The 288,358-nt window shown below is 36.5% G+C and overlaps 2 protein-coding genes and 1 long non-coding RNA gene across 3 annotated transcripts; all 3 read right to left on the reverse strand.

The window, feature by feature from the left end:
- Window positions 1-13,372: 13,372 nt before the first annotated feature.
- Window positions 13,373-22,301, reverse strand: MINAR2 (membrane integral NOTCH2 associated receptor 2). Its single transcript, XM_032205328.1, has 3 exons — window positions 22,137-22,301; window positions 14,455-14,700; window positions 13,373-13,552 (listed from the first exon to the last, which is right to left on the reverse strand). The coding sequence occupies exons 1-3, from the start codon at window positions 22,299-22,301 to the stop codon at window positions 13,373-13,375; spliced, it is 591 nt and encodes a 196-aa protein (XP_032061219.1).
- A 5,806-nt stretch (window positions 22,302-28,107) lies between these two features.
- Window positions 28,108-187,205, reverse strand: ADAMTS19 (ADAM metallopeptidase with thrombospondin type 1 motif 19). The gene is made up of 23 exons (XM_032205788.1): window positions 186,717-187,205; window positions 155,641-155,806; window positions 148,481-148,653; window positions 146,774-146,839; window positions 145,599-145,756; window positions 132,646-132,689; window positions 109,731-109,836; window positions 90,945-91,085; window positions 89,627-89,777; window positions 83,114-83,185; window positions 81,796-81,897; window positions 79,374-79,504; window positions 77,617-77,786; window positions 72,159-72,286; window positions 70,141-70,261; window positions 68,070-68,150; window positions 60,252-60,409; window positions 59,215-59,368; window positions 56,163-56,298; window positions 53,596-53,800; window positions 51,506-51,658; window positions 32,087-32,264; window positions 28,108-28,527 (listed from the first exon to the last, which is right to left on the reverse strand). Exons 1-23 carry the CDS (start codon window positions 187,155-187,157, stop codon window positions 28,376-28,378), a joined length of 3,387 nt encoding a protein of 1,128 aa, XP_032061679.1. The 5' UTR covers window positions 187,158-187,205; the 3' UTR covers window positions 28,108-28,375.
- A 53,065-nt stretch (window positions 187,206-240,270) lies between these two features.
- Window positions 240,271-248,910, reverse strand: LOC116501116. Its single transcript, XR_004254369.1, has 3 exons — window positions 248,813-248,910; window positions 248,614-248,710; window positions 240,271-240,882 (listed from the first exon to the last, which is right to left on the reverse strand). It is a non-coding gene; the product is annotated as an uncharacterized LOC116501116 (long non-coding RNA).
- Between the last annotated feature and the right edge of the window lie 39,448 nt (window positions 248,911-288,358).

Genomic DNA, 288,358 nt, shown 5'->3' on the forward strand with positions numbered 1-288,358 from the left:
GGGACTGGGGCGGCTTCAGGAACTGGGACTGGAGCGGCTGCAGGAGCTGGGACTGGAGCGGCTGCAGGAGCTGGGACTGGAGTGGCTGCAGGAGCTGGGACTGGAGCATCTGCAGAAGCTGGGACTGGAGCATCTGCAGAAGCTGGGACTGGAGCGGCTGCAGAGTCCACCGTAGGGGTCACAGTGGCCGTTGGATCTGTCACGGGACTTGGAGTGGCCGCAGGGTCTGTCACTAAGTTGATAGCAGTATCCATGGCAGCTCGATAGGCGTAAGCCAGGCCCCAGCATGTTACAATGATTTGTGTTACTTTGGAACTTCCCGAATCGCGACACCTTTTATTCAAGCATTCTGCCAGTTTTTGAGGATTTTGCACTTGTTCAGGGGTGAATTTCCAAAACACTGGGGGTGCCAACTGGTCTAGATGCCTGCCCATATCCTCCCATACTCCCTGCCACCCACAACTATACTGCCTCCGGGCAGATCTCCGGATGAGCTTCCTAAGTAGTTGTTTAACTTTAAGCAGAACCTGAAGTGCATTCAGGAGGCAGAACAACAGGACTATGCTGGTCTGAGTATCCCAAGGATATTCAATATCTTGGAGAGCTATTGTAATAAACTCGGAGGATAAGAGGGTGGTGAAGGAGGAAGGGAGAGTGATCAAGGAGGGTACAGGGGTGGTGAAGGAGAAAGGGAGAGTGATCAAGTAAGAAAAATTATCTTCCCCTTTCCCCTCCACAGATTGACTCCCTAATGGAAAAAGGCAACAGATACAATTGCTAATAGTTTCCAAAATACAGTTTCCAAAGTATAGAATCGAAGATGTTACTGAGTACAAATACCAGGTTAGAGTCATGGCCAGATATTTCATCATCTCATAAGCCACTGATACAACACACAGTACCATAATGGTCTGAAACCAGGGCCCGGAGAGGATAAACAACATGACAGAGAGCACATACGGAAAATAACGTGCTATAATACTCAATTTGGAAAACAGGCGCAGCACAGTTGAGATTAAAGCAATCAGCATTATGACAAGTGACTATTAAGCAGGTCTAATACTTATACCAATTTTAGTTTAACACACTCTGGTCAGATCTGCCGTTATCTCAACCTTTCGTGCCCCACGTTGGGCGCCAAAAAGACTGTCGTGGTTTAACCCGGCTGGCAGCTAAACACCACGCAGCCGTTTGCTCACCCTCCCCCCTCCCTCTCTGGGACGGGGGAGAGAAATGGAAAGTGAAGCCCGTGAGTTGAGATAAAGACAGTTTAATAAGACAGGAAAATAATAATAATAATAATAATAATGATGATACAATGGTGATAATACGAAAGTAATAATAGTATGTACAAACAAGTGATGCACAATGCAATTGCTCACCACCCGCTGACCGATGCCCAGCCTAACCCCGAGCAGTCCGGCCCCCTCCCCCCGGCTAGCCACCCCTATATATTGTTTAGCATGACGTCAGATGGTATGGAATACCCCTTTGGCTAGTTTGGGTCACCTGTCCTGGGTCTGTCCCCTCCCAGCTCTTACTGCACCCCCCAGCCTGCCCGTTGGCAGGACAGAGCAAAGGCTGAGATGTCCTTGGCTTAGTATAAGCACTGCTCTGCAACAATTAAAGCATCGGGGTGTTATCAGCACTCTTCTCATTCTAAGCCAAAACACAGCATTCCACCAGCTACTAGGAAGAAAATTAATTCTGTGCTAACTGAAACCAGGACACCTATCATTTTACATGCAGCATTTAGCTTATTTACAACATTTAGCTTATTTTCTACTGCTTCCCAGTCATGTGAATTATCAAGGGCCTATTCTCATGGGAAGACAAGTATAAAATTAATATTATACTTTTGTAAGTAGTAAGTAACACTTCTTGCCATCCTGTAGATGACACCAATTTGGTGCAAATAGATTTTTACACACTTTGATTTAGCAGCAATTTAAGATTTATTAACGCTTTCATGGCAAATCAAAAGATCAGACTGTATGATTCTTAACAGCACTTAATCATCAGCCAGTTTATCACAATGATTCAACAGAATTTGCTATGAGAGAAACAGGGACTTAGCTAAAGATAGGAGAATGACAAGCTTCTCACAAGTACACTTACTGCATTGTATTTGGGAGTTAGTTTTAAATTCAGTCACACTCTTACTATATTTTTCCTCTTTTGGTGAATTTTACTCACCTTCTCTCTCATTGGTGTTTGTCTGCAGCAGAGCTTTGATACTTGAGGTGTCAGCTGTATGAGGCACCCGAGCTCAGGGGAAGATCAAGGGTCACAGCTCTCTGTGATTCCCTGGAGAGCTCAAATAGGCTTTTTCCAGCCTCTGTATTTATAACATATAGTGATTGGCTTGTAGTCAAACTCGTGTTGTTTCTGACCTCCAGCATGATCTGTCATTTCCCTATGAGGGATTTCAATAGGTACCTGCTTTAGGGCTGTACCATGTTTTGTTCATGGTCATGGCTGTGAGCATCCACCTGGCACTCTATTACTGATGAGCTGTCCAGTTCAAGGACAGGTCACATCAAGGACAATGGTGGTTCATAACCCTAAGAAAGACTTATGTCAAGTGCAAGAATGGAACATACCTGTGACAGGGAGGCATAGATCACATATCAGACTCCTGCAATGTTAGACAGGAGATTATATATTACAGTGAAGGTTTAAGATTTGCCATTCTCCCTATATAGCTTCACTCTTAATCCTGTGACAGGGGCAAGAGTAATATCACCACCTTTAATACACTCAGTGATTCATATTTTCTGTTTTCCAAGTTATACTTGAAAGATTCTTCAAGCATAAGAGTGTTAAGGATGCTGCTTTGTACATAAGCAGTAAATGACAAGTCCCATGAAAGCAAAACAACTTTCTCCCTGATGAGGCTGCATTTAGCATGGGGGTATTCTCCTTCTGCATAAGGAGACCCACCCTTGATACCTGTTTTGACATGAGTACTACATTGCAGAATTGGTGGGCTTGAGCAAGTTTGGAGTAGTGACAGGTAAAAATCCCATGAGAGGTGAAAGAAGCCTGGGGGAAATTTAATGGGGTTCATTGTGCAAATCCTACTATCACATGTGCCTATTTCTCTTTGTCAATAAAATCCTGAAGAATCTGTTTTCTCATTCTAAGGTTGGATGTGTTTTTAGATTCATGGCAAATTCTTCTCTCCTTCAGTAGTTTGTTATATATTGTAACTTTCATTTCCACACAAAAATCACTCCTATAAACCCTAGGTTTTACTTATTTGTTTTCTACAGCCTGGGAATTTGACAACTTGCCAGTTTAATGCATTGGCATCCAGGCTGCAGTAAGTATCTTTACTTCATTTGCTAAGACAGCCCATTGTTCTCTGGTTCTGAGCTTTGTACAATCTTATATTTCAAACCTAGTTACATCTGGTATTTTATATTTTTACCCATATGCACAAAGTCAGAGCTACTGTTGTATGATCTCTCTTAATTCTGTATGCCTTGTTCAGGATTTATTTTTGCTTTGATTTAGATATCTTCTGTGTCACATTTCAACCAAGGACAAAGTCTAATTTAATGTCATGGCTGTCTCTTTATCCTCAGCTTAATCTTAACAAACTTGCAGGTTTTGCTTTTCTTCCTCCTCTCCCCCCCCCCCCCCTTTTTTTTTAAACAAACAAACAACAACAAAAAAAAAACACCAAACCACCACTTACCTGATTAAAACACTCTCTCACCAATCATTGAGAACTGTGCTATATGATAACTTAATATCGTAGGCATTCCAGAAGATTTTATGGTATGTAAAGAAGATAAAATCATTTGTAAGACCTTTACAGCAATGTAGACCATTTCAGAGCAAAAGAACTTTACAATTCTTGATGATCATTTGTCTTCACATATCTAACAGGAAAAGTTCTAAAAATGAGTAGAGTTTCTTAAGAAACAGGAAGAGTAAGAAGGAGAAGGAAAAAGAGAAGAAGAAGGCACTATCAGGACAAGAGGGAATGCCCTCAACTTGCAGCAGGAGAGGTTCAGGTTGGAAATTAGGAGAAATTTCTTCTCAGTGTGGTGGTTTTACTGTGCTGGGCAGCTAAACCCCACAACCGCTCTCTCACTCCCCCTCCGTTAGATAAGGAGGGGGAGAAGTAAAGCAAAGAACAACTCACGGGTTGAGATAAGGATAATTTAATTAAAGGGAAATAATTATAATAATTAAATAAAGACTACCATGAACTAAACAATTTAACTAAGGGGAAATAAAAGGGAAAGGGGAAAAAGGGAGGAAAACAAACAAACAAAATAAATGAAAGCTATATGGAAGTGCAGAGGAAAGAAATTACTCTCTACTTCCCACAAATGAGCGATGATTGACCACGTCCTTGAAGCAAGGCCTCAACGCACGCAGCCGGTGTTCGAGAGGAGGACCGACGTCTTCTCAACGAGAGCCCACCCCTCCCCTCTTCTTCCTGTTTCCACCTTTTATTGCTGAGTGTGACACCACATGGTATGGAATATCCCTTTGATTGGCTCGCTGCGCCATCCTGTGTAGGCCTCGTGGGATTCTGGAGAATGCATGTGCCAGGCTATAGTCAGCTTGTGAGTCCTCTATATCGAGTGACTCGAAAGAGAAACTATTTTGAGTGGGGCCCTGAGCAACAACAGGCATTTGAACAAATCAAACAAGAAATAGCTCGTGCAGTAGTCCTTGGGCCTGTCCGTACTGGACCAGCTGTGCAAAATATACTGTACACTGCAGCTGGGGAGCATGGGCTCACCTGGAGCCTTTGGCAGAAAACCCCAGAAGAAACTCGAGGTCGACCTCTGGGCTTCTGGAGTCGGGGCTATCGAGGATCAGAAGCCAATTACACCCCAACTGAAAAGGAAATACTCACAGCATATGAGGGTGTTCGAGCTGCTTCAGAAGTTGTGGGTACAGAGGCACAGCTCCTCTTGGCACCGCGGCTACCTGTGTTACATTGGATGTTCAAAGAGAAAATTCCCACTACACACCATGCAACTGATGCTACATGGAGTAAGTGGATAGTGTTAATTACACAGCGGGCTCGAATGGGAAAACCCAATCGCCCAGGAATCCTGGAAGAGATTATGGACTGGCCGGAAGGCAGAGATTTCGGAGTGCCAACAGAAGAGGTAACCCGTGCTGAAGAGGCACCACCATACAATGAGTTGCCAGAAGACAGAAAGCAGTATGCGTTGTTTACTGACGGATCCTGCCGTGTGATAGGGAGCCATCGGAAATGGAAAGCTGCTGTGTGGAATCCCATACGACGAGTTGTGGAAGCCATGGAAGGGGAAGGTGAATCGAGTCAGTATGCAGAAGTAAAAGCCATACAACTAGCCCTAGATATCGCCGAAAGAGAAAATTGGCCAGTATTGTATCTTTATACTGACTCATGGATGGTGGCAAATGCTCTGTGGGGGTGGCTGCAGCAATGGAAAGAGAGCAACTGGCAGCGCAGAGGTAAGCCTATCTGGGCTGCTACCCTGTGGCAAGATATTGCTGCCCGGGTAGAAAACCTGGATGTTAAAGTACGTCATGTAGATGCCCACATGCCCAAGAGTCGCACTACTGAAGAACATCAGAACAACAAAGAAGTGGATCGAGCTTCGAAAATTGAAGTGGCTCAGGTGGACCTAGACTGGGAACGTAAGGGTGAGCTGTTTGTAGCTCGATGGGCCCATGAAACATCAGGACATCTGGGGAGAGATGCCACTTACAGATGGGCTCGTGATCGAGGGGTGGACTTGACCATTGAGGCCATCACACAGGTTACCCATGAGTGTGAGACCTGTGCTGCAATCAAGAAAGCCATGAAGGTAAAGCCTCCCTGGAACAGGGGGAGATGGTTAGGGTTTCAATATGGTGAGGCCTGGCAAATTGACTATATCGGACCACTCCCAAAAACTCGCCAAGGCAAACAGTACATACTCACCATGGTAGAGGCAACTACTGGGTGGCTGGAAACATACCCTGTAAACCATGCCACAGCCCGAAACACTATCTTGGGCCTGGAAAGACAAGTATTGTGGCGTCATGGTACACCAGAGAGAATTGAGTCTGACAATGGGAGTCATTTCCGAAACAATCTTGTTACCTCCTGGGCAAAGAGGCATGGTATTGAGTGGGTGTACCACATCCCTTACCACCCACAAGCCTCTGGGAAGGTTGAGAGGTACAATGGACTGTTAAAGACTATGTTACGAGCATTAGGTGCTGGGACGTGGAAACAATGGGACACAAATCTACCAGAAGCCACTTGGCTAGTTAACAATAGGGGGTCTGACAGCCGTGCTGGTCCTGCCGAAACAAAACCCCTACACTCAGAAAGAGGCAGACCAAGGCGTTGGAACAGGTTGCACAGGGAGGTGGGGGAGTCACTGTCCCTGAGGGTGTTTAAGGAAACAGACTAGGTACTTAGGGACATAGTTTAGTGGATGATATTGGTGGTAGGCTGACAGTTGAAACAAATCATCTTGGAGGTCTTTTCCAACTTTAATGATCCCATGAACAGCTCCTCACTGAGAGACAATTTACTAATACTTGGTTCAGCTCACTTCTCACTGAGCTGAGATAGCATGCATGACAATGCTTGTTAAAAAGAAAATGAAGTAATGCAACTTTAAAGATCAAAGGCTCTTTGCTTATTTACATTATCTGCTCTAAAAGGCCTGCAATCTTCCTTTTAACAATTTAATGCTAATTCTTTTATCAATTTAATGCTAATTTAGTGCTAGCCATACACCAAGCATTATTCACCTACAGTTCCTATATCCAGAACTTTAGACAGTCTTATTCTATAAGTGCTTTCAAAAAGTTGCTGTGCTTGGAATTCAAAAAAAGAATAGTAGATGTGGGTGGAAAAAAAATGGAAATCAGGCAAGAAATAAAAGCAAACATCTTCCACAATAAAACCATCCTTTGTCATTATCACTATGGATCTTCATTACCACTTCCTTTTCTGAGGAAATGCTGTTACTTAAAGGCATTAAAACGGACAGCTGGAGACAAATGTCCAAGGCTGGACATTTACGTCTCACACCCGCAGACATTAAAATACAGAAATCCACCAAATTTGAAGTGAATAAGCATGCTACTCAACAGATAAATGCTATGTGGTACAACAGCTGCATAGCTCTTCCTTACACCTGACCTCCACACCGTTTCCTCCAACAAGGCTAATCTTATAGCAAGTATCACGAATCTTCCCAGATTAGCATACGTAGAGCAACAAGAGTTTCAATTTAATGCAGCAGCTGCAGCAAATTGGTTTCAAGCTGGAAGTGGCCTTTTGGAATACATCCAAGAAGAGCACAATCTGCACAAAGGAAATCCCAGAGGAAAACAAGCCCTCTTTGGGAAGAACAGTTCTTATGCTGGATTGTTTGGAGCTGCTTATGAAGCTAAATATGTGGGTGGGAACAAGAATGAACATCAGCTCAGGATTTACGTGCTCTCCTGAAAGTACCATATGTCATACTATTAACTATCCATTCCCTTCTCTTGTAACACAAAAACTGTCAGCCAGCTTGTTTCAGTAATGCATTGAAAATAGTTCTGTGTGCAAGAATTTTGTTGCTGGGTTGCCTTACTTAACATCATATATCACAGGAAAGAGTGCTCAATGTTTATTTTTCTCAACCAGATGAGTTACCTCAGGTCTGGGGATGGAGAAAAAAAAAAGTTAATGTTATGTAATTCATAACTGGATTTTCTGACTGTGGGACTCAATATGTCCAGATAAGCATTAGAGGAGTATCAAGACCAGTCTGAAGTGTGCCCCACTGCAGAAACTCATGCAGTCAGCCCCTGTGACCAGGATGCAGTCACCATCCCATCCTGACAAGTCCTTCTGTCAGAAAGAATACTGGCTCTGGGGATGGAGGCAGTGTCACTGGCCAGACCGGCTGCTTCTGGATGAAGTCTGCAGAAAAGCAGCTGCAAAAGGGAGGAACCAGTGTCATACCTTCTCAGGGATCTGGGCAAAAGCTCTTTATCCTAAACCATATGTATGCTTAGATTCCACATCAGTTCAAACTTGAGGCATATCTGTACCACAGCAGAAATTTGCCTCCTGCATTTTGTTGGGTTTTGAGAAATGTATATCCAGGGGCAGCTCTGTGATATTTGCAGTTGGGCAGCTGCAAGCTTCACCCATAGCTGTTTGCAGTTGGACAAGTCTGGAGAAGCTGAGCACCTGAAAATTGGCTGATCATTTTCAAGGCATAGCTTAGATTATTATTTGAACTGAGCTCAACTGATAGGTCACATACTTGTCTGGAGCACCAGGGGTGAGAGGTAGGGGCACTAGAAATTAAAATACTCCCCAAACCATGAAATTTGCAATTTAAATCTTTTGCAACTTTAGATTTATAGACCACTATTTCATGAGTAGATTTCTTTTTCTCTAAGCCATTGTTCTGTTCTTTATCCAGCCAATGGACTTGAAATGGTCACAGGCCTGTCAAACTTGACTTACGATTCTAGGCTTGCAGTGCTGCCAGGCAGCTGAGAAATGAGCTGTACACTGAGTTTGCATCTACCAGTCACTGGTTCAGTGTCATGAAAGAGAGTAAGCACTGGGAAAACTTCTCAAAATCTACTATGAACAGTAGCTCACTGTTACAAGAGTCTCTCCTGTACTTATCAGTGCATTCCCATACAATGCAAATAATCAGCTTATGGCTGTGCTGGCAAGGTCATAGCAGATGCCTGAGTCAATAGAGATGATTTGGATTTGTCTTTTTGTCCACAAGGTAAAGCTTTCCAGAAGATCACACACACACCGAGCAAAAAGCAACTGTTTTTATAACGGAAACAATATAAGTGGAAATTTTTGTTGTTAAGCCAAAAAGCATAATCTACCTAAAATACTGTGCTTTAAATGTTTAAAGTTTACATTGAATGACAAAGAGATATTACACCTGATCTTGCACCCATTGCTGTTACAGAAGGTAACACTATGGAGACAATTAGCTGCCACTTCAGGCCTTTTAAGTACAGAAAGATTTTCTAAACAGAAAAATCACATAAGAAAATAGTTGGTGGAAACCTCATACTTGCTGTGCTGGAAGGATATTTTGTTCTTATTAGTTAAACTAAGTTTGAATTTTAGTGAATTAATCCCTTTACAAGAGCATAACCAAGTAGAGCCAGGTTCTTAGGAGCAGATTCTGGAGTCTGGCCCTCTTCGAAACATATCTGAACTGATCAGAGGGAAACTTTCGTTGGTTGGGGGAATTTGTGGAGACCATCCCAATCTTTCAGGGATAGTGAGTGTAATATTTAACATCTACACATGTCCTGCCGTTATGATTCTTATTGTTTAAATACATGTAAATTCAGCATTATGACACCATATGACACCAATTCAGCATAATCACACCAGTACATCATAACTGAAGGAGTAACTTCTGCCCTGCCCAGATGAAATTATAATACATGACATCTCACGTTGCATTTTGCTTTTTCAAATCCTAGCATGACCAACTTTATCCATTGCAAGCAAAGTGTCTCTTTACCTCTCCTTTTTCTCTTTTAGAACGTGTTTTGTCTTATGAGTGCATGGAGAGAAGGAAAAATATAAGATAGGAAGTGTGAAAATATATAGCCTACTGAAGGAACAAGCCATACAAAATCCTTTTTATGAGTCATCTCTAGGCTTTACTGAAATAACCACAGCTATCCAAACAGCACCTGTTGGAGCTCCACAGCCAGGCATGAGCCCCTGTTCTACAACTTCACTGGATAAAAACAAATGAAATGAGAACTCAGATGCACATTTATTGACTATTTTAAGGAAGGAAGAATGTAGCAGAGGAAGAGGAAAGCTATGAATTTCCTTATAATTTTCCAAGATGTAGTAGAGACTAGAGAGCAGTTGAAAAAAATAAAAATAATAATAAAAAAAACCTTAGGTAGTTTTGAAAGTTAATCCTTATTTGCTGGAGAGAAGGAAGTAAGTTTTTCTAAAGTCACTTGTGAAATACAGTAACTGCCTATGCAATTATATGTTGGCAGAGCCTGCGTGAACTAGTGCTGCTATTTAGTTCCAGACTGCAGCTGCACATTTTATAAGAACTAATTCCTCCTACATCTCACTGCAAACACCAGTTTTCCCAGTCGAAGGTAGTATTCTGCAGCAGTTACACCCTTGTTCTAGATATTATGAATAGGTACTGGTATGATATCAATGTATCAACCTGGTGCTGCATGTTAGAGTTTTTACTGGCTATTAAGTAGGAGACTTTGCTGGCAGTTGAGCTGATTACTGTTGGAATAAAAAGTTTAAACACTTGCCAACATTTGTTCCTGTTCTGATCCAAATTTGACTTCTTTACTTTAAGCACCTGCTTAAATCCCATTGAAGTCAAGCAGAGTGTATGCGTAAGCGTTCTCTCAGGCCAGGAACAGAACGATGAATTTAGATCTCAGAGATTACTTACTATGGAAAAAATGCTGTATGTCCCATTTGAATGTCATTACCTAGTAGAGTTGTTTTATTCATCCAGTTTTAAAAGCACTTTTGGAATACACTAAACATTCTGTTTTCCAAACACCAATCCTAATCCTACTTTATAAATGTTAGACGAAGACTTTTCTGCTTCAGCCCTCATTTCTAAGGAATTAAAAATTAAACTCACACAGTAAAAGAGGCAACACAAAGCCATTTTACCAACCCACAAATAAAATAATTCCTGTACAACACATGTAACATAACATTGCATCAAATGGTTAAAGAAGGGGGTGTCTCCTTAATTGATCCTGGACAAATTAATTGTAGGGAGAATTCCCCCCCACTTGAAAAAGATGTCTTTGTCTTTCAATTTTTTCCCCTCCAAAGCATTCAATTCTTGTTTATTTTCTCAAACGCTAGAATACAGCTCACATTTAAGCAGACAATGATGGGCTGTCCCCCCTGCGAATGCCCTTTCAAGTGTGCAGCAGCAGGCCTCTTCCATAAAGGCAGCGCAGACGCTCCCGCAGAGATGAGCGGGCTTTCTTCTGTCTCCCACTTTTTAACAGCTCTGCACATCCATAATTGAGAAAACGTGTGAGTGTCGGGGCGGAGGGGCTACGTGGGGACCCGGCTATCTGCCACCAGGTGGCAGCAAAGGAACCCGCACAGGGCGGTCGCAGGCGGGAAAGTAAAACACACACAAACGCGCACACAAAATTGGAGGGAAAAAAAAAAAAAAAAAAAAGGCACATTTCTCCAGAGCAGCGAAACCTCGCCTGGAGGCCTTTTTTCTCTTTTCTGACTCTCCACTAGATGACAGCAGCGAAACCAGGCTGAAACAGCCGGTAATGGACTAGCAGAGAAAACGATTTTATCCCTACTGCTAAGCCCTCAGAGAGCAATGCAGTTAAGAAACTCTCATTATTGGCTGTTTTCCTGGAAATTACAGAGCCTTTTGCTTTTAGGCTTCCCGCCTACAGGCCTCAATAATTTAGAAAAAGACATTTCTACATTGTATGCAATGCACTTAAAGCATATGTACTTGGGCTGGAAAAAACAGTTAAGTATTTATATATTAAGTATATATTAAGTATTTATATATTAAGTATTAATATAAAACATTAAGCTTTAATGTGAATAATTACTTCATAATGTCAGCCATTAGTCTTGTAAAATGCTCCTTAGTTTTTACTTGCATAAGCTAAGGGGCTCTCTTCGTTCAGACAACAATACCCATCAGCACTAAAACTGAAGCAAGACAGGAGGTTGAGCTTCCCAATATATTTACAACAATGTTCAGTTTTATAACGCAGGTACTAATTTTATACCAATGCATTAAAATGCTGCTACATTTTTGCTGTTGGCTGGTCACCAGATTAAATTGCTTTTAAAAAAAAGCACTTTCAGCTAAACAGGTCACTTCGACCCAGTTATGGCACAAGCTAGTCTAGGGTCCGAGTATTTATGGCACAAACTAGGTTCATACTTGGACCAGGTGAGGAAGGAAGGAATTAAGCACACTTATTTTACTGTCTCACTGTGCTTGAAAATGAATCCATCCTGACCTAAGTTAAGCACTGTAAAGCTGCTGCAAGTAGGACACGTTCTGGAGCTCACAGGGGGCAATATACACCCTTCAAACTTAGTTGTATTCCTGAAGTATTTCAGAGCATTTCTTGTGTGGAGAGGTAGATCTGGTATAAAGCCAGCTTTCTAGCCTTCAGGCATCTGTGAGATTCTCTTGTGTGAGTGAGGGAGATCTCCAGCTCAACAATATTTACAGCCCTTTGCCCTGGTGTATGAGTATAAAGGTTTGCAGCACACAGCATGCTTTTTAGAGAGAAAATAAATAATTTATGTGCTTCTCTCTTTGTTCACTTGCTTTTTATTTCATCAGTTTATCTTGTATTTTCATCCTCTTGGATTATTTTGAGGTGTATGAACCTAGTTGTCTTTTCTTTTCTTTTCTTTTCTTTTCTTTTCTTTTCTTTTCTTTTCTTTTCTTTTCTTTTCTTTTCTTTTCTTTTCTTTTCTTTTCTTTTCTTTTCTTTTCTTTTCTTTTCTTTTCTTTTCTTTTCTTTTCTTTTCTTTTCTTTTCTTTTCTTTTCAAGACCTTGTTTAACAGTATGGCTTTATACCTTCAATCTTTTTAATGTGTATTCTGATTCATTTATATTTTAGCACTCCAGTGACTTAACTCCAGTTTTCTGTTGTGGCAGCTGTTAAAGAAATATTGTCTCTCTATCTTTTGGGGTGACAGAGATGATACATGATCAAAGATCAGAATGCAAAAGTAAAGAAACGCTGTCACAGATCCCAGAAAATTATTTCAATAGTAATTCAAAGATTTCAAGGTCTTTTTTTTTGTTTGTTTTTCTTCTCTGAAAAAGTGCAAGGAAATATTTATGCATTCAGGCTAACATTTTAGTAAGAGCAGCGTCATTGCAACAATTCAGTCAGTCAGTAAGTAATGCATAAATTTTTCATTTATATTTCTTTACGATACTTTGAATGCCACTCTGTCATCCTTTGCTCCAATAATAGCTATCATAAAAAGGGTAGGTATTTATTACAATAAATAATCAACTGGTTGACTTTGCATGCCATATGGATCATACTACATACATCAAACCAAATCACTAGTCAAAAGAATAAGGCATTATAAGAAGTAGCATGTTTATAATTTTATTTTTTTAATTATACCCATAAGGAGACATTCTGCTATGCTCAGGGTATTTGTATCTTTTCAGGATCAATTCCTTATGTGGTACAGGAACATTGTAAAATAGTGATGTCAAACAAATTGTATTTGTGACAAAAATTGGAATTCAAATAAAACAAGGGAGGGGAATAGCTTAATAAAAATATTTATTGAAAAACTCCCATCAACAATATTTGGCTGTACTAAGTAAGTAAAACGCTGAGCGTGACTATGGTAATCAGGATGCAAACAGCTAGAATCACGAGCAGGATGATTCGGCAACATTTGGAATGCTTTTTTTCTCTCTCTTTCTTTTTTAACAGGGTATCGTACCCAGGAGTATATATATCCCCCATCCAGAACTGTAGATCATTAGGATTTTCCTAAAAGAAAAATCAGAAAATGAACTCAGTTCCTCTGTCTTGCACATAAAGTCATTAGAACATAGCTAGAAGTATTTTGGCTATCATCAGATAATGATTAATGAATTTAAAGCATCACAACACAAATGCAAGAGACTTTCACTTGAACATAGGTTACACTACTTGCCAGATGCTGCAAAAGTTCCTCTGGGGAAAATTAAAACCACGCTTTTCAGCCAGGAACCAAATGTAGGACACCAGCCATTGAGATTTAATAATAATAATAATAATAATAATAATAATAATAATAATAATAATAATAATAATAATAATAATAATGGAAGAAGAAGAAGAAATCATGTTGCCCTTCTCAAGAAGAGATGATGATTTACAAATGCAGATCTGAGTCCCTTTCCAAAACCAGGGGATAGCAAAAACAAACAAATGAACAAACAAAGGAAAAAAAAAAAAAAAAAAGTAACTCTAAAATTGATTTGTGTCAACTCACATATGGGCAGGATTCTGCCTGGTGTGAATAAGGGTGAGAAAATATGTTATCTGATAACAGAATGATGTTATAAACAGCCATATGAAAAGTTATGAAATTGGCTATTTATTGTTTAAGTACCTGATTTACAGATTTGCCCTATATAGATGGAGAAACTCAGTAGCAGGGTGTTGTGGTTCAAGACCTTCTGTAGCTTAGAAGTCATGATCTGCTGAACCAAAATTTCTGACATCTAACCAGGTATGTAGACTTTTTTTTTGATCACACTCAGGCTAGTGTCATGTCTGTACAGGAAAGCTTGTCCATACTTACTACTGGAATCCTACCAAAAGAACCAAACACACTGCATGGTGGTTTGTGTCCACACACAGCTCATAGCAATCCACGTGACTAATGCAGTGCAGCAGTGCATTACCTTTATGTGGCTGGCCAAGTTAGAATGCAGTGAATGTCTGTCATAGTCCTGCACAGTCCAGGAAGGTATCCTTTTCTTCTCCTCCCAGTCGTCATCCACCTGGATATCGCTATACAGGGGATTGCTCTTGATTGTGGATTTCAGGGTGATGGGTGTAATGTGTTTCCCAAGGGCTTTGTCTATCATTTCTTGGCTGATGCCATTCGGTTCCAAGCCAGGCAGCTCAGTGATGTTTTTCTTTTCTCTCTGCAAAGCACAAGTTAGAGCAGAAGTTGACCTTCTTCTTCATTTACCTATGACACAGGTCCCCTCCCAGAGTTCTTTGTAATATAATAGAGTCATTCTTAAAATTACATGTGCAACAATTTCTCTTCTTCTGGCAAAAATCTACAGTGCATTAAGGGAGCCTTACTGTTCACTCTGTGTAGATTTCTTCCTTCTGTGGAAAACATGTGGGTACAATGTGGACATTAAACTTTTCTGCAAATAGAAACTGGCATTATTATACATGCTGAAAGAAAGCCTGTATTTTAGCAAAATGGTGCCATGGTGTACAGTGGCAGAGCTCATAGTTCTGACAGATGCCAAATGAGTAAGATGCAGAAGCAGAGATGTAACGACAAAACAGATTGACACACACAGTGATGGCATGTAACTGACTGTCTTTACTGGAGCTGCACATCTAACAGTGGGTGCAAGTTGCAGCTCTTTTCACATTATTGCATGTTAGACCCATGTCAGGATGTCAGAGAGGCGTGACATGTAACTGAGGTAAAGTCCCAAGTCAGGCACTGTCAAAATTCAAAGGTAATTGAATACCTAAACAGTTTCCCTGCACATTATTAATTAAATCAGAAGTTTTAGGACAGGGGGTAGTAAAGCAACAACCCTGGTGGGATCTGCTTTTTGAAGAACTCAAAAGGTGCTCCTTAAAACCTTGCTAAGTGTCTATCTGGGAGCTGGTAAGACTGCAGATGCCTTCTTTTTTGATCTCTAGTTGCATGCAGTAAGGCTGTCCAATTCTACAGTTCAAGCTGTTCAACGTTGTCTTTCACCACAACCTTGTCGCCGAGACTTGGAACTAACCTGCAGCTGATGGGTGGTTCCAGCTGCACCTCAGCTTCCTAAGAGAGCTGTTTCTGACAGCCCAGCTCTCACACCAGTATCTGTCCTGTGCTTAAGGACTGCCCATACAGTACCATCCCACAGCATACAAAGCTCTCCTTGTTAGCAGATGATGCTTCCCCACCAGCACCTCTGTCCTGTCTTGAGACAAGGGTGGTCATGGTCTGGCTTGGTGCCCAGGCAGGCCTGCCAGCAGGAGCACGGGGCTGCTGCCTTCTCCTCACACTGCCTCTGGAGCTGCTTGGCTCCCCTATCAGACAACACTGGTTTTGAAACTGACAGCAAACTACTTGCTTCCTCTGCTTGAGCAACAGCCTGCCACTTCAGTGAGCTGGTGTATCCACTTTTAGTGGAAGCCAGCTGCTAAAGATCATCACGAGCTCTGTAACTTGGGTCTGTGCAGACACAATGGGATGTGTGGGGTAGGAAGGTGTAGAAGGAAGTGGGGGAGCTGCTTTCCTTTAGGAAGGAAAGGAGAAGATAAAGAAACAGGCTTTGTCTAAGAAACCCTAGTAGAAAGCATCATACTGGCACTCTTATCACTAAATCATCACAAATGACTAAGAATATTTCCCATCAATAATTATCATTAGTAGGTGGGTGGATCCTCAGTGTCCTCCCAGTTCCTCCATTAGTTCATAATTTCCATATGTCATTCCTTAGCCTTGACATGTCCCCTGACAGTATTACTCTTTGCATTGCAGTTACAGCTGGCACTGAAACCCTCTGGATTGTACTGGCCAGATTTCAGCTGAGCTGGTGTTTTTAACTGTCATTTCTTTCTGACTGCATGTTATTTTATTTTGTTATATTTATTTCTTATTTAAAATTTGTCAATGACCTTAATGATGCCTCCCTCAGGCCTGCTAGATAGCTGAACTTGAAGAATATTTTGCTGAGGAAGGCAAGCTCTCTCTCCAGGGGATGTTTGGACTCCCTAGGCTAAAATGTTGTGAAAATAATGCAACTTGACAGCAATTTGTAAAGCTGTTTTAAATAACAAACTCCAAAGCTTGCAAAAGATGGCATGATGCAGAATTGTTCATAAAGAGAGTTCTTTTTGACAAAACTTTAAGTCCCTTCCCTCCAGACTAGTTTGCTTTTCATGGGCAGCAATGCATGAGAACAGGAGAATGTGCTATCCTGGAGTAATGCTAGGGAGGAATATGAGGGAGGAGCAACAGAGTTTTACTGTGAGAACTGGACTGGGATTTGTGGTACAAGATATTTTGCAGGAGGTCTGGAGAACAAACACTGAAGTGCAACGTTAATCAGAGTACCCCTGAATGCGGCCAAAGGCTTGGTTGTGAAACTTCTGCAGTAGATATGAGCTAGAGACTACTTAGGGAAACAGAAGTAGAAAAACCTAAGGCACAGACAAAAGAAAATATAGGTCAAATAAATAGTATAGATAAGCATGAAACAGGTTGCAAGAAACATATGCATTTATAGAAACAGAGAAAATAAGGTTAGAAAATAAAAATATGGATCCAAGTATTAATTCAAGCAAAAAAAATATACATTTCTTTTAAGACTCAAACCATCAGCAGTTTTTATAGACTTCTATGTTTTGATTCTTACTCACAAAAACAATATTCAAAGAAAGATAAAAGTATTGTAAACTTCAGTACTGAAGTGTGTTAAAGAATTAATATTGTATGCACTGTGCCTGAGGAGCCAGCATGAATGAGGGTGGAAGAGATCTAAATCAGAACTGTTAAGAGGAAATTTATATTAGAGTTCACTGAAATGAAGAAGACAACAGCAAATGCTCAAAGAAGCAGTAGTTATAAAAAGCTCCATGAAATTATAGTTGAAATATATTGAATAAATACTTATTTAACAAGATGAGAAATACTCATATTTGCATACACATAACTACATCTGATGTACATATAACTCATTAAGAAAGTTCTTGCTGTTTATAACTCATTTCTCACCACAAGCAGTTTGTCCCTCTTTGTCAGATCCAGAGAGCTGACATGCATAAAAAGAAGATGCTCTGAAAAGCCTGAGGATCTATAGAGAGTTGAAGCTAGTTCCAACCCTGGATCAAAATGTGCTTTCTCAGTAGGCTTTTCTTGCTGATTATTTTATAACGCAAATTATACGTATCAGTACTTGACAATATGCATAACTGTAAATTACACAGTAACCTATGTTTTTAGGGAGTATTTTAATCTCATATTTATCTTGACTTTACCCTTCTGTTGCCACTATTGTTGTAGTTGTTACCACTGAAACAGAAAGTCAAACATTTCTGTCCTCTGTCTTTGATATGGGATATCAAGTACCAAGGTAATGACCCACTAAAACCAAGATATCAATAACTAACGCTAGGCCTTGGTCCAAAGCCAATCCACCTGCAAGAGGAGATCAAAGAGACATCAAAAACAAACAACAACAACAACAAAAGATTAAAGAATGTTATGTCGTGCAAGTCAAACTTTCCTTTACTCCCGCACAATGAGAGCTCTGTGTCCCTTGGCAAGCTGTTGTTACTGGCTGCAGATGGGCTGATACTTAATGAAAGCAACAAATGCTGTCTGTGGGCAGCTGTGCCTAACAGCTTTACCAAAGCAGTCTTTCAGAAATCTAGGGCTACCACGAACTGCAGGAGTTGTTTTGTAACAACATCCTCAATCCCCATGAAAGTGCGTAGCAGGGCAATTATTATATTTGTAAGTGATTTGTTTAAAATTGTAACTCTCTGTTTTGCAGAAGCCACACAGCACACCCTGGGGAGCTCTCCCAGCAACAGGAAGGGCACTTTTCTGATGTAGGGACAAAAGGTTTGGTAGACAGAAAGCTGATAGGTAGTAACCCAAGGATTCCTGTGATAAGGCATTTGATCAATTAAAAAAAGGGGTATGATCTTATGGGGGGATCTTATGTGGGATGCTGTGGAAAAATAACCAGGAAAGCAATCAGTAACCATGGCTATGTGAGTACATACAAAAAGCAAAACATCAGACTGCAGACATTAAAGGTTCCCAAGAATACATGTTTTCTTTTCAACAGACCTGAAGGGTCACAGACATGCTTGTCAGGGACATGAAACAGTAATGGGTACTGCAGAGCAAGCTGGGGACCCACCTGACATGGATAGGAGATCAGTAGGTGGGTGTTTTAGGGGTGTTTTAGGTTGGATATTAGGAAGAACTTCTTTACTGAGAGGGTTGTTAGGCATTGGAATGGGCTGCCCAGGGAAGTGATAGAGTCACCATCCTTGAGAGTCTTTAAAAGACATTTAGAATGTTGAACTTAGCGATATGGTTTAGTGGAGGACTTGTTAGTGTTAGGTCAGAGGTTGGACTCGATGATCTCGAGGTCTTTTCCAACCTAGACAATTCTGTGATTCCGTAATTCTGTAAAAACTTAAGCTGACATGAAAGGACACAGGACAATTTAGAGAAAAATAGGCATTCATACTGATGCTTTTCACAGTGTAGCAAGAGTACTTCTACCCCAGTAATTAATTGTTTACTTAAAGGAAGCTGTTTTGTCTGTCGCTGTTAATGGAGGTCTGCAGGGCTGTGAGTACAACATATAAAAACTGCTGCATGGTGTCAGACCAACGCTCCTGCCAGCCTTGCAGCTGGTCTCTGATTGCAGCCAGTTGTAGATATCTAGGGAAGAATAGGAGAGAGTATGTAATGCAGGTCTGAGCTGAGGGACAGGTTAGTGACTAGCCCAGCACCTAGCTAAGAGGTAATCTCCTCTCCAAGTGCCTTGAGAAGTGTACAAATGCAACACACAGGCATTACTCTCAGATGAGAGACCAGGAAGGGTTAGGAGTGCAATTAGCATGGTAACTGTAATACTTGCAGGCCAAAAGTTATTCAGAGTTGTGCAATCCTGAGCAACAGCAGCAATGAAAAGTGACACAGTATTCAAAGACAAAATGCTCTTCCAGAAACAGGGAAAAGGGGAAAGCTCAAGCAGGAAAGGGAAGTCTGAGAAAGGCAGAAAACAAGGGGACAGGCCTTGAGGAGGAGAGTGATGAGCTTTGCTCCCGGGAGCAGATGCAGGCAATCAGTCACCCCCTGTACTATGAGCACCTCGAGGTGTGGGCAGAGCATCCTGCAGGGCTGGGAGTTCTCAGGGCAATCAGAAAGCAGTCAGCAGCTAGCCATTTGTGGAAGAAACAGTCTGTGCTTTTTATGCTGCTTTTCACAAGGAAGGGCCAAGATTCCTGAACCGCTTTATGGTCTGTTTTATTTGAAGTAGATGATGAAAATATACACTGAGAAGGGAAGCTGTTCAGTTTGCCTGACACAGAAGAGGAAAGTAAGGGGAAGAAGTGGCAACTTTTTGGTCAGAAATATGAGTTGTTTGTTATAAACAGTCTGCTTTTTAAAATGGAAATATATTTTAAAACATAGGTGGGGAAAACACATAAGCACTTAAGTGCACTTGAATTTGAATGATCTCGTGCCAAAGGTCTGGAAGAGGCCACAGATACACCACCAAGCAGTCACTGCATGCAAGGAGTCCTGAGCAGCAACAGTTTCTTAAAGAAAATGAATTTCTGTAAGGAATTTCGTCTACTCTCAGGGTTTAATAATTCTGGGAGCCTGTAGGTCATGCACATATGTTCTGAAATGAATTCCCCTCCCTCACTCTTCACCCCCTATCCCCCCATTTCCGTTTCTGAATTAACTAACCCTTAACCCCATTAGCTCTCTCATCTTAAAGCAAAACATGTTATTCCTGTGCCATTAGTTCTCTGCTGTGCCATCGTGTTTATTCTGACGTCTGGAACTCATCAGTTCCTTTCCCTTTATTTGATTGTCAGCAAAAGGGAAAAAGAAGAGGCGAGTTCATAAGGGAGAGAGAATAAGGCACAATGAATTTTATCTGGACAGTTTGCATTCAATAATGATTGCACTTTAAAAACATAGGTTGTGCCCTAGGTTCAACATTTATAAATGTACTGTATTACAGACTGTGTTTCTGAGACACGTGGCAAGCACAGGAATTTCCCTTGAAATGCCCTCCCTCTGTATTTCCTCATCCCCTCACTAAGATCCCCCTTGCTTGTGGTAAAGGGCGGAGTATGAGCAGAAGGCACACAGCTCCCCGCATGGTCCAGTCCTCCCACAGTGCTGCAGCCCTGGCCCAGCCTCAGTGCCTCCTGTTCAGCAACAATAGGGAGAAGCATCCCCACTGTGGAGGCAGCTCTGTGTGTGGCTGCCTCTGTCCTGCACAAAAGAGGGGCCGCGGCGGGGTGGGGAGCAAGGCCAGCATTGCTCCACAATCCCATTGTTTAGGATCCTGCAGGCTCCTTCCCTTGGCGAAGGCTTCATGCATGGGAGACGGCAGCAACCGTGAGACCCCCCTGCCTGCCCCCTTCTTCCTCCCAGCTTCCCCCTGGGGGGGTGAGCCAGCAAGGAGCATACAATAGGAGCAGTCTCTGGGAGGGAGGGAGGAAGGGAAGGGGTCTGGGTAGCTGATGGGGAGAAGAGGCCAAGAAGGAAGAAGCTGAACTGGAAGTTGCTGTGGGAGACCTCAAGGCTCTTCCTCTTCCCCTTCCACACCCATTGGCTTTTGGCTCCTGTTCCTCATTGCCCTGGGAATCTTGACTGCCACCCTGAGGATGCTCAGGATGCAGACCCTTCTGCAGGCCCCCCAGCCACCTTCATGCGTCTCTATCCCTTGACAAGAACCAGACCTTGGAGCTTTTGCTCAGGCTAGGGGTGGGGAAAGGCGAGGGGCTCCCTGGGCAGCAGGAAAAGAGTGTTGTGGTGTGTGTAGCAAGTGGGGCCCAGAGGGGTGTGAGCTGATGCAGCTGTACGGCTGCTGATCCAGATATGAACGTCTACTCTGCAGGCTCCAGGGCCTCTGCTAGGCAGTGTGCATTTGCATTTTTACTATGAAACTGCTGCTACCTCCACATAATAATAACCTGCATTAACACAGTCATTGTTTTTCATACTTTCCACAGACATCTGTCAGGGTGACAGGAAGGTCAAAGAGTTAAAACAAGGCAAAGGAAAGAAGCTGCAGTGAACTGTGTAGACATATACAAGCTAGCAAGACAATAGCATGAATTTCTATTGCTCCCTCTAATGTGCCTTTTCACTGAGTGATGTGGCCTGGATTTCAGACTTAAGTCCCTTGTTGTTTGGTTGTTTTTGTTTTTGTTTGTTTGTTTGTTTTTTTTTATCTCCTTTGATATTCTTTTCCCTTCTTTCTCATACTTCTAATTTCTTCAGAGAGGGTGTCCCATTAGCCCCCTAATACAATTAATCTCTATTTGACTGCAGTAGGCTTTCTGGCAAATGCTAGGAAAATGCTACCACAAGCAGCATAAAGCCTAATGTACTGAAGTAAATTAGGTGGACTGCCTTACTGCTGAAGAGAGCAACTGTCTTTCTGGAGCCTGATCCTCACTGAAGTCAATAGGAAAACTTCCAGGGATATTAGTAGCTCAGATTCAGAGATGTGGGAAGCTGAATCCACAGCTGAAATGCCAAGCTCACATCATTTGCCTCCAGTTCCCCCAAAACAGCATAGAAAAATTAAGACAAAAATCTGCCTCTGTTAGACCTTACCTGCAAATAAATCCTGTTGTGCCACTGCTGCACTCCAGGTAAAGCTGCTTCTGGGAATTTTGCCAGGCTGGCTTGCAGAAAGGCAGAGTTTTTCACTAAAGACTTCACCTCCAATTGTAGAAATTTATCAGGATGGTTGTTGTTTGGCAAAACAGAGAGGTCCATGTTTCTGTCCTGTAGAGTAATAATGAAAGCAGCCCAAGCTTCTGCTTCCTGGCTGTGCATGCTCCTTCTATTATTAATGATGTGAAGAAGGATACGACAGTCTACTGAAACTGTATCTGACCCCTGTTTGGTGTCAGGCTAACTTATATCATCTACCATTGATAAAAGGTTGTTTAGAAGTGGCAGAGCAGACAGGACATGTTTCTTTAAGTGCCTAGCTTAAGTTTTCAAGTTCAAGGTCTATTTTGATAGATACATATGTGCTCATTAAAGCTAACCGAGTACCAGTGCGTAGATGCATGAGACACTTAAATGCATACCAGCACTTCCTCAAGTGACCTGCAAAAAATGTCAAGCTTACAGCACTTCAAAGCAAACTCTTTTTCATAAAATTAGAAGCAGTTCCCAGTGCAAAGCTAGTCTTCCTCCTCTTCTGTGGCAGCACTAACAGGCTTCACTGTGCTGTGTGGGTTGGTGCCATTCACCACGGCAGCTATGATATGCACTTCTTCATATGCAGGGATTTCTTTGACAGCAAATTCTTCCTGACTCTGGGAAATGCCAGTTTGTTTCAAGTAATTGATAACAGAAGTTTTCAAGGAATTGACTCTGCTTCTGTTCAAACGAATGGAAAAACTCTTACTGACTTGAATGGTGCAGAATCAGTCCCTTAACTTTCACTATTTTATTTTGAGATTTGGTACTTTCATCAGCATTTTAGAAGTATGAAGCTCTTTTGATTTTCATGTAGTGAAATTCCTCATCATGGACATTACTTAATATAAGCATTTATTGTTACTTTTTTTTTCTTTTTTTCTTTTTCTTTTTTTCCCAGACTTTTTAATTTTTGTAAGACATGCTTATTTTTTTTTATGACAGAGCCACATAGGATAGTTTTTTTGAAAGCATATTATTTGAAATCCAGGAAAGCCTATTTTGGATCAAATTTAGTGCTGGGAATTAGGGGACCATGAAAATTTTAGCTTTGTATTTAAACCATAGAATCAATCCACTTTGATTCTATGCATTTGTATTTCTAGCATTTTAAAAGAAATTTTAAAAAGTAGATTTTTTTTTTGTTACTTATGTGAGGCCCTAATGCAATAAATGACTAATTTGGTATACATATGAATTAAAACCTTCTTATCCATATAGAAAGTTCATGATTTTTCCTTGCATGCATGTATTAGCAATTATTTGGCAGCACATTCATTAAAAAGTATTAATCCATTGCCTTTCCAGTAGAAACTCCAATTACAGTATTTTCCAACAGCCACAAAAAAGGCAGTAATGACCGTCCTTTTAGGTAGATGCCCCTGGGGAAGCATGCCACTGGGGAATGTGCTGTTTAATTTAGACCTTTTTTCCCTTCATGTAATGAAACCCTGGAACACTGTATCACACCTATACAGCATACAGTGACTACCATGAATTTATGTTTTAGATTTAACATGACATGTAGTCCCCTCTTTCCCTGTGGACACCTAGGACAGCAATAGCTAGTGTTCTACAATACCTAATATGTATAACCATGCCTTCTTTTATGAATATATATACCTTTCCAGCTTCTTGCTGAAGACAGGATTTTTCTGTGTTACTGTAGCATACAAGATAGTGAGCATCTGTTTGAATTTACTTGCTTCATTCAAGTAAATTCATGAATTCAAATGATTCATGAATCATTTACTTCATGATTCTACTTAATTTCATTAGATGTGATGTGAGAACATAACAAAAGCATGACTGGGCTAGGGGGGTCCCAGCTCAGCATCACTGTATTTTTAAATGGCAAGAAGAGATGCTACTTGGGTATAGTGTGTATACCTGTCAACTTTCTGCATTCCAGTCCCTTTTATTCTCCCAGAATCCACAGTATTTTATTTTATTTTATTTTATTTTATTTTATTTTATTTTATTTTATTTTATTTTATTTTATTTTATTTTATTTTATTTTATTTTATTTTATTTTATTTTATTTTATATTTTTGAATTTAATTATTGTATTGTATTGTATTGTACTAGAGTATCTTTTCATATGCATCTTTTTATGGACTTCTTGCCCATTAATTTGTCTAATTGCTTTCAAATCTTCTGAAAAGCAAGATTCAGAACCTCACAACCATCAGTGTGAAGTGATAACTTTTACGTGTTTTATGCTAATTTCCCTACCAGTTTTATCAAGGAAGTCATCTTTGTTGTACTGCAGGGTTTTGTGAACAAACACATGCAGAAAAAAAGCTCCACGTGAAGCATATCTGTCACCTTCAGGATTTTTTAAAACTTGATAATGCTCATCTCAACCTTTTTCTCTCCAATCTGAAGTATCAACTTTTTCCATCTCATAAGCCACCCGGTTCATCTCCTTGATTTATTTATTTATTGCCTTTTTCTGTGCATTACTGACTAATTCCACTACACTGTTACTGAGAAGCAGTGACTACAAATGAATGCAGGGTTTGAACTGTGGATATACCACAGTTCCAAAAATGGGAAAAATGATGCACTTTCTTCTGATGACATACAGTTCTTGGCTTTTTCTCCTGCTATAGATCAAAAAGCTTCAGACTACAATATCTGATGACACTATAATCTTTTTCCAGCTCTCTGACTGTCAGCTGCAAGTTCACTACCTTGTAGGCATAAATTAGTATGTTTTCCACAGCCGTACTACCTTGCATTTGCCCACACCAGGTTTATTGGCTAATATTTGCCTCCTCACTCATGTTTTTAGTGTTGTGCTAAGTTAACTAATACTTAGTTAACTAGAAGAGCATAACATCATATCCAGAGCTGGTGATCTCAGATTTTACTCTCTTCCTCATGTCATTGATGAAAGTGTTGAACAAAATTAAACCAGCGTCATTCCTTGGGGAACCATCCTGAAAGATGGCTATTAAATTCCACCTTTTGCTTCCAATTCTTTCACCATCTTTCATGGCATAGAGATTACTCCTGCAAGCCCTGTGTAGTTTCCTAAATGTCCTGTAATATGCATCATTGTCAGAAACTTCTTTGTCCAACAGATCTTCTTTGCTCAGGACACCACCGAAGCCACGCTGACTCTCCCATGCACTCAGGTATCTTTTTCTTTATTTTAAGCTGTTACTGCAAACAAGGGAAGGAACACAAGATTCCTTGGCTTGCAGTTCAAAGGGATCTCCCCTAGAGATCCCCTTTTTCATAGACAGGAATTACACTGCAATTTACCAGCCCATTGGCAGAGTGGCTGTTTGCAAGAATATCTTATACCCTGTGGCAAACAGTTTCATAACGTCACAATTAGGTTCTTCCAGGAATCTCAGTGATTGCCTCTGTTGCTCTCCTCGTGCAGGCAAGCAATCTGGTTTTAATATGCTTTTAGAACTTAAGAAAAGACTGCTTGTCATGAAGATACCAATGGAAACTAAATGAAAACAAAAACCCACAAACAAAACTAACCAAACAATAACACATCCTCCAGAATGAAACTACAAATACTCTCCAGAATAACTGGCCATTCGATTAGAATTCTGGTATTCTTTTTATTTAAGAAAGGTATATGGAGTGGTAGCTACTATACTACATTTAATGAGCATGTATCTGAGACAAAGTATCCCCACTGCACAGAAGCCTACCACAAGTACTGTGCACCACTTAAATCACACTTAATCCAACCAAATTGTGTGTAAGTGGGATTTTAGTACCAGAGGCCTACTCTAGCCCCTGTGAATCAAAGTGAGTTTCACTGCTACCTGCCAGCTGATCTTGACTGATTCGAGATTCATTAGTTGAAATTTTACATATTCATCAGGCCAGAAGGAAAACATCAATGCAGAAGGATTGTTGCTGAGGAAAAAAAAAAAAAGCAAGTAAGCTTGTCCTCTAGCATAGCAGGCTGCTGCTTCCCCGAACACTGTTGGAAAGTGCTGCATGCCATCACCAGGGCTGTGGCACAGCTCTGCAAGGCAGACAGGTGCACACACTGAGCCTTCTCCCTAAACAGACTTTTGATTTTATGATTCTTCTCTAAATAGTAATTGTGTATATCATAACAAAAGTAAAATTAAGTTGCTTTCAAATTCACAGAGAGTTGGAAGCAATAAGCATTTTTACCACGTAAACACAGAAATTCTTCAAAATGATTCACACGCATCTAATTAATGGTTTTGTATTACAGATGCTGAAGAAATCAGAGCTGGAGCCATCAGGATTATAACACACTGACTTCACTCATTATATTTCAAAAAACATCATTATGCTGTACAAATCACATCTATATAGTAGAATTTCTGAAGAGAATTAAAATGCACAATCACTTATCTAAAGATGCATTCCCTTTTTGCTTAGAGTGGAAACTGGAATCTGAATCTGCTACGTCTGCCTATCAACAAGCTTTTTAATATGATACACAATAGTTACCAAAGAGAGGTCTGTTACTTAGCAATACTCTAATTACTTTAGCAATTAGTAATCTAGTAATAACTCTAAATACTCTAATACTGTAGTCACTTCAGTGTGGGAGTAAAAATCTCCCCTTCCTGCAATCTTTAAGGGAGGCAAGTTCACATTAACTTATGATGATTGCCAACTACACCTTATGATGCCTTTCAGACTCATTTCCCCAGCTGTCTTGCCTTCAGGGTTTGCTCTCCTGTGTGTTCAGAACATGACTAATGGTCTGCATGGCAAAATAGAGGTAGAGGACATACCCCTATCCTACAGCTCCATTCAGTGGGTGCAGAACTCACCTGAGACAACTACTTTGTCCTCCACTCAATATTACTCTGTTATAACCAGCTTTTCATTTATCAAGGATCATGCAATGGAACGTATGTCTGAAGCTGCAGAAAAGTGCCTAAACCAATAGTGGGGAGGCATATGTTGTAGGGATTACTGAAGCCGTACATGCTGTTATGCAGGGCTGAGCAGATTCTGCTATGAGACATGGATGCCCCAAACCGCAAAAATGCAAATAACAAAAGAAGCATTACTTTTTATTGAAAACGTAAAAATCATGTGAATCATGTACAATATTTTCTCATAAGGAAAATTTTAGCTGTTTCATAACGTTTCACATAACTGTAAAACATTTTATTTTTATAAAGACTTTTTCATAAAACAAAGATAACACTAAAGTAGTATTACAAAGCTATTTTCTAAATCATTGACAAAGAACTGGAAGTGTTTAACAGATTAATTCATAAAAGTGGCAGGAGGAAGGACTCTTCCTTTTGTAAATCTGCAAGAGGACACACAAAGGTATAGAGGGGCATGGGTTTTTCTTTCAAAACGTTTAAAATCAAGTGACACATTAAACAGTACAGACGTGGATTCATAGGATGGTACAAATTCTAGGACTGCATTTCTCTACACTACCTCAAACAGTGCAACAGTGATTCAGTGTAAATCTCTACAGTGTTTCATTGATTCAATACTTGTGTTCAAGTATGTGTCCATGAGAATGATCAAAATCCCTACTTAGCTATTTTAATTTTCTTGTTTATAAAAGGTTATAAGTTACAGTAGATTATCCCCAACAGTATGTTTCTAAATCATATGAACTGATTTCACAATACATTCTGTAATAACCTGTTCAATAATGTTAGCTTACTCACCTCAACATCTGTTGCAAAATACACAAGATCATTCTGACTCTGAATGCCAAAAATATAATAAAATTAAAAAAGGCTTTATTTCCATATACAACAAAACTATTCAGCTAAATTAAAATAAATTCAAGATAACATGGTGTCTTTTTTTGGCAACAGAGAGATGATCCTACTGAAAATAAACATTTAAAATACTAGTTACTATTCTTTAAAAAAATCTAATAAATGTATCCAAAATTGTTCATATAAAAATTAATTATGCAAACCTCAGAGGATAAAACAAGTTGGCTGTCTAACCAAAACAATTAAGAACGTCTGGCAGGCAAAAATAAATTAATTTGATTAAATTATATGTAATCTGATAATATTTGGTCTGAAGAAGCGTGCATGTGTGTGTACGCGTATGTGCTTGTGTGTGTGTAAATCTGTGTGTGTTTATAAATAATAACATTGCAAAGAGCTGAGAGCCAGCCAGCCTGACAGAGGTCAACTCTTTTGTTGCATTTTTTGCGCATAGAAGTCCCTGCATGTCTCACAGCAACGCTGGTACCATCTCATGTCTTGACACAGGTTCTTTTCTCGTATCACCCTGCAGTACACAGGCCACTGGTCTCCCAGGCACTTGAACGTTAAAGCAGCTGTGAAAAAATAACAATGAAAATAAAAATTAAATACATGTAACTTTTACATTTATTAGGGAAGAATCAGGTAACAAAATGGACAATGATACCAGAAGTATATTCATGGTAGGGAAAGGAGGGTAGATTTACATTTTCAACAAAAACAGAAAGACCAAAAATCCTCTCGCTTTCAGTATTTTCAACCGTTGAATTTTTTAAGGCAAGCTTGATGTATCACTTACATTAAGTCACGCTGAAACTGATGCATGCATGTCATGCACCTACCTCCTCACAAGACAGTTAAGACCACATTTCTGCAGAGATGAACCCAGCTCTGCTGAAGATGGGTTCAAGGCCATGCAGGGGCTGCAGAGCGAAGCTACAAGCTGCAGTAGTTTCAGTTGAAGCTGAACTCAGATGGAAGTTGTAACTGGAAAAATTGGAAGCCTCAGCTTGAATAATACCAGAATGTGGTTATCAGGGAAATGTACAAGTGGAAAGGCTTCAATCCGTGGCAGTCAGGAAAATGCAGGGACATACTGGGTTTATATGGCAAGGGTTTGGTAGCAGGAGGCTGCAGGGGTGGCCTCTGTGAGCAGAGTTCCCATGGTAGATAAGGACCAGTTTTAGATGGGGACCTGCCGCTGGCCAGAGCCAACTCAGGGACTGACTCTGATAGGGCCTCTGGGAGAGATAATTTAAGAAAGAGGGGAAAAAATAAAAATGCTGCACAATCACAGCTGGGAGAGAGGAGCGAGAAGCAGCCCTGCAGCCCCCAGCTCAGTGCAACAGGAGGAGGGCAGGAGGGGCTGCAGGCACAGGGCAGCAGTTCCCCTGCGGGCTGTGCAGGGAGAGGCCCCTGGTGGAGCAGGCTGTCCCCCCTGCAGCCCATGGGTCCCACATGGAGCAGATCTCCACGCTGCAGCCCCCCCATGGGTGGAGGAGCCCCCAGCGGAGCAGGTGGATGTGGCCTGGAGGAGGCTGCGGCCCATGGAGAGCCCCCGCAGGAGCAAGCCCCGGGCTGGAGCTGCAGCCCGTGGAGAGGAGCCCACGCAGGAGCAGGGGGTCTGGGGGGAGCTGCTGCCCACCTGTGGGGGACCTGTGCTGGAGCAGTTTGCTCCTGGGGGATGGATGGATGGACCCCGTGGGACGGAGCCATGTGGGAGCAGTGCTTGGAGAGCTGCTGCCTGTGGGCAGCCCCCGCAGGATCAGTTTGGGAAAGAAAATCAGTTCAGTAACTGTGAAGGAGCAGTTGAGACAAAGCATCATGAACTGACCACAGCCCCCATTCCCTGTTCCTCTGTGCCATTTGGAGGAAGGAGTTAGAAGAAAGTGGATGGGGGGAAGGTGTTTTTATTTTGCTGTTAGTTCTCACTGCTCTAGCTTGTTAGTAATAGGTAATAAATTTCATTAATCTCCCTACACTGAGTCTGTTTTGCCTGTGACTAGAGTTGTTGAGTGATCTCCTTGTCCTTATCCCAACCCTTGAGCCATTTTCATCATTCCATTTGAGGAGGGGGAGTGAGAGAGCAGTTGTGGTGGAGCTCAGCAGCCCAGCAGAGTAAAACCACCACACAGGAATAAAGCATGGAGGCTGTTGCTGGTTTCCTAATTCAGCTTTTGTTCAGGAAATCAAGAATTTTTACTATGTTGTCAATGAATGGAGACTGAACAAAACTGCTTTCTGTCTGAATCTTTAAATACCAACTTCTTCATTAGAAGCCTTCTAAAATGATAAGAACATCATACAAGCCTGAAAAACCACTCTCTGGGTTATTCTGCTAGTGTTATAACTATACGGTTCTCTCTAGCAATCATAAACATTCATATGCAGAAGCCTAATTTTTGGTTGTACAAAATATGCATATTTTCATGTCTATTCTCATTTTTCTTTTGAAGCCATCTTTTACTTCATACACCTGTTTCACTTACCAAGGCCTCTTACACTGCTTACACTGCTTACACTTAGAACAATTTTGGATATTTGCACACTGAGTTATTCAAACTAGTGCATACATGCAATTAATATGGGAAAACAGGTAAATATAGGGCAGAAAAGACACACACCACCCAAAAATCATCAAAAACTTTGAACTGAAAGAAGTCAATCATTTTAATAGAAGCAAAATTGAAACTGAGAGCATATTTTAAAATGAATAGAGACAGATGATGAAATCCATATCACTTTCCACCAGAGCTAAATTCCAAACCCAGAGGTACATGATACAACATGATAGGAAAGGAACTGGAGGCCAAAATATTTAATATATGTAAGTGAAGCATAGTCTTATGAATTTTGAGATGTTAGTGTTTCCACTGGACTGGATTCTGACTACAGTAGCATGAGGTTGACCTGTGGATTACTAATAACTCATATAATCCGTTCTACAAGGACAACATAGCTCTTTGTTTTGTCTTCTTTTGTTTTGTGAATTTTACATTAAATCAGATTTTAACCAGTGTAAATATATTTTTTTTCTCTGTAAAACTTTGTGGTTCATTTTACTCTGTGACACAAAGCTTCTTATACCTCACCAGGTGGATAGTGCCAATTAATGCAAAGAAGCCTATTGCTCCTGTGAGATCAGTTGAACAAAGAAGGATAAAATATGAGGGGCAGCTTTACAACAGTGAAATAGTAGAGGAGAGCTCTGTAAGCAACATCTGTCATCTCATCCAGCAAAATGAAACAATGACCACTACACAGAAATGTTTGAGGGTTAACAACTTCAAAGAGAAATACCCTTTGCTGACTCAAAGGAAGGATTACACACAGCCTGAAACATTAGACTTGCAGGAGTAATCCATTTGACAGGAGGGTTTATCTTAACAAGGGCTATGAAAATCATCTGGAAAGGGTATAGTGTCCTATAGCAAGCCCTTCAACAGTGCCCTAGTCATGATCAGGAAGCATGTACATGTACATTTTACAGAGTTAATGGCAAGGTCATCATCAACACCCCAGCAGGAAATGACAGTTAACAGAATTAACAGTTCAGTAGGTATGCATTAAAAATAAATAAATAACTCTTAAGATCAATAGACACATAAGTTCTTCCAGGAACGGCAAATCTCTTCATGTTAGCAATTTTCTTTCATATATCCTAATGCATCAGGCTTAGATTATAGACATCTGAACCAATGACAAGTGGAAAGAAATATTTGTATTGAGAAACCAGCGCCTCTTTAATCTCAAAAATATCATAAGAACATAGTTCAAAGAGTTTTTAAGAGAAAATCTGAGATTTTTTTTACTTTAGAAGTACTTGACAAAATTGAGTGGATAAAGAAATAAATTCTTAGCTCTAATATAAACATATTTTCATCTAGAATGTTTTGTGCCCATAATATGCAGTCTCATAATATGGTCCTTCCTTGGCTAACAAAACTCTTTACCATCGTGAGGTACAGTCTCTCATGTACATGTTGGAAAACTGAGGCACAGAGAGAAGTCTCTGAATAGAATTTTTATCTCCCAGGTCCCAGCCATATGCTTTTAAGTTGGCATCATCATTGCTCTACAGAGAAAGAACTAAACAGAAATTTCAAATAAGAATATGTCATTTTGGCTGCTTACCTAACCTGGGTGATGTTATTGTGTTAACATTAATTTTCTCATTGCAGGGATGGAGATGACAAGGTCTGTAGGCTGCAGGCTTTTCGGAGGAAAAACATTCATTGCCATGCCTTCCTGTGATCTTGTGCATACACTGGATGACTCGGGACTGCATTCCTTTGCCACAGGTAACAGAGCACTGGAACACACAGAAGACAGACATTCACTGGAAAGGTATTTTTGCCTGCAAAACATGAGGTGAAATGCTAGTCCAGCTGAAGTCAATGGCTGTTACTTCAGTTATCAGCAATCTGAGATTTCTGCCTTCTATTCAGTAGCCTATATGAAAGTCAACTCCTATATGAAATAACAGACCAAAAGGAAATACCACTGAAGTAGTGTTTCCGTGTTTCCAGCACGCTGTGGCTGTCAAGGTCCACTTTGCAGAGCCAGTGATGAAACTGAAATGCAGCAACCTGGATGAAAGGAGCAAGGGCCATTCTCCTGTATTTGTCTTCTAATTTACTTTAATAATGGAAGTGAGAGTGATGGAACAAACAACAATGCTGATGCAGAGAAGCATTTTGAAATAATCCATTACTCCTGTCAGTGCAAACTGTCCTTTCCACTGAGAAGTTTAGAGTGTTTGCCTCCTCCTCCTGCCTTTGCTTTCGGTCTCCATGTTTTCATGTGTGTCCGACAAATAAAACCCATGCAATCCGTGACTGGCTGCTTGGTGTTCAATCAGCCTTCCCATCTTATTGCCACAAGGAATGAAGTGAGAAAACAGCTAAGTCATAATGTTCTACTTTTATCACAGTAACATAACAAATTAAAATGAAAACTTGGGCAATGTTTTACAAATGCATAAAAAACCTGTTCTGAGCAAATAAATTACACCTTTTCCCCTTCACTGACTTTTTATGCACAAAATTTAATGGGGCTTGAAATGACATATGTTCCATTGCTTTAATTAAAAATTCATTGAAAAGAAAATTATGTTGCAATTTGCTCTTATGTGCTAGTGGTTTTCACTCACACATCGACACATTTCATTCAGTTTTGGAGAAATTTACAATACAGAACATCTTCAAGTATTCATCAACCTCTTGCAATGAATGGCATAAGCACTAGCTGAAAATTTATACCACTACACCCACATAATCCTGATAACATTTTTTTTTTCTAAAAAAAAATCTCAATTTTGTAAATATTTACAAAACATTTCCTTGGGATGCTTCATGATACAGCAGGAAAAAATACTTAAATAAAGGACAAAGACAAGGAGAGGAACAGCAACCTATAACAACAAAGGTTTCCCAACCAGCCTCTCTCGAGATGGAGATGTAGACTTTATCAAGCCTTCAAAGAAAGAAAAAAATTTGAATGTAGGAAGCACTGAAGTGTTTTATACCCTTTCCTTTTGTCAGTTATGTGCTTTTGGGTGACATTTTAAGCACTGTTACTAGGAGAAGATTTACACATTCCAAATGGGAAACAAGGGGGCGCCAGGGGAGTTAGATTCATGTTTCATACCGAAAGAGGTACAAAAGACTAGGATACATATTTAAAGAGTGTTTTCAGAAAGGACTAATAACATCGAAAGCACATTTCAGCTTGTAGCCACATGAAATAGCATTCTGTAGATGCGGTAAGTTGACTTGATTTTGCTCCTCAGTGATGTACATCAGGAGTAGTTCCACTAAGTCAATAAAGTTTCTGTAATTATTTGCAAAGTTAATCAGATACAATCTGCACAGTTCAAGGCTTGCAAAGACATTCAGTTAGGAAAACACTATTATCTGTTCAATACAAACCATCACTTAGCAAATGAACCAATATGCCGATTACAGAACAAAATCCAGCTAGTACTGAAGTCTTCCACACGCAGAAGTCTCTCATCAACTTTGAATTTAGTATACTGGTTTTACACTGCATGAAAAGAAGACTCTTAATTCCTTTTCCTGAATTCTCTACCTTTTTCCAGTGCAGCTAAAAATACTGTGACTTCCTATAATGGCCAACATTATACACATGACAAACATGCATAATTACACATACAGATACCCCAAATTTAATTGTCAGCAGCAGCCAGAACACTGATTTTTTCATCTTGCCAAAATTCCATCCACTTCATGGATTCCTCTCTCCATTCTTCAGATAGGTAGCATGTGGGGAGGATGTAAATTTGTTTTTGTTCCTGGAAGATCAGGAATATGGTCAGAAATGCCTTAAAGATGTTATGTGATTGGTATATATTTCTCAAATTGCATTTCTTCCCAAAACATTCTGGTCACCCTGCCACAGATAGAGGCCAGGAATGAGGCCAGGAAGCTACCAAAGTGCATTATCTCCATAGAAGGACCTGTGAACGCACTGGCTGTCTCACAGCCTGCTTGTGTACAGACTTTCCAGATGAGGGGCAAGCTGGGAGATTTCCTTGTGGAGAGCACTCTGGCTGCAGCCACATCTTATTTATATCAAATGAGCACCAACCTGAAAGATTCTACTGATTGCAATGCATCTGAGACAATACTCAATGAGTAGACAGTTCTTTCTCAGGTAACCAATGTGTAAACCCTTAATATCTACACAGAACTTGGCAAGATTTTGGCATTAAAATCTTAATTGGCAAATTAACTTCCCTTTAATGACTGAGCTGCTGCTAACTTTCCTGGGATATTTCAAAGAGCTCTATGAAGCATTACACTGTGTTTTGTTGGTGGTGGTGGTGTTTGGTTGTTGTTGTTGTTGTTTTTAATCAAAAAAATGTATACAGCTTCCAAACAATTCATTTTGTGTTGCATGACCTACACGCTATCATCCATCATTTAGAGGAGGAAAACAATGCTGAACGATACTAAAATGATACGTTTCAGTTCATATGGGAAGTATGTGGCAAAGCAAGAAATAAGACATTTCCCTTCACCTTCCCTCCCCTTTTATCTACTTTTCACAGAAGTGTCTAACTTTGTATTTATTCATATTTTATAAAACTGAGAGCTTTTATTAAATTTTGAAAGATGTTCAGTGAGAACTGTGAAGAGAAAGGGCTGCAATCCAAAACATTCAAATTCAGTCCCATTAGTTTAGTCTACCCTGGTCACATATCAGAAGAAGCAGTGCTGTCTGACTTCAGAATTAACAGTTCTATTAATTGGAAGCCAGAAAAAAATGAGAAGAAAATCACTTTACCATAGCTATATTATCTCATGTTCAAAGTAATGTGAAATTTAATATCTAATAAAAACATTTACACATGGGACACATACAGAAAAAAAATAAATATTTCTAGTCATTTTAAAAGCAACTGGAAATAAAATGAAAAATTTCAGACATAACATCTTATTTGCATAAAAGTAGGGAAAACACACTTCAGGTATGGCATTTGCTAGTGACACACACGAACTGAGATTGCGTGTCTCCATGAAGTATCCTGACATGTAAATGAATTTGTACTACATACATACCAGCCAGCTGCTGGGATAACTGAGAGCAGCAAATGACTATTGGAGGATAAAAGGCATCCACAACATTTTTTCTTTATGGCTCTGAAAACGTATAGACTTGTTCCATCTTCTCCAGAATACACCTCAATTTCTGCAAACCAGCTAGATACAACACAGAGCAACAACTCTGATCCTCATTACAATACTCACTCTACTGCATGAACATCTTTACATCTAGCTCTGTACACTAATGCCTCTTAACTTTGCCTCACTTTTGGATTTTTCTCACTGAAAATGTTTGCCCAGAGTGAAATACTGTTCAGTGGATGTGCAGGTATCACATTTTAGGTAGCACTGCTAGTATGTAGTCAAAGCTACACAGCTTCTGTATACTTGTGCGGTTTCCAAGTTTAAAACTAACAAGATTTTCAATTTACAACCGTACTTTCACCTTCACATACTATGCTATGAATTTAATCATAAAGCAGTCCATCTGACAAAACTGAATATATTTTCCACAATTTTAAATATATATATATATATATATATATATATATATATATATATATATATATATATATATATAGTGTAAAGCTTATGTACATAAAATTTGCAGAAAATGGCCACTCCAAACAAATCCATAGCAACTTGCTACGGATCCAGGAGATCTTCGATTAGTTTCAACCCACAAGTTTTGTGACTAGGGAATGGAGAATGTTTTTCTAGAGCTCTTCTCCCCACATCTCCCAAATGTCACACTTGCACATGCTACACTTTATTTTTGCGGTGGTTAATTACAGTTTAATTTTCACTGTTCAGATGACCTACATTTTAAGGCCATGTAACTGATTAGCAAAATTCCCGTAGGACAACTGTGCTTGTAGGTTTAGACTAAATGTTCTAATACGCAGCCGGAGGTTTTTTATGTGGCTGTTAATCTGTGCATTTTGGACACATTCCTAAAGGTACTGTAAAACCATTCAAGCAGCAAGACATGTAAAATATTCCTGTTAAAGATTACAAGAAAATCCTGGATAAATATAGTTAACAGACTTTTATATTATTATTATTTTTTTCTCTCAAATAAAATCTACCCACCCTATTTGAATTTTGTCCTACTTTTGAACTTCTTTTAGACATAATTTCAAGGACAGAAATCTAGGCGTTAAATATAACAATCCTTACACTTGGCATGCACACCAGTTACCCAAGATTCCTTCCTTCTGTTCCCTGCCAAAGATATATATTCTGGAGAGAATACACATTCCCATGGCCAACAGCTGAAGAAGGTGCTGTAATGCCTTAGTTGCTTCCAGCTGGCCTTCAAACGAAGTAGGAATTCCTAAATTAAGGGAAAAATTGTCACTGGCAGACAGTAATGGTCAAATTGCATCCTTCTTCCAAGACAACAGGCAATCACTGCAGAGGTCGATAGGATCCACAATGAAAAACCCAGTCTGTGGCAATATTAACAGAATTGACTTGGACAATTTATTTTCAAGAATAAGTGGATTGTTCAATAAAAGGGTTTTACAAGTCTAAGTAGCATTAAAAATGGAGAGAGATGTGCTCATAAGGAAACTCAGTGATGAGTTCTACTGGAAATTATTAGCAGAGCATTCCTAATCATTTATGTATAGGTTCATCAGTTCCAGCATTCAAGCAGTTTCAACCTTTTCATAAAGTGAGTGTAAAACAAGGGTAGCAAGCAATCAGATATTAGCAACAGGACTAGTATTTGCTTTCATGTCTGCAATTTTTTTGTGTACCTTTTGTTTTTATAAAGTTCACTTTTGAAGGCAGGTAGTAGGTAAGGTAGTGCATTTGTTTTCAATAAATGGAGTTTAACAATATTCTTATTTTTAAAGGTTACTAGATACAGTAAGTTATCTGCAGTTTACTTAACCTTTTTTTTTTTTTTTTTAATAAGACCATTTGTGAATAGCACAACTAATAGGGACTAATAGATCCAAACATAAGATGAAGTCTGAGTTCTCCTATGCATCATTTCCAGGAAGGTCTTTATGCCTCTCTCATTTCTGACACACCCAACACCTCAGTATATGAACGCCAAATTTAAAATTCAGAACTTGTGCTAAGTTTAGCTGAAAAAAAACTGCTGTTGGTTTCTGCTAAGTTTAGCAAGCTTGAGCTGTCCTTACTTATTTTTCTTTTTCTTTTTTTTCTCTATTTTTCTTTTTCTTTCAAGTTCTTCTTTCTGGAGTGTCAATTAATACTATGTAAATGTCAACTCTTATGTAAAAGACATAAGAGTTGAAAGGAAGACAGACAGCTAAAGTCCACATTTGATAAGCTGGGCTACAGACAAGATTTATATGTAGGAAGTCCTCATCACTTGGTCTAAAGAACCCGGATCTTTCTTTTCTGTTTCTATTTTTTTAACCATTGTTAGCTTCCAATAGAAATCAATTATATTTTTTCATGGAAAATGAGAAACTGCCTTTGGTAACAAGACAAGAAACAACTAAAAGTTTACAAGTAAGATTTGATTGTGGAATACGACGAGGAATTTGGTTTAACATGAATATTAAGGAAACAACAAAAAAAAATTGTTTTTGCTATGACAGCATATGAAAATTTCTCCCTTGACAATGCTCTAGACTGGCATTAATCGTTTACTCTGAATCAATAGTAGGGTTTGTCAGGCTTCAGTCTTAGCAGGCTCACTGGACTCAAGTCGGAAATATCAAATTCTTTGTCCACAGGTGACACCTAGGTTCAGTTCCCCCATTTCTTTTTAGATGAACTAGTTAAACATGATCACTCACTTCATGACTGAATAAGCCTGAGCATCCCAATGAATCTAGTCTCTTTTGTTAGGACAGTTATACTTACTAGTTTGTTCAGGAAGCCTGCTGAGATTCTTCCTCAAGGTATGCAACATTGGGTTAATTCACAAAATCCTGTATGTAATAGGGAATTTAGACTAGATAATGTTAGGGTACAACAAATCCTGTGAGAAAGATGAAAACTACTGGAGGGACAAGAACCTCTTCACATTCAGGGGTGATAAATACCACAATGTACTTACTGGTTATGCAAGAAGACCCTTGGATTTGGAAGGGGAAATCCCTTGCAAGGCTAAAGAGTTATTAATGTAGCACATAAGATAGGTTTGGATCCCTTTGGAACTAAGAAAAGAGAAAAACTGATTTTTTTTTGTTGTTGTTGTTTGTTTTTTGTTTGTTTGTTTGATTTTTTCAGGTAAAGCTAGGCAGGTACATTTATCTTTAATCACAAATGTGATATACTGCTAAATCAACTGAAGACCTTTTTAATTTATAGATATATAGGTTAAACATAAAATTATTTACATGCTTCTGAGTGAAGCATTAGTCTATTTTTGCAGTTCTATAAATTTTATTTTATTTATCTTTCATGTTTTTTAAAAGCAATAAACATACAAAGATGAAACCAAATTGTATTGGGTGTATGTGGCAAGGGTTTGGTAGCAGCGGGGCTGCAGGGGTGGCCTCTGTGAGCAGAGCCTAGCAGCTGCCCCACGTCAGAGCAGAGCCTGCTGGCTCCAAAAGGGACCCACTGTTGGCCAGATCCACCAGCAATGCTGGGTGGGCCTTCTGGAGAGCAGATTGAAGGAAGGGGAAAAAAAAAAAAATAAAAATGCTGTGCAGCACAGCAGCAGAGAGGAATGAGAAAATGGGAGAGAACCATCCCTCTGCAGCCCGCCAGGTCAGTTCAGCAGGAGAGCAGGAGGTGCTCCACGCACAGAGCAGCAGTTTCCCTGCGCCCTGTGGAGAGGCCCCTGGTGCAGCAGGCCGTCCCTCTGCAGCCCGTGAGCACATGAGCAGATCTCCATGCTGCAGCCTTACCTTAACCCTTGAGCCCTTTTCATTATATTTTCTTCCCCTCTTCCATTGAGAAGGGGGATTCAGAGACCAGTGTGGTGCAGTTTAGTTGCCCATAAGGGTGAAACCACCACAAATGTTTAACTTCGTTTTTGATAAGATAGATCTGTGATATCTGTGATACTCTTACATGAGAGAAGTGAAAGCTAACCATATGAGAAGCATTTTTTAAGGATCTTTGCTCTTCTGTCAATGAAACAAGCAACTCCAGTGAACAGCACTTTTACAGAACTAGTAAATTGTTGTCAATACATTTCAAAGAATCACAGAATTGAAGGGGCCGGAAGGGACCTTGAAAGATCATTGGGTCCAACCCCCCTGCCAAAGCAGGTTCCTTAGAGCAGGCTACCCAGGTAGGTGTCCAGACAGGCCTTGAATATCTCCAGAGAAGGAGGCTCTACAACCTCCCTGGGCAGCCTGTTCCAGTGCTCCATCACCCTCACTGTGAAGAAATTCTTTTGCATGTTGGTGCGGAACTTCCTGTGCTCTATCTTGTGACCTTGTCCTGTCCCCGCAAGGAGTAATTGTCACAAGATATGGATATTTTAACAATTTACAGATATTTTAACAATTCTATAGGTACTGTATATTTGTCTGAGACTATATGTTATTTTTAAAGGATGTCAGAGAAGAAACTGGAAGAATACAGTTATCTGTATGAGCTGCGTGATAAAACTGGTTATACAGATGATTATACAAAACTGTTTAAGAGGACTCACCCTCTGTGCATTAGACTAAATTTTGTGTTGCCAACACCTGGTAAAAACTAATTTCTGTAGCATATTGTATATATTACTGCTATTAATGTGTAGTCGTAAATAAGACATTATTACATCTCAGACTTTCACGTTAGATATGGCAGTTTCATAGAAGAAAACCTTCCATTGATTTTAACTATTAAACAGCCAAACGAGAATACGACGATATGGAAGCAGTTAGGTTTGAAGATCTTGTAGTTATTTATTTTTTCTACAAAATTAATTGGACTATTATTAATTGGACAGGTTATTAAAAATCTGTCCAAAATAAATTCTTAAAAATCATTGAAATGTTAGCCTCTGAGTTTAAGGCTTTAAGTTTGATAATTTAATATATCATGAGGCTGTTCTGTAGAAAACCTTCCAGGGAAAATCAAAGCTCATCAGGACAAACCTTTAGTTAAAGGCATTTCATTAGCATTGCTAATGAAAAGACAATTGGAAGAAACCGTTAAAAACATAAATGCCATAGGAGAGGAACAAATCTTCATGAAACCCCTCTCTTTCAGAAATTTCTACTTTCATATATTTCAGAAATTAAAGAAACCTATGTGAAAAGCTGTTGTGTACCATATAAAATTAAGTATTTGACTCTGATTTTTTTTTCCAGTAGTAGAAGTAAAAATGAAAGAGCTCATCCCTAACAATGACTTTATTCCATTCAATTTACCAAATTTTAAGTCATGAAGATCTGAAGTAATATCAAGTTACTAAGTTAAATGGATGTGAATGATACTAAAAAAAAAAAAAAAAGAAAAAGAAAGAAAAGAAAAGAAAAAGCAAACAAACATCAGTTAATGAGGAAACTGAACTTTAAGAGTTTATTGTTTGTTTGTTTGTTTGTTTGACTGAAATACCATGATCTCACATATAGGCCATTAATTTTGAAAAAAAAAAAAAAATCCTTAAAAGAGTAACAAGGAAAATGAATTAGAAAATGACTAACAATTATCAACAAAATTTCTGCTGATTAATTTTATCTTTAAAATATGTAGACACAATAAATGCAAGAATATGGATCTCCAGAAAATTCTATATTAATAGGAAATTCATGAACTGAAAGGGTTTCATTATGTGTGATGATGTCACCCAAAGGCATGAATGTCCTGAGAGAACTACCAGAAGGCCAGGAAATAGACAATGTTAACCAGTCTGAGTTGCTGTGATCCTGTGATAAATTTACCAAAGAACAATCATTACTTTTGGGTGAACTCTGTTTTATGTCAACATTAGTGGAGTTATTTGTGGCAAGATTAGATGAAGGAACTCTGGAGATTAAACATAAATCTTTGAACAACAGCCTGAAACAGCACAGATAAGGCAGAAAAGTAAATCTTTCTTCCAGTAATTAAAAATCTATAATATTCCCTGCAATTCATTAAAACTGGTAAATGAATTTAATTTAAAACAGTAATTTCAAAATAATTTTCAAGATTGGTTATATAAATATATAAAAAATATATTAAAATGTAAAAATACTTTCAGGTAGTATTCAAAAAGAAATCTTTAGAAAACAGTAAAAAGCGAGAATCACATATATTAAGACAAAATACCAAACAAGAAACAACATTTTTGTGGCAAAAAGAGAACTTTTTAGAGGATCAATTTTGTCTCAAGAAAGTAGTATTCACCTGAAGTAGTATTATTTACATTAACTGTGTAAAAGATAGGATAAAAAATGCATGAAAGAAAAAAGTTTTCCAGCACATAGAAATCATCTAGATCCCACAAGAGCAAAAGGATTACATAAATTCTAACAGAACCCAAGTCAACAAGCTAAATGAACTACACATTGGCAGATGATACAGTCAGATGCTGAAGAAAACTTTTGGAAGGACAGAGAGATGATCTTAGCGATGGAGATACACCAGGCCTATTGGACTGTCTCAGCACTGGATTGAGTGACTGGATTTTCCTGTGCATGTTGACAGTTTTGGAATGATTTGTCAGCTATCAGAGAAAAGGATCTAGGCATCATCATGAACAGACTGATGAAATAATTTGCCCAATGCATATCACCAAGTAAAAACAAGAAACAGAAAACAGAGTTACGAACATGCAGCAAAAGTCTACACTGAAAAGATGAAATAAGTTTATGGTTCAAAATGTCAGGGAGCTGCTGTTCTCCAGATTTGGGACTAGCTGTGAAATGCCAGCTAAGCCGCAGTGTTTTCAGGTGTATACTGAGATAATACCTACTGTTTTACACTATAGCCTCAAGTATATCATCAGTCATTGTAGATTGGAGATTCTTACATGGAACATGGATTGTATGTATGCAACACTCATTTCAGTTTAAAGTCTAAGAAAATAAAAGAGAAGCTGGTGTTCTTGTTTTTCTTGTATCCCTCCCTGGCCCCCATGGGCCATGTTACTTCTCTGTTCTATTAGCTCCTTTCCTTATTATTTATTTGTGATGTTATCTGATGGTATTTTTTTGCACATAAATTCAGCATAGCTCCTTGGGAAACTGTGAAATTCTGATGGTCATTGTAGTCCCTATTTTACAGAATTTTGTTGAGAATAACCTTTTTTGACCAGGCATGACTGAGGGAGAATTAGTGTCAGCACAAGGACAGTGAAGGGATGCTTGCTGTTAACTCTTCATCATTCAGTAGAGATCTCTGTGATACACAGTTGGGCTGTGAAGCTCTGCACTGTAATAGTATAAGTAAGTGGAAAGTAAAGCTTTCACTGGTCAAGCACCATTTATCTCCCTGGTGAATTATGTGTTAGCCTTCCAGAAGCCTGCCTGTGCAAAGCTCTGAGGAGACCTTAACAAAAATTGGTTGTTATTTCTGGGAGACCACATGTTTAAGTCCTGAATATTGGACATTACTGCTGTTCAGTAATTCCTAAGTATGTTATTCTTTATTTAAATCGATGTTTATATGCATACATGTGCATATGTAAGTCCCTTGTAGCAGTAATGCATGGCCTGGCACTGCAAGGATCACAACCAGAAAGTTTGGGAATTGGTAGTTGGTCTGATCTAGTCTATACTAGAATGGCTTAGAAGACAGTAGGCAGTGGCAAAGGAGGTGGTGAAAAGCAGTGCTCTGTAATTTCTGCCTTTGTATATCTGCATGACACATCTCCCATCAGGTATACATGTAAATCTGTTTCCTTTGCCTGGGCTTCTTACCTTCAAGAGATCACAATGTCCAAATGTCAATAGGCAGCAATGGGAAAGCCTTAGAGTGTACCTGCTATCCTGTCTGTAGCGGAAACGCTTAACCATTACTCAGAGGCATCCTTCTTGTACTTTTAGCTCTAATAGTTATAGCTAAGTTTTTCTTTTTGTTTGTTTGTTTGTTTTTAAACAAGCTCCACACCGATTCCAATCTTATCCTTAACTTAATCTTATTCTTAACTTAATCTTATTCTTAACTTAAAAAAAAACCAACAAAGAAACAAAAAAAAAAAAACCAACAACCATCCAGTGGCAAAGATTAATGTTGCAATACAGATGCACATGTAGGATCTTTTTCTCTGTGAAGATTTTAAGTAAAGGACATGGTGTTTAACAATTCAATCAAACTTCCTTCCTCAATTCATACCTTTGTGTCACTCCGTACAATTTCAAGAAGCCTTTAAAGTACTTGGTCCAAAAAAATCTCTTTACCAGAGCTTACCCAATTGACAGTATCTTGTATGACTTGTCATGCAACGCAAACATTTCAGCTTAATTTGGGGGAGCTGAAGTAATTAATTTTTAATTTTAAAGAATGTTTGAAAAATATTCATATCATTCTAGGCATTCACATTTTTACCATATTGTGTGTAGGTAAAGAAGATTCCTAAAATATTAAAAATGTTGTTATAGATTAGTATTTTGGAAATCTGAAGTGTATCCAGTTTCTGGACTATAGATTACTGATTCTCTTCTCAGCATCATTGAAAAAAGCCATTAATGCTAACATGGAATAGCAGCCCTTTTCAGAATGCTAAACCCCCAAACCATCACTTTCCAGTGAGACTGTGGGAAGAATAATTTCCTCAAACACAGTCATTTGCCTGGTAAGAAAAGGATCAAATCACAAAAAATCAGTGGATACTCTGAATTTAGTACACCACTAAAATATGTATCACATCTATCATATTTGGCAATGCCAGACTCCCAAATCTAGTAATTCAATAAATAACTAGACAAGCTGTCAATACAGAAGGTAATTACAGAACATAAAAGGACAGTTAGTTGTCAACAATAGAAAATGGCAAAATAGAGATGTTCTATCTGTGTGCAGCATGGATATCTAGAGCTTATTCAACTTAAGATGAGTTGGACCACATAATATTGAACTGAATTTCTTAAAATTCATGCAAACTGACACAGAAATTTCAAGTTTTCAACTTCACTGGAAAAAAAAGTTTGCTTTCATTACACAGATACATCTTTTTCTCACCAATAAGCCTGAACCCAGTCAGTAATCATTCCTGTCAGATCTGAAGAGTGACAATTGGTAAGGCAAATGGCAGCCAAACTGCTTCACTTAAAGCAATGGTTTAGTCTTTAAGAACCACAGAGAATATGGCTGGAAGAACAGCCCAGAAAATTTGTAAAGCTGCCCAAAGGTTCAAAGTCCATTACTGCATACTAATACTAGTACTAACAATATTTATTTCTGAAATATTGATGGGTATAAATGGAAGAAAATGTTATTAATTTGTGAAGTTCTCAGTTACCTATTTTAGCAGGATTTTTACCACTTCTACTACCACAGAGTAAGAAATATCCAGATGTATTTCAGATTTCCTTTTCTTGTAGAATTTTCTACACCTCCTCTAACTGCTAATTTTTATGAAGCTATCCTACAAATCAACCTTTTCACTATTGATTTGTGTTTCTTACACATATTTCTGCATGCCTCCCCGAAAACCATTTAAAAATCAGCACAGTCCAAAGCAATTCAATTCCTGAACTCATCGGTGTTAATTTCTTCTGGAAGGTACAGATTTAACAGGCAACAACAATGGCAATGTAAGTGAACCTCTTCTTTCCTCATACAACTCTTTCACATGGCACCATGCAGCATGCTGCACATCATGCAATGAGACTGTGACTGCACAGACCCCTTGAGCGTGGGGCTGGATTTGCCTCTGCTAAATGTTGCCATCTGCCAAGCATCCTCTGCTAGCTATCAGTTTTTGTTTGTTTGGTTGGTTGTTTAGTTTGTTGTCGCTGTTGTTGTTTCTCATTTGTTCACCTTTGTTTTGCATTATACTGCCTCTTGTAGACCCTGAGAAGGTTGCTATGGGCACTCAATTTCTTGAAGGGCATGTTCAAAACAAATATATAAAGGCTGTACCTTCTACTTGAGAACATCCTACAACACAGAGTAGAAAAAAGGTTAGCTGAAATCAGGTGGAATTAAAATGCTTTTCATTTTTTTCTTTCTGATTATCTATTTGAATTCTCTGCCTACCAAGCCTCTTGTCAGACAGAATTGCAAGCACCCTTCAGCATGGGCTGTAAGCACAGTATGTATGCACAGTTTTATGCATGTTCAAAATGGGTAATGTCTACTTTTAAAATCCCTGAGTCTTGTCAGTGCTTTTACCTTTTATGAAGGGTGGTCTTGATTTGTTTTTCTAGAAACTGACATTATATTTATTCAAGGCAAAATAGTATGGTACACTGAACTGATCTATAAAAGAAAAAACTATCTATCTGAAAAAAAAAAATGTTAATATTACAGGATTGTTTGGAAATGAACAAAAACCTCCCCACTCTCATTTCATTATATTGGTATCTTCCATTTGATTTTCTCATACTTCTTTTCTGAAACAGGCATATCTCATTTGCTGGAATCTTACTGTATAATTAAGTCAATATAAACATTATCAACAAGATGACAATATTATTTTGACTTCAATTCAATTGACATCAAAGTCACATATTTCATTTGTCCATAGTCTTATTAATAGTGTCACATTTTGACTTCTGGCCAGCACTGCTCCACTCACAGAATTTAAAGAGCTAACAATCTTGGACTAGGATACAAAGAATAAAACTAAAGCTAATTACCTTGTCAGGAAAACTGCGGCATTAATAACATCCTAACTGTGAATTTTCAATTAAAGCAGACCAAATCATTTGAGATTATTTGCTATGGAAATTTAGTGGTTGTTTAAATGTTTAAAGTTTGAATACCCGATGTGGTTGAATAATTGGCAAAACTGAATTTGCTTTTTTCATTTTCCCCATTTTTATATGATTTTTGATCCAGACAAAAGAGTAGCAATCATCATCAGTGACAGCTGCTTTTTGTACCACTCAGCTGAGAGATCTCTCTGTGAACTGTTGGTTTCATTCTGTCTCTGTGCAACAGCTGGAGACTTTACTTCCTCCCCTCCTCTCTCCCTCCTCCCCTCCCCAACGTCTAGAGGGCACTGCGTGTACAATCTTAAAAAAAAAAATTGAAATAGGACATGAGTTCTGAGATTTCTTGGTATAAAAATGAAGCAGTTGCTTCAGATGTCCTTTAGACTCACACCAAAAAAAATTAAAATAAAATAAAATAAAATAAATCAACCTTTGATCCTCCATTTTCTCTTCTTCAGACTACAGAAAAAGCTTTCACTTCTTTACTGTGAGGGTGTCAGATCACTGAAACAGATTGCCCATAGAGGTTGTGGAGTCTTATTCTCTGGAGATAATCAAAACGTGCATGGATGCCAACCTGCACGACGTGCTCTAGGTGATCCTGCTCGGCAGGGGGATTTGGACTAGATGAGGTCCCTTCCAACCTTGGCCATTCTGCGATTGTGTGAAAACAAACTACATTCCAATCATTGGGATCATTATCACAGAAGCTGTATTTGTATCTTCTTCATAAACATATCCACATTTCTATTTAGGAACTCAGATGGTGCTTCCTTTTTAGCTGCTCCCGAGTGCATCTTTTCTCTCCAGCTTCCTTAGCCCAATCTTTTTGTAGAATTTGTAGTCTGTTACCTTATCTGGTCTCCTTTATGCTTACACTTTATACTTCACTTCTTACAAATGGCTGCTCCTAAAATCTATTCCCTTGCACATTGTTTTGATCCTATTGTCCCTTGCTGAATCCCTCCAAAAGTTTTGGGTATATCAAATAAAAGTTAAGCTTTTTATTATTGTTTTCAAAACCTACATTTCTCTCCACAGTATTTTCCCTCCCAAAATTCATCCTGCTTTTTATATATACTTCATTTATTCTATCAATGTTCTGAATTTTATAGATAATTGAAAAACAAGAACAAAACCAAAAAACCTTCCAATATATAAAGTATCCTAAACATGACCTTATGACCTTTGAGTATCCCATGCTGTTGTCATCTAAGTGTTCGTACTTGGAGAATTCGTTCTACAATGATGTGTTCTCTTGTAAGCCAACTAGATGTGTAAACATGCAGTGCATATGCATTTGATTTCACTTCTTCCCATGCTTACTTGTTTCTCCTTAGATGATGAATTCCCCTGAGGATGACCTAAAGCTTGTATAGCCTTGAAATTGGTGGTAAATGTGCAGCTTAGTAAAGAACACTGCTGCTGTTAAGAGTGAGCTACAACGTGCCCTTTTTGGGCCTGTATTAGATACGGTTATCTTTCCTCATCTGAAGGGAACATTTATGTTGTTCAGCATCAATTCCAAAGACACTGTTTACTGCGAAAATGTAATAGCTAATGTTTCTAGGTGGTGGATCCAGCAGCTCAGTTTGAGCCTTTATTCTTTACTTTCTCAACACACTCATGAGGGCAGGCACAGAGTCTAACTGAACAAACATATTTAGCATATGGAGCCACCTTGCTGACTTAAGAGCTATTGTGGAGTTCAATGCTCCATGCACTCCAGATTATACAGCATACTTTTAAATTAAGCAAAAATTTTAGAAAGATTGATGTATTTATTGACTTATTGGAGTCTGCCATTTTGGTCAAATATTCTTTGATCTTGGTATTGTTAAAATGTTAAGTAAAAGAATTATTTGATCTCTATGTGACTGTACCTCTAAAACAAATTAACTCCATTACAACACTACCATGATTATTAATAATGTTATCTTTTCAGTAACAGTTTAATTTAAGCTTCATTTAAAATTATGCCTTAAGAGTTCAAGGCAAGCGGCAAAGCCAATAAGGATCACATTAAGCCTCTTGTTTCAATGTGTGAGAAGCGTCATTTGGATTTTTCAAGCCAAGTCTTGGCATTAGCTTGGGGGAACTTGGCTCTGCTCAAAGAAACAGCCTTCTGTCAATGTCAAGAATGATCCTAAAGAGTAAAAACAGTGAACACAGAAGGCTGCACTGAACCTCTGAGTAGAAACAAACAGTGAGCAAAGATTAACATTTATCTGAGCTTTCCATTTGTTTCCCCCATTGCAGACATATTAATATGTATGCCATGACTTCATGTTGCTATGTACTCTAGTAATGGAACAGAATAGTAACAGGGAAAAAAAAGGAAATCCAAGTATATTTTAAATTGAACTCATGTCTCTGTAGAGAAATTAAAGCATCTCTTTTTTGGTATAAATCTTGGAAAATCTCAGCTGCATAAGTCACTCTCAGGCTGCATGTTTACTGTTCAAAAGTTTTTGTCAATTCTGTATGAAATATTTCCTCATCTTCTGATTCTGAAGTTTCAAGTACTATTTAGGTGACAGTGTTAGAGCCTTGACAGAAGTAGGAAAGAACATTTGAGATGTCAGCAAATTTTAAATAGGAAGAAATATGTTCTTGTACATTCATCTGTGACATGGATTTTTGTGAAAAGTGTTTTGTGAATTAGAGAATAAAGCCCTTCTTTTCTCCAGAGGGCACTGGGAACACAGCGTAACTGTCTGAGCATCCTCACATAGCCTCAGCAATGCTGATTTGAACGACTGCTTCAAGAAAGCAGATGGTCATTTCTCCACAGTCTACTCCCTGCTAGTGCTAGTGCTAAATGATGCAAGTTTTTACTGCAGTTTTGTGGTATGGAGATGCAAATACTAGACTTACTTCCAAACACATCCTCATGTAAAAGTAACCCTACTATTGGAGATTAATTCTGGCTGTTGCTTTAAAAATAAATGGCTATAACACCTTGTGTTTCTGAAGTAGCTAAGACAGGGGCGTTATCCTCTAGTTTCTATGAGGGTGTTCCAAAATAACAAATATTTTAAACTATCACTAGTATAAAAGCAAACAAACAAAGAAACACCCATAATTTGGCACTACCATTTAATCATCTATCCTTTAAATATGAAAAATAACTCATAAAGAAGACAAGAGAATGGAATAAACAGTAACGTGATAGTAACAATTTGTACCCCATAGTCATAAAATAAGAGCTCCCAAGCAGAATTCTATGAAACACTAGTTGCCCACAGAGTACTTGCAGCTAATTCTTGGAAGACTGGCTAGTCATACTCTGCTGGCTTTAGTCCTTGTTTCCAGCTGTTACATCACATGAAAGACAACTAAAAATATATTAAATACTTCTCCATACAAGCAAGTTAAACAGCTTCTGCAGTAATTTTTAATGCACTGAAAGTAGAAGAGGTGTGTGCAAAAGTTACAAATAGACGCAAAAAAAAAAAAAAAAGTTTAGAATCTCTCTGAACTGTGGTCTGTGATATAAAAAAAAAAAAAAAAAAAAAAAAAAAAAAAAAAACACTTGACTCTCAAGAGTCATTTTCAGCATTTCAGCATGTTTTGGATATTTTAAGCTGTATCACATGTTGAGGTAGGTTCCTAGTCCAAAACCACAGTTGATCACAGATCTATCCAATATTTTCTGATGCTTTTTGGCCTGTGCTTATGTATCTCATTGAAATCAAAGCCCTCATGCCATGGAAATGGCTTACTGACAGTTACATCAGGTGTTCAGAAAAAGACAGTAAGAGGTGCTTCCTAGATATTAAATGGTCTACGTGGAAATCGAATAGGCTGAAGGAGGGCCACAAAGATGATACGGGGCGTGGAGCATCTTCCCTATGAGGAAAGGCTGAGAGACCTGGGTCTGTTCAGTCTGGAGAAAAGAAGATTGAGGAGGGGATCTTATTAATGTTTATATATGTTTATAGATGTTTAAAAGTGTGGGAGATAGAGGGATTTGGCCAACTTCTTCTCAGTGGTTTGTGGGGACAGGACAAGGGGTAATGACCACAAAATGGAGCACAGGAAGTTCCACACCAACATGCGAAAGTACTTCTTCACGATGAGGGTGATGGAGACTGGAACATACTGCCCAGGGAGGTTGTGGAGTCTCTTTCTCTGGAGATATTCAAGGCTCATCTGGATGTCTACCTGAGCAGCCTGCTTTGGCAGGGGGGTTAGACCCAATGATCTTTCAAGGTCCCTTCCAACCCCTACAATTCTGTGGTTCTGTGAAGGTACATCCTTATGAGGCTGAAGAGTATAACTTATAAGAAACATGGAAGAGTAAGATGTGCAAATACAAATTAATGAAACCTGCAAACTATGAGTTTGAATGGACCTACAGTGGAGGATAAGAATTAGAATTTATTACAGTTGGGTAACATCTAAATGGCAAACACCCCTGTTTGGGAAAAAGGCATGGAGGGGTAGCGGGGGATGGGATGTCCAAAGCAAATTGCTCTAAACGTTTAGTAGTGGAAATTAAGTTATTTGGCCAGAAACATTTTGTTAAGCAACACTTGAAACAGATTCCAAATTATCATGGGAAATGCATGACAGAATTAGGACAGACAACAGCAACCTTTAGGTTCCTGCCAGCCTATAATGGAAATGGAAGTGGCGAATAAATACAATAGAGCATCTCACCAAAGCATGTACTACATACAGCCAATTGATAGCCTGTATGCTATAATCCAGACATATTCAGGAAGCTCTTGCTGTGAGCCAAACACAGTATACAGTGCACATGATACATTCTCTCAGTAAGATATCAAGCCAGAAGCAGACAAGAAAATATATTAAACTGAAAATAAAGAAAGATTACAGACATGATTACTGATGATTTGCTTAATCAATTGCTATCAATATTTTCAAACAGGTCTGAAAATGGAGTAATCCTGATAGGTATCTTTGAAACACAGATACCTGAATGCATCTCTTACTCTTTAATTCCATGATTTTTTTGCCTGCCTGCTAGAAACAGTAAATTTATATCACATTTGCATAATATAGAAGATGCACCTCAGGCTTTCTTCACATTCCTGATTTTTATTTATACTTTGGCCACAGTGTGACTTTATGTTTCGGTTGTTTTCTTTTTCGCAGTCTTATTGTTCCCTTAATTGGGAGAGTCCTACACATCTGATAGATACAATACTTACAGAGAATTCAGTTTGCAAAATCTATTATACTATGGGAAGCTAGTATTAAGGATGACTCACCTTAGACCAGTCTCCCATTCTCCAGATGTAGCATTTGGAATAGTCCTCACAGTCCTCTGCTTCTTTAGGTCTCGTGGACAGAACACATTTCTTGCGGGGATTTGTACACCTCACAGTCCGATGCCGTACTCCCTTACCACACTTTACAGAGCACTGTTGAAAAAAAGATGTTTTGCAGCTTTCTAAAAAAGGCATAGTTACCCCCTGTTACCTCCTTCTAACGCCCTCTGCCAAGATACCATATCTAATTCAGGACTTCAGTGATTTCCTGATTTCTAATCCTCGATTGCATAGATAGAAAGTTTGTTAAAAGCTAACACATGAACAAAAATTCCTCATCAGAATGATTATATTTGCATTTTCATCTGAAAATATATAATTTGATCAAAAATTATTTCCTTAAGGAAAAAAATAAGCCTTAAAAATTGTATTTGGATAAGAAAACATTTGAAAAGTTTTGATGAAACAAATGCAAAATGTTGCAGTAAAACTGTTATGCAATCATTGTTCAAAGAATTAAGGGAGATATAATGAAAGAGAATCTAAATAATGTTTGTGCGAACAAGACATGAAACAATTTCAAATAAATTTCACTAGTAGCTAACAGATTATTTTAAGAAGAAAAAAGTTAAAATGTAAAAGAAAATGCTGAAAATCTACACAAGAATCCAGACTGAATTCAAATTCTTTGCATATATAGCATGTGACAAGTCTTCAAGTTGCACAGAAGGTCTTAATCTATGTGTTTTTTTTCCCCACTATTCCTATTTACACTGCCAAAAATTATGCCATTTCCTTCTTAAAACATTATCACTGGTTTTGATCATCCCACTGCTTGCAGATCAAAATTATCCTTTGCCAAACTGATTATAACTGCAGGAAGCAGTAATGGCTAACTTCCAATATAACAGTGTTAGTAGGAATTGCCATGGGAAACACCTCACTCTTCAAAATATATTTATTAATTCCAGAAGAAATATACTTACTTATATGTCATATATATTTGTCATATAATAACCAACTAAAAAAAGTGGATTTCTTTCTCACACCTGGAAAGTGTGATAATGGAATAGAATAAATGGAAGTGTATACCATTCTTCCCACAACTAACTTTTGTGTTTTAAACCTCTGTACCAAACCAGAACTGTGGCTATTTGCTCCTCTTATCTCTATCTTAACATATTTCTTTTAACTCTTTGAAAACATTTCCTATGTCATAGCTCTTTCTCACTTGAGGATCAAGTGAGCACAGGAACCCGAACAATGCTCTGTACCCACATTCAGAAGCTGCTGTTTTGAGCCTGATGGCACTCATAGCACAGCTTGTAGTGTGGGAAGCACTTAGAATTGCTGTATTCTTCCAATGGAGGCAGAAGGTCTAAATAAATACTTTCAGCTTGTCCAGATGACAACAATAACAAATCCCCTCTTCCTCTGCAGTCAACTACTTTAAGAAGCTTTTTAGAAGAAAACCAAATGGACACACATATTAAAATATCTTAAGATAATAAAGCTTTTTGAATGGTAACTACATTCAACAGCAACGCTTCAGAATACAATGGATCCAAAATTGTGTTATTTACAGGTCCTATATTTACAGGTTCACTGTTTTTGCTGTTCTTAGGAAAAGAGGTAAGAAGAGAGAGGAATGGAAGGAAATGTCCTTTTTGCAAACAACTGCCTTCATAGCCTCTCTGCATTTCAACAGCAGCAACCTTCTTAATAACATCTCTTGGTACAACAGTACCTCACAGATGCTCACACTCTGAACCCAAGTTCTGGTAGCTGATAAGTGACTGCCTTAAATCCATTTGCCCCTAGTTACCTGCTACCAAGCTCAGGATGTACTTGATTATATGTGCTTGAAAAACGTCCAAATGAAACTGTTTCAGGACATTAACTAGGTAAAATGTAGTGGTTCTACATGGTTTGTTTTCCTAGTCCCTGATCCTTTTGCCGAGTCATTGCACGAGGAACCTGAAAATCATTAGGCTGAACTAAGCCGCTTGCCGGTGAAAAAAATCTCATTCTCAGAACACAGTAAGGCATAAATAATCATTGTGGATTATTTATACGAATAAATGCAGCACCTCAGACCAGACTCCTGCCTCCCACACAGTCATGCAGTCCTGGCCCTCACAGCGCTGTGCAGAAGCAGGCTTTGGCCCAAGGCAATCCCTCTCCCTTGCTCTGATCAGGGTCCCATTTCTTAGCTGCTGTGTGCAGGCTACTTGTCTGTTCTGGGTCCCTTTTCCACATGTCCTTGAACATGGAGTCCATTCAGTCATCATCCATCTACAAAGAAATACAGGCAATACAGTAAGGAGAAATCAGGAAGGAAGAAGTCCTATTAGGTCATCTGTTCTCTTGCTTAGCACTACTTGGTTACCCAAAACATACCTACAAATTTTCTCTTTCCTTTTAAGTTAACTGTCTGTAACTGTGTTAACAGACTGATTACTAATCTAGCATAATTTACATTTAAATAATATGTTAATCTTCATATAATTTAATTCCCAGCCCATTGTTTCTATGTTTTTAGAGTACTCACTTGTCATTATAATTCCAATTAGAAAAGTTCCATAATACAATCACACACATTTCAAATATGATGGATCAGACAGTATTTTTTTTTTAATTATTTTCTGTCTATCTATATGACTACCTATTTGTCAAATGCATATGCCCTTCAATTAAGGTCCCATAAGTTTCAATACAGAATCACTCCTGTGTGAAAAGCTGGTTGCTCTGGAAGAAGTACAGAAGCTCGGTTTTCTTCGTGTTCTTTAGGATCAGGCCTAACTCAGGTTACATAGTTTAAATTACAGCAACAGGGAAGGTTGATGCAGCTTGGCATAGCCTGCATACCTGGAAAGTAATCACTCTGGAATATAATTTTCCCCAAATGTTCTGTAGCTCCAGACTATGGCCACATGCCCTTAAAAATCAAAAAGTTCTGCCATTAATGCAGCACACAAGTATACCCCAGGAGACTAGATTTGCAAGGGAGTCTTCGGTAAACCAAAGTTCTACAAATCTGTTCCAACCATCTGTCAGACAATTATTGTAAGAAAACGAAACATTGAACTAAGTTTTTTTTTTTATTATTATTATTAGCAGTCCAGAGACTCAATTTACAAATCATAGCCTGTCAAGATAATGCAATAGACTTTAAGATATTTCTTCGATTGCCAGAAACAAACAAGTTATGCAACCATATGTCCTAGCTCAGTTTCTGTTGAAAGCTAACAATATTTGTTTTGTAAGAATCCTGAATACCATGGTAAAATCTGGATCATGATATCTTTCTACCTGTCTCAGCACAGCAATTAATAACACCTACAATTTTTCATTTAATAAGCTGGAAAAAGTACAGAATATTAAAAATACATATTTGACAATGCCTTAGAAAAAGATCAGACTATTTCATTTCTACCTATTCAGTATACAATGTTATTAATATAATAAAATATGAAATTGGTCAATTATGCATATAATCAAATATAAATCTGTCCACTGTGTAATGTCTGTGGAAATCCAAACATCAGTAGTTCAGTCTTGCTTAAAATGTGTAAGTTGCATTTCATCTATTTTAGTATTTCATCCTATCCAAAAAAGCTATGTCTGCTGGTTCATTTTGCATTACTTTCTTTAATAATATATGTACTATATTTACTTTGCATTGTCTTCAAAAATTCCACCTACCTCTCCTCCAGATGACTCATGTAGATCCATCTCAGTGCTTACCCCCAGAACTCTTAGCTGACTATCGCCAGCTGCTGTCCATACCTTGAAAGGTGGCAGACACCTTTCCCTACGTCCCAAGTCTGCACAGTAACTCGGGACTTCCTTAGTTGTGGTTCTTAGCTGCCATTACGAAAAAAAAAGATGGTAAACCCTGAAAACGGGCCATCTTACCATCCTGGCCAGCCACTGATAGGAACAAGCTGCCAGCTTGGCTGCAGGTATGCCAGACAGAGGGGTGGGAGGAGTACTCTACAGGGCATATGCTGCAGCTGCCTCACTTGGTGAAATTCAGAGAAAAACAACTCTTTCTGCTTCTTCCATCAGAGTCTAGTGTCTGCATATTGACAAGGGATTGAGGGCACTGGTAGTAGAAGAGTGAGGGGAAGGCCTTCTACACTTTGGGTTAAATCAGTGGAGATGAACAGATTAACAGATTGTTTATCTATTTATTTATTTATTTACTGCTTTGTGCACTCAGATATTTCTGAGTGCTTTTAAAGGAGTACAGCCCTGACTAAGCTACAACAACAAAATATAACAATACATCATTAATTATAACCATGTTATTAAATCCATTGTTATATAAACAGCAATTAAATTTCAATTCATAGTACACATCAGCCAGTGAGAACTCCTATCGAGGAAAGTAATGAGCTGCTTTATTGAATGAGAATTGATTTAGACATGTGCTTAAGGACTCTTTCATTAAAACTCAGGAGAAACAGCAGCCAATGTTTCAGTGTTCCGTATATTTCACACTATAACCTTTTCTTCTATGTATGTTCTATGTATTTTGTTCTATGTATTTACTGCACATTCAATGCCAGAGGCAGTCATTTCTCTTTGTAGCTCCTGAGATGTTTACTTCTAGTTATTTATGACAGTGTTAAGTTAACAAAATCAGTATTACCTGGTCTGGCATGGCTGTTCATTACACTTTCGGATCTGTGGTTCAGGTTTTGTTAAATATTTGCACTTCTTGTTGTCCACAAGACTGATATTCTTGTTCATAATCTTTGTACAAGAGACTGTTGTTTTTCGTTCACCTAGTAAAAAAAATAAAGCAGGTATGTGGAGAAACCAGGAATATGCAACTTTGTTAATAAAGGAAGGCCAGTGGTATCCTTATCAGATACAGTTATTTTATGGTCAGTTTGGAAAAAAGAAGTGTAAAACCTACATGTGTGTTAATCTGAAGTGAAAAACAAACGTAGCAGTGAGTCCAATGGAGATATTAAAGTTTGTAGGGAACAAGGTATTTTCTTTTTCCAGTATTTACACACCAGTGTCAACAGAGTTTTGCTGCTTTATTCCTGCAACAAGTCATAGGCCAAAGCCTTAGTCTTAACCGGCATTCTTGTTTCCTTCTCAACCACCAAGACCCTAGTGTTGAGAATGGCTTGCAGAAAAATTGCACAGTAAGGAGAAGATATGTTTTTCCATTAATATATAAGTTAAGGAAAGGAATAACAAGTCCTGCCCTCTGTATTGATTAGTAGTTTAGTAGTTCTGTCCAGTTTAGCAGTACACTGGCACATGTGGCCAGCTCTCAGCCAAAGAGATTCAGCTCATAAAGCCTTTGGTAAGGAGCCTGCACCATTCTCCAACTGCACCATTCTCAGTGGACTAAAGAAGCCATATAACTGATCTGATCTGTAGGGTAATCATTTAGGAAGCTGGGTACTGCCTGTGGAGTAATGCATGTTCTATTACACAAACTGTGCTTTGATGGATGGGTTGGGACCTTGTGTCTCTTGAAGCTGAACGGGTAAGAAATCAGAATTTAATGTAATACTTACAACAAGCAGTAGCTTGTAATCAGATGGGAGCATAATTTTTAGAAAACTAGCAAGCCTTGCATTAAAGATGTTAGTTAGTAGAAAATAACTTCATAACCATTTGTTCCTATAGTTATGTTACAACACCCTGTTTCTATCTGGAAGTTTACTTACAAACAGGGTGTGTGCAGGAGCAGGGCAGACATAAGAATTCAGTATTTGCTAGTGGTCAGAAATGTGTTTGTGGGTTGAGCAGTGAAGCTATAAATATTCATTATGTGTTTGACCACAACTGACATTTTACACAGCATTTGTGTACGTGAGAGCACATGTAACTAATATATCATGCACAGCATTTGAAATGTTTGACATTTTTTTCTGCATTTACATATACATCTCTGTATTCATATTCCCTCCCACACTAAGAAAGCTTCTCTGCAACACAGGAGGTTACAGACCGTTACATGTATAAACATGCACAAAGCCACATGGCTTCATGAATACTTCTCATCCTGACATACATTTTAAACATTTAATGAAAACTACTGATAATTGTTATATACTTTAATCAGATTTATCAAAATACTGGTGTTAAAATTTCAAGCACAAATATTTACACAGGGTACAATATGCATCATTTCAATTTCATTATTAGTTCTTATTAAACCAAAGAACTAAAAGAAGAATTAAAGTTGTTTTGCCTAAGGTATGAAAAATCTTTCACTTGTATTTCAGAATATTTGCAGTAAAAATACCTTTCATGGAACTTTGCATTAACTCAGCTATTTTAAACAATAACAAAACGTGATGGCCAGTTACAACAGAAAAAATATGATAAATAAACATTACAGTAAAACACTTCAATATTTATTTAAGCATTAATGTAGAAAAAAAATAAATCACTGACATACTGCACTTCAGGACTTTTCCAGATGATAGGTAACTTTAGAAATAACTGAGGCAATAATGAGAGATTGTGGTAGCATTCAAATTATTCTAAAAATATTTCAGGAAACTGTAAAAAGCATGAATATTCCAAGTGAGTATGAGTGCACTATGAAGAAACAGAGGATGATACTAGCACCACGTACAAAATGCCTTCAGGGAAGAAGCTTTCTTACCAAACCACAAAAGGCATGTTTATGGAAACTACAGTAATCTGTCGTGACACCAGGACTGTTCACAGAGTCAAAGTAGCTAGAACACAGTGTTCTTTGTGTTGCTGTTATGAGAAGGTAAAGCATTTCCAGGCTTTCTTATTTGAACTATAAGGTGCATTGCAATTTTCAGGACTGCTGATCACAGCAGCCATGATTATCAATGTTGTAAGCTGGAAAGACAGGTATCAATAATCAATCTAGTATTCACCATGTAAGCCCGACTAATTAATTTACAACATATAAACAGATTTCTATAGGTAGCATTCATAAAAACACTCTTACATGTTTCCCACTGTAATCACCTTTTCTAATAACCAGCTTCTAAATAGTTACCAATTTTAAAGGATTTTGTTACAGTAATATTGCTCATGTTCCAATATTTGTTTTCATATTTGCATTTTGTTCTTCCAAATTCACATTTTTTTATGGTTCATAAACATAAACATAGGAAAACTATTGCATCAGCATACTAATATCTGCTGTTGCAATATTTGTTCCATATGCTTCTGGATCTCAACTCATGTTACTAACGGTACATATTTGATCCGAGATTGGGGTTCAGCTTTTCTGTAGTTTGAAATGTCTTTTACAGATCGTTTTTCTTCAGTAGTTCCAAATACACAGTGGAATGCACATGAACTTTCTATTCTTGTTCTAGCTCTTGCACTTGTATTTCTTCTTGGAAACCGGGTCCCGAATTTACTTTTTTAATCAAGTTTTGGTTCCTTCACTAATATTTTCTTTCTACCAACTTTATTTAGTTTGAATCTTTACCTGGAGTTATCAGTATTCTTTTAATATAACCAGGAGGAACATGACAGAAATATGTCCACTGTTCTAAGGAATCATACAAGTTGCAATGAGGATATTACTAATAAATACATTGCAGTGATCATCAGTCTGAAATATTAATATATCATTTGTTTTAGTCATCATATATATACATGAATATATATATATATATATATACATTAAAAATATTGTAGATGCAGTGTGTGTGTGTGCTTTTTAAAAAAAAATTTACCTCCTCCACATACAGCATCACAGTCCTCCCAGCCAGAATGAGTCCACATGAAAAGAGGCTCTGGTACTTTAGAGCTTTGATTCTCAGGAGGAGGATCCAGTGGGATTGTGTACTCATAGTGTAGACCATAGTTCTGGTCATGGAATAGCAGCACCTGTAATTATAGAGAAGGAAAACCTTTCTATGTGCACAGGAGCTATTGAAGACAAACTTCGACTTGAGAAGAGATAATCTTGAAGAGCATGCCAGAATGACTTAATGCACTGTAGCCTTTAGACCCTTCTGATAGATTTTGTAGATGAAACTAATTAATAGAAGTATCCAACCCAAAACAATGGGGGAAAAAAAAGATTTTATTTAACATAACAGTCACAAAGTTCTCCATGTAAAATTGTAAAAAAAAAAATATATATACACCAGAAATCTGGGGAATGTTATATTACCTATCCTATGTTTCCAGTGCTCTTAAAAAGATATCTTTCCTAGACGAATCAAATTTCAAACTATTTTGGATATACAAGATGATTTCTTACACTTAAAGGATTTTGAATTGTGAAGTACTTCTTCATCATTTCTTCATTGTTCCTTTTGTTTTTGTCTCTTTGGCTATCAACTTTGCCTTCCCTACACTGAAATGTGTCAAAACTCTACTTCTCAATGGAGAATTTGGTGATTACAACCCTAAAATGGCAATGCTGTGCTGTAGCGTCAGCCAGTGTGCCAAGAGGATAGAAAACATCTGATCCTGATTTGAATTTCTCTGCTCAAGCTGCACATCAGCTTTGTATGAAATTTGTAGGAATTTTGAAGCCTTCCATTCTGCCTCAATAACATAAAGTTTATTATTGGATTTAAAAGAACTTTTTAGAACTGGGCTGACAGATCAGCAGGTACATCTCGCATAGATCCCATTATCCTCAGAAGCCTGGAAAAAATAGGTCCCACACTATAGGATAGGAATCAGGTGTAAAAAAAAAAAAAAAAAAAAAAAAAAAAAAAAAAAAAGGCGAAACAAAACAAAACCCACATTGTCATACCAGCAAATGTAAAGGTGATGTTGTGGGACCTTTGGCAGATATCTTCTCCCAGAGACCTCTTCGAACATAATGGACGGTGGTCCCAGCAATATTGAATGTTCCTGAATGCTCTATCTTCCAGTCACTATTAATTGACTGTTTACCAGCATCTCGAAGAGCTGCCAAAATACATGAAAAAAGGCCAATACAAAACAAAAAAAAGGCGTTGTCAGTAGTGATTCTGGCCTCCTTTTACTTCCTGTTTGGATAATTTAACAGGTAGGTGAAATCACATAACTCTGCAAAGATATTTATGGATGCTACTATACATGAACTTCAACTGGAACATGTTTCAGAAGCACTTTTTGGAAGATATCCTTGGCAAATCTGTGTGTGCTAAGCATAACTTGAAATTAAAACAGTGTTTTAATGCCTAGTGAGACTGACAGACTCCAGCACAATTCACTAAATTAATTTATGACAAAAGCTTTGTCTCTTTTCCTAGGTAGTCACTTCTATGACCCATACAAGACATGGGAAATGCAATTTTCACAAGACACTCTTCAAGATCTGTGGAATTATATTAAAACTTCAACAAATTCTGGTTCAGAATTCTTTGCCTCTAATTAGTATATCTACTTTTTTCTCCATCTCAAAATGTGACAATACTACTGTCATACTAACTTAAGCACTTATTTTATACAGATGTTCACCACCTAATTTAATGATTCTAACAAACAGAAAAAGCTTATTCTTTTTAGATGAATCATTGTCTTCTTGGCCTAATTAATATTCAAAAGCGTCATCAAGTCAAGAAAGATATTCAGACATTGAGAACAGACTGTTTTACAGTATTTTTCTATAGTACATTCTGAATAGACCCTTCTGTGAAGAATTTTTAATTTTATTTTATTTTATTTTATTTGTAATCAGGTCTGTAATAATCATATGAAGTAAAATATGCTTGAAGTCACCTTTTGGACAACAAGTTCTACACATTCCTCTTCATTGAAATTGCATGTTTGGCATCAGACTGTTTAAGAGAACTTCAACAGTTTAAGTCTTGTCCAAAATTTCTTATTTAATGTTGTAAGTTAATGTGAGTCATTCCTGTAATCATCCTCTCTCCTATTCATATTTATACTGTTATGTTTTGTTTCTATGGGAGACAATGGCAATAGGTCTATGGACTGGCAGCAATACAATTGCATAAGACACCACTGATGCGTACCACTACAGCACAGTGTAATAAATGTTAAGACTATAAACTCCATTAACACTGTAGAACAGTCTTGTGCTAAAAATAACCAGTAATTTTACAAGATTTAAAAATTGGTATTTTAGGTTTAAACATTCTATTATTAATGGTAATTAACTCCCATTTTGTTTTAAAACGTTATGGGTCAATCCTCTTCCCAGTGGAGAAACAAAACAAATGTACTTGAAAGTGCCAAGGTCCAGTCGGGTCATGCTGCTCACATGGAGCAACATCTTCTCCCTGGAGAGCAGTGGACCTTGCATTGTCTTCTCTGTCTTTAAAAGAAGCGTTACGTACCACAGCATACAGATGTGTGCAGGGGAGTGGAATCCCAGACCCAGACTCCCTACTCTGCTTAGTTTTTGATAAAAGAGGATTTTCTGTACAAAGTAATGCAATGCAGGAGGGAAATTCAGCACACTAGTGTATCTTATGGGCTATAAAACAAACAGAACAATAAATCTACAACCAAGATGAGCAAGCAAAAAAACTCTGATGAGGAAAACCTACCAAGAAAAGAGGCATTTGTATCAAAATAAGAGGGAAGTAGACAAGATTGAGCTGTGAATTTGGTCTTTTGTTCTGTGCAAAATTTAGTAATTCTCTCCAGGAGAGTACTAAAACAATGTCATTTTGGCCAAACCCCATTTTTCCAAGAAAAATAGAAAATATAAAAAAATATTTTAAATTAATTTCTAAATCAGAATACTTTCACTGATATCTTTTCTCAGGGAAGTCACTGTTTCACTCCTGTTAATGTTATCATGGGATCCCTTCAAATCATCTTAAGAATATTAATACTCAAGGTTTGAAAAACTTTTTCAAAATTTCAACTTGTCATCTCATGAAGGACAAAATTCCATCTTTATCTCATTAGAGAAAGATTCCATCTTTATCTTACGAAATTAGAGTTACATATGATTTAGCATTATGTCTTACTGTTTCTGTTTAAACTATTTAAATTACTTTACATTAAGGCATTTGTTTCTGACGTTACTGAATAAGGTACTTATAGATGTTGAAAGCAACTATGCTTTCAATTTGCAGTACCATACAGGACATATTATTGTTCAATAAATTATATATCTTTTTATGGGAATAAAATTGCCACTTTTTTCTATCAGGTCACATTTTAAGATTGATAATTGCTTAATTGCTTTCTGCTTTCTCCAAAGTAAATAAAGATGAGAATATTATCTTCTGCAGCAAACTTTCCATTAGTTGCTGCTGCTTCAGTCTTTTCCACATCACTGTTTTGATTTTAAGGAAACTAAAGAGAAGAGAAACAAAATAGAAATGCTATCAAGTGACTATGAAACAGAATGTCATATGTCAGCACAGGAATATCTTCTTTTTATTTTTCAAAATAAAAGTGTTAAGATACAATCCAGAAATTAAGCATTTATTTAAAAAACAATCAGGGCTATAAGTAAGGCACTGAACAGTTATTACTAATAAATCCAGGTTAGAGTGGAAGAATCTAATTCAGAAAAACACTCAGTTACAAATCTGATAGTTCTTGTTGAATTGTTCTGCATATACATCTATATTTTTGTTGTGTTGTATTTCTACTATTCACTTATAAGATTGTTATACATGATCCATATTTACTAACTGTGAAATGGTGTTTTGTTTGTTTGTTTGTTTCTGGAATAACAAATGTGATGTAAACATCTCTCTTGTATTCATGTGTGAATTTAACACCAATGATAAAACAGAAAAAGCTTACAGGTGCTATTGTTTTATAAGCAATAACCATCAATAAGCCACAGGTCTCCACAGGTCTACATATAGAAGCACTTGATAGCATTTCATCATCACATCAGCTAATTAACTCCAACTGTTCATTAGTATCCAGGAAATCCTTGTGTTAAGGTCATTACTGTTAAAATAACAAGAAGCTGAGAACAGGAAAAGCAACATGCATGTTTTGCTATGATAGGGCAGTGAACGCAATTCATTTTATTTTATTTTTTAAAAAAAGGACAAAAAAAAAGTTTGTATTTTCTCACAACTCTTGAAAATAGAAAGGAATAATCAATCTGACCTGCTTAAGTCTTGTGTTTTGTAGCAAACATTCCGTGCTAAACAGTAATAAAAGCACCAATTTACAAGTACCGCACCTAAAGGATTATGATATCTAATGAAAATTAAGGACTTTTAGGACAGTGCTTAAAGATAAGAGTTAGTCTATGCTTAAAATTAGTAAGTGATACTTTTATTTCCTGTGCTACAATGTTCACACATACAATGAACTTATTTCCAAAATTAGTTTTAACTTAGAAACTGATTCCTGTTTTATCTGCCTATTTTCTTAGTTACATGTTTTCATCATAGCCTTGCTGACCTATTTGCACTTCGTTTATCACTTTTATTTCACAGAAGTACAATACAAATTCTCATGATATTAGATACAATTGCACAGGAATATTTAATTAGGGTGTATTTATTGAATATGTTATTTCTGCTGCATAATTCTACATAGGCAAGTAATATCTTTTCTAGAATGAAGTCTGAGCTATATCAAAATGTGTACATGCAAAAATAAACTACTAGCATTTATATGTATAGCTAATTTATTTGCAAGTGCTGAGCAGGAAACTTAGAAAGCATGATTCCATGTTAGTACCAATCTTCACTCTCATTTTTGGTCAGACTTTAAGGTAATTCTTTTTGTGCTGCATAGCACTTTGAATTTCAGTTTTATTGACTGTGAAGGAAGAGCTGATTCATATCACTTTTCATTTTGTCTTCTGCATTGGCAATGTGAGACCTCTATAAAAATTTTAATCAGACTCAGGCACAAACTGAATAAAATAAGCATTTGTTTCTTAATTCTGGATGTTTTCTGAAATGGGTTGTTCAGCTGTTGGAAGTTGTATGGCTGCGTACACACCTAGAAAATGATGCTTATATGCCTAAATTCAAACTGACTTTTAATCTCCCACTACTTTTGTCAACAAGAAAAATAAGGAGTGGTAAGACTTTGTTAATGCAGTAACACAGAACAACAGTAACAAATGTGCACACTCTTATCTGGAAAATAATTTAAATTCATTTTCATGAGTTTCTTCTGCATAGTTTATATTGCTACAAACTACACTTTGCCAAAAGCTTTGCTGATAGCTTTCACGAATGTTATCTTATCACAAATGTTAAAGAATAGATATTTGTTTCATATTGATATAAAAAGGTTTTAAAATATTTTATTTACTAACCATTTTCTATGGCCTTGTATAGATGAAAGGAAAACACAGTGGACTCTGGTCTCTACTATATGATCAGGCCCTCAACTCGTTTCCAAGGTATTTTATGTGCATTGTCAGAAATGAGGAATTCAAAAATTTGTATTATTTGTCAGACCCCATCTGCTTTCTTGCATGCTTCTGCCTCTGCCACTCTTCCGCTGTCTCATACTTTCCCTCCCCCCACAAACATGGTACAACGTGCTTATTTCTTAACTAGGAAACATATTTGATAAAGGATATTTGACAAGAACTTGCATTCCTCTGAACTTGACACCTATACACCTATATACAGCTCACTGAATGATTAAGGTTGGAAGGGACCTTTAGAGGTCATCTCCTGCAACCCACATGCTCAAGTAAAGCCACTTAGAACTAATCCATTTCTGTATTTCATTTAGAAACAAATAATTTTTCTCATTTCGAATTAACACCAAGAATTTTCAGTTTTTAGATCACAAGTCTGTAACTAATCTTATTAATTCATTATAATACTGGACTTGACATCTTGACATGCCATTATACAAGTGTCACAAAAATAAGCATTCTAAACTCAAAGCCTGGTATATCTCTTAGGAAAAATACTTTGAACTTCGTTTCTGTATTCTACTTTAAGAACTGAAAAAAAAACAAAACAAAAACAAACAAACAAACAAACAAACAAAAAAACCACCTGCCAAATATAAAGGAAAATGTAGCAGCAGACAAGACCAAGATCTTAGACCACAGATCCTAATTCCAAAATGAGTATGGTTTAGGAAATATTCTTGAATCAGATAAACACTTGTTTTTCCTTCTTTACTATTACAAATAATTTCTATTCCTGAATACTCTACTGAGGAAAGAAGAATCACAATCTCGTATGTATTTCCTCATATGACTTAAGTAATAAGGCATACCTATTAATTTGGCTTTATTACAATAAAATATAACAACAACAACAACAACAACAACAACAATAATAATAATAATAATAATAAAAGAGTACGTAATTCTTTCAAAACTGTAAAGAAAACCTCACTGAAGGGGATCTGTGGGTCATCACTGCTTCTACCTCCCCAGAGGGGAGAAAAGAGGACAGACCTTGACAGAGTCATCAATTCAGTAAATGCAGTTGCAAGTTATATTTTATCCTTTCTTCTAGGATGCCAGAGCTCCTGCTACTGTGGTAAATGTTGATATACCTCAGATAAAGGTATCTGAGATGTTCAGAAAGAATTCCTCTGAAGATTTACTGCTATGGACTGTGGTTTTACTGGTCAGTTTAGCATCATCATGGAAGCTTCCAGATCACAGTGACACTGTTTTCTGATCACCTAGTAAATCCAGAGAACAGCATTTCACTTTGATTGTCTCTGTATTTGACCTGTGCTGTACAACAGGGATCAAATTTTCCAGCAGTTTAAATTAGCTTCTACTTTGTAAGCCACAGCTCTTTGTGTATGCTGGGCTGCCTTATGCTTATAGCTGTATCTTCAACTATAAAATTATTAATTATTTGAGCTATACTATTTGAGCTATACCATTCAAAAAAAAAAAAAAAAAAAGATCTTAAGAAAATTAGCCAAGCAGAAATACTGTTGGCCTATACTGACTTGTTTCAAGTTCAAAAACCCAGAGAGCAAAGTGCTATGCAATGTAAAATTAACATACAGAACCGTAACATAAAAACAAATCAGAAACATAGAATTTAATTTGCACTGTATTTCACACTTTTATTCAATTTTCTGAAAAATATTGTTTCTAAGGTGAAATGTTTATACCTTCTTCACTAAAATTGCAATGTTACTACTCCAAGTCAAAAGTGTTAACATTTAAATTGTTACTCCTATTCAATTTTTTCATGCTTTCAGAATAAATCTGCTGAAATTGAATAAAGTTTAATTTAAATACCTTTTGCTAATAAAAGTAAGAAAAAAGTGTGAAAACCTAGGTTTTAATCCAAAATAAGAGATCTTTTCCTGCTTCCACATAAAGCCTTAAAAAATCTCAATGAAATACTATCTGATAATGATTCAGACTGACATTAGCTACAATAAGAAAAGTTGAATTAAAGTGACAATCAATGAAAAGCTGATTGCTAATTAGCACCTTTCAAAAACAAGCAGTATATCTGATATGATTTCATAAAAAGAATTATAATTCTTTTTGCGTCCCCGTTATGGGAGGAAAGCTTGCTATTTATGAAAATGAATTAATTTCCTTAAATACAACTCCAGCTTTTATTTACTTTTACATTATTTAAAAAATAAAAACTAAGCAGTACTTCACTTGTCTGCATATGATAACACAGCCTATAATATAGGATGAAAAAAAGAAAACAACTTGGAAAACTAAGAAAATGAAACTTCTGTTATCTATTTGACACTCAGACCTCCATCTCAAGCTCCATTGGTGCACAATGAAACAATCCAGAACCCTAAATCTCCTGTGATATTTTAACAGGATAGGCACAGCCCTCATGACAAACCAACAGTCACACATTAATAATGTCAACTGTCATAACTAAGACTTGACATTTTTTATGTTCTCTTAGTTAAAGTACTGAGTAAAAAGTTCCTTAAAATGTAAATATTACTTATGAACAGAACTAAGAACAGGGGACAAATTGGGGAATTTTTCATTTCATTGTCCTATTTCTTGTATTAAGTTTCTCCCAATTTAAGCTACAAGCAGTTCACTAAATATTTATGGTATTTCACTTATACCACAACAACATTAACCATAACAACAATTACAAGTTATACTCTCCTAGGCAACAGCTCTACAACTCATTAAAAACAAAAACAAATTTTCAATGAAATGTAATTCCATAAAAAAAGTAAAAACTAAAAAAAAATAATAATTGTGATTACATTTGCCCATGAAAACATTTAGATGATTTGAAATTATCCAAATAAATATTTTTGTGCTTTCTTAGTTTAACTTTAGAGCTTTCATTTGACTTTATTGGTAATTTCCTGTGTATTGATTGGTCAGTGCATTTTTTTTTTTTTGGCTAAGCAGAAATTATTCCATGTTTCAGCATAAAACTTTTCCTTTCACTAGCTTCAATGTGAAGTGTTTTCATATGTGTTCTCGACATAAAGCATTGAAAATCCTGCAACGGGGAATTTTTCTGATATCTGAACTAATTCTTTGAATATTTCTGTAAATGAGAAGAGATGAAAGTTCAAACAAACAAAAAAAATGTGCAATAGCCAACTGTTATGTAATTTCTACAAAATTTCTTTAAAGGTTATTTTCAATGTTTTCTACACATATTTTTGTTTAATTACAGAAGCATGTTTAGCTAGCTCTCTTCAGTGTTGATCCAAACAGGACATGAACACTAACCTAAATAACTGTGAGCTGGTTTTTCTTCCACAACTTTGATTCTTCTTGCTCCTGCAGGTATCACCAAAGCTTCCACATAACCTAGGCATGAGACCATATGTACTATGTTAAACACAAAAGTATGGAAAAGGACATTTTGTATGTTTTTTTCTTTCTTGTTTATTTTCTGTTTTAAATGTAACAAATTATAATTTATAATGTCTTGAGAGTCTTTGAAAAATGTTGAAATTGTTAACAAAAATGAAACTGTATTATGTGTAATATATATATACTATGATGTAATATTAAGAGGATAGAAAAGTGAAACATAACCTGAATTAGTGACGCTGGAGCAGACTGGAGACGGGGCAGATAAAGCTGTCTCCAGCCAAGTAGAATAGTATCATTATCACTACCAGACCAGACAAATTCCAATTTCATTTAGCATGTAAGGACAAATGATATGGCACCAGAATGTAAACAGAATCCCACTGTTTGTTTTGGTAAATGTTTTGTATTCCAGGTTTCTTGCTAAAACATTCAACCCCTGTTATGAATGACTTTGGAGGTATATTTATTAGTTAGTTGTATTGCATTAAAATTGTTTCCTTACTGTGTGGGATTAAGACATGCTGTTGAGCCATTTTCTCTAAGTAAAAAGGGGTGAAAAGGCAATGCAGGTGGAAAACACTGTACAACAAAGAATGTTATAAATAAAATCACATTATAGATTATTTAAGTGAACTTCAAAAAGTAGATAGTAAAAAATATTTATCCTGTGTAGCTATGCAAAGTTTTATAAGCAAATACTGAGCACTTATAATAATTTTTCAACATTTTAGTCTTGAAACTTGAAAATTAGCTGCAAAACAGCATTATTTAATTTCCTTAAGAGCTAATAACTCTATGTATTGCTGATATTTCAGCTTCTTGAGAAGGAAAACAACACAGCTATGTTTAGATGGCAATACTATAATAATGTGGATTGACATAAAATCCTGAAAAATCTTTAGAAGTGTTTGGATATTTGCACTAGCTATAGAAGAGAGCTGACATATTGCCATTTATTAGCAGTCACCTTCTCCATAGTTTTTGATCTGTAGTCCTCAAGACTCAGCCATGGTTTGGGATCCCTGTTCTAAGGCCTGTTCTGGCCTTAAGACAAGGCCAGACATAACTATCTGATGATTATACATTTCTTATTTTATTTTTATTTTTTTAAGTATGCATTTAAGTAAATGCATTGAAGTCCTTGATTGTTCAAAGATATAGTCTGCTTCTAATTACAGTATTTTATGATGTGATTTACTTACTGACTTGAAATTCTGCACATTTTCTATACAAGAAACTGAAAGTGTAATGGCAAACAAATGCTGAAAACAGTTGGTAAATCACTGTTTGAAAGGGAAGACTTTTCTTTAAGAGAAGGCATAAATGGTGCACAGTGAACTCTATTTGGATTTCAATCCTCTGCTCTGCAAACACCACTGTGCAGTAGCTAGTCAATTCACCTCTTTCAAAGAACAGATCACAGGACTCTCTGAAAATCTAATATTCATTCTGCATCAGAAAATCTATTTACTTTTTAAAACATGTTGATACTAGCATAAAATAATGCAAAGGATATAAGACTTCACACATTTGATTTTATATTCTCCAACTGCTTGGTTTAATGACATTACTCTAGTTAACAGATCATAGTTAAGATCATTTATTTTGAAGAACATTAAATTATCTAAACAATGTAAGAATTTATTGTTTATTTACTTATAAGCACCAAGAAAAATTTGCAAATTTTTAGCAATCTTGTTTTCCTATGAAATAATGTGTTTAATTACATATAAATCATATAATTCAATAATTTTGTATAAAATTAAAACAATGTTATTTTGCAGCAATTTAATAATAATAATTTGCTTGTATCTTAAACATTGAACATATGATCAGGGTAGGATTAGTTTCAAAAATCTCCTTTGTAGGGTCTGAAATAGTGAGAAACTGCATCCGTTTGAAAAGCATACCCTAGTTTGTAATACTCACAGCAATCAAAGCAGTTAATGCTTTTCTGAGTCTACAAAGTAGATGAACTTACCAGCTCCTCTGGTGTGGTTAAAATCACCTTTAATAACTTTGCATGACTTTCCATTACCATTGCACACTCCACAATGATCTTCACGAGCCAGAGATCCTAATACACCATCACAGCCAAATTTCTAAGGGAGAAGAAAATAAAGCTATTGAGAGACAGGCCACATTTTTCATAAGGCTGCACTTATGAGTGGGCATCTTGTTCAAGATGACCTAATCATTGTGACCCAGCATTGATGTTAGGCTTTCTCAGATTGCTGCACTCTGTCTTCTTATATGGTTAGCCAACAATATTAGCTGCTTTCTAAGAGGAACACACATGTGCTCCCACCTCTCTCTGGCATTTCCTGGCACTGATGGATGGGCTACTGTGCAAAGCACTGAATAGGCTTTAGTGCCCAGTGATTGCAACTTGCGCAGCTTTTGATTCAAAATACAGCAGATTCTTTGCCACTCCCATAACGGTAAAGTGCCACCTAAGGAAAGATTTATACACAATTTATATGTGCTTTATGGAAAAGTATTTGGTTTGAAACAAATAGTGTTTACTCAAGCACTTTCACGTTACTATCTTAAATGTATTTCTATTGTTAAAAATCACTGCTAGCCTGACAATAGAAATAGAGTTAATTTCATGTATTGGCCTGATATTAAATAAAAACTTTTTAGAGATGAGAGAAGACATCACGAAGTAATCTCGTGCACTGATAAAACCAATAAAACTTAAACACATTTTCAACATAAATGGTGAAGGTAAAAGCTACGCTAAAAAGGAAATAAAGAATTCCCATAACAACAGAAACTGTAGTCTATTAAAGATCAGCTCATTTCCAAGCATATGAAGATTGTTACTTCTCTCTATGCATACAATTCTTATTAGTGATTCCACTTTAAAATAAAATACATAGAATTTAAAATATGTTTTAAGGCATAAGTGTTCAAAGACCTGTGTATCTAAAATGGTATATCTGCAAGATTTAAATATTTAACTCCACAGCTGTAGACCATAAGTCTCTCCTCATCTGTTTGAACAGACAAGTTAAATGTGAAAGATCTTATAAATTAAACATTTAAATTTCATTAATACTCTGCCTCTTCATATGCCAAGAAACCGGTTTATTAGTGTTATTATTATTATTATTTTTTGGCTTTATCAGCCAGACAGATGCAAAAAGTGGATAATAAAAGATATTTTTTTCAAGAAAAAAAAGGTGGGTTATACATCATCTTTGTGATTAAAACTCTAATTTTTATCTCATGAGCAAAAACTCCAGTTCAATGAAGTACTTAAGTGCATACGTGTTGCACGTGCTCAGTCACTCGAGACTTATTATACACATACATGCATTTGTATGCATATATAAATGCATGCATGCATCTACAAGTATTTAATTTACTTAAGTTATTACAGTATCTAGCAAAATCATTTCTGTGTTAAAGGTTTCTGCTTAATTCAAGGTGTGCAATGGTAAGCGGACCAAGGAAATAAACAGCTCTGTGGGATTTTCATATGAAAGAGTTTCCATGTGAGGCACTGTAAAAGAGACAAAAGAACTTCTATGAACCAAACGAATTCTCAGGACCATGAATAGCGGAAGCACCCTACTTTAGTTATCTGCAATTCAGTTTCTTTGGTTTATTTAGCTGTAAAATTTTGTACTGTTGACAGAACTAAGCACACATATCCACATGCCATAGCAAAATTTCCCAGCCTGTTGAAGGCTGCGACATCCTCATCTATCGAAGTTGTAATTAGTAACACTTATGCTCCAATCTGCTGCAGTTTCTTGTAATCAGCCATATCAGAGAGACACATTCCTGAAGCTAAAACTTCAGTTACTTCAGGTACTGTGTTGCAAGTGAAAAGAGTTTAAAATATTTTTGTATGGTACATAGAGAGACATTCAGTCTTGGTCATGAATATTGCAACATTCCATCAAAGAAATAGCACATATGCATAACAAATGTATGCACCTGCATCCATGTGCATATGTATCCAGTTTCTAAAGGAGTAACTCATACCTGGCATCTACCATCTGCACAGATATCTAACCCATGCTGGCCACAAGAAGTCCCATCCATCACCTTTTCTGTTAGAAGAATGGGCTGATCTTTTCCAGCCGGTGAACAGAATAAGGCACAGGGTTTTTCTGTAGTAGCAATTGATGGAAACAATAAATAAATAAAATAAATAAATGAGTTCACAAAAGGTCAGGTAACAAACAGAAAATTATTATCAACAGTATTTTAAAACTAACATATGCTTATCTTCACAGTATGGATCTAAGTTAGCATAAAAAGATATCTTAGATACAGTGAAAAAAACACAGCAGTTTTGATCCTTTTCTCATCTGTTTGAAGAACTCAAATTCTTTTTCCTGCTAGAACATACTTGTGCTATAAACTTGGCCTACATCGTACTCATGTCATGTTCATTGTTACAATTAAGAATATGCACATTACAGCTGTTGGAATATTTTGGTTGTAATCTATACTTTCATTCTACCATACTTCTGGCAGATCATAAATATTGGTTAAAAAAGAAACTTAACACTTTCCAGATTTTATAACTATGCAGGTCAAAGAGAAAAAAATTAAGTAACTGAAACACCCTGGGAAGAAAAATATACGGATTTACAAAATCCATATTAAAAAAAAAGGAAAAAAAAAAAAAAGACTAAATACTGAACACATTCTGTCCAACATCTTTACCAAGGTCAGGCAATTTTCTACTGCATTTCTACAGCATTCTGAAAACCATTTCTACAGCATTCTGCAAATCATTTCTCATTTTGAAAAGAATAAAAAAGTAATCATATCCTATGTATCCATGGGGTATCCTCACCCCATGTATCCTCAGGGTCATCATTTATAAATAATGAAGTTTGCTTCACCACTGCCAAAGTAATAACAAATAAAATAAAATAAAATAAAGTCTCCTGTCAGTGGTCAACCAAGTACAAAATTACATAACTTTTTTATATCTTTAATCACAAGTGTACTAACTCAGAACTTCTTCCCAAGCTTTTGCAGATTTTTGAAAGGATAATGTCAATCCTGAACTTGAAACTGATTTCACTTGGACACAACCTACATGACTCTGACTTCATGCTGACTTTTAGATTCCTGGAGTGCATTTTTATTAGTAAATTAAACAGTTCCAGGAAACATTCAAGGGCACTGGAACTCTACTGTCTATACAGTTAAACTGCAAAACACTCCATGGCACATTTTTCACCCGTGCCAACTAGCATTAGCTGGGTCTAGACTGGAAATCGCCACCTGCAAAGGACCATTTCCAAAAAGCTGTTTGGATGTCATCATCCTTTTCAGAGTGCCAAAGAACTGAGAAGTGTGGACACAGGCATTCTCTACCAGCTCACATCAGAGAGTGGTCTGGGCACATTTAATACACTAAAATCAACACAGCCTCTGAGTATCTCTGGGGGAAGGTACAAAAAGATCTGTGATCTCTGTTGCCAGCCTGTCAGACACAGCCATCTCCAGTTCAGAAGCATTAGCCTCAGCCTGAGTTTGTGCATGCTGCATTCCTGTTATACTGCTTAAAATGGAATTTGAATGTCACCTGGTAGCTTTAAGAACAGCACGTATAAGCATTTTTCAAAGGAACACCTTATCAAGATTTACAACCTAAAAATTTTGTAAGGACACTAAAATCAAAGAGACAAAAATTTGTAGAAATCACAGCAATATCAGTATCCTGGACTATGGCAGAGCAGACTTTGCTCTCTTCAGAGACCTGCTTGGTAGAGTACCATGGGACAAAGCCCTGGAGGGAAAAGTGAAAAGAAAACTGAGACAGATGGTTAATATCTAAGGATCACCTCCTCCAAGCTCAGGAGTGATGCATCCCAGCAAAGAAGAAGTCATGCAAAAACTCCAGGAAACCTGCATGGATGAGCAAAGAGCTCCTGGCCAAACAGAAAAAGGAGGCCTACAGAGGGTAGAAGCAGGGAGGGACATATAGCCTGGGAAGAATACAGAGAAATAGCCTGAATAGCAGGGATCAGGTTAGGGAAGCCAAAGCCCTGTTAGAATTAAATTTGGCCAGGGACATCATGGGCAACAAGAAAGTCTTCTATAGGTAGGTACATCAAAAACAAAAGACCAGGGAAAATCAGGTCTCTGTCTGGAAGGAAACAGGATATCTGGTTACTTGGGATATGAAGAAAGATGAAGTATTCAATGAATCTTTTGCCTCAGTCTTCACCAGAAAAAGCTCCAGCCACATAGCCCAGGCCCCAGAAGGCAAAGCCAGGGATTTGGAGAATGAAGAACCTCACACTACAGGAGAAGATCAGGTTCAAGACCAGCTAAAGAACTTCAAGGTGCACAAGTTCTGAAGGTGCCAATGAGACCTGATGAGACGCATCCAAGGGTCCTGAGGGAACTGGTGAATGAAGTTGCTAAGCCCATCACATCTGAGAAATTTTGGCAGTCCAGTGAAGTTCCGACTGACTGGAAGAGGCAGAATATAACCCCATTTTTAAAAAGGGACCTGGGGAACTACAGGCCAGTCCGTCTCACCTATGTACCTGACAAGATCATGGAGCAGATCCTCCTGGAAACTACACTAAGGCACATGAAAAATAGGGAGGTGATTGGTGACAGCCAGCATGGCTTCACTGAGGGCAGATTATGTCTGACAAATCTGGTGGCCACCTCCAATGGGGTTACAGCATTGGTGGATAGGGGAAGAGCAACTGATGTCATCTACCTGGACTTGTGCAAAGCATTTGACACTGTCCCCCATGATGTCCTTGTCTCTAACCTGGAGAGACATGGATTTGATGGATGGGCCACTCAGGGGGTAAGGAACTGACTGGATGGTCACACTTAAACAGTTGTGGTCAACAGCCCAATGTCTACGTGGAGACCTATGATGAGTGGCGTTCCTAAGCAGTCAGTATTAGGACCAGTGCTGTTTAACAACTTTGCTGGTAACATGGGCAGTGAGATCGAGAGCACCCTCAGTAATTTTGCTGACTACACCAAGCTTTGTAGTGCAGTTGACATGCTATAGGGAAGAGATACCATCCAGACTGACCTAGAGAGGCTTGAGAGGTGGGCCCATTTAAACCCCATGAAGTTCAGCAAGGCCATGTGCAAAGTCCTGCACCTTCGCTGGGGCAATCCTAAGCACAAATACAGACCGGGCAGAGAATGGATTGAGAGTGGCCCTGAGGAGGGCTGAGAAGCTAAACATGAGCTGTCAATGTGCACCTGCAGCCCAGAAAGCCACCCGTATCCTGGGCTGCTTCAAAAGAAGCATGGCCAGCAGGTTGAGGGAAATGATTCTCTTCCTCTACTCTGCTCTCGTGAGACCCCCCACAGAGTCTCTGCTCTGGGGCCACCAGAACAAGAAGGGCATGGACCTGTTGGTGCATGTCCAGAGGAGAGTCATGAGGACAATTAGAGCACTGAGGACAATTAGAGCATGAGGACAATTAGAGCACCTTCTCTTATGAAGACTGGCTGAGAGAGCTGGAGTTGTTCAGCCTGGAGAAGAGAAGGCTCCAGGGAGACTGTATAGTTGCCTTCCAGTAACTAAAGGGAGCCTACAAGAAAGCAGGAGAGTTACTCTGCCAGGGAGTGTAGTGATAGTAATGGTTTTATACTAAATGAAGGTAGATATAGAATAGTAATTAGGAAGAAACCCTCTACTCTGAGGGTGGTGAGACACTGGAACAGGTTGCCCATATAATTTGTGGATGCCCCATCCCTTGAAATGCTCAAGACCGGACTGGATGTGGCTTTAGGCAACCTAATCTAGTAGGAGGTGTGGCAGGGGGGTTTTAACTAGGTTATCTTTCAGGTTCTTTCCAACACAAAGCATTCTATGATTCTGTGACTCTCTCATGGCCTCGTTGAACTTCATGAGAGTTGCATGGGCCCACCTCTCAAGCCTGTCCATGTCCTGGCATTTCTTCCCTCTGGTATATCAGCTGTAGCACACAGATTGGTTTCATTGGCAAATGTGCTGAGGGTACACTTGATCTTACTGTCCATGTCACCAGCAAAGATGTTAAACAGTGACAGTCCCAATACTGAACCCTGAAGTCCAACACTCATCACTGATTTCCACTTGGAATTTGAGCTGTTGACTGCAACTCTTTAAATGCTGCCATCCTGCCATTTCCTTACTTGCCAAGTGGTCCATTCATCAAATACATGTCTCTCCAGGTTAGAGGCAAGGATATCAAGGGGGGCAGTGTCAAGTCCAGGTAGATGACATCAGTTGCTCTTCCCCTATCCACCAATGCTCTAACCCTGGTATAGAACACTATACCAGGCACAATTTGTTACACACAATCTGCCCTCAGTGAAGCCATGCTGGCTGTCACCAATCACCTCCCTATTTTTCATGTGCCTTAGTGTAGTTTCCAGGAGGATCTGCTCCATGATCTTGCCAGGAACAGAGGTGAGATGGACTGGCCTGCAGTTCTCCAGGCCTTCCTTTTTTCCCTTTTTAAAAATGGGGGTTATGTTCTGCCTCTTCCAGTCAGTGGGAAATTCACTGGACTGCCATAGCTTCTCAGATATGACCAGTACTGGCTCAGCAACTGCATATACCAGTTCCCTCAGGACCATCTCATCAATCAACAACACTAGATAACTTCAACATACTATAGGTGACCTTACTTAAACACAGCAACTACTTTGGATATGGTGTGCAATTAGGCTCCAGTAAATGTCAATAAGACAAAAAAGTATGAATTTGGGAGCAATGGGTTTCTGTAGCACTGGAATTCTTTCACTGGTCTCTAGTTTTGTGTTTCCTGGAGGACAGCTTAGGACTACATGGTTTCTAAGAACAAACTTAGATGAAACAACCATCCATAACCCTCAACAGGAAATAGAAGACTGTAAAGATTTTTCATCAGATGACTTAGTCATTTTAAGTCAGGCTGAAAACTCTTTATCCTTTAGGATATAAATCATGTGTTTCTTTACTAAAATGAAATTTAGTAAAACAAAGCCAAACTGGTTCACCAGATAAGTACCTATGGAGAGTTCCCCTTACTCTGAATATGAGATAACATACAAGCCTCATGAAAACTGACAAGTTTTCATTGTGTTTTCTTCAGAAGATTAGTACCAAAAGAAATCTTATTCTTTTTTTTTTAACTATATATACTAAAATAAGTTTGTGATCATATTTTTCAGGATTCAGCCAAATCTGTGATTTGTAATGTTTTCTGATAATTTATTTCAAGAGTAAAATATCACTGGCAATAAAGAACTGCTTAAAATATGGTAACACATACTTACAGTAATTCTGTGTCATTCCAGGAATTTCTTTATTACTAGTTCTTACAATTCTGCTAATGTCACAAAATAACCATTTTCCAACCTTAATTCTTTGTGTGTGTGTTATTGTTTGGTTATTTATTATTATTGTTGTTGTTGTTTATTAGATAAAATATATCATAACAAGTTGGGAATGGCCTACACTTACCATCATCGATCACAGCCTGCCACTGGTGCACGTGCTTCTGATATGAAGATCTGACACTGAAAGCCTGGCACTGCCAGTCTCTGAAGGCAGGCACACCAGCAGGACAAGAAGGATTTTCGCATATTTTATACTGCATCATGGGACCGTGACACTCTCCTTCAATGCCTAGACTACAAAAGACGGCATAAATATCATGCTTTATTGTTGGTAATGTTTTGTCAGACTTACAGTGTAACTTACTTAGGTCATACACAAATTCAATTTAAATGGCGGTATTTTGCTGCCATACAATATTAAGAAATCACTCAGAAAGAAATCAAAGTCACAGAAAAAAACATATTTGACTTCTGTTTGGACCTATTACATTACAGATAATGAGTATTATTAATATGAGTCAAGTTATGATAATAAATCATATCTTACACTTGACCCCAAAGAAGTACTAGGGTTAGTTGGTGTGTTCCATTAGCAGAACCTCAGCTGCAGTTTTGATACAGTTCAAATGATTTTTCTCTTGATGGACTGAGGTGCCAGTGAAAGCACATATCTGTATTACTTCAGATTTGCTACCTCTCTTTTTTTTTTTTTTTTTAATTTAATTGTTACAAAGCTCATATTCACTGTTACTTTCTGGTTGCACAAATTGTTCTTACAGGTGTTAATGAAAAAGGCAAAAGAATAGTGAATTCTGAAAACTGGACTAATTATTGGGAATCTTATGTAGAAAAATGTACTAAAGTGAAATTAAGATGTTACTGAATTCTACAAATAGATTTTAGACATGATTCTGAAAGTGGCATTTAGGTAGGAGGAAACACAGAATTTTGCTTATCGTAGGTTTCTGTTAAAATACTACTCTTTTGTACAGCCATTTACAAATTTTCCTCATGTTTCATTATGCAAACTTCTTGCTTTTAATTCATCATTTTTGTCATCTTCCCCTCCCCCCCAATCTACTATATTGTCTTTCATCCTTCATTTTCATTTTTGTACTCTATTTTTGTAAATCACCTATTCTGCTCTGCTCTACACTATTCTACTCTGCATTAATTACCTACTGTAGCCTGTACCCACTTCTCTGCCTATTTTTCCATTTTTTCTCATTGTGTAAGTGAACCACAGAAGAATGTGGTGCTCAGTAATAAAAGGAAAGCATATTTTATCTGGCTAATGAGATATAGTTATACACCATTCAAGTCAGTGGTAAAAATCTCTTTATCCCCAATGGAACAAGGTTTTCATTTTCAGAAGAAAAGAAGTTTCTATATCTTGTTTCTATAGATACTCTAGATATTAGATATTCTAACTGCCTGAAAAACTGGCAAAAAAAGATCTCTTTGTACAAGCTGCAATTCCCTGGATCTCCAAATGATACAGAAGACAATTTTCTCCACCACCAATAAACAAACAAATAAATAAATAAATAAAAAGTAAAAACAAGAATTATGTACTGACTCTGCAAGTCAAAAACTATGGATCTAATTTTTTGTTTCTTCTCCAGGTTAAGCTTAAAGTAAAAGTTGTGTTCTCCCATAACCTAAGATTTTGAGAAAACCAGAAAAATGGAAAAATAATGTTGCTATGCAATAAAAAAAAAAAAATGAATACTTATTCTCTTATGTCTTTTTGAGTATTCATAAAAAATTACTTGCTTGTGTCTAGAACAACTATATCTGAATGGGTTTCTCTAACATAAAGATTTAAATTCTGTTCAGAAATACAGATGAACAGCAATGGAAGCCTGAACTTATTTTTACCCAGGACATTTGCGCTGTCGACTGCTGATTCCAGTGTTGCAAGTACGGCTGCAAGTGCTCCACGTGCTCCACTCCCCCTCCATATGCTCCGTAAAAGAAGTCCGATTGATGCATTCTCCAGCCTTACACCACTAGATGAAAATTCAGCTCTTAGGTAAATAAATCATCACACATGTAAAAAATATAATATATATATATATATATGTACATATATAAAATTTTTTACACATATGTAAAAAAATATAATATATAGATATAGTACTATATATATATAGTACTATATAGTACTATATATATAGTATATATATAGTATATATAATATATATATGCACTATATATATATAGTATAATATATATATTATATAGTACTATATATAATGTATATTATAAATATACATGTATAATTATATAATTGTGTAAGTTGTGTAATAAAGTGGCATAGTAATTTATAAGTTGTAACTATACTATGAGAGAAAATGAGAGTTTATTCATAACTTGTGTTCAAAGACAGAGGAATTAAAGCCTCCATAAAGTAGTGCTGAAATTTAACTGAATTTCTGACATTTAAAGAACTTTAGAATATCACCTCAGTAATTGTATACGTATATATGATTTCCCAAGATAACAGCAATTTCTCACTCAAAAACTATCCAACTATTCAATGTTATGTTCTGTAGCCTATGTCCATATCATGTATAAATGCTCATATTTTTTAGAGATATTCCTTCAGATACAGTAGGCAAAATGGACTTTTCTTCAGTGATAGCATCCTCCTGATATAGGGTGTGAGGGGTGCTCACAAATTCTTGACTTACAAAATAACAGAGCTGGAATAAGCTTGAAACCAGACAAAGTAAATCACTTCTTAAGATCCTAAGAGTAAGAATACAAGACAAGAATACTCCATCTCCACAATCGAAGAAACTAAAACAAATGACTTCTGTAATCTGAAGCTCATCTTGGACAGATATCAAGTAAACAAGAAGAATCCCATCTAATCCTCTGAGATGTTTCAGTGATCTCTGCTTAATTTTCTACTGCTAGATATAAAAAGGTATCCCTGCAGCCTGGAACAGAACTCATCAATCCTAAATAGAATCAGTACTTTTTCTAACACTTATTAGTTATTTAATCCTTACAAGAGAATGGTGTTACCTTCCTCACAGACTTTCTAGGACTCATGTTACTACCATACCATAATGCTCTCATAATTATGACCATAAATTTTATGAATGTGTCCTGTGCAATTAGGTGCTATTATCACCTTTTGCAAGTGAATTAATAAGGTACAGACAATAACGTTCAAAATGCACGCTAATTTTAGGTGTCCAGTTTGAGATGGCAATGGTTTTACAATGGAAAATTTTGGGTTTTAATGAGTAACTTTCTTATTCCCTACCACAGGTACACTAGCATTAGCAAAAAGAACATAACCATAAACAAAAGGTATGTCTATGATTTTCAAAATGCTGACTCAAGACAAAATATCAGCTATATAAATTTACAAGAATCAAAAAATCAGAGCAAGTGTAACACTTTTAGAGATATGAAAATGAATAAAGCCTGTTTTTTCCTCCGTATGTAAAATGATACCACATGAAAATTTACCTTACTTGATTGATTTGTTCACTTTAGGGTGGGAGGGGGGGGATGATGACAGTCCTTGGTGAATATGACTAAAAGAGGAAATCACTCCTGTGGGAGACTGCTGTCAGCACAATATCATGAAAATCCCAAGATATATGCATACTCCTCCTCTGTTATCTATTTGAGTTTATTTATCTTCATTTACAGTTACATACACACATGATAGTGATTGTTCAAACATGAAAACTCTTGAATGACAACATTTAATTTAAGTCTGACTTCAGGTGATCATTTAATTTCTCTTTGATGTCTTACTTCTAATGACATTTATATGACACATAATGACTCTTTTAGATGTACTGACATTGTAAGAAAGTCTTTACAAAGCTTATCCTAAAAAGTTAAATTGCAAATCTGTATTGATTCCTTCTGTATTTCTACTAAATCTGAAATCTTTGCCAAGATCTTTATATCTCTGAAAGCTTATGTTTCTGTTTACAATAAGCAATGAAACAATGGCATTCCATTCATAAATAGAATATGAAAACAAAATAAGTTTGAAATAAAACAGTGTAAGGATTAAAACATCTGTGGCTTTGGCTTTTTTTAAACATATAAGTGCTTGTAGCGAAAAGTACTTTTTTGTACCATGTCTATACTTTCTAATATAGAACATATAGTTTTACTATGCATGTATAATTCCCATGATAATTGAGGTAAGCAGTAACTTTAAAAAAATGCAAAGATTTATCCTGCTTTTTCCTTAAATATCAGGTGTTCAGTATAATTTATATTGCTTTACCACTTCTGCAATTAAAAAAAAAAACAAAAATACCTTTCCAGTGTCACAGTCTGTTCCATCCATGGGTGGATCCAGTTTAGTTTTGCATTCCTTCTCACTTTCCACCTTACACCACAACCCAGTGCATATGACATGCTGAAAGCCAAATACACAGGTAAGTACATAATCTGTTTTACACAAAACTACTTTCTACACATAATCCAGTAATTTTAAATAAAGTTATCAATTTTATAGTACTGAAGTATGCTTAAAGGTAGGTTAAACATGAACAGAAATCAAAGCATGCAAATTCTGCTTTGACTTCTACTAATGAATGGCTAATGTAACAAGTCAAGCTAGAGTGTTGACAGATAGGGGGATGAATTCCTTAAGTCTAACCCTAGAGGTCATAGTCTTTGCATACTCCAGATCTGACAAAGCATATCGGAAAAATTCTACCCAGTGTTGTCAAGATGCCAATGTGCAGATGCACTCCACCAGGGACTGGAAGAGGTGTGATAGTGCCAAGTCTAAAAAGTGGCCTAAACAGAATCTAAAAGATTCTGTTTCTATTTGTTAGAACATGAGTCAGGAAACAGAGCAGTATGCCTGGATAAAAACGAGCTCCTTAGCACCATTTTAAAAACAGGTAAGTAAAAGGGATGTAATTCTTTATTAACAACATTTGGAGATTTCTGAGAACTATTTTTTAAAATAAGTTCACGTTTTCACGTATTTAGTGTTCATTCATTTTATCTTAAAGGGAGAAAACAGCACTGTCACAAGCATTAAGAGGCAAGGTTTTAAAATGAATTGATTTATAAATATAAGGTTTAATCAGTCTTTGTGCAGCTATATAGACCTATGATCTATATCATAGATCTATCATATAGACCTATGATCTATGATTGCAGGAATGTGTTTGTAAGAAACTTGGAGGTTTCTTTACGGTGTCCAAATCCCCCTTGTTCATACAACCACAGTGACTGCTGCTACCTTAGGCTCTTCCAATGATTCATAATTTTCATTACACTGGAAATATCTCAAAAGTAAATCAAGCCTGACATCCACAAAGAAGATACAAAGTAAGGTGACAAATCAGGCTGAAATATTTTTGTGGGGAAGGGGAAGGCAGATGAGAAGAATGCTAGTCAGTAGTTAATTTTAGAGGTGGAAAGAAAAGCTGCTTATTCTGTCAGTCTTGAGCATCACAAAAACATAGTTTTACCTTCTTCAAAAGCAAGCACAGCCTTGCAGTATATTGGCACATATTTCCCCAGGTTTCCTTGTCAATTTTCCCCACTTTCCTCTAAAAATCTCTCCTTCTCCCATGACTCTGTCATGACTTCTCTCTGTTTTGTTACACCCTTACCTGGAAACTGGGTGGACATGAAGAGAGGCCACTCGGGTATGGTTCAAGGCCTGAATGTACAGATTGATTTCCCTCTCAGATATGCATAGTAACCCCCAAAGAGGAGAAGAAAGGATCCAGCAGAGGTGGGAGGGAGTCGGGTCACAGGAAGCATAAAAGGTAAAGAACAGCAGATTTTTTTTTGAACCCTGGGCTGCCAGAAGACGTGCTTTATAAAAAGCTGAAATGATTTGTTACATTGGTAAACTTTCTAGGAGTCTCTGTTCATTTTACATTATGCATGAAAATTGTGTGACAAATCTTATGCTACCTTGAAAAAAGTCTTACTGCACAGGAAACATAATTCAATAAAAGATTGTGTCTGAACCAAGGAAACAGGACAGTTCTAGTGGGAGTCTTGTATGTAAAAATGTCTGTAACATCAGCTTTAAAAGTTTTTAGATTCCAGAGGGCTGAAGCACTGAACAGAAAAAGTCAGGATGGCAGCAGTCAGACTCACTCCTGATTCATTTTGTAACAGTTTCGTGCAGAAGCTGAACTGAGGAGAAAACAGATAGTCTATGCAAAACATAAAATATAACTACAGAACATCTACCCTGCACCTGGAAAAATTCTAAAAAAAAAATATTTTTCAAATATTAAACTGTAATTCTGCCCTTGTTCAGGGGAGAAAGAGCATTTGTTTCTAAAGTGGTTTTTAAACACGCTAAGATAAATCTGAGAAATAAAACCTAGCAATTGGATTTATGGGCCAGTTTCAGAAGATGGTACAGACTAGACAGTATCAGATGTTCAGGGATAACTGCTTCTACATCAAATGTGAACTGATTGACTACACTTTTGCCACAACTCAATCTCACTGAGACAAAGACATGCTAATTTAATTTTCCTAATTCAAAAATAAAATAATGTAAAATAAAATAAATCCTATTCCCATGTCTTCATTCATCAATGACTGATGACTACATCTGAAGAAAACTCATACAGGTTTTCAAAAAATAATGTTAAATTTTTCCTTTATGTTATCTATTAAAACATACTTCCGTATTTTTTTTTTTTAATCTTGTGCTAAACTCCTGCTGCAAATCCAGAAGAAATTCTTCTCCTCTTAAAATGTGAAGCCAGATTTACAAGGACTTGGGTGCCTAAGCACAGAGATGCACTTGAGCTTTGCAAAGTCAATCAAATCAAAATGCTTGACTTGCTAATGTGCTCTGTATACATCTGCATGTCTCTGCAAATACTTTTATACCACCTCTTTATGATCCATGAATCTAACTCCCCCAGCTAGAAATATCTCTGAGCTTTGAATGAACTGTACTCTAAAAACACTCTTCACTACTTTGTTAAATATGCATTCGATACTACTATAACATTTCACCCTAGACTTTGAGATTCCCCAAACCCAAGAAAATGGAGACATGGAATTATTAAAATTGGAGGATGACTCATATTTTCTTCTGGGCTTTCCATTTTAGTCAAATGCCAGATACACTCCTTAGTTACTCCTCTAATTGTGCTCCTGCTGCAGAAGCAAGAGATCTAAACATTACTGTTACCATTTAACTTTTGTCTCCTGTGGATTTCTACATGTAATTGGACAAAAACAATGATGCACACTTTAACATCTTCAGTAGAAATCTGCAGTGCTGCTGACTGGTAAACCAGTAGATGCCATTATCAATATTACAGTCACACCAACATCAAAGCACAAACTTCTAAATAAGAAATATTTACTCCTCTGGGAAAAAAAAATGTTTCATGCACTCAAAAACTGTATAGTTACATTCACAGAGGTTCATTAGGTATTTATCAGAAGCACAGTACAACAGGTATTACAATTATTTAGACTAACCAAGGCAAATGCAAGTTGTTGGAAGTGATAAAATTATACTGATGACATTAGACCATTAGCAATATGTAAAATACATCTGTGTATATATACCAGAAAACAAAATATCGCCAAGCACACATGAATTATTTTTTTTGTTTGTTTTCTGTAAGAATGAGTTAATGGTTAATCATGAGTTTCTAACAATAAAAACTAGTAAAGTATAACAAAAAAGTCACAATGTAAAACAACAATTTTTTTTCAGGGGCTCTTTAAATTGAAGGACTGAAGGAGATCTGTGTGCATGATAGAGATGCTTTTCCAATCATATAAGCGTCTGGAAAGAAGATCCAGTTGAAAGGAAGGACTGGAGACAAAATGAGCATTTCAGAACTGTATTTGTGCAAAGTCAAGATTGTTTAAAATGTGGTGTTGGATATGAGGATGGATATTTCACCAGGGCTATAATATTTCCATGACTTTCATTCTTTTCATTGTGATCTTTCCCTGAAATGCCTTAAAAATCACCATGAAATATAACCAGTCTCCTACTACTTTGCAAAGATCACAGCTGTGTTATAACAGGAATTGTTTTAGTGGAACTGACTAGATAGCATTCACATCCTGGACTTTAATCTTAAAAGCCAGCATTTAATAGTTCAACAATTATATTCAATTGTCAAGTTCTACAATCTCATTTAATCACCAAGAACTACTTCTGGGCCATGATCTCACTATCTGTTATGTGAAACAATGTTAGGGTCTAATTGATTCTTTTGTGAAACGTCATGGGCATAAAAGCAAACTTGGCTCCCTTACAAAATAAGCATGGTGACATGGTATAAATCTTGTACCCTGAGAACCACTCACACTTTTCTCAGGCTCTATAAATTTTGCTTAGGGTATGAAAAAGAAGTCTTTGAAATAAAGATGAAAAGAAAAAAAAAGTCTGGATACCATTCATAAAGGGGGGAAGCGGAGGGAGAGGGAATGGGGGGAGGGGGAAAAGAGGCTCACATAGGAAAAGAAAGGAGTAGGTCCTCAATGGTGCCTTCAGTCCTTTGCTTTAGCTATTATACCATAAAAAGGAATTCTTGATAGCAAGGGATAATCATTGTCATCTGCAGTGTTTCTTGGAGTTTGCTATGTAAGGTGATGGTAAATTACCTTGAAGTGCTGTTGTATAATAAAATTTACAGAAAATTATATCTCAGTGGAAATGCAACATTGATTGTACCAATGATATTTGTAGATTATTTAATAATTGTAAAGAAAAATATTTTCATCATTACTCAATTGTTTAAGTTGAATAGCTGTTACATACAAAATATACTCATTTAATGAGAAAGGCTACATGTAATCCAGTTATCAAACCATCTCACAGTCAGAAAAAATGTACGACTGATGAAGTTCATGATTTATCTTGTACACAGAAGTGCACAAACCCTTCAGCAAATAGAATATATACAAGAAAACTTGGGCGATAAACTACTGGATTTACTGAAGTTTAAATTAACTTTCAAGGAGTACATTTCTCTCGTTTCCTGGCTTCTGGACAACTGTAACCACAGTAAATTGCCAGTTACCAGCAGAGTAGAAGACAGTATGCAGTGATAAAAGCAAGTAGTTTGGACTCCATGAAAAATTCAGTGTTCTCCAATGCACAATGAAATAATTATTGCAACAAATTAATACTACTCCTACTAAGGAGTTTTAGATGTAACTTTTAGATGTAACTGGATGTGTTCAGATGTACTAATAAGGTTTTAGATGTAGAAGAGTCTCCTACATGTTGACTTTAATGGCAGTCAGAATAATCAGCACAGTCAACTTTGCATCACCTTTATAACATGTAAAATGTAATTATTAGGTAGGTTAAATACAACATATTTATTATTTCCATGTAACATACTTATGTTACAAAGGGAGATGATAAAAAATAGCTACTAACATCAATTTGCAGTTGGAAAGTAATGTCGGTGTTTCATAGTCAATTTATAGTCAATGGTTTACTATCCTTCCCATGGAGGATTCTGGGAAGTACATATAGCTTAGTCTAAGCACAATTTAAAAGGAAATTTTTATTTTTTTTTTTTTTTTTCTGTTCATATGCAGGGGAAACATGGAAGAGAAAGATGGCTTTGGCCTGTGTTCTGTCCATTGTTCTGATATCCCACTTCACCACAGAAATCTTATTTAATTGTACTAGGATACTGGTATGTAAATTTCCAAATAGAAGCACTAAATATAAGACTCACAGCAGGGAACAAAAGAAGGAGATTTGAACACAGTGCCCAACTTGCTATGCCTAGCTCCTTAAGTCTACAGCCTGAGGATCACATCTATATTCTTTTTTTTGTTGTTGTTGTTGTTGTTGAGGGGCAAGGAGAGAGTGTAAATTTTACTTTCAGAGGAAGATGCAGAGGAAAAACAGCAGGGTGGCTTTACAGAGATCAGCAGTAGACCTTTGTGTAAGGTCTATCCTGCCTTCTTCAGATTTTCTAAATTCTGCCCTTTTCTTCATTTTAATGTAATTTCTAATAGGCCCAAGTCCCTTGAACTTGCATTGCAGTCATATCGTAGTTTAGTATTTGCTTATACATGTATGATTTCCAGTTCAGTGCTATCAGTCTTGCAGAGGATTTTGGCAAAACTCCATGCCTGCTTCACAGAAATTGCTATGAAGTTCTCACTTTCTGTTTATGAAGCAACAGACCGAGTTTATGAAAAAGACTAAGAATTAACCTGCAGTTGGTCAGAAGAAAAGAACTGTTCAAAATACCTTTTGTATGGTATTGCAACATTATCATATTCTTTCTTCAAAGCAAGCCTACATATCTTTGGATTTAAGTTACAATAGTATATTAATACTAACACTTCATAGCAACTTTCCTAAATTAATGATTTTAATATTATCATTCAACAAGTTGAGAAAAAAAAATGGTAAGTGTATTAATTGTAATGTTAATTCTTACATACAAAACGCTATAAGAGGAAAAAAAAAAAGATAATGATTAGAAATGAGCAATTAGATACCAACTAGATACCCAGAGCTAAAGTACTCTCTGTGCAAACAATTGCAGCACTGCCACGGTAATATTCTAAATTTAACTTCCTAACAGTTCTAAAATAATAATGAAAAACCAAAGAAACCCTAGAGTCAGTATCCTGACAGAAGTATATTTACTGTATCTGCAAATGAAACGCATCAGGTATGGGACCAACACGGTACCTGGATTTACAGCCTGAATTAAAGCTAAACACAAGCTAAACACAAAGAAGCAAAGTGTCCAGAGCAATGAAAAGCATATAGAGGTATTATACAACAGCAAGTCTCCAGGTTTGAGTATCATTTAGTTTTGAAATTCAATTTTGAAATACTTTTACCTGCTAACGAGCATCTTAAAAAGAAATAGTGGATAAAATTTTCTTGTTCTGAATAGGGCTATGGAGAATGAGAAATTGAAATTGCATCTTTTATTTCAAAGTTTCAAAAAACAAGAAACAGATTGGAAGTTTCTTGAAACAAGAAAGTAACTAAGAACATTTATAGAATCATTTTATTGAGTTCTACTGCTCATCTCTCAGAGCAAAAATGTTTTCAATAAGATAGTAAAATAATAACCAGAAACTTAAAGCTCTTTTTTCTCAGCTACACCCTCTCAGCTTGTCATAGTCACACATGTATTGCAGTGTTTCCTTTGAGAAACTTGAGGATAAAGATCAGTCACACTGAAACTGGCTAAAGAAAGAGTACTACATCCAAGTTGAAAATATAAAGACTGAAGAACCAAAGGAGTAAGGGATTATACTTTTCATTTTAAATACCCCTGACCTTTCTAGACTCTCTGTCACTCTAACTCTGCTTAAATTTTACTTCACAGTTCCTCCTAGCCCTCATTGTGTCAGATCATATTCCACACTCCCTGTGGAGGAAATTCCATTTTCTGTCCCATCTTGTATTTGCTACCTTCTCAAGGGCATCCAACATGTCTAGTATCTGACCACTATATGTTAAAGATGGACAATTTTTCTGTGTTGAAATCATCTTTAAAATGCTTTTTCAATGAGATGTTACTAGTATTAGGCCATAAGATATTGTTAATCTGTCTTCTTGAGATTAATACATAGTGATGTTGTTTAATGCAATGGCATCTCAGCAAATTCACTTCATTACTGGAAATCCCATTGCACTGCACAGTTCTGTCTGGGCTCACAAGGGATAATGCTGGGGTCAGGGTATATTCAGTTGTACAGAGATCCCAGCGAACACCACTGTTCTCACTCTGAGCTAGCACAGGCACTGAAAGTTACTGAAGGTTAAACATGGAGGTTGAATACCCAAAGCATAATGAAACAGAAGCTACGTATGAAATCCAGTCCCACTGGAATATATCACAACTATTCCATTCACTGCAGTGAGGTGACTATAAGAACTTCTATTTCTAAAGCACAAGGAGCGTATCAGCAATATGGTATGACATGACTCAGCATATCTGGAGATCTAGAGCAAGCACTACATGATAAACAAATGAAAATGTTTACATTGACTTCAGAAAGCACAATGTAAAATTAGTTTTGAAGGTGCTATCTTTGCTTTCCCTCAAACACGTGCACAAAAATATCTTTCATGGAAAAACAAGTTGGCAGATGCGTTTTCTGAAGTATACACCCATACTTACCTGCATTTCTTGGCAAAAAGAAGCAGTTGGTCCAAAAAGAATCTGGCACTGTTCATCTGCAGTGTATGTCATTCCTGGGAGCTTGGAGGGAATAATCACAGAATTGAGGCTCTGAGGATTCGTCTGTAGCAGACAGTTACTGGCTTTTGACCTGGCAATATGCAGAGATTGATATGCTAAGCAATCAGTCCTAAAGAGTCCCAAAGAGTCTGACTGTCATGCTGACTTACATGTGCATTAAACATTAGAAGAATGTAGATTCAATATTTTTTATTTTATTCATCAGCATTAGGATGCCATTCAAAGAAATGACTCCATGCAAATTGAATTGATAGAAGTTAATGGTATGTTCTGATGTTGCACATTTGAAGAAGGATAATATAAATAATCAGCAGTACTACGAATTTCAGGAAAACCCTGGACAACATTTTATTGTCAATGTTACATAACTGATTATGGTTTGTATAAAGACTAGAACAACTATAATATATAAGTAGACTATTGCTAATGCCCTGACAGACATGTAGCTTGTTTTTCACACCCATATTAATTCAAAATTAATATTTTCAGATATTATCTACACACATTTAAAATACATATATTTCTGAGCTGGTAGCCAAAAATCTATCTTCTCTTGACAACATAAGGTTTGAAAATGCTTAAGCTTATTTAATGCACCACGTTATGAAGATTTTACTTCTGCCAAGATTCAGTATAAATGTGTCAGACTGCAAATCTAACTTCTATTAATAGAAGATCAGTATCATAAAACAGATTTGGGGACTGCTTTACTGTCGTAAGTAAATTCTCAACAAATATATTCATGAATTCAAGATCCTCTTTGGAGATAAAGCATGAAAAATAATGTTGTCATTTGGTTTCTAGGCATACTATTTCCTATCAGATATCTTATAGTAAATTAAAAGAATTAATGTATCATAACTAAACTGAATAGTTAAATATTGAATGGCACAGCATAGATCAAAGAATTCATATAATGTATAGAGACCATTCTCTGTCCAGCATTCTTCAATACACACTATATTAATATATTTTGAAATATAAACGTATTTAATATATAATTATATATATTAATACAATAAAATATAAAAGTATGAATAATTGGTGAAAAGAGCTAAATTTTAATTTGCAAAATAATATCTAGTTCATGATGAAAATTATTTTGGTGGGCTATATCAACAGGACTTCTGTTCCATCTCCCACAAAAGGGGTAAAAAGTATTGAAAACTTATTTCAGGATACTTACTGCAACTATTTGAAAAAGACACATAATAGTTATTTTTCTTGAATGATATACCTGAGAAATCTTTCCAGATCTTCCCTGCTGCACCGGGACCATGAAACATCACCAAGATTCTGTCCTTTAATCCACTCTCCAGACATGATATGAAGACCATCTGCACAGGATGGGTGGTCATTGTCGTGGTTTATTCCCATGCTGAATTTTCAAGTTATTAAAAGTAAAACAAAGCACAACAAAATAACAAGTTGCTTTCAAAATGTTTACAAGTTAAATTCTTGCAAGATGCTAAAATATCACAAGGCTTATGTATATCACACGTATGATTTTTTTTTCTCCATGATACCTTTCATAGAAGTACACATAACCATGTCTGAAGGACAAGACTACCATCCGAAAGGTAAAAGTGAAGCTTCACTCATTTGATGAGAAATACTAAATTCTAATCTGTAGCTGTTCATTGTGTACTTTGGACAACTTTTTGAATATTCAGAACTGCACAACTATTGCACAACTGGACTTTTCTTGCTAATGGGCAACAAAAGCATTGGAAACTTAGTTTTTAAGATTGGGGAATCGTTCTACATGTTGGCAATGATTCTGTCTTAATTCCACGTGGAAATGGTTGACTGAAATTTTATAGAACAGTAAAATGCATACTAGTTCATTTTATCACAACTAAAGAAAAATTACCTGATTGTGTTTATCCATGTCTACTGTTAGAAATAACATTGATGAAGCAATTTATGTTGTTATTCTATTCTATTCTATTCTATTCTATTCTATTCTATTCTATTCTATTCTATTCTATTCTATTCTATTCTGTTCTGTTCTGTTCTGTTCTGTTCTGTTCTGTTCTGTTCTAGACCCAGCATTCATATGCACCCGGGTAAGTTCTGATAGGGCACTGCAAGGGAATTAAAAATTCTAGTACAAATCTGCTTCACACTGCTGCTTTAACTAAAGTGAAGATTCAGTATCATCTTCACTGTTAACATATAAAAGAGGAAAAATATTTAATTGAAAAAAAAAAACAACTTTTTAAAGTGCTCAGAAGGAGCGAACTGCAAGCATGCTCCACTAGCATTAGGAGAAACAAATAAAATTCTCTCAGGTGTTTTTAAAAATAAGCATATGACTACTCTCCAGAACACTAAATTCAAAGTGGTGCTCAAATTTTGCATCCAATCTGCCCTGCAGAAAAGCAAAAACTTCTACTGAATAAAACTCTAAACCTTGTATTGATGAACTCAGTCAAGAACAGTCAGAAGGCTGCAAAGATGGAAGAATAGAAGTTTGCTATTTCTGTAAAAAAAATGGAGTGCTTTTTCGTATTTTATCACAATGTAGTGTCCAAAGGCCAAAAAAGTCCTGCCACCCATCACTGAACACACAAGCTGATTTTTTTCCTTCACTTTATACCCAAATCCAATAATGACTAGATCAACTTTTTACATTAAGCTTTGCAAGCTGTATAATATCGTGTTACCAACAAAATGAATTTAAATTCCTTGTAGGGGCTTTTTATGTCAAGACTTTTTATTTATTTATATTTTTTATCAGAGTACATGCTACAGTTTTTAGCACTGGAACACCTGCTCCTGCTTTAATGGGATAGTTTTCTGAGTTGCAAAGAGTGTAACCACAGTAAGCTAAACTCTTTAATCACAGTTTCTATTTGCCTAAATTTTCTGAAGGGACAAACATCTACATAAAAACATATTTATGTTTTCCATACGTTCTTCCTACACGTGACTATTTCTTTTTATACATAATGCCTTATATACCAAACTTGAGATGTCCATAACTACAGACTTCTTAGTCTAACAACAGTCCCTGGAAAAGTTACAGAGAAGATTGTGCTGGGTGCTACTGAGAGGCAGTGAAAGAACAAGATTTTAATAAGGCCTTTGATACAGTCTCTCACAGCATCCTTCTGGTCAAATTATCCAAATGTGAGATATAAAAGAACCTGCTATGCTGGGTGATGAACTGGCTGAATGGCAGCACTCAAAGAGCAGTAGTGAATGGGACTACATCTGGCTGGTGGCCAGTCACTAGCAGTATCTCCCAGGGCTCAATTCTAGAGCCTGGACTGTTCAACACTGTTATCAGAGATCTGGATGCAGGAGTTGAAGGCATCCCTAGCAAGTTTGCTGACAATACTGATGTGGCTCTCTGGAGGGACAAGAGGCTTGTGGAGAGATCTAGATAGATGGGAGCATTGGGCAAACATCAGCAGCATGGAGTTCCGCAAAGGTTCTGCCAGGTTCTGCACCTGGGGCAGTGTGAGTAATGCCAGACACAGACACAGGCACAGGCTGGAACAGGAGTGGCTGGAGGGAGAGCAGCTCAGCAGAAAGGGACCTGGCGGTGCTGTTGACAGCAGGCTCAGCATGAGCCAGCAGTGTGCCCTGCCAGCCAACCATTTGGCAGCAAACTGCATTTTGGGGTGCATTAACCACAGCATAGCCAGCCAGTCTGAAGGGATGATTCGATTGCTCTGTGTAGCATTGGTGCAGTTCTGGGCTCCACAATGTAGAAAGGATGTTGAGACACTTGAAAGGGGAGAGTAACAAAGCTGGCCAAAAGGCTGGAGGCAGGTCCTGTGAGGAGAGGCTGAGGACACTTGGGTTGTCCAGTTTGGAGAAGAGGAGGACAAGAGGCAACCTCATGGCTCAGCAACTCTCTGAGGAGGGGAAGGGCAGAGGGAGGTGCTGGCCTCTGCTCCCTGGGAACCCATGGCAGGACATGTGAGAACAGCTCTGCCACAGGAGGTTCCAACTGGACATTAGGGAAAACGTCATTTCTGTGAGGATAGTAAATCACAGGAACAGACTTTCCAGAGAAGGTGGAAGCTTTGGAAACTTATTAGGTGATTTATGCCTCATGTCAGTGTTCAAGAGGTACTGGGATAATTCACTTAATAATATACTTTAACTTTTGGTTAGCTGTGAAGTACTCAGGCATTGATTTTTTAGATCCCTTCTAGCTAACTATTCTGGTCTATTCTAGTCTAGTCTAGTCTAGTCTAGTTCTATGGTGACTTAGCTACTTCTCTGTGCAGCCTGTTCCAATACTTCACAACCTTTTCAATGAATAAATTTTTCCTAATGTGCAATTTAAACCTCCACTTGCACAACTTGAGGTCATTTCCCTTTGTCCTATCATTTGTTGCTTGGGAGAAGAGCCCAATCCCTGCCTCAACATAGCCTACTTTAAGGTAATTGTAAACAAAAATAAGTAACCTTAAGCCTCCTTTTCTCCAGGCTAAACAACCTCAGCTCCCTCAGCCGCTGCTCACAAAACTTATTCTCTAGACCCTTCACCAACTTCATTGCCCTTCTTTGGACAGTCTCCAGCACCCTAATGTTCTTCTTATAGTGTGGGGCTAAGAATATCCATGCTAACTAGAATATTCATAAGAACTATGAAAAAAACCAACATTTAGAAACTCTAACAACTCTTTGTTTTGCTCACTGCAGAAGAAATATATGTGGCTTACAGTTTTTTTATTTATATACTTTGCTATTTTGAAATAAGTCATTTATCAGTATCATGCACTGTGATTTACAGTAAATCACTGACAACATACAAGCTCTCAAAATGTTGTTGAAGTCATGAATCACAGAATGGATGGCTCCCATTCTTCAGTGTGGGAATTATCATATTTATATATTAATAGAAAAATAATAAAAAAAAATCTGGTAAAAATTATTTTTCATCCAGTCTGAAAAGCATTTCTTGGATTCAGACTTTATTAGACTGTAAAATCATTAAGAGAAATCCACACTGAACTGAATAAAGATCTTAATTGTTTCAAAAACAGTTACACCATCACCATTACATAAATGTACCAGTGCAATCCTATTTTATAAGCTACCATCACAGAATCATTCTGTACATTCTTTCAGTACAAGAGTTTTGGAGAAAAAAAAAAAAAAAAAAGTCTATTAATGTGAAACGTGGTAAAATCTTTCCAATTTATAGCAATCGTGTATACGTGTAACATAAACACTATTAAAAAAGCTAACTCCAATCCTCTTCCAATATTTTAGCTCCTATACTTGTAACGCTTCTATTTGACTTCAAATTTCACGTACACTCCAAAAATGTCTGCATGAATACATCATGCTCATTCATCAACACATTCCCATTTACAAATTAAACACACTTAGCAAAATATTCAGCATGTGGTGATAACCACTTGTTCAAAGCCTCTGTCCATCAGAGAACACTGACTTCAAAAGGGATGTATAGGTCATTATGTTAATATCAACTAATGAGATCACTAGAGAGTATGTAAGAAGTTTGCTAAAAGACCAACAGAACCTGCTCTGGAAAATCCTCAGAAATCAGTAATATGTACTGTTGATTTCCTCTACAGCATGGTAAGAACTGCATACTTTTATCTGACAATCAAGTACATGATTGTATAAAGGTAGATATGCAGTAGACTTGACTTCCTGTTTCACCATATCTGCATTTATTTATGCAAAAAACAAGCTGAACAGTCAGTGTCACTTTTCTATCCAGCAAGAAAATAACATATATGTATATGTTATATATATATATATATATATATATATATATATAAATAAGAAATGCATATATATACATTTCTTATTTAAAAATCAAGGATATACAAATATTTTAATGCTCACACTGATAATCATGGTATTTTCCTTAATGTACTGTCCATGTGAAAGAGAAAACAGCATCCTTTCACTAAAAGAAAGGCAACAGAGAAACTGCCTGTGTAAGGTGTTCTTCTGTCTTTTGCTACAGAATTTATTATGCTAGCATTGGGCATATTGCCCTCTCTGTGTATAAGCTCCTCTCTCCAACAGCTGTGATCATTCAACCTCATGCCAGAGTAAAGCAACAACATGTGTATGTGGGAGAAAGACAAGTGAGTTTATGGTAAGAAGATAACTTTATAAAATTCTGAAAAACTATAATTAACAAAGAAGTCAGTGCTGTACTTTGACAAGTATTACATCATATCTAGATAGAAACAAATCAATTTGTTTTAAGAACAGAAGCATTATTTTTACATTGATACATAAAAACATTCAGTCCATTCTGGATAGAAAATATATGCATATCACATAATATGAAAGCAGGAAGCATCTTATGGAAAGCATTCTCTAACTGCAATAACTTCAATATTAGCAATATTTGAACTCATGCTATGCAACAAGACTACAATTAAAAAACAAACAAACAAACAAACAAAAAGAAAAACAAAACAAAAAACAGTTTAAAAGTATTTTGACAAAGAGCAAAGAGCCTTGGCCAAATAAACTCCACTAACATTATATATGGTTGTCAAGTCAACTGAAAAAATATTTTTATCTCATAAAACCTCTCTTACTTGTTTAAAAAACATTGCCAGATTTCCCCTCCCCTCCCCTCCCCTCCCCTCCCCTCCCCTCCCCTCCCCTCCCCTCTCCTCTCCTCTCCTCTCCTCTCCTCTCCTCTCCTCTCCTCTCCTCTCCTCTCCTCTCCTCTCCTCTCCTCTCCTTTTTATTACTTTTGTGTGTGTGTGTGTGTGTGTTTGTAATACCATCCAAAAAGCTGGAACAATCTATGCTAAATTTTGAAGACGATCCCTGTTGATGTTTAATGTGCACCATGAGCAGTCCAAAGAAAAGACCTAATTTCTCTGTGCTTATAAGTCAGAATTAAAACACGGGCCACTGAAAGTACAAGACAAATGTTGGCTCTATTTTTCAGTGAAAATTTATTTTTTTTTACACTTCACTACCCCTGCAATGTGTACAACTGGATTCAAGATAGATAGACAACAGCATCTCTCTTACCATCAAGAAAAGTTTATATTCTTGCAGGCACAAAATGCATTCCAGTGTCAACCCACATACTGAAAAAGTACCAAGTACCACACTTCAATTTGATTTGATTATAGCTGAGAATTAAGAAATAAACGCTCTGTTATATCTCAAGAAATGGGCCTCATTCATTATTTGGTATTTAAAGTTAAATGAGGCTATTGCACACACCTTCTGGAAAGAATTAAGTCCGCATTATAAAGTGCTGTTTCATATTTCTTACTATAAGTCTCAAAAATTCTCCTACATGTGCTACACTCATGTCATCAAATTTGCTCTGCGAGCCCACACACTTCCAGATGAAAAGCTTTTACTTTTTTATTATTCATTATTTTATTTGTGCTTTATAAGTGGCAGATGATGACCTAGTTATCACCACCACATTCCACTTAAATACATGGTCATTCAGTTGAACAATAATGATGCTATTAAACTAGAAACAGGTAATGAAGGCACAAAGGCAAAATGGTATTAAATGGTATAATTTAGGAACAAATAGTTGGGAGAGTTCAGATAGCTGCAGAGAATTATTTTAGGTATATCTCTTAACAAAACTAAATTTAAAAGATGAATGAGAATAGTAGCTATTAGTAGAGAATAGCAGTTCAGAGTTTTATAGAGTCACTACCATAAAAAAGATTAGGGAATAGATAGATTAGAAAAAACACAAGACCCTAAAGGAAAATCCAGCTAACCAAGGAACCAGGGGTACCTTGCCAAATATTCAGTACAGTACGTAGATTCTCAAATCCTAAAAGGTAAGGTTCAGCCCAAGAGAAACAAGCAGCAGAGGGACAGTGAGGATAAACTGCAGATCTAGGATAATAGTATTAGTTTAAACCTATGGCAGAATCAAAAGTATTGAAAAAAAAAATAATTCCCTTTATGAAGGCAACAGTAAGATTCTGAATGCTATTGGTTTGTACCTCTGTTCTGTGGTGGAATCAGGGTGACAACTGACTTCTTTCCTAATTAATATTTTATAAATGTTATATATTTTTACAAATGGCTACATACAATTTTTAAATTCACTCAAGCAATTTTTCAAAAATATTTCTGCTGTAGAATTTTTTCCATTCTGGCAAATAAAGTATAGGCATATAATGGATTGTATCCTTCTGAAAATAGGAATAACTTTTAATTAAAAAGCATTACTAATTACAAAGTATTATTCTCTGTATTATTTCCACTGTTCTCTTTTTTTGTTGTTGTGTGCAGGATTATCTTAGAATGATAAAAACTTGTTTTTACTATGTCTAAAATTTGAAAACTACAAGGTTTAAAAACTTACATGACATTTACTAGTTCAATCATTACTTCTAACAATTTGTGTAAACTGAAATTTTGCGTATCACATTATCAAAGGGACACATTTTATAAAAGAAAATACTACCACTTAGGCTACCACAGACAGAGTATATGGAAGCTGCACTGCTTTGTTAGTACTTGTGTTGCACCTTTAAGATAAAAATCTGAAGTGTTATGACATTATTATCTTCATAGTGAAAATGATGTTGTAAAGACAGGTTTCTATAAGTTATTTTCTACATAGCTACGTTCTATAAAGTTATTTTAAACAATTAATGCAAAAAGTAGGTATTGCATGTTTGTTGTGTTGTGTTTTTTGTTTTTAATTCCATTTTATTTTTTTTTAAATTTCAGTTACTGAAAAATAATTCTTGGATTAATATTTTATAAGTGTTTTTAAGCATATGACTGTTTCACAGATCATTGCATAAACAGGATAAGACTCATGAATTATTGACACTGAGGTGAATTGAAAGGCCAGCTACAGAAAATCTAAGATGGTAAAAGGCAAAAGACAATTTATTTTGAAAAAAAAACAAACAAACTTTTCTTTAATGGAAGAATCTGAAGGAAGAGGAAATCTCAGTCCTCTTATTAACAATCTGATATTTAAAATAAAAAAATAAATAAAAAGGAAATATGTTTACCCAATGAATAGTTCTCTTGTCAATCATTGCTAGAACCTAAGACACCCATAACTTAGATTACATGTTCAGTCTTGAAACCATTGGGTAAAAAATACAACTTGTAGATTAATATACTTTTGTTAAGATATACTGCATGTTGGTTTCCACCTGAGTTTTCATCTTTTGCTGAACAGCTGCCTTCCTCTCTATCACTCTCTATCACATTTCTAGCATCAAGATTCAAGAAGCTGGATCTAGATACAGGATGGTGCCCTTCTCCTTTGGCTTAAGTATATAAATAATTTAAAGCTTTGATGTGACAGTTGTATTTAGCATACATACTAAAGATTTTTTAACAGAAAGCATTCAATACAAAAGAATTATTCACCTCTGGCAAATATGATACCCCTGCCACATCCTGCAATCTGCACTATTTCAAGATAAACAGTTATGTCTACGGTTTATGTCTTTAAGCCTATGCTAAGAAAAACATTGACATGTAACATGTCTTCAAGAAAATTTGTAATTAGAAAAAAAAAAAGAAAAACCATCCTTTGAGCTATTGTGTATTCAGTGAACAGATAAAAAGCTTCTTTATTAACAAAAACATTGACACTATTACAATACTCTGAACATTTTCACAGTTACTTTAAATGTATCAGAATATCAGTTCAAGTTATGCATTCTGTAGGCTGTTCAATGCCTAACAGTTCACTTTGGAAATGTAATTAAAAGGAAGGTTAACTACAAATCCACCTATGAATTCTATGGTCTGGCAGAAATGGAAGACTTGCTACCTTGCTAGAGAAAGACTTTACTAATCTTCTAAATTTCAAGTGTAAAATTATGCAAACTTACTAAAAATGCTGATGCAGTGCTACTTCACTGTCTCATTTCTTCACTGCTTCATTTCTTTCTGAGGTCTTTCTTTCTTCAGCTGTCTAGCTGGGCACAAAATAAGATCTTTCTTAAGCCTCCATCCTTAAAACTGGACTAAGCAAAACTTTTTTCTCTTTTCTTTCTTTTAAGGATTTTGAAAAAATATATGCATTTTTGAAGTAAGATTTAAGTGAAATTGCAGTGTGTAATAAGCTGCATCCTCTTCTGTCATCTCTATTTCTGTGTTGGAAGATGTCCAGACTATGAGGAAGTTTTGTATGCTATACCCATCTGCCCAGTAAGTTCATAGACTGATTTAAATAATGTCTGTGAATCACAGTTACTTACTTTAATGGTATAATTTTATATATACTTTTATACTTTTAAGATATGCAGAAAGATCAGAGGCTAACACTTTTTAAATAACTTACTGACTAAACAATGCAAACCGAATGTCAGAATACAAGGTGATCTCAACAATATTGTGATTGTTTTTGTGGGAAAACATTATTTTTTGCCATTGCTTTCTATTTACTATTATTGGAGAGTACCAGCCATCCTTCCCATGGGGATAAACGTAAAATACTTTGAACTTCACAAATATTAGTTAAAAAGGAGAAGTAAAAAAAAAAAGACTAAAGTCAGTGCACCGTGGAGATTTTATTGCCATACTTTCAAACAGTATGGATTCTCTTCTTAATATAATAGGAAAAAAGGACAGTCTTTGAGATGAAAATATGGGGTCATTCCCATAAAAACTGTGTGTGAAATAAAAAATATGTAATGCGGAAATGCAAAGAAAAAATTCTCTAACTTTCATTAAAAGAAAAAAAGAAAAGGAATAACCCCAAAGTGATAATGTGGACATTATCAAATAAAGGATTAGATAAATTATTAGCAAATAGATTACCTATCTTAACACACCAGTTCAATATACCCATGGTTAAATAACCTACATTTTGCAAACTTCCTTTATTTCAATATTTTATAAACAAATCAGAGGTGGCTAAATATATGATATGAAGTAGAACTATTCTTAGAAGATGTTAGCATTTAAAAGATAGGTATATTCTGAGATATTAATAGACTTCTGAAAAATTCATTCACTTAATGTGTAGAATGAAGCAATTTTCTCACATTTGCATGTTCCACTGCTAGGGTGTTCCATAATAGGACCCCAAATCTTAATTAGACTGTCTACTTCCTGCTACTATACAAATTGTACAAACAATAAGAAAAAACATCCAAAATTTTAAGATATTTGAATTTAAGCATATGTCCTTCTGCATAGAAATTACAAACAAACAAACAAACAAAAACAAAAATGCAATGGCCATAGTTTCATATAAATGACAGTGAAATAGGAACACATAAAATGGAAAAAATAAGTACACAAACTAACACTAAAGTGGTATTTTAAGGCAAAAATAGAGAAAAAAATGTTTATAGGAGCCAAGAAATTAAGTTCTCGGCCTCCTAGATAACAAATTCAGAAATCCTACTCAATTTTAACCTACTAATTAATATTAAGTAATTTACAATTCCCTGATAGCAAATGAATAAATAATTAAATGAAACATAAAAGCAGAGTATTAAAAGTTGTACTATTTCAGAAGAGAAGGTTTGGAGCTGGAAAAAAATTAAAAAAATAAAAAATAAAGTACTATTCAAACCATTAATAAAATAAAATATAGCCATATTGATCTCATTAGTTTCACAGTTTTACTTTCACTTGAATCAAAAGCATGAGTAAGGGATTGCAGTACAAACTTGCAAAATGCACTCCAGTAATGAAGGCAATTGCAAAGAAACTGCAATCGTACTAAAACAGTGTTGCAACTGAGAAACCTCAAAAGACTACAACCTATACCATAAACTGCATTACTTTCATTAGTTTTATTTCAAAAATATTCCTCAGTTTACCATATCTGCACTTATTTCTTCAGGGTTTTTATCTTCAGCAATTGCTTATGTCATCATTTCATACCGTGGTCCACTGTCCTCAGATCATATATTATTTCATTTATGAATCATTTATGATTCATTTCCTAATGAACTAAAACATGTTCTGAGCATTACTAGAAATAAACTCGACTGCCTTCTCTGAACACAAAAATAAATACAAAGACCACATAGGGAGTTTTTTCCTTCCTTTAAATAGCATTAAAATGTAACTTTTTTACTTTCTAATTCATTCCAAAAGATACTTATCCTATATTCTGGAATGTAAAAGAAATGTAAGTAAATAAGTACCCAAATAAGAATATTATCTGTTGCATATCTAAAAGAAAACTATTTCAAGTAAGAAGAAAAAGGTGCTATTGAAGATGGCAATTTCAAATCATGGATTGCTCCTTTAAATTCTGTTTTCAGCATGGAAAAGTGTATGTTGATAAGACAGATAACACAACTACAATCCTAATAATAATTTTGTTTAGAAAGATGAACACCAACTGCTCGGTATATATCAAGTAAAAACATAAAGTTTTAATTACCTAACATTCCTTGTCAGACTATCTAAAACTTGCTTGCACCTACTTTTTGTCTAGTGTGATAATAGAACAGCAAGAGTGTTCTTGTAACTAAGAGTTAGAAATAAAGTACTGAGTATCACTATTCTGCAGAAATAATATTTAATGATGACTATAAAGAGCATAACAGAGATTTTTGTTCAACAGTCAAAGAACCATCATAACCCTTTCAAGAACAAGGCACTATTCAAGACTTATTTTTTCATTTCTTTTGGAAAACTGAATTAGCGGTTTTTCCTAACAACTTTTAGTTTCTCTACTGCCCAGATAGGCTGCCATGATACCTCTGATTCCCTTTGAACTGCCTTATTCTGATGAAATAATGTCAACTTTAAAATAAAAGACAGGTATTTTAATAGTATATTTAGTATTTAGGATCAGGGAGACTTAATATAAGGAATATGTATGAAGTAAGACAAATTATTTTAGGGACTCTTCTGACAAAACAATCTCATTGACAGTTATAAATTAGCACTCTTACTTTAGTATACATACCAGAAAGTATTTTTCTCTGTGGAAAAAAAAAATAAATCAGAATCATTCAGTTGGAAGGGATCTACTTAAATCATTGAGTCCAAATGCCTGAACACTTCAGGGCTAAAAGTTAAAAAAAAATTATTAAGGGCATTATCCTAATGAACACCAGCAGGCAAGGGGCATCAACCACTTTTCCAGGAAGCCAGTTGCAGTGATTTACTATCCTCACAGAAACGACATTTTCCCTAATGTCCAGTTGGAACCTCCTGTGGCAGAGCTGTTCTCACATGTCCTGCCATGGGTTCCCAGGGAGCAGAGGCCAGCACCTCCCTCTGCCCTTCCCCTCCTCAGGGAGTTGCTGAGCCATGAGGTTGCCTCTTGTCCTCCTCTTCTCCAAACTGGACAACCCAAGTGTCCTCAGCCTCTCCTCACAGGACCTGCCTCCAGCCTTTTGGCCAGCTTTGTTACTCTCCCCTTTCAAGTGTCTCAACATCCTTTCTACATTGTGGAGCCCAGAACTGCACCAATGCTACACAGAGCAATCGAATCATCCCTTCAGACTGGCTGGCTATGCTGTGGTTAATGCACCCCAAAATGCAGTTTGCTGCCAAATGGTTGGCTGGCAGGGCACACTGCTGGCTCATGCTGAGCCTGCTGTCAACAGCACCGCCAGGTCCCTTTCTGCTGAGCTGCTCTCCCTCCAGCCACTCCTGTTCCAGCCTGTGCCTGTGTCTGTGTCTGGCATTACTCACACTGCCCCAGGTGCAGAACCTGGCAGAACCTTTGCGGAACTCCATGCTGCTGATGTTTGCCCAATGCTCCCATCTATCTAGATCCCTCCACAAGCCTCTTGTCCCTCCAGAGAGCCACATCAGTATTGTCAGCAAACTTGCTAGGGATGCCTTCAACTCCTGCATCCAGATCTCTGATAACAGTGTTGAACAGACCAGGCTCTAGAATTGAGCCCTGGGAGATACTGCTAGTGACTGGCCACCAGCCAGATGTAGTCCCATTCACTACTGCTCTTTGAGTGCTGCCATTCAGCCAGTTCATCACCCAGCATAGCAGGTTCTTTTATATCTCACATTTGGATAATTTGACCAGAAGGATGCTGTGAGAGACTGTATCAAAGACCTTACTAAAATCCAGAAAGATCGCATCCACAACCTTCCCATCATCCACCTAGTAGGTGACCTTATCATAGAAGGAGCTTGGATTACTAAAGTCAGACTTCAACTTGTTGAATCCATGTTGACTATGTCTTATAACAGCTTTATTCTTTCAATGCCTCTCAGTAACACCCAACACAATCCTCTCTGTAACTTTTTCAGGGCTTAAGGTTAGATTAACATGTCTGTAGTTTCCTGTGTCTTCTCTCATGCTCTTTTTGTATAATATTGGGCTAGCTTCCAGTCAGCAGATACTTCCCCTCACTACCACTACCTCTGGTAAATTGCTGAGAGGGGTCCAGCTAAAATATCCATGAATTCTCTCAGCATTCTGGGGTGAGTTTTAGTCCTTAAACCAAAAAGTTTTAACTATTTCATAATCACTGTGGCCATGACAGGTACTTGCTGTCAACTTTCCCACAAGACTAGACCTTCCTTGTTCTCAAACAACAGGTCTAGGACTTTCCTAGTTGTTTTTGTAAGTGCTTGTGACAGGAAATTATCTTCAACACACTTTAGGAATTTCTCAAACTTGCTTGTTGCAGCAATATGATATTCCCAGTTTATGCCTGGGAAATTGAAATATTTCAAAAAGATGAGGGCAATCAATGCCAAGACTTCCCTTTATTGCCTGCAGAATACTTCAACCATGCCATCATCCTCTGTGTGGTTGATAGGAGACATCATAGGTGTCTCCTATCACGGATGCTTTGCTATCCATCCCCTTAATGGGTAGAGACCCAGAGGCTCTCTACCATGTCATCCCTAATGGCAAGGAATGTACAACCTAATCTCTCCCTTACTTACAGCACAACACCTCTACCTCACCTGCCCTGCTTATCCATCCTGAACAGCCAATAATCCTCCATCCTAGAAATCCAGTCATGGGACTTGTCCCTCCCAGTCTCATTAATACGAATGATATCAGAGCTCTGGAAAGGGAACAAAGCTTCCAGTTTGTCCCATTTGTTCTTCATACTGCATGTGTTTGTATACAAGCATTTCAGCTATGCTCTTGATTTTGCAGAGCTTCCTGAAGTAGCATCAGTGTTCTCATTAGCCTTGTCACCCTCAGATCCCTTGGCTTAAACTCAGTGTTTGTGATGGTACACCACTCCCTGGTGATCCTAGTTTAAAACCCTCCCAGTCAGCCTCATCAGGTTACAGGCAAAGAAATATTTGTCTCATTGAGATGGACCCCGTCAGGCCCCAGAAGACCTTTCATCTCAAAGACGTTTTTATCGTTATAAAACCCAAAATTCTAGCAGAGGCACCACCAGTCTTGGAGCCAAGCATTGATCACCTGAGCTCATTTTTTTCTTTCTCTGTCTCTCCTCTTTACTGAGAGGATTGAGAAAAACGCTGTTTGTGCTTCTGAGTCCTTTAGTTATCTCCACAGGGCCCTGAAATCTCTTGTGATAGACCTTCCTGTGGCAAAATCATTGGTATCATCTTGAAAGGGGAGGAGAGGATAATAGTCTGAAGGCTGTGTTGTCCTTGAAAGCTCACTGGAAACATCCCTGATCCGAGCACCATGGAGGCAGCAAACTTTGCTGCGAAGAAGGTCTGGTCTGAAGATGGGATCCTCTGTGACCTTCAGGAGTGAAGACAGGTAATTTTCCTCCTAGTACCTGATATAGTGCTGTGTTTGGGGTTTAGGATGAATATACTATTGATAACACACCAATGTTTTAGTTGCTGCTGAGCACGGAGCCAAGGACTTTTCAGCTCCTCACACTGCCCTGCCAGCAAGGAGGCTGGGGGTGCACAAGAAGGTGGGAGGTAACACAGGCAGAACATAGCCCAGCTGGCCAAAGGGATGTCCCGTGCCATGCTGGTGTCATGCTCAGCAATAAAACTTGTGGGAGGTGTCTAGGAAGGGCTGCCATTACTCAGGGACTGGCCGGGCATTGGTCAGAGGGTGTTGATCAACTGTGTTGTTGTTGTTGTTTCCCTTTTTATTAAATTGTCCTTAACCCAACCCACAAGTTCTTGCACTTTTAGCTTCTTTAATTCTTCCCCCATCCCACCTGGGGGGTGTGAGCGAACAGCTGTGTAATGCTGAGCTGCCTGCCAGTTTAAACCACAACATCTATGCCTATCGTGAGTTAGTAGGAGCTATAAAGTCTTCTGTTTCGCTCTGTCCTGAAAAGAGAAAGGCACAGAGAAGGGTATGGCTTCTCTTATTATTCATAAGAAAGGCTGCTGTTCCTGACTAAGTACACACAGAGGTTTATTCTTCTATATTTTTCCAGAAGAATCTGCCAAACATTTTCCTGGAGATAAACTTGAAAAAAGTTGCTGGACTAAAAATTAGGAAATTTAAAAATTCTTAGTTTACCCCACAGACATGTATTTTGAAAAGAGCAAAACACTACCAATGTAGTGATGCCACTATCTCAGCAAACCTCTCTCTGTTTCTTTCTTAAAATAGAAAAGTCATTAGATTGTAAGTAGCAGGTGGACTGTATGCATATCGACCCAGGCACCAAGAAAGGCTTTACTCTTTCTTTCACAGCTAATCTGTACAGCACCTGAAGTTTCTCATTATATTTGTGATTAGATGATTTTCAAGGAGTTTGAAGGACTTCTATAAAACCTAATTTACTGCTTTAGCTTTCCATGTGCTAATCTTGTGCCTTGTTAAACACAAATTCAATTGTAAAATTCTACTTTGACCCTATAAATATCAAGATAGTACTTTTTTCAGTTACTTTAATGAGATTCCCTACTCCACATTAGTAACTTATACACTAAGATTGGTAGACAATGGTGACTTTAGAATTAGCTTTTATTATTCTTACTGATTTTGTCGAGTTCTGTTATTGCATTTGTTATTTGCAATCACAAAATAAAACAACAACCAAACAAACAAAAAAAACAAAAAAAAACACAGAGTACCTGATGCTCCATTAGCAATTAATAATTTCACTTTTAAAACTATTTTATTTTCCATTGGATTTCATATGATTGCTTAATACCATCACAAGAAAAATTTATGGTTTTTGCTCATGAGTCAACAAAATTCCACAGACTTCTTTTTTGGAACTACAAAATACCTGGTAGGATTGGTAGGATATCCAAAATGTTACAGACAACTACTTTTCTTATAAACAAAAAAAAAAAAAAAAAAAAAAAAGCTTACCAGCAAAAGAATGCTGATGTGTATAAAATTGATCCTAAGAAACTCCACCAGTACCTCTTTCAGCTACTTAGACCAACTTTTAAAGTCCACTTTAAACACACATTTAATGTTAGTCGATATATTTTGAGATACTGCTGTTTATATACACCTTTTATTTCTTCATACTTAAAAAGCAGTCATACTCCATAATGAATATATCTAAGTTATTTGATAACATAAATGCTAACATGTCTCTCTTTTCATAGTCTCCATGTGGAAGTATTTTATTCCAGTGTCGTTCATTTCATTTCTGTAATATGACTTCATTACATAATTACCGAATTGCTCATTAGATTTGTTGAAACACATAGACCTGATTATTCAAAACAAATCCACTAGTGTGTTACGACTTGTAATCTCTGATAACATAGACTGACTCCTAATAATTTGAGATGAAACTGAAAAGTAAATAGTTGACATTACTTCTTTATGTCATAAAAAGAGAATATGCTTTCAGACATACATGTCTAGAACAAAGCCACTTTATTATTGCTAAGTAAAGTTTAGTTTTCCAGTGTATTTCATACAGAATATTTATTTTCCAGTTCTTTATCAGAGGCAACTCTAGCTGCAGTTCAATAATTAATATGCCTGTTCATTTTCTAAGTATTCTTACCTCTTCTCTTGGAGCTCAGCTGGTGCTGATCATATACATACGCCAATTTATTTTTTTTTCTACAAATCAAATGTCTGCTTATATGTCTATTTTTCTAACAAAAGTTTCACAGAAGTATTAATCAATTCATTGAAAAGGGAGTTCATATATAAATGCGGACTAACAAAGCTGTAATCAGACTTACATTTTCATTAATCTTTTTGTTATGGACTTATTGGGAAAACTGAGAAAACCAAAACACAATGCCTAAATAGGTCAAAAAATGATAGGAAATCATACTACATACTTTCTCTCCCAGCTCCATAGAAATGCAATGACAAAAAATATTTCAAGCTAAGGACCAAATGCAATTAAATTCAGAGCGCACCTTGTGCAGCAGCCTTGGAAGAACTACTAGCACTGTTGACAAGTGTAACAGTGGGCCTCCATGTCTGCTTGATAGGTCTGACTTGTCTGCTGCAAGACAAATCTGTTTTATAAGACAGTATCCTGCATTCTCATATTTTCTACTGCAGAACAAACAAACCTCCCATAACTTCACAAAAGTGTTATACCTTCTTTCTGTTTTCCATATTTAGGATTTTTCACATCACCACTTCTCAAGAAGCATAAGGTGTTATGTTTTTTGTTGATAAGATACCTCTTTTTCCAAGTCCAGTAACTCCATTGCTAAACTTTTTTTTTTATCTAAAGGTATTTTTGTTGTGTGGGGCATAAAGCAGTACTTATTTTTCTCTAAATTATCTGGCATTATCATACCTGTCTTAAAAAAAATTCTAATTTACTCCATCAGTGAATTTATCTGCAGATCATATTCAGTCATTGTTTCTGTCCTCTTAGTTTACTGTCAAATGAACAAGTGTACAGGAAATGAGTCTTCCTCTACCCTTTCTTCTAATATTAGCAAACACTATAGTAAAAAAAAAGAAAGAGGTCAGCATGAAGCTACAAAGCACAAACAAATCTTTGTTTTGAAGTCTTTCCTTTATAATATCTATCACTCAGGCTGGCTTCTATGAAGCTGGAATTGTTTTCTGCAGTTATGAAAATCAAAAAAAAAAAAAAAAAAGGAAAAGTTTAATTTCATGCAACATGTAATAATCACATCACCCTTTTACTCCGAGTTATACAATCGCCTTGAATTTGCTTAGTTTCCATACAGTAGAAATTCTGAATAGAAAGGTCCGATTTCCAACTCTTTTGTAATCAGTTGTAATCAACTCTACCCAAGCTCAAGGAGCTTTCACCAACTTTAAACAAAATCAGTTTTAATTTGAAGATTTTGTCCTAAGGTGCCTGACCTCAACTTTCAGAGGGTCTGAGCTTTCAAAGCATTTAATAAATCATTCCTCTCCATTGTCCACTTGCAGCTTCACACAGAAGCTGCTTTTCTAAACATGTACACATGTACATACATACCTATATCAGACACTACAGGTAAAAATAACAGAGCTTTCTTTTTTTTAGGAAGAACTCTCATACTTATTTTTCTATATCAAGTACTTAAGCCAAGAATCAAATACCGCTTTCATTAACTAACTTGATTATGGCATAAGAATTTCTCAATTTATTTCAAAGCATTTTTCGCTTAAAGAGTAAACACACCCAATCAATTGTGTAAGGATAGTTATCTTCACTTTCTCTTTGTCATGCTTTTCTATTAAGGTGGCAGGGAGAGTATTAATATTACAACGACCAATGACCATTATATGCTTTAATGGGATCTATCCTGAGAATGCCAAATTCAATAAGGCCTCTTCCAACTCGTGATCTCATTAAAATGCTTGTTGGCAACAATATGCAGAGCTGGATCTGATACACAATACCACAGTCCCAAAAGAAAATAGAAAAAAAACATCTTGAGGCACCTGCTTTTCCTCTTGACTATGTCAGTCCTTCCAGCCAACTTCATTATTGTGAAGCTATAAGGTTCCTGTATTATTCAAAGCTGTAAACATTTTCTTAATTCACATATGTTTTCTTATTGAATTCTGAATTATGGATATTGATACATGACACTATTGTTATTATTAAAAAAAAAACAAAAAAAAACAAAAAAACATTATTTTCCAAAGTTTTCATCAAAATTAACAGCTTTCCCAATAGTGGGAAAAAAAATGAAGTACACAATCAATTTAAAAGTAAATCATACTGACACCACATGCAAAAAAAAAAAAAGGGTTTGTTGTCCATGTACTTACTTGTGACCCATCTCATGGGCAATGGTAAAAGCGAGATTCAGACCATTGTCCTCTGCAATAATACATTTTCGTTTTTCACTGCACATTCCACTCAGATAGGCTATACCTAGGAAACATAACCACCACATTCAATTATTTTTATTATTACTAAATGTACATACTGTAGCTTTACTGACCCCAAATAGGTCTGAAAACTTACAGTCATCAAAACAATCCAAATATATAAGCAGGTACCACACAAAAATTTATGTATTCATAAGTTACAACTAACTTTAGCACAAAAGAGGATAAAAAGTGTAAGAGAAATCACAAGCAATGGCAATATTAGATGAAAGTAATATTACCTAATTACACAGACTGCAATGTGCAGAAAATGTATTCTTTACAAGCATTACAGGTACCTTAATAAGATATGAGGGAGCACAAGTACAGGTAGTGGTACTGCTGTAAATGAAGATAGATGTGTACAATAATAAGAAACAAATACAAACTGGTATTTTCTGTGACAGACATACAATGAAAACATAGAGCACCACACCTAAATCATCACTGTTAAGTACTGATATCATTCAGTGTGTCCATTTAAAATTGTCCATTTAAAATTAAATAGAAGAATCAGAGCTAGTAAAATTCTTAGAAGGCTGCAGTTTGTTTATTGTAGAGCCTGTAATACCAATACTATCAAATACCTAGGTTTTCAAAAATTGGAAGCCTAAGAAGTAGGCTTCTGAGGTAATGCTGTATTTCAAATAAGAAAGGCCACAATTTTAAAAGCTTGAGCAATATGCTGCTTAACTTGGGTCATGGTCATTTTTTTTCAGGCCGTAAATACATCTAGTGGGGACACATTGTCGTCATTCATTGTTTGAAATTTCAGAGTAAGCAATCAAAACCCTGTTTCAAGTGTTTGGCCTATTTCCCAGGAACATCCTTTCAATGGAATGGTGCCCTATGGATTAACATGTTTGCTGGATGTTTGCGTATAAAGGTCAAGTTTGAAATGTTTGACAGAGTCTGAAATTTAGTCATAATTAGCATTCTAAGTTAACAAGATAAAAGTCATTCTTCTTGCAATCCAACTATTTGTCAGTCTGTAAACACAACCCCTCAACCACAATATGAAATTCAAGTAGTAACTCCAACACAAATCTGGCAGTGGTCTTCTCAGTAGAGCTAGTTTAAAGTTTTTGGACACAGGGCTCATGTGACAAAAAAATGTTGCTCAGGACTGAAAAAAAAAAAAAAAATTGATTTGAATGTAACAGAACATTTCAGCTTTTACTATTTCTTTCCAAAGAAAGGAGAAAAAGTGAAGTAGGCGACAAAAGAAACCTGGGCTGAAAAAAAAGGCAAAACATATTCAAAGCAAAAAAATAAAAAGTCCAATGACACCTCACTCTAAGTGTAGATATCATTTATATTATCTTTACTGAAAATAAGAGAAGTAAGAAATGCTCTGAATTGTAATATACTATTTTGAAGGTTATACTCCAGCAGCTGAGGCAAAAAGAAAAATCATTCCAAGACCTTTCTGTTCCTTGTAGTTCTACAATTATGTTCATTTTACTTCAAATTTTAAGTAGAGCTGATAACAATACAAGAAGTAGCATACAGCAGGGCTCTGACTCGAGACAACACAACGAACTTACAAAGTGCTAAAACAAAATAGAAAAATTACTCTCACCATAGAAAAACAAACAACAACAACAACAACAAAAAGGCAAAACAAAGCAAAACAAAAACAAAAACAGTGCTGCATTTCAGAGTACTACAATGCCTCCTGTTGAGAAATGCATTTATTTCTTAATGGCTATGTGGCTATGATAAAACTTATTTGCTGGAATGTATGGAAAGAAAATTCCCAAATCCCTCTCCTTCTGTTAATGTTGAATATCATCAATAATCAAAAACCATCTGATTCCGTCAAGTTTCTTACCGTGAAAAGAAACCCCCTAGCCTTCTTTTGACCTGTGAAGGGCCAGGGTCAAGTATACATGTATTATGAATATCTCTCCACACAACAACACAAGTATACTATGTTGCTATGTACTGCCCCAAAATCATAATCTATTCCCAAATAACTATGTACAGTGCAAACTTTATACCTATTTTGCAGAAGCAGCGCTACATTCCTGTAAGCATTTTCAACAATACTCAATATACATGACCAAAACTGTTTGGATACATGACAGTCTTTGAAGGGAATTCATTACGCTTGATCTTTTAAAGTGTAACATATGAAACAAAAGAGATATATTTCATTTAGATTAAGTTAGATTTTGGATTTTAGAAATGTTCAAAAATATCAAATGCAATGTACGTTTTATGACTTTGCCCTTATTAAGCAATATTGACTTTATGTGTGAAAGCCACATAAAACAGCAGCTACTGGATGCAAATCAGCCTGCTACTAGCTGTGAACTAGTTTCATGTCTTGTCCTTGGTTATTAATTTCATGTGCAGAGAAAAAGAAACTGACTTCAATAAGCAACTGCTCTTGCTTAGTTACGTCAGCTCTAGGTAAAAGATTGAAATTCTTCTTTAAATATATGTATGCTGACTGTAGTTTCACATGGCTTATTAACACAGCTGGAACTGCTCCAAGGTTAAATCCACCAGGAAAAAAAAAAAAAACAAAACAAAACAAAAAAACAAACAAACAAACAAAAAAAACAAAACCAAAACCAAAAACAAACAGAAAACAAAACAAAACAAAACAAAACAAAACAAAACAAAACAAAAAAAACTGCTCCTTTGTAATGATTAAGGTATCTGTAATGATTAAGGTATCTCCAATGAACTCCACAGGCTCAAACAGATTGAGACTAAAACATTCAGATCTAAAAAGTGCTGGCTAAAAAACAGTAACATAATCTCATTCATAATTTTAAGAAGGAACTTGTTATCTACCCATAAAAGAAAACTATGTTGTGAAATAAAAAAGTATTGCATGGATACACACTGCATACAAAGCATTTAAATTACATCACTGTAGGTAAGTATTTCTCACATTAATTCTGAAGAAAAGATACACAATATTTGTTAAGAAAACAAATCTTTACAGTCGTGCCCTAGAAGAACCATGTATATAATATATATTCTTATCAAACATGTAAATATCTAAATGAAATAGATATTTTCTTTTGCTTCAGAAAAATAGAACTTTTGCTGAAGCTGTAGCAGTGGTTTTTTTCTACTACCACTACTGCTTCCAGCGGAGATGATTTACAATTCATACTATGATATGGTACGATAGATTTCCCAGTTTCTTAATGAACATCCTCATCATTTCATCATAACTATTTATTCTTTCAAAGCACACACACCTTTACAACTTCTGTGTTGAAAAGCTGTGGTTCAGCTTGCAGAGGTGTTACATAAAACTCATTACCAACTAAAGTATCCAAACAAATTCATCAACTTCATATGCTCATTCACAGCTTGCTGTCCCATAACATAAATCCACTACCTATAACAGAAGGCCACAGGAATGAAAACAGCACAGTAAAAAAATATAATCACTTTAAAAAATATGCAGACATATAAAACATTGTTCTTTCTTACAGTGACCTCACAACATACAAACATGATTTGAGCATGTCCTAATTTGTAGCAAAACATTTTAAAAGGCTAGGGAATGGTTATTATTTTTCCCTTTATAGTAATTCAATTACATTACTATTATGAAAGTGTTACACAAATTCGTTACATAGCAATATATCAATATATATCTCAAATTTCAATTCTGAACTTTCTTGGTTTCACAATACATTCAAGCTTGGGTTGTCTTGACATTGACTATATGCTCCTTCTGAATCCCTTTCCTTATAACTGCTCTAAAATTTCACTAATTTTAGATGCTGTTAAAAGAGAAAGATACCCTTCCACATATCACCAGTTTACAGGTGATAACCTGTAAACATTCCTGTGCTATTTCACAGCTCTTCTGTTATGGGACCGGTAATCTTCTGGCCATTAGATTATTTTTTGTTTGTTTGTTTTGTTGTTTTTAGTTTACTTTAGTTTTTCCTCATATTTTAAGGCAATAATGAATAGTAAGAAATACAGAACAAAGCTCACGTAAAAAATCTTCTGACTTCAGGGAGAAGGACAGGGACTCACCCAGGTATCCCTTCTACTACTGATCAAGTTGAGAGTCTACCCAAATCTACAGTCTATATGAAATCAAAAATTCATAAAAAAACAAACTGAAACTCCTGAAAAGGAGTTTCAAAGCTGAAAAAAATGTAAAGAGCATATGTTTGTATAGCACTATATATATATTTATATATATATATATATTTATATATATATATATAGCACTATATATATATAATATATATATATATAATCATTTCAAATTTAAAGTATTTTATAATGAACGAGTATGACATATTCCTGGGAATTAGGGATAGTATGTTCTTTCTCATGTTGTCTACCCACTAGTCAAAATCATCCAATGTGACCAAGATGAAATCAGTAAAACAGAATAGATTCACACCATCTATTGCACTCCCTGTCATCTTGGAAAAATAATGAAGCACTCAATTACTATTGAATGCCTATTAGATATAATTTCAAGCACACAGAAATTGTTCATGAACTTCACAAATGATGGATCTGTTTTTATAAAATTAATGTACCTACAACTGATATTGTTTTGGCACATGCTATGAATATTTATATATGGAGTTAAAATATTTATATATGGAGTTTGTTCTAAAGTTTCTACACCAAGCTTTGGAAGCAGCAGTATAAAACACTGTTGGGATATACATAAGCAAGTACTGGACAGAAAACATGCAGAAAAAAAACTTACTCTTCTGAAAGTGCCATGCAGCAATACACTACAGATGGCATGACCTTAGAATTACTGATGATGTAAAAGTATAGTAAGCCACTAAAACAGAAACATAATTTCATGCCCTAATACATTTGGCTTTCGATTCAAACATGAACATTTCACATTTGAATTGGCAAATCAATTGATCTGTGAGCATAAATAACAGCACTTATCTGGACTTGATTACTTCTAACAAATGACTTTTTTTTTAGCAGTTCAGATGCTTAAGAAATGGAAGAAAAAAAAACCTTTTTATAGAACTGACACTTAGAAGTCTAATTAGCACAAGCTGCTCTGAACAGAGTTCCAGATACTGAGGATTTCCAGGAAAAAACAAAACAAAACAAAACAAAAAAACTCTTGTCACTCATCAGTGAATCAGCAGCGAATCAGGAAGCAATCAAATCAACGCACTTGAACACTTAACAAACAAGAATTTCAAGTGCAAACAGAAAACACTAGAAATGTATTTTTTTCTCTTTACAGCAAGAGACACTGATGATAACTATACCTACATGTGTTTATGTATACAAATATATATAAACAAATGTATATATATATATATGCAAAAATACATGTACATACTGATGAAAGATACTAGAAGAAACAATAGGATAAAAATGAATGAACTTTCGCTGCATTTTATGCAAACATAAATCCAGTTTTTATCACCTATTTTGTTAGTTTATGATCTATGTAAATCTTGAAAAAGCAAAACTTGTAGAAAAACTTTATCAACAACTAATAAGTATGTGATTTTATGCTCCATAACGCTAAGTCTACTTTTCTCTCCTTAAACAAACTGTTGCAGCTTAATCTTTACAGTGGGAAAAAAGAATAAAAATGGGGAGGGCATATAAATACATGTCAAATAGGCATAAATAAATACTAATGCATACAGTTTTAAGGTCTTCATTATTACATCTTATTAACAGTCCATAGTTGTTTAATATGTTATTATATGGATGGTAGAACTGCTGGAAGTTGTTTGGTTTCTTTTAAAATGCAGCTCTCATGGAAGGCATCTCTTTCTTAAGATGAAATTACTTAATTTATTTTAAATTAATATTATTTTAATAAAAAAAAATATTGAGATTACTAACTTAAGACGAGAACTAACATACTGTTATTGCCCAGATGTCTACTTGTACTAATTCTGTCCTCTACGGCGGTCAAAGTAAATTCACAGGCAGTGGAAGCACAGACACCCATTTGGGGAACAATATAGAAATGCTGCCTGGACAAAAAAAAAACACACACACACACAAAAAAAAAAAAAAAAAAAAAAAAAAGAATGTCTTTAGGTACGTTGGTTGGAAAAGTAAATCCAAAGAAAATGAACCCTCCTGCAACACAAGTCAGGAGATCTATTGATGACTGTTTAAAAGTTTAATTTTTTTACACAGAAGCAGAAAAGTCTACTTTTAGAAGTTATGCAATAAAGACTTTCAGTCTTTAAATTACATGGGTAAGAGCGAAAGCTCTTATGAAAGCTTCATGGAACTCTGTTATATAAAATTATATAACTTTTGAAAATGAGACACCTCCTTCTTTGGCAACAAAACTGAATGGGTCTTTCCAAAGTACATGAGAAGCTTGCTTCTTCGTAAGCCAGAAACAGGTTGCACACAGCATCAGCCATTCAGAAGAGTTCTCACAAAATACATTCATAAATAAATTTATGTTGATGATATGATTTTCATTGATGTATCAGACAAAAAAAAAACAAACAAGCAAACAAACAAAACAAGATACATGGTTTACTTTGAATTGAGTATCATGTGCCTCACATTAAGAGTTAGTGCCCACTTCTTGCCATACAAGTCAATTCTATAAGCTGACAAAACCCTTACCACTCTACAGAAGGACGGGGAGATGATGACAGTGAACACTGTGGTACTCCACTGGAAGTGTTTTTGACAGCTCAGAATTGTTTTCTATGTTATAGAGCTTGTTCTAGGCAGTGTTATAATGTTGTTTTGCAGTCCTCTAGGCTATTTGTGTAGCTTTCTCTATGAGTCCCTTCTGGGACTCACATTTTTTCCTGGGTGGCAGGATTAAACCACAACAAAGCACCATACATCCACTTGCTTGCTCCCCCTCAGTGGGATGTGGAAGAAAATTGGAAAGGTAAAAGTAAGAAAACTCATGGGTTGAGATGAAGACAGTTTACCAGGTAAAGTGACCCTAGTCACTCTGGTCAGTTTGGGTCAGATGTTCTGGTTCTGTCCACTCCCAATTTCCTGCACCCCCAACCTCCATTCTGGTGGGGCAGCATGAGAAGCAGAAAGGCCTTGGGTTTGTGGAAGCGCTGCTCTGCAGCAACTGAAAGAGTGGTGCATTATCACCAGTGTCTTTATCAAAAATCCAAAACATACACCATACCAGCTGCTATGTAGAAAGTTAATTCTATCCCAGCTAAAACCAGGACACTGGGGAAAAAGAAACAGGAAAAGATATTTGTGTGAACTAGCCATTTTCTGGCCCCATGATATCTAAACATGGCACTCCTGATCTTGAGTTTAGTTGTAGAGAAACAGGAATAGGAATTTCCTTCTACTGAGAAAAGCTTTTATTACTGTTCATTACTTTCTGTGATGTAAATATACAGACCATTAGAAAGAACTATCTTTTTTAACATTACACCAGATGGGAAAATGGAGAGCTTGAATTCTGCTTTTCTTTGATAGAAAAAAACCTACAATAGAAACTAAGAAAAGACTGCTCTCAATAGATCATCATAAAGATTAGAAGATCTGTAAACACAATCACACAATTTTTCTTTTACTTATCTACAGTTGTATAAAGCATTACAAGGGTTAACATACAATGTGTATGCATGGTATGAAGGCTGCATCAGTTCCTTTGACTAATTTTCTCTACATTTCCATGTACATGTGCATCCAACTAATCTTTATTTAGTTGGATCTTTATTATCCACCTTTAGTTTTTCTATTCCACATTTGATTTACTGTGAGCTGTTTAATAAATTATTAAAAAAAAAAAAATTAAAAAAAAAGTTTTCCTCTTTGTGTCTGATTAATAAACCCCTAAAATAGAAGGCTTAGAGGAGACTGACAAAGTCAATGTGCTCCTGAAGCTAAAGGAGGAATGTAGGGTGTGACTTATTACAGCTGTGCCAAAGAAAGCTGAACAAAAAGGACCAAAGGATGGCCTTTGTTTGAGATAAATTCATGTATCAGTTCAGTGGATTAACTGGTTGTGTAAATGTTTTTCTCAGAGTTAATCAAAAGGGTGTGTCTGTCTTCTTGAATTAGAACAGTTATTCCAATTATATAAGCTGAATTAATAAAATAGGTGTCCTTTGCATGCAAACCTTGGCTAACATGGAGTATTCATTACTTTTGAAGAAAAAAAGATACAAAAGAACATCTTATAGATGTTCTATACAACTCCTGTATATCATGAGTTGGAAGGGACCCCTAAGAGTCATTGAGTCCACCTTCTGGCTCACCACAGGATCAACCAAAAATCAGACCATAGGTCTGAAGAGTGTTGTCCAAATGCTTTTTGAGTACCAGCAGGTTCAGTGGCGTTACCACTGCCCTGGGGAGACTGTTACAGTGCCTGACCACCCTCTCGGTGAAGAACCTTTTCCTAACATCCCACCTGAACCTTCCCAGATGCATTCCCCCCTTCAACATCATTGTGAACATGTAAAATACAATTAGACCCTTATAGTAAGATCACAGTTAAAATGGACTTTCTCAATTTTAGAATGTTAAAAGTGAAGGCAAATAAGATTAATTATATGAAAGTCAGTTTATAGAAGCAAGTGATCAGATTACTGTGGTAAGCCTCTGAATCTGCTCTGGTCAATATGTACTCAGGAAAACATACAGAAAGGATACAGCCCTGTGTGCCTGAACCCTAAATGTATTCAGATCTGATTTAATAGCAATTTAAATCAATGATAGTGTTGTAATCACACACACTGTGTTATGTTATACAAACAATATTCTGTTTTTATGGTGTGTAGAAAGATATACTGCCTGTATTTTTATGTTATGAAATTAATTCATTGAAAAAAAATCAGTAAACAGAGCTGGAGAAAATGATTACCTGTTCTACATATTTCCTTCTAAAACATTTTTAGAAAAAATATAACATCTGATACGTGTATATGGGAACAAATATCTTAGGTGATTAAACAACCTGCTGACTACTAAATGACTTGTATCTGGTATTGGTCTATTTAAAAAAAAAAATGAACGTATGGCATAGATTTAATGATGGCTTTACACTGTATAATGTACTTAAAAACAGTTATTTTTCACAGAATGCAAAACATCTTAGAGGTCTGCAAACTGAAGCCTCTGGTGTGGTATGACTTATAAAGGAAAATTAGGGATCACAGACTCTAAGGGAGATATAAAGATATCTCCCTTCTAAGGAGGGATATCTTTGAAATGATAACCTTCAATGTTATCATTTAAGGAGGGATATCTTTGAAATGATAACCTTCTAACCTTCTAAGGGAGATATCTTTGGTATTTTTGCCAAAAAGGTAAATGAAATTTTAATTTCCCGAGAATAACCAAAGTAGGATTTACAGTATAAGAAATTACCATGTGACTACTTGCTAACATTAAGAAACACAAAATTACATAATTTTATGAAGATGATCTTTTCTAATAATTTGCTTTGCTACTGAATATTGCTACTGCCAACTGTTTAAGCTATAATTTTTCTAGCACAAGCACAAATTTAAACATACCTTTATAAAAAGAACACAAAGAAAAGCTCAGTTGATTTAAAAATACATAGCTGGAATATATCAAAAAACATTTTATTTTAAAGTATGTATTAAAATGCTCCAGGAAATAGGAAATACACTGCGCAAAACAGTATGTTTATGAAAGAGGTGACGTACAGGTGCATTTCAGACTTCTAAGGGAGCTATGTGCCATGTTTATATTTTAAAAGTTCCCCTGTCTTTCAAGATCAGTTTCGAGGTAGTCTGCATTTTGTAAATAGAAATTTTCTACAACTTCTTAAAACTTAAAAAAAAAAAAAAAGGTGCTCACCTTAAAACTTGAGCTATATGTCATTTCAAGATCTTTTCTGTAACTTGCCTAAAAAGCAGAGAATACTTGTTGCATGTCTATTTTAATGAAAATATACTATATTTTTAAACTATCTTTTTCTCTTACTCTGCTTCTAGGAAAATCTCCTTGCCCACAAGAAATGATCATGAATTGATGTTATCCTGCAAAGTAAGATGATCCAGTAAATTGTCAAATATGCCTCCCTTGCAGATTTCTGAAATGTGACTTCAGAAATTTTAAAATACTATAGACCTACACCTCTGTACACCATAGTCAAAATACATTAGCATCAAAGAGCAAAATATGTAATAGAAGTAATTAAGAATTATGTCTATCCAAGTAGTGAAAATATTAATCCAGGTGCCTATCTCTCTTCTTGCCTCCCTGACATCTAGATTTCAGTTCTCACATTCATAAAATGTACAGCTGCTAAAACTCATGTTCTGGACATCTGTGAACACTGCAACACCTTTGATTTCATTTCTTGTCTCATTCCATTCCATCAAATCATTTTTTTTCTGAACATGCTTCTAAACCTTGTGTAACATCAATGTCTCTTCCCTACGTGATCTAGTCATAATAAATTACCAATGCTTTTCCTGCTCTTGCAAAGATTCCAGCCTTGATACCCCATTAATCCGATTTTCCTGTGATTTAATTTCTAGTGAGTTCTTCCCTTTGCCTTGTTACCATTCTCTGTTCAACAAGTACGTGTGAAATTGCTCTTGAGATGTATAATTTTCATTTTCTGTTTTTATTTCTGCAACAATATATGAGCAAACAAGAATTTCTTACTGTCTTTTGTATTTCTTTTTACTGTATCTGCACTACAGAAATGACACTGTGTGGTAGTGACATCAAACTATTCCTTGATAAACAGTACTTCAGCACAATAATACATTTCCACATTTTACTGTAGTCTGGGTACTGTAACACATTTCTCATGTTTCCATGAGATAACCAAGAAACACGAAGTTTATTTTACTGTTGTTGAGAACCCACTTGAAGAAAATGTTTAGAATTTATTTATTTATTTATTTATTTATTTATTTAATCCTGGTGTAACCTGCATTCTCTTTTGTGTGAGAATAGGAGCAGATAAGGGGATTAAATCGGGGGGGGGGGGGGGGGAAAGGGTAAAATTCATGGGTTGAGATAATGACAGTTTAATAGGACAGAAAAAGAATGGAAAAAAATGTCACTTGCAATCCAAACCATTCTACAATTCTATGACTAGTCAGCTGTGATTAATTTTTTGTTTGTTTTGTGTGTCTTTGATTTTTAGATAACCTATTACTCTACAGTCAATTTTTTTTATGCTTGTGACCTTTAATTTTTTGATGGGAATAAACTGAATTTTGTTTCATTGTAACAGAGATGAATGACAGATTTTGAGACTATTTATAGCAGATACCAGTAGCACACCTTATTAGAAAGGTGAATCATCTTAACTAATGCCTGTCTGATATATGAGAACAAAGGCGGAGGTATCTTGAGAAGAATCTTCTATTCAACTTCTTTTCAGTTAAAATTATTTGATTTAAAAATACTACCATTATTTCATCTCCAGATATCTATCCTGTATTCCATCTTAATCAGTGCCATCTAAGCAGTTATTATTATTCTGTGAAGGTGGTTTTGCTGCCCTAAGTAAGAGTCAGTGCCAACTGATCAGTAGATCAACTTGCACTTGCCCTGATAAGTTTCATCAAGACCATTTCTCAATGTTCTTGCAAATTGTTTAAATGTCAAAAAATTTGTTGAGTTTGTTGGGATGGTCCTCAAAACACTTGAACTTTATGAAAGCAAGCTGAAAAGGTCTTTCTTCTTCCAGAAAATCCACTATCCAAACTACCTGTGCAAAATCTCCAAGAACAATAAATGAGAACTAAAGGAGGTTGCTTTGTCTCACATTTGCAACAATAGATCCTGACCAGTCCCTAACTGAGCAAGCTGATTAAATGATGACTTACTTGATGAGAAACTCATGTTCTATTCATGTTGGGGTACCAGCATCCTGAGAACATAAACCCTTCAGTACAGCCTGAAAACTTAAAAACAAATGAACTTGTTGCCATTTATGTGTCATAAAAGGAAGATATGGTGTATATTACAACAGAAAATCTGCACAATGCAAGGCATTTATATGAAGAGTGAGTTTTGGTGTTCTTTCTGCATGGCAGACTTTTCACTGTTTGATGTGGTTGCCTGGATCATCTACAGTTCTCTCTACAATTACCTCTCAAATACCAAAAATCTCTTTCCTTTCCACCTCAATTAAAGGTCCCATGTATTATCATCTACCCATCCTATTCTTCAAATTCCAGAGAAAAATATGCTGTTAGATAAACCACCTAATGAATGCATTATACTGATGCTTTTTTTTTCAGTCAATACTATACTATGAGGGCTACTCTGTTCAAATATTACTTTGCAAACATTTTTTAAAGCAATAAAAATACTAGACATCAGTATATCTATCAAGAGCTCAGCACAAGACTCATTAGAGGAATGGCTAGCTAGTTAGAAAACAGGTTTATTTTACAGCCATATATATTATATTGTATGCATGATACATGACAAGAAACAATTCTTTATACAACGTAATATAAAGCATGCATCAGTACCATACAGTATATAGAGAGTAATTGATTATTGATGCATGATTACCTACAGCTGCCAACACATTCAAATTTATTATGAATGTACACAGTATTTCATCTAAATGTTATCCACATAAAAACAAGCTATTAAAAAACAAACAAACAAACAAACAAAAAAAAAAACCACTACTGTAGTGGTAAAGTCCAAGAGTCCATAAAAGATATTTTTAAAAGATTACAGCCCCTTGGTCTGCTTCAGTTTTTCAGATTTGAGGTTAGAAAAGTCATGCCCACATTTATCCCCTATCTGTCCTGCTTTTGCCTTAATGTGAGCATGGCCTCTTCTTGCAGATAACTAGCAACAGGACTAGAGGACATGGCCTCAAACTGAGCCCATGAAGGTTCAAGTTGGAAATTTGGAGAACTTCCTCAGAAAGAGTGGTTAGGCATTGGAACAGGTTGCCCAGGGATGTGGTGGAGTCACCATCCCTGGGAATGTTTAAGGAAAGTTTGGATGTGCTTTGATGTGATACTTAGGGACATGTTTGATAGGGTAATACTGGTGGACTGGTAATGGTTATATCAGATGATCTTGGAGGTCTTTTCCAACCTTAACAATTCTGTGATTCTATGTCTTACATACCATGGCCTATTGCCCTGATGTTTCATAGGTATTTCACAACTTTTCAGTCTGGAATATTAAAAGAGTTCCTACATGAAGTTAAAACATATACACTATAAGACAAATTACTGTGATAACTAGCTTGTGATTTCCTTTTGTTTTGTTTTGTTTTATCACCAACACAAAATACACACACACTGAATAATACCACAGATTCTTTTTGCTTATTTGGCAATGCCTTTTTCTGATGGACATAGGAGTTTTGCCTATAATAAATGAAAGTTGTGGCTCACAGCACACGTTCTAAATGTTACTAAATACAGTGTTAAAATTCTTTATGTACACTAAATCCCTCTAGATTATAAGGTCCCTTTAAGACAGAATTTTAAATACCTCATGTAAATTGAGACTAAATACAGAAAATAATATAAGTACAAAAATTTAACTAGAAGCAGTATAATCTGCAGAAAATGACATTTTTACAGAAGGGATACAGTTACACAATAAATTCCCCAAAACTATGGGTGGTATTGTGGGATATTACAGGACCACTTACTGAGGTCAAGAGACAAATTCAGCAGCTAAGCATGTGCTTGATACTGCTGGGATTTTGACATATGTTAAGAACAATCACAGCATGTGTCCTACATGAGAAAGAGTGCAACTGAATGCATCTGAACTGGAGTGTGCAACAAGAATTAGACATGGCTCTGAATAGATGTAATAATTAATATTAAAATGTTAAAAAAATCACTAACCTCGGAGTTATTTTACACTATCTACACGATCTGAAAATGTTGATTTATTTAGTAACTGAGCTATGATTACATCTTTAATACTATCTCAACTATCCTGCACTAATTTTTAACTATTAAAGACAACTACAAATACCAACACTATCAACAAATACAAAAAATTATCCTGAATATCAAATGAGTAACATGTTAAGAGTGTTTCATTTTCAAAAATTATTATTCCTATCTAAAATTTACAAACAGATTTAACTGAAGATTTTCAAAGCTGGAGATGAATATAAAAATAAAACTTCGAGTCTATCAAAACATTCAAAACCCTACTATTTTCTAGTCACAGATCACTATGATATAATTAGTAAGAAAGCCGTAAGTGATTTTTCTGTAGCATAATCTGAAAAACAAAAAGCTGATCATCCAATCCCCCCATGACAGAGGGGGTGGAACTACACGGTCTTTAAGGTTCCTTCCAGCCCAAATCATTCTATCATTCTATGAAACAAAACAGAAAAGAGTTTTTTTTCTTCACTTTCAACTCTCTAAATGCATTGGCTAACTACTTCAAATTAAAATAAAATACAATAAGGAAGAAGGAATTGCCTGAAGCGGTTAGTCCTTGATCAATTGTTTAAGGAAGAAAAGACTTGTTTTTTAAGAATTCTCAGTGGTTAGTAATTAAAAGTAAGCTTTGTGATTATGAAATTGCCATCAAGAGTCCATTCAGAGAGATTTATTCTGTGTTACTCTACTACTGTTCAGATTAATTAAGCTTTAAACACTTAGAATAAAACACTGGAAAATAAAACAGTCTAATGTGTTGTAACTGCGTTATTTTGTGTCTGAGTTACAACACAGTTTGAAAACAGATTCAGCTGTCTTGGTGTGAAAACCTAGGTCTCACCTCACTCACTCAGTGATGCCAACTCAGTAAAACAAAATGCATCATAAGGAAGAATTGCATCTTTGAACTTTGATGGAAGCAAGAAATGTAATTAATGTTAAGACTTTTATTATAATTATATTATTAGAGGAATAAAATTGTTGTTTGCAATAGTGAAAGTATGGATTTGATGACATAGCAAATGTATTGTCCTAGTTTCTTCTGATCTTCCAAAAAACTGTGCAGAGAATGCAATAATTCATTTGATGTTTTTTGACACACAAGGCAGACAAATCTGCAGAAAGGGTAGGAGGAACTGTACTTGTTTCCCCCCACCACATTTATTTGGAATTACCATCTAATTTGCTTCTGCTTTGTTGTACTTTAAGATACATGTCTCTCACCAAAACAGAGTTTTATTCTGAAGACAGCAGAATTCAAAGTTTCTCTGATCCTTTAAAAAAACTCTTGCATATTAAAGACATTTGTAAACCAAACATACTGTATTACCATATAGGAATCTCATTTTAGGAAACTTTTGCGGTTCTGTATTTCTACATAGTTCAAATTATACTAAATACAATATTGTAGAAGTGTCATAGGAAAAAGCATCGTTCAAAAGCCGCATCTAAACAGTGTAGTTACTCAGTCAGCTACTGGGCACATATCTGAGTGATAGAAACAAAAGATCATAAGGTGAGATTAAGTGAGGTCATTTCTATAACTAGCTTCTCCGCAAAAGTACTTGTTTTTCCTGCTCTCACTATATGAAATGTTGCTTTATATGCAGGTCAGTGAACTTATGATCTTGCTGTAAAGAAGAATGTTGTAAGAATGTAAAATAGTATGTATTGTAAAGGTTGTATCAATGGCCTTACATAGATGAAATTGCCATTGGAAGTTTCTTGTAGATTAGATGGTGCATTCTCTGAATGCCAACAATCCTACTGACAAAAATTATGTTTCATTTATATAGGATATGATAAGAGGATTGTCTACTCAGGACAGCTATTGTATTTTAGAGTAAACCAGTCAACACACAGGACAAAAACTTTACAGAACTCCTCTTTTTGCAATAACATAAGAATACACACATCTTCCAAGCTTATCTTTTGAACCTCCAGCTGATTTCATTTCTCCATTCTCTGTGCAAGATAGACAGGATCCTCCCGCCATCTCACTACTATTTTTGGGGCAGGACCTATACATAGGATGTACACTTTGTCCTTTGGAGATTCTATTCTGCTCCTGGCTACTCTGTTACCTTTATCAGTCTTGCGGAGAAACCCAAAAATGCACATCAAAGTTAAGTATACTGTAAACAATAGGCCTCAAGGCTTACAGATTATTGTTTGGCATTGATGAACCAGAGATTTCCCTTGCCACCTGCAGGTTTAAGCAACTGAACTGACTTGTGTAGATCTGCAGTTGCCTTAAATAGTACCTTTCTTGATTATGATGATTTATTTTTGTTTGCTTGTTTTTTGATGATGATTACATGATTAAGTCTAAGAAAAAGGAAAAGAAAAAAAAAGCCACCTTTCTAGTGAAAACAAACTATTATTAGCATCTTCTAGAAAACCAGACACAGGCTACAGGATCCAGTTCTGACCATGGGGAGAATATAGAAGAGGGGGAACAGACATTCTGTTGTTTCTTTATCCCAGGTAAACCAAATACAGTCACTGAAAACAAGGTGGTAGCATCTCTTCCGTCCTTTCCTTTTCTCTTCCTCCAGAAGACTACAGAGTCTACTAATCCCAAACACAGGTCATAGACCCAACTATACAAGGTGTCAGAGACAAAAAGATTGTCTCTGCCTAAACAGGTCAAGTGGTAAGGGTTCCTGTTCTGCAGAATGCAGAGACTTGAATTAGCTTTAAATGAGCAACATTGAGTACCCACAGTAATCCATCCACAGTGGAATATGTATGGCTCAGCATGAGAGAACTCTTGCTTCTCAGCAAACTGCTACCACTTCCCCAGCTAATTAGATTAAAGGTAGCTATGGTTACACAAACCGAGTTTGGTTACACAAACTGATTTTTTTGGCTAAAACAAGAGACAACAGATGGATAAGAGTGAGGAAGCACAGGGAAACACTCTTAAAATTTACTTTCACAGTGCTGCTGCCCATATTCTGTGATGCTTCTCTGGCTGCTTTTTTGGTGGTAATGGGTCCTCAGCAGCCAACTTCAATTTATTCAGCATTAGCCTCCATCGGACAATGATAGCCCCCCTAATTCCCTATTTCTGTTGTATCTGTATGTGTAGGGCTGGACTAAGTGTTGGTCTGTGGGGACAAATACTGGAGAAAAAGCCCAAATACTTTGTATTAAAGATCTACAGCTTTCACATTACAAAAAGAAAGTAAATAAATCTATCTTTGGCATTTTGCTAAGTTGGATGGAAGACATATTCTTTCACTTCATTTTGTTTTGTAGTCTTTATTGTGTACATGTTTGTCTGATTCCTTACCAGTCATTATTTGTATCCTTCTTATTTAGAACCTTTATGACAGAATTGAGACCCGATGGCGCCTAAATTTTCTGCTATTGTTTTTATCTCTGCAACACTAGATGTTACCAAAGTTAGAAATTTATAATACAGTATAGTTGTACTATTCCCCTCAAACAATCTGAAAAAAGTTTTAAGGGAGTTCTGTTTAGAGATTGCAATACCAGCATTTTATTATAAATTCCTTTCTAGTAAAATTTTAAGATTGAAATACATTTTGGGGAAACAATATTCTTATAGCTGATGTTTTAACTGAAAAATGATATCTGAAAATAGAGGATCAACTGGTATGCAATCAGTTTTTTAAAATAAAGCTTTTTTCTTTTTTCTTTTCTTTTCTTTTCTTTTCTTTTCTTTTCTTTTCTTTTCTTTTCTTTTCTTTTCTTTTCTTTTCTTTTCTTTTCTTTTCTTTTCTTTTCTTTTCTTTTCTTTTCTTTTCTTTTCTTCACAAACCCTGCTCTTTTATGATATCATAAAATACAAAAAAAAATTAAAAAGTCTCTAAACAGTACTTAACTATCTTCTCCTCTGAAAACCACAGCCTATCAGAACATTGCACTTACTCTCCTCTGAGATCAAAGAAATGCTGTAAACCCTATCTTTCGTAAAGCATCAGAAAAGTTCCATTTACTATTCCTGAGACATCCTATTACTTGGGAATTTCAAAAAGGACGAAGATTATAAGCAAATGGTATCAATTTTAAAGGAAGCTTGTTCAAAACTATACAGGTGTGTCAACTGGAGATGTATTTAAAAAAAAAAAAAAAAGCCTTACCCTGTTGCATTAAGAATATTGGAACAATCAACTGATGTCACTCTACTTAAAGCAAAAGCTGTCTCTAAAATGATTCGTATTTCTGACATATTAAGTAAAATGGAACTCAACTTATACATGCTGAGAAAATTGCTGACCTTCCCTTCACTGAGACTTTTTTTTTTTTTAACTGTGTGTAGTGGTTTACTACAGGCTTAGGCTAACTAAATCTGGAAATACCTTTTTTGTTGTTGTTGTTGTTTTCCATTTTGTTGCAATCAGTGTTACTAGAAAATTTTACTAGTTATCACAAATCTTTCAAAACATTAACTATGGTCACAACATTTTACACAGTACATGTGCAGTACACCTGTGGACTTTTGACAAGGGATAAAAGAAGACATTACCTGAAAAATCAGATAGCATACTGCCTGGGAAAAATATTAGGATTCAGGTGCTTAGTGTCTGATAGCTGGAAGGGTATATCTTCAACAAAGACTTAGGAAAAAAAAAGGGCCAAACCATCAATTAATATTCACTATAGGATAATACTACTAAAGCAATGGCTTTAGTAAGAGTAAATAGTAGAGCAAGTAGTGGAATAGAATTTATAGTAAATAGTAAATAGAAGGATAAATAATAAATGATAGAATAGAAGAATATAGTAAATAGTAAAGCAAATAATAGAATTGAAGAATTTTTGTCTACAATGTATTTTCAAGTTCTCCACATTCTTTGAGGATAAGTTTACTTTGAGCATTACAACTTGGAGTGATATGGTTGTATATCAATGTTTGGTACTTTCTTAAAAGCTGCATCATAGACACTAGAAATACAGACAATGCAATGAACATGAAGGCTATGCTGGGTTCTGATTCTCTCAACAGGTAACTCATTACTTTGTACAGGTCATTTAACCTGTAAGTATTGCCAGCTATAGCAATTACACTCATTCCTGGACTTTTGAAAACCACTTCATGATGACACTGTTGAGAGAACAGTGTTACCCACCCCTGAACACTTCCAAGGCATGAGCAAGCTCTTATGCACCTCACTAGACCCTATCCACCAATCTAAATCTACAGCTTCGATGCAAATGCAGAGCTGCATGGAAGCTCCAAACAAAACTTTTCAGCTAGTTACGTACACTAACACAATTTCGATGGAACAAAATTGTGCGATTGTGCTAACGTGCTGATTCATTCTGCTGGCACAAGGAAGGACTGGAAAAGGAGGCAGCAGGATGCTAAACCAAGGCAGTGAGCAGCCTCCTGTGCAAGCCCAGGAAGAAGACAGACTTGTTTAGAAACACTCATTTTTGCAGTTAACCATTTTAATCATTTTGCACTTAACAGAACTCCAAGTTGATGACAAAAGAAGACAAGCATCATTTTACAATCTGTCCTTGCCTGCAACATTTCACTGTTATATCTAGCTCACTGTTTCTACACAGGACATTAGCTAACAGCAAACAACAAATATAATACAAACGATGTCTAAGAGACTCAAAATCTTAACTGCTGGAGTAGAAAGGTAGCTAAAAGAAGAGAAAATCAAATGTGCGTGCACTTGCTTCAACAAATAGTCCTCCTGTATTTATTTGTTGGCCTAATCCTTGAAGGGAGTGAGGAATTATATGTTGATTTCCATCTGCTGGTACTGAGATGTTTGCAGTGATCCGCTAACAAACTGCCTTCTGAATCATTGCTCATTTCAATTAGTTAAATGTGATAATACCAGAAGATGCATACACAAGAACAATACAGCATGTACTAGCCCCCAGTTTACACTTTGTGCTGATTCTTGACGATTCTTAATTTATTGAAAGCTGACAACTTAATGAATTTCTGAAAAACATAAAAATAATTGAGACATCTAAACTCAGAATTTTACCTGTCTACAGTAAAAGAAATTTAAAAATTTGAAAGAGTAAGGAAATTAGAAGACTCCAAATCAAATTTAAAAGATAGCTACCTCTGATTAACAGCCTATTTGGAGGACAATGATCCCCTAAACAAGCTGTCTTTTGGAGACAGAGAATCTTCGCCAGTTTCAGGTCTAAACTATTTTTCCCATTAGCTAATTTAAATTTAATTTGTATAAAAATATCTTCATATGCGTCCCATCATCCCCTTGCACTACCCCCTGTCTTCCCCCCCCCCACCCAAATAAATTAATAAATTAATAAATTAATAAAATTAATGTTCATTTTAGTCCTAGTTCCTAAAGACTGAACAGTAAAGTAGGATCTGAAACCTCTCTTTAAGTTATGGAGAGCTGTGAGAATCAGTGGTGGAATAACAGGATCTCCTTTCTGTGGAAGCATTGGAAATAGGGAGTGCATATGCGAACAGAACAACAACAACAACAACAAAAAAGTGCTGCAGCCAAAGAACCATGGGAAGCTCAAAAACATTTTGGTCTAGTCCATTTTGATGCCAAAGCAATTGCCTTGTGATTCTCCACCCAGAAGGAATTTCACAGAAGCTATGACAATTGACAATGATGAACTTAGAATAGCTTGTCTGAAATCAGTCGTCCTGTGTTGACTGATAATGTACGACATGAGAATCTAGCTTTTTTTTTTTTTTTTTTTTTTTTTTTTTTTATAGAAATAGGACGTTAGTCAAGGAAGGAGGAAATTGGAGTAGTTCTGGATTTACAGTGTAAGCTAGCCCCCAAACTCCCCTGGCCACAGTACAGTTTTCCTAACACTTCTAGCAATAGCACAATACTTAATAAAACTCTGAAAAATTGTAAAATAAAAAATACTCTACTTTTGAAACTTCAATATATTTGGGGAAATTGAATAAAATTCTGAACTAAAGAATAATATTATATGTTTCAAGTTTTTGACATATTTTTGATATTTTTTTTTCTTCTCAAGTGAGTTCTTGGTTAATGTTAACTATAAAACATTAACTCACTGTCATTCTAAGAAACAATGAAAAAGTATTAACTGAAGAGTTCTGAAGCTCTGAACTTCAAGTACAGTGAGACAGAAAGCACAGACAAATGTATTTGCCACCTAAATGCATTATAAACTGGTCTATATAACAGAATATTGGCACTCACTCTGTCTGGCTTAAGTGGATACTCATATCCACACTGAAAAATGTGTGTTGGCATTTACTGAATAAACAATAAATCCAGTATTTTTTTGTTTAGTACCCATCACTGGGAATAACTACAACAACCCTTTCCAATAATGACATCTGTCCTGTAATGTTCCTTTCTCCTGAATTTCACTTCTGGATTGAGTTATGTGCTACAAGGAATACCGTGAGTGTCTCATGTATGTTCACAGTTATGCTACCATTCCAACAGAATTGCCTTACTATTCTTTTTATGGTAGACAGGAGTTTGTATTTTGGTATATGCTTTTGTTTATTTTCTTTCTCTCTTTCTTTCTTTCACTGGCAAGCTCTGGAAAACTAGGAATTGTATGGTTGATACGACATTAGCATTTTTTGTCTACGCCCTTTGATAAATTCCGTAATTTACAGCATGTTAAACATCCCTGGAATTTGATATCTCCTTTTGCCTAAAAAGATGTTATATGAAGATCTATAGATCAAAGAGCTCTTGCTTACCTTTCAATTAACTTCTACTGGTGATCTAATCTAGGACTAAAACTCAATGTCTGAGTTTTTTAGAAGTTAGTGAAAGCAAAAGAAAAATATGTCAAACTGAAACCACAGTCTACATGTACTCTTAACAGTTTTACATGGGACGGGGCAACCCTGGCCATATGTACAGACTGGGTGACAAGATGCTGGAGAGCAGCCCTGCAGAGAGGGATCTGGGGGTTGTGGTTGACAGCTGGCTGAATATGTGCCAGCAGTGTGCCCGGACAGCCAGGAGGACCAACCATATCCTGGGGTGCATCAAGCACGGCATCACTAGTCAGTCAAGGGAAGTGATTGTCCCGCTCTACTCTGTGTTGTTGCAACCTCACCTCAAGTACTGTGTGCAGTTCTGGGCACCACAGCACAAAAAGGGTGTAAAACATTTGGAGAGTGTCCAGAGAAGGGCTACAAAGGTGGTGAAGGGCCTAGAAGGGAAGACGTGTGAGGTCACTTGGCCTGTTCAGCCTGGAAAAGTGGAGGCTAAGGAGAGATCTTATCACGGTCTACAGCTTCCTCATGAGGGAGAGTGGAGGGGAAGGCACCAATCTATTCTCTTTAGACACCAGTGACAGGACCCTCGGGAATGGTGTCAAGCCGAGGCAGGGGAGGTATATGCTACACATCAGGAAGAGGTTCTTCTTCTTACTGAAGAACCCCAAAACAGTGTGAGGGGGAATGAATTTTGACAGAAAACCTCAACATAGCCAGCACTTACTTTAATTGTAGGTACCAGAAGATGACTTGCACAACAGTAAATATCCTGTAAGTTTCTGAACAGTTATATGCTTCATAAACACTGTATTACTCTATTACATTATATTCTTACAGTAAAAAAAAAATGACATATTCTTATCAAACATAAATCCACAGTAGTAAAGAAATAATCATATACATGCTTTAACTTGCTATTCTTAATTAAGAATACTAAAACAATTTGTTATTAAACTGTCAATGATTTTTTTTTAAATAAATAAAGAGTATATTAAAGAAACGAGATAGAAATATAATACTTTTTAACGCTCTATTTAGTTAAATGGATGTACAACAAAGTACTGTATATCTAACTATCTAGATACCTGTATATATCTAACAAAGTATTATTGGTACTTTAGACATCTGTATTTTAGCTAGTTACAGCTACCCATTGCAGATGCTGCTGTCATATTGCAGCTTTACATATCTATTTATGTAACACTCACTTTACGAAGTGGTCTATACACACAGCCTCTTACGTTTATTTACTTACCAACAGTATCACATGGTTCGTCTTTATGCACGCAGAAATCCTTCCTAGAATTGGGGGTGGAAAAAAGAAAAATGTTAAGCAAGCCAAACTGTCAGACTCACAATGATTGTGTGACCTATTTACAAATACCTTATGTGGCTCAAAGAATAAATACATAACATCATTATCTCAACAAAGAGTATGGGGAAGCAAAGGCCACGAATACTCAAAACTTCAAATATTCTCAGAAGAGATTTAAGAGTAGTCAGGTGACAAAATAATGTATCATACATTTATATTGCATTTTACATAATTTTGCCTTTTCTTAACCATTTCAACTTTTTGAAATGTAACAAGTCTAAAGTTAGTCTTCAGAAATTTGCAGAAGTTATCTTTCATTTGAAATAAAAATACCTGTGATACTTAACGCCAGATCCAAAAGAAGCACTGTAATCCAGGATTTAGATCAAAAAATAGAGTAAAATTGTGCTCCAAAGTCAATGGTTAACATGACTAAAAGAAAACATGGTGTAAGTGCATGTTGGACAAGTATTTCTGGTGGGGCATCCATTCTAACAGTGCTCGATTTCAAGTTAACTCATTGGGAAATGAATATCACCAACACAACTCTCAGTCTAGCCACAGTTCTAAAAATGAGAGCACTTAATTGCATTAAGTGGAGTAAATACTTGTACTGGGTCTGACTGGGATGGATTTAAATTTCCCTGCAGCAGCCCATACAGTGCTGTGCTCTACTCTTGTAGCTACAACAGCACTGGTAACACAACAGTGTTCTGTCTATTGCTGAGCAATACTAGCACAACATCAGGACTCCCTCTAACCCCTCCAGAGCCAGCAGGCAATAGGTGAGGCAATAGGTGAGGAAGGAATATCACCAGGGCAGCTGACCTAAACCAACCAAAGGGATATTCCATACCATATGACGTCAGCCTAAGCAATAAACAGTGGAAGAAGGAAGGAAAGGGAAGCTCTTGTTCTTAAAACGCCTGTCCTTCCAAACAATGGCTACGCATGTGTAGTGGGTTTACACGGCAAGGTTTTGGTTGCATGGGGCCCTAGGGGTGGCTTCTTTGAGAAGAATCTAGAAGCTGCCCCATATTAGATAATGGCCCCACTGCTGACCAGAGCTGAGCCAATAAGCAATGTTGTTTGTGCCTCTGTGGCAGCATTTTTAAGAAAGGGAAAACAAAAAAACCTGCTGCCACCCAGCAGCTGTGTGAGAGAGGAGTGAGAAACAGCCCTGCAGCCACCAAGGTCAATGAAGAAAAAGGGGGAGAAGTGCGCCAGGCGCTGGAGCAGAAGTCCCCTGCAGCCTGTGATAAGGACCATGCTGAAGCAGGCTGTCCCCCTGCAGACCATGGAGAACCACGGTAGAGCAGGGTTCCACGCCGCAGCCTGTGGAGGAGACCACTGTGGAGCAGGTGGACCTGCACTGATGGAGGCTGCAGCCTGTGGAGGACTCCCGCCAGTGCAGATTCTGGGCCGGGGCTGTAGCCCATGGAGAGGAGACCACGCAGGAGCAGGTGACCTGGCAGGAGCTGCTGCCCATAGGGGAGCCAGGTTGGAGCAGTTTGTTCCTGATGGATGGACCCTGTGGTATTAACCCATATCTGCAAGATCAGTTTGGCAAGGACTGCGTCCCGTGGGAGGGACCCCACAGCACAGGGGATGAGAGTGACCATGAAGGAGCAGAGGACACAAAGTGCTATAGACTGACCCTAACCCCCATTCCTCCATTCCCCTGTGCCACTCAAGGGGAAGACGTGGAAGAGGGTGGATGGGGGGAAGGCGTTTTTTGGTTTCTTTCCTTTGTTTTTCACTTCTCTAGCTTGTTAATAATAGGCAATAAATCTTACTATCTTCCTACTCTGAGTCTGTCTTGCCCATCACAATAGTTACTGTGTGATCTCCTCATTCTTATCTCAACCCTCAAACTCTTTGCATTGTATTTTCTCACTCTTCCTCTTTGAGGAGGCCGAGTGAGAGAGTGACTGTGGTGAACTCATCTGTCCACCTGAGTAAAACCACCACAGTGTGTTGAGGCCCTGCTTCGAGGATGTAGTCAAGCATCGCTTGTTGGTGGGAGGTAGAGAGTAATTTCTTTCCTCTGCACTTCCATATGGCATTTGCTTGGTTTTATTTTATTTTTTTTCTTTTTTTCTCCCTTTACCCCCTTTCACTTTTCCATTTAGATAATTTTTAAATTAATAATAATTCTACCTTAATAGTTATTTTTTTTTTGATTAAATTATCCTTATCTGAATCCATGAGGTAAGGCTTTCCTTTCCTTCATCACCTCCTTTTTTGAGGAGTGGCAGGGAGAGAACGGTTGTGGTGAAGTTCAGCTGCCTAGCAAGATAAAACCACCACAATACCTTACCCCTGTTTTAAACAACGTCTGCCTGGAAATCATTTTCACACCTATTTTACACATTCTCAGAGACAGATAACAAAATTATCAAAAAAGCAAAGGCAGAATTTCTTTTTAATAGAATTTGAGGTATGCATTAGAATGCATACCTCATGCATTATGCATTAGAATGGGGTATGCATTAGGAAAAAAAAAAAAGCACAACACATATGTCATCTAAGAAAAATATTGCCTACTTACCTGAATTTTATTGACATGTACTCAAATAAAGAACATTCTGTCCTTATGCTGTACCACAGAGTAATGGTCTCAATTTTTACATAGGCAATATGGGCCAGAGATACCTCATTTCATATTGAAGCTACATCTATGAAGCTACAAAGGTACAGATGTACATATAGACAGACATAAATATATATATAAACACACATATGCACTTACGGACACATATCTATGTATTTATTATTAGTGGCTGTATTTATCAGTGGAAGCTAACTGATACACTGGAAAGAAGTAACCAATATAGAAATTTTCTGTTTCCAATAATGCTTAAATTATTAAATAGTTTTGCATGAATAATCATATTTGCTTTTTTATACCTAGAAAGCTCCAAGTACGCATTTCATGCATATATACTGACTATAGTATAGTCAGGTAACACATTGTTAAGTAGATATATTACATCTTTTAATAAATACAGCTGTTAAAGGCTCTAAAAGAAAAAAGTAAGTTGGAAGTCAGTTAAATAATCACATTAATATGGATTAGACTCAACCCCAAATTCTACTTTTTATAGAACAAGATTTAACAATGAAAGATAGTTCTCTTTCAGAAATGTCTGACACATTCAGAAATGTGTATTTATTTTCTAGTAACTAAATGTTTGTTAGCATTGTTTGCTAGGAATTGTTTGGTTCTTGAGATGAGAGAGTAGACTAGTGATTCTTATCATTTTTACAAATGCAACTATTCAAAGAGCTTTTTGTTTGTTTGTTTCCCACAGACTATTCCCACATAGTGATTTAGGCTGAAAAGCAATCTCAAGAGGCTGGCAGATTTCTGACACTTGTTAAAGGCCACACAGCCACAGACATAGGGTTATAGGTTTTGATTCTCCAGTCACTATTGCCAGATAATTACTGAATAGTAAAGCAAAACAACACTGCTAGAAACAAATCTTCTGACTAAAGTGATAAAGTAACTCTGGGAATCCATTTAGATGAGCTTTGGAAATACAGCCAAAAGTGGTGAACAAGAAACTATAATCAGATACAGAAGGAAGTTCTTTAGTTTTTCAAACCTGCAACAAATTGCATTAATGCACTGGGTTGTAACACAATTCTTTGTTCTGTGCTATGTGACACAAGGGACTTATTGTATTGTTAAGCAACATGACAGAATGATTAGAAATATGGTACTTGCTGTTAAGCAAGAGAACATGTATAAAGACAATCTAGGACATACATGGTCTTCTACACATAGCCATACAACTACCATAAATATTAACTGATGTAGTAAGAAGATTAAAAAAAAAAAAAAAAAAAAAAGAGCATACCTTCAAATTTAACAGAAGATTATTGCCAATGTTCAAGAGGTTTTTGCTTATGTAATAGCTTTGTTCTCAGTAACTTACTGAGCTGTTTTTGTTTTGTTTTTCCATCTTGGCTGACTACGGTTAAGCTATGCATCCAGAGTCTCATTATGGGACTTGGGGGAAACAGTTCTGCTATGATTTGGCAAGAGGGAAGTACAATAAATGCTTCTTAGTTCCTTTTTTACACTGAAAGAATGCAATACCTCCTTTTATTTCCAAGTACACGAATGTATTACACTCACTTAAGACTAGGCTCCTTAGCAAAGATTTAGGGCTCTAGCTATACCTACAAATGACTCTTACAGAAATTGTTCTCTAATTCCTAAAAGGTAATTTATATATTCCATCACATTCCATCAACTACCTTCCAGTATGTATACATTTAGCCTACACATGTGTATATATATATACATACATATATATGTATATACTTTTATACGTGTATAAACCATTGAGATTATTTGTTTGTTCTTTTCCTTCCTTCTCTTAGCAAACTAGGGCTAAGATAATAGCATTATCATTAATTCATACATAAGGTTTTGGAGCACAAGTCCCTAAGTCTAACAGTGAAAGCAAAAAATTGGTTAAAGCACACTGAAATCCACTCCTAGTAAGTATCTAGCATACAACTTCCATTATTCTGAATGGATACTTTGTGTGCACATGGAAGGGAAAACAGGTCTTTATTCAAGTGAGAGTAAAGAGGGGTTTACTTGAGATTTATGATTGGTGATCAAACTCAAGTTTGATGAAATTGGCTAATACTAGAAAAAATTCTAAGCAAGAATGGTTATCTACTAAAACATTATTTCAAGAAATTACATTTAGTTAGTGCATTCTTAACTACTTACAGAATTTAGTAAGGTCTTCAGAGAAGGCCTAATTATCCACTTTCCAAATATAAAGTATCTCATTATGCTGTTTTTTAAAAATAAATCTTGATGTGTGGATGGGAAAAACAACAGAAGACATGAAGAAAGAAGGACAGAAAGCAGCAGAGAAAAAATAAAGAAACCAGACAATTTTTATGAACTGTTTGCACCAATCTGTCATTTTAGATAAAGTTAATACTTATTTTAGGCATACTAGTTGGACTTACTTGTCCAAACTGGTTTACCAAACTGGTTTCCTTCAATATATTAGGTTAGACAAAGGAAGAAACAGAAGATAGATAATAGATTTTAGCAGTCTACTAAATCTTCATTGTGGCTTTCGCCCTACTTTCAATTTCCTAACTCCTCTAATGTTCATAATGTTGAAAAATGCTCTGCTAGGTTTGGAAGTGCAGTCTATCTCCTGCTGCCACCATTGATGTAGTTAGTAGGACATAAAAAAAAATTAAGATATAAGACATTTGCGGATTATTGCCCAAGAGACAAGTTATCTTAAAACATTACGTTTTATAAAGAACTGTTGTAATTAATTGCACACATGGCAAAATACATTCTCATCACATTAAAAATGCTTTTGTTTAAATAGTACTAAGTGAATAATGACAACACTAAAGATGTTCTTGTCTTTTCATGCAATGGAAAATTTTGAAATAATTTCCACATATAAATTAGGTACATAATAAGCAATTAACACACTTCCTTAAAAGAAAAAAAAGTAAAAAGGTAAATAAAACAATAAATGAAAATCAATTTAGGAGTTAATGAACCACAAGATAATTTACACACATATTATTCAGTTGGGAATTTTAGCAAATGGACAACTTATTGTACATGCTTTTTCAGGAACTGTTCAGTTTTGAGGGAAAACCTCAACTGCAATGGTATGCACTGGACAGTATATTTTATAAAATCAGAAAACACTAAATTTAAATATTTAAATAGTTAACAGATCATTTATGCTCTGTAAAGTTGAACTGACATTAAATATGATAATACAAATAGGCCTTCTAAAGCTTATGTTTCAGCCAAATTTAAGAAAATGTCAGAAGTGTGGTAAGTGAAGTTTTAAATGAATTGAATGTGTAGCTAACATCTCAAAACAGATATAGAAAAGTGAAGAGGCCAAGGACAATGAAGTCCAATGGCATCTAGGCCCAGCATTACTGTTAAACAATTATTTGGAACAAAATAAGAGAGCACTGCTGGTAAAGTTTGAAAATTAAATGAGATCTGGTAGAATACAAAGAGGAATGAAGACAAATCAATTTTAATATTTCAGTCATTTGAATAACTTTTTAATGCATGTAACTTTTTAACAGATACAAATTGAACCACGGGAAGTTTCATCACCATATGAGGAAGAACTTCTTTACAGTTTGGGTGACAGAGCACTGGAACAGGCTGCCCAAAGAGTTTGTCAAGTCTCCTTCTTTGGAGATATTCAAAATCTGCCTGGATGTGATCCTGTGTAACACGTTCTAGGTGATACTGCTTGAGCAGGGGGGTTGGACTAGATCATCTCTGGAGGTCCCTTACAGCCTCAACCATTTTGTGATTCTGTGTAATGTAGCCAAAACTGGATCCCAAAACTTGAATAGGTAGGGTAAAAACAAAAGGACAACATGAGAAGGAGAAGGACAACATGAGAAGGATAACATTTGAAAACAGGCAGTAAGAGTTTTCTTCAAGAGAGTGAACAGTATCCTGTTCACAGTGCCATGTCAAATTTTGGTGCTTACAATTTGAAAAATATGAAAAGGTCTGGAAAGAGCTAAGAGAATGATTACATGTCTGGGAAACAAGCTTTAAAAACTCTCTTAGTTAATCTAACAGAAAGATGAGTTGTGACTTGATCACAGCCTACAAGTATTTATATAGGGAGGAGCTTTCAAACAGCTCTTTAGCTACAAATGGTAGAAAGAGATCCCTGTTTGAAAGCTGAAGTGACACAGACGAGAAATAAGATGCAATTGTTCATTCTAAAAGTAAGTAAGGCAATGGTCTATTTCATAACACAGCTAATGTTCCTTTATTTTATATCTTTGTTTCAAGACTGCCTAGTTTTCTTGCTCACTACAAAAATCAAATGTAAAAATAACTGACTGAATTTAATCCTAGGAACTTACACTAAATAATCATAGTTTTAAAATTGAGTTTAGCTTCATGCAAGGGTACGTAACACAAGGGTACGTAAGGATGAAAGACATTATTGAATGGAACATACACTGCATGGATACTACAGCCCTAAAGAACATGTTGACAGAAACAGATAAATTTATGCAGATTTTTCTCCCATGTAATATTACAGGCTTCATCAACTTTACAGACTCAAAAATCTTGAAGTTATAAAAAAATAATATAGATATAAATATATATATCCCATATAACATATATTTATATTTTATATAAGTTACATATATAACTTAAAATTAGAAAAATAGGTAGATTTTAAGAATATGGAAAACAACAATTTCTAAGTTTTAAAATCAATGTGATAAATACAGGAGAGCTCTTTTGTTTTCTTTTATTAAAAAAAAAAAAAAAAGTTTTGATTCTAAGATGCACTCTTTTCATGTTTACATGTTTCTGCCTGCACCCTCAATCCTATTAAAAATAAATAATAGTACGGATATTTGTGGTTCTCATGAACTCCCTTGTTGTGGATGTCAAAAGAAAATAGTAGACACTGTAAAAGTTTGCAAAGAAACCAGGAGAGCTTGCAGTAATTAAATTAGTGATGGAAAAAAGAACTATGAAGATAAAATTATTTTCTTTCTCACTGTGCACTTGCAAGAACTCAGTTTTACAGAGTTGTATTTTACTGTAGTGAAACTTAATAACAAATCTCTATCCCTTTACATTTCAACAGTTTTTGACTGCCAGACCCTGCAACCTTCTGGGATGACCTTGTCATGTAAGTTTTCAGTATTACACATATATACGAAGGAACTGTTCTTCCTCTGTGTGTTGTAACTATCAACAATGCTTAAAAAAATCTTGTTCTAGGTTTAGGAAGATTTCTGTAGTCTGCAAATAATTGAAAATGCAACAATACTTAGTAAATCTAAGTCCTGCTTATGCCATTTGCAACTTCTATAGAATGAATCTTACAGTGAAAATGCCTCAAGCACTTTTTCAATTATAGATCATTCAGACTGCAGAGACTACAGATACTGTAGACAAATATGAATAAATGGATGATGTTGTACTGGGTCTGGCTGGAATGGAGTTGGCTTTCCCCACAGCAGCCTATGTACTGTTGTGCTTTGCACTTGTACGTCAAATATGAAAAATATGAAAAGGTCTGGATGATGTTTCACCAACGTTTTGGCTATTGCTGAGCAGCGCTGGAAGAACATCAAGGCTGTTCAAGATTATCTCCAGCCCTGCCTCACCAAATGCCAGTAGGCTGGGCATGGGCAAGAGGTGGAGAGTAGACATAGCCAGGGCAGATGAGCTAGACTGACCAAGGAGATATCCCATGCCATATGACATCATGTTCAGCAACAAAAGCTGTGAGGAGAGAAGGAGAAAGAAGATTTCAACGTCTAAGACATAAACTGCAATATCACGCAGGGATATCATAATGCTGCAAGAAACAAGTCTGAGAAATTCCTAAAGCATGGTGAATATAATTTTCGGTCACATTAACTTACAAAAGCAACTACAAAAGGTGCCCCTACTAGACCTGTTGTTTGAGAAGAAATGTGAGATGTAAAGGGACATGCTACACTGGGTGAACTGGCTGAATGGCAGCACTCAAAGAGCAGTAGTGAATGGGACTACATCTGGCTGGTGGCCAGTCACTAGCAGTATCTCCCAGGGCTCAATTCTAGAGCCTGGTCTGTTCAACACTGTTATCAGAGATCTGGATGCAGGAGTTGAAGGCATCCCTAGCAAGTCTGCTGACAATACTGATGTGGCTCTCTGGAGGGACAAGAGGCTTGTGGAGAGATCTAGATAGATGGGAGCATTGGGCGAACATCAACAGCATGGAGTTCCACAAAGGCAAAGGTTCTGTCAGGTTCTGCACCTGGGGCAGTGTGAGTAATGCCAGACACAGACACAGGCACAGGCTGGAACAGGAGTGGCTGGAGGGAGAGCAGCTCAGCAGAAAGGGACCTGGCGGTGCTGTTGACAGCAGGCTCAGCATGAGCCAGCAGCGTGCCCTGCCAGCCAACCATTTGGCAGCAAACTACATTTTGGGGTGCATTAACCACAGCATAGCCAGCCAGTCTGAAGAGATGATTCGATTGCTCTGTGTAGCATTGGTGCAGTTCTGGGCTCCACAATGTAGAAAGGATGTTGAGACACTTGAAAGGGGAGAGTAACAAAGCTGGCCAAAAGGCTGGAGGCAGGTCCTGTGAGGAGAGGCTGAGGACACTTGGGTTGTCCAGTTTGGAGAAGAGGAGGACAAGAGGCAACCTCATGGCTCAGCAACTCCCTGAGGAGGGGAAGGGCAGAGGGAGGTGCTGGCCTCTGCTCCCTGGGAACCCATGGCAGGACATGTGAGAACAGCTCTGCCACAGGAGGTTCCAACTGGACATTAGGGAAAATGTCGTTTCTGTGAGGATAGTAAATCACTGGAACTGGCTTTCTGGAAAAGTGGTTGATGCCCCTTGCCTGCTGGTGTTCATCAGGATAATGCCCTTAATAAGATGTTTTAACTTTTAGTTAGCCCTGAAGTGTTCAGGTAACTGGACTCAATGATTTAAGTCCCTTCCAACTGAACTATGCTAATTTCTGATTATTTTTTTTTCCACAGAGAAAAATAGTTTCTGGTATGTACATGTATATCTCTAAAGTAATAGAGCTAATTTATAACTGTTAATGAGATTATTTTACCAGAAGAGTCCTTAAAATAATTTGTCTTAATTCATACATACTCCTTAGATCAAGCCTCCCTTATACTTTCTAAATACACTATTCAAATGTTACCTGTCTGTCTTCCTTTTATTTTATGACGCCATATTTTAAAGTTGACATTACTTCATCAGAATAATGTAATCCAAAGGAAATCACAGGTATCATTGCAGCCTACCTGGGCAGCAGAGAAACTAAAAGTTGTTAGGAAAAACTGGTTTGGCTTTCAGTTTTCCAAAAGAAATGCAAAAATAATTCTTGAATAGTGCCTAGTTCGTTAAAGGGTTATGATGGTTCTTTGACTGTTTAATAAAAATCTCTATTATGCTCTTTATAGTCAACATTAAATATTAGTTCTGCAGAATAGTGATAGTACCTTATTTCTAACTCTTTTGGTTACAAGAACACTTGCTGTTCTATTGTCATGTTAGACAAAAGGGAGGTGCGGGTAAATTTTAGGCAGTCTGCCAAAGAATGTGTTAGATAATTAAAACCTTACATTTTTTACTTGTAATATTGGTGTTCATCTTTCTAAACAAAATTATTTCTCTCAATAAAGCAGGTCTGCTGTCCATAGCTGTTTTTAAGTTATGACAAAGGAGCCTGTTATGTGTTTGTAAAACAGAATTAAGACTCTGTGAATTAACAAAACACACAAGTGTAGCCACACATGGGGTTAGCTATACCATAAACCTGATGATGTGCAGAGGGAGCCTGGATTAGCAAAACATTCCCACAGTCAGCAAACCGCACTGGTATGATTTATTAGCAGCTAAAGCAGCTCTGAGATGGGAGGCAGTATAGCCCAGAGAATAATACCACTGAAAAAAAAAAACAAAACAAAAAAACTTCAGAACAGATCTTTAAATCCTGACTCCAGTGCTGACTTACTAACTGACCTCCAACCGATCACTTCCCTGCTCTTTGCTTCAATTTCCTTAACATTAAGCAGAAATCCACCTCAAAAAAAAAAAAAACATTAAAACTGACAGAGAAAAAGTTTAAGGCAATGCAAATCAGAATATCGTTACTAAAAAGTACATCAGATAAGTGTGTCTTAAAGTATGAGTAGACTTTCCAAAAGTCAGAAGCTTTTTTAATATTTAGAAATGCTGCCTGAAATTTAAAAAATGTCTGTGGTCAAACACACTGGTTGCTAAAAACATCTCCAGGCATCTTGACTGCTTTAACTAACACCTCATTTGCATCAATTCAGAACTCTTCTATCTCTTCCCATGAAGGCTGATTAAGGTAAAAATGGAAAAATGAGACGAAAGACTTGTGAAATTCTTTATTTCATAATGCGTTGCTGTTGACATACAGCTAAGAAGTTCAGCCTAGACAGATTGAAAATGTGTCTAATGTTCTGCACTTGACCATTAAGCTGAGACAACAGACTGGAAGATCAGATGTGGGAGAACAGCCAACTTTGTCAATGTATGGCATAATAATTTTTACTCTCCTGGCAGTGCCAGAGGTGTTGGCTTGAAGGATTTAATGCTTCTTTAAGTTGCTGTTGAAGATTCAAGTACTGCAACTTATCAGAGTAAGGAGACAGGTAACAGGTCACTCAGCAACCCCATGCTTACAGCAATCAAACAGTATGCAACTGATCAATTGCCTTTCAACAATCACAGCATACACTGAGATTCAAGAACCTCTGCTCCCCTTTAGCACTGTTCATTAACCTGCTGCCATGTTGGGTACTTGTCCATTCCTCATGCCGTAGCAAGCTCGCACTTTCCTACTACTCACACTTTTCCTTCTCCATCTAGACTTTCCCCACCAACTCATCACTGCTATTAAAATCAGTCTGGGTCTTAAACTGATAAATTCCCTTCCAGTCTGCCATCCCAAAGATGTTTGCTGATAAGCTAATGAAAATTTGTTACAGATGCCATTATCTGCTTTTCTTATTTCTTGTATTTTACATAGTAGTTCAAAGGAATGTGAGTGAAGGTCTACCACTTAGCTAATACACAAATGCGTAACAAAAACTCACCCGACTCCTCAAAGAAATAACAATCCATAAAGCAGACAGAACACAATATATAGTGGATGGAGATTAACAAGAAAAGGGTGTGGGCTTTTTTAAGGAAAGGTAAGCATTCAAACAGCAAAAGTGGCAATAAAACAGTTATCACAGAAAACAGCTGGACTTCAGCATCCGCTGCTTGCAGCATGTGACTTGCTGTCCAAAGCAGGGAAATTTAGGTGTGCATTTTTTTTTCTTTTTTGGTTCATAAAATTGAAATTTAGATATTGGGGTACTTAGAACGTAGCTTAATTTTATTAAATGCATATAACTCACAGTGAGATTGCCCTGAATAAATAGCGTAGGATTTTAGGATACCATGTAACCAGTTAGCATGGTATAGCACAACAGTATTCTAATGTTTATTTGGAAGGGCCATCTGAAGATCATCCAGTCCAACCTCCACTGCAAAAACGGGACTAAGCCCAACTCTATACCAGTTAGAACATCATTCTCTCCTTCTCTTTGGAAAATTGCTGTAGACTGTACTGATACATCAGACTGATGTAGGCTAATACTGATACATGAAGATGCATCCCCCTGGATTTAGAACCTAAATCCACTGCTTTGGAGGAAACAGGTAAGTTGAAAGCATATTTCTTTCTGAATGTGTGAACTGCCTGGTAGAGTTATAATGAACTGCAGATCTGAGCTCACAGCCCTGTGACTAAAAAGAATGTACTGTGTACACTATATACCTTGAGCACACAGTGAGACATACTGGTTCTATATCCATTATGGGGAAGTACAATACAGTAATATGATTAATGTCATGCTGATCTAGTCCCAGAAGGTCTAAATACGCTTTTGTCTTTTGAATGAAAGTATCTGCATGCCTGTGTGTGCTGTCTCTCTTAAATGAATGCAGGTGGAAAGAAGCATTTGTCCTATAGACAAAGAAATATGAGAATGACCTATCTGTAAATTCAGATATTTACCAACTGGAACTAATGCTTTCTAAATGATCTTTACCACCCCTTTAGTACCTCCTTCTGTTCTAACATTTCAGACTCTAAAAAAAAAATTCAATTAATGTCAATTGTTTAATTCTGGAAAGAAGCCTCAAGATGCATTCTTTGTCATTCAATACCAAAGTCTTGCTGTATTGATCATCTGTCAACTTACTTGATCTATTCTTGATCCATAATATTCTTATTATGCCTCTCCCCATTTTTCAGTGCTTATTCTGTATTTTACCTTGTGATAAGTATAGCTGCATCAACTGAAGACATGTCTTCTCCCCAGCTTGTTGACATCTCTAAGTGTATATCATTCTTCTTGCCAAACTCTTCATGTTGCCATTTACAAAAACTTTCCAGCATTTTTTCTCCATGATGCCCAATATACATATCTGCCTGGAAATAAATATATACATATATATATTGTTAAAACTGTGATTCTGTAAATACAATTAAGGACTTTCTTTAACTGGAATAGCAAAAGTATTATTTTCATGGCACAGTGCACACGTAGAAGAAAGATGGTTTCTGCTTCTGAATTTAAAACCATTCTTTCACATTAAAGTTGCACATGAACACTGAGATGCAGATCTGGTCACCTAATATCTTGTCCCCTTTAACTGATGATTTTTCACTACACAAAGAGAAGAAAAGATTAATGATGTGAAGATGAACATGAAGAAGATTTGCACATGAGACTTCTACACTTGCTGTGAGGACACTGAAGAAAGAAACACTTTCTTACTCACCAGATTTTTTTTTTTTAATTTAAAACATGGCTAATGGGTTACTTTTTTCTTATAAACTAACTGAAATATGAATGGATTCCCTTAATACTTTGTAGAAGTGAAAACACATCAAGTTGATATTTTCCTGAAATATGATATAAAACCACACATTCCCAAAAAAATGTCAATCAGCTGTGACATCAGCTAGCTTGTCTTTATCCAGAAAGAAAGAACAGGATTTGGGATGATGTCTGAAAGGTGCAATGAAAGAACAGTGCTATACCATAGCAACTTTCATTTGTCTAGTGATTGGCTGACAAAGAACATCAATTCTCCTATGATTCACCCGGTTAAAGATTTTTTTTTTGCATTGAATTACATGAATTTGAAAAAAGTAGAACATAAATTTTTGTAAATATATAGCCAATTTTCATATGATTTTTTTTTTAACTGACTTTCAGCTGCAAGCACAGAAAAGTTTCAATATGTACAGCACATAGATTAGGAAACATGATCTTTACTGGGGCTGCCCAGCACTGTAAATAATTACATAAATAAAAATGTAAAAGCAAACTGAGAAAATCTGTCAGTCATTGAAGTGAGTGAATATTGCTAGACTTCACAGAGCAAAAAGTTAAAGTATCATTACCTTCTACAGACTAACACAAAGATAATGCATACTTACCGGAGTTTCATGAAGGAGGACAAGCTTAGTAACCCGAAGATTCACTTGCAGTCCAAGGCTCTTGTGCTGGAAAAGGTTAAAAACCTAAGATAAAAAAACAGTAAATAAAACCAGGTGCTTTTATTGCACTGTAGTCTAAAAATATCAGAACTCAAAGAAGTTGTAAAATTCGAATATTTTAGTGTGACTGCTTTAAAATGACTACAAAGCATTAATATATCGTGTGTTGGTCTTTTGAAAGGAAAGTAGAGCGTAGGTGGTGTTTTTTCTGGGAACACAGAAAAGATTTTACCCCAAAAAGGTCATAGCCACTTTTTAAAGTTTATCCAGTTCTCCAAACACTTAAGCATGAGATTCAACAGGGCTAAGTGCAGCATCCTGCACTTTGGTCACAACAACCCCACGCAATGCTACAGGCTTGGGGCAGAATGGCTCAAAAGCTGTGCAGAGGAAAAGGATCTGGGGGTGCCTGCACATGAGCCAGCAGTGTGTCCATGTGGCCGAGAAGGCCAACAGCATCCTGGTTTGTATCAGAAATCGTGTAGCCATCCCCCTTTACTCTGCTCTGGTGAGGCTACACCTTGAGTACTGTGTGCAGTTTTGGGCCCCTCACTATAAGAAGGACATTGAGGCCCTAGAACCTGTCCAGAGGGACTACGAAGCTGGTGAAGGTCCTGGAACACAATTCCTATGAGGAGCAGCTGAGGGAACTGGGGTTGTTTAGTCTGGAGAAGAGGAGGCTCAGGGGAGACCTTATTTCTCTCTACAGCTACCTGAAAGGAAGGTGTGGGGAGCAGGGGGTTGGCCTCTTCTTGCAGATAAATACTGATATGACTAGAGGGAATGGCCTCAAGCTTCACCAGGGGAGGTTTAGGTTGGAAATTAGGAGAAAATTCTCAGAAAGAGCAGTCAGGCATTGGAATGGGCTGCCCAGGGAGGTGGTGGAGTCACCATCCCTGAGGGTATTTCAGGAAAGCTTACTGGGTAAGTTTAGTGGGTAATATTGGTGGTAGGGGTATGGTTGGACCAGATCTTGGAGCTCTTTTCCAACCTTAATGATTCTATGATTCTAAGAGTACACTGTTCATAGGAAAATTCCTATTCATTTAAGTGTAGGATCATGGCCATAAGACTTCTCTTCAGGGAGAATAGTTGAAGTTTTTATTTTTATTTCAGTTTACTCTACTTTTTCAGGATAATCTTTCCTTGTACATTACAGATGCTAGTTTTCACTGTTTTAAGCACCAAATGAGTGCAATGAAGTTATAGCTGGGAGGGGATGTAATGCATTACCCTTTTCTTTTCTTTTTCATGCACTGTTTCATTCACACAGTCCTAAATGTTGTGTGTTTTTTTTTTCCATAGCAAGCATAGAATATGAGAAATCATTCGATACACCAACTTTTCCAATAACACAGTGTACTTCTAACCAAAAAATCACCTCGGTCAGCTCCCATTTTCTGGCCACACTAATGATGATATAAAACCACATGGTACAGACAAGTCTGAAGCATCATGGTTTTTTACTGCAAAACACATGGATTAAATCTTGACTGCCATGGCCATGTACTGACTGCCCCTTTATAGGTGCTCAGTCAGAATAATTAAAAAGAGCAATGAAATCAGACCACTAGGTATGCACTAGCCTATGCACTATGCATGTATGTATGTTTGGGAAAACACCAAAATTAATTTTAAACTTCCTACCATGTTTAAGATGGTTAGAATAAACCTTCTGGCAGCATCTGTTCCATGATACGAAACCATAGCTGGATCTGCCACCACAACAGTTTCTATGTTGTACTCCTGAGGTAATTTGTAAGAGTATCGTTTTCCTCTTCCACTTTCTGACACTTTCTGATTCTTGGATTTTCTTTTATCTGCAACATAAAAATATTTCTTGATGAATTCACCCTTCAAAGTACTTCTATGGTACTTTTAGGATTTGCTACCTGTGATTAGGACATCACTGTGACTGTGTGGAATGTAATACACGCTTATTTAGCACTGCCAATGCAATTAGGCTCAGACTGAAGGCCTGATCTACATATGAATGTTAGTTCACACCAGAGAATCAGGCTCAACCACCCTGCTCAAATAAAATCAGGCAGATTCTTTGCATCCTTTCACCTATCACGTTTATAAACTAGTAAATGCCTCCTAGATGGTTTGTGAGAGAAAGCTACATTACTATTAGGTTTAGCAGAAAAGTAGTCTCACTGAGACCGAAGAATTACTATCTGCTCATTTCCATAAATCAGAGACAATATTTTCATGCAATTGATGTATCTTAGTGTAATAGATGACAAATACAGATTTGGTACAAAAATAGTATAAAGAAAATATACATTTCACTGTTTTGTAAAGATGAAAGAACTTTCTAGTGAATCATATAAAGAATATGTAGGCTACAAGTTTGTCAGAAAAAAAAAAGTGTCATTTCAGTTACAGGATTAACATACTGATACAAAGTCAGTGTTGCTATAAACAGCTAATACAAAATAACAAAACAAAATCCAGGTTTCTTCTAAACCTGCAGAAATCTCCAAATCTTAAACACAGTACATTTACAGCAAGACAGAAGTTGCTGCTTTTGTTAATTTTAAATTTTATCTAAAAAAAAAAAAAAAAAGACAACATCCCCATTGTTAATTTAATACCTATGGAAAAAGTAAAAACTATTTACTCAGAAACATTTTGAACCAGAAAGTGGTCTGATATGCATACAACAGTTAGCAATGCTTTTGAAATTAATTTCATCCAAAAACAAAATATAAAATGAAAACCCTTGTGGTAACAGTCAAAATCTGGTAGATCCTCTCAGAAGACATAAAACTTTGTGGACTGATCTCATTGAAGTCACTGAAATTAAATGAAATTTTTTCCAGCTTCTACAATGGAATATTGGTCTCTCTGTTTACAAGAAAAGTGATGCTCAAGATGACAATTATAAACACATGTTCTGGAAACAATCAAATATGCAGAAATTCTAAGGAAATGTTTTGCAATTAATCAGTCTCATCTTTAATAGCAAAGTTCCTTCAGTTCACTTTATAACACAAGAATATTCTCAAAAAACAAGTCATTTTTCAGGAAAGTGCTGAAAAATCACCTTAAAAATAACTTAAAGTACAAACTGACTTTAAAATATAAAGTATCTGTGTAAGAAGGACCCATGATTTAACATAAACATATATGTATAGCATAGATTAATTTTAAATATAACATATATATACTTTTGCATGTAAATAGTATAATAAAAGTACTATAGTACTTATACTGTATGTACTAAGAATCAATGTTTCAGAAATCTTCTGTAGTCATTTATTGAGAGTTGTGTACGAGAGTGATTTAGGCCAGCCTATTACATTTTAAAAAGACTGCTGTACAACTAGTGACAATGTAAGATTTGCAAACACAGATAAGCATACAATATTATTTTTTATATGAAAATCTCCATATAATCTTCAGAAATAAATAAAATATTTGATGTTTGATTTCCTAAGTAGAAACAGATACATTCATAAACTAATATTAATTTTAGCCTCTCTCATTTTGATACTTCAAATATTTGTTTAACCTCATATGTACAGCTAGCCCCAAACTTTTCTTATGTTTGATAACTGTATTTGTAGCCTAGTTTATAAAACATTATATATGCTTTTGTCGCTCTTTGGAGAATTGTTTTTAATGAAACTACAGTGTCAGGATTTGCACCAAGAAAACACACCCTATAAGCTATATAACCAACCTATCACACAAACCTTTAATGCTTCAGGAATAGGCTATAGCTCTATATTTAAACAGTAAACTCATTTGAGTTAGAGAAGATCTCTCTTGAGGCATCTGGTCAATCCCGATTTCCTCCAAGGAGCAGTGATTGATTCCTGTACAGTTTCCAACCACATAGTTTATTCATTGTTCACTTTTTTCTCACTAACTATTGGTTGAAAAGTTTTAATATCAACATGGCTGTTCTGAGAAGTTCGTTAACTTACTTTTTTAAAGTTTTAGCTAGAGATCTACTTGTTCAGAACTGACAGTGAGCAGCCCACTATTTAATACAGCATTGTGCTAAATACTAAGATCAACACAGCCCCAGAAACTGTTGAATCCTCTTCAGGATTGTAGTGGATGAGAAGACTGTTCAGCTCCACAGACAAGCTGGCTGCAAGGGGCAGTGCCCCTCATTTGTCTCAGATATCTGCCGGGTTAACAAACCAAAGGACAATCTGTTCTTGGCCAGTCAACCTTTTCCAAATTGCTGGCAGAATTCCCAATCATGTGAGATCTCATTTATCTGAAAATTTTAGCTCTTCCCCCAGACCTTTAGATAAATATAATTGGTAATTTTGGCAGCAGTTGCGTTCAAACGACTACTGTGATTGCTGTCATATGCAGGCAAAACAGGCATTAGGCAAAAACACTTGATTTTTCATACATTCATAAACAAGTAAAAATTGCAAAGAACTGCTCATTATTGAAGGTATAGTAAATAAGAAACAATAACTCCTCTAAAAAATACCTGTATCAATAATGTCTGTACCAACAAAATAAAAGTCAGATTAACTGAAAAAAAAAATGCTACTTCAAATTAAAGATGTATAATTCAGCTCAAAACTTACCCTGGCAAAAATTCTACAGGAATGTTCTGTGCATTAAGACTTTGATTTTTGCTACAACAGTAAAAAAACATGAAGATTTCATACCAATGCATTACTTAAACTCACTATTTGTGATTGAAAGAAATCTAGAAATACTCCAGTACTAGTGCTCTAGCAAGAAAGCTAGAAAAATTTGCAAGTATATTTGACATTCAATAGGCTATAAACCAAAAATAACAACACACATTAACAAAGCTAAAAAATTCCTCCTTCCCCACCCCCCCACAAAAAAAAGAATAATAAAAAGGACTGAATATTGAGCCACTGTAGCACCAGATTGTGTAAAATACCTGAGTCAACATCATGAAAAAGCTAGGACTACAAGACTCCTGGACACTTGCCAGCCTTCATGCACAGGAGCTTTCTCTGTGTACACCCACTTCTTGCCCAGACCAGAGGGCCCACCACCATCCCTCCCTATGCTTTGTATTTCCCAGGAAAAGAAGATGAGTACACTAGTCATACAGAAATTGCAGTATGGTGAATAGCACTCTGGCTGAATATCAAAGAGCTTATGAAGCCATACACACAGCTGACCATAACTTTGTTTTAGTTTCAACATGGATTTAGAAGTCTTAATGCAGAAAGACAACTTGCTTCTGACCAAAGGAATGAGAATCAACACCTCAAGCAGCACCACTCTCTTCTAGTGCAATCTCAAAACTCTAGACCCTATGATCAAGATTATTTATGCATAATTTCATGATTATCAGATAAAAACTGCATTTAGAGTAAGAACTAACATAGCTTTCCCAGCTAACAGCCCAGTCTTCATCCCATAAAGTCAAACTTCTGCCTTTGATCCAGTTTCAACTTGGATATTTTTTTTTCTGCAAAAATAGCATCGCTCCAAGTGCACAGTCTACTCATAACTCAGAAAAACAGCATATTGCTGATTGTCAGCAATGTAAAAGAAGTGGCTTCCAGTCTCTAAAACACAGAAGAGATACAATATTCAATATTCAATGCCAGCATGCTCATTCATTAGTCTGTGTGAAAAGGAATGAACATTTTAGAAGATTATCTCTCCCCTCGACCCGTGACCCCTGAGTGCCTTATGCATGTGCCATGACCTCGGTAAACTCTAAAATCAACTTCAGGCTGCAACAAGTGCTTCATATTAAGCAGAAGGAAAAGAGCTTAGTTTTTCAATGTAGACCTTTGCTCTAATAGTAACTGCTTCTTTTCTGATTTCTCTGTAACACACTTCTAATCTAGTTTGATTTTAAATGGGCCATGTGGTACAGAAGGTGTGGAGTGTCAGGTCTGTGTATATGCAACTGGCTCACATACGTAAATAAATCATACACTCATGCAATGAAAGGATATTCAACACATTCCCACAAATCCAGAAAGCACATGTTTCCATCAGCATGATTATCTCCCTCCCCCAGCAAGTAAGAAAAAAACCCACCCCATTCACAAAAACAAGTTCTTTGTTCTCCCCAAACAAGTTCCCTTGTGCAGCATCTTTCAATCCAGCCTGCAACAGCTACAGACAACAAACAATACCTTCTTTGATTGCCTCCTTTAGTTCTGCATGAAAAGCCATTATATCCAGTAGTTATCTTTCAACACCTCCAGTACTGACATTCATTCCTTTTAATAATTACAATTCATCATTGGCAATATATATTTGCTTGATATGTAGCCAGTCTTTGAGATCAATTTGGCTCAAAACCAGCAGCAGAAATACCTGTTCCAGGACACCTATTCTGACACAAATACCATAGAAGCAGGAGATCCTGCTGTCAGACAGATCCATACTGCTGAGAAGTTGCCAGACTGCCAAGAAAACATTTAGACTGTGTCACACAGCTACAACTCTACACAGGACAGCTGCATGAAACCTAAGCATATCAGTGCATATCAGTGTGCCCAGTATTTCAGCTGTTTTATCTGTCTTATTAATCTACTTAGTTTAGGATTTGACTTAAAGTTCTCTAATATTGCTGTAAAAGCTCTTTTTTTTTTTTTTTTTTATTGCTAGGATTCACCTTTATGGCTGTACCCGTAGCATGAATTTTCTGGTGATATTTGCTAAGGAATATCACACCACCAAACTGCTCCTGGCATAGACAGCACTTTTATCAATATAACTTACTGCAGCTCCAATAAGTAAAATAACCTGTAATAGCACAGTGAGACTAGTACTGCTAGTGCAACAGAACCAGATAGAAACTGCAGACATTTAAAACCCCCTAGCGAAAAGATTACACCAGCAGATGCTAATCAGTTATGCACAGCTTAAGTTATCTTGAAATTACATGCTAGTAATAAAGATAATGAAACTTATTTCAAAAAAAAATATTTGAATCTCTGTTGACAGACTATTTGCACCAAGTCAGAGCCTTGGGCATAAGATTATCAAAACAGAGTAAGCTGACTTTTCCATTTTAGAGCACAAGAGAAAGTGAAAGGATGACTGGTAATGAACATGACAGAAAAATAATTTCCTTACAGAGGAGTCTGCACTTTATTCATTTCCATACATATCACGGATTGCTGTTTATGAGATGCCTCTCTCCCCTTCCCTACCTGCATGTGCACACACATGCACACTTTTCATTTTCTCTGTTTCTCTCACTCTCAAACACATGCAGGCACACGTGCTCTAATTCACTTAGCACTAACAATGATCATAAGAATATCATAAGAATAACCAGCTTTACATTATGTAGTGACAACTTTTCTTAATATAGAAAATTTTGCTTTTAGATAAGCAGTGGTAATGTAATACAATGTCAGTAAGAGAAATACAGAGCCTGGTGGAGTAAGTTACATGGCATTTACTTAGTTCCTCTTAATAACAACAACAAAAGCCTTGCTTTGCCAATTCATTTTTTATTTCAACCTTTGAATGGAAGCATAATTATAAAATACAGTAATTCCAGAATGTAAAAAACAAACAAACAACAACAACAAAAAAAAAAACTGTCAAGTCTACTCTGTAACCATATAAAACAGACAGTGTGCTAGAAATGTTCACGAGGAACCACACAGCTAAATAATAGTTTAGGCTGGAAGGGATATCCAGAGCTATGTCAACCCCTGGCTCCAAGGTCTATTATGAGATATTTCAAGCAACATTTTATAAATCACTGAGGATGCAGACTCCATGGACTCTCAAGGCATTGCCTGATGAGGATTTTCTTCCATGTGTCCAACTGAAATTGCCCAGAATGGTACTTAGAACTGTTGTCTTTCATCCTGTCATAGCACATCTCTAAGGAAAGTCTGGCTCTAATTCTCTGTACAGACACTATCAGCACCTGAAAACTGTACTTTAATCCACCCTTCTTTCTTCACCAGTTTGGAAGAACAAATTTGAAGGGAAGAAATTTCCTACTACCTCACCCCAAATGACATAGATTCCAGCTCTCTAGCCATACAAGGCTCCTCTGCTATTTCTCTACCATTTCTCAATATTTTTCTTTTACAAGGTTAGGAGACATGAAAGAAAAAACAAACAAACAAACAAACAAACAAACAAAACTAATTTCACACAACAGCATTAAAAATATCCTCAGCTCATGCTGAGGATATCTAAAAGGCTAAGATGTCCACTCTCCTTTGAAGAAAAGAAACTGATGATGAAACAAGAACAACAGAGTATCATCTTTCACAAAAGGCTTTTTTTTCCTCCCCAGTGAACATAACTACCTATGCACCAAACTTGGTTGAAACCCTTCTACTTGAAAAACTGTTTCTACCCTCCATTAAGGTTGTATCACAGAGTTATTTTAAGTGGCAATCGTAAAACAAGAACAGTGTTATAAAGATCATTTACATTCAGTGTCAAACTTATTTGGAAGTTCAAAACATTAACAACTGAAACTGGAATGAACTTTGCTCATGTTTTAAAACTGAAAATTGAGTACAAGCACTGCACATAGCAAGCAAAACAGCAACTACCAAGACAATAGAGAGGACAAAGAAATAGGTTGTAATTGAAATTAAAAATGGCCAAAATGTTTCTACTTTCAAATATAATCAGTCATTTAAGAAGCAGTACTAACTAACAGTTCCCTCTTCTGAGGGGTGAAACTGCATCCTTAGCATGCCATCCTGAAGTCCATCATAAGTAACTACTACAAGAATAATCAGATATGCTTTTGTTGGTTTTGTTGCCTTTAACTATTATCTACATATCTTAGAATATGTCTACTACATTAAGTCTGTTCAGTGAGATTTGTATATTACCTGTAACAACACCACAGTACTGATTCTGAGAAGCTGGCTTTTCAGTTATTTTCTCCTCTATGGACCTTTTTCGTCTGTACACCCTGTGTGCATGACCTGTCACAGCCAAAGTGCGATTGAGTGGCTCAATAAATATGAAGTCCTCATTAATCTGTATAAACCCCATCTGCAAAGGAAAACAAAAGGAACACATAAGATAAGAATTAAATAAACTATATAATTGTGCACACAGTTCTGCAGAAGTAAAATACACACACCACACACACACCAAAAATACACATGCACACACACACACAAAGCTCCATTTAAGAAAACCCTTTGTTTTAGTAACCTTACTAGCAAGGTGACTACCTTCATATTTTACAAGTCCTTTTACTTCAGTTGCATAAATTTCATTTATTTCAATGAAATGTGTGGGTGGGTGGCTACATGCCAGTAGCAGATGCTCAGTAAAAGATCTGGAATGTTAAAAGCTTGCTTTGGGAGACCCACAGGGTCATTTAAATATGTACAGCATGTACAGAAAAGTCTATACACTAGCTCTATAACTCAATGTATTGTCAAATTTTTTGATAATTGTATTTAATGAAAAAGCAAGAATAATTTAGGCAGTAAGAATACATCCTGAACATTTATGAAGCTTGAAAAAACTAATGACTCCTTTTGCACATTTTTAACTTAAGTAAGTAGGTAAATAAATAAGCAAACAGACAGCAATTCCTCCCAGGTTACCAGCAGCTAAAACAGAAAAACTTTCTATTATAGCCATTTAAATGGTTAGCTTTTTTTTCCCCACCGTGTTTATGCACAAAAACAGACACAAAAATCTAACATACTACATGCACACCTAATACATGTATGACAAGAGTTTGGTCAAAGTTAAAATAAACAAACAAACAAAAACTTACTTATATAAATACCATCCAACTCTAACTCAGCTTAAACTACTAAAGTCCCAAAACACACAGGTTCCTAACAGAGTCACTAATGCTCAGTGCTCATCTTTTCTTTTTCCCCTTGAATACACGATCAGTAAGACTGACAGTGGAATTTACCATTCTCTAAACTAAAAAAATGTATTAAACAGTCTTACTACAAAAATAAAAAACTGTATATATGGCTAAAAGAATCGAAGAACTCTTCTGTATATTTCCATGTAGTACAAATAGACAGAAATAGAAAATAAGTTTGTCTCTTCTGGAATTATGTAGACATCATTATCATGTTGGATATTCTGCCTGACATTCAGATAAATCAAAAAGAAATTCTGATCAAAGTAAGAAAATAAAATGAAATTTTATATGTCTTACAAATTATGACTTCCTTCAAACCAGTGTTTACTTTAAGAACAAACACAAGAAAACAAAAAATCTCTCTTCACTTTCACATTAAATAAAAGCAAGTACAGGTTTTTAATTTTTCAGTCAGACACACTAGCTGTAGAATCCTGAACAGCTGTTGGAAGTTCATCATTAACATTGTACACAAACTTAAAAGTAGCTGAGTAAGTTTGTCTGTTTTGTTTTCTTCTTGCATGTACTTTTTAGGTCAGTTTACCTTTACCACAAACTTTGGATGTTACACAGAAGGTCAGCTATGTTCATACTATTAGGTACTTTCTGTACACCTACCAGATGGCACTCATCTGTTATGTGGAGCATAATGTTACCTCTATAAGTTTACCTTGATGTAACAATTAGCTAAGCTAATATTTAACTATAAATAGTAAAGTTAAATGAAGTATCATTTAAAAGTATAATTCTCAAATACCTGTAAACTGCATAAAATACTTTCATTTGATTTTTATATCTAACCCTGAATTTTACTCGGGCATCTTTTGTTTGTTTGTTTGTATAAATCACTATTTATGCTAGTAAAATCTGAAATATGCTGATAATTTCTGGATTTAGGACAGATATGTATTTTTGACTCATGTACCTACACAAAAGGCCATAGCCCTCTAATCTTCAAAAAAGATTGAATCATAAGACATCCAGCATATTTTTTCTGTCTTCATTCCCTTTGCTGTGAAATGAAAATACAGCTTTAAGATGCTGTTCTTCAGATTGCCATCTAGACATATTGAGAATCTGTGCCAAGATCACTGACATTTTATATTGGTTTTCAGCTCCTTACATCAACTGAACATTAGTCCATCAGTACAGAACTCCAAAAATTATACTCAGTGTCCTCGGCCATAAGTTAAAGAACTGAAAATTGATGTAAAGTTTATTGAATAAAACTAACTTCAGTTATATATATTCAAATGGGTAGTTGTCAAATAAATCTGAGTAACCAAATATGTTTGTGATCATTGTGACTACTTTCAAAAACACATCACTATTCCTCCACCTCTTGAACAATTTCATATTTAATAAAGAGAAGTTGAATCCCTATCCTCGTAATAATGCTCCTAACTTTTCATAATCATTGCAAGTGGAATTAAGAGATCTTCTACTATAAAACTGAACACAGAAAGTAGAGAAATACAAAACCAGGCATTCAAGCACCACACTTTGAAAGTTTTTTCAGATATCGGATGCCAACTGGATACTAGGACTAAATACAGACTTCAGTCAAAATGGCAAAACCCCTTTGTCATGAAGATGTGTAATGAAACAAAGACTAAACAAATGCATGAAATAATGTGCAACTGGGCTAGCACCAGGTAGCTTTTGGTAAGTGAGTTCTGAGGAACTGATCCTTTTCACCAATATCAACTGAATAGCTAACAGTGCTTGTAGCTGCAACTGAAAAGCTTATTGGGATGGTGGACTTACCTCATGCAAAAATAACATACCATGTATATTTTTCCCACTGCATTCATTTATGTCTGCATTTTCAAGTTTCTAACCTAAGTAAGACAAAACTTAAATACATCTCAGTGGAGCTTATGCCCAGGACAACATCATTTGGCAAAAAATTCTTCAAACCTCCTAAGAAAGAATGAACTGGGTACTTGTCCTGCATCTTAACCAATCTACACAACATAGTGTGAGCTTAAAACTATAGAGCAGACTTTATTAAATGAGCATGCAAAGTATTATACGGAACTAAGTATGCACAGTCTGAAATGGACACACATCAACCACATGTATTTTAGAGTGGACATTTGCCCTCATAAATAAAAGTTTTCTATAACATACATTCACATATAAGGACTATTAACTTTCTTAAAATAAACTGATGCAAAAAGCCAATTAAGAACACTAGTCCTGAAAGAAGACCAAATGTTTGCTTTTATCTAACACAAGAAGAGCTGACATCTAAACATGTCAATACTCACAAAAACAGTAGGCGGGTTAGATTTCTTAAGTAAGAAAACTGTTATTTTACATCCGACTGGATCAAACAGATCAGAGATGAAGAAAGAAAAAATCTGCATGTTCTGGGCAACTCTAACTGGTGAAAGATACCATACCAGAAACTATTATGGCACATTACTTCAAATATCTGTGTTATAACACTCATGCTACCTTTTTCTTTCCAGCATTCCTTTTCTAAAACTATGGCCTATTATTTTTTCCTGTTTGGAGTATACATTAGGATATTACTTTCTGTCAAGTACCTGTGAAAACCTCAAGTAATATTACTGTTTCTAATAAAATTATATTGCTATGAAAAGATACACAAACATTAAATTTAAATTAATCTGTGAAGAACACCTATGCATATAGTCATCAGATACTGGGCATAAGCCAAGAAATTTCTTGATTAGGAAGTAACTTCAATTCCTACATTTTAATTCGTTCCTTGCAAAACAATTCAGAGTAGCAGCTTATTATCACTCCAAATTGGAACAACTCAGATTTTGAACATGATGCTGTTTCTTGCAGAATTTACACAACTATGCAGTGAAGGAAAGTAATAAAAATGAATATTCTTTCCTAAGAACTGCAAAGTTAGATAAAGGGATTTTTTTTTTCTTTGCTATCATTATCACAAAAAATGGAGTAACAGAAAAATATTCTCGAATGTGTATTACACCCAGAGATTAAGTGGTTCCCATTTTAATATCCTAGGTTACTTTAACATCCCAGAGAAGATTTAGGGCACAGATAATACTGTCAAAAAGAAGACTTTAGCTACCAGAAAATATTTATGAAAGCATCTTGCCAATATGTTGCATTTTCTACACAGAGGTTCGGTGAAATGTAATAATAAATGAAGACATCATGACACAGACTTCAAAGAAATGGCAGAAATATCCAATTTTTTTTTTTTTTTTTTTTTTAAGAATGCAGATTACAGGCTCTGAAGGATGATTTCTCAGTGGTCCACAATTTAACATTAGTCTCTTAAGTAGTAGTAGTTTTTAACCCAGTTTCTTGGCATATCAAAGGAAAATGCTTCACTCCGCAAGAAACGCACCAGGTGGGCTGACCTTAGCCACCTGCCAAACACCCACCTAGCTGCTCTCTCTCATTTGGATAGTAAGAAATGAAGATAAATTAAAACACCGCCTTTCACACCATAAGTGGAGCAGGGGAGGATGATGAGTATGGTCAGCATGCTCTCTGCTGCTCCCTCTTTCTCAGATTTTACCTCTGATTTGGTGTGGGTTGCCCCCATGGGCTGCAGACGCTCAGGAGCTCCTGCAGGGGCTCTCCAGAGGTTGCAGTCTCCTTCAGGGCAGATCCACCTGTGGAGGCCTAGAGTCCTCCATGGGCAGCAGTTTGAATATCTGCTCCAGCATGGTCTTCTCCACTGGCAGCAGGGAGATCTCTGCTCCAGTACCTGGAGAACCTCCTCCTCCTCCCCATAGTTCTCTGGCTTTGCTTTCTTCATGGATGTTTCTCACATTTTTTTCCTTCCCTCCTCACATGTTTTACCCATTCTTACATACATTGTCACAGAGGTGTTAGCCCCCTGCTGCCAGCACCTGGGTACAGACACCCAGTACAGACATTAAAATAATGATAAAAACAAACAAACAAACAAACCCACAAATCTATGGAACTAGAACAGAACTTGAAATAAGCCTGCCACACTGCTCACATGGACAATGCATGAAGCAGTACAGACTTATGTATCTGCCTACCTACTGTGGGTTATTACTATCAGCTATATGCTTGCATTTATACATATGTATCTAATAATGGTATGTTCTTCAAAACAAGCAATAGATTCAAAATTTCTGAATTCTCATATGAAATAAGACTCCTACTGTGTTACACCTTTCCTACCTTTTTCTTTTTTTCCTCTTTATTGATTCCACAAGCATCTCAAACTAGGTATCAGTAAAAAGTGGGCATAACATTGCCTTGACCTCAATAAAAATCTTCCCTACAGTTCACTCTCTGTTCTCTTGTGAAGCAGATGCAAGCAGTGTGCAAGGACCAGCTGTAAAAAGCTGCACTTCACAGCCTTACCATGCTGCCTAAAGAACAGAACGAGACTGTCTTAGGAAATACTCATTCATATCAGATGGAGAAAGTCTTCAATATTGAAACCATCAGCACTCAGATATTCATGTGAGAGATGGATCAGTTCCTCAGAACTCAATTTATGCCACCTATAGTATAAAAATGAAACTTTCTTCAGTGTACATTGGAAAAGATTATTCTTATTTACTATTTCAATATTTGCCAATTTTAAAACAAATTGTGGTAATTTAAGGCTTTGTACTCTTAGTAAAATGTCTCAGAATTTAAGATTTTAGTACTGAGGCAAAATCTTTAATTTACATATTGGTGTCCAGTCTGAAGCAGGTTTTCCTCCATGATTTTAAAACTCAAGACTAGTATCAGTATCATGATTCTAACAATGCTACCAGGATTTGACTATAGCTGAAACGCAGCACAAACAAAAGCCTCTAACTCTCAGCAAAGCACACAACAAAGCAAGCTCAAACATCTTTTCAAACTGCAAATAACAGGGTAAGCACTTCGCATGTTCTCGCTATTCAAACAAGCTACAGCTTTCCGTCCTTAAGTACCTTCATTGCTGAAGGCTGAGGAAACAATTCATAAGTGCCAGCAACTTCTGTCTCCAATTAACTGCATTTCCGGGCTTTGCACAGTATACACATTGTACTTTTCCTAGACGTTTTCTCTGTCTACCTGCTTCTTCCAAGCTGCTGCACAGAATTAGAAGCAGTAAGACCAGGGGGAGGGGCAGTATTATCTCTATTGATAGGCTTTCAGTGCTGAACTGAGACTTAAACCAACTCTTTCTGTCCTTTAAAGCTAGGATTGGGCACTATGTAAGTAGATATACTTATGCATAATGTCCTAACTTATAGCCCTGATAGAGGGGAAAAAAAGTCAGACTGTTATGCAGACACTATTAAGATCAAAGCGTGCTTTCAGTACTGGCCCCAAAATTTAAGGTCTGTAGAAACATTTTTTTTTTCATGTTTTTTTAACTCTTGCAAATAAAACAACTAGCAGAGGACTTTAAGTAGACATTACCCCGAATCTTTGGTAAAATCACTCCCTACAGGATTCCATTCTCATTATATTTAAGATGATGACTACTTTTATCGACACAAGCTGATACTGCACATGCAAAATAATTTCTTCATTTCTGATAGGTATGAATGAAGTTGTGGAATAGTGAAGCACGCAAAATTGAGATGGGTTAGCACCCATTTCAATGGATGCTATTATTCACATCACTTTACTCTGCTGAGCAAGATCTTGCAAGCAGAAAGTGGAGAATGAAGTGTAAATTGCTCACAGAAAGGCCACCAATCTAACAGAATCTCATTTGTTGAAAAGAAAATGAAGTAAAGGAGACCAATGGATAAAGAAACTATAGATGCCAGGTCCACCCAGACACAGTTTGTGGTTGTTCCCCCTAAACCTTCCATTTTCCCATTAATTCACTGCCAGCCAAACCCTAAGATGTCTGGCATTTCCGCCAGATTCCAAATTTCATGTTTCTGAGCCAGAAATAAAATATTTCCTTTTTTAGACCTAAGTCTCCCTCTGTAAACACACTATTAGAAATTACTTGTGTATTCAGTACAAATGCTGCCTTAAATTCACAATATACTAATATTTGCAATGATTTTTAAACTGTCCTCACAATGCAGGATGATACCTAAACAAAGTACAGTCCAGTTAAGAAGTAACCACAAACAGTCATTGACTACATCCACAATAAAAATGTTTTAGTAAGGCTGTTCAAGTGCAATAAATTATTTTATAACTCATTTGAGATCTGTCATGTTATATTTCAAGTGTTAGATTTACAGAATGCAGATTTTAGCACTTGTCCCTTTCTTTACTGTCTGATGAAAACAATTGAAATATTTTCAAATATTACAAATATATATTTTTTTTTACAGGGCTGTCTTTCAACAAAAATACATAAGAGGCATAATTTTTCAGAATTTCCCTTCCCAAATCTTGATATCCCATTTCTCCGGGAAAATCCTTCATCTAGCAAAGTTGTTCCCACCCTACTTTGCCAGACTGACTGATCACTTACACCACTGAACAAATTGGTGACTGACAATATTAAGAACATCTATATTAAGCACGTATGAACCACTGGACTAGGCCAGAATAAAGATCCATACTGTAAAGTATCATCTCTCTGACAATGCAGAACAGTAGATAACAAGAAAGAATATAAGAACAGAGCAATTATGTATGTTATACACTCACAGCCTCCACAAAACCCAGTAGCTACCAGTAGCTTTTCAGTACTCATAAACTTTAGGTGGAGTAGAAGAAAACAGATCAATTCCTCATCCTCACATATGTTCATTTCCAAGATTAAAAGTAGAAAAGACTCATTTGCCACACATGAAGGATTCAACTTCTTGAGTATGAGAAAGGATGTCTAGATAATAAAAGAAAACTAGTTAGCTTTCTTTTTCCAACCACAGTAAATAAGATCTCAAAAACAAATTAAGAATATTAGTAAAAATTACACTAAGAAAAAGCTGCAAAATGATCTACTAAGATCCTTAACTACTGAAGGTTATTTGACTTTCAATGACTTACAGAATCCACTTTATTTTGAGATTTATTTTTAAAAGTATCCTTTCCCCTACCTTATAATGAGTAACACATCCATACAAATGCTGTTCTTGTGATTCCTGCACTGCAAATGCTTACAGACATAGCTGGTCTGCTGTCTGCTGTCCACTGCTGTCCATAAGTGAACCAGAACTTGAAGAAACTAACAGATTTGTAGCTTTGGAAATGAGTCAATGCTGTCAAATATTTAATAGCGATCTTGCAATTCATTGAAGTTAATAGTTTCTTAAATGTCACTTGAGAGTTGTGACAACTGTAACATACCTTGGAAACCAGGCATTTGAGGCAGTGTGATATATGATCACAACTACGAAACTGACAGGGATATGAAATACCTGTTGTTTTTTATTCATGTTTTTCAGATGTTCAGTGGGACCTTAAAACAGTCTGCTTTGATACAGTGACAGTTTCCCCATTACACTAAAAAATAATTTCTATCTTGCAGTCTGAAATCCTTTTGCACATCTCAAGTCTTCTCTCCTACCCCACAAATACCTTTCCTTAGCAACACACACCACATCGCACCTCCTCAAAACAAAACCTCTACCCCTAGGATCTCCTACGCTTCTACCAGCAAAACTTTGCTGCCCTACCTCCACAGCCGAAGTGTGCCTCTTCCCTTATAGCCTACTGGGCTGCCCATATTTCTTGCAGGTAACGTGAAACACAAAAACTGATTTCTTTACACAAGGAACTGTCATTCAGCGACTTGATGGTATCTTGCCTCTGTGCTATGTAGAATTCCCTAATTCTTCAGCTATCATTATAAGACAACAGACATTGGAGGATGCAAAATTACGTCAAATTACGTCACCTGTAGTTTTATCAGATATTCTTTAAAATGATGCTAACAACAAATACCCAATATATAGTAGACACTTCTGTGACTTTTTTTTTTTTTAGTATCTTCAGAGTATTTTTTAATGGTCACATACATAAAACATCTCACGTTTACAAAACCCATCTGGAAATGCAAGAAATATCACTTGATATTCAAAATAAATTCATATAGCTGTACACTCTGAAGATTACTAGGGAATATTCAGTAATAAAAATCCAAGATATAACAGATTATATAAAGTGAATTGTACCAAGATACAGGCAGAAATATTTTTTCATCTCCCTTTCCTTTTCCATAAAAAATGTTTTGGCAATCTGTTGATTCTATCTAACTTTTCCCTTTTCTTTCTGAACTGTGTTTATAGATGAAAAGTTCCAACTCAAGGTTAAATCAGCAACACCAGAAACACATGTATATTGTATTGTATGTGCCGTTAAACTATAACAAAATAAATAAATATTTAAAAGCAACAACAACAAAAAAAAATCCAGGATACCAAATACCGCAGCACTGCCAAAATAAAGTTCTAACAGCAACACTGACTTTTGCTCAAAGTGAAATTCTATTTTTTATTTTTTTATTTTTTCTAGCTCTGGAACAGGAATGCTACATTAATTTCCTTTAAAAACTTTACTTCAGATAACAGTTTTTAATGTGAAAACTAAATGCATCTTATCATTTAGGATGAGGATGATGAAGCTCTTCCTGTCAGAAGAAAAGAAAACTTTTTATTAGACCCGTACAAGACCCTATAGGAAGTAGGAAGCTTTTAGCTTCCTACTTGCTGAAGAGTAGTAGAGAAGTAGCAAACTTACTTTGTGATTAGAATATCTCAGCAGGGACATACTGCTTCATAACCATGCACCAGATTCAATGCCTTCAGGCTTCCCATTAGTTTTGAGTTCTGAATCTTAGTTATTCAGTTTTCAGTGACATGCAACCTATCTTCTTAAAAGACCTAGATTCTTTTAAGAATGCATATTGAAACTAAACTAAGAAAAAGCATCTAAATTTCAGCAGGTAAACCAGTTATAATCTGTAGTCTCTGCAAGAATCACACAACTATGCAAAAAAACTACTCTCACTAGTCCCAAATAGTGCTAATTTGTGGAATACGCAGTTCACTTACTTTTCCCCCAAAACATTGTAGAATCTGAGATTAGAAAATAGACCTTTCAGATTAGAGTGTGCAGTTCAGTACTCAGATCTCCAGGGTAAAGGCTCGAAAATTGGGATTTTTGTAGAGTGTGTTGGGAAATTTCTATCTCACATCTGAGAAAATTAACACTTAGGCTGTAACCAGTCTGCACAGCTGCAGTACAATGTCTTTAAAGCTAAAGGACACACCTATGCTAAGTTGCTTTTTTTGGTGTTTTTGTTTTGTTTTTCGTGTGTGTAGGTTTTTTGTTTGTTTGTTTGTTTGTTTTTTGTCTATTACTGAAACACCAAAAACAGATATGGTAAAATTAATATAAGTGTAGATAATCCAAACTGATTTTCCAAGCATTTCACGCTAGCTCTTCAATGTTTCAGGCAAACTTCTCCTTAATACTAAATTATAAAGCATTTCAGTTAATTCTGGCTTTAAGGTAAAGAAAGAAAAAGCAGTAAAGGCACATGTATCAACACAGGTATAAATCAAAAAACTACCTGTATCACTGGAATATATATAATCCTTATAATTTCCTTATCCATCTTTAACACATTTGTTTCTGTTGTGTTTGTTGTTGTTTTGTTTTTCTTTGTTGTTGTTGTTTTGTGTTTTTTGTTTGTTTGTTTTTGATTCAGCACTGTCAATTTTATCATATGTTCTGTGATATCTGGATTTACCATATAGGTTCTCACCATTTTTCTTTCTTCTTTTGCATGAAGTTTTCTAAATCCACAGAAGTTCATCCTAAAGATGAAAAGCTAAAATATTTCCCATGATAGAATACATGACTGTTGTAATAAATGTGTAGTGGTAATATCACATTCATGGACTTTCTTCAAAATGGGCTTTACCCTACGTGATGCATGTTTTTTTGTTTTGTTTTGTTTTTTGTTTTTAAACAAGATAAGGGGGTGTGTTGTGAATCGGTACACAAGCTCTTCTTTGCTAAAGATTAAGGCAAATTTCAGAGCAGGTAAGAATTCCCCATTTTCCAGCACCGTAATTTTTGAAGAGTAACCTTAAAATCATAAAGTAGTTACATCCCTTGATTCTCTTGCCATTTTATAGGGTTTAAAAATTACTATACATTGACAGAAACACACACTCCTCATTCTCTGAAAAATTCCAATAAATGCAGAACGATCAAGTTATTACTCAGCAGCATTCATTACACAACTCTCTAGTAATAATAGAATCATAGCCTCGGTTGAAAAGGACCTTGAAGATCATCTAGTTTCAACCCCCGTGCTCCGGGCACAGTTGCCCAGAGCTACATCCAGCCTGGCCTTGAATGCCTCCAGGGATGGGACAACCTCTCTGGGTAACCTGTTCCAGTGCCTCACCACCCTCTGAGTAAAAACTTTCTCCTAATTTCCAACCTAAATCTCCCAAGTTAGTTTAAAACCATTCCCCCTTGTCCTATCACTATCAACATACGAAACAGGTGTTCCTCCTCCTGTTTACACACGCCCTTCAAGTACTGGAAGACCGCACTGAGGTCTCCCTGGAGCCTTCTCTTCTCCAAACTAAACAAGCCCAGTTCCTTCAACCTTTCTGCATATGAGAGGTGCTCCAGCCCTCTGATCATATTAGTGGCCCTCCACTGGACCCATTCCAAGAGCTCCACATCATTCTTGTGCTGGAGGCCCCATGCAGTATTCCAGGTGGGGCCTCAGAAGAGCAGAGTAGAGAGGGACAATCACCTCCCTCTCCCTGCTGGCCATCCCTTTTCTGATGCAGCCCAAGATGCAGTTGGCCTGGGCTGCAAGTGCACACTGCAGGCTCATGTCCAGCTTCTTGTCCAGCAGGACCCCCAAGTCCTTCTCCATAGGGCTGCTCTCAAGTTCTTCTCCCAGTCTATATAAAAAACCTGGGATTGACCCAGCCCAAGTGCTAGTGAATAGGCATTCACTGCACTATTGCAATGAAATTGCAAATAAAAATACAGAAAAAATATAAATTCTGATCTCTCTATTTTAAGTGCATTTCTTAAGCAAAAGCATGTAGTTTCTAAACTGTTTGTATTCTTTTAAAATCAGGTGCCCACTCACTGCAGTCAGCAGTGAAACACAGGAGCCTGACAAAAGTCCCTCTAAGTGCCACAATTTTCTGTGTAGTGTTATATGTTGGGCATCAGTTTCATGTGACTACCTCTTCACAAACCAGCTTAAATCAATGAACCCTCTGATATTTCACATAATTAGAAATATCACCTGATTGTAAACACAACAACTCATGGAGTCCATTTGTTTAGCTCATGTCACTGTCTCCAGGAAAGTCAATGTGTTTTGATTACTATGTACTTGCCCTTTGATCTCCAGAAGAATTCATTAAAACTCCTAAACCAATAATCAAAAACTGAAATTATGTTGCACCTCCAGACTCCCCCCCCCCCCCCCCCCCCCTTTTTTTTTTCCCTGCAGGAAGCTCTTGCTCAGGTTCTGATTGATTAAGCTGTGGCTATAAGGAACCAAAAAACTATTTAAGCACCACCTGTGATAAAGGAAAATGCACTAAAATGCATTCTGGAGAAAGCAGGAAAACCCAGCAGGAGAAGACCACTGGCTACCAACTGAATTGTCTGGACTCCTCCAGTGCTGAGTGGATCACTCGGTATTAAAACATGTTATGCATATTTTTCTGAGCAAATTACAACATCCTGAAGGAAAACCCAGAAGAGAGAATGCTTGGCTGATGTCTCTAGTGACTGACCCAGAACAGGGGATTTTGAGATGTTTTATTAACATCTCCAAGTCATAAAAGACTAGTTAGCATTTCTCTTGTAGCCAGGCAAGCAAACAAGGAGAATTATACATCACTCATGAAATTGCAGGTTTGCTTACAAATTTAACTTCAATATTATTGCCAGATTCTACTAAACTCATCTTGATAAATCAAATCCTATTTCCTATGTCAAGCACAGCATGCATTTTATAATTCTCATTATACTACCTTAATTCTCACTGCATAAGACATGAAGCATTGAGAGAGTCAGTAAAGCATGAGAAATAGTACTGAGAGTACAAATTCCCTTTGCATTTTACACGTGGTAGCTCTGCAGATCAAGTCCATCCCCCTATGCATTCAAGAGTTTGTAAAATACAGAATTTCTTACAATCACCTTGGTAATACAGATCCTTTATCAGCCTAAATTCCTTTTAAATATATTTCCTTGCTCTTATTGTTAGTTAAAGTAGTTTCAGTATAACTGCTGCTGATTTTTATTTGAAAATTGGTTCATTTTTTTCTCTTCTAATAGTTGGAAATCTTTGCAGTTTTCTAACCTGAGTTTATTCACAGCTATTATTTTAGACCCATCTGATCCTGAGTCTGCATTGTTTTATTTCTTGGCCAGCTTTCCAGCTCCTTAATATTCACTCCATTGTTTTTATAAAAAGCAATCATACTCTATCGCAGTTTCTACTGTGTGAAGATAAACACACTTGCCTTTGATCATTGCTTGATGAAACAGGCTTTACTACTATAATTATCCTTGTAGCCACCACTGAATTATTCTCTCTGATCATCAGCAAGCCATATTGCAGCTCTCATTTCACCATAGCTGTGTGAAATTTGACCAATTAGAGGTTTCTTTCATACCTACATCATGCTTGATAGCTCATAATGATCCTGCAATCAGCAAATACACAATTGTTTCCTCCTCCTGTCACTGTGAGCTAAGTCATTAGGACACTAGAGGAAATCTGTAAATGTAATAAGTCACACTGAATGCTACACCTGCCTTTAGTCTGTGTAATTCTCCTGTGACTCCTAGCTCAGAATTTACTGCTACAGAATGGTCAAATCCACAAGTGCTGCCTACAATTATTTTTTCCTGTTTAACGTAAGGTTCCTCCTGACTAGGATTGTCCAGAAGCTACCAGCAAACTTTACTCACTTCACTTCACCTCACCTCACCCCACCCCCATCCTCCTTTGAAAAACATCAAATCAAAGAAAAAAAAAAGTTATTTATGATCTAAAACATTACCTTTTGCTCATATTCATATGAACACAAATCACACTGAAAAACACACAACATCTACTGGAATCCCATCTCTTGCTCTGCCAGCTAAATTTGTGAGAGTATGACTTAACATTCCTACCAATTTAAACCATCAGCACCCAGCTTCACATGGAAAATTAAGTCTTCGATAAGTGGGAAGACACAGTACAATGGGCAAATTTAGGATCATTACGATCAATATAGGATTGTCATAACACGATTCCTACCATTTATTATTTTCAATTTGTTGTTTTAAGGTCATTCTTACATTTAACATTCTATTTTTTTTTTTTAAGAAGTACCCTTTTTTGCCCCCTGCCCCACCCCTTCCCCCACCCCCCAGATTTCCTAGGTATAACTAGTTTTGTCTGTTAATCTTTAATACTACTTTCTTTTCCTGTGTTGTAAAGCATTCAATACATGTTACTAGCTACAGTGGTGAAAATTAAGTTTCTCCTAAGTAATGTGCCAGCAGGTTCTATACAACACTATAAGCCTCCAAACATTCCTAAAAAAATTTAAGAAGAGGTTTACTGAAATTAAACACATGTTATTCTTTTCACAGATTTATTGCTTCAACAGCACATTGTAAATGGACTCTGCTGTGTGCTTTTTTTTTTTTTTTTTTTTTTTTTGGCAGCAATTACCCAGAAGTATAGTTGAATTGCAGTTTGCTTTAGTCAAATTAGTTGTGTCAAAACACTGGAAGAGGCTCAATGCTTTAAAACTCAGAACTCATCCCAAACCCTTTTAAGTCTTGCACTGAGAAGGCATAGCATAGCTTAAACATACATAAAAAATTGCAAAATCACTAGTGAACCATAACTCAAATTTCAAAATATTAAATGTTAAAAGGAGGTAAATAGGACATTCATGTCAAGCGAAACCTTATAGTTCTTAAGATGACTCTTTCTGGAACAAGTACAGAAACCTTTATAAACAATCGCTACCCTACGCAGCCTATCCCTTGTACAGAATGACTGTATGCTGTTCTTTCTCTCCATACAGACAAGTCCAAATCTGTTCCAGTTTGAAGTAACTGAAGTATCTTTAATAATAACTCATTGAAAACTACTATCATACAGCAATTTTAAGTGTCATCTTCAGATGTGTCAAATGACAACAAATGAATAATAATGAACGTTAATTATAAGATTCTAAGGCTAAATGTGCCATTCCTGCTACATAGTCTGTTTCTCCAAAAACTGGATGGTAATCAAACCAACTGTGTCTAACTGCAGATAACATAATCCCAGCGTGGCCCATGAAGATAATTCGATTGCCTAATGATTTGCACTACTAGTCACTGCAGATAAATTATTATTGTTGTTGTTGTTGAAGTATGACCGGACAAAGAATGTTGTTTATTAGGCAGATGAAAGTACAAGGAAGAGGGTCAACAGGAGCCCTGGCACTATACTGAAACCACAGAAAGGTCTATCTTGGTTTTGGCTGGGACAGAGTTAATTTTCTTCATCGAAAGAAGAAAAGATATGGTGCTACATTTTGAATTTTTGATGAAAACATTGTTAATAGCACAAACATGTTTTAGTTGTTGCAGAGCAGTGCTTACACAGAGTCAAAGTCTCTTCTGCTTCTTATGTTGTCCTGCCAATGAGGAGGCTGAAGGTGCACAAGAAGTTGGAAGGGGACACAGCCAGGATAGCTAAACCCAAATGATGAGAGGTATATCCTGTACCATTTGATGTCTTGCTCAGCAATAAAAGCTGGGGGGAAAGAGGGTAGGGAAGGCATCATTCTGAGTTATGGCATTTGTCTTCCCAAGGAACCGTTATGCATGATTTCTGATTCTCTCCCCTATTCCTCTGGAGCAACTGAGCAAGCAGTTGTGTGGTGTTTAGCTGCCTACTGGAGTTATACCACAATGGAGATACTGTTTATTCACATGACCTCATTTTCAGTGCTATATAACATATACATTTAAAATATATGTATGAATAGTTATCAGCAGGAATCATGAAATTCAGCATGGATGAATGCCAATTCCATCCCTTGGGACAGATTTGACCTTATTCTGGCAATAAGAGATGATCACTGCCTACATCAACCACATCACCTGTCATGGAAGGGACATGTAATTGGCTGTGGTAGTGTACTAAGTTGATACTGTCCTGATCTCCAAATTCTAGTCCAATTCTGTTATTTACTTTTTCTTCTCCCTTTGTTTGAAGTTTTGCATTCTAATCTTCTTCTGTCACTGACTTGAAATATAAATTTGGCCAAGAGATTTATGCTTATGTATTCTTAAGTAGCATTCAGTTTGGGGAGTGTATATGTGTATGATGAATAATAACCTTAAGAGTTTCAAAACCAGTGGCTGTATGTTAAGTTTTTGACATAACCCACAATTTAAAGCCCAGATTTCAATTGCAACATCTACAAAACAAACAATTGCAGTTACATGCAAATATATATACATGAAAAATGTTTGACAGATGCATAAATACTGCCTTTTTTCCCCTGTAACCATGTTATACAGCTAATATTAGTGTGTAAATAAACTTTTTTTTTTTAAAACTAGCTGCAATCTGTTTCCCCACAGCTAAGTATCTACTTACCTACCAAATGATTATATTCTATATCCTTTATATAAAAGGAAGAAAGAAGGGGAGAAATACAGGGAAGAGAGAAAAGCACTATACAATATAGAGATGATCTGGACTTTAAGGTCGCAGTACATGAAATTCAATTTTCTTTCAAATACACAGTTTCATATACACTCAGGAGAAGAATTCCATAGATACATCATTAAAACAGTAAATTCAAAATTATTAATAACTGAAGGCTTATACATACAAACTATAAATTAAGAAATGCAGACGTACCAGTGGCATATGCTCTTATTTCTTTTCATTATGCACCACTCAAAGTTCATGAGGTACCAAAAGCATACTGCTCTCAGCAAGAGTGACTTAATTTTATAAAATTTTAAAATTTAGTTAGCATTTCTAATCCATTGTTGTAACAGAAAGTCATTTTTTACATTACGTATGTGAGGGTCAATTTAAGATCTGTTTTCAAATGCACTAGGTTCATAGAATCATCGAATGGTCTGAGTTGGAAGGGACTTTAAAGATTGTCTAGTTCCTACACCCCTGCCATGGTTTCAGGCACCTTCTGTTAGACCAGGTTGCCCAAAGCCCCATCCCAGCTGACCTTGAACACTTCTAGGGATGGAGCATCCACAACTTCTCTGAGCAACCTATTCCAGTGCCTCACTACCCTCATAGTGAAGATTTTCTTGCTAATATCTAATCTTAACCTTCCTTCTTTTGATATAAAATCATTACCATCACTACACATCCTGGTAAAGAGTCTCCTTCCATCTTTATTGTAGACCATCTTTATGTTCTCCACTGTAAATTCTCCCTGGAGTCTTTTCCTCTCTAGGCCAAAGAACTCCAACCCTTTCAGCTTCTCTTCATAGGAGAGGTGCTCCATCCCTCTCAACATCCTTGTAGCCTGGACTTGCTCCACCAGGTCCATGTCCTTCTTATTTTGGGAGCCCCAGAACTGAATGCAGTACTTCAGGTGCGGTCCCACGAGGGAGGAGTAGAAGGGGAGAATAACATCTCTTGACCTGCTGACCGCGCTACATGCAGCCCAGGATACATCTGGCTTTCTGGACTGCAAGCAAATATTGACAGCGCATTTGAGCTTTTCATCCACCAATGGCTTCAAGTACTTCTCATCAGGACTGCTTTCAATTCACTCATCAGCCAGTCTGTACTGATGTTTGGGATTGCCCTGACCCAGGTGCAGGACTTGGCCTTGTGGGACTACATGAGGTTTAGATGGGCCTACCTCTCAAGCCTGTAAAATTCCTCTGGATGACATCCCTTTCCTCTGAAGTATGAACTGCACCAATCAGCTTGGTGTAATCTGCAAACTTGCTTCAATCCCACCATCCACGTCACCACTGAAGACATTAATCACTACCAGTCTCAGTACGAGCCCCTGAGGATCACCACTCATCATTGGTCTCCACCTGAACACTAAGCCATTGACCACAACTCTTCGGATGCAGCCATCCAGCTAATTCCTTACCCACTGAGTGATCCATCCACCAAATCCATGTCTCTTCAGTTTAGAGACAAGGATGTTGTGTGGGATCATATCACAAACTCAGGTAGATGACATCCATTGCTCTTTCCTTGTCTACCAATGCCATTACTCTGCCACAGAAAAGAAACTGAATAAAATAGATTTTTAAACTAACCTAAATTCAAAATTATATATTTGCTCAAGATAACTATGCAAGGGTTGACTAACACTAAGAATAGCTAAGAGACACTAAGAGACAGCTATTGTCAAGCCAGACTTAATCAGTGGTGCAGCTATCAAATATGCATAATATCCACAGCTGCACATAAGATATACCCCGCAATCCTAAATAAAACAAGTATGATACTTACAACCTCAAACGCCTAACACAATACAGGTTTTACAGGAACCATGACCATGTCACAAAACATCACCTATTCTGCCAGCTCACCAAATAATAAATTCCTGGTCTGTCTCTGACCATTTCTGCCTTCATTCTGTGGCTCCTATTCTATTATACCAGATCTCACAACCGATTAATACAGCTATTTAGGTTCTGAAGTTATTCCTACCACACAAACAGTTTTATTTCTGTCACAGAAGAAACAGAAGCTCAGAAGAAAGACTAGAAAGACTTAAAGGCTTTCTATTGAGCTGAACTGATAAAAGAGTTATCTTTTGCTCACAAACCTTGCCTAACATGGAGTGTTTATTGTTTGTAAAGAATAAGGATACAAAAGAATATCTTATGTCTCAGTCAAAGCCATTGTGCTCATGCCAACTATAATTAAGCCATGATAGAGCAGTACGAGGGTAACCATATTATAAGTTAGATCAGAGTAGACTTTCTCAATTTTAGAAAATTAAAAGTTCTCAAATTTAGAAAGTTAAAAGGAAAGACAAATGAGATAATTGTTACAGATAAGTCATTTTATGGATGCAAGTGATCAACTACTGTGGTAACTCTCAAAACTCGGTCTGCTCCGGTTAATATATGCTCAATAAAGCAAGATACAAAATAGTATATACATAATAGTGATAATATATATATAATATATATTATATATATTTATATAATATATAGATATATATAACGAGACATTATATAATCAAGATTCTGCTTTTACGGGGTATAGAAAGATACACTACCTATATCTTTAGGTTGCAAAATCAATTGTTACCCCTCCCTCCCCCCCCAAAAAAATAATTAAATTAACTTTATATATATATATGGCAACTCACTAGGGCCTATGCCTTCAGTTTTGTTTATCAGTAATATATGCATACATGTTAAGTTAAAAATTATTTGCAATGAACTGGTTTAGTGATATTCCAGATCATTTATTATCTAATGACATTTTGGTTATTACTAATATTGTACAAGAAAGTCCTTTTGTATAGGTAAGTATGACTAGTCCTCGAGAAAGCAATACCTATGGAAATCTATCACATTTGGAAAAATGCTTGCAACTAAAGACAAAGTGCTTGTAGAGACTCAATGCTTGTTTCTTTAGAGCATTTTGGTGTAATATAAGTAACTTCAGCCTTCTTGAGGTAAAACTAAAAACCACTTTTCTGAAGTATGAATCAAGCTGTTGTACATTTAGCTAATGAAAGAGCATTAACCTTATTTCTTTACTGCAAGCCTGGATACAACCCCATCAGATACTACAATGATATTTTAAACAGGTAAAAATGTAATTGTAAATGAAGGATGAGTACAAAACATTCGACACTGAGCACCATGCAGGAGATGTAAATGGGAAGTAGCAGCAACTGCATAACTAAGCTACAATAGATACAACGCCTAGGCTAGTACCACAAAGACCAAAGCATGGGATCCATATTTAAATTGACTTCTGGGTGTGAAACATTCAGATAGTGCATACTGATGATCTATAATTGTTCAAACCCATGTGCTTTCATTGTAGCCACAGAGGGATGTGGCACATCTCCAAAACCCACCCATGACTGCCCACAGAAAAAGGTAATCTCTGCTAATCCTTATGAAATATCTATCCACCACTCCGCTATTTTGGTTTTGTTACGGGAGCAGGACTGAACTGCACTCAACGACTACTTAGTTCCAGGCAACACTCCACAAAGCTCATTTTCATTCAAATCTACAATTTGCCAAAATTACTAAGTGTGGAAAACAGAAATTCAAGACAGGAAAATATACTTATGGGCACAGAACTATAATTCAACAAATCAATTTACTCCATCTATAAAATAAAATAGTGCTTACGGTTTTATATCTCTCTGCAGAGTTAGATGAATCCAGAAGTGGTGGCTTAAAGAGAAATAAGTAAGACTCTCAGAATTTCTTATCACTAATTAAAAATGCTTAACAAAGTTAAAAATATGTAGAAGACATAACTCTATGACTTCTACCCAACCAAATTTGTATCTTTTTTTTTTTTGTATCAGGAAACACACTAGGACTATCTTCCAGAAATTGAAAAACTTAGTGTGTATGTGCATAATTGTATCCATTTTAACCTATAAATCCTCTTCTACTTCTAACACCCTAATGTGCATTACTTAAGGCAAGTGAGCTCATTAGGTAAAGAGCAAATTAAGCAAGACCACAACTAAAAATCGTCCTTAAAAGTATTTGTACACAACTGGCTTTATGCTCCCTGCACATGTCAAGAGTAAGAACTCACCCTCCACTCACTGCTGTATCTCAAAATAACAGGCATTCAGCTTTTTCTTGTACCTTACAATGTCCCTTTTTTTTCTCTGTCCCCCATCTTCAAAAGATAAATGAAGCACCTCATATGAGAAGCCTTGAAGCAGAGCTATACCTGAGTTTCCAAGGTTATAGTTTGATTGCCAGGCTAATCAGTGCTCATGTGATGAAAAAAGCACCGAGAAGCTTAAGCAGATCTGAAGAACAGCTTAATATTCTATTTAAAAGATGGCACTTACTCTAGCCATTACTTGAACACTTCAAGCCAGCACCCTTTTAAGCCCAGAGGACATAACAGGGTATTTACATGGTACTGAATCACAAAAGAGTTGTTCTCAGCTGAATTAACAACATCACATACAGTAACATCCATATTTTTTTAACACACTGCTGTCTAAATAAGTTTGACCTGACTTGACCCAGTTAAACTTCTGACATGTAATGAGAACTTAAGGTAGCACAGCTGAGATCATAAAACACGCATATGCAATTGTTGGAGGATAATCACACAGAAACTAAATCACTTCACAAGTCAGTTTTGGGCACATTTCTACATTTTTGGATGCAAAACTCATTCAGAAAATAATTCTGAACAACGTACTTACAGACCCAAGAAAAACATTCACAGCACGGTCTTCCAACAGATTTTACTTGTATTCACTTATGTGCAGATACACGTACTATTAGTAACTAATGTCATGATATTGATTCATCATATGTATACATGGTTCTACAATTAACACTAAAAATATATATATTTATAAAAAATTAGTACTTCCTTGCTTTCCTATGCCGTAACTAGAAGTGATAGAAATAACTGAGAAAACCAGATTGTCTGGGCAATGACAGTTTAACAATAAAAGGTTAACTGAACTAATACAACCCAGATGTATATGTGATTTTAAATCTAATATAGACATTTTGTGCTATTGATTTATAGAAGTTTGACCAACTGCTGTCTGGATATGCAGTATAACTCACATACGAACATGCTAAGCATATTTCACGCTATTTCAATTACATTCCTGCTTCTGCTAAACAAGGAGCAACCAACCACCCCTCACACTATACCCTGAAAGTCATCAGTGAGAGACCTGAATAAAGCAAGGAAAGGCACACACTCTACAGAAGAACTTTTATAAACATCCCACTCTCCCCAAAAATTCAGTTGGCTTTCAGTCATTCCTTTCTTCCGTCTTTTTCCCATAGCAAAAAGAGGTGTGCATCACTCCTGCGCTACCTCCACAGTTTCACAAACTTGTCCTGACATATCCTCAGCTACCAGCAACACCACAAATACCTCTCTCACACAAGATACTTTCTAGTGTTTTCCTTCTATTTCTTAGCTCCTCCATTTTTAATGGTATTACATCTTGGAAATCATGGATGCTTCTGTTTTTTTCCCTTCACAACTTATCATTAACTACCAAAATTAATTTTCATTCTTGCAGGTCTGAGGCATTGTTTTAAAGGAAAGAAAAAACTGTTCTTTAAAAAAAAAAAAGTGTTGAAACATAGAGAACGTATGCTCACTTTAAAAATCCTGACTCGTTTGCCATAGAATGTACAACTGGTGTGCACAATGAGGTATGGATAAAAGTCAGTGAAGGACTTGGAGAAAATACTAGCATCACTAGCCTTAACAGAAACAACTGAGAGAGGTTCAGTGCTCTGCCACTCTGCCTCTTCCTTTTAAAGCAGCTACATTCAAATTTTAGAGTGAAAACTTTACTCATTTATATAATCAAATATATCAATATATATAAATCAAATATAATTACCCATTTTTGTGATGTAACATCTCTCTTTGATGTCTTGTCAACTAACCTTGATAATTTTATATTTATTAATTAGAAGGGGTAGAGATCTTGAGTGACTCATAACAATCTCATTATTTTTTTTTAAATAAAGCTACACAGGAGATAGCATATTTCTCATTTCTAATCATGTCTTAGAAATATATTACAAAGGATGTGTTTGTATGGAAACTAAGCAACTTAAGAGAACAGAGGGCTATTATGAGCAGGATTGGATCACAAATCAAACCTGTCTCAGGATGGAGTGATTATATGATTACAGGAGAGCTCTTAGAAGGAGAAAGGAATCATTACCACATGGTCTGCGGCATCTTGGCCCAACATCTCACATACCATGCCACAGCATTTAATATTAAAGGAAACAAAGATCTTTATAGTTCAAACATAGCCTTAGCCCAAATCAAAACTGATTTTCTAAACCTTGCTGTATTAACACTACTGTTCCTATGTTTAAAAGATTTATCCTTATTATCAATTAAGGCTTCTCAGATACACAAAACAAAAATACACCCAAATGCTGTTTCATCCAGAAAGGTAAATGTCAATAGCAGCAGACTGTGGTCTCAGAACTCAAGAAGGAAAATAAAAAAAAGTTTTTAGTCCTTTATCTTTACATAGATCTTTGTTGGTTTGTATTTCTTAATGATGCTAATCAAACATTTAAAGTGATGCCATCTTCAGTTCTCATTTTCTTTATGGAAAAATAAAAATTAACAATATTTAGTAGCTCTGTTTATAATTAACTTGCTGCTCAGTTAGGATAAAGCAATGTTATAAATAGTGCTTTGATTGTACCTATACACCAGTTATTCCAGTTGGTCATAGTCGCAGTCTTGGTTTTAATTTTCTATGGCTTCTCTACTTATTTCAGTTATTTTTCATTAGCTGTTCAAGGTGAGATTATATTGATGAGATTTTAATAAAACAGAGATGTTAACCAACATAACAGGTACAGTTGTGCTGGAGGAAGGCAGATCACTAACCATGCCGAAGCAGCCTCACGTGAACAACCTTTTTGAACTGCCGTGTTGGGAGACCAGACTTCTGAGTGGCCTCTTCTCCTCTTTCCCATGGTCACGTTGCCATATACCTCCATGAGGAGCAAACCTGACTTAGATTCAACCTGTGCATTGAAAGAAAGGGCAATCTTCCAGAAGCACCACCATCCTTCATCCGTTCTTCTACCACATGCAGAAGTGCAAAACCAAAATTTTGGTCTAACATTTCATTTTTCCAGGTTTGTTTCTGTTTTTCTGCAAAGAAACCTACTTTTGAAACAGATCAAAGCTATTTTCCATTCAGGACTGACATCACCATACATGCCTTACCTAGTCCATCTATTTCTACTTCTATTTTCTACTTTCTATTTCTAACAAGTTTGGTATTGATTGTTTAATGATGTTTAAAACACAAATAAAACGTAGCAAGTTAAAGTCAACTAAGCAAAGCTCTGGGAACCTGTGACCTCTCCATAACAGATAATCACAGAGTACCCTAATTCACAGACCAATACTAGGCAAACTGTGTAAGTAATATTATAGCATTTTAAATAGGTAACTGAAAATATATATATTAAAAAAAAAAAACACTAGTGATTTCTCACATCCTTTTGTCCTGAATTAGCCCTATTATTATTTTTTTTTAATAAAGAAGGGATCTAAAAAAAAGATTTTCTAAATAATCTAAAAAATAATAATCTAAAAAAAAATTAATAAACATATTTTTTTGCATATATGTGTTATGTCTTTCATTTAAGAGTTCCAAGAAGCTGGATGTCTAGGGTGCAGTGTATACTGTATTTTATCCTGGCAGCTTTCAGTACAATTTCATTTAATTTTATATATCCATTTTTAGGGCCAGTCCTCTTCAATGTCTTTATAAATGATTTGGACGTAAGACTAGAAGGTGTTTTGAGCAAATTTGCCGATGACACCAAACTTGGAGGAGTTGTGGACTCAGATGAGGGTGGAAAGGCCTCGCAGAGAGATCTGGACAGATTGGAGAGCTGGGCAATCACCAACCACATGAAGTTTAACAAAGGCAAGTGCCGGGTCCCGCACCTGGGATGGGGCAACCCTGGCAATACATACAGACTGGGTGATGAGACGCTGGAGAGCAGCCCCGCAGAGGGGGATCTGGGGGTTGTGGTTTCCAGCAAGTTGAATATGAGCCAGGAGGGCCAACCATATCCTGGGATGCAGCAAGCACAGCATTGCTAGTTGGTTGAGGGAGGTGATTGTCCTGCTCTATTCTGCACTGGTCCACCCTCAACTCGAGTACTGTGTGCAGTTCTGGTCACCACAGTACAAGGACATTAAACTGTTGGAGAGTATCCAGAGGAGGGCAACAAAGATGGTGAAGGGCCTAGAGGGGAAGACGTATGAGGAGTGGCTGAGGGTACTGGGACTGTTCAGCCTGGAGAAGAGGAGGCTGAGGGGGGACCTCATCACTGTCTACACCTTCCTCGCAAGGGGAAGTGGAGAGGCTAGTGACCTATTCTCTGTAAACACCAGTGATAGGACCTGTGGGAATGGTGTTAAGCTGAGACAGGGGAAGTTTAGGCTGGACATCAGGAAGAGGTTCTTCACCAAGAGGGTGGTTGCACATTGGAACAGGCTCCCCAGGGACGTAGTCATTGCACCAAGCCTGTCTGAATTTAAAAAGCAATTGGACTGTGCACTTAGTCACATGGTCTAAATTTTTGGGCAGACCTGTGTGGTGCCAGGAGTTGGACTTGATGATCCTTATGGATCCCTTCCAACTCGGGATATTCTATGATTCTATGATATCCTTTTTTTGCAATGTCAAACTTTAGCCCTTATGTATCAAATGGACCATGAATATTGATAATGATCTTTCTCTTTCCCTTTCTCTAAAAAATTATTAGCAATCTAGGACAATGGACATTTTATTTCATTGCTGTCATTCCAGTACAATTTCATTCTGCTTGTTCTGAGACAATTTGCAAAGTCAGACTATTCTCAGTGGTTCAGCTTTGTAGAGACTCTATTAAGTGTCCTGAACTTAACAGTCTAATGGGTTTAGAGTATCTTAAACATCTACGCCCAACAATGCACCTTCATGTGTCATTCTCCTGGTTTAAGTAAATACTACTCATCTTCAAAACACAATTTTTGTCAGAAGTAAAAATTGGATACATTTCATGTAATGGTTGTTCAGAATCTTATGAAGTACCAAATAAGCATTCCATAAGCTAACATGTCACGTAGGTTTTTGTTTTGTTTTGCTTTAATATCCTAATTTGTTTCAGTTTTATTGTAAAATAGGGCATTATCATCAAAACATGTTTGTTAACATGTCATCATCCAGTGATAGCTGGCATGTCTCTTCATGATGCAGAACTACTGATATCCACTTTTTTGCACTATTGCTACAGACAGTGCAGCTATAGTAAATATGTGATTCCTTGTCTATAATCGACTGACAAGATTTTGAAATATATGGTTTTGAAAGGCAATCAGGACTAAAAAAAAAAAAAAAAGCTGATAAGCACCATACACTTTCTAGAAAATGGGCCCTTCCTTGGATTGGATTGGAGATATCGTATGACTCAATCCCACTCAACTCACTGGGAAAATGCACATTACATTCCATTGTAAACAGTATTTTGACATTAACTCTTCAAAAGAGATTTAGATTACCATAAATATACCCTTGTACATTTTGCATTCTTATCAGTGAAATTACTGAACCACACAGATGAATTTCAAAGCTTCTCCCTCATAAATTAACCCAGTGTAGTTTAATCTGTTCAGATAGATCTCCAAGCAAGTTCTGTTAGTGAACTCTAGGCACTCTAAGCACTGCTCCATACAGAATAGCTGTATGGAGCTGCATTCTCCTGTCCCTCCTCTGTGTAATGTTTGCTCCTGTTTGCATTTCCTAACAGTCTAAACATATTTCATTATTTTAGGTATGACAGAGAAAAAATAAATAAATAAATAAATAAAATTATTTCTCTACATAGCTGTTCTCTATTTATTGCAGACTGCTTCAGTTAAAGGACAGGAAAAAAAAAAGGAAAAAAAAAGGAAAAGGGAAAAGAAGGGAAAAGGAAAAGGAAAAAAAGACACTGGTGAAATCTCTGTTCATCACTTCCTTAGTACAGAGTACTATGTAAGCAATGCAGTGCTAAGAAACAATGGTATTAAATGTCTCTCTGAAATGAAAAAAGTAGGTGATAAAGAACACATTTGTGGTATTTACAGCTGTCTTCTGGGAAATGTAGTGAGACTACCTCAACTCCCATGCTAGCAGCAAAGCAAATTGCTGGCAGAACCAGTAGCCAAATTTCTTAATTCTATGCCCACAGAAAGCTTCTGCTACAACATGCTCTAAAAGAATCACCAGTTGTAAGTTGATTTATATTACCAGTTAAAAATAAAACTGTTCAACAACATTTTTTTTTTCTTATTTCATATATTATGGCAAAACACAAGCAAGCAGTGGAAACAACTATTTAAATAATTAATGGTCTGGTTCTGCAGTTCATCTCTTTCACAACAGCAGTCTCATTGGCATCAGCAGGACTGCTTGCATCCTGGTATTTGGCTAATGATGAACAACAAGCAGGCAGTCAGCATACAGATGGAGAATTCTTGGAAACTTCTCCTTATTAATCTTCCCATAGCACCCATACAAAGTACCACAGACCAAAACATACTCAGCAAATCCCACTGAGCTACAAAAGGATGTAAAAACTCACAGGTGCTTTACCAAGGGGTTGGAAAGGGCTGTCAGCATAGATTATGTGAGCTCTGAGATTACACTGAAGTTACAGAATCAGAATCACAGAATGGTTTAGGTTGGAAGGGACCTTAAATACCATCCAGTTCCAACCTCCCTGCCATGGGCAGGGACAACTTCCACTCCACATTGAGCAACCAGGTTGCTCAATGCCCCACCCTGCCTGTCCTTTGTTGTTGTTGTTGTTTGTTTGTGTGGTGTTTTATTGTTGTTTTAGTTGTTTTTTAGTTTGAGTGTTATCATGTGATGGAGTTTCTTTGCACTTCATATGCATATCATCTTTAGTTTGATAAGAAAATATCCATCGTTTTATGTTTCCTTCATTTCACAAGACAGGCTGTCAGATGAAGCCAATGTTGACAAACAGAATTTGATTAGCAGTTATCTTGGGGTACAACTCTCATTTTCACTATAATAATATTGATAATAATATGTGAATAATCATATTCACAGGATTAACATACGTTACAATCCCCATTATTATCATCCATCCACACTGCCTTTGACAAATAGCTCAAGGAAAAAAAAAAAAAAAAAAAAAAAGCAAAGCAAAACAAAACAAACAAACAAAAAATTATCACTGAAGCTTTCAATAGCTGTTAAGAACTATGGGGAGGCTTTAATGTTGTGCTTCACCCAACCTGCAACCAGTGAACTACTCAAAATACATCTAAATCCCACTCCAAGAGGAGAAGGTGCCTAAACTATCTGTAAGAGAATTCCTCTATCTTTCTGCCTAGAATAGGGGCAATTAGAGGTCCACAGACCTCTATTATTCCGCAATCTCACTGGCATGTCAGGCCTCTCCATGCCTTACCGATGAAGCTGGAACCACCACTGACATCCCAACTGGGATGGCACCACAATTTTATCTGTTTGTTTTTCTTCCTTTTACTGAAGACACTGTACCTTTTCACAACACTAGCCCTACAGCAAAATTTCCCATCAGCTATGCATCTACCTCACCATGTATTATATCATGCCAAACCTTTTCTTTTGGCCTTTACTATTCTTCAGCCTTCCTCCTGTGTATCACAGTCGCTGTTGTCTGTCAGTCTAGAGTTACTTTGCTTGCTAAATAAACAGATTCACTAAAAGGCTACTAGCTACAAAGCAGAAAAAAAAGACAAGTTGAAGTTTTGTTGTTAAAGACTGTATTTTACACTGAAAAGAAAAATTGATGAGTGGAATCTAAATGGCATAATGTGTCTTATTGCTAACTTCTTTGGTTTTGCACAGTGTATGCAGTCTATCAATCCTAGTTCAAAGTTCGCAAGTTTTTGAAATGAGCATCCATGTAAGACATTCATACTACATTTTCTCTGAAATTTCATTATATTTAAAATGGAATTTAAATTGTAACAGAGGTAACCACAATAAAATACTTGTAGGATCAAGTTTCAATGGGTTTTTATATCTTAAAACAAAAAAAATGTAGTCTGAACTATTGCTTGGCTTTTCTTGCAGGGAAAGGGCTAAAGGAAGCAGGACGGAATATGCAATGTATGTATGATGTTTTTTCAAGACTCTTGGAAACAGCAACTCACATATGTAATGGAGCCCAAGCAATGACTGAATAAAGAATGACAAATAACTTAAGATTTGTTATGACAACTTTTACATAATAGCACTGTGCAAATTTTTAACTATGTGCCTGATGCAGCAACACTCAAGAAGAACAGCTGCTTAACCATTTCACTGCAAACAAGACTAGGCAGTTGACAATCACAACACTGGTCAACATCAGCAACAGTTCTCAATTTTATTTGAGATACATAGAATAGCATTTGTATTTCAGCTGCAGCTTACTGAATGGGGAACATGATCTGAGCATGTGCATGCTTAGACTGCTGGTAGGCTGAAAGTAATCTGGTAATCCCAGGAAAAATCTGACTGATTCAAAAATCACTAACAGGACTTCTAGGGCACTGGGGTCTACTTAAACAATGAGTATCAGTTTATAAATTGAGTCAAGGGAATTACAGATACACAACGATGTACATCATTTTTGAGCAGATATTTGTGATAATTATTTCTTACTACCAATTTCTTTGCAAAAATTTTCTCCAGCCTAATTTTACCCACATGCAATATAGAAGAATGTAAAATTCTAACCAGAACAAGGAGTACAGAAGTCAAATGCTTTTGCAGAATATAAAAAGCCTTTATCTGATTGCTTCCAAATCACCCTCAGTTGACTTCCAATATTTTTCTCCACAATTAATTCTGCTACCATGATTTGGAAAATTTGACAAAACGTCAATAATTAGATGCCAACCACTTAGAGTTGTGTGAAACTTGGCGGTTTCACTTTGCAGGAGTGCAGGCAAATATTTTATTTGGTGTCAATCCATCTATGTTCCCTCTCCACCACTTTCAGTTTGGGTTTTGAGTTTTGAGTAAGTCCAAACAGGCAAATGAATAGGCAGTCAAAATTTCCACATTTTACCTGGTCTCACTTCACAACCATGCAAATAAAAACCAAGCAGGCATATCTTCATGAATTAACAATGGAACAAGTTAGATGTTCAAGTTTGGAAAGAAATACAAGAAATTATCTACCATGTGATTGTGGAGATTTACACCCAACCACCACCAAAAAAAAAAAAAAAAATACAAGCAGGGTCGTGACGACATTAATCCTCCCTAGTTCCATTACTCTTTGTATTCTATATTCTGTAAAGTGCTGCAGGCGTGTGTATTTATGATACTATATAAAGGCCCAAAATGAGAATAATAGTAATAATAATTGTTTTTGTTTTAAATCCTGCCAGCATTTTACATCATCCCAGCTGCTTTCTACTCTTTCCATCCACCCCCGAGTATCATGGGATTGCAGCTCACTGGATCACCACTGCTGTTGTCAGTGTGCCCAATTCTGGTCTTTATCTGGTAAAAATCAGGAGTGATCTAACAGAAATTACAGCAGGTGAAATTTTCTTTCAAATAGGTGAGGTAAAGGCAAATGTTCCTGAAGGAAAACCTATTCAGAAGGTCTGACTCTGTTGATGTTTCTTTTGATAACATATTCATTATGCACTTCAATTGAGAAAATGGAAGGAAGGGAGGGTATGGAATCCCAAATCCAAGTAACTATGGGTACGATATGTGTGGAGAAGTTGTGGGGTACTGCAAAAAGGACAAAGGGATGAGAGAATTGAAAGAATGAAGATGAGAAGGCAGACATAAGATATTGGTAGAAATAGGAAAGACAGAAAAGCCTGAAATCTGAGATGTAGAAGATTAGGAGGGGGACAAAAATTAGAATGGTAACTTCTATATGGAATGAAAATGAGGAAAAAAAGTGTGATATATGTACTGAAGAAGAGATGATAATACTGGAAAAAAGGAAGGTGAGTGAACTTGGTGGGTAATTACAGGTACACACTGAGAACCAAAATTTAATTAGGAATATAGATGAGAAAAGTTGAAGGAAAAGTAGCATTGGAATAAAAAAGAGATCAAAGGAAAAAAGGCATGGAACTGAGAGAAAGAAGTTCATCTGTAAATGCAACAAAAAAATCAAAACTTTACAGCCTAAAAGCAGAAGGATTTGAGAAAAGATTATGAATGGGTTAAAAAAAATTATGAATAGCAAAATGGTTAAAAATAAGGACAAGTAGAGGTATGACCCAAGAGGATATGAAAGACCTCAGGAAAGAGTTGTGAGTGAAAAACAGATGGAGATGATGCTGGGATGGAGACCTTGGTGCTGCCCCTGCATGCAAGGTCATCTTACCAATCCACCACAGGTGCTGAAGGAAGCGAAGGAGCCTGGGTAGCGAAGAACAGCACCGCTGTAGTAACAAGCTCTCTCAGGCTGCAGTTGTGCAGCACCAGGTGGGCTTTTGCCATCTCCCCCGAGCCGTTCCTCCACAGCAAAGCCAGGAGCCAGGAAGCGGCTGTCCCTCTTGAGCAGCAGGTAGAGCTCCCGAGCAAAGGCTGGGATCCTCAGCAGCACTTCATCTCCATCCTCTGCTGGAGGTGGTGGTGGTGGGGATGGTGCTGGTGGCAACTGAGAGGCAGCACCAGACCCCTGGGGCAGGGGGGACCAGTGGTAAAACTCCTGAGACTCATACTCATCCTCGGTGTCCTCTTCTTCTGCTGCCTCCCCTGCAGCCTGCCCCTGCCCCTCCACCGAGGAAGAGATGGAGCGCACTTCCCGGGAGCTGCCCGCCATCGGGCTGGGTGTGATGGGGGCGTTGGGGGTGCTGTTCCGGTTCCCGCAGTTGGGGTCGGCACTGCAGCCACCCCCTCCACCACTGCCTCCCGCTGGCTCCTGCTGGCCCCTGCTCCAGAGCGCAGGAAAGACAATTTCCCACTCCTCAGAGTCTTCCGAAGCATGGAGACCTGTGGGAAAGCCAGCAGATTCTTTAAATGAGTAGGGCACCCAGCTGCACACAGTGCCAGCCAGAAACCTGCACTATGCCTCACGACACGCTCCTTTGGGTTTCTAGCCCACCAAGCACACCACCCAAAACACAATGGGCTCTGTTTGGCCCTTCCATCCTGACCTTAGCAGATGGGCTAGATGCTAGATGTCCCTGTGCCTGTTCAGGGCGATCTGACACAGAGCAGTGTCCTGGTTAACACAGAGGGAGATGGCACTCAAACTGGGCAGAAGGTGTGTTTGTCCCAACAGCTGGGTATGTTCTGTGGGGCCATCATCTCCACTCAATAAGTTGCACAAAACCTTCTTCATTTAGACAGAAAAGTGGCAACTTTTCCTTTCCACAGAGCTCATATATATATATATAAGGGAAAAGTTGAGCAAAAAAAAAAAAAAAAAAAAAAAATTTGAAAATGTCAACCTTGCTCTCAGCACGTTCCATAAAACCCGCCGATTTCAAAAATGTAGCCAAATTCACTCACTCTCCACCGCTACACGCTTGCAAGTGCACGTACAAGTGGCAGACGCGTGCACACGCTGCATCACCGGCACTGTAACCGAACTCAGATACCACGAATGATGCCTGTGTACTATGCACACCATTATCACAACTGAACCAAAACTCGCGCCGTACTTCCATTATATAATAGCGCACACAGCCCATATCAGCCTGAGACACCGGGCGGCTTTACGCGCATCCCCAGGCGTTCGGCAAGCCGCACGACGATGACAGGGCTGCTGCTGGAAACCCGCGTCTCCCGCGCGGTGGGCCACCGCCGCTCGCACGGGACGGGCGCCCAGCAGCGGGCAGGCACCGGCGGCTACCGGCACCGGGAGCTACCGGCAGCCGGCCCTGGGCTCGTCCCCGCGGAGCGGAAGGCGCGCACTTACCTGCGGCCAGCCCGCTTGACAGCACGCACAGCTGGTAGAAAACGCAGCAGACGCGGCTCAGGCGCATCCTCCCGCCCGTCCCCATCGGCCCCGCTGCCGGCGGGGCGCCGCGGGCCGGGCCGGGCCGGGCCAGGCAGGGCAGGGCAGGGCAGGGCAGGGCAGGGCAGGGCAGGGCAGGGCCGGGGGGCGAGCGCGGAGCCCCGCGGAACCCCGCGAAGCGCGACCACCTGGGCGCCGCGGCACGGGCAGCGCGGGATGCGAAGCGCCCGCGGCGCGTCCCCGCCTGTGCCTGCGCGCGCGCGCCCGTGTGCGCGCGTCGGCGCGGGAGGGAGCGAGGCAGGGAGGCAGCGAGCGCAGGCAGCGCGGCCCCTGCGCGCACACAGCGCCCGGCGGCGGGCGGGCAGCTGCGCCCCGGCGGCGGCGGCGGCGACCGCGCTGCCCCCGCCCGCCGCTCGCCCCCACGGGGCGGGACGCGACGGGACCCGGCCCGCACCGCCCCGGCACGGCCCCGCCCCGCCCCGCCCGGGCGGGCACCCGCCGCCGAGTCCTCCCGGACGGGTGGCTCCCCGGGCACCGGGACGGGGGGAGACCCCGGAGCCCCCCGCAGACCCGGCGGGTGCGGGACGCCCACCTCCCGGCTGCGCGCTTCGCACTCAGCCCGCCTGCGGGCTGTGCCTCCGCTCGGGAATGGCGGGGAATCGCCGTTCCCAACCTATTTTTTGTTTTGTTTTGTTTTATTTTGTTTATTTTATTTTATTTTATTTTATTTTATTTTATTTATTTCACTGTATTTACATCACATTATTTTATATTATTATATATATATGTATATATTATATATATGTGTGTGTGTATATATATATATGTATATACACATATATATGTATATATATGCATACATGTTTTTGTACTTCTCTTCTAAACTCCTTTTGCCCCCATGACGTAGCCATACAGGGAAGCCCAACCCTTCACACCCCAACCCTAGTCAGCAGAGGAGCGATTAAATGAGGAGGCGAGCAAAATCTTTAAACGCACATCTAACATTAGCATGAGCTGCAGAAGCAACAGGTAAACATCTCCCTTTATAAGCCTGATCTCTTATCATAACTTCTGCTGCTTCACCTACTGTTGGTGGTGTCAAAGGTGACTAATTTGCCTTAGGGGAAAGCAGAGCACTCTACAGTGAAGAAGAAAGCCATCTGTGCTGTTAAGGGCAAGCTATGAAGTTGCAAGAATTCCTCCTAAAAGTTGGATGTTTAAAATGAAAAGGAAAGCAAACAAAAATCACATGTTTGGGCTCCAAATAAAAAACACATTTAGACTCCACGGAAGCCAAATGCATCTGGGGTTTGCACTCTGCTGTCTTCAATAGCTGCTTGAAACCTGTACGGCATGGGTATGTATTTTCGGCTACCTCCAAATACTATTTTTGATTAGCTGTTTGATTTTATGGGAAACAAGTTACCATAGAATGGTCCTTTTATGGCAACTGAGCAAATTTACAGTAAGCAAAATCAGAAAAGCTTTGGAAAAAAAAATAACATTTACCCTAACCATTTAAGAAGAGGAGTTTTTCAGAGTCTGCAAACCAGTATTTGTCAGATAATTAGATTAACTTTAAAATCCATGTTAACTGATGTTTTGTTTCCCAAGTAAATAACCACATACATGCTAATTTACATTGTAATTAGTTAACAGGCCCTATACTGCAAATTTTCCACTATCAAAACCCTCTTTACAACTGTTTAGTGAATACTGTAAGATATGGCTTATAAACTCCTATGCAAATACTATGTCTGATTGTGTTTAAAAATAAATAAATAAATACAGAAGATGCAGAAATACACTGAGAAAATCTTAAAGTGCATACAGTTGCTTCACAAAAGATTTTAAAGGACAACCATCAGGAATAGGTAAAAAAAGATATCTCATGTGTATGCACATTTTTAAATTGTGAATTTAGCTGTTTTCATTCTGCTGAAGTTTGTCCCTTTGGACCAAATTTTGCTTCTCTTATTTACATATACAGTCTTGCTAAAAAGACAACTACTTTTGTCAGTAAAGTAGGCAGAATTTGGCCCTTTCAACACAAGCAACAGGGGGTAAAGAGACTGCAAGAAGCCAATTGAGAAAGACTTTAATATATTTGACTTTATCACCAGTCAAAAAACAAAAATAAAAACAAAAAAAATTTCCAAGTCAGGCTCTAAATACGAATAAAATGCAAGCTAAAGTCAACATTTGGAGCTGCAACAAATTTCTGTAGCTCATTTTATGTTTACTTTTTATCGTTTCAATAGTTAAAGTAAAAATATAGGGGGAAGTTCCCTATGTTTAACTTTGGTGAAAGTGCACTATAAAACAGAGCCCCTACTGGTGTTCATTAGTTCTAACAAAGAGTCTGGTCATAGGTTAATACTGGTAGACGGTATTGTAGCCCACATGCTAACTGTCGTCACCGTGAGACCAGTGCAGAGAAGTCTAAAAGAATAACAATTAAAAGAACAAAACAATGGTTTCATACTGCATTTATGTTGCAGAGAATAATATTGTATCCACATGTACCGTACAAAAGGCATTTTATTTTGTTAATCACAAAGCTACCAAAACTCTTTGCAAAATAATTTTTATTTTACAGAATATATTACATGCTGGCTAGAATTAACTCAGCATTTGTAAATACTAAATAAATACATTTTGAAAATACTACCTTCAAACTCAGTACAGAGCAACTCAGAAAGATACATTTAGTTTCCTCCAGCAGATCCCTAAAACTCCATATCTGAAAGATTCAGGCATGCTGGCATTCTGAGAGACTTATGGAGTATTGCAAATACATAGAGAATGTGTTGATTTGTAAAGTATAACAATGATCCAGACCATCTCACTAACATGGGAAAAAAATTGCAGAAAATGAGGTAAAGCATATGTACTCGTCAGTCCTTCCTGATTGAGATAAATCAGCCTAATTCTGTTGAAATAAATGAAGATTTGGCAATTTCTTCTCCTTCAGTCCTCCATGGCAGTAAACTTGCAGAATTGCACTGTCAGTCTCTTTGGGACTGGCAGGGCAGCAGCCCCCTCAGGCCCCACCAGAGGCTGAGGAGTCCTTTCCTCACTGTGCCACAGTCATTCATGATTGAAACCCAATCTCTGGTGACATCAGATAGGCACCTTGAGCCAGCTTTTGGAACCATTAATCTTTTTCTTCATCTTTCACAAACTAGCTTTATTTGAATCTGTGCTGCAGTTACTCTCTTACCTTTGTCTGAATCATGTTAGCAAGGGCAGAATTTTCCCCAGCTCGTACTGAATCTGTTTCAGTGATTTAATTCTAGGGATTAAGATAAGTATGGGCAAATCATACTTGAAATGTCAGCTTCTAGAAGTATTGACACCACTGTCAGTCAGAGACTTTCTTTGTTTTGTTCTGTGTTTTTGTTGTTGTTTGTTTGTTTGTTTTGGTTGTTTTTGTTTGTTTGTTTGTTTGTTTTATTCTTTATTTAATTATCTAACTGTAAAGGCTATCAAGCTTATACATACAGAAGTGATTTAAAATTACCTCAGCTTTACAATAAATACAAGATTGCCTCAAGTAATTGTTACCAAAAAGTCCCAAAACCTTTAATCCCCTTCACAAGGAAATAGTGGTTAATTATTTGTGCATATGCTTTATATATATATGTGATTGATGATATCATTGATTATTTTTTTTAAATCTTGGAGTACATTTGTTTCAAATTTTTGCAACTTAACAAAATATGCTAGATCAATGAGAAAAAAAAAAAAACTACTCTGTTTTGAATGGTGCTTACTACCTTAAGGCCATATATCGTATGACTATTCAGATTAGAAACAGAAACTCACATCTTCCTGTTTCTAGGGTGCTTTACAAATGTTATCTCAGTATAAATAAACTTATGACAAATGCAGATTGAACTTTTTTTTTTTTTTTTAGCTACAAGAGTTATGTGAATTAACACAATTTTTCTCCACTTAAGCGTAAATGATTTTTTTTTTTCTTCTTTTCATTTTAGAAAATATTGTACTGCGTATCGTTTGAACAGAACAGTGGATTTCCATTGCCTGTTAGCTCATGGACTCTGAATGTTTAGTTTGTAATTCTATACTGTTATTTACATGCTCAAAATGAAGGGTTTATTTAAAATGTATGTATTTAAAACCACTTCAAACAACTTCTCTTCAGCAGATCTTCCTTCAGAGCAAATCTCACAGTTGTATCTCAACTCAGTGCTATGATCAGATGACCTATGGCGTAAGATCTGTGTTGAACTATTGTGAGCTTAATACCTTTACTAGTTTAGAGCGCAAAAACTTTGAAAGTGCAAAGCTAAGCTCATAGCAGTTCTCTGCTATTATGTTGCTCCACCAATTCATATGATCCTACTGAGTTTAGGTAATTCAGCAAAATTTACTCTAAGTCACAGTCATTACGCTGTGACTTATTTCACAAAGTCATACTGTAAAATTGATCCAGACCTTTGTGGGTGGTACATATAAGTAAAAATACACTTACAGCTCACTATTTGTATAGAATGTTTGGCAGAGTCATCATTTAACCAGATTAGACTTTCACAACTCCTTATATTGTTTCCTTTCACTTTGGTAACTTTTTTTCTCAGAAAAGCTGATGCTTGGCACTGACATTTTGACAGATAGCTCAGTCTGCAGTGAGAAGGATGCCAAAGTACTCAAGTTGAAGCCACTTTAAAAAAAAAAATTAAAAAAATATACCAAGGTGTTCTCTATGAACCTGAGTCCTATACAACTTCCACGGCTAAAATGTCCCACAAAGAGCATCCATGAATCTCTAAACTGGAAATAATTTGTCATGCAAATATATCACTTGATCAGTAATGGGGCTAATTTAGAATGATCATCATTTTTGGAACATCTTAAAAGAATAGGGCTTCAAATTTGAAACCTTCAGGTCAGAAAGAACCTGAGAAAACTATTTGGAGAAAACTATTACTAAACTATTACTATACTATTAATTTGGGAAGAAGCTTTTTTATAGGAGGATGAAATCAGACCTCTCCCTCCTGAACATTAAAAAAAAAAAAAAAAGCCAATAAAAAAGCCAGTACAAGAAATAACAAAATATTAAGGTATTAATATTTAATTTCTTTAAATATATTAAGAAAAAATAAAAAAAAGAATACAGATTACCTCCTCCAAATTTAAACCTATGCTTGTGAGTACTGACCAATTTAGTAAAGTTTCTTTTGTACATAAAAGATGTCAGAGCTCTGCTTGATTTATTTCAATATAAAAAGGAAATCCATCAACTTCCTGAGCTTTTCTTCATATTCAAACAACTCACAAGGATAATGTTTTTGCAGGATTTTCAAGATCATGAAAAGAATGTTCTTGTGAGTTTCTTCCTGATTAAAAAGATAGGAAGGGACAGCTTAATTTGCATTTAAGTAGATAGCTGAGAATTGTGAACAAATAAACAGTCAAAGATATATCTGTCATCAGAGAAAAGGTGAAAATAGCCATTCAGAACCTTGTGTGGCTTTAGGAATCTCATAAAAAATATTTCCATTGTCAGTAAAAGCACGCTTAGTTTGATTCTGAAACAAATTTCTTGTTTTAAAGAGTTAGGTGGAAGATGATATAAAATGCAACATGGGCATAATAATAATAAAAAATAGAAGCAGTAACAGGTTAACTTATCACAGAATCACAGAATTGAAGGGGTTGGAAGGGACCTCGAAAGATCATCAGGTTCAACCTCCCTGACAAAGCTATCTATCCTTTATACTTCTGTCCTTCATAATTTCCAAACTCAAAATCATTCTAAGGGTATATTTGATATAGCCTCTAGTTTTTAAGACCTCTAAAGATCTTCTTTTGACTCAGATCTTCAGTAAGAATTAAGGTTCCAACACTTCCATGATTTTTATGCATACTTGAATTTAAATGAAAATTACTTTTAAGGCCAGTGCCTGGAAGCTTAAAGTTGTATTATAGGTGCTCTTGCAATCTTGTTCCAGTCTTTATAAAACACTGCCTGTATTCAACACCATGTGCATTTTACGATCAAAAGCAATGTATTGCTTTCACTATCATAATGCATAAAAGAAATACATTAGCACAGACTACTTAAGAAGAATATGTTCATAGTAGCCATTAACACTCTGCATGGTTCTTCTTGACAAATACATTTAAAAATAATGAAGGGTATCTAAAAATAAGCAAGTCTGAAATACTCTTTACAGTTTTAGCATTATTTGTTACTGTATATAATACCTGTAAATATTAGCTAATAGGACAGAGTAGATTAATTGCATTATCATTTATTTATAAAGAGAAAAGTTCTTAGCTCTTCTTTCATTCTTTCTGTTCTGCCAGAGCAGTAATAATAAGGAATGGCTTGAAAGCCATTCATTCTCATAATGGAAGGAAGTCTCTCTTTGAAATAAATGTTGGAACTAAAAATTCTGCCAAGTTGTAAGAGCAAGTTAGAAGATCAAGGAAATTTTGAATGATCAAAAATTGTGGAAAATCTGCTTCCTGCAGGAAAATTATCCCATAAGGGACCATAGTGTTCATTTTTAAAGAATTTGTAGCCCCTCCTAATTTATGTCAGAAACAAAGGAACTTAGCTAGGCTACTTCATCCTCTCCCTACCTGCATGTCCCACATAAAAATGAGGTGGGGGCTGCTGAATACAAACTGTACAATGAAGGATAGCAGGATCTATAGACATCTGCATCTGAGTTTCAAATTCTGTGGCATGTATGGTCAAACCAGAATAATTAACAAATTCATTAGATTATTACTGAATGTTAGGTAAAAGTCTGCTGTGTTTAATCCAGCAAGCTTGAAAGATTTAGTCATCCGTAGTTAACCCAACCCTACTAGGCAACCAGTCTGTTTCAGAATTTATTCTAATTTTACACATGCGAAGAATTATAGAGAGAGATAAAAAAATCCTGTGCGTATCTTACATGCACAGTTTAAAAGGTTGAGTAGTACAAATGTAATTCATTTATATTAGTGTAGCTTATGATATATATTATAACTATTATATTTCATTTATTTAATTATTTATGCCAAGAAATCGGTATAATTGAAAAGCATATAAGCTTGAAAAATTTCATTGCATTGCAAGAATGCGAGTGTTAATATATAAGAGAAGAATATGAAAAGCAGCATAGGCAAGCCCTGTATAATATAAAATACGGCTCCAAGAAAAGTTTAAAAAAATGAATGTGTTTTAGATATTCTGGGAAATAAATTGCTCTGTGGTCTTCAGCATGTCACTATAGAAGCACTACTATTTTTATTATGTAAGAAAACATTTTATGGTAGTAACTCAAGCAGAGAAAAAGACAAGAGTAAGGGGAATGGATCCAGGATGAGGAGAAGCCAATATACAAGTGTTTTAAAGCTGACTAAGATAACAGAATCAAAGAAAACGGAAGTGGGTAAAGAGAAGATAATGAGATGCTGCTTCAAAAGCTGCAAGTAAATCAAAGGAAGTGTTCCATGCAACATTTTATTTCCTTACTGTTTTGCAAGGTGAGACATATAAATGGCCTTGTTTTCTGAAAGCTGTGTTTCTTCTGTATAGATTTAAAGCAAGCATGCAAAAGCATAGATGAACAAAGATAATCACTGATTTCTAGACATCCTTCTTCAACGTGTCACCTAGCTGCAAGCACTAAAGAGATCATGAAGCTTATAGAAATTAACTAGCCTCCAGGTCATTATTCATTTAAGTGACATTGTGGATATCCTATTTGCACTTTCCCCCACCGCAGGAGAGAAAGACTTCATTATATATACCAGATAAAAAACAAACATTGTAGAAATGATTTATTTTTTCCTATCTAAAGGATTTATTCATAAGAACTGTTATGTGGTAGCCTGCTGAACAGGCTGCCTTGCTCTTTTAGCCTCTGTAACTGGGAAACCCATTAAGACCACATGAGTTGTCAAAGCATATGGTATGTTCCATACTATATGAGTACTATTCACAGGCACTTGCTCTGAAGGCAGGCCAATGGCAAACAGTGGCACCAGGAGACCAGCTAAACTATAGAGAAATCATGGTGACAGAACATAAAACACAAGTTGTGCAAGACCCCTGTTAAACAAGTAAAAAGCCAAGGGTACATGGCTAAAGGGTTTCCAAGCTACTCTTTAGTAGCTTGCGTTGAAGTGGTGGAAAAAAATGACATAATAAGAGATGTTTTTAGTTTTACTCTTCAGCTCCTCCCTCTCCATCTTATTACACTGGGACAGAAAAGAATAAAAGCACAGAAGCTGATGTACTTCAATGAAGTTGGTGAGTACAAATAAACAAATTGTCAAGCTGCAAAATGCTCATCATGAGCCAAAGCCAGGAAGCATCAGTCAACAAAGAGCTCAAAGATTTCCATCGTAGAGGGTTATTAGTTCCTGTTAGCAGAGCACCCTGAAGATGAGAAGTGTATTATGTCAGCATTGCCCAAAAGGCTGTGTTGCCTGGTAAAATCTAAACTGCATTGTAGTTAGCAAGGCTGGTGTCAATGTAACTTTGTCAGAGATAACATCTTAACCACAGAATGTATATTTCCCTTATATTTCTGGTTTTCATTTCATTGCTGCTCATTGCTGCATTAGGTCTGATTTTGGATTCTCAGTTGCGTATCACTGACAACTTGTCAACTGATCCAGCTGCACTCTTTTGCAATGAAATATTGTCATCGCAGGTATTTAGGGTCCAGCACTCCCTTCATGAGGGATGTCCCCCAGGACAGCTCTTCCTCCATGAAAGAATTTTTGCGAACATCCATGAAGTGAAAATAAGTTTATTCTTATAGCAATGAAAATTCTGACCCACAGAGAGACCTAATTTTCATATAATATTTCCGTGCTTCGTTTCCTTACCATAAGGCTTCCTACACAAGAAACAGTCATAATGCCAGTGTCTATCTGGCAGTTGCTTATCTAATCAGTCGGGATATATGAAACCTCTGTTATGGTAAAACCTGCTCTCCAAGTGATTAGTTCCAGCATTAAACTATCATAACTGTTACAAAGCCTATTTTTTCCTTAGGTCTGATATTATTTTTTGAAACTATACTTCATTAGTTTAAGACAAGAAGAATTTTTTTTTTCCTTTTTTATCTTTTCAGCAGCAGTCTGTCATGCACTGCTCTTCAGGGTTTTCTGTGCCCAACAGACCCAACACATCTTTTCAGTCTTTTCCCACTAGACATGCTTCTATACTCATGTTTTCTAGACCTCTTCTTGCCATTGTTGCTGTTCCCTGTACTCTCTCAAATTAGCCCACATCTTTTCTGAAAATAGCCAAAACAGCTTCTAGCTGTAGCTCCTCCATTTCTCAGTAAGTGAGAACAAATATTACTCAGTGGATTTTGAAAGCATTAGTCTAGTCTGTAATGCCTCTAGGGATGCTTTGGTCTCCCCTTCATGTGTGAAATCAAAATATGACTTTCTGTTTGTAGAGTAAGTACTAATAAAGTCTTGGTATTTCAGACAAATTAGTTTGTTGTTGTTGTTGTTTTCATTTTTGTCTTTTTTTTTTTTCCTTTTGTTTGGTTTGCAACAAGATGCAAACTCACTTAGGTATCTTACCATCAGAAACAGAGATACAGAAATATAAATTAGACAGAACTGCAGCTGCTGATTGAAAAACACAGGACCTTTGCAAGTGCAAATGTGAATTAAATGTGACTTGAAACCTATTTAGCCTGTTCTACAAAGTTGTTCATAAATAGAATATTGCTTTAAATGAATAATAATGTTTTTAATAAATATATTATTATATTATTATATTATATATTATATAATAATAAAATAGTATATTAATAAATAACTATTTTGCCTATCTGTCCTGTACTCTTTTTTTAGATATGCATTACATGTATAATTTGTCTTCTTGCAGTTACCTAGAAAAGATGGCTATTTACACAATACAGATGAGATAATGTTGTTTTGTTTTTGCCTCAGGAAACCTGTGTTTGATATCTGCACATTGGTGACAAAGCAGCTCACTCTTCATAATGTAGTGAGATTTCTTTGTACATTACTTATGTTTTTAACCCTCATTCATCAGTCTGCAGATATTGGCAGAAATAATTGCTTTGATTTTTAGAAATAAAGATGTAGATTCTGCTTCTGCAAAAGTTTTCCAAATGTTACACTGGGCCAGATAAATCAGTTTTTGCAAAGCAATGAGGAATCTGGGAGAGGACAATCAGGGAGTGTCTATAATACAACCTATGAGTTAGCAAAATTCAGTTTACTAAAGATTAGAGTTGGGAGTGTTGCTGAGGATGTTTGGTTAGATAGCTTCCTTCTTTGTAGCCAAGTGTTCCTGCCTAAATGGCCTCTTGCACCTTCAGCTACAGCAATGGCGGCTGTGAACACAAGTTACATGGGTAGGACTCTTACCATTTAATCAAACTCTTAAATTCATTTTTAAACCAATGGTTCCTCAGGAAAAATAAAATTAAAAATAAAATAAAATAAAACAAAACAAAACAACAACAACAAAATGAGTTCAGGCTTAATTTAGTGTTTGCAAATAGAAGGGAAATATGGTTGTTTATGGTCCATATGCAACCAAGTACCTATCACTGATGTTTCACAGTCTGTCTAAAGGCTTAATTTATAACTCTTTTCCACTTCATATTTGTACTAGGCTAAATTGATTATTTTTTTTTTCCTTTTTTACCTCAAGCTGTGAAGTTTAGAGTCCTTTACACATCAATAACCAAGAAACATGCATGTCCTTCTATTCTAGGAGGATCATATAGTTTATACACTCCTTTAGTCTGTGCATGAGAAAAAAACAGATGAAGGCACAGCAAAAGCAAACAGAGATATGGTTTGATTGCAGGAAATTATGTGGAAATTGGCCAAATAAGCAAGCTCTTCCTCTAACTGTCCCTCCTGGCCTATGAAATGGCCATCTCAGTTGTGGAAATAAGCCAAATGAGCAAGTTGTTCCTTCTGTTCTCCCTTTTGGCCTATGAAAAAAAATAGTGAGAAGGACCACTGCCTCTTAAAAAATAATGATAATATTTAGAGGGCAAAGCCTTCCTCCCCTTTTCTGCACTGCAAACAATTTTGTTGCAAATGATTCAGTCCCTAGCACACAGGAGAGCAGCTGCATTTGTTGAACCAGCATGAATGGGCAGTTCAGATCTGGCTGGCAGTGGAGTGTCATTTTGCCCATATTAACACATCGTAATTTTTCCCTGCTAACTTTTCTTCATTTCTTGAATACTTGCCAGTATGCAAAATCAAGTGTCTCTTCTGTTAAGAACTGTGATTCATAAATACAAGCAAAGTTGATGAATGAATGAGGAGACAATTTAAAATGGAGAGAGAGAGAGCGAGCGAGTGTCATTTTCCCTTTAATGGTTCTGAAAACTGCAAGGTTCCTGCAGTGGTTCTCTGACACAACCAGCTCCCAGCTTGAATTCCACCAAAGTTTTGATCCTGGCCTAGGAAACTATAAAGCATGCAATTTTAAGGCAGTTAAGGTATCATGTCAAACTTTTGCAAACTGTCTTCTAAAGCAGAGTTTCAATTAAAGGAGAAACACCCAATAAATGATTGGTCCTTCCACATGAATGCCTCTTTCATCTTTTAAATGACTGATTTAAAATCTATAGTAGTAGCTTGAATAATTTGATTTCCTATCATCCATCAGTAGTTTATATTGTTTAAGAAGAACAAATGCTGTCATTGATTTAAACAAATACATTTGGCAATCATAGTACCCCAGCAACAGATATTAAAGCTCCAGGGATTTGGGGGCTTTCTCTTAAATGAAGATGATGATGATGACGATGATGATAAAAATCTATTGTTCTGAATATTAAAACATGAGTTGTCTGTTTTAACAGTTCAGTGGACAGTCATATTTTAATGAAACTGATCAATTTCTGTTCCTCAGAGCTTTAGGTTGAAGTTGAATAAAAGTGATCATGATACCTTTATTACCCTTTCATTTTCTATTTGATCTTTTCAATAGATTTTCTTACATATGTATTTAATTAAGAAAATGAACGAATTTCTATAGATTCAGAAATAAAGAAGCAAGCAAACAGTGATTGTAAGGAAAAATCTGCTATATTATATCAATTTTTTAATCAATGCAAATCATAGAGGATATATATAATGAAGATCAGAAAAAATATTAAAGAAGCAAACTACTGCCACTTTAATATAGGTTGCTACATTCAAGTTTCATAGAGAGATTAATGCATTTTCAACTTAGTAAAAAGTTTTATTAAAAAGTGCTCATTTTATACAAAAACAGGTTTCATAGAAAAAATTGAACTCACTTTTCTTCCAGTTTTATGCACACTGAAAATTAATTATTTGTCCTTTTTAGTGGTTAAGTAGTTGCTAAGTTTTTTAAGCAGGCTTGTTATGTTCAGAAGAATATACAACTGACACTTTTACACATCTTTTCACATCTTTTTAAGATGAAAATATTTTACTCCCCTCTTCTAAGTTTGTGGTGAAAATAGTATTCCTGCACTGCATAGATCTTTTGTAAAAGAGGTTTGATACCCAGAATATATAGCTTTAACTGCCAAAAAAAGCATCTATATTTTAATAATACAAAGAGAAAAGCAGTGTTATAGTCAATTCAGAGGACATAGTGGATAAAATCACTGGGAATTGTTAAACTCTGCTAGGGGGAGCTCTACAGCTACATATTTGCTCAGACAAGTGAACATTACAATAATTTCTCAATCTACCCACACAAAATTACAATATAATAACACAAACTAGGGAACCGCATATGTATGTCTTCCCAAGCACAACATCTAGGTTACTGATATTCTGTAAAACATTAGATTTTTGTTTTGAATATTATTTATGTAATCAAACTAGAGCAGTATCTTAAAATTGTAGTTGTTACGGATGCAAGAGCATAAATATGATTATAAAATGAGGAATAAAATTTCTTTATTTTGAAACCTAAATTTAGGTAAGGAACATGCTCTTGTGCTAGAAAGCTAGTGAAAATTCTGAACCTGTGTTAGAAACAACATCCATTATGTTTAGGACACAGCCAGAGAAAACATATAAGCTGTGGAGAAGTTGCAATTTCTACCCATGTGTTTTAAGCTGATCAGCAGTTCAACTCCTTTTCTCAGTTAGGCCCATAAACTACAGTCAATTTACCTCACTTCACTTGATCTGCTCATTCCTCAATAGCCGTGTCTACTTTATAACCCACTGTTGGATTTACTACCTCCATATGGTACCATGAATGCAGTTCATGAAGACCTCTCAAGAGTCAGCTTTACATTAGCATGTTCTGGAATTAGTAGTAGCAGTTCTGGAATGAGACAGCACAAAATTCCCTTTTCTGAAATGGTGCAAGTGTGGAGCAAGAAAATACTCTGTCATTTTACCTGGGCAAAATTTTCTAGCTATGTTGCTAGCAGAACTGAAACCTACTAGTTTAGGACAGTTGCAGAGGCTACAGTGCAGGGCTATGTACAGAGATGGCCTCTAAATGAAGGAAAGTTAAAAGTTAATAACCATGCGGTAAGACAAAAAAATAAGTATTAATGGTTTGCTTTAATAAAAACATTTTATTTATTAAATATTGCAGAGACAGAGTCTATCTCATTGCTGTCTTCTAGCTGTATGTCCCTCCAGAGTACATCTTACTGAGCATAAGATAGAGTTCAATGTTAAAAGACAGGGAAGAAAAAGCTGGCTATTAGGAGATATTAACAACATACTTCAGTTTACTATGCTATGCTTACAAGAAAGCTTTAGCATTGAGACTTTGTAAAATACTATGTAGCAAATGGTTCTAGGAGCTTATTGCCATGAATAAGATAGCATATAAGTAGTTTTAAAGTAAAGAAAGGTATGGTGTGATTGAAATCTCCCCTTTTTGCCTAAAACGGGGAAATAAAGGAAATAAAGATATTCAATCTTGAGCTTGTTTAAAGAGATTATTTTTGCAAAGAATTTGTTGTTAAAAATCACAGAAAAAGATCAAAATAACCAACTAAAACAATGGCCTCTTGAATTTAAGCATCTTAACAGATGGTTTCCATTAAACTTCTATTGCTTCTTCAAGAATTGCTTTAATGTCTACTACAGTTTTATTATTACTATTATTATTTTGAGAACATACCTACAGTATTTTAGATGTATAATATGAGGATAAAACTATGCCAAAAGTCTGACAGAAGCATTTCTAACAGGCTTAAATTCTACTTTTTTTTTTTTTTTTTTTTTTTTTTTTTCAGCTTCTGATTCAGGTCACATTTTCGTTTACTTTCTGCTGCTGTTGGAATTGATGAACAACTCTGTTCAACAGGAGGTTCCTTCACCACAGTTTAGTTTCTTCTCAGTATTTCCTCATGCTTTTCTTCATCAGCAGCACATTTGAAGAAAAAGTACTTAAAAATATTTTGTTTCCTTGGCTTTAAAAAAGTACAGCTATTTAGGACTTGTATGAAGGCATCCAGCAATCCCTATGGAAATTTGTTGACATAGAGTTTGGTACTAATCCCAGAGAAGAAAAGTCTCATGACTTTAAAATTTTTGTAAGTATAGCAGCTAACTATCCAATACACTTATCTTGTGTTATTTCAGAGGAAATGCATTCCAACATGACTAAGTGATATAGGTCAGTATTGGTGCATTGTTTTCCAGGAAATATACCTTTTTTTTCCCCCCTTTTATTTATTTATTTATTTTAGAATAAACAATATGCAAATGAAGAGACACGTAGACATTTGATAGATTTTGTTTTTTCCCATTTTGCTATGAGAGTGAAAGAATAATAATGAGGGCTTCCTAGTATCTCCTGAGTGAGATATATTCTATGAATTAGCTGGAATAAATTGTGTATAAACTTCCTCAAGAAATATTTAATAGGATGTTCTCTGCCTTCCTATGATTTTTCTTATCTTTCATGTTCACCATTAGTATACATTATGGTGATTTGTTATTCTCCTCAAGAGATTTTTTTAGTCATAAGCCAATGAGTTATGCCTATCCACTTGGGCATTGTATTAACATGTGAACGCCGTTGTGTTTTTTCAATTGGTCATAGAATTGCTAGGTATGATCTTTTTAGTACACCACCCTCTCAGTTTGGTAGCCAAAAAACAACCAGAAATAACTTCTAAAATTCCATTTTATGAGGCAGTAAACTATCAGTTTAAATAAACAAACAGAACATAGTTCCACAGAGAACAAAATATTTACTGCCCAAATAAATAAATAAATAAATAAAAGTATTTCAGATGACTCAAGCCACATAGCCCACATCCCAAAGGCAGGGACTAGGGTAATGATGAACCACCCAGTGTAGAAGAAGTTTAAGTTAAAGACCATCTAAAGAATCTGAAGGTGCACAGGTCCATGGTACCTGATAAGATGCACAGGTCCTGAGGGAACTCGTAGGTATAGTTGCTAAACCACTGTCCATCACAGTTGAGAGTTGTGGCAGTGAATTTCCCAGTGACTGGAAGAGGGGAGACATAACCTCTGTTAAAAAAAAAAAAAAAAAAAAAAAAAAAAAAAAAAAAAAAAAGACCCTGGGAGCTGCAGGACAATCAGCCTCAGCCTCATGCCTGTTCCTGGCAAGATCATGGAGCAGATCTTCCTGGAAACTAGGCTAAATGATATGGAAAATAAGGAGCTGTTCGATGACAGACAACCTGGCTTTAGTAAGGGCAAATTGTGGCCTTCTACGACAGGGTTACAGCATTGTTGGATAGGGGAAGAGCAACTGTCATCATCTACCTGGACTTGTGCAAAGCACTTGTCACTGTCCTCAGTGATATCCTTGTCTCTAAATTGGCGAGACATGGATTTGATGGATGGACCAGGAGTTGGCTGAATGGTTGCACTTAAAGAGTTGCAGCCAATAGCCTGATGTCCAAGTAGAGATCAGCAATGAGTGGTGTTGGTATTGGGAATAGCACTATTTAACATATTTATCAGTGACATGGACAGTGAAATTGAGTGCACACTCAGCAAGTTTGCTGATGACACCAATCAGCATTGTGCGATCAACACGCTGGAGGGAAGGGATGCCATCCAGAGAGACCTTGACTGGCTTGAGAGGTGGGCCTGTGTGAACCTCACAAAATTCAACAAGGCCAAGTGCAGGACCCTGTATCAGGTCAATTCTAAGCACAGAGTCTGGTCAGAGAATGGATTGAGAGCAGCCCTGAGGAGAAGGACATGGACATATTAGAGCAAGTCCAGAGAAGGGTCACAAAGATGGTCAAAGGGCTGGAGCAGCTGGCTGAGCGAGATGGGGTCATTCAGCCTGGAGAAGAGAAGGTTCCAGGGAAACCTTAGAGTGGCCTTCCAGTACCTAAAGGGAGGCTACAGGAAAGCTGGGACTCTTTGTCAGGGTGTGTAGGGATGGTACAAGCAGTACTGTCTTTAAACTAAAAAAAGATAGATTTAGATTAGATATTAGGAAGCAGTTCTTCACTATGAAGGTGAAGATGGAACAGGTTGCCCAGAGAACCTGTGGATGCCCAATCCCTGAAGTGTTTGAGTCCAGTCTGGATGGGACATTGAGCAATCTAGTCTAGTTGGCCCATGGCAGGGGTGTTTAAATTAGGTGATCTTTAAGGTCTCTTCAAATGAAAAATAAAATAAAATAAAAAAATCATTCTAGAATCCTATGATGGGCCAGTGGACTTGTCGATATGCTTGGGTAGCATTCCAAGATTCCTAGGCGAGCAAGAGGAATGCAGGGAAAGATTCTTCACTCTTGGTAATCTCTCTGAAATTGCATTTCAAGAATATGGCCTGGACTGTCTTTGATCTCCCTGCCCTCACTTCATTAAAGTATGGATCCTTGTGACCTTTAGAAATTCCCCTACTCACTCACAGATGAAGATCCCATTCCTTTCTCTGGTAGTATGCTATTTTTTGTAATTTTGTGGATCTGTCATGTTCAGATACCTTTCACAATTACTTACTAAAACCTACAGAAAGTATTGTGTTTGGTCGTGTGTCATGGTGAAAGAGTTCATAAATTCATTGGATTTTAAACTGTTCCTGGTATCCTTGTTTTGGTTGAACATTATCTAAGGTAAGCTTCAAATATATGTCCATAACAAAACTGGACATTTTGTTCACTCTATCTTTCATGGCACAGATACAATAATTTGTTATCACTGAATCGGAAAATGGCAATTCACACAAGTATCTTTCTGTGTAATTAAGACATAAGCAACTAAGCAATATTGTTCCTGTCCCAGTTGGAATCCTTAGTTTGCACCCACAAACATATAGACTTCATGTGTACTCAGACTGTGAACAAACACATGGTGTTCACTTCTGGATCTATAGTGTTGATTAAATGAAAACATTTTAAAAAAATCAACACCAGTCCACATCACCTCAAGATGAAAAATATTAGCATTCATTGTCATCAAACAAAAAACAAAACTGCTGTATAACCTAGACAAGCTTGAGTAAGACAAGTTAAGATAATAAATCTCTAAGGTATGTAAGGTAATAACTTTATTTCTAATTTAAGAATTCATTTTGAAACAAATGTGTAAAAAAGGCAAATGCCCAAATCACATTTCTCCTACATAAGTTGACTCGTAAGGGACACCACAAATGCCACAATTCATGTATAAATTAATATACAAAAGTGTCTGATCTAGGAGCATATTATAGGACAACTGTCCTTGTCATATGCTGTTGAGACAACTGTGGTAAAATATGACTCAGAATTTGTTCCTATCTGCTAATAGTGATGGAAAGAATGATACGCTCCTGGGAGGGTGGATACAAGGTCTTCCAGAAATGAAATTTAGTTAATTGGATACTGAAATATAGTATAGTATTTGATATATATATCAAATATATATTTGAGCCTAGTAAATATATTTGATATATTTGATAAATATATATTTAAGCCACAGTAAAATAAATACATAGATAAATAAAATGCTCAGAGGCCATCAGATATGCTCATAAACTTACTAGACGTCCAGGTGTTTAGAAGTATGGAACTGAGATGTGGGCATACAAATAATCTTGCTCATAGTTTTGAGCATTTGTATGAATTTTGTTTGGTAAAACCATTTTGGCTCTTTTAATAGTACTTCCTAATTTTTCTTACATGGATTTCCTAGGCTTTTGGAAAATCAGTGCTGGATCCAATAGGTCTTGAAGCTAATGAAAAAATCTGCCATCTGCATGGCTATATATAAGTAAAATAATTTTACTGCTAGAGGGCTAATAACAGTTTTCATGGTGTTCAATTTACCTCCTATTTTTATTTCTAGCCATCATTAGCAGTCTGTTTTCCTAATTTAGTTCTTTGGCTTCCTTATTCTTATATTAGTTTCGTTGTTGTTGTTGTTTTAAGTAACTTTATAATATTTAAACATTATTTTAGACTTGATAGCTCCATAATTTCTTTCTTTTTTTTTCATATTTTCCTTCTTTCTTTTTCATTTTTTTCCCTTACCTTCCTTTCTTTCTTTCTTTCTTTCTTTCTTTCTTTCTTTCTTTCTTTCTTTCTTTCTTTCTTTCTTTCTTTCTTTCTTTCTTTCTTTCTTTCTTTCTTTCTTTCTTTCTTTTCCCTTCTTTTATGCTTAAGGTTGTACATTTTGCGTATGCATTATGAAAAATTCTGACGTTTTCAAGAAGCACTTGGATGAGATGAGTGACCCTAACTACTGAATGTAATACCACATACTGGTGCTTTTAGTCCTGTTTTTTAAGTACTCTCTTCACAGCACAAAATTATTGTTGTTGTTGTTGTTATTACTATTATTACTATATTACCTTTTTTTCTCCAGACTATTGTGGAGACTCAGAGATACCATGTGATCTGTAACAGGCTCCCCATGGAAATGGTCATGGCACCAAGCTTGCCGGAGTTCATTAAGTGTTTGGACAATGCTCCCAGATATAGAGTTTGATTTTTGGGTGGTCCTGTGAGGAGCCAGGAGTTGGACTCAATGATTTTTGTTGTTCCCTTCCAACTCAGGATATTCTATGATTCTATAAGCTATCATGATACCATTTGCTGCTGTGATCCCACCCTAAACAATCATGTCTGTAAAAAAAAAAAAATGTATATTACAGCTGACTATAATTCAACTTACTGAGACATATCTTTCCAGAAAAAAAGTAAGTCTCCAAATGCCATGTGCTCCAACATTTTATTTTCACAGATACTTGTAAGATTGTATCTGCTGCTAGGTTTTCACACAGACCTTACACGATTGCTGTTTCCTATTGAATACATGCTTATGTTTTATCTATGTGTGATGTAAGCAGAGAGTGTATTACCCATGATAAAGAACAGCAAACCATTTCCACTGTCTAATTCTGTTTCAAATGTTATTATTATTTTTGTTTGGTTGGTTGGTTATGGTGCAATGTACAATGGAGAGCAAAAGGTTATTCTGACTAGTTTCTAGGGAGTGCAGAGGAGAATGATGACATGGTTCAGCAGTCTTACTAAAATGCAGCTGAGGCATCCCTAGCAGTAGTAGGGGAGTAGAAATAGAAGACTAGAAATACATGGAGGAAAACATAAATGCAGAGGAACACAGAAAGATGATGACAAGGAGAAGGTTTATAACTACTGTTACAGGGAGTGATGACCTGAGTTCTCTAGCAAATAGGCTGGCTCTAAGGTCTCCATGGAGTCTTCTCTTCTCCAGGCTGAACAACCCCAACTATCTTGTCCAGCTGCTCCAGCCTTTTTGACCATCTTTTTGACCCTTCTCTGGTCTTGTCCTTCTTGTGCTAGGGGCCCCAGAGCTGAATGCAGTACTCCAGATGGAGTTTCACTAGAGCAGAGTAGAGGGGGAGAATCACCTCCCTCAATCTGCTGGCCATGCTTCTTTTGATGCATCCAAAGATATGTGTGGCTTTCTGGGCTGCAAGCACACATTTCCAGCTCACGTTGAGCTTCTCATCAATAAATACTCCCAGATCCTTCTCCTCAGGGTTGCTCTCAATCAACTCTCTGACCAGACTCTATTTGTGCTTAAGATTGACCTGATAAAAGACTTGGCCTTGTTAAATTTTATGGGGTTCACACAGGCCCACCTCTCAAGGCAGTCAAGGTCCTTCTGGATAGCATCCATTCCCTCTGAAGTGTGAACTATACCACTCAGCTTGGCGTCATCAGCAAACCTGCCTATGGTACACTCCATCCCACTGTTCAGTCACCAATAAAAATGTTAAACAGTGCTGGTCCTGCTATGTACCCATGAGGAGCAACGCTCATCACTGGTCAGAAAAGTGAGTGTCCATACTGCATGTGGATACACCTGGATACACCTGCGCACAAATGCAATGTCTGGTTCCTCTTCCTCAAGTGACGAATGCCTTGTTCAATTAAAATAATGAGGAACTGAGGTTTCCAGGAACAAAAGCCAGGATAATATCAGGCAAGAAATTAAAACAGAAGGCCGTAGGAAAGAAGAGTCACGTGGAGATTTATCTTCTTTGGCAAAGACTAGAGGGCTCCCTAGGCAGCATGAGGAATGAATAAGGAAGAGGGGAAAAAATAAAAATAAAAATAAAACACACACACACACAAAAAAAAAAAAAAAAAAACGCAGTCCTTGTAGAAAAATTAGCGAAAACATGTAGTAATGACTGGGACAAGCAGACATAGAAGATGCCAAATAAATGAAAGCCAAGTACAACACATGGGAACCAGGATATACTCCAAAAGGAGAAAGGCACAACAAAGAAAGAAGATGGAAAACATAGTCAAAACCATCTTATGCAACAGTAGAAATGCATGCAGGCAACCCTAGCTAATCCCATATCAAAAGGACTGGAGAATCCCTTAGTCTTGTACAAGAAAAGTTGTGTCAAAGGACTGGGTCCTATTATCTCACTAGAGGCATAGCAAAGATAAGACACTGATAATTTGTAACACAAATAAGAGACACATCAGGGATCAGAGGGCAAGGACTGTATCTGTATTCTTTGTCAAGCCTGCCAGAATTTTCCTTGTAGTGATTAAAATTTATGATAGTCGAATTGGATATCCTTTTGTGAAAAACAAAAATTTTAAAAGGATTTCAGCTATACTGATTAGCATCTTAACAAAACACTGCAAGAACTCCACCTGGGGTTTTAAATTATGAAAACCCGTTCATAATTGCAGAAGTGTTTTTTTTTTTTTTCTGAGAAACTTTTTCTAACAGTCACTGTAATCCTCCCAGCTGAAATCTCTAGGGCAGAGTCCCCATTTGCAAGCAGGTCTAATTACAGGCAGGACAACTCTGCTAGCTCTTCTGATGAATTTTTAAAAGGGTAACTTTTATTCTGCTTATTCTCATTCCATTGAACTTGCCTGTGTACATTCACTGAACAAAAGAGACAAGACAACTACTGTTATCCTACCTAGTAAACTATACTGTGAAGCTGAGTAATGGACACAAACACTACCATTCTTTCAGCATCACAAATTGTCTTACAAACTGGAGTAGAAAACCCAGAAGATTATTCTATATAGATAAACAAATAAATGAAAAGATTACTTCAAGATTGTTTCAAAATGGATTTGACTTTTTCATTATGTTATAACTAGTTTTGTTCAATCAACATTAATGGCTAGAGTTTTCACATGATTCTCATATATATTTTAGGTAATGAATAAACATTAAACATTCATGCCGTATAATGTAAAACATGAGACTAACAAGGACTTAGGGATTTTTGTTACTGTTGTTGTTTGTTTTTGTTTCTTTTCTCTTTCAGATTATGTGCTGTCATAGAAAAAATGTTTGGTAGTGAACTGGTTATTATCCATGCAAAAAGAAATATAATCTTAAGCAAGTTTTCAATAGTTTTAACTACAAATAAAGTGGTATCTTGCTTTCTCCAGTAACTTAATTGATCAAAAGCAACTTGTGTGTTTGACATATTTATCAGTTTGAAACTCCCCTGGTGCTTCTAGAGTCTCACCAAGAGACACTGTTGACCAAAACTCAAGCCAAGAAAATATTTGTCCTTTCTGAAGCCAGCCTTTTTCTTTACAAGCCAAAAGTCAAGTCTGAGTTTTAGTGAGTTTATCCAAGTATAACAAAAATTCCTCATCACGAAACACTCAACCAACCCCAAGAGAAGACAATTACTTGGAACTAGTCACTGACTGAGATGTTACAGATGTCATGGAAAAGAGAGCTCACGTATTTTTTCTTGAACGGTAATGGCATAAGAAAGTCTTTACAAGCATCTTTGTCACTGACACTCTAGTTATCTCCTGTGATACTTTAAGACATAGTTATGCTGTCTTGAAAAAGATTATTAGGCAGCATTGCACCTATAGTTGTGAGCACATCAGTTTAACAATGAATTAATAGGCAACACAACAGTTCTTCAGAACTTTTTATAGCCAACATGGATTAGAAAATGGTCAAAATTATAACAAACAACCCCTTACTCATAGTTATTAGGGTGATTTCTAATCGGAATTCATACAGAATATGGATTCTGTATACTGAACTTTTGCTATCTGCAGTCCTGAATTAAAAGCAAGATCCAGAGAATGACTCACTAAATATACAGGTTCCATAATGATCTTATTTAGCACTTTGATTACTACTTACTAAAACCATAAAGTTTTGATCTTGTTCTGAGGAGCTGGTATTCATATTGGTACTAAAACTGCACAAAGCAGTAAATTTCTTCACACTTCATCAGCTTAGGTACTTCTCCTCTAGCAGAAAAACTTCATTCAGATAAATGTCTAAATTATTTAAGTATTTAATTATAAATAAAATAATCCTACATATTTAAATAAGAAATTGAAAATCTCTAAAATAATTACCTTCAGTAACCTACTGGAGCAAGAGAAGTTCACCAGCCATTTCATTTGGCCAGGATACCACCCAAGCCATGCAACCAGATTTGTGAACCTAAGCAGATCTACAACTGACACCATAAATTAACACCCAAATGCTATGGATGTATGGTGGCAATTCAGAAAAAAAAATAAAAATAAAAAATTGAGAACTTGAGGCTATCTGGTTATTAATGTAGATAAAGTATGCAGCTGGAGCAGTAGAATTAGTACACTAATCACTACTGGTTAACAAGTGATGTCTGTGTTTAAAAATGATGTGAATGTTAATGTTCAAAAAATGTTCCTGAAACTATGACGTTATATTAAACTACTGGTCTCTACTGACAACTAACCAAATACCACAATAAGATGAGATACAGTGCATGCAGAGAGGAAACAGAATTAATAGATTCTCCTGGACTTAGCATTTTAGGCTTGGCATCAGGATTGTTTGAGTAGCCCAGCAGAAAAAGATGGAGCAGCAGCAGCTCAAAAAGTGGCAGAGATTGTAAAAGCAAACTACTTTTGACAGGTCATTATGCAGTCAGCCTAATAACCAAGAGAGTGATTCAGCTGCATACTAACATGTTCAAAATTTAATTTTATTGTTGCAAGAGGGTGACTGGGGTATATTACTTTACAAAAAGTTTCAATAAATAAATAAGTAAATAAAATAAAACCCCATTGTAACAAACAGACAGCATTCACAACTTCTGTTGAATCATTTTGTCAAGCTTATATAAATTCACTAAAAATGCACATGACTCAAGAAATAAACACATAATTCAATGAAGATGAGAGTTTCTTACCATATTATAAAAGTTTATTAGGTTTATATATAAGCAATATACGCATGGATTATGAAAGTACTTCAGACTTCAACAGCAATTGCCCATGGGGTCTACCTGAAGCGCTGGAGCCTCAGCACATGAAAGGGAAATGCTAAGGTTGTATGGGGCATTGAAAAACCTGGTCTTGTGGAAGATGTTCCTAACTGTGGAAGGAACACTAGGGAGGTGTTCCTGTGAAAGGTGTCCCTTCCAATCCAAACCATTCTATGATTCTATAATTCTAATACAGTTGTGGCTACTTTTTTTCTTTTAGATGGAAGCTATTCCAAAGTAGGTGAACATGGTAGTACTTCTATCTTTTTACACTTTGACTGTTATATTTTAAGAGGAAAATATTTTTAATAAATTTTGCAAGTATGACAGAAATTATGGACAGACCCAGAAAAGATACAAACACTTCGAGGTATTCTTAAATCTCCTGTTTATGTAGATAAGCTAGCTTCAGTATCTTCTGAGATTGTCAACACTCTAAAACAGGTATCTTTACAATTTTGTCCATCTTTAATGCATTTAACCCTGCAAATTATAGATGTCTTCCTACATCACTGGAAGTGTTCCTAAGTTTTTCCCTTCAGATGCCAAAATATTATGGACTTTGACACAATGATTTCTAGATCCATATTGCAATGCCTTCTAGCCATGCTGCCTTGGACCTTCAATTCAACTTTGGCATCTTTCTGAAAAGGAAAAATATTAATTTAATTTTGAGTTGTGCTTCTCTTTGAATCTGTCTTCACTGCATAGTGGCACCACCTTTTCTTTATGCTCTTTTTATTTACATGACTGAAAAAACTTTATATTTGGACAGAAAATTTTGTACAAGATCTCCCAATTCCATTTCTGGCTCCAAGTACATTTTTAAATTGACCATGGTGTGCATGCAACCACTGTTTGTTCAGAAAATTTGATAGGGGATTTCAAGTGAATATTTCTCTATATTTTTACTTCATATATTTTATAAAGATTTTTAAAGTGTTGAAGAATGACTTTTTTATTATTTTATTTATTTAATTATTTATTTTGCATTTAGACACATGTTGCAAGACGCTGAATACTTTTCTGAAGGTTAAATCTTTTTTTTTTTTTCACGAGTGGAATATGAGGTTGCTCAGTCTAAAAACAATATACTTGGCTATCATTGCTGAGTAGACAAATAAAAGAGCCAAGGGTTTTGCTCCATGATGATGCAGAGCTGACAATGAGCTGAGTCTAAATCTAAACACAATCTTGTCACTATCCTGAAAGGAACAGGAAAATGTGTTTGAAACCTGGTAAGCAAATTTCTATTATCTTTTCTTCCTGCCATTGACGAGAATGATCTTATTCTTTTAGTGCTCACCACTAAAGTCCTATTAGTATCAAACAATTTCCATTGTATGTCAAAAAAGAAACAGCTGCTGACATATTTTCTAGCTACAGGTAATTTTGACAATGATGATAAGACCATATATATCAAAAAAACAACCACATTGCTTGTGCATGAAGAAAGTCACATAGAAGAAAGTCTGCGCATTTAAATCAAACAACCTCATGAATATCAGTTGAAGTAAAAGAAAGATTGTGTTAATGGTCTTCTGTACTGCACTGCATAAATTTTAGTTTAAAATGCCATTATTTTTATATTCACTGACCAGTTCTGCTGATACATTAAAAAATGTTTACCCTTTTAAAGTTTACAGATCATTATGAATATTTCAGTAGTAATTCCTTAGATTGAATAAATCATCTATATATAAAACTGCAAACAACTCAGGTGTTGTAATTACTGCCTAGCATAGATTATGAAAGTTGAATGTATATTCAAATATATTCTCAGTCGTCCTTGAAAGCTTTTTAAATCCATTTGCAAATATCATTTATTTCATTTAGTAGTACAATCTAATTATATATGTGTTGATAGGATTTATGGAAGGATTTGGATTTAAAAGTCTAGAAATTATAATTTTTGCCAGCTATTCCAAGTTCTCATGCATACATTTAAGATAAAAATCATTCCATATTACTTTAACTCTGATTCCTTCTAAGTAGTATTGTTCATCATAAAACCGTTATTTCAAGTGGTATGAAACCAATAAAACTGATCTCCCATAAATAAGTATATTTTCTCACTTTTTAAAAATTTATTTATTTATTTATTTATTTATTTATTTATTTATTTTCTGATATGTGGTATTTACCATCAGGCTCTTTCTCCAATGTATAAGTTGTTTTATGTTCTAACGTGTCTCTTTAGAATCCCCTCCAGAGGTTCAGTCTGGAGACAAGACTACTAAAAGGATGTGACTGCCTTCTGGGAAAAGACACATACTATCCTTTCTGGTGATTTCTTGAACAACTCCTCTTAACCATAATAACAATTTATATCAATTAAGAATCATTATTTTTGACCTGATGTACCTTGCTAGTTGCCTTTATCTTTTTGATACTAAAGTGGAAAACTGAGAGTGAGACAGGTAACTGGAGATTTAGACCTACTGCATATGCTACATTTCTGTGCATGGGATGGGATTTTCAAGTAAAAGTGTTGTGTGCATTGTTCAAGCAAGATACTCTTTTGGCCAAACTTGAAGAAAAGGTAAATATTCAAATAATGAGAAAAAGCTGACAACAGGGATGGTCTAACAGAGGAATCTATCTGTGAAGCTCAGGCAGTTCTTTTCTAAACCAACACCCTTTTTCAGCTTGGACACAAGCACTAATGGATATCTTCTAAATTAATGCAATCATCTTAAGCTGTGTGGGCTAAAGAACAGCTCAGAAGTTTTATCAAAGCCAAGGTCAGTAGAGGCTCCCAAAAATACTAAATGAAATTTTGTTTTCAGGTCCCAATAGATTTACAAGGTTAGAAAGGTTTTTTTGTTTTGCTTTATTTTCTTAAAAGCTAACAAGCTCTTCAAAGACAGAAATCTGTTTATTCCCACTGGCAACTAATAATCCCAATGAAATAGATATGTGTTTTCCATTGGGGTTTGTACCATTTGCTTTAGAATTTATATTATTGGCTTGTACAAAGGAAAGAAATAGTAGCTTGAGTTCATAATATATTGGGCAAAATATCAAGAAGATTAGGCCACATGGTAGAGCATAGTCTGATGGAAAACATACATTTACTGCAAAGAAATAGTTATGCCAGAAATTTAAGAAATTCTGCTGCAAAACAGTGTCTGCCTTGTATCGCGCTCTCTTATTCCCTGTCCCTCTGTATGAACTTAGCAGGAAACAGGGCCTTAACAAAAGAGGGTCTGAATAGCAGATTACTTCAAAAAGATTAAGGGAGGCAGTGTAGGAACAGAGAAAGGGAAATATGGAAACAGAGGAAAGCAAGACAAAATTTTATTAGCAAAATATTTATCCTTTTCTGTTACATACTAAGCAAATCACAGATGTTAAAGGAGATCATCAAATGTATTTTACAATGTTTATGATATTTATTATGATGACCTCATGTGAGATGGAGTCTAATGGTAATTACACTCTGCAGCTGCTAGTCCACTGTCGGCCTCCCTCAGTTCCAAAGGGAATAAGGAAAATGCTCCCACTCCATCAAGTCCATGAAAAACAAGCTACATGTTAGACAAACTGTTCCTTCTCACATTGCAAGGCTGCCGACTTTCTCTGCCCTGCTCAGCAAATAGTCAAAACCCAAGACACAGCTGCTGTTTACCCGACTGAGCAGCCCAGCCTCTGCCCCTTTCATCTAGCCACATTAACAGCACCCCTCTTTTTGCAGGCGTCACCCCAGGGAGCATGCTGCGGGGGTAGCCAAGCTCATGGCATGTGTGGTGGTGCAGGATGCAGCCCTCTCCTTCCACACTTGCTGAGAGAGCTTAAACACCACAGAGCTTGACCTCATCGGCACTGCTCCTCTCTCTGCACCATCTTCCTCTATGCACTAAGTAACATCCCATTCCCTACTTAGACAGCCAGTTAGGCACTTGAGAAAGTTAAGCATATCCCAAAATCTGAACCCCAAATACTGAAATGTTAACATTTTAACACTGCCTAAGGAAATGTCAGTACTCTCATGTCACCTCCTGAGTTTTTCCAACCTTCTTCTGGCTTTTACTTTACCAAACAGCAATATTTTCCCTTCTCCATACCACCACCCTGCAAGACTGCTATATATCTTACAGTTTCCCTTCACCCAGGAATCATTCCCTTGCAGCCATTTACTCCACCAAGTTTGTGGTTTGTGTCCTATGTCATGGCCTGTCACATAGGTCCTCACCCCCATGTCTTCCTCAGCTCCCTTGTCCTTTTTACTTGTTCTCAGCTGTAATAGGGTGGAAAAAGATGGATAACTCTATGACACTGGAAGAGGGAGGCTGTGGCAAAGAGATAGCATGGAGAGTAAAATACATGGTGCGTGTATTGAAAAGATTGTTACGGGCACAGATATTTGTATGAAGGAGTTCAGTAGGGTTGTGCTCTTTCATACTTGCCAAAAAAAGAGTTTCATCATTCTTAACAGCCAAGTAGACCATAAAAGTATGAAAAGATCCTCAAAAATTAATAGTAATAAAAAATAAATAAATAAATAAACAAATAAATAATAAATGAGAGAGAGAGAGAGAAAATCCTATTGCTAAATTTCTTGTTTGTTTGTTTTTTCTCTATTTCTCCTTTTGGAAAAAAAAATGTAAAACTTACTGCTCTGAAATCAAAGAAATGGATGTGAGGTTAATTTTAAACATATATAAACTTTTTACAAGATGTGTGTATAACATGGAAGTGATTAATCACAGACATTGTATTACTTTATTGTTAGGTAAGATTTACCAGACAAGCTAATCTAATTTTTCTGACATAAACTAAATAAACATTAGCATAGAATAATATATTCATTTGAACATTTTATTTCTGCTTTATTTGAAATAGAACTGCCACTTAAAATGCTAGGCACCATATCACAAATTAATTTTCTTCATATTAAATCTGCACATTTTTATGTTTCTTTTAGAAAATTCATGGAATAAATCCTGTTTTATAAGCTGTTTTCAGCTGTTTTTTTGTTTGTTTGTTTGTTTGTTTGTTTTTAAATTTGTTTATTTGGGTTTTTTTTGTGCTGACTGTTGTAAGAATAGGAATTGATGTTTGTTTAGGTTAAAGAAACTGTAAACTTCAATTATTTATAGCTGCAACACATCACAGAGCAGAATGGAAAATGTAAAGAGTACAGAGCTTTGTAATGAGCCTGAAGACTTTCAAGACAGTGTAAGCAAATAAATATCTGTCAGCCTGAAGTTCAAAAAGGACTAGCTTCTAACAGCAGTAAATGGGTTTATTTGTCGGACCATTTTCAAGTCCACTGAAAGTAACAGAGATTGCTTTGTTTACTTTTGTTCTGTCTTCATGATGATTTTATCTCTTTGTACATTTTCAACTGTACAAGTATTGACTGATTAAGCTTTGCATTATCTGCAGGAGGTGTATCCCACCAAGGACACCTCTTTCACAGTAGCATCAGATTCAATCTGAAAGCACATTTGTGCTTTCAGGTCCCAGAGTGGCCCCAACCATCTCAAAGCTTCTAGTCCTGCCACCTTGCAATCCCACCTTCACCTGTGAGAGGTGACTTCATGGACCTTCCCAGAAGAACAACTTGCCAGTCAGCTACCTGTTCTTGGTGCCACCACAAGGAAATGGAGGCTGCTTAGCCCCATCCCTGTGCTAGGGTGGAAAAGAATCTGGCATGACTTCACTCACATACCTCATTCATCATGTCATCTTTTGTTGCTTTTCTGTGCATAAGCCTGCTCTGCTCTGCTTTACCATGCTCCCCTTACCTGCTTATCTGTCAGCTTTTTAGAGACATTTTAAAAATCCTGACCCTTATATATATATATCAGGATATAAAAATCCTGATCTTATATCCAGTCTCATCTGTTAAGAAGAGCTCTTATCCTATACATGCTTTAGCTGTAAAATTAGAGCTAGGGCTCTCTGTGAGATGTATAGATTTAAAAATAAATTAGTGCTAACCATGCTAATGATTCTTTATTTCAGCATGATGTGTTTCCACACAGCCTGGTGTTTAGCAGCATGAGGAGCATATTACAAACAGCCCTCTGCAGACGCTTATGGAACACAAATTTTAAACAGACTGCAGCACGAGCCTACCATGGAGGAGACAGCACATGTAACTCTTTAGTGTCAATAGCTGTAGGTTGGACAGACATTTACAGATCAGTAAATTCAAAACATTTGGTATATTTTAAATGGCATGGGACACTCATTCAGGAAAGAAACAGACTTCCCACATCCCTGGCAGAAAAGCAATTAAATAAACCAGACAAGGAGGTGGCCATATTGTTCATGAACTGGACAACATATACATATGTTTCCCTTTTATGAAAGTCTGGCTAGAGAAATTATCTTTAAATTGAATTAAATATGACAGTAGCTGCATTTTATTTTTAGGTATGATGCTTCAGGGAAAGCCTGCATGATTCTGAACAAAACTATTTTAATCACAAATAGCTGTTCCCTGTTTTTAAAATTCCTGAATTTTATCTTCCTAAGAAATTCAACTCTCTTGACAAGTGTTCGATTTTTATTCCCAAATTGGAGGATTAACGTTCACTCAGCTTCAAAGCAGCAACACCAAGTGATATAGGAAAAGCAAGAACAAAGCTTAAAGCTCATGTTCTCAAATATTCAATTACTCCTGAGGAAATGAAATAAACCTATTACACAAATCTAAATGTAACCTGAAAAAGTGACAGTGTGGTCAGTACATTCCAAAAATCTTTGTGTATATAGATATAATAACCAGCTTATTTAAAAAAGACATTCATTCACTATGTTATGCCTTGAAAAAATTACATAGTCTTTGAAAACAATTTATTTATCTCATAAGAATTTTGTCAAAGGGTTTATTTTTTCAGTAAAATTTTCCACAGAATTGTCAAGGGGAACACAAAACATAGATGCTTATAACTAGTGCAACAAGTAAAAATGTCATTACAGCAATATTTATAAGTTGATTACATCTCAGAAAAAGAGTCAGACAGAATGGAAACAACTTAGAAGGCAACTGCTAACTGGAAAGCAAAGGAAGGCTTCTTAAGAGGCTCCCACTCTGGGAATAACCCCATCTCATTAGGAAGAGACATGAGCACATATCGTGGTTCCTCATCTGTTAGGAAAGATGAATACAGAAGCAGAACATACCAATTCAGTCCAGACAGTCCAAGACAGAGCAATACCAAAACAGTAGTAATACAATTTACTTTTTTAGATTTTTAACGAGGTACAATACTGCTGATAGTTGCAGAAAAGCTACTCTGAAGAATACTGTCTATGAAGGTTATTATGGACACAGCTCCGCTGGTGGTACTCTGTTAACACAGTACGTTTTCAGACTCCAATAAATGTTAATAATACAGCACATTATGTGTATTATAGTGCATTATGTGTAATATGTAAACACATTATGTGTAAGATGAGGTGCTTGAATGAGGAGACCTACATAAAGCATACCAAATACTTCAAATATATATCATGTGTCTCTGTGGCTTGGATTCCTTCTCAGATACTATAAAAATACTAAATATCTTCAAGGGACCTCTTTGCTCTGATATGGGCATTCCTTCATTAGTCCTAATTTGATATCACTGTTAGCCAAGAACTTCTTCTGCAAATTAGCAAGTTCCTAAAGCCCCTGATCTCTGTTCTTACAGGATGCGAACAGGCAGGTCCTGCACTTTGGCCACAACACCCCCATGCAACAATACAAGCTTGGGGCACAGTGGCTCAAAAGCTGTGCAGAGGAAAAGGTTCTGGAGGTGCTGATTGATGCTTGCCTGAACATGAGCTGGCAGTGTGCTCAGGTGACCAAGAAGGTCAAAGGCATCCTGGCTTGTATCAGGAATAGTGTAGCCAGTAGGACCAGGGTGGTGATTGTCCCGCTGTACTCTGCTCTGGTAAGGCCACACCTTGAGTACTGTGTGCATTTTTGTGCCCCTCACTACAAGAAAAACATCAAGACCCTGGAACATGTCCAGAGAAGGGCTACAAAGCTAGTGAAGGGCCTGGAACACAAGTCCTCTGAGGAGTGGCTGAGGGAACTGGGGTTGTTTAGTCTGGAGAAGAGGAGGCTCGGGGGAGACCTTATTGCTCTCTGCAACTACCTGAAAGGAAGTTGTGGGGAGCTGGAGGTTGGCCTCTTCTTGCAGATAACTAGAGATAGGACTAGAGGGAATGACCCCAAGTTTCACCAGGGGAGATTTAGGTCGGAAATTAGGAAACATTTCTTCTCAGAAAGAGTGGCCAGGCATTGGAATGGGTTGCCAAGGAAGTGTAGAGTGACCATCCCTGGGGGTGTTCAAGGAAAGGTTGGATGGCTTAGGGACATGGTTTAGTGGGTGACATTGGTAGTAAAGTGATGGTTGGTAAAGATGATCTTGAAGGTCTTTTCCAACATTAATGATTCTATGATTCTATGTTAGGATGGTAGAACCTACCTCTCCTCAGTTTCTGTCTGTTGAATTTTGGGGATCCCACTGTCATTACAGTTGTTTTCTCCTGTAGGATATATATCACCTTTCTCTGTGTGGGGAAGACCTTCAGGTCTTGTACTATATTGATTATTCCATTTGGTCTGTTTTGTTTCTTTGTACTTTTGCAAATCCTTGTTTCCTTGGCATTAGTTTTAAGTATCACAGGCTCACATCTCCCAGTTTTCTATTAAATATGACAGTTTTACTTTGTTGATGCCAAAATATAATTTGATGGGGATAATTATGAATGACTTTACATGTTTTTCCTAATGTAGCAGCAGTGTATAACACACAGATCAGTGAGACTGAGTTCAGCTACTGAAGACTGGATTTCAATATACAACCAGTCATAACAATCCAACAGGAAAACTGTCTCAGAGTAGTGAAGCATTTTTAAAAACCATGTGAAAAAATAATCTGTTTTCTAGTAAATTTATCTTGGGGAAATAAGATTTATGGCTTTTGGGGGGAGTTCTAGGAACTGTAGGTTTACTTTGGGTGTGGGCTGCAGATTTTCTCCCACCTACCCCAAGACAATGCACCAGCTTTTGGTACACTTTATGACCTGGGCCAAAACTACAATCTGTAACTGATTTGCATTTGCAGAATCAGATTCTTCATAATTTTACTTGTCTTTTGTATTTTTACATACATCTTCGTTTTCTACAGAAGGCAGCATTAGCCTATAATGTAAGCATCTGCTCACATCTTCCTGTATCTTTGCAGAACTACTATGCACAATCAATGTTTTAGTGTAAAAGAGTTTAAGATATACAACCACTTTCTGAAAATCTTAGTTTCTACTGGTACACATTTATTTCTAAGTACAGAATGAGGTACTTCCCAGCAATCTGATTTTGCTGTATTCCATATCTCAGTTCCAGTGACCTTGCATTGACATATGGTAAGTCTCCACATAAAGTAACATTAGACTCCAAAGGTGAAAAGTATAAACAATATAATAGCAATTTCTCTGAGCAGATAATGTATTTTCTAAGATGCATATGGTTAGCCATGTTTGGAAATCATTCTTAATCTAAAACATGTATTTTAGCAAAGTAATGTGTACAATGACTTTGGAGGTAGTCTCAATTATTCAAAAGAGGGAAAAATATTAGATGAACGTTTTTTGCAATCTCACTTCCCCCCAGTTTCCAACACTATATTAACTATAGATAGAAAGTATTCTAATATTGAAGACTACCATTGAAGAAATTATGTTAATTCTAATTTGTAGCAGATGCTGTGCCTTCTGTACAGAAACATGGCAATAACATCCTGTTCTTAGATGGCACACTGGTGATACTTTTAGAAAACATTCATTTTATAGATACATAATTAAATTGCCAAAGCAGTTTAAGCTCTGTGCTGTTTTTGACTGTGTTTACATGAGTTTTAGCTAGCAAACAATCTTGTTCTTTAGCACTCTCAACCAGAACAAGCCATGCCACATTAGCATGGCATCATTCCTAAAATAATATACACTGCTTCACAGCAGGGCTAATTAGTTTGGGCTCTGTGATATACTAATGGCAGTTAAATGGCTCTTAGTTGGCTCAGGCTCTGGGAAGAGCTTGCTGTTGTCTTTTGTAGCATGCCATTTAGTAATACCTCATGTAGTAAACATATTAATTAATGTAACTGACTGCATGGGTGGTCTACTTATTTTATTTTTTGACATTAGAAATAGAACAGAACAACAGGTAACAAAGTGTTTTGCCTGTTCTCTAACCTGAATTTTGAGTCTAACCTGGACTATCAGCATTTTTTTTAAGATCATTGAGGATCCTGACTTTTGTTCATGTTGAAACTAATATTTAAGTCTTTTGTTTGTGCCTCTGCACAATAATTCTTTTCGTTCCAGAATCATCTCTCTTAATACTGTGTGTATCATTGCAATTGCAGTTTTTATCCCCAAAAGTTGCCTCTGAGATTGTCTTCCTTGGCAGTGCAAGCTGAAGTGGTCCAAGGAAGCGAATATCTTCAACTCCGCATTGAAAGATCACCCATAAAATCAGTTAATTTTTTGTATTCTTGTAGATGAACACCTACAAACATAGCCCAGAAATTGCTCTTAAGCTAGTCCATAAACTTCATTAAACCAATGGTTCCTGACACTTCACAGGAAGTACTGTCACTACACTCAGAAGTATCTTTCATGCCTTTTCTTAGGTAAATTTACCCCCTCTCTTCTTTAATTTTCCAATTTATCATTTTTATATGTCTTTCTTATTAAAAAGTAATCCTTGTTACCATATTTGCATATGTGCCTTCAGTCCATATAGCTTTATTTAGAAATTGTGGTAGTTTTTTTATCAAGTGAGAGAGGAAAAATGTCTCTAAATCATGCCATGTTTCATGACAAACTGGTATGTTTCTCTGTTGGTAGTTCTAAAACTGCTAAGTGATAATTACACATGAAAATCACCTCTATCAAAGAATCTTATTAAAACCTTTCTAAATCTGACAGAATATATGCTTCAATCATGCAAATTGTGATCACCAAAGCCTCTGCATTGATATTTGATTTAAATGTATACAGTGTAATCTCAGAAGAAATTACCCAATACTAATTTCAAGTACTTTTTTCTACTTTTTGTTGAAAGCTTTCTGCTTTCAAGAGAGTTTAAATAAAAAGATGGAAGGAAGGAAGGAAGGAAGGAAGGAAGGAAGGAAGGAAGGAAGGAAGGAAGGAAGGAAGGAAGGAAGGAAGGAAGGAAGGAAGGAAGGAAGGAAGGAAGGAAGGAAGGAAGGAAGGAAGAGAAAAAGAAAGGAAGAAAGGAAGAAAGGAAGAAAGGAAGAAAGGAAGAAAGGAAGAAAGGAAGAAAGGAAGAAAGGAAGAAAGGAAGAAAGGAAGAAAGGAAGAAAGGAAGAAAGGAAGAAAGGAAGAAAGGAAGAAAGGAAGAAAGGAAGAAAGAAAGAAAGAAAGAAAGAAAGAAAGAAAGAAAGAAAGAAAGAAAGAAAGAAAGAAAGAAAGAAAGAAAGAAATATAGATAATGAACAGCCAACTACTCCCAGAGTGCTGTATTTTGATTTGAACATGAGAAGTTATGGTGACCTTGCCATTATAAGAAAAAAATACACCAAGTTATTTAAGCTGTCAGCCTAGCTGTACTTGAAGAGCGTCCACGAGATACTCAGGATTCATATTATAATTATAAAATAAGCTTCCAGGAATCTATTCCTTCATACCTCTATCAGACTCATCTGTCATTTGCTAACTCTCTGAAATACTCCAGACTTGACCTTGTCCCTGTTTTCTGTTTCTGTTTCTCTCTATTACTTTTCTACTGGCAGCTTTCATATATCACGTGATGTTTTGTACCTCATTGAAAAGTCAGGGTGTTTCATAAGTATAGTTTCCTGGATTGTAGCATCCTTATTACTTTAAATTAGACTTTACAGAGCAGCTCTTCAAGTTAAATCATGCAGTAATTCATAGAGTTTGTTAAAAAAAAAAAAAAAAAAAGCACAAAAGCACCTTCAATTAGTCTTGTAAAAAGAAGGATCTTCCCATAAAATACATACAAACAGGGCAATAAAACTGGAAAGTGCCTATAGTATTATAGCTACTTGCTATTTCAGTTGCAAGTCAGCATTACAAAATGAAAGAAAGAAATGAAAGAAAAGAGAATTCACATTATAAATTAGCCTCTTTGTGACACAGATGAGAGTTCATCAAAAAGAATATCCATACCTGAGTTTTTTGTACTTCTTACATAGTATTCAAAATGTGGCTGGTAGAAAAAAATGGAATAAAATCTTCCAAAGGAAGAATAAAGCAAGAATATCCCTTTTCCAAAGGAAGCTGCCCAGTGTAAATTTGCCTAAAAGTGTATTCTGGGATTACAAGGCTTGATATCAGTGGGAGGTGCTACCGACTATCTCAAGCGTGTTTTTTCACATTATCCTAAAATGTTGTATTCTCATTTCCTTATACTGGTTTGTAGCTTTCATGAACAGAAAAGCGGTCATTTACTTAACTTGGAGGGGAATTGGTCAGAAAATCCCTTGTACTAGGAAATGTAATAACATTAAGAATTATTATTTAATTTCTTTCTTTGAATTTATTTCTACTTCTATAAATCATTTCTCACAACTTGCTTCCTGCTTCATACCAGAAATTTTTAATTTAAAAAATCATATACTGACCCAAAGATTCAAAAGCTTTCTTTCTACCGTTACAAATACATACATACTTCCTGCTCATATACTTCTTTCTTCTGTTCTTTTGTCTAAGATTCATAAAATAAGTGCAGTAGATACATTTAAACTATATTGATATTGATATATAACATCAAAAATCTTCAAATTTTTCATGCAGGTGTAGATCTTATACTTTCAAATATATAATTTTAATGTACCCTCCCTGTTCATTTTGGGGGATTAAAAAGAACAAATACTATGTACCATTTGGGGGACACTCTTATAAACAGCTATACTAAATCAGATGTGTCAGCTTTATTCACCTATTAGAAAATAAAAGAAACTATTGAATTATACAGGATTACCTTATTGTTTTATACTATGGTCTCATATTAGCAAATTCTGAAATTTATCTCATTATGAAGTAATATCACAGAAGGATTTGTAAAATCAAACTACTGATGCTATAAACAAAACAAAACAAAACAAAACAAAACAAAACAAACAAACAAACAAAAAAGTGAGATTTAAAATTACTTGGTCACAGAAAGATGGTCAAGACAGAGAATCTACTTTGGCTGAAATGAGACCTTGTCAGTCAGTTCAAATTATGGATCAGAGACAAAGAAGACAGGAAGATGAAAGACAGAAAAATGGAAGAGAATAGTGAGTTAGTATACATTTATGAAACATCTTAAAAACACCACTTTGAGGTTGATTAGAAGGTCAGTCTAAGTAGAAAGCTGGGGAATGGTCTGGAAGATGAAGTTGATGCAATGATATTTATTGGACAGAGAGAACTGTCTGGCTACAATACCTCAGTCCCCCTGAAGTTGAGATAATAAGGATATATGAAGACTATAAAGAGGGAATAGCAATAGTCAAGATAAGAAGTGATTAATGGATGACTGAGGATTTCAGCAAAAGAAAGGTCAATATGAGGCCAAATGCAGGCAGTGTTCTATAGGTGGGAAATTTACAGAATAAAATAACATTAAAAAGTTTCTTTCAGGACCAAGATTTTCACAAATTTTCCTTTTATATTAATATAAAATCTAAGGAGACAGAAGACAGTCACTTACATGTATATTAGGACAATTGTTTTAAGTAAGGCAGCTTGAAACAGAATCATTATGAAATACTCAAGCTTTCTTGAATGACAGAGATACTTTTCTCTGCTTTTACACTTGTACCTCATATGAAATGCTTATTAAATTTTCCCTGCAAACCACCATTTCTGCTTGTTCAGAAAGAAAGACTACAGAGTGAGGGAAGAATTACTTCTATACAACTACTGTTCTCTCAGGAAGTTTTTGTTTAAAGGACAGGATATGTAATATTTGCTCTTAAATACTGGTAAGCAGGTTGTACAGTTGTGCAGAAACTCTGAATTGTCAACCTCTTAGAGAAAAAGATAAACTATGACTCCTATAGAGCTAATAAAAATCACATTTGCTTATAAATTGCAATAAAATATTTTGCCAGGGTAGTACATACCCATGTAGCAGAGTATTGAAGAACAGATAACATTATTTAGACCAAATTCCACTTACAGAAATAACATTGGACTTCCCTGAAATTGTACAAAAATGACTAGAATGATTTAAAAAGGCTGAAGTGTTATGCAATTTCATTTTTGGTGAATAAATGTATTTTATCAGGCCTACTTAGTCCATACAACAACAACTACAAAAACAGTAGCATAATGAAAATTATGGAAGTTGGAACAGTAAAGATGAATAGCCACACACTGACTTGGTATAAGTTTTATCTTTACTATTTTGATAAAACAATATAATTGTCTCTAGAGGGAAAAGTAAAGCAAGAGGTAATATTGCGAAAATGTACAAATAATATAATGCAATACTGCTTAGCTAGTTGAAATAAGTACTCACAATACTACTAATAAAACGCTTGTTTTATTAGACAGGCATAAAAATCTGTAAGCTGATGTGTATCATCATGTGTTCACCAGTTCAGTTTATATGGACTTTTTAAATAGATACCAGTATTATATTCCTCTTGGAAGCAATTTCAAGGCACGTGCAAGACAAGAATATGATCCAAGACAGCCGTCATGGCTTCACCAAGCTAATCGTGCCTGGCAAATCTGGTGGCTTTCTACAATGGAGTGGCTGCATCGATTGACAAAGGAAGACCAACTGATGTCATTTAACTGGATTTCTGTAAGGCCTTTGATATGGTCCCACATGACATTCTGATCTCCAAATTGGAAAGATATGTATTTGAAGGGTGGACCATTCAGTAGATAAGAAATTGGCTTGAAGGCTACACCCAGAGATTGGTGGTCTATATCCAGCTGGAAGCTGGTGATGAGTGGTGTCCCTCAGGGATCTGTCCTGGGACCAGTACTGTTTCATAGCTTTATAACTGACATAGACAATGGGATTGAGTGCACCCTCAGCAAGCTTGCAGATGACACCAAACTGAGTGGTGTAGTCCATACGAGAGAAGGAAGGGATGCCATCCAAAGGGACCTGGACAGAATGGAGAAGTGGGTCCACATGAATCTAATGAGGTTCAACAAGTCCAAGTGCAAGGTGCTGTACCTGGGTTGGGGCAAGCCCAGACAATGAGGACAGACTGGGTGAAGATCTCATTGAGAGCAGACCTGCAAAGAAGGACTTGGGGGTTCTGGTGCATGAGAATGTCAACATGAGCCAGCAGTGCACACTTGCAGCCCAGAAGGTCAACTGCATCCTGGGCTGTATCAACATAGGAGTGACCAGCAGGTCAACGGAGGTTATTTTGTCCCCCTCTACTCTGCCCTCATGAGGACCCACCTGGAGCACTGCATCCAGGTCTGGGACTACCAGCCCAAGAAGAATGTTGATCTGTTAGACTGAGTCCAGAGAAGGGCCACAAAGATGATCAAGGGGCTGGAACACCTCTCCTGTGAGGAAAGGCTGAGAGTGCTGGGGCTGTTCAACATGAAGAAAAGAAGGCTCTGGGGAGACCTCACTGCAGCTTTTCAATACTTAAAGGGGGCTTAAAAAAATGTAGAACAACTTTTTTCCTCAGGCAGATGATAATAGGACAAGAATGAATGATTTTAAACTAAAACAGGGGAGATTTAGATTAAACATTAGGAGGAAATTCTTCACTCAGAGGGTGATGGAGCACTGGAGCAGGTTGCCCAGAGAAGTTGTGAATACCCAGTCCCTTGATCTGTTCAAGACCACCTTGTAAACTGATCTAGTGGGTGGCATCCCTGCCCATGGTAGGGGTTTGGAACTAGGTGATCTTTAAGGTTCCTTCCAACCTAATCTGTTAGGTTGTTTTTTGTTCTAAGTTTTTTGTTCTATGACAATTCTATACTAGCTTGTACACAAAACTGCATCCGTCATTCAATGTAATAGAATTACCCTTGATATAGATGATAGATTTTCTCAAATAAACTGTAATTTTAAAAATTTTAGTCAAAAGGAAAGCAGAAAATATATGCCAGCATGTGTGCACAGGATGAAACCCTTGGACTACCAGCAATTCAAGGCAGAGAACCTCTTTTCCTATGCATGCTGGCAGCATCTGATAACACCATTAATAACAAAAGAAAGGGAAAAGGTAGATTATAACTTCCCTGTTCCATTTTTAATATTTTCTTTCTCAATCTATCACATGAAAATGATTCATTATTGTTATCACCATCATTGTCAGAGAGTAATGAGATTTCTAGGCTAATGTGCCTTTCTAAAAATGAAGAGTGAGATTTGCCAGTTCTGCTGGCAGGAGCCCACACAAGATATTCTGTCTTGGCCATGGGTGATCTTCCACTGCAGAGAAGCTGGACAGAACTTTATTGAATATGGCCCTTAACAAGACCATTGAGCACTCAGGAATATTGATAGTAGTGTATCACATCCTAAGATTTTAATTTTATTTTCAGCTCATTATTTATTTCCTTTCTTTATAAAAGAATAATGAACGATTTCATGAAAAAGAAAAAAGGTCTAAAATGTAAGTTGCTGGTAACATAAACTAATGCCAGTATAATTGCATCCAGCCATTTCTGGCATCACCTTTAAAACAGCAGAACTAACCCAACGTATCAGTTCCTATATAAACCACAATGAGGATTCTGAGAATACATGGTTTGTTTTAACTGGGCTATTTTAATTGTCAGCATTATTCAACCATTGTGTTCAATTAGATAAAATTTGCCTTTGACACTGAATCCTAACCACACACAGTACTATATATTTCATATTAAAAAAAAAAAAAAGAGGAAAAATCCTAAAGATATCACAGTACATTAAACACTTTGTTCGCTGTCACATTATCTTGCCCTTCCATCAGCTGTACTTATCAACATCTTATCATACCATGGTGAAAGACAGAGTGCTGTGGGTAGCTTTTATGTAATGATTATGCCAATGTTATTGGACGCAAACTTCCTTATCACTCTGCTTACACCAGACAGACCTCATAAAAAAGTTCCCTCATGTTCTGCTTCAGCAGTCAGGTCAAGAGCGACTCACTCTGTTATGAGCACAGGTGACAGAAAGGGCTGTTCTCAGCATCCTAGGCAGTCCCCAGCCAGTTCTGAAACCAACCTCTCTGACTTGCTACATGTTGAAGAAAGTACTGCTTGCTTCTTAACTAATACCAACATGACTTTATCTCCTCATAAATTCAGTAAAGCTAGGGAGAAAAAAAAAAAATCCTGATGAAGTTTCCTTTCCCTGACCATATCCTTCCCACCATCCTCTCAGTACCACTATAATATGTCTGCCATTTGCTCTGCTATTTTTTATGCCACATGATAACCTTGATAACAAGTTTGAGCTCAACCCAGTCCTTCTTGGCTCATGATCATAGAAAACCTCCTTGGATCAGGGAAAAATGACTTTCAAAGATTAGTGTTACCACTTTACAGACACTCTGAGCAACACCATGTGCCAGGACCCACAGACCACTGAAAGGAATCTCAAAGTGAAGATTTTGGTGATAGTCTTCTGCCTAATTTTAACTGAAACAGCTATTTCCCCTGACATGGTCACTGAGCTGCAGTTTTGTTTACATAGGATTCTTTGAACTTCTCCTTGCTACTCTCTCTATTTTTATTTTTTATATATATTTTTAAATCTTAGTTCAGTTTCAGCTTTGTTCATTAAAAAAAATAATAATAAATCACTGAACAAATGTATTTGAATTCTGACTTAAACAGGCCACTTGGGGGTACTGTGTTGTAAAGCCAACAGAGCAAGTAACATTAAAAAGGCAGACATAATCTCATTCACAGCCTACATTTGCAGAAGGACACCTGGAATATAAATGTGTCTGGATAGGACCAGGATTGTTGTGATTAATTGCCAGCTGTTGTCTGTAGGAGATAGAGCTATGCTGTGAAACCAGGAGAAAGTGTTGAAAGTGTTCCTTGGGGCTTGCACTGCTTGTGCTCAGACAGACTGGGGCAGGAAGAGTGCAAAGCTCATAAACAAAAATACGTCTTTTCATAGGAAAGCAGGCCAAAAAATTGATACATTATTTATTTACTCCCTTGTCATGGCTACTCCAAATTTAGGATTTATGCGAGGTTGTGACCTCGCTTAATTGCCTGTGTTTTTCCATAGCTTCCTTGTAGGAAGCATAACTTGCATAAACATTCAATTAAAAATCACAAGCTGTGCTATTTAAGCATATAAATGTCTCAGTTTATGAAGTCTTTCCAGCAAAAACAATAATTCAGTTTTCTCTAATATGATATGAGAATATAAAACTGGAAAGATACACTGAGAATATTGTCCGATCCCTTTTTGATGCAAATTATCTTATGTCTTCTTTTTCATAAATATGCAAACTTATGCTTAAAAGTAGCTTATCCCTTTTTATGTCTCTATGAAATTTCCTCCAAAATCTTTTTCTTATAAATCTTCTAATTTCCAGTCAGTCTTGACTCATGACAAGATTGCACTCATTTGGTTTCATGCATGTATTCATCTGTCTTGCTGGTGTATTAAGAGAAGTCAACAGCTGTTGCTTTAAGTAATGTTGGATATGTGAGACAAGTTAGAAACATCTTTAGAAAGATGTTAAACTTCAGAGAGATATTGAGTAGCCAGTTATTGTGAACTTCTCTCAAGCCCTGAAAAAAATACTTTTGTTTCAGCTGTTCTAATCTTACCTAATTCCAATCAACATCAGTTTGTAAGTACAGGAAAGTTTTCTCTGCTGAATGAGTGAATGAGTAGACCATTCTGGTTAACTCTTTTTATATAGAAGTTCCAAAAGGGGATGTTTTTCAGATCTTTCAATAATCTGTTGATTCTATTTTATTTTATTTTATTTTATTTTATTTTATTTTATTTTATTTTATTTTATTTTATTTTATTTTAGTTGTTGCTGCATTCTGTGATTTCTGAAAATTTGTCTCCTTTTATTTTGTTTTCACTGTTTTCTGTACAAACATATAAAATACTCCAACAGCTCCTTCATTGCTTTCATTTAATTCTGAAACTTCATTTTTACTCTGGGATTATGAACACCTGAGAATCTTACTCTCTTCTTATTTGTAAATCCAGAGTTTTATACTAAGGTAAAGGTATAACATTTTTCTTGTTTCGGCTGGTGGCTGGATGATGATTTAAGGACATCTTGCTTCATTCACTTTTTTTTTCTTTTTCTTTCCATTTTTTTTCCCAAATTTTTTGTTCATTCAACTTTATCCTGCAGTGGTTTATTTTAGGCAACTAACTTATAATAAAAAAATATATATTTCATGTTCTAGTATACTATTCTAGTTAAGTTTTCCGACAAAGATGTGCAAATTCTGATCCCTTCCATTGACTTTTTTATTTTTTCAAGTTTTACACATTTTTACATAATAGTTTCCAACAAGACTCTAGGGCAAAATTCCAGGGTTACAGAAAATCTCAGAATGGATTGCCTTCCCTGCTTTCTGGACCCTGGAAGCACACAGCTAGGAAAAAAAAAATATATATATATAAATATATATATATATATAAATATATATAAAATATATAAATCTTTTATTATTTCAATTTTTCAAATTAAAACTTTTTTTTTTTTTTTTTTTTTTTTTTTTTTTTTTTTTTTTTTTCCCAAATATGTACCAACTCATTCTGTCAGTAATGTGATGCCATGGCTTAGTGATAGACTTGGCAAGGTAACAGTGCTGGGTTTATGGTTGGACTTGATCATCTTGGGTCTTTCCAACCTATGATTCTAATATATGATATGACCATGCTATATTAATTCTAAAACCCTCTCTATCTTAACTAAAGAATCATCTTAACTTCAAGAATCATCACAATCTCTTGTGGAACTCACAGTCACATATAGGCTATTGAAAAGAAGCAGACCAAGCAGTTCAGAGCAAATTTGTCTCTGCTGTATAAGGAAGCCTTATTGCTTAATTTTGTCATTAATATTTTCAGGCTGTAGATATTGGGGAAAAAAATTATTTCTGGTTGTTCATATCATGAATTTGTATGAAATCATGACTCTGTTTTCTGTAGAAGTGAAAGTAGTGTTAAAGGAAGAAAAAACACCTTCTGCATCTGCAAGAGTTTATAATTGTTACAGCTTCTTTAATATTCATTTGATTGAAAAATTTTGCACAAAGAGAACAATTGAGGAGAGGCATGACAGTCTATTCTGAAATTATTTCCCAAGGAAGGTGGAAATTTCAGCAGAAAATGAATATTTGACTGATATGAATCAAATGAATATTTGATTGATATTCATGCAGAAGTTTGTGAGACAGATTTGGGCTTGACAGATTGTCAAACTGGGCAGGTTTGACATACTGGCTTTTTTGCAAATACTTAAACTGAGCAGATAATGTTTATGATAGTGCACAATTTTACACCTTTCTCAAGCAGAAATAAGTCTGGGACCTATGTTCTAATTCTTTCTAACTCTAAAGTTGTGGGTAGCCAACTGTACTTGTGTTGGACACGAGGACACGAGTACTAGCCATAAATATTAAGGATTTAAGGAAATAAGGACAGTGATTTGGGGGAAGTTTGTTTATGGCTTGACATGTCTTTACAGTCACCAAAACTAGTTTTAAAAGGAAAATAAAAGCAGTTTTTGAAAGCAGGCTGAGGTTTTCTATTTAGCAATACCATCCCATTCAAAGATGAAATTGAAAAGCAAGAAAATCTGAGAACATTGCCTGGGAATAGAGAGGAGCAGAATAAGGACTCAAAAGCAGGGAAATGCCTATTTTTGTAACAGTTGTAGAGCATTTCTGAGTAGGAAAGAGATAGATTAAAGAGATTATAGAGATGGGTAAAATATACAGCAGAACTTGACTAGGACATATTACAAAAATATGTGGTTTTCTTGTTTGGTTGGTTGTTTCTTTTTGTTTATTTGTTTTTAATTGTCATTATCTTACTGATATTTTATACATATCCCTTATTCTTAAGTTTTCAGATAAGTGAATTTTTAGATATATGAGCTACATGCAGACAGTTTGAACAGAGAAAAGGCAAGTAGATGTGATGATTTGGCATGCATTTTCTAAATAAGCAAATCTAACATCCAGAGAAATAAAATACTGTAGGTCACAGCCCTTAATAAGGTCCCCATTTCCAGCTACAGGTAAACATAGTTGTGTCCAGTACTGAACAAAGCGGATTTATTGCATGTTGTGCTTAACTGGGTTTACAAATGCCAGCTGTCTTCTGTGGTTCAAAAATTCCTCACTGGAAGGAAAACAGGAATATGTTTTGCTGCTGTTTCCTGGAAGTCTGTGTCATGACAGGCTCTGGTAAACCAAGTCAATTCCAGTGAAATGACAGAAGTTAACAGGGCATTCCTAACATCTACTGGTATGTTGTAAACCAGACATATTTCATTGCTCTGGTAACTGAGCTGATGGAAGGAAGGCAACCAGAAATGTGGTCAAGAGTGGGGCTGAACACCTGGGACAGCAGAGCAAGACTTGGATTAACAGAGAGTAGGTCACTTGGACTATCACATCTCCCCACCGTGTTGGGGATAGTGGCTGTTAGTTCATTTTGTTTAGTTTGATTTAGACTCATATTAACTGTAACAGTTATTTGAGATTAAACTGGTATCCTGCTGGACTGAACTTGTCAGCACAACTTCAAAGATGACAATCTATTAGCTGCTTAAGATAAAGTCTACTTAAAGTATTGCTTGGGTTTGATTTTCTGCATTTGATACAAGGCAGGTGCAACTTTCATCAAAACAATCCCCTACACTGGGAAATTTTATGTAGATTTACTAGTTCTGGTGGCAATTCAGTAGCCACATACGAGTCACTAGGAGGTTGCTATAGTTTTACACAAACACAGACTTGCAAAGGCTTTCAGGTCTCAATGGTATTTTCCACTGGAAGCTTCAGGGACTGCAGTTCCTAGAACGTGCCCTGGCTGTGCTGTATATCTGGATGTAGCTGAAGGAGTAGGGCACACAGAGCCCAAGTCAACCTGAGGCTGCCTTGCCACCCTGCTCATGACATCACAGATGCAGTTTTTGCAGTTTGCTCATGTTGTAATTCCATTTTTTCAGGAGAAACTTCAGCATGATTTTTACTTCTTTTGCTTCTCAACTTAGCAATGCACTTCCCTTTTCTGAGCCAAGCACAACGCAATACAGTTTCTCAGAGTTCATTTTCTCAAACTCACTATTTAAGACAGAGACAGTGAAAGTAATTGTTCTGCATGGCTTCATTATTCTACTAGCTGTGTTTTCTAGTTTTCTGTGTAAGAAAAAATATTTCCATACATCTTCTAGTATTCTATACAGAATATAATGTTAATTTCAATGCCCTTGGTATGTGTTGGTCAAAATTAACATCAGTTTCGAGTAGTAAAAGTAGTCTCTCAATATCTTTTCAATAATAAATGGAAGTGCTTGTATATTCAGTCATGTCACCTTGCCCAAAGGCAATTCCCTGGAAACAACATCTCTAAATTTTTCATGGTACTTTTCCTGCTGCGTTGCATAGTGACCGGGAATACAAATCATACTGAAAAAGTCTGAACAGCAGCAACTACTTTTGCTTCTTTGCTACATACTATAGATACTTCTCTGTAACTAACACCACATGTCCTGGATTGAACTCCAGCATAATTCCAGCATTCTTAACTCTAATGGAGAGAATGTGTTAATTCATCTTTTGTTTCTCAGTCTATGATGCTCTTTTCCCCTTTAGCTTTTTAGTCACTTCTCAGGCACTTTGCAGATTTCAGTTTCTATTATTTTACTGCTGTTAAAGTCCATATATAGTGTTTGATTCAAAGCAAAGAAACACGTCCAGCTTCCACACCACAGAAACACCAGAAATTGATTCGCCAGAGTACTTGCCATCATGCTGAAGCTTCTGCAACACTGAAGCCAGCTGCAGATTACCTGGACATTGCCATTTAAGGGAAATTTCTTCATTTGTATTCTGTGCAAATTTTCAAAATTTTGCTAAAAAAATTATTTAATCATTGAGGTTAAGGTATAGAAAAAAAATATTTAAGCACAATCTAAACCTCCTAGGCAAACAAAGTTTCTCCTTATAGTCCTCCCCTCTGTCTTTGGCAAGATCTGATGACCTCTGATACCAGACATGCACTACTTAATTATTGAGCAATATAAACTGGAATTGGAAAAGGTTTATTTTGAATGAAATTGAGTGCATAACTAGGTGTATATGTAGGATTTGCCACAGGATTGGCACCTGCTGTCCACCTGCTGTCTTATGTGTGTTCTCTTGGTGCATGGCAGTTGTTATTGCATATATTTCCACAATGCTGAGGCTATCAGTATCGATACAGTTACCCTCATGACTTGACAACTGGGAGATTTTGTTGTAATCTGTTGCTCTTTAAACAAATAGTCTCATTGACTTTGTTTTCAATGGTATCCCACAAAGAATTAGAGAGGAATGAGACAGGGCCTGGTATACTGAAGCACAGAAAAAGAAACATAATTTGGAGGGGAGGGGATAGAAAGGGTAATTCTTCATTCATCTTTGTTCCCTGAAAGAAAAGTAGTAGGAGATTTGCATGTCAAATATTTCTAAAATATTGTGAAAAACAATCTGAAAAAAAAAAAAGAAAAAAAAAAAGAAAAAAGATTTTCCATCTAGATAGTGAAATCTGAGCCTAAGAAATACAGTAATTTATAGTGCAGAGCATATAATAAACACAGCATATAATTTAAATGACTGATATAAAAATTTGAAGTTCAGTCTAAATATAACATTAATGCAACTATGTACAATCAAGTCTACAGAGTTACGGGAAATAACATTATATCAATAATGAAATATTAGAGAAAATTATTATTTTGCTGAAGAATGTATATATTAAGAAAAGCAACTGCATAAATTCTTCATTAGAAGTAATCTGCTCGGATCTTTTTTAAATTTCATTTTACAAAGAGAAAAACTGGGGGAAGTAATCCTAAAGTTGCTTGTGCAATAGTAACAGCAACCACTAGTTTCTCCCTTTTTTAATCTTTTCTGTTTATGATTAAGGTAGTTGAAGTCCAGTGTATAGCATCTGTTTTCTTTTCTTTACAGTTGAAATTACATAATTGAGTCTCCATGGATGTAATATTTATATAGCCTTTTACAATTTTAAAATCTATGTAACATACATATTATTTGGTTTTAGGCATAGTATTTTAGCAAAGATTATACAAAGACTATGCTGAATGGGGACGAAGATCCTAGGAAAGTGGTAAAGCTATTAGAGATAATTCTAAATGTCAAACAGTAGGATTTAACTAGGTGACAAATAAGACATTAAACAGGCCACAGTCTTTGCAAAGATCTTGACATTACTTTGTAATGGAAGGAGGATTGCAGACATGAACTGAGTTCAAAGGCTTCTAATGGAGGCAGGGTGGGGGGGATTCCATAGTCAGTAAAAGTCTGTGTGGTATCTGATTTAACCCTTGAAAGGCAAAAGATCTGCATGAACTAAAAATAGAAGAAATACAGATCTAAAAACAAACAAACAAACAAACAAACAAAAACATACACATATGAAACAGATCATTTCATTTGGCCCCCGTTTTAGGATAGCTTATCCACCCCCCTTTCTTACACTATTTTGATCACATTATGTATCTTTCCACAATGTATTCCTCTTCCTAAACTAAGTACAGAATGCAAATCCCTGAAAGCTTCAACTTGAAAGAATAACCTCTAGAAGAAGAACACTTGGATCAGAACTAAAAAAAAAAAAAAAAAAAAAAAAAAAAAAAAAAAAAAAAGACATGTCTAGAACAAAAATAAACCAAACTAATAAACAACCCCTAAAAAAATAAAATGCACTGATACAATTGAGTGTGAAGTTCTATTTATTTTAATTTAACTTCCATATAGATTTTTAACCTCTGGTACTTTAATTAGTATGAAAACTCTATTGGGCCCAAAATTAGATAGATGTTAGATGTTAAAAAGACTTCCACTATGTTTTTCATCCAGAAAAAATAAAAAATAAAAATAAAAAATACAGCTATAAAACTATAAAATCTAATGTCTCAATAACTTCTGTTTTGGACTTGTAATGCAGACGTTTCAAGGATAAACAAGAATTGTCTTTTTTCATCCTCTGTTTCTAGATTAACAAGGATATACAAAAAACTCCCAGTATCTTAGGGTCCAACACTGCATACAGTGAACCACAAATCTGTTATTACTGTTACTACTGAATTCTGTATTTGAAAGCACAGCAGACTCTTCCCTGACTTACTAAGATGATGTTCAAATTATGTCTAATAAAACTAGCATTTTATTGAGACAGGAAGTAAATTACATGAAAAGGCAAAACAAACAAACAAATAAACAAAAAACAGAAAGCTTTTTAACTTTTCTGAAGAAACAATGATTTCCAAGTTGCTTTCATCTGGAGTTAGAATTTTAAAAAATTGAAAAAAGCTAGAAAAAATGAAGTTTGATTTATTTTATTTTGCAAGCATCCCAAATTTTATTAGCAGTTGGAATACGGGTGAGAAAAGAAAGGCATCTAAGTAAACTAACGGTCCACTGGGATTTGCAGATTATCACATAGCTGTTACTATACAGAATCAGCTACAACAGGCTGCTCACTGCCATGTCCACATGCAGAGGTATGCATTCATTCATTTATCTCACCTGATTCAAGAGCCTGTTTGGTTGACATCCTTTTTCACCTACATCCTGTTGAGTGCACTAGCTGTATCACAAGGACTCATTGAATGCCTGGTTTCCACCTGAACAGAAAACTGTCAGTTTCTGCCATCTATAATAACTACCATTGTAGAATCATAGAATAGTTTGTTTTGGAAGGGACATTACAGATTATCTTGTTCCAAACCCTCAGCCATGGGCAAGGACACCTCTCACTATAACAGGTTACTCAGGGCCCCATTTAATCTGGACTTGAACACCTCCAGGACTGTGCAATTCACAGCTTCTCTCGGCAACCTAATCCTGTGCCTCACCACCCTTATAGCAAAGAATTGCCTCTAAACATCTAACCTAAATCTCCCCTCTTTTACTTTAAAAAATTCCCCTTGTCTTATCACTTCCCATTTGTGTAAAAGGTCACTTTCCATCATTTTTATAAGACCCATTTAAGTATTGATGGCCACACAGAGGTCTCCCCAGAGCCTTCATTTTTCCAGGTTCTCTGAGCCTTCTTTCACAGGAAAGGTGCTCCAACCCCCTGATCAACCTCATGGCCACCTCTGGACTTATTCTAACAGGTCCTTAACTTTCTTATGTTGGGGACCCCAGACCTGGATGCAGTACTCTGAGACCTTGTGAGGGCAGAGTAGAGGGGCACAATCACCTCCTTTAACCTGCTGGCCACACTTCTTTTGATGATGTTAGCCATCTGCACTGCAAACATGCACCACTGGCTCATTTCAAGCTTTTCATCCACTATAATCCCCAAGCCCTTCTCCACAGGGCTGCTTTCTGTAAATTCTTCTCCCAGTATGTATTTATATCTGGGATTGCTCCAACCCAGGTACAGCACCTTGGACTTGGACTTGAACATCATTAAGTTCACGTGGCACCACTTTTCCAGCTTTTCCAGGTCCCTTTGGATGGCATCCCTTCCTTCTGTTCTGTGGCACTCAGCTTGGTTTCCTGTTTCATTTCTTACACAAGGGGATTAAAAGCTCTTGTACTCTAAGGCATAACATTGAAGAAGCTTCCAGGGTGCTTTAACACAACACCTGCCAGTCTCTTCTGAAATGCTTGTAGCTCTTGATTGCAGTATTCCAATTTTCTGATTCATCGTACCACGTTTTCATGGTAGCAATTAGGTCATAGTTTTCTAATTGCACCATGGTTTCTAACTCCTGCTTGTTTCCCATGCTGCAATAAGTGGTGTAGAAGCTGGGCTATCGGCTGTGTCACCTTTCTAGAGAAGCCCTCCCTAATTCCCGTGGGACAGTTCACAGGTATTTCCCTGGTGCTTCCTAAAGTGTTGGTGTTTCTTGGTTCTTCTTCATCACTCAGAGGTACATCCCTTCCTCCTGATGATTCTAGCTTAAAGGTCTGCTAATAAGCCCAGCCAGTTTGCTGCCCAGAACACTGTTGCCCTATCTGATCAGGTGTGTCTCATCTGGTATCAACATGTCTGGTTTCAAAAGTGCATCTGAAATTACAGAACCTAAATCCCTGAGCATTGTACTAGCCATGCAGCCAATCATTCACTTGACCTGTCAATCTCCTTCATCCTGGGTCCCTGTCTCCAACTGGGAGGACAGATACCACTGTCTGTGATCTCAATCTCTTTAACGTCTTTCTGAGATCCCAGGGAAATAAATTCCTTTTTATTAAGGGAAGCTAACACCCTTCATGTTTTTTTTGGTGGCACTGGTTCTAATACAGGTGTTTGTTGGGTCTTAACCATTACTTATGCACTCTCCTTTTTACAGGCTCAGAGCACTGTATCCGTTGTGTAGTGACACTCTGGGGTCAAGGGGAAGACTCCTCCTCCTGCTCCAAGCAGAGATGAGAGTCCACGTTTCCCATGTCATGTGAGGCAGTCGTCTGTCAGCTCAGGGCTGGAAGCTAGCTTACCTTCCTTTTACAAGGACATCAGGCAGGGCTGTTGCCTGGCCCTTGTCATAACCATTGATACCATTTATTAATCTCTCACTCAGATTCCTAGATACTATGCTGCCTGGTGAGCAGCTCTTACAACATGGCCACCTGCTCAAAAGTGCTTCTAGCTGAACACACTTGAACCCAAGATACCCATCTCTGCCTTCAGTCCCTGGGGAGACATATTCTGGAGTTCCCTGAAACTGAGTCTGGGCAGCTCTTTTAGCCCTTGGGAGGTCTGTTTGGGTGTAGCATCTGCCTGGGGAGGTTGTGGCCCCTTTGAGTGGGTTTCAGCCTCACCTTGGCAGTTGCAGCATGTGGACACCATTTTTGTTTTAGTAGAAGGCTGTTTCATGCTTCTCTGAGATTCTTTGTTAATCATCAATTAAGAAAACTCAAGTCTCTATGAACACAAGATAGAACAATTCAAATTTTGACTAAGTCATTTACAAACTCCAGGCATCATTCTGAATGCAACGCCTTTGGGTGACAAAAATCATGTATACCTTTAAGGAAAGGAAAGTGTTTCCCATTGACAGCAACAAGGTTCCAAAATAAACAGTTATTCCAAAGAAATACCATACCTACATTGCAAGTGGACTGAGAGCTTATGTGGTCTTGTTTTGCCATGGAATACAGTGAACAAGGCATTATAGCTAAACTGTAGGCTATAGCTGTTCCATTTGATAGATTCAAGGATGAAATAATCTGAGACCTTGGCTAAAAGCCTACAGAGAAACCTTCCTCTTCAGATACACCTCAGACCATCTGTGCCAGACATAACATATCCATAGGACTCTGAGTCAGAAAGCAATTTTCTCCTTTGGAATAGTAAAGATCATAGCAGGCATGAAATATTTTCCCATAGCATCCACTGTGAGTATACCACAGGAATCCAAAGAACAGCTCAAACTCTTTATCCTGACCACCTCCTCCATGTTTGCAGTCAGAATATTTTTGACATATGCATGTCTTGATTCCTGGGCTGCAAGGGCAAAATGGAAATATCACATCCTTCTGAATGAAGCACAAATCACCCACGCAAGGAGTTGCTCTTCTGACTCACATGGAACAGAAAACAAGGTCATGATCCCATCTGTTTCTCCTCCATCATGCTTTGTGTAGGCTGGTGCACTGTTGTCAATAATCTTCTAGTCCAAGTGGAAAGATGATGATTTCTCCCATCTTCTCTCCTAAGTACTTTCATGCCTGAAATCTGGACAGAATAGAAAAAGAAATGTAAACAAACTAACTAACTAACAAATAAATAAATAAATAAAAGATTTCTCCTACAAAATATAAGAAGCAACAGTAGGAGTTCAATGTATTAGCTTTTGGCAGGAAGTGGCAACTTCAGAAACAGTCTTCATCTTCTTGCAGAATTTTAGACCTGAATACATGGTATTAGTAAAAATAAGATTGTTCTTGATAAGTCAAAAATACTTATTCAGTGGTCATTATTTACTATTTTTACTTTCTGTACTTGCCTTTCCAATTTGTTATGAAGCTTGTTTATTTGATATAAAAACATATGAAAAAGTATAAGGAAAAATGAAATGCTGGAGAAAAAATGTTTTCAAATTAATAAAGTATAATAAATTTTAGATTCCTACTACCATACATGTTCATTACAGAGCTAATGGAATTCTCTTTTGAAGAGCAGTAGTTTTTAAAAAATGTGCATTCACTTCTGTATGGGGAAAAAAAATGTACACTTTTGCAGAACAAACTGCATGTCGGCTGCTAATTGCATCCAGTTCTAGCTGGGTGTGTAATTTTTTTTAATTTTCTGCCAGTTCATGGAGGATGCAGGTTATTTTGAATATCTCATTTGAAGTCTCTTGCAGTTCCTTGTATTAATTGCCTGGGTGATAAAAAATTGCACCAGCAATTTCCATAAGTTTTACCAGTAATAATTCTGGATTGAGGGCCACCTAACCTCCCTGGAAATTGCCTGTATTGTATATGTGTACTAACAAAAAGGTCAGAATAAACTGAGAGTAGTAATCTTTCCTATCCCTCATTCAAAAAGACACTCAATAATGTATGAATCTTGCAAATAAAACTTAACATTATTTTTAAGTATTATGTATAATAAGTATATAATTCTGAATTTATTGGATTCTTTTCAGTCTTCTTTGAGTAATTTGGAAACACTAGAACATCTGGCACCATGATGTTTATTTTTTCTTTTCTGTGTGGGTCTGTGCTGTCTTAGGACATGCTTAGTCTTATATGCTGCTAACTGCTCTGAGGTTTCTGATCTTTCATTCTAATTGTGTGGCTGATTTTCTCATTGTCTTCAGGTAGTGTTGGACCAGCTGTTACTAAAATTATTATTATTAAACCTTGTTCTCGGTATTTATTAACCAACTTTGAGTTCTTATCTGTTGCCTTATTTAATACTTAGAGTTTAGATTTGCTTTCCCAAACACATTTTTATGATAATTTGTGTGGTCATTAATTTCAATAGTAAATGTCATAATTGTAAGGTGGTGATTTTATTTATCCTAACAACAGGTACAGTCCCTAATGAAGAGATAATTTTTCATTTGTGCAAAACAATACTGCTTTTGAGGTTTTGCAACGGGTGAAGTCCACAAGAAGCAGATCCTACAAGAGTAAAGGAACATATCTGAGAAAGCTAAAAGTGTTTAAAACCCATCAACCCATCATACCTTCATAGATATAAATTTATCCTGGAAAAAAAAAAAATCTGCCTTACAGATTTTATTTTATTTTTTTTTGCATAAACTTGATCTAGTTTTTCTGTCATGCAAAGAAGAAAAAGAATCAAAACAGAACTGCAGAGACAAAACCAAGATGAATTAGTCCAAAACATTTCAAATATTCACATGACAGACTCTATTACAATGAAAATGTTTCACATAAGAATGAGTCTATGATGTTTCCCTTCTACTGCTAATCTGTTAATCTTTATCAACATTTATTAAATTCTTCCCAGCTTCACAAAATTATGTTAGGCAGCCTCTACTCCCCTATTTATTTTAGGAAAGGCTTAGTTAAAAGCAATCAAACTCTCCACCCCTAAAACCAGACCAAAGTATGTCCTACTCTCCCATCTCTATAGTGTTGCTAAGAAGTAAGAGTTTGTTAAAGCTGAACTTTCAGTGATCCCAATCATATGCCAACCTGAAACAAATGCAGCCTGGGGTCAAACTGTCAAACTACCACAAATTTAGGACTATTCATATGCTGTCATTAGGGAGAAAGGTTTTGCTCTGATCATGAAGGTTTAATTTAAACCTGTAGACTAAAAATGTTTATACTTTTAGCCTAGATTTTCATTATACTTGTTACAAAACATTCAAAAAATCAACCATACATATAAATTTAGTTATGAGGAACACTCAGTAAGTTAAAAATCTACTGATTTTGACTAAAGAATCAGGCCTTCAGAATCCCAGTGATTTTATACCTGTAGCTAAACAAATCCTGAAGCAAATGTGTCTGTAGTAGAAAGGATCAGAAGAAAAACATACTGGAAAGAATGAACAAACATAAAAAGCTAAATAATTAGATACATTCAAATAGACATATTTTTTCCCTCATGTTTTCAAAAGCTAAATATGATTCAAATATTCATTTGAAAATCAAATTTGTCTTGATTGGCTATAAGAAAGACCAAAATTACTTCTGCATGGGAAAACACCTATTACACTAATTAACATTTGTGTTGTTAGCCTGGTGTTTTGTACCAGTTGTAATAAAAAAATCCATTTTCCATGGCTAGCATCTCTGAAAATAATGATTTACCATGGAAATATTAACACAATGCAAAACACAATAGGACCAGTTCTGCTTTTAGACATAAATGATTCATGCTGCAATGAGTCACTGTTCTACATAGGGGACTTGATTTCCTGGCTCTATCACTGCTCATTTTATATCCTAAAACATTATACTTGAATGTTTGCTGTTATATTAACTTGCATAACTGAGGTTATTAATAAAGACTACAAAATTATCAATTACAGACCCATGTAATTGGTTGTCCTTTGTTGCAGATGTAGATAGCAATGCCATACTTCATAAAAATCATGTCATTCTTATACTTTTGAAGGTTAGGTCAGTATGCCATATGGTTAACCTCAAGTTTCCTCAAGGAAAACACTTCTTTATAGCAAATATATCTATTAAGTCATAATTACTTGGCCTTATATATTTTTTTTTTTGGATTATTTCAACTATACTCTGTTATGTTTATTTGTTATTTCTTATGGTTTATTGAGAGTTGATTGTCTGATACTGTGCAGACATAAAGAAATAGACTGAATAATGCACCTCTTTATTTGTAACGTTCCTTTTTTGTGCAAAAGAATATTGTCATTTAGCATTTTCACATAAGCACTTGTAACTCAAACTGAACTGGGAATTTGTGTACAATATTCCATAGTGACTGCATGCAGGCCATTACACTTGAAGACAGGCCATTTACTTGAAGATAAAATAACTTGTACTTTCAGAAGCTGAAAAACAGATAAAAAATAAAAGGAATTTAAATGCCATAATTTCATGTTGTCCTGCAATTACACAGAAAGAAAGCTTATAACAAAACCAATTTCCAAGTTAGAGGCATTTGAAAATTTATGTTCATGTTTCAAGGCTATAGCTCATTTCTAGCCAAAGTTATCCAAATTCTCCGTGAATTAAAGGCATAAGTCAACAGAGTTAAATAGGAGTTAAATGGTTGGAATGAACAGCTATTCTACTTGCTGTTATACCATCTTTGCTTCAGAATTTTCTAGATACAACAGCAAGTCAGTATTTTTTCAACCAAATAACTGTCCATCTTGCCAGATAAGGAAAACCACAGTGATATTTATGATATGTAAGATATGATGGAAACACAACTGTGTCTCTCTAAATATTATGGCAGTCATAGCTGTACAGTGGTTCCTTCTCAGCATTATGACAGTAGGAAAAGCTGACAAGGAGAAGTGTTGCCACATGGTGGATTATCTGTTCCTTGAAATCCTGAAATAAATGAATTTACTTTTCTTAGCATTTAGACCTTTCTTTAAGAAAAGGAAAAAAAAAAAAAAAAAAAAAAAAAAAAGAAGAAGAAGCAGACACAGCCAAATGCGTCAGGCAGATGTGGCTGGAGAACCTACCTGAGGTGCCAGCTGGATTTGTACTAGCATTCTTGGAGAGACTGAAGACACGAATGGCTGCTTTGAATTTAATATATGTTATTTCCTGCCTGCTGGCATTACTTACAGGACATTTGCTGTCCACTTTGCTGTGCCCTCTGTATGCCTGATTTGTTGTTTTTCTTTTTCTTTTTCTTTTTCTTTTTCTTTTTCTTTTTCTTTTTCTTTTTCTTTTTCTTTTTCTTTTTCTTTTTCTTTTTCTTTTTCTTTTTCTTTTTCCTTTTCTTTTTCCTTTTCTTTTTCCTTTTCTTTTTCTTTCTCTTTTTCTTTTTCTTTCTCTTTTTCTTTTTCTTTTTCTTTTTCTTTTTCTTTTTCTTTTTCTTTTTCTTTTTCTTTTTCTTTTTTCCCCTTCTTTAACTTTTTTTCTTCTTCTTTAATATGGATTTTTCATGAAATGAAACCAAAATAATAAATTGTTGCCTTAAACATTTGGCTCCAGTCATTCAGTTCTTAACCAAAGACAGACAGCAGTTCACAGTAAAGAGTAAAGGCAATATTATATCTAACATTTAGATATATGATTCCTAACAGATAAATTGAGCACATAGTTTTGAAAACTGTAATTTGGGTGATAGCAAGTGGCTGTTAAACATCATATTTTCTTTTGTCACTTAAGTTGTACTGTGAAAAGAAACAAATAAAGCTAGCAAAGTATTAACTTTTTATAGCATGGTTGAGTCCCATTGCCCTGCATATACATAGCCATCTCCTCATTCCTGCATGACACTCCCCACTACTAGCCACTGTTCCTATCTAGCTTTTCCTGGCCTGACAGCCAAGCAAGAAACAGCACGCACTTTGGCTTGGTGAAAATTGCAGCCATGCTGACTGACTGGCAGGTCTCTGTGAGCAAACTGCCTGGCTGGTTGCTGTTTCTTGGCTGCTGGGTGAGCCTAAACAGAACAACTTAAGTTTGATGGATCAAACAAACAGCTCTGGAGCCTGAATGAGGCCCCTGGGCAATATTTTGTGCAGGCCAGTTGAAAGAGCTTAATATCTTTGAAAACTTGATGTCTTTGTCAAATTTCATTGAAACTGTCCAAGGGACTCCAGGGTACTAGTGAGAGAGACACAGACACACAGACAGCATGACTGCCTAAGCCTTGTTTCCTCAGGAAACCAGGCTAAAAATGTGCCTAGAGATATTTTTAACATCCCAAACTGTTAAGCAGTCCTCAAAAGGAGGAAAAGAAATACCTACACTACTTAGTGTTTGGGGGAAAATTTCAATGTGAAAAATTAGGAGAAAAGTAAAAATTCATGTAGAGAAATTATTGTTAATTGAAAAGCAGTGACAGTGTTTTCCACAACTTAAACTCATATGAAATCAGCACCAGTGCCTGTAACAACTATAAATGCTTATAAATCACAAATGCATGTAAACCAGATCATTGCAATAGCATATCTCTTTCTGAAGAGAGGTTAGTTTTAGTATATCTGCTCAGAATATCACTCCACATAAATTCTCTGTCATATGCTGTGCTCTCATTTTCTTCCATAAATATCTACAGATACCTCGAATTTCTGGAAAAGTATCTGTATAGTACTCTGTAGTTCTCTGTTTGATATTTTGTATTTTTTGATCATGACCTCCAGATCATATATGATTGTTTTAGTGAAGAGGCGGATAATGGATCTTGAATATGAAACAATAATTAGGAATGATGGAGTAAAGTATGTTCTTTTTCATATAAGAGTGACTTTCTAAACATATTGGCTCAAGAAACATTAATGCAAATATACATCTGTTATAAAAGTACGAATGAAAACTGTCAAAAGGAGAAAGAATTTAAGTATTCACTAAAGATACTGCCTTATATCTTCAAAAATGCGAACAGACCCATTGACTTTAATGAAATCATCTACAAAATCAAATTTGCATACCTGATAAAGAAATAGAGTTGAGACTTATGTGATCAGCCTTACCTGGGAAACAATGTCTACCATGAAATAGTAAATAGATTACTCCTTTTAGAATGGAATTGTAAGGTTTAGAAAGAAGTCAATCTGCTTTATCACTGGGAAATAACTTACTCTCTTCCGTTATATTTTTCCATGTCCTGTGGTAACATTCCTGTGCCTGCCTGCCCTGCTCTGTCATTGCTCTTTGTCACTGTTTTGGACAAGACCAGCTTGTGCTTTACCAAACATAATTTGGGGAAGAGTAAACTCCAGGAACTACTCCTATGAGGAAGACTCCAGTGAGACTGTTCTGTTTTAGGACAACTAGCTGTGGAAAGGAAAAGGAAAGTTTAGATGTGTGGACACAACCCAGGCTATGCTACTTGGCTTTGGAGCCAGATTACAGGCCCTGGTTTATTTTGTTTAGCAATACAGACAAAGCCTCCTTGTCTACACTTGGGTACTTAGTGGTGCATTATAATGCCCAAACCTCCAGTGGACAAGCTGGTGTAGCAAAAAACAGTCTTTCTTAAAAGAGAGAATATTTGCCAAATAGAAATAGAATTTCTATTCTATTAGAATTAGGAATAGAAATAGAAATAGAATTTTTATTTGCCAAATAGAAAGGCAATAAGGACATGCAGAATTATAGTCATGTGGCTCAAAGAATCTTGAGGAGCAGATAGAGATTGCAGAAAATTCCTCTGGCCCCAGCTAATGTCCTGTCCTGATCCGCAGGCTACATGGATAGATCACAGCAGCAAATGTGCTGTAAGCATTAAACCTATAGATTCAGCCTTTGGGTTAAAAATTGGCCACCTGATTTTGCAGCTCATAGCTGTGTCTTTGGTTATTTCAGAGTACCTCTTGAGCAAAGCAGACAGGAGTTCACTCAAATTTGCAGTGAAAACAGTATTACATTGTGTTAAAGGTGATAATACTCTCTGGAAATTGTGTCCCATCCCAAGTAGTCTGCAGAGAAATTTATGGATTTTTTTCCTTCCTCTGTTGTGTAACAATATTTGCATTTGACAAGAAGTTTTCCTTTAATGAATCATTTAATTTCAGTTTGAAATATATACACTTTGGTATATAGTCATTGATATGCAATCTCATGCATATGCAGGAGAATGCATACACAAAGATGTGAAAATGCATTAAATTACTTAGCTGATCTGTTTGGGTATAGAATCATGGATTTCTCTCAAACCCTGTTGTGCCTTTTTGGAGTACAAATGAGGTATGTTTAAGCTTTCTCATGTGTATTTTTTAGCTGTTCATTTATATTAGATGTTCATAGCCTAACTCTTGGGTGATTTTTAAAATACATATTGGCTCTAGATTACTGTAGAGATTCACAAAGCACTTTTTCAGCAGTTCTTTTACATTCTATATGCCAAATGAACACATTTTGAAATTCTTTTTTATTTTATTTTTCCATCACTGTGCCCATTTTCACACAGCTGAAATCCCAATCATTTGAAAATACTTAAGTGCAGAAATATGCTATTAAAAGGAATTTAGAAAACACTGGCAAACAATGCTTCCCTACCATGAGCAACTGATTTATATTTGTAACTGCAGATTTTGAAAAACAGAAATAAAACCAAAGAATAATAAATAAATAATCGTTAGACAGAAGCATGTATCAACCTGCTATTGTGATTTTTGTCTTGTGAAGTACTGCTGAAAATTTTAATTGCATTTGGCAACAAAACAACAATCAATGCTTAAATTAGTAACTTTTAACTGTGATGTTTAAACTCTATGCTAAAATTCCATGTCCAAAACTCACATAGCCTGGTTATTTGTAATTACACTTTGGAAAACTAAAATTAAAAAGAAATAGGCAAATTACTTAACATACTCACTGGTTACTCCTTCAGGAAGTCTGCCTGTGATTATTAGTCCTTGGAGATAGGACCTGCTATCAGATCAAATAGATCTTCCCAAGTGATAGTATTCTCTCTTGTAGAAGGAAATAAGGAAAATAGGAAAATAAGGATAAATGAGAAGAAACATCCCTACATTACTAGTTTCTAGCACTATTTTTTTTTTCTATTTTCTTACCTTCTACTTGTTGTGGCATTTCTCATCCATATCCATTCCCTGGCATGGCACATTTGGTGCAGAGATTGCACTAATAAAGTAAAATGGGCCAATCTGCCTCTGGCCTGAGCTGCTGCGGTTGTTTCTGTACTGAGATCCAGGCATAGGGAATGTATAGCAGGGACTCTGGATCTGGCTGAAGGCAGGGAACATTTGCTTGAGTTTCCCACCTTGCACTACTACTGCCTCCTTTATCTGGAAAGGTAAATATATATATATATATTATTAATATGCAGAAAATATTATTAAATTTAATTTCAAGGTAAACCAAAGTATTTTTATTCTAAAATGAAAAAGATTTTAGAATTAATAATAAATACTTTAAAAAAGAACTTTAAAACCAGACTGTTTAAAATGAATTCTTCATTTCAATACCAAAATCAAGGGTAATAAAGGTCATTTGTGTTTATCCTTCCTTTTTTCTCTCTTCTTTCCTTTCCTTTCCTTTCCTTTCCTTTCCTTTCCTTTCCTTTCCTTTCCTTTCCTTTCCTTTCCTTTCCTTTCCTTTCCTTTCCTTTCCTTTCCTTTCCTTTCCTTTCCTTTCCTTTCCTTTCCTTTCCTTTCCTTTCCTTTCCTTTCCTTTCCTTTCCTTTCCTTTCCTTTCCTTTTCTCTCCACAGTTGTAGTTCATCATGACTTCTCCAATACACAAAGCAAATATGAAGAAGAAATTTGCATTGCTGTTTTGGATATTTGTAATGCTATGTAACATGCTTCACTGAACCTGAGATCTAAGCATCAGTGTTCCTTTCAAATCCCCTGTGATTCTCTCTGAGAAATCTCATAAAAATCATGATGACATTCACAGCTTTTATGGGTACAGAAAGACATACAGTGTCTTTGGTAGCAACATCATGTTTTTTTAGCATCATCTTATTACATTCAAGGAAGGCCATATACATCTGACTATGTGTTCTGTAGTTACAGTTAAATGACTGATTTGAAAATTATTGTTTACATTGATGGGTAGTTTGGAATTGATTAGATATATCAGGAAAGAAACAATGAAAAAAAGCTCTTTGTTTTTTTCGTCTGTCCTGTCTGATAAACTGATCAGCAAGTAAGCATTTTTCTATTTACCCTATTTACACTGTTTTCACTGAAATTTTATAAACAAGCTGTATTATGAAATTTCAAACATGCACATACAAACAATGTTCTGTTACTAAGATCATCATTATGGATATAGTCAAGCACTTACAGGACTTGGACTTTCTAGAGCACATAGACATCCAAAAATACAGTGGGAGACCTCTTAACAGTAAATCCAAAATATTCTGTGTATACACATACATACATTATGCGAGATACCTCATTTCATCACATAATGGTGTTTCATAAACAGCATGATAAAATGTTAACCACATTCTCCTTCAAAAAGAAACTGGGAAAAAAAAAAATATCTTTTGCAGTTAATCAGGGTCTCAAGCAGTAAAACTGAATAGAAATTAAAAAAAAAAAATCAGGAAAAGAAAGAATTTGAGATTATTTATTTTGTTTCACTGCTAATCTCTTGCTCATGAGTGAAAAAACAGCTTGAGTGAGAAATCTACCAGAATTAGGACTTCAAGACAGGGACATAAAAGAACTGTAGCACTAAGGAATGCTGTTAGTAAGAGATTGATAAACATGACTGATCTTCTATACTTACACTAAAACTCTTAAGTAAACATGATTAATCATTGCCATGAATGTTAGTATGTACACATTTTTAAAATAGTAAATGATTTTGCTTTGGCCATAAAAATACAGTATTTATGTATTCTTTGAAGAACATTTTAAATATATGCCCTTCAAGTATTTTTAAAGCCATATGTTACAACAGACTAACACATTGTTCATAAATGTCTACCAGGAATTACAGACGAAGTGGCTGGTGTTCAGCAAAGAAACTGATTGTTCCCTCCATTGACTTGTTGAAGGAACACTGAATAATGCATGCAAAAATCTGAAAAATGTGGAGAATGGAAATGCAAGATATGTGCATTGTTAAAAAGGATCAGTAAATGTTAATCCGAGTAATGTATTCCTATGTGCTTTACATCATTGTAATCACATTCTTGGAATAAAAATTGATCTGGAACAAAAATTATGCTTGTCCTCATACAAACTTTGTGTCTCAAGTAGAAAATTGGATTATTTTTTAAAAAGAAGAATAACAATCAGAGCAAAAGATAAGTGTGTTTTCTTAAACTGTTCTTAAAGTTGGAATACAAATTGAGGTTGAACTGTTTAGTGATGATTTTAAAGATATGCATTAAATCTAACAAATCAGGTTTTTACTCTGTACTCTTGAAGGCTGAAGGACATTAATATTTCAGGTCTATTTGCTTTTTGATGCATAAAATAACAATTCTTTGGCTGAATTCCCTGGATATCCAGTAACTATTACAATCAGAAAGCTGTAGCTTGAAAAGTAAACAGTTTTTAATATAATCTTCATTTCAACAAGATTTTTATATTGTCTTTAAGACAGTCTTGCTGTTATATGTCATAGTATCTCAATGTTTATTATAGAAAGACTTCACTACTATGTTAATTCACTCATTATTATTCAAACAAATGATCCAAGCCACTTCAAAAATTAAAATGGTAGCACAAATAGAAATTATAGGAGCTGACGAAGAGTGTCTCAAATAACAGAGTTAGACTGGAATGTATGCATGTGATTCCTTGGGGAGGTATTCCTTATAGCAATTTAAACATAAAGGTCATCTTTTCAACTATATCCAGCACTTTCAGTTGAATTTGAGAAAAATCAAATAAAAACTCAAAATGAAAAATATTATTAATGATTATAACATGTAAGAGTTTGGGCCCTGGTAGATGGGAAGACCATAGGTCAAGAAGACAGAGGAGGCTACTCTAAGCACTATACAGGTGAAAAGCCTCTTCCCCTCCGATTGCTTTCATTCTGTAAAATATACTAACTAGTTTATATTGGAATTCAACTCAAAATAATTAATATGGATTTATACATAATCAGTGTTAGTTTTCAAAGAAGTGTAACCTTCATTTCCATATAAACAACTGATGCCACCAACTTCTGTGTTCCTCTGAAGAAAACAAAATCCTTGATATCTAAATGAGAAATTCACACCGTTTTTAACTAAATGGTTTACTCAAATGAGGGCTTTCAGATTACATGTTTTCTTCTGTCTGGAAAAAAAAAATAAATAAAAAAAAATTGTGAAACCTTTCACTCCAGTTCTTCCTGCCATTAAGGCAAAATAAGAAAGAAAAATGTTAACATAGACTGACGTTCCTAAAAGTGAGGAGAAATGCTAGTTCTCCCTTTTTCTCATAAACAAAACCTGGAAGTCTCTCTCATTTGAAAGTAACCTTTAACAATAACAGTGATTACTTTGCATGTGCACACAACTTTCACAGACTCGTCAGAAAAATGTGGAGAGTCATTTCCTACTATAGCTACACAAATCCTTTGCCAGAGTGTAATTTCTGCAACTCTGAAAGGAACTGAAATTTCAGGTAGTCATTCCAGTATAACAAATCTTTTTTGAAAGAAACAGAAATGTTTAATTTCTCATGAGTTTGAACCACTTACAGTTCAAATCTGCAAGAAAGAGCCAAGTATGAAATACAAATAAAGTTGCTTGCTTACCTAATGATTGTGCTACACAATCAATTTATCCCACGGATGTACTATGTGATTCCAATAAATTCTTAAAATCAACTCCCAAATCAAATATTTTTTGATGAGGGACACAAAGTTTTGTGAGTCACCCCAAAAATCAGAACCGGAATGGATAGGATCTCAATCTTTAGCATTACATATGGAGATACATATGTATAAGACTTCATCTGAAAGTATATTTTAAATATAATATATTGTCTTAATAGTCGGAATAGCTTTGTATTAGTAACTTTGGCTATGTCCTGAAAGACATAAAGCCTTTCTTACAGAAAGAAATAGAGGTTTTGAAATCACAGAGTGACTTTGCTTAACCTCTCCAAAGTCCATGGAGAGCAGACCTCCAGATGCCACATAAATGAACAAAACAAAATCACAATGATAAACTGACATTAGGAGTTGCACAGTGTTTGCAAATGTTATTTGTTCTTTTAAGAATTTTTGTGATTTTATATAAAATTGTTATGTGTGTGAATAAACAACTCTTTACTAATAAATCCCTTTATTGTTATAAATGACAGAACATATATTTCATACTGATATGACCTGGTGGAAAAAAAAAAAAGAGTTTTATCACTATTTTTTTCAGACACATGTTCTCATTCACAATATTGCTTACAGAACTAAAAAAATATTTATCTTGTGGATTAGAATTCTGTTTTAGAGAATATTCATAGTGTTACATGATGCTAATGGGGTGAACTTGTAACAAAAAGAAAAGAAAAAATCATACTCTTTTTCTCTCAAACTTCAAACCAAAATCTTTTTGAAGTTCTGTTTATTTGAGTTTCCCAGTCACAGTATTACATTTCTCTACTTTACAAAGAGAGGGATAGAAAGACAGAGAGAAAGGAAGACGTGCAAAAAGAGAACACAAGACATGCAAAGAACAAAGGAAGAAAAAGCAAGGGATTCAGGCCAATTATTTCTATGCTTCGTAGCTTTTTGTAATTTTAATCTTTCCCAACCCCACAGTATTTGTTGGGGATGGCAGAAACATTTTTTTTTTTTTTTCCCCCAAATGTTCCAGAGTCTACAAGGTCATTTTAGAAGTGGCAGTCATGTTCTATTCTTTTCTAGATACTGTCTTTCACGTTCACTTATATTGTTAGGTTACTACCAGACTACCAATTTTCCAGACAACAGCCAAGAACTGGAAGGAAATAGTGGAATTATTCAAACTGAAACATAAGAGGTTCTTCATCAGAAAGAACTTATTTACTGTGCAGAGGACAAAGCACCAACACAGGTTGCCCAGAGAGGCTGTGGAGTTCTCCATCCTTGAAGATATTCACAAGTAGTCTGGACACGGTCCTGGGAAGCTTGCTCTAAGTATCCCTTGCACAAGCAAGTAGGGTGAGAGCTGATGACTTCCAAAGATCCCTTCCAAATTCAGCCATTCTGTGGTCAGGACAAGACAAAAAGAAAGATGTTTAAAACTACAGGAATATCCACCAGACATGTTGTGTTTCTTTACCTGCCTGGCTAGCTGTGCAGGTTTGCAGACAGAAGTCAGTGACCCTAGAAGCTCCCCTTTTAGCAGAGCAGGGTCCTAATAACACAATGTATGCAGTTATTGCAGCCTGCTGTCTCCATCTACTGAAGTCTCTGGTGGTCCTGACCTGTGCTAGAAACTCATGTGGAGTATGGTCTGCCTCTGACTAGCCTATCTGTCCTCCTGGCACTGACAGGTTGTCTGCATGGGGTCCTGGGAAGCTCATTAACAACAAAGATGAAATAAAAATGGTTGATGAAAATAAATAAATAAATAAATAAATAAAAGGATGAAATAAAAGATAAAATAAAAAGGATGGAGGGAGGGAGAGAGGAAGGAAGGGAGGGAGAGAGGGAGGAAGAGAGAGAGGGAGGGAGGGTAGTCAAGGCCCTCGGACCCTTACCAAAGATAAGGGAGTTCTGTCCTTAAGCTCCCCAGTTGCTGGAAGTCTGGCATGCACCACTCTGATTCCTGCATCTGGGACAGTCTCTGATGCAAAATATACTTTTCAGCACAGAAACACAAGCAGGCAGTATCTTTGATTTCTGATATTTATTTACCATTTTTAATATTTAAATGATTATTAATATTTATATCAGTGATTGCAAAGCAGCTCACTTAACTTCTAAAATATTTTTGTTCTTTTTCATGAGGAGAGAAAACAATTTAATGAGCCTAAATCTGCCAAAAATAATATATACATATATATATATATATAAAGAATAAAGAAAAAAAAATAAGCAGCAAAGCATGACTGGAAAATCTTTATTCTACTGTATACTCAAGACTTATTCCATGATGTAGCAATTATGTCACGTCCTACAGTAATTTATTATTCAACAGTCAAATTCAATCAACTGTTATGCACTCAGCAAAGACCTTCATTCCATCCTTATTTGGTTTGTATTTTTATTTAAAAGACAGAATACAGAAACAAAACCAAGGCTGTGTTTTGTAGATTTTTAACATTTTTAAGACTTGTTCTGGAGACACCAGGTATACAATTTGTAAATCCTAGAGACTAAAGAGCTTCTCTGATCTGATAAAGAACCACAGAGGAACAATGCATAAATTAAAATTGAGGCTGAATAGAAAGTAAGCAAAGACAAATCATATCTAATAGAAACATATTCATTTGAAATTTGCACTGATTGAAACCAAACTCAAAATAAATGCATTTCCAAATTACCATACTGATTTCATGCTCTAACTTGTACTAAAGCCCTTACTTTTTTTTTTTTTTTTTTTTTAGTCACTATTGCTATGACCATTTCAAATTCTGAAGATCATAGAATCACAGAATCACAGAATTGAAGGGGTTGGAAGGGACCTCAAGAGATCATTGGGTCCAACCCTCTGCCAAAGCAGGTTCTCTAGAGGAGGTTGCTGAGGTAGGCATCCAGATGGACGAGTATCTCCAGAGAAGGAGACTCCACAATCTCCCTGGGCAGCCTGATCCAGTACTCTATCACCCTCACCATGAAGAAGTTCTTTCGCATGTTGGTGTGGAACTTCCTGTGCTCCATTTTGTGGCCATTGCCCCTTGTCTTGTCCCCACAAACCACTGAAAAGAAGTTGGTAAAATCCCTCTGTCTCCCCAGACTTAAGGTATTTGCAAACATTAATAAGATCCCCTCTCAGCGTTCTCAAGGCTGAACAGACCCAGGTGTCTCAGCCTTTCTTCATAGCGAGGATGCTCCAGGCGCCGTATAATCTTTGTGGCCCTCCACTGGACTCTTTCCAGGAGATTCCTGTCTTTTTTGTACCAGGGAGCCCAGAACTGGACACAGTACTCCAGGAGAGGCCTGACCAGGGCAGAGATCTCCATCTGCAGTTTCAATACAGAAGAAACTAAGAAATTATTAGGAAAAAATCCCTCTAAAGCTTGTGATTTTAGTGAAATTTGCTAGTCTGTGTCAAGCGCAACTATAATACACACTCTGAGATTGGAGGAATTCCAATTGTTTTTGCAATCTTTATCAAATCAACTGTCATTACAATTTTAAAGGTATATATTAAATTTGATAAATTAAACTGAATAAACTTCAACCTGTTAGAGGTTTTGCTCTCTCAGGTCACAAAACAAAATATCATAGTGATGGACTGTTGTTCACCTTCTCTTCTGCCAATTTTAAAAAGCTGAACTAATAGTACTGACATACACAATATCATTTACACCCTTGACTGATTTGTGTCCTTCATTATTTCATGGTCTAACCATCAACTAAATTAACCACATATGTGCAATATAAATATATCTTTTTCAGTTCTATATTACATTTTAAATCGAAGACCACTGTGATAGAAAACATTTGTGAGAAGGATCTGAAGATACAACCTTCAATATATTTAATGATACTATCAGATAATAAGTAAATTAAAATATATATATACATATCTTTAAACCTATCTATTTTATATACTGTAGAGTTTCACATCAAGGAGTGAATTTCAGGAGGTTTGGCAGCAGACCGGGAGGAATGGTGGTAACAAGATGGTGGTTAGAAATTTATGTTCTTAGTTAAGATTTTCATTTGATCACAAGTGTTCAGTAGTTAGGGTTTTAGGAAAAACAAACAGATGCTGCAAAGCTAACAATAAGAATCATGTGAACTGGTAGCACTGCTGTGTTCAAGCCCTGTCTTTTAATCTGTTACAGACACAGGGCTTTAACTGCATCTCCCCAAATCCCACAGTACAGGCTGTGACCGCCCTATTAAATGTCAGGAGCAACTTCCAGCTCTGTTGGCTGCCACTGTGTCAGGGTCCCTCCTCCTCAGTGTTGGTACTGAAGACAGCAGAAAAGCATAAATAACTAAATAAATAAGTTCAATGTCTTCATGTCATCCATAGCTCAGCTGTAAGACTAGTCCTGTCTTTAATTAAATTAAATCATCATTCCTTTTTGATAACCTTTTTTGCAGTGAATTTTGAAAATCATCATGTACTTCTTCAGAGAAAAACATGCTACACTAGTCCACCAATTTAATACTATTACAAATGTCTGTTTTAATAAACAGGAAATAGAAAAGTGGGTAGGACAAAAAGTATCTTTAATTCTTGAAATATCAGATGCTGGCTATATACTTGAGTGTCCATCAGCAGTCAGTGTAATGCCATTATGTTACATGTACCACAGTCAGACACCCTTTACATAGGAAATATCAACATCCTACAGGAGTTATAAGGTATATGTAATGTATTAAAAATTAAACCTATAAATGCATTGCACATGCTTTCTTCTATACTGAACTTTAAGACTAAACAAATTTGCTGCATTTATTTCATGGTTTTCTGCAACTACATCTATTATTAAAAAAAAAAAAAAAAAAAAAAAAAAAAAAAGAGAGAGAGAGAGAAGGAGGGAGAGAGGGAGAGAGGAAGAGATGAATTCTGACCAAATTCTCTAACTGCTAAGTATTAGGTAGGCTATGTCATGCTATGAAAGGACAAACTCCACAACAGTAAATCCATCCGCATGAATTTTCACAGCTGGGTAGTAAAAAAGAAAAGCGGAGTTGGAGAGCCGCTCAGCCTTTCTTCAGTTTATCCATACAATGTGACAACTGAGGGGACTGATCTAGTATGTAACCTATGTCTGCAGTACTTCAGACTGCTCTCTGCACAGAGTGCTGCACACTGAGCCAGTTAGAAGGGATGGTTTGGGGACACCAAAATGAACTCAGCACCTGCTCTTGAGCATTAGAAAAAGAATATCAGAGCATGGCCAGGAAAAGAAATCACATAACTATCTCCTGTTTGTTTGCCCTGAAGGGAACAGCTGGTTTTACTCTTGCATTTGTGTGCTTCACTGAGGCTGTTTCAATGTCTCTCTCGCTCCGAGTTGAATTTCAAGGACAGAAGATATGACCATAGCACTTTTGTAAGATAATTAATAAATGAATGTCTGGTTGTCAAACCACAGACAGTCTAACTAGCTCTAAAGTTTATACTGAGTGTGGAGACAAAAAGGCATTGCCTCATTATTTATGTATTTTGGTAAACATTATTTCATATTATTGTTGGAGGTTGATAACATCACTAATATCCCCACTCTCATGGCCTTGGAATCCAGGGACACTACAGAAACAGCAGTGTCTGAATCGCTTGTTCTTCCAGCATACACATAAATTTGCAAAGGTTACAGATAGGTAGTCAATTTGCTTCGTATTTCACATGTGATGTTCTGATAGCCTTTTGCAATATGAAAGAAGTCAAATATCACAGTACTTCTCCACATCTTTCCAGAAAAAAAAAAAAAAAAAAAAAAAAAAAAAAAACATGAAAAACGTGAATGAAATAATTTTTGAAGGATCTTAAGACAGAGAGCACTAAAAAGAATCAAACAACATTTCACTTAAGAACAGTTATTGCAAGCAATAAATATGTTTAAATAACATATGCAGGTTTAATATGCAGGTTTTTCTTCTTTGCAAGGTAGAGAGTTTCATCAATTCATTTAGTAAGAGAATTTCCTGATAGCCTTAGACTTCTGGAACAGGCTCCCCAGTGAAGTAGTCACTTCAACAAGCCTGTCTGAATTTAAGAAGTGACTGAACTGTGCACTTAGTCTCATGGTCTAAAATTTTGGGTAGACCTGTGCGGTGCCAGGGGTTGGACTTGATGATCCTTATGGATGCCTTCCAACTCGGGATATTCTATGATTCTATGATTATCTCCTGCCTTGTTCTTTTCCTGGGTGTACAATTTGACCTCCTGTGAGAAAGCACTCAACATGTCTCTTCATTTAGTAGCCACAAGATCTGAACATCTTTGTAGATGTAAAGGTGTACCCTGTCTAGAGAAAACAGACTGCACTAAAGAAGTCACAAGATAAGGGCTTTGCCTCTTTTGAGGCAGCCACAATGAATACTGTTAAAGAAATCAGAGAGTAGGAAAACAGCCTCCTGCCATATGGAAGAGGTAAAAATAATGCACCTCTTACAACACCGGAGAAATACCATCATTTTCAAAGACTGTGCATATCTGTAAAAATATTCAAGTTGAACACTGGAAAGTCAAATTGAGACACACCAAGTCAAGACAAAAAACTTGCAGAAGATTCTCTTGTAATTTTCAGGACGCCTAATTTAATCTGTAGTAGCCTAAGACACCATTTTCAGGCAATGACCATCCTTTTTGTAATCTATCTGTGTCAATGCAGGAGACTACAGTCCTTCAGGTGCCTGGTGGTAGAAATGCTCATCTGGTATGCCTAACTCTTGCTTCTGATAAAATTAACAGATCTAGGACACATAGTATTGAGTCAGTTTACACTAGCACAGCAGATTTGAACTGAAGCAGGGTAAGCGGCCGTTATATAAGCAAATCAGATGGCAGCTCAAAGCAAATGATATAAATGCACCGGTGAACATATTTTCTTTTTTCACAATAAGAGAACAAGAGAAGGTAGATATAAACACATTCCTATGTTATTCCTTCAGGAATAACAGCAGTTTAAGAGTGTTTGCAATAAAAACTTTTAATTGACAGCAGAAATATATATATATATTTAAATCAAGAAACTATCATCCCCTTGAGATGTCTCCAGAATTTAAGTGGGCAAAAGTAGCAAAAACAGGCTCTGTGAGTCTACAGTGACATCAGAAGTAAAAGCTGGAAAAGAGAAGACTTAGACTATTCATAAGCAGCTACAGAAACTCCGTGTCCCAGCTGCTTTCTCAGGAGGGCCATATTAACATAGGGGTGTTGCTAAATGTATGTGTCCCAAATAGTTGAGACCCATAGAGACAAACTTTAGATAATGAGCAAAAGAAGGTTAGCAATTGCTGAATACAAGCAGAAGCAGCACAGCCCTTCATGTATCTATCCCCATACCAACTATAAAACTTGAAGTGCATTGAACATAACATTTAACTTTGGCTGAACTTGATAAACAATTTTGAACAGGGTAAGAAATGCTTAAGTAGCCTTTCCTGCTTTCTGTGCTAACCAACTAATAATTCAAAGATATTTAGGCAGCCTTAACTGCAAGACACCACCAATATGTCCTTAACCATTCCAGTGCTCAGTACTACAGCTCAGTTCTACAACAATATTTATGTACGCAAGTCCCACAGGAATCAGTGCAGTACATCTCTGAGTGTCGAACTGCCTAGTTATTTGTGTAAATTTTCAGACCTAAATTGTTTTTAGAACATACTTTGGCACAAACGAGGAACAGTGGTACAGATACAAGTAAACAGTGTAGCTTACTTCTGACTAATACCACATGAATTTTTATATGTATTAAAAAATAAAAAGGCCATTTCACCTTGGGTTTTAGCTCCTCACTTATCCACATACAATTTCTCCTGGTCCTCCATATTTGCATATTACCATGGGAAGTTCTTTACCTTGTTTTTGAAGAGGAGAGAGAGGAAGGCAATAAATGGGAATTTTCTGTTCAGTCAGGAGGGCATACGTAGTACCAAAGCCTTTCACAGAACCATAACAGAGCTAAGGGGATCCATGCACTGCTGAAATGCTTTACCAGTAAATACTGGAGAGAGTGCCTGTGAATTCTCAGTCCAAGATCTGTTCATAAATTGCATGTGTTTGAATTGCTGACTGAAGCCCATTCACAAAAGTAAAGTTAGTTTCTGGGCTGAAATGGATTAAACAAAAGCTGTGAGACAGTTGTTCTAAAATGGTATTTCAAATCTTTCTGACTGAACAACTCTGTTTCTTTTCAGTTGAACATATGAGATTTAGCAGCTTTAAGATAACTTGTTTGACTTTGCTCTGCGCAGAAGTGGAAGAGGTGATGAGTGAAGAAAGGAACCCATTTCACCTTCTTGCTGGGTGACCCTTCACACTAACTGCAAGCAGGCAAACTTCAGCTGCCCAAGCATTATTTGCTAGAGCTCATTAAAGTGAGTGACCTTGGTTCTTACCCCAAAGCACACAGATTGGGACTGCTAAGACAGACTTCTCTCTCTTCATTCTCAGTGTCATGGCAATTTTCTTCCTCTTAGACGTAAGAGCTTTCGTTTGGGGTATGATAAATGACTATCACTTCAAGTGCAAAATCTAACAGATCTGTCTTGGCCAGAGGCCCAATGTGCATTTTAATAAACTGAAAATTGCAAATTGATTTTTATTACCAGTTACCTTGGTTGCATCATTTCTTAAGAATTCTATGAAGTTTAGCCCCACAAAGTAAGAGTTGTTTCTCTGAGTTAGCTACAACAGTTCCTGGAACACAGGTCTACGTAAATTCACCGAAGTGGTAGCTTAATGTTTTTTGTTTTGTTTTGTTTTGATTTGTTACTAATAACATTTGTTGTATGGTATTACTGTGAAGACAATAAAACTGTTGAGAAGAAAATAAGGAACCCATTTAATCCTCATGACCTGAATCTTCATTCTTTTCTCCCATTCCAGACCAAACTCTTACAGCTTTGGAAATGTTTGTTTAAGTGTTTTCCTGCCCATTATTTTTCATTGTTGCATACTTCTGCACTTGTGTAAGGGGAACTTAGTGACAGATGAAGTAGAAACAACTGTGAAACTACAATAAATAAATTTTATCTCAATGTTTTCCAGGGAGAAGAAAAGTGCCAACAAGCGAGGTAAGATTTAGTGACCAGCAAAAGTCAATTAAAATATAGTGACTTTAAGATACATAAAATATTTTTTAAAGAAAAAGATTATTTTAATAAAACAACAATAAACAGTTTTGAAATGTGTGACAAATACTTCTGTTCTCAGCTCTTAACTCCTTATGAGGCTTGTGAGAGATTTCTTCAACATAAAATAAATGTAATGGTGTTTAATTTACATTGATCTAGACCAAAAGATTAAAAAAAAATAAAATTCCTTAAGAGGCGCTAATCAGTGTATAAATAATCATTTATTAAAGATTGTCATTTTGTTGTTTTTTGTTTGTTTGTTTGTTTGTTTTGTTGATTTTTCTTTCAGAATTCCGTACAGAGAAGAAAAATCTTTTTATACTTCCTAATATGTAACACTGTTTATCCATTTTTAACCCATGAAAAATGTGCGAAATGGTTTGTTCAGATTTCCAAATTCAAATCCAAATTCCTAATATTAGGTTTGCCACTGATTTTTTATTTTATCCTAGATGTGGAATTCTTCTGTTTGTTTTTTTTGTTTTGTTTTGTTTCGTTTTTCTGAGTTCATTTGTCTGCAACTGAGAACACATTTTTATTTTATAGAAAAGGGACTGTAAGAAAAATATCCACCACTTACCTTTTGTTCTCAAAAGAAATTCAGTTGCATAACTTGTAATGTACAATGAATAAAAATGTTATACATGTTGTACCAAAGCTCCTTTTTTGCAAGTTCATTTGCATACTTCAACTTTCTCTTCTTTTACAAATTACCCTAGCTCTAGTAACTACAGTTTTTAAGCGTGACCATGGATTGGGTGGTTTAAGGGTCATAGCGCTGATGACAACAGTGAAACAAGGATGCAACAAGGACTCAAGGACTCAGTTCAAGGACTGCGCAAGAATGGGGGAATGCAGATTTAATTCCTTGTCTTCCTTGAAAGTAGCACTTTGTACAAGTTTGCCCAGTTCTGGAATATAACTGTGCCTTTGGAGCTCCCTGATGTGTTGTGGTGATGATGTGACTTATACAAGTAAAGGAGCACACTATTGAATAGAAGTTACTTGCAAACCATCTTCATGGACATGCAAAAATGATATCATTTTTGGACTCAAGTCCTATAATTAGACCCATGTGGACAAACCTGTGAACTTTTGTGGAGTTTCACTACATTATATTTTTTTACCTTCCTTTTTTTTTTTGGGGGGGGGGGGGGGGAAAAGGGGGGGGGGGTGAGGAGTGAGATGGTATAATGGTGAAAACTAATTCAAAGTCCAGACAAGAACACTATTAATGGCAAAGCAGGACAAAAATGATGCTAGAAATAAAAATAAGATATCAGTAGTGTATATTCTCACCTCAAATAGGTCAAATGGGTCAAGTGTAGCTCTGTAAAATGAGTACAGAAATACCAGTAAATCAGATGAAGTAACACCCAGAAACAGAAACAGTTATTGTCTGTGCTCTGACTCACTGGATAAATTCAAATTCCCCAGTCCCCATCACAAACATTTTCCTGAAGTGACAGAAAGAAAGCTAAACTCTGCCATTTTTTCCCTATGCAAAGATATAAAAATAATGGTTTAACAAAAAGATCACTTTAGTGTATAATAAGACACATATATATACACACATAGATCCCTGCATTATATATAATCATAATTACTGTGTTTGTATCTTGTTCCAACATATCGACCATTTACTAAAATGAAACACCTAGCAGAAAGACTGTAATTCATTTCATTGCTTCACTTCTTTTATATTTTGGTGGGTTGGCAGCCACCTTCATATCTCAGGCTGAAGCCCATGGAGCAGACTGAAGAGATACTTAACCTCTTAAATCATGTCTCTTTTCTTCTGTTATCTTACAGTTCTGAAGTTTCTTGGCAAAAGTATCAGGAGGTTAACAAGGGAAGTTCTTGTTTGTAAATTGTGTTTGTGTTTATGGCCAAAATAAGAGCCTTCAAATTCAGGTTCACAAGTAGGATTCCCATCTGCATAAGCATATCACATCTGGTTTGATCAATTCTAAGCTCCTTCAACATCTTGTATGACTTGTGCACTTCATATTCAAATCTCAGTGTTGTTAATTAAATGTTGTGTCCTAAGGAATTACAGAATTCTGGAGGTCATTATACTTGATTTTAAGCCCAACCTTCTAGTTTCACATTACAGAGTACTGTAGCCACTGGGACATGGTGACATTAGAACAAAGTCTCAGACAACCCAGGCATTAGAAGTCAAATGTTATGTTGCATTTACTTCTGATTTCATTTTCTCTTCTTCTGAATCTGTATAATTCTTCCAAGCTGTATGTATGGATTCAGGTTATGTTGTCAAGAGTTTACAAATATATACAGGAAATAGCAAAATAAGCAGAAATACTTTCCAGTTGAAAATGTGATCCCTCAGAAGTATTATGGAAGGGATCAATCTGCTTGAACGAATCTCCCCTGAATGCCATTTGGGAAATATCTGACATTAAAAATGAACTAACAAACAAACAAAAAACAGAAGGGCAGAAACTGGAACAATAGAGCCCAGTTTTTAGGATAATCTGACCTGAGACAATTCTCCCGAACATATTTTTCCCCTATAAGTTGAATTGCCAAAATTTTCACTTATACTTGCCTAGATTTATATCAGTATCAGAATAAAAGACTCTGAAATAATGTCGCAATGCTAGCAACCATGCTACTGACTTTTAATTGTATTTATTATTTCTGGAAAGCTAGCAAGTTTAAGACAGAAATGCTGTAGATCCATCAGATTAGATACATTTATATCTAGGAAAAGGCAATGGATTTTCTTGAGCTAACTTCTAAGTTCACTAGTTATTCTAACTTGTTAGGATCTACCTGATAGATGTTATGTGTACCTCAGAATTAATACTGAAAGGAAATTTTCCTTACCTCTTCAGAAAGAGTAACTGATGGACTCCAAAATGTTTTTCTGCATTATCCAAATATCCATTTATTCTTTCACAGTGCACATAGTAACTGTGCGGCCAAACAGCTGGAAGACATGCCGTGTGTATATGTTACACTCCATACATTATTACTACCATTTCTATTAACAAAGTACATTCTTTAACTAAATCTTTATTCTCAAAGTGATATTTCTATAAGTCTTTGACACAGTGTGATCAATGTTCTGCCACCAAAGTTTATAAATGAAAAACAAATGCTGAGGGCTTGGGAGATGGTGGCTGGTGACTAATATTTTTTAGATCCAAGCTAAGAACTTTTAGTTGATATTGTGTTATCGCTTTATCTACATACTGAAAAGGCCTCACAGTAATTTGTCACTAATACTACCATAACACATTATATACCTAAAACTGGTCTGCAGTGGACTCACAAGAAATAAATGATATACAATATTTCTAATTAAAATTATTAAAATATTCTTACAATATTTCTAATTACATCTACTTTCTAATTTTCTAGTTACATCATTCTAAAAAGGAAAAAGAGTATTCGCATTTTTTCAAACATTATTATAGTGAAAAACTATGACAACTTTTATGTGGAGGAAGTAGTGCTAGATACCAATAAGCCTTGGAGTATTTGAAATGAATTTGGATGCATACCTTGATATTAAAAATTCTTTAGTCGGTAAAATTCTTTGGTCTGTAAAACTGGTCTAAAAATCCAGAAAAAAAAAAGAAAAAGATGCATCTATAAAGATTGCAAGGCTGAATCACAAGCTCTTGGTCTGTTGATATGGGAACTTTAGATGGATCAAGTGTTCAGGGCAATGAAAAGAGGTGTATGAGTTGGCCATTCACCTCCAGTTTTGAGTGCCTTGGAAACTTACCATCAACCTTAAGATAAAAAGACAAAACCTTTTTGAGGACACATATTCTTTTTACTTCTCTGGCTTTTTCTTTTAGTTTCAGCTTTGTGTTTCTTGTATATTCTGTGAGGTTCTATGTGCCCAAAATCAAAGCAAACACGGTTTTAACTGTTGCTTACATTGCTAAACCATAACTGTTATTGTGGCTATCAACCAGGGGATATCTACATGCTAACAAACAATCTTTTACCCATATTAGAAATCAACATTTGTGTCAGCAATCCAAAAGAGAGGTGTGAGAATCTCTCAGTGACCTTGAAGAACAGAAAAGTTGGGGGATTGTTCAGTAGTTTGCTTATACTGATCAAATAATTTCTTCAAAACAAAAATTAAGAAGTGTCATTTGTCATCAATAACATGTAAACAGTTTAGGATTAGATGAGAAATACTTCAGTAAATTTGGTGGCCATATCAATCATTTGCAAAGTTTCAGAAGGATTTCAGGGGAATGAAGGGAGATTGAGAATGTTTTGAAATAATTAACACCTCCACAACCTGTTTTCCAAGAATTCTCTCAAATATATCTCTGCTCGCTTCAAAAGACAGCACTCCAGAGCACCCCATGCAGGCAATACTGTCAAGAATGAACACGCTAAGGCACAAGGCACCACACAAAGAAAGAAGGAAAGACTGAGGAAAGATGAGAGAACTGCTGTATACAGTGGATGGGGTCAAAGGCCTGGAAGTATACAACAGCAGAGGTTCAAACTTTACTTTGGAGGGAAAGAGATATATGAGCTACTGGAGAAAATATTTAGATTGCACACAGTAGTAAAATTATACTTTGCCTGTATGAAGTGATGACTGCTTATTCATTTCTTTCTACTAACTCCTTTTCCCTCCTCAAGAGCTGACACAGTCTACAATAAAGCTCTTAAAAATGTAGTAATCCATAGGAGGAGGCCTGGAGATGCTTCCACTGCATCCTGCATTATTTGTTGTTTTTGCATATGTCTTTTTCTCCACATACTGTTCAATTTTGCAGCCTTATTGGTCCATGTCATTTTATTTATTTATTTATTCATTTTCTCTAAATGAGTAATTCCTAACCTACTGACCTACATCCTCACATCCTCAGCCTGTCTGAAAAGTCTGCCTGAAAACTGCTAGTCTGGTATGACCACAGTTCATTAAAAGACTACCATGTTCATGTTTTATTCCTCACTTCATCAGTAAGAGAATAACATAGAACAGTTCATTAAACAAATACAAAGGAAAAGATCAACCCCTTGTATCATGATCTAAGGCTTACAGCATTTTACATGGTTCACTTCCAGGTAAACTAAAAACTAAGTTTTGAATAAAGTAAATGTAAAAATAGTAGCTGTTTTCATGCCGTCTCCCTACAGCTATCAGACAGAAAAATCAAAATAAAGGTGGGTGTGGGGAAGGTGGTGGGTGGGTTGGAGATTCAGAACCTGAGTTAGTAAGTACATATACTTGCAAATCCCAGGTCCTGAGCTCAAAGTAGAAGACCACTTTGCACTGCTGTTCATATACAACTGGATATATGCTATTTTTGTATGATCTTTAGTACAAAATAGAAGGTTCAATATTTTCAATACATGAAGTTGGTGCTAATATTGTTTGCAGATTAAGTAGCAAAGGGTTTTATTTCATTTTCTTTATTTGTCTTTTTCTCTTTGCAGTCCCATATCCTAGGGCAGAGGATTTTGTCTGTGCTTAAAGACTTGTGCAGAAAACTAAGAGATGAAAACTTTTTGTGAGTTGAGTCTGTAATTATATAACAAATTGATATTCTTTTGCTAGCTTCCACATTCTCACTTCTATTACACTGTTACTCTATGTATTTTCACTTGTTATATTATCAAGGACATTGCTTAGAAGGTCTGTGCACATGATTGGTATGGTTATATTAAAAAAATACTTAATTCAACATTGACAACTTCACCACATGAGGTCAAGAAGTGCTGACATAATATCCCCACAGGGCTTTTGGAAATAAAAAAGGCGAAGACAAGAGAATGGAAACAGTATGTAAGACAGATAGACTGAACAAAAAGAACAAGAGACTGTTTTGTAGAAATGATTTCCAGGGTTCAAACAATTACTGCACATCTAACTGAAATCCAATTGTTCTCATCCGTGATCTTTAAAGCATTTCTGTTTCTCACAAAAGTTACACAGAATATTTTTGTTTTCTGTTTTATAATCCATTAAATCGAAAACATATGAATGAGGTTTATGCAATGACATATGGAAGTCATTAATGCTGCTTTAGCTCTCATCTAAGTACCCAATTCTGTACTGCTTAAGTAAGAAAAACTCTTACTGAAGTCACTGTGAGCTTTTCTTGCATAAAAGGGGAATAAAGAAAAAAAAAAAAAAAAACAAAAAAACAGAGTACTAAATGTAATGATCTGTAGGCTACTAAAATTGCCCAGTGACCCCTATGTCAGTCCTTTTTAATAATAGACACTCTTTTTTGCAGGATATAAATTCTCGCTATACAGAGAGTGATTGTTTTCTGTTCAACCAGGGACCAATTTGGCTTCCACAAGTCAAATGCAAAACTCCCACTGACCTCTGTAGGAAGAAGGATTAAGACTTTTACATAGTTCCTGTATAAGAAATCTTCTGTCTCAACAGGCTGTCACCTTCTCACTTAGCTGTAGATATGCGTGGGCAGCTATATCAGTATCACTCACATGTTTCTTGACAAAAGGAGTGCAGAAAGCTTACCTGAATATTGTAAGGTGAAAACTGCAAAAATCAAAGACACTCAGACCTTTAGACATTGTTTACAGAAAGGCCCCTATTAGCATTTTAAGGAGATTTAAAAATAAAAATAATTTTAAAATATCACATATATATATATTTATATATATATATATATTTATATATATATATATATATATATATATAAAATTAATGGATGCTTTAAAGTACAACCCATCTCAATCTCAATCTCATGGAAATCAATGGTGAAAGAACCCTGACACTTGATTAAATGTGAGAAATATCTTTTCCTTTGTGAAGTAAAAGTTATTGATAAGAAATTTAATTATCATTGCCTTAAATTATTAAAATGTTATGTCAATTCTCAAAATTCAAATATTCTGCATAAATTTCCTCACATTCATTGTAACTCTGTCTTTTTATATTTGCATATTGTTATTCCATAAATAACTCTCCTTGGCGATTTCTCTGAGCCACAAGGTCTTTGACACTGGAAAATAAAGTTGGAAACTGAAGACTGGTAATAAAAAGGACTGAAAAGGACTACAGAGATTCAGACTTTCATGTATTCCTGCTCAGTATCTACGTATTTGTGGAATAGCAGTGTATACTGTTAACAATGTATGTAAGGAATACAAAAAGTATGTAGACGTATCATCTCTATAGTCTATTAGAAAACGTAAACACATTTAGTTGTAAAGATGAAACTTGTTCTTAGAAACAAGAAAGGAGTATTTACACAACACTGTCTTGCAGCACAATGATTACTTGTTCCAGTATTTTTCTTGGAACTGACTGAAGATTCAAATCTCTGTTCATTCATTATCAGCCTTCTAGTACTTCAGAAATTCATTGCAACATTTGATAGAAAGAAAAGAGAGAGAGAAAGAGACAGAGAAGCAGAGATAAACCAAGAAGAAGGGAAAAGGGAAGGAGGGAGGGGGAAGAGGGAAAGAAAAGGAAAAGGAGAAAGAGAAGGGAAGGGGAGAAAGGGGGAAGGGGACTGGCGGAAAGGAGTCATTGCTTAGGATAAGTGCATTATCTCCCAGGTTGAAATAACCTCACTTGTTTCAATTTACTTGATGGAAAATGAGTTTTTAGATTAATTCATAATATATTGATTGGATTCTTAGGAAATTCAATGCCAAATGTCAGAATTTCATGAAGAACTGAATGTCCTGTATTTATTAGTGCAGGACTAGTGCAGCAGTACACCACAAATTACACTAATTCCAATGAGCATCTCCTTTGATTTTTCCTGTTACCGTATTCCTTATAGTCACTTCTCCCAAAAGCATGTTCTTTTTTGGAAGAATTAAATTCTTTCTAGGAAACTTTTGTAGGGTTCTGAGAACCTGAATGAACCAGCACTACTTCTGGTGGGCCACAAATGTCACCTTCTTCTATTTGCCCTCTTCAGCTGCCTTTCAAATGTAAACAGCCAAGGTTATCTAGAAGGAATCTTTGGAAATCATTGTGTTTAGCCTCACAGAAGGCACTTTTTGACAGTAACATTTCAAGACTAGGCTGCTCAGTCTAATCTCCAAGCTCACAGAGAAGCCACCACTTAAGTTTATCTTTTTCCTCAAACTGAATTCAATAGTTCTAGTTCAGAATATTGTGAGAGTAAGGCAAGAAAAACTGAAACTATTTTTATTTTTCCAGACATTTAGAACAGATCAAGCAGTGTTTAACAATAACGTCTTTCACAGAAGAAAAAAAAATAATCTGGTTTATGATATTAACCTCCAAATGTGTGTGAAGGCCACACATTGAGCTATGAAGTCAATGATTAATCAAGTGGAATTCTTGATATGTTTCTGAGCAGGAAAGGAAGAAGAAAACCAGTTTTGATTCTGTTTTCAGTTTTGCTTTCATCTATCTTCAGCGAGCTAAGCTACATAATCAACATACATTCTGAAATGTGCCAATTAACATTATGACAAAAAATATTTCTGGTCACTTTGATAAAGCCACAAAGTCCTTTACCATTCTAGAGTCATATTATAACATAATTCTATGCTGTTGTGATTATATATTTACTTAGAAGTGGACTACACAGAAATCAATGGATGGGAAGCAGCCAATTAAAACAATTTTCCAGCAGCCTTTCCAAGTTAAATCAAAGGAAGTGTTTGGGCAACATGAGCTCTTTACTTTAGTAACCAATGCTTAACTACTTTAGACTAACTACTTTAGACTAAGATTCCTGTTTCTTGGTAAGTTTTTTGTAGATTTTGGATAGGTGTTTCTGAAAGGTCATGAGGATGGCCATTAACTTGTATATGGCTGTTTAAGAGATGTGGGCATGAAATGACTATAACTTCTATCCTCTTTTCACTGTCATGAAAGGAAACTTTTTTTTTTTTTTTTTTTTTTTTAGGAACATATTTATCTGTGTAGGTTATCATTTTCAGTAAGTGCTGGTCTTCTTATCAAATGTTCTGTCAGTGACATCTGTGTTTGACTTCCAAATAAAAGCAAAGGAAAACTAGCACATTTGGTGCTTTTCTGACACCAGCATTGTCAAAGTCCTCAAGCTAATTTTTCCTGTGCTTTAATTTTACTAGGTGGTGAGAAACAGGAGAGGTTTCCTGTCCCAGTGATGAGAATGGCAAAACTTAAGATGATTACAATGCAGCCAAAATTTTACCAAAGACTAGACGTATATACATTTGTAACATGTCATGGGGAAAAAAAAAAAAAAAAAAAAAAAAAAAAAAAAAAAAAAAAAGGGAAAGGGAAAAGGAAAAGGAAAAAAAGGGAAAAGGGAAAAGGCAGGGCAGGGCAGGGCAGGGCAGGGCAGAGAAGGGCAGGGCAGGGCAGGGCAGGGCAGGGCAGAGAAGGGCAGGGCAGGGCAGGAAAGGGCAGGGCAGGACAGGGCAAGGCAGGGCAGGGCAGGGCAGGGCAGGGCAGGGCAGGGCAGGGCAGGGCAGGGAAGGGAAGGGAAGGGAAGGGAAGGGAAGGGAAGGGAAGGGAAGGGAAGGGAAGGGAAGGGAAGGGAAGGGAAGGGAAGGGAAGGGAAGGGAAGGGAAGGGAAGGGAAGGGAAGGGAAGGGAAGGGAAGGGAAGGGAAGGGAAGGGAAGGGAAGGGAAGGGAAGGGAAGGGAAGGGAAGGGAAGGGAAGGGAAGGGAAGGGAAGGGAAGGGAAGGGAAGGGAAGGGACACTTGAGCCCTAACCTATGCTGATTGCACATGTAAGGTGTAACAAAATATTATTTCCAAGCATTTTTTTGGTTTACCTTTTAAAAGCAATTCATGAAAACTGAGCAACCATAAATATTCTAAAGAAGGTCTGGAGATCTCAGAGTGGTTATCCCTCTGTTGTAGCTTTGGAAAAGAAGTAAACTTCCTGATTAAAACGAGATGACATTTGTGACACCGCAAGTTTAAGTAAGACTGCTGTAGATGAACATTATAGCCATTTTATTGAACTAAAAATAAGTTCCACAAACAGTAACTATATATAGCTGGAGAGTCCCTATCTCATGCAGCTGCAAGTCAAACCGTATCAGTGGGAGCTGAACCACCGTTTGTCTGCAGTTATCTTTATGTTTATACACATATATATGTTTGAAAATACATGTGTGTATATTTATATATACATGTATATATGTGTATACATGTGTATGTGTTCATGTACACATACCTAACAATTTCTTAGAAATTATATATCTGATTTTGAAAATTTGACCGCTTTTCTTGCATTTCCAGTATGTCTTTAAGAACATAATTTCATTGTGCCCCTTTACAGACTACAGTCCTGAAATCAAGTTTTCCACTGCACATTTAAGTAAAGCATAAAGCTTAGTACCTAGAAAGTGGATAAACATCAGCATATCTCATGCATCCATTCTGTATCCATATTTTTGTGAGAACTTTATATCCACAGTTTTTTCCTCTCCTCATATTTTTTAGACCTGAAGAGGCAGAATCACAAACATAGCAAACACTCTGTGATAATAGCTGCCACTGAAAAACTGGGAGACGTCCTGTTTCTAACAAGTAAAAGAGATTTCAACTCAATTTTATGACATAAGATTCAAATTATGTCTGGTGAAAGCAGATAGATTGTGCTCTGTACCAACAAAGATACATGCTAAAGACCCTAAGATGCAGAGTCATTCAGTATATTTTATATAACATATTTTGTAGAATTACCAAGGACAAATGTCATAGGAACACACATATATAGAGAGAGAACAATAAAGTATTTGTTATGACTTATGGAATGCATGACACACCCACAAACACATGCATTCACCCATAAACAAGTGTTTTCATTTCTCATAAATTTAGCAGAATGTATGTGTCCAGCTCAGCTTGTGGCATGTCATCATGTCATCTTATCCCAAGAAAAATCAGTTTATGCCTACTCTTTGAATCACAAAGAAGCTATTTAGGGACTGTAAAAAGAAAGTGTCTGGCTGATAGTTGTATGTGATGCACAGAAGTCAAGAACTGACAGAAAATTGTAAGGATTTCCAGCAAATGCAAAAATATATTTGAACACATTCTTTAGCATCTTAGGCACAAGACTATGTGCTGTAGCAATGAATCTACATAGATTATGGCAGATGGTTTACGAAACATATGTTTTAAATTGCTTTCAATACTTATTGCAAATGACTGAGATTATTCTGTATGAATTAAATCTAATGTAATGCAGATGTTGGATATGTTAATATTAGTATTTTAGGGACAGCATTTTCTGAACACATTCTGTCAATGAAACTCAATTCACACTCAAGAGTCTCTACTGCTTGTCAAAAGAAATAGCATTGAATGTATTATCAGTATCCAGCTACAGATAGTTTAAGATTTATTCAAAAAATCAAACTGTACAGTTTCCTTCCAATCAAAATTCTATATATAATATATATATACTTAAAAATTCTTCTTTATCGATGACGCAGATATAAAATATTTCATCTATCAGAATTGCTTTGTTTGTTGACTTTTTAGTTCAGCATTTTCTTAGCATCCCCTTACCCATGACACATGTAATTCAGGGTGCTGTTCTTTTTTCTGAGTCCAGATCTGTCAAAGATTTCTTCTGTGTGCAGTGCAGCAGCACCTGCAGTGCAGCACAGATTCCCTCCGATCAAACCTTACCATGGGCCTCATCTAGTAAGTATCATGTGCCAGGGACCTGCTGCACAGAGATATTTTCCTCCATTAAAACTATATAAAGGAGTAAAGGTAGTGCAGTAAGCCAAACAAAAACATTTGAAGCTGTTACAATTTTTATTTAAATAAGAAGTCCATCAGGAAATGTATAAACATTTTATGAAGTGAAATCCTCAGACACTTTTTTGTGGCATTATCAATCTGCAAATTCAAATTTTCAACTTTTCTCAGCATGAATTTCCAGGTGAAGCAAAAATTAAGTCTTACTCCAGTTCTAGATTTCGTCAACCAGTAAGAATAAGCAAGTGCAAATTAAGTACATGTATTAACCTTACTTTTTAAGCTTAAAGAAACCCCCTTACTCGTTCATATTATGTATGTTATTTAAGGAGTTAAAGGCAACCTTTTGTTAATTGCCTCCCTTAAATTTTTATTTCCAGGAAAATATCTATCTCAAGCCAACTATGAACTCCATTTCCTTTCCCCTAGCTCTCTAATATTAACCTGTTTTTAATTTTGAGGTTTTTTGTTTGTTTGTGTTTTTTTTTTTGTTTGTTTGTTTGTTTGCTTGTTTTTCTTTCTCATAAGAGTTCTCATTTGCAGTTTGGTCACTTGCTGATTAATCTCATTAAAGATAGTCCCATTTATTTAATCCCTTTCCTGAACAACCATTTTATCCGTCTCCCTTTCTGCCACAGTCCTGAAAGTCATGCCCTGCCTATCAGGAGCTGCTGTGTAGGTCAGAGCTTTCCAGGTGTGCCTCTGCTGGAAATCTTTTCCTTGGGAAAAACTGAGATTTGGTTTTCTTTTCTTCAGCTGTAGAAACTGCCTGTCAGTAGGCAATGGCAATTTTCCTGAACACAGAAGAGAGGAGTGTCCTACTTCTGTAGTCCTGGCTATCCTTGCTTTTATTTTGGCATTGTTAGGAGAAACAATTAAAACCTAGAGGAGTCTGATAATTAAAAGGTAGAGGTATCAATACTGTACTTTCCAATTAAAAAAAATAATAAAATGATGTAGTTAGAAGGAAAAGCAAAAAAACAAAAACAAAAACAAAAACAAAAACACTAAACCGCTCTTACAGCCATTCCCCGTTAAAGGGTCAAATCCACTTCAAATCTACAGAAATGTTTTCAGTAGTCCAAGGATATCTTCAGACATTGATAAAATGTTGGTAAAATGAACCGCAAGTACTAGCATGAATTATTCTTTAAGAACCTGTAACATTGCATTTTAGCAAACTCAACTTCTGAAGTAACAGGTATCTACAGTTATGCTGCATATTTGTGCTCCTGATGATGGAATGTGTGTGTATATTTGTGCTCCTGATGGTAGGATGGGGAATTACAGCACCCCAGCTTGCTCGCTCTCTCCTTCTCTGTGAATTGTGATCTACAAGCTGTGAAAGTGACAGTTTTGTCCTACATTGTGTTTCCCCCAAAGCTTTTAAAATGTAATGAGCCATTCAACAAAAATCACATATTCATTATCCAGAACTCTGATTTTGCAAATAAATCTATGTGGCATTGGTTTTCTTTCAGCTGCCAAGTGTTTACGGTATCAGTGGCATCTTGAATGGGTCTAAAAGAGCAAAATTGTGTGCAGGACTGAGCCTCCTGCACCCTCCCCCTGACGTAATATTTATGTGATTCCATGAGAAGTTTACTTGCTCAGAAATCTCTCAAGCCAAATCATTTATTTGCAATATATTTACCTTCCTTAGGCTGAGAGAAGACTGAAAAAGACTTCTATGTTGTTTTTTGTTTGTTTGTTTGTTTTGGTGGTGTTTGTTTGTTTGTTGTTGTTGTTTTGTTTTTTCATTCTTTTTTTTTTTTTTCTTCTGTAAATAAAGGCTTGTATATAGCATTGTAGTTTGTTTACAAGTTTTTATGGCACAAATTGATCAATGAAGGTACTGCTTGCATGCTTTACAGTCAAGAAACCTTAACCTAGAAGCCTAGAAGACTGTCAGAAAAATTCCTAAGTTCCTGTCTTATTTCTTTTCTGATAGCTAACAGACAAGGAATAAGGAATAAAGAATCAAACGCAAGATAAAATTAAAGCACCACACAGAGAGACCACACTGTCAGAGATATCACCACCCATTTTTCTAAACTCCCTGACTATATTTAAGATGCAGTTATCCGAGTATCTACTGTCAAGATATTGCAAAGCTCTATTTCCATATTCAGCATTCAGATATTCTGGTGGGTGGTAGGAATTATGCAGAGACCAGCCATGCAGGCTACAGGGCAAAAATATGCTTCATATTTAACCAAACCATTGCTGGAGTGATCTTGTACATCTGTCAAAACAATTCAATAAAGCATTTTACACTTTCAGTCTCATTATTTGATACACCAGGCCAAAGTGCTTTCTGTAAAAAGAAAGGAAGCAACAGGGGTGTTATAGGGATTTAACAGGTATTGTATACCGAGTGAAGGGAAGTAGTAGTTGTCCTGGTTTCAGTTAGAACAGAATTAATTTTCTTCCTAGTAGCTGGTGGAATGCTGTGTTTTGGCTTAGGATGAGAAGAGTGCTGATAACACCCCGATGTTTTCATTGTTGCAGAGCAGTGCTTATACCAAGCCAAGGACATCTCAGCTTTTTGCTCTGTCCTGCCAACAGGCAGGCTGGGGGTGCAGTAAGAGCTGGGAGGGGACAGACCCAGGACAGGTGACCCAAACTAGCCAAAGGGGTATTCCATACCATCTGACGTCATGCTAAACAATATATAGGGGTGGCTAGCCGGGGGGAGGGGGCCGGACTGCTCGGGGTTAAGCTGGGCATCGGTCAGCGGGTGGTGAGCAATTGCATTGTGCATCACTTGTTTGTACATATTATTATTACTTTCCTATTATCACCATTGTAACATTATTATTATTATTGTTATTATTATTTTGTTATTATTATTTTCCTGTCTTATTAAACTGTCTTTATCTCAACTCACGGGCTTCACTTTCCATTTCTCTCCCCCGTCCCAGAGAGGGAGGGGGGAGGGTGAGCGAACGGCTGCGTGGTGTTTAGCTGCCAGCCGGGTTAAACCACGACAGTAGTTCACCCAAGTATATGCAGGGATAATTCCCTTGGTCTGTCACTGGTCACTGGTTGACACTGGTCTGTCATTTTTGCACTGAGATTTAATTTAATTACAGGTGCATAACTATTTTAATACTATGACAAGCAATCATTACTATGATCAGCCTGACATGACACTACAGCTAGAATGCTTTTTTTCATTCTACATTATGTTGTTATTAGAACAGAATACCTCTCACATATCCATATGTAACTACTGAGAAACAAATTAAATTATTCAGTTCTGATTATTTAACAAAGCAAATATTTTATTGCTGTATTTGCCATTAGAATATATTAATCTGTCACATTGAGGTAATCAGTTACTGCAAAATAAATTGAACATTTTGACCATTTAATTACCAAATTAAATTTATATTACATAATGACATAATATTTTTACATCTCCAAAAACCAAAAATTAATTATTGTAAAGCAAATTAATTCATTCTGCATTTCAGTTGATGTTCTGAGCTAACTACATGGTAATGATTTTATTACTAACAATTCCATTTTTTAAGCATCTGCTGAAATTTGCATTTAAAGCAAAAAATGAGTCCTGCTCGTTGGTTCAGAGGCTACATCTTTGCTAAACACAGTGTCTTTTCATAGTATGTATAATGCCTTATGGCAGCTTTAGTATTGTGCTTACTATCTCATATAAAGAAAATATTAAAAATTATTTCTTTGGATCATTTCTTCCAGTTTTCTTAACATTTATTTAGTTTTCCTAACTAAACTTCAGATCCTACTAGCTCCAAATACTGCGGTAGCATCTCCTACATAGGCCAATTTTGAAGTTGTAAAATTAATCACATGAGGAGTTGATCATTCCCTGTAACTTAACTGTTTTTTGCCAAGATTTCCTGGTGGGACCACTCAGATTAATCATCTACTTCTGTTTTCCAGTTCTGCCAGCCCTTCTTCCTGGCTAGAAGAAAAATTTATGATGAAAAACAAAAATTAAAATAATTCGGAATGTTAGTTTCTGTTTTTCATCAGCATGTCAAATTTGACCAGCTGTGTTCTCCACATGCCTCTGAGGAGAAAACATGGAGCCATGGGAACATCTGAAGTGTTGATCTCATCTGATAAGAAGGATGGAGAATTCTAGGACACTATGCAGTTTAAGATTAGAAGTCTGTCACCTGTGTTATGAGATGAAGACCTTACCTATTATTCTATTTCTACACTGTCAGGTAAATAAAATAAAATAAAATAAAATAAAATAAAATAAAATAAAATAAAATAAAATAAAATAAAATAAAATTTTGCTTTTATAAGTTGTATCACCCTCATCTAGAATGTTGGTCCAGCCTCATATCTCAAAGTTCTATATACATCAGCCTTTATTTTTACAGCTTTCGTAATCAAATGGGCCTGTTACGTCAGCCAAGTTATCTCTCTGATGCGTCTTAAAAATCATGCTGCAGATTTCTTTCCCCCATTTAAACTCTAATATTTCAGGAAAATTATCTCTTTGGGCAGTGTAGAACTGTGTGGCCTCAAGAGCTGCATTGGAGACTTAATGTCTCAGTGTCAGCAATTTGAAGACTGATAGCTCTAAGTTCCCTTGGAATTAACTCAAAGACAAAGGCTGTTAACACTACTACCTCTGAAAAAAAATATTTCTGCAAGAACATAAAGGAACTTTATAAAAGCAGTTACTCTTAGAGTTCAATCTGATTGGACTATATCTATCTGTAATTAGATATGAAAAACTGGACTTTGACATCATGTCTACACTATCCACTATAAAGTGGCTTGTTGATATTATTTTGATCTTATTTATTACACCCTCTCTTATTATTTTAAAGTACTGCCTTTAAAACAAGCTAGGTAAAAGGTATGCTTCTGTAGCTCTACATGAAAGACACACTATCATAGAAACAAATAATGGGCTAATTCCTGTGTTATAACGCATATAAAATCACAACACTCACCCAACGCTTCCTGGATGAACTGATACTTATGCAATGCTACATGTTCCTGTATTTCTACAACTGGCATGATGTTGAATGCCTAAAAATGGAAGGCAAATATCAGCTACTCCAGAATTAGTGAAAGGAGCAAGAAAGGGCAAGCAATACCCTAAGTAATGTGCACTTTTGACAAGTAATGTACGGTAAAATGCAATTTTTGCTCCTTAGTCATGGACCTATCTATGAATTTCCCACCGGTACCAGTAAAAGTTTCAATTTGAAGACAAAAGGAAGAAGTCATCAATATTATCCATTCAAAGCCAATTAATTCATGATTTTTTTTAGTATTGTATTGAATCTAAGAAAATTGAAGAATGCTGTATTACTAATATAGGACAGGTGGATCCAGTACAGTTATATTAAGATTTGCACCCAAACTTTCTCATTTTTAGAAAGAGCTTTTGTTGTTTATAACACTGTTTATTCAATGACATCAAGAGGTTTTACAAATATCAGGATTATAACTTGAGGAGTTAAAGATGTGAAATCCAAATGGAAAGACGCAAAAGTGATCTACATGCAATTATAAAACAAAATTTTGAAAGAACCAGGGACAGCAGTTAACAATCCTGATTGTTAATCTTGTACACTACCAGGGTAATGCCATATTCTAGTGAGAATAAATAAATAAATAAATAAATAAATAATACTCCATAAATAATACTGAAATAAATCAAGTTATAGAAATAACAGAAAGTCTTTCGGTTTATAGCTGAAATAGCCTAGTTTGTAGTTTGCATATAGTAGGTAGGGAGCTTATGGGTCTTTTTCCAGACTAGAAAAGCACATGGCGTTAGCATTTTTGAAATCTATCCAAGCTCCAAGTGTTTATATAGTAGTTGGTAAACTGTAACAGCTGGCTTGCCACTGAACTGAACAGGATACCTGGTCTAGACATTTAGGTACAGATGACAGAACCCTAAATGATGCGGTGCTAGTATGTATGTTGCATATGTCATACACTTGAACTGCCTAAATAGACTTCGGTGTGCAAAAATGCTAGGGCTACTCATACCTTTTTTTTCAGTGAAATTTTTTCTCATAGCACTCTCTTGTTCTAAAATTACTTTTTATGGTGTTATGCTTAAAAAACCCTTAAATAATAAAACTTAAATACTGCACCACAAAATTGCAGTAGGTAAGTTATTTTATTTTTCCCTAGTATCTTATGACTTCAGCTAAGTCCAGTGCTTTCCTCTCACAGCACAAAACGCCTGATCACCACAAGGATCTTCAGCAGGGTCAGGGAGTCCTCTGCCGAAACAGAGAGGGGAAAGAGCAGCTTGGGTTGCCTTTCCACCCAGGGAACTTCATTCATGGGCTACAGAAAATTATGGCACTCTTTCAGCTACTTTGATGACACTGAATATTTTATTAGACATTTAATGTGTATCCTAGTTTGCGGATTAAAGAGTTCAGAATGGATGTTGGATCGAGTATTCATTCAAGATGGGATATCTAAAGAATACTGAATTAAACACAAAACAGCCTAATTTAAAAAATCTAGTGTGATGATCAGAACAATTCTCCTGAGGATGTATGATAAGGTTTATTTTCTACCTGAAAAAGAAGGAAAATTGTCCTTCCTGCATTCAGTCATCCATTCGATAAAGCAGTGGGGATGTTGACAGCAGTACTTGAACCAATTTGTGGATTCTAGATCTGGTGAAAATGTGTTTTCTTCCTGTAACAATTATACAGTGAATTTAACTTTGCTTCATGAACTCAGCTTTTCACATCTAATTTAAATTGCAAAACTGAATAGGAAAAAGAAGAAAGACAAAACATAAACAAACAAACAAAAAAGACTAAGAAGAACAAATAAATGTGTTACGTCACACTGACCTTGTTTGCAAGGTGAGGAGTAGATTATTCTCATATTTATTGTTACCAAGTATTTCCTACAACAGGCTTCATAATTGCAAAGTAAAAAGTAAATGTCAAAGATCTGAAGTAGGAAGATAGAAGGTTTACAATTGAGAATAACCATATGATTATACCTGTGTATAAAGAAATTAACACATTGCATTCCCAATAGAATGTTACTACCTCGTTCTATTGTAATAGCCACTGTATTGCACTTGTTAGTCCACTTCTGAGCAACCAAGCCAGTCTAAAATCAGCTTCAGGGTAATTTAACTTTAGTGTCTTTGATTTAATGTTGAAAAGATATTCAGTTGCTTAGTGGCAATGACAGATTAGGAGTGGAAGAAGAATTTGGGGTCATGGTCTGAAAGGTTCCAGTCATTTCTATCATCGTTATAACTCATTTTCTTAGAGTAGGTTCATATATGTCCAGATGCAGATACATTCACATTTATCTATATATATAGTTTTGTATGTACGTACACATAAGCATGTATATATATGTCTACATATATCGGCATAACTGTGTGTACATATATAATTATATGCAAATAAATGTCTGTGTGTGTATCTGTGTACATATATATCAGCTAAGACAAGTGATTTAAGAACTGAGAGATGCCATGAAAATATCCATGAAATAGGAAGAAAAATTATTCAGTGCCATGTGATCTTTTAAACAGAAGTCATATCAACACTTTAGGAAGTTTTGGTCAACTCTGCAAGGTTCCTTAACTGAGTTATTAGCAAAGTCTGGTTGAAGGTTATGATAGATCTAGAAAGTATTTGACCTTTCTAATGAACAGATAATTGCCATCAAGTAAGATTAACGGTGGTTTCCTGTTCTAGTCCAACTTGAAGCTTAAGCACGCAGGGGAAAATATCCAAGATCATATGCTGCAGGAACTGATTTACTGTTGCAAACAAAAATACACTGGAAATAGTAGTACAGAACAAACCTGATTTCCTTCCCCTGCCCTCCTTTAAAGGAAGCACTTGTGCACATGTGGCCATTATTTTCCTAGCTATAAACTAGTTAAATAAAAAAACTTTTGCAAAAATAACATATTTACATAGTTTACTAGCTATATGGCTTAATAAATATTACTCCTCCATTTTTTTCCAAATACTTTTTTCTCAATTTTTATTCCAATAAAAAAAACTCAGCCTCATTATTATTCCAAGCCATTTTGCAACCATGGGGACATTCATTCCCAAAATACATCTATCAAAAAAAAAAACAAACAGAAACAGCTGGGACAAAACAAAATGTTAGTAAGGTAAAATACAGTGTTCATGAGTTTTTGTTTGTAGTTTGTAGAACCTTATCATTGTTACTTGTTGCCTTGTAATTATCAACTTAATTCTTTGTTAGAGAAAATGCATACTTTTTTTAAAAAAGATGACAATAAGCAATAACAGATGTGCAACTACAGCACAAGAAGCTTTCTAGCTGATTGCAGGTAATAAGATCTTCATCCTACCATGAAATCAGAGAGGTTGTCCAAAATGGCAGAGTTAAACTATGAAATAAAGGTCTGCCAATTTACACATTTAAATCATACTTAGATGATGACACTAGCAAAGGGAAATAAAGTAACAGGTAGTGATAGCATAGAGCTTGAAGGACAGTTTGGGTAGTTAGTGGCAAGGAGATTGATCCTTCTCCAGCCTTCACAGTTCACACTCTGAAAAATAAACATCTATTGAGATTAGTTTTAAATTTATTTCAGCTGCTGCAGTTTTCCTCAGTAACACAATAAATTATGAAATATATGAAATCATTCTTTCATGGCTGATTCAATAGCCAGTCAATCCTCTAAAAGCAAAATGACATAGACTGACTACTCCGCCTGCAGTACCAGATAAACTTCCTTATGCTGTCCAAGAACATGACATCTCTTTCTTAAACAATTTAACTTAAACAACAAGTGCAACATCACAGAAAAATAGCAACTGATTATTCATAGCATATTTTTAGGACTACGTTCTAACAATCAGGTAAGTTAGACAAATGCAGAGACTTCTTCATGTTACTGTATGTCCACAGATTCTTTTCCCATGAATCACTAGAACAAGCAGGTCACATTATTTTCCTTGCTTCTTAGCATCTCAATATCCCCTTCACCTAGGAAAATAATAATCTATTTATCTATTAGAAATGACTATTTAAAAAAATAAATAAATAATAATTAAAAATAAAAAATTAAAAAAGGAAGAATGTTTTCCAATGTTCAATGTTCAAAATTACAAGCAAATACCAGCTCTTGCATTAATAAGATAGTTATCATATAGACTAAACGTATTAGCAATACCTGGCATGCCTACTGCAATACTCAGCATTTCAAAAAGAAGAAGCTATGGCAGGAAATTAACAGAGTTGGCCTTATGATGATTGATAGGGAATGTCAGTATGGTATTAGTCATTTTTATTTAATCACAGTACTGCTGAGAAGAACTCTGAACGGGGTTGAGTAGTAGCTAAAAATGTAGGGGGAGAGATTAATTATTTTCACAGAAGCTTCAGTATTAAAATATTGTGAATTATCCAAATGCTTAAGAACTCAGCTGATACAGATTTTTGTCATTCTGGAAGATGTATTCTTTGCAGCATACGCTTTCAAAAAACTACCTTAACTACATTAATGTTCTGTTGATTGAAAAAAGACTTCTTGAAAATGTTTACTGTTGGTGGTGTTGCATACTTATGAGTACAGATGAAGTAAAACCAAAACAGATAATAAACCATCATACTAACGTAGTGCAGACTACAATTAATTGCTATAATTCTTTTTCAAATTGAATATGGAAATAAATTGTTAACAGTGTAATAAATTACTCACTAAATTGTAAAACAGAAAAGATAAGGTACTGTTATAAAAGGTAAAGCAGGTACTGGTATGAAAGACATCTATACATTATAAAAGATAGATGAAATTAAACCAAAAAGAAGAGCACATGCCAAAGCTTACTTGTCATTTCAAAGATTTAGAACCTCACTTTAATGAACAGTTAAATAAAAATAAAACAAAACTAAAAATCATTTGGCCAAACCTTTAAAGTAATAAAAAAAAAAAAAAGCCAAATTAATCCAAACTGAATTAAAGCCTTTTTTAGAGTACTGTACATATACACATTTAAGCAACGTTTCACTGTGTAGTGGTATGGAAAAGCTGGTGGTATTCAGGAACTAACAAGTAAGAAGTGTGATTCTTCACATAGCAGGATAAAGTACTGTTACTGCTCTCATTAGCAGTCCAGAGAATCGGGTTATGCCCTCCTTAAAAAGAAAGGAAGTTGATTTCCATATAAAAGAAAAAACTTTTGATATTCATGAAGTCAGAATACAAAAATAATATCTCAGGTCTTCATTCAAATCTATTTGAAGACAAAGGAACTCTTTCCAGCTATTGAAATGGATTCAGATTAGACCTTCAGTGTATTATGAATGAATAGATAGAGATGTGGAGAATTGGAAGGAACATAAATGCTGATTAACCTTACAATAATTAACACTGACAGATTATGCTCAACCTATCTTTAAACATAACTTTTGTCTTATCCATTATCCACTACAAGGATGTCCAACTTTCTTCATGATGCAAGCCATAGATTTGCTCACGTGGCTGAGAGCCAATGCATTTATAATACATACCACATGCCTCAGGTACTTCTCCATGATGAGTATGACATGCTTAGTTTAGACACAGTCCAGCAAACCTTGGCACACCACATGGCCCAGAGGAAAAAGTTCTTACTTTTTTGCCTTTTTGCAGCCCATCACTCTGTTTGGCAGCTTCATCTCCACACCAATGAGATCACTAGCTTTTATCTCTCTCCCAAGCCTAACCCTAAAGCAGGACAATGGATGAAGCCTATACATGTTACTTCAAACATAACTTATTTTCTGAAACCATAATATATAGTAGGTAGTCGGAAGTTCTGAACAAGTTCCAAGAGGTGTGAAACGATGGGATCACAAACTGAAGTACTCAATTTTTATTACTCTTGGCAACCTTTTGTTATGAAGAATATCATTGTGAAAGGTTTGTAACAGAAGGAAAAGAAAGAAAGTCAGCAGCAGACAGTAATGTGGTACCCGGTTTCCCAAAGCAAATCTATATAGGCAGCTGCAGGCAAATGTGAACTCAGTTTCTCTAGTGCAAGCTGGCCCAAAGAAGCTAGATCTGTTCTGGGAGGTCTACAACTGTGCTGCTCAACACATAAAAGAGAGAGAAAATATTACGGACAATATCTAGGGAGCTTCTTGATTCAAAGATCAATTGATTAGTAAGCATCAAAGAGGACTATATAAGGAAGCAATCTAAAGAAATAAAATGATTTCCATAGATTGCTAGCAATAAATGGAAAAGAGGAAGTTGGATTCCCAAAAATATGGTTTACCTTGCCAAGAGGAACAGCTCTTGGCAGCTGTATCCGTTTTATAGATTGTAACTACTGTTGAAGTACCAAGAAGAACACAAGATCACTGTTTCTTGAAATATGTAGCATAGTAGAGGACTGGGAGAAATTATACATTCCTGGCTGGGAACTGGAAAATACAGCTATACCAGCATAGATTTCTGATAACTATGACGCTAAATGTACCTTATATGTGTATGCTATTCTGGAATACACAAATAAATACAAATCATATAATGAACTCATTTTAGTACCAGAATAACTGTAGAAATAACTATTCTGGATGAAATGTCTGAGCAGGGCAGCTGTATCAATTTAGTTGAAGCAGAGACATTTTGTATAAGTAAGTGAATACATCCTGTCATACAGCTAGGTCTTATTAACTGACAAGTCATTAGAAACATCACAGCAGACAACATGATCAGAGCCAAATTATTTATTTTGAGACCCATTTATTTACCTGTTGATCATCTGCATTAATTTACAATGGCAATATTTTGTATTGGTATGGTATTGTGTTATTATTAAATCATCCTGCTTTGAACTTGTGACTGTTTTCTGCTTGCATCTGACTGATTCTCTCTCTTTCTATTGTGTTTCCTTTTTTCTTTTTTCCCCCTAAAATTAGAAAGTGTACACCTCTATAAATTAGTTACCAATGTTATTTTGCAGTATACTGTAAGTTGTTTTCTGTTTCTATCATAATTATATTCTAACAGTTATGCTTTTTCTTCTCATTTTGTGAGATTTTGGGTTGCTTAATTCAAAGACCAAAGAAATCAGTAAAAGGCCTCAAATATTAAAGACAAGCTCAGATATGACGATAAAGTGGAATGTTGTGCAATGCCAGTATATTTTGTTGCCAGAGTCTCCTTTATGATATTTAAATGAATGTGCACAGCTTTTGAAAGGATGCTACATAACATTTTATTTCATTAATCTTAACCTGTTAAAACTCTGAAGTCTGTGTCGATATACTTCCTTTAATCTGGTTATCAGTTGGGAAACTCAGTGGATATATGTATCAATAATTTCAACCATATTATCCTGTTCATAGTGAATGTCTGGTACAGATTCACAATAGGTGTCAGGGTCACCTATTCAAGTACAGTTATAACAGAATCACAGGATCACAATATCATCTAGATTGGAAGAGACCTCCAAGATCACCAAGTTCAACCTCTGACATAACACTAGCAAGTCCTCCACTAAACCATATCACTAAGCTCTACATCTAAACATCTTAAAGACCTCCAGGGATGGTGACTCAACTACTTCCCTGGGCAGCCCGTTCCAATGCCTAACAACACTTTTGGTAAAGACTTCTTCCTAATATCAAACCTAAACTTCCCCTGATGCAACTTTAGCCCTTTCCCCCTCATCATATCACCAGGCACATGGGAGAACAGACCAATCCCCACCTCGCTACAGCTTCCTTTAACATACCTGTAGAGTGTGATAAGGTCACCCCTGAGTCTCCTGTTCTCCAGACTGAACAAGCCCAGCTCCCACAGCCACTCCTTACAAGAATTGTTCTCCAGACCCTCCAGCAGCTTCATTGCTCTCCTCTTCGACTCACTTGAGCACCTCGATGTCCTTCTTGTAGTGAGGAGCCCAAAACTGAACACAGTACTCGAGGTGCGGCCTCACCAGAGCTGAAAACAATCACTTCTCTAGCCCTGCTGGCCACACTGCTTCTTATACAAGGCAGGATGCTGTTGGCCTTCTTGGCCACCTGAGCACACTGCTGGCTCATATTCAGCCGACTATCAACCAATGCTCCCAGGTCCTTCTCTGCCTGGCAGCTCTCCAACCACTCATCTCCCAGCCTGTAGCTCTGCTTGAGGTTGTTGTGCCCCAGGTGCAGGACCTGGCACTTGGCCTTGTTGAACTTCATGCAGTTGGCCTCAGCCCATTGGTCCAGCCTATCCAGATCCTCCTGCAGAGCCTTCCTACCCTTGAGCAGATCAACACATGTACCTAACTTGGTGTCATCTGCAAACTTATTGAGGGTGCACTCGATTCCCTCATCCAGATCATCAGTAAAGTTATTAAAGAGAAGTGGCCCCAGTACTGAGCCCTGGGGGATGCCACTAGTGACTGGCCTCCAACTGGATTTGACTCCATTCACCACAACTCTCTGGGCCTGGACATCCAGCCAGTTTTTAAGACAACAAAGCGTATGCCAGCCCAAGCCAAGAGCAGCCAGTTTCTTGAGGAGAATGCTGTGGGAAACGGTGTCAAAAGCCTTACTGAAATCAAGGTAGACCACATCCACAGCCTTTCCCTCATCCATCCAGCATGTCACTTTATCACAGAAGGAGATCAGGTCTGTCAAGCAGGACCTGCCTTTCATAAACACATGCTGACTGGGCCTGATCGCCTGGTTGCTCTGCAAGTGCCACATGATGACACTCAAAATAATTTGCTCCATGAGCTTCCCTGGCACTGAGGTCAAACTAACAGGCCTATAGTTCCCCAGGTCTACCCTCTGGCCCTTCTTTGAGATGGGCATCATGTTTGCTAGCCACCAGTCAACTGGGACCTCCCCCAGTAGCCAGGACTGCTGATAAATGATGGAAAGCGGCTTGGCCAGCTCCTCCACCAGTTCTCTCAGTATCCTCAGGTGGATCCCATCCGGACCCATCGACTTGCATACATCCAAGTGCTGCAGCAGGTCACCAACCGTTTCCTGGTGGATTATGAGGGCCACATCCTGCTCCCCATCCCCTTCTACCAGCTCAGGATGCTGGATATACAGAGAACAACTGTTCTTGCTGCTAAAGACTGAGACAAAGAAGGCATTAAGCACCTCAGCCTTTTCCTCATCTCTTGTAACTAAGTATCACCTCGCATCCAGTAAAGGATAGAGATTCTTCTTAGTCCTCCTTTTTGTGTCTATGTATTTATAAAAACATTTTTTGTTGTCTTTGATGGCAGTAGCCAGTTTGAGCTCCAGATGAGCTTTGGCCTTTCTACTTTTTTCCCTGCACAGCCTCGCAACATCCTTATAGTCCTCCCAAGTGGCCCGCCCTCTTTTCCAAAGATTGTAAACCCTCTTTTTCCTCCTAAGCTCAAGCCACAACTCTCTGTTCAGCCAGGCTGGTCTTCCACGCCAGCTCGTCTTTGGGCACATGGGGACAGACCGCTCCTGAGCTATTAAGATTTCCTTCTTGAAGAGTGCCCAGCCTTCCTGGATTCCTCTGCCCTTCAGAACCACCTCCCAAGGGACTCTACCAACCAGTGTCCTGAACAGCTCAAAGTCAGCCCTATGGAAGTCCAAGACTGTGGTTTTACTGATCCTTCTCCTGACTTCACCAAGAATAGAGAACTCCACCACCTCATGGTCACTCTGCCCAAGACAGCTCCCAACCACCACATCTCCCACCAGTCCTTCTCTGTTTGTGAAGAGAAGGTCTAGCGGGGCACCTCCCCAGGTATGCTCACCAACCAGCTGCATCAGGAAGTTATCTTCCATGCTCTCCAGAAACCTCCTAGACTGTTTTCTCTGGGCTGTGTTGTGCTTCCAGGATATGTCAGGGAAGTTGAAGCCCCCCATGAGAACAAGTGCTGATGCTTTTTCTGTCAGCTGCCTCTAGAATTCCTCATCCGTCTCCTCGTCCTGGTTCAGCAGTCTATAACAGACCCCCACCAGGATGCCTGTCTTGTTGGTCTTCCTGCTCATCCTAACCCACAGGGACTCAACCTTATCATTCCCAGCCTCAAGTTCCACGACATCAAAACACTCTCT

The sequence above is a fragment of the Aythya fuligula genome, chromosome Z (genome assembly GCF_009819795.1).
Source record: "Aythya fuligula isolate bAytFul2 chromosome Z, bAytFul2.pri, whole genome shotgun sequence".
NCBI classification, from domain to species: Eukaryota; Metazoa; Chordata; class Aves; order Anseriformes; family Anatidae; genus Aythya; species Aythya fuligula.

Excerpts from the sequence above, each read along its gene's own strand:
- MINAR2 (XM_032205328.1), bottom strand. The coding sequence starts at position 22,301 with ATGGACCTCTCTGTTTTGCCAAACAACAACCATCCTGATAAATTTCTA. Across the intron at positions 14,701-22,136 it reads ACAACAGGATTTATTTGCAG|AGAGAAAAGAAAAACATCAC; the intron begins GTAAGGTCTAAC and ends TGTGCTTTGCAG. Across the intron at positions 13,553-14,454 it reads ACTTGGCCAGCCACATAAAG|GAAAATCCTAATGATCTACA; the intron begins GTAATGCACTGC and ends TTTTTCTTTTAG.
- ADAMTS19 (XM_032205788.1), bottom strand. The coding sequence starts at position 187,157 with ATGGCGGGCAGCTCCCGGGAAGTGCGCTCCATCTCTTCCTCGGTGGAG. Across the intron at positions 68,151-70,140 it reads TAACCACACCAGAGGAGCTG|GTTATGTGGAAGCTTTGGTG; the intron begins GTAAGTTCATCT and ends TCTCATGCCTAG. Across the intron at positions 28,528-32,086 it reads AATAACATCACCCAGGTTAG|CTGCTTTAACGTTCAAGTGC; the intron begins GTAAGCAGCCAA and ends ATTTTTTCACAG.